We start from the raw sequence: 236593 nt of genomic DNA, 5'->3' as shown, positions 1-236593 counted from the left end.
CCAGGCCAGCTACCCCTTAGCCTGATGCCTGTGGCTCAGAGGCTGCAGCAGGGAAGATCATAGGCTGACTCCTCGATGCCTAAGCTCTGCTAACTTCATGCTGCTCACAGCAGTGTTCTGGCCCATCCCTGATGTCTTGGTTAGATCCAAGCAAGGTAATGACAAGACTCTGGGGAATGAGGATCAATTCTTTTCTCCAAAACCAGGCTCCAAGTGGCCGTTGATGCTGAAAAGACAACTTGTAGAGGCTACTCTGGGGCCCAAGTGGTGGGGGACGGAGGACGGATGCACTGCATGTTATCCGCCACCTGAGACAGAGCTGGGACGTCTTCTCCTACACAGTACCCCTCTATAGCTCTTGTCTGGAAGCATAAATGAGTCACTGGTGTGGATGTCACAGCCTGCATTACTTACTGGTCCAAAGGGGATGCTTTCCCACAGTCAGAAACTGCTGAGAAGAGCTCCCCAGCTTCCCTCTATCCCACCATCCTTCCGAGTTAATAGCATTTGCCAAGGGGTGAGCACACATGACTCACATTCAACACTATTAGTGTCTAGGTGAACACTGTCCCTGGTCATGTCCCAAGTACTAACAAAGGCAAAACTCCAACCTGTGGAACGACAATCTGGTTCTAAGATTCTTTGAAAAGCAGAAAGAACTTTGCTTCAGCACTGTCTGCCCCCATGCCTGGAAGATGTACCCAGGACTTCAAACATTGACAACCAGCATCTGCCACACTCTGTCCAGCCCCTCTGTAAGCTACAGGTCGCTCTGGATCACTCCTGAAATCCTTTGCCCATTCCCAAGCCTTGCCTCTCCCACCTCCACCTCTGTGAGATTAAAAAAAAAAAAAAGAAAAAAAGAAAAAGAAAGAAAGAAAGGAAAGGAAAGGAAAGGAAAGGAAAGGAAAGGAAAGGAAAGGAAAGGAAAGGGAAGGGGGCTGGAGAGATGGCTCAGCAGTTAAGAACATTGACTGCTCTTCCAAAGGTCCTGAGTTCAAATCCCAGCAACCACATGGTGGCTCACAACCATCCGTAATGAGATCTGAGATCTGATGCTCTCTTCTGGAATGTCCGTAACACATAAATCTTTAAAAAAAAAAAAAAAAAAAAAAAACCTTCCAACAATCTAGTGCCTACAGACGCCCATACCAACCTCAAAACCATGCATTTGGGCATGGGAAGTTAACAAATTTGGCCTCTGGAAGAAGGTAGGAATGTGGGAAGGCCACCTTGCTGTCTGCCCACCACCTGTAGAGAAAACAGTCTTTGGGGACCGTTCTTGACTTGTACAAGCAAAGCTTTGGAAGGTAAGATGTGACTGCAAGCCAGAAGACTACAGCTGCCTCAGCCTGAGTAAGGATAGCCTCCATCTGTCCCAAACCCCTCCCAAGGCAACTGTACTCGGCACCGGGTACAGCGTCTCCTTCCTCATCGGTACCATCAGCTCCTACCCGGGTCCCCACAAGTATGTCAGGAAGGGCTGCGGAAAAAAGATGTCCCTTTAATAAAACGTTATCAACATATATCGTACACAAACTACAATGTATCATAATTACTTTTTTTTTCCTCTCATAATTCAGAACCAGACTACAAGGTAAGAAAAAACACAGAAACAGCTACAATGTTCCCAAGAATCCGCACAAGGTCTTTTTTCAGGCAGATGGTATCTCACATAATATGATATACATGGGTCAGAAAGGGGAGGTAAGAAAACAAAGACCAGCTACAAGGGTGGGCAGGGCGCAGAGGGTGTACATGTACAATGAACTCAGTGTCTTCCGGGGCAAGACACAAAGGTTGCCACGGGGAGAGGCCAGGGCAGCCAAGTCACCCCTCCTCGGAGGGGACAGGCTCCATCATCAGGTTCATCGGTTTTTGAAAATAAAAACAGGACCAGAAACAGTGTCTGTTTGGTTGCTGGTGCTCCCCCACCCCCACAGCAATGCCGAAGTCTGTCCATCCAGTCCCAAGCAAATACAGAGCAATTCCAACCAACACCCATCTCTGAAAAAGGACAAACAGGAGGAAAAAAAAGAAAACCACAACCTCAGCCTGCCCTGCCAGTGCGCACTATGTGAGGAGCTCGGGACCAGAATATGGAGGTCAGGGCTATGGCCCAGATTGTAGTCATCCCGTTGGCGGGGCCTCTCCTCCTTGGCCTGGGCCACTACCCAGCCAGCAGGACTCTTGCCAGGAAACGGTGGGGATCGAAAGACTGGAGGCCCCAGTGGCTTGGCACGAGAGGTCTGGAGAAGAGGCAGCCATCCTGGAACAGTGTGTACGCTGGATCACAGCGATGGTCTCTGTTGGGTGACAGCAGGCTCTGGGTCCTCTGGCCCAGTGTGTTGTGATGGCCAGTCAAGCCAGAGCAAAGCTGACACCTGCATCTCCTCGCCCAGCTTTGCAAACCCCAAGGCCCATGTGGAAAGGGTTGGTTTCTGTTCCTTTTCCCCAAACAGCTTTTGAAATAAACCAGCAATTGCAAACTGTCCAGTTTATTATTATTATTTTAGATGGCTACAACGTCAGTGTGACACTGCACACCTAGACCAGCTTTTCTGGTGGTAGGACTTGGGGACAGACAGCAGGGCTTGTGGGGTTTTCTTCCTTTTTTTTTTTTTTTTTTGGCCTTTTTTTTCTTTTTCCTTTTTTTTCTTTTTCCTTTTTTCCTTTTTTTAAAGAAGAAAGCAAAGAGGTTGATTGGGGTGGGGCATAGGGCTTGCTAGAAGCTTCCATTAAAAAAAAAATTCCCCCAAAGAACACCCCCCACCCCGGGAAAAAAAAAACAAATTTAAAATCCCAGCAACGGTAAAATCCCAAACAAACAAAAAAACCAACAAAAAGTGTCATGTACAGAAAGGTCCTTTTGGGCGGGAAGAAGGTGAGAGTTTTCTGGCCGTTGACTTGAAATATATTTTTGAGTTTTGTCCTTCATGTTTTACGGAATAAAAGTTTGGCCTTTTTATTGCATGAAACTAAAATTGGGGAAGGTGGGGGAGTGAATGGGAGGGTGGAGGGAGCAGGAGATGCCCTCCCCCAGCTCCTGGTATGGACACCTCACTTCTTGCATAATTCTTGGCATCTTCTGCCTGCAATGCTGGCTCCCAGCGTCTCGGAGGGGGTCACACGCTCATCGTCATGCTCGGAGAATACTGCAGGGAAAGCACAGATGAGGATCAGGGGAGGAGGCCATGGACTTGCCAATGGGCCAATAGCCTGCTGAAGGCTTACTGCACAGTGCTGACCCCAGCCAACCTGGTGGCACAATAGGTAGGGACAGGGGAAGGAGGCAGGAGCTAGGTGACACCTATGAGACCAGCTCAGTTCCAGTCCTTGCCAGGAACTCTGGCAGCACAAATGGCCTCTAGTTCTTATCCTTTGGAGTCAGCTCGTTGGGGGAAGCAAGACAGTAGGGTACTGGATTTAGCGAGTCAGGGTTCCTGAAGGTATTGTAGGCTGGGGAAAGTCTGGGACCTTGAAAAATGCTTTCATTAATGAGAATGGACAGAGAAGGCCACATGCCTCAACTCAATCCAGGACTCCCACTCCACACAGTGCCCCTGGAAGGACCAGGGAGCAGAAAACAATGAATGGCTGGGGCTCTGCAGGTGAAAGACAGCTGGCTGACACACAGTCACGGAGCCCTTAGGCCTAAGGGGACCACTGGGACCCAAGGACTAGAGGGGTCAGTATGGCAGGCAGGGGCTTACATTGTCGTTCTGGAAGGAGTGGAGGAAGTTCCCCCCTAGCTCGCCGTCATCGCGAGGGGTGCCTGGAGGATTGCTAATGCCACTTATGTTGTTAGGAGAATTCTGTGGAAGACATGAGCAGGTGAGTCCATATTGCCCAAACCTGACCAAACACACAGGATGACACCGAGGGAGGGGACATCAAGTGCCACTCACTTTTGGAAGTCCATCTATGTCACCTGATCCTAAGAAGGAAGAAGAAACCGAGTCAGCATGGTGGATTGGGGGCTGTGGGGGGCTGTGGGGGGTATGCAGGTGCGTGTTTTCATGTATGTGTGTGTACACGGGTGGAGGTACTCTTGACCTTCCTTTGAGATGGGCTCTTTCACTGAACCTGGATTCAATTTGCTGATTCTACTACAGATTTTCTGTTTCTGCCTCCACAGTGCTAGTATTCTAAGTGTGTGCCACTGAGTTTGTGTGTAAGTGTGTGTCACTGGGTTTGGCTTCTCCATGGGTGCCAGGTCCTCATGTATGACAAACACATCACCACCTAAGCCATTTTCTCGCCCCATCTGCTGTTTTGAACCAGGATCTTGCCCAGCTGAGCCAGGAGAGCCATGCTCACCTCCGTATCCTGAGTGCTCAGAATGAAGACATGCCCAATGTGCCCTGCCTGTTTCGTCTTTCTAAACTGGGGATCTTACCAGGTCCCGTGCATGCTCTAGTGAGTGCCTGAATACTGGACTACACCTTCAGTTCATTTTCTCTTTATTTTGAAACAAGTCCTTACTGTGTGTTATCCAGGCAGGCCTGAAACTTGTGACCTTTAGGACGTGTGTACAAACGCTCCAGTTGCTGGATTGCTCTTCTGTGGGAGCCCTTTCCGCTCTGTGTCTGCACCTGAGTTCACATTATTTACTTGGAGGGGTCACCCCCACCTCCAACCCCCACCACCTGCTTAGGCAGCAGCTTTTGCTCAGGACTTTCTAGGTGCCCAGTCAAGGCCAACAGTGTCCCAGGCCCAGTGACCAGGAGCTAAAGCAGAGGCCGCTGCCTGGGCAGCTGGAGTGTGTGTAGGAGCCGGCTTACCTAGGGATCCATTCATGTGGTGGGGCTCCATGCCGCCCATGCCTCCCATTGGGCCGTCTGAGCCAGGACCCATTGGAAACTGTGGGGTAAGCAGGGCTTGGTTAGTGGACCCAGGCCCTTCGCACCCCTTTTCTGCTTCCCAAATGCCTTCAAAGGCTCAGGCCTCAGGTCCCAGCAGCTTAGCAGAGCACCCAGGATGCTCCAGGCTGATGGGTCTCCCTGTGCAGACTTAAGCACTGGGTGCTGGTTGGGCCTCGGGGCTGAGTGCTGAGTGGAGGAACCCGAGTCTATGTAATAGTCAAAAGAACAAACTCAGAGGGAAAGGAAGCAGGCTAAAGCCACCAGGCTCTGTAACAGCCAGCTCGCCATTTTCCTGGGCCTCCTTACAGGACTTGAACCACTCTGGTGAGGTGCCTGGTTCACTAACCATTGTTGCACAGAAAAGTATGTTGACTACAACACAGGTTAGACCAATTGATTCAAACTTGTCACTGCGTGGGGAGTGCTTTGCATAGTCTCCCGGTGGAGCAGAGAGTGGAACAAGAGCCTGCTATGTGGCTATACCTCAGACATGTTGAGTTTCAGGGAGCATTGGTGAAGAGCACATGTCACTTCATTCTGTCTGCAGCTGCCAAGTCCACATGGGGAAGCAAGCACACAAGGCCACATGTCAGGGTGCTGAGGTGAGGCTGAGCCTATGCGGGAGCCAGTGCCTGAGGTGCAGTCTAGATGGGGGTGGGAGGGGCTAGACAAGGTTTGACAGGGGAGGACTGCTGGGCACTTGGCCTGAACTGGGTGCTGAGGATAGAACTGGGTCGCACCTGTGTCACAGCCACCAATAGAAGAGAGGTCAGAGAGGTTGAGATACAAACACAAGTCATAGACAAGGCATGGCTGCAGCTTCAATAGATAGGCAGGGAAATCAGAAGAGGCTGTAGCACCTCAGCAGAAGAACAGAACATAGAGCCACTCCACAACTGCTGGGAGAGCGCCAGCGCGCAGGGCAGCAGGCAGCGCGCAGGGCAGCAGGCAGCGCGCAGGGCAGCAGGGCAGCAGGCAGCGCGCAGGGCAGCAGGCAGCAGGCAGCGCCAGCGCACAGGGCAGCAGGCAGTACACAGAACGGAGCAGTTGGCAAGACCTCCTGAATTGTGAGGTTCAACATCTCTGTCACCTTTCCCAGGCACAAATTTCATTAGCCCAAATGGGGAATGGTCATCTTATTATGCTTGTAAGACACCGCTGTCCCAGACCCTCCCAAAAAGTGTTTACAGTTACTAACATAATACACATCACACATGCATACAAATGCACATCAGTATTCTAACATAGCTATGACCAACATATAAAAATCAGGGTTTTGGTCATTTTTCTGATACAGGGCCTATGTAACCCTGGCTACCCCAAAACTGAGAGATCTGCTTGCCTGTTTCCCAAGCTCTGGATTAAGACACACACCAACACATCTGTCTCCAAATCAGGCAATTCTAAAATTACATATTATTTATGTCCACATAATGGTTTAGTAACTTAAAACATTCATACATCATACAACTGATCCATTACATTTATGGCTGGCATCCACCACTTCCACCACCCCCAACTGTCAGCTCAGCAGTAGGCAGGCTGCTCACGTCTGTGGACGTGCTTATTCTGGACACTGCATCCCTTGGTCTCCACAGGCTAGTGCTAACCTCTCACTTTCAGCACAGTTCTAAGGCTGCCCTGTGTCCGGGGCAGAGCTCTGCCACACACATCTGCTCCGACTCTCTGCAGCCTGGGATTTACACTTCTGGAAGGTATGTCCACGTGCAACTCTGGGTCACTAAGTCCCCTGTCCTTCCTAGTAGAGCCAGGATGCTCTCCTTAGCAGCTGCACCACTCAGTGTGCCTGCCAACAGTGGATGAGGGCTTCCTTTCTCTACTGCAGCCCCAACACGTCACTGCCCATGGCTGTGAGCAACGTCACCCTCCTTCTATGATGAACTACCTTGCTCCTGTGCTCGTGTGTGTGTGTGTGTGTGTGTGTGTGTGTGTGTGTGTATGTTTTGAGACAGGGTTTCTCTGTGTAGCCCTGGCTGTCCTATAACTTAAGAGATCTGCCTGCCTCTGCTTGCCAAGTGCTGGGACCAAAGGTGTGTGCCACCATGACCTGGCCCTTGCTGTTTTACATTGCATTTCTTACAGCTTCCTGCTTATGGCCTATTTGCACATTGCTGGAGGAGCATCTATTTGCACATCTGCCCCATGTTTTAATTGAGTTGCTCTTTCACTATGGAGTTGGTAAGGTTCTCTACATATTTTAGGTTCAATTATCACATATATTTCCTTCATTATGTAGATTTTCTGCCTAGCCTTCTCACTGGTTTTCGAGGTGACTCTGAACTGCTTGCCCCGATTGGCCCTGAACTTCTAAGTTCAAGTGAGCTTCCGGCTTCAGCCTCCAGAGCAGCTACATCTACAGGCATGCATCAACATTTAATTTAACTTTTTGTTTAATTTTTACTTTTCAGTCTGTGTGTGGGTGTGTGCACATGTCTGTGTGCATACGTGCATGTGGGGGTGAGCACACACCTGCATAGGAAAGGTAGTGGTCAGGGCTGTCTCCCCCATGGCTCTTCACCTCAGTTTCTGAAACAGGCTCTCACTGAGCCTGGAGCTTGTCTACTCGGCCACACTGGCTGGGCTGAGAGCTCTGGGTGCTCCTGCTTCCACCTCCCCAGCGCAGACAGCACGGGCACATGCACGAGCCCTGCTTTTAGACAAACAAACAAAATAAAGCCATGTGTCCTTGGAAATGGAATGTGGAACTGCATGTGTGCATGCAGACCCACCTCATCTACTTGCTGTGGGTGCCATTTGCCCCAGCTTTGCTACCTTAGTCTATGGGTTACCTTTCTAATACAGAAACACTATTCCTTAAACTGAGAAGGCTAGTTAACAATAGCAGGTAGTAGCCAGGATGTTTAAAGAAATAAGGAAGCTGTACTGGCTGGTTTTGTGTTTTATCTTGACACAGGCTGGAGTTATCACAGAGAAAGGAGCTTCAGTTGGGGAAATGCCTCCATGAGATCCAACTGTAAGGCATTTTCTCAATTAGTGATCAAGGGGGAAAGGCCCCTTGTGGGTGGGACCATCTCTGGGCTGGTAGTCTTCATTCTATAAGAGAGCAGGCTGAGCAAGCCAGGAGAAGCAAGCCAGTTAAGAACATCCCTCCATGGCCTCCGCATCAGCTCCTGCTTCCTGACCTGCTTGAGTTACAGTCCTGACTTCCTTTGGTGATGAACAGCAATTTGGAAGTATAAGCTGAATAAACCCTTTCCTCCCCAACTTGCTTCTTGGTCATGATGTTTGTACAGGAATAGAAACCCTGACTAAGACAGAAGCTTTGTGTATTTTCAAAAATGCTCCTGTCCTGACATGTCTAATTTCCTTCTGCCTCTGCCGCCTTCCCCAACCTCTGAAATGTCGGAAGCTCTGAAACAGTCATATGCACTGACACAGACACACAGACACACACACAGACACACACAGACACACAGACACACACACACACACACACACAGACACACAGACACACACACAGACACACACACACAGACACACACACACACAGACACACACATATGGGAGGGAAGGGGGAGACACATATTCTGCTCAATTAAACCTTTTCTCACAAAGAAATGATATTCAACTACAGAGGACACTTGCACCTGTGAGATCCTAGCTGAAGTTTAAGTGAGTTAGTTTTAAGAAAGAAATTTTTTGAGAAAGTCTTATTTAGCTTGTCTGGCCTTGACCTGGCATTTTCTGAGTTCTCCGTCGCCTCATTTCTAAAGCTGAGTCATTCTCTTTGTGGTATAAGGTTTAGCACAAGCGGCTAGCTGAGCCGCACTCCTTCCTTTTGATTCTAACTCCTTTTCCTTCGATTTCCTCAACAGATTTCCAGATTAGATATGGATGTCCTCTTGTCTCACACTTTCGATTTTCTTGTGTTTTGAGACATGGTGCTCACTATATAGCCTTGGCTACTATGTTTTTTCCTTGGGCTTTCCTGGAGCTCATTCTGTAGAAGTACTGAGTAGTAGGACTAAAGGCATTGCTACCACCCTCCTGACCAAGCTACTGAAATTTTAGAGACAACATCTGCCACCTTTCCTGTGGTTGCCAGCAGTGACTGCCATCTTATTTCATGCATTGGTGGTGTTGCTGCATGAGTGTCAGATCCTCTGGAACTGGAGTTACAGACAGTTGTGAGCTGCCATGAGGATAACGGGAACTCAACTTGAGTCCTCTGGAAGAGCAGCCAGTGCTCTTACCTACTGAGCGATCTCTTCAACCCCCAAATGACTGTCACCTTACAGGTATAGTAAAAACTTGCTCCGTGATGGCTGTTGTCACAGACACCCTTGGTGGAAGTTGTGGCACAGGGAATGAGGCTTTTCTTCGCCTGGTGAGAGCTCTCAGATCAAGTTGCCAAGCACGAGATTAAAACTGTCGAACATGCAGATCAATGAGCAAACTGGAGCTTGGCTTTGATTAGAGAACAGTTCTGCTTTCTGCAAGTTCATTAAAAGCCTTTAGGAAATCAAGATAACATAGAATTCCAGTTCTTAAATCAAAATCCCACCAGAAGTTGTTTTTGCTCTGTTTTGTTGGGTGGAGCCAGGGTCTCCTGCATGTGAGGTATGTGCTCTGCCATACGCTGCACCTTCAGTGCACTTCGGCCTTGTTTTACAGTGATGTGAGCCGTCACTGGTATACCACAAAGGCACAGCTGTGCCCAAAGGCTGGGACATCTGTTATCAAAGCCCCTCCCCTCTGGTCCACACACAGGACCTGTACTGTGACCACTGGATCTAGAACTTTAGACCCAGAGCAATCAGGGACTGGGGTTGATGGCAGTGCTCACTCTAGTCTGCGCTCACACTGGCTTGAGGGGGTCACTGTTTTTGAATGGACACCAGTGTCACTTTGAAGAACAAAAAGAGCCTTTGGTTCAAAGGACGTGCCAGTCCCCACACAGTGGAGAGAGAGAGAGTGTGAGCTTCCCTACCCTCTCTGCTCACTGGAGCACCTGTCTAGAGATGGTGTAATATTCTCGACTGTCCTCGACCTGCGTGTCATTTAGCTTACTCTGGTGCTGTCTGGGTCACATGGCATTGTCATGGTTTGTAGTTTCATGACCTTAACTCTGAAACACACGGTCACGGCATCCATAAGTTAAATGTACATTCAGTAGCATCTTGATGCGAACTCGAGTGTAAATTGTGGCAGCAGGTAGACATCCTGAGGCTACAGCCCTTAGGATGACACAGCCTGAGTGATGCCTAATAGCATCCATGGCCGTGAAAAATGCAAGAGTGATTGTAGGTGGCAAATGACCTAAACCACTAAACCATGTCCATCCGGCATCAGTGCCTCTACTAGCCCAGGGGGCCTCTGGATGGGTTTAGTATTCTCAACCTTCTATCCCCACTGCTACAAAACAGGACTTCTGTCCTGAGGTATCTCAGAATACAGAGTATCTGAATGAAAGAGACCCCTAGTGAGGTGAAACACAGCAAGTGGCTGGATGGGAGGGCGGTACCACAGAGAGTTCCCCATACTCATGCAACACAGGGCCCTGGCAAAGGAGGCAGGCCATAGAACGTGACCTTCGCAGGCTGCTGGGAGACGTATGTGGCAGGGACGCAGTGCTAGAGGTGCAGCACAAGAACAGCGTGTGTGCTTGTGTGCACAAGGTCTGCACTCATCCTCATCACCACACGTCTGCCGTCGTCAGCATGGCAGTCCTCATGTAGGATGTGATACCTGGTGTGACTTTTGTCTTTGCCCAGAAACTGGGCTCACAAAGCCAGGGGCTATCTCCTCTCCACAGCTACAGAAGCGAGGCAGACTCTGTACAGGGAAGTTTGGCAAGGGCACTCCAGAGGGGAAGACTGTAAGGAGTCGAGGTAAAGGAGCTGCCATACTGGTATCCACATGGGTCAAGTAGGTGCCCAAAGGAACCTCAGGTTTCCCCCTTAGCATTAATGCCTGGGGAACAGGAAGGATCGGTGGGAGGGACTAACTACCCAAGGTGGCACGGCCAGTCAGAAGAATGGGGAGAAGCCCCCTGAAGCCTGGTGCTTTCCCTTGTCTCACACCTGACCAGAGGGGGAGCCCCGCCCCTCCCACCTCCCACCATCAATAAGATGGGGACTGACTTGCCCAAGAGTTAATCGCGCTTCTGATGGTTTATTTTATTCATCTTTGGTAACAAATGGCTAAAATCAATTACTCATGCTTTCCCCTCAGCTGATGAAGTTAATTATGATTTGTTATGGTATCTGGTATGTAAATGAGCAGAAAGCAGACTCACGTTAGACCGGCTGCCTCCAGGCGGCACAGGATTAATCATTGTGTAGATGTTGTCACTGGAATTTGTTGAATCTGTAGAAATAGTGGGAACCACAGAGTTCAGGTGATTAATTCATTTCTTAATTAAAACAAACTCTCGGCACTTGAACTCATTCTTTTGTATTTTATCACCTAAAATTTCTTCTAAGTATCACCATCTTCTGGCTAATTTGTATTTAATGAAGATTCACAAAGTTTTTAATCACAGAAAATTCAACTGAGAAAACCATTCGACCACAAACCTGAGAATGTCAGGGTATCTGGGCAGGCACAGCACAGGGACACAAATCCGTCCCCTAAGCTTAGCAAGGACACAAAGACATAACCTGTGTTTTCTCTCAGACCCACCCAGGGAAGGAAAAATGCAGCAAGTTACCCAGAACCACTCAGCTAGGCCGAGGGGCTGGGGCTGGGGCCGCATTAACATAAGGAGTGGGTTAGCATGACCCAGTCTGAATGTAGGTCATGCTGCTCATCAATGCTGCAGAGCGGGAGCCGGAGCGGGAGCCGGTTGTGGCTGCAGCCAGCTCCCCCCTGCAGCTGAGCAGATTCCCTTTATGGGGAGTTGGAAGAGGAGGCTCTAGCCACTCCCCACCTAGCCAAGGAAAGTCTCCTTAGGAAACCAGCTAATGCTGCTCCATCAGGAGCAGAAATTCTCCCTCTATTTTGGGCTGGGTAGGGGACGTACGCTGCACTTCTTCCAGCTGGCTGCAATGCTATTCTTAGCCAGGAGACAGATAATTGTGACTCTATGTATGTGTGCATATATGCACCTGCCCTCCTGTGCATGCATGCCTTCTCCAGATAAAGAAACAGGGAAACACAATCTCTTACACAGAGGACCACAAGCCTAGAACCCATAACCTCAGGGGGAGTGTGTATGTGCTTTTAGAGTCCTGGTCTCCAGTTGTCAGGGACCCAGAGACCCTTCTAAAGTCATCTAGGACAATGAGATCTTGTTGTTTCAGACCTTGGCTCAATTTTATTCTTTCAAAGCAGTATATAGGAATATAAGGGTCATGTGGCTAAAGCCACACAGTGGGTTGTTGATAGTGAAGGCTCATGGCCCTTACATCTCCAGGCATCAGTGCCTGGCAGAGCATGCACTCAAGGCTCAGAAGTGGTGCCTGAAAGGCCAGGGTCTGCAATAGAGCCCTCAGACACATAGCACCCCACTCCCACCAGACATTTATTTCCCCCCTCAAGCCCTCTTACCTGCAGGACTAGGCATGATGGGGGTTCCTGGAGGGCCACCACCACCAGGGGGTCCCTGAGATGAGATAAAAGGTGTCAGTAACTAACCTGTGGTGTTAAGAAGCTTGGGGAGACCGCTATGCTAGCTGCCAGTGCCCAGAGCAGCCTGGTACCTGGTACTGCCTCTCCTGCACTCAGAACTGGAGCCTACAAGCCAGAAGGGAGCTAGATTTATGCTCGTCCTCTCAAGCCAAGGCACAAGTGGTGGGTGTGTGCACACATCTGCTCACATGCACACCAACCAGTGAAAGCCAGAGCCAGTAAACGGGGCCCACAGCCTGCTGGGTAGCAGTCACTGAAAAAGAGCCCTTCTGGCTCAGCTCTGGAGAACTGAAGGCTAGCCCAGGCCTGTACAAACACCTAAACGCTGAGAACAATTTGGCTCCTGGGCTCAGATGTGTTCTCATGAGGAACATACTAGACCTGAGTGGCTCTCCTCAGCGGTCACATGCACTAGAGAGTCAGAATCCTGAGCTGCACTTACCACATAGGTTCCGGGTGATGATGAGGAGTACGGGATCTGGAAAGAAGATTCGGGAGCCATGGATTGGAGCTGCCTTCCCTGACAGACAAGCATCATGCCCCATCACTTCCAAACCCACTTTGGGGCACAGTCATTCTTATTTATGGTAGGCTTGGGGACCCAGTGAATTAGTAACCTGGTCAGTTTCCAGAAGAAGGGGCCTGAGACACATGCAATGGTCCTGGGGATTGGTCTCCCTTCTCCCAGTCTTTGGTGGAGCCTGAGAGTAGGGTCCCAGGAGACCTCCCAATTGGGAGGGTGGAAGACAGCAACACCCACACCCCTTCTTCTGTCTGCACCAAGCCTGTCAGTCATTTCCCTCAATGCTAGAAACCAGAACCATGACGCACGTGGAGCCCTAGCTCTTAGCCAGCCGATAGCTCAGGGCAGGACCACGTGTGAGGACCCCAGCACACTGCCGAGGGCTCCACCTACACGGGCCTTCTTAGCAGCATCAGGTAGATCCTGCTGTAGTTCTCCCGCCTGATACCTCTTCCTGGCAACAGGGTTACCTAATGTCCAGAACCTCTTCCCTGGGGAAAGGCACCCTCCAGACCTGTATACTCACTGAGTTAGCACTGTTGGGATTGGGCCAGGGTCTGCCAGCTCCTGGGCCCCTAAGAGAAGGAGAGATGGTGACAATCAAAGTGGGGCTACACTCTATGGCGTGGAGCCAGTGGGAGCAGGAGCAGGCTGCCATCAGTACAGGAAGTCCTAGATGCCATCTGACTCTGGGGTAGCAATGGGTAGTTCCACGGAAGGAGACTTAGGAACTCCTTCAAATTATATGAAAAAATTTGTAAAATATGTATTTACAAAATTATATATATATATATAAGTATTTCTGCTGTTTTTTTTCCTAGGAAGATAGACCACTGATTCTTATAAGCACTAAATATCAGGGCTTATTTGCATAAGGATTAAATCTTGAATCAGCCATTGAAGCTGTGCAAGCCTAAGGAAGTCACTCTACCTCTCTGGCCTCAGTGACCTCATCACAGGCAGGGAGTAACCACACCTTGTAGGAGTAGCCTGGTGACCACAAGGTGGCTAACTGTGCCAAGCACACAATCCAGTGTAAGACACAGCTCTCACCCTAAGGGTGAGGAAACAGAGGTCCAGAGGGGCACCAGTGAGGGGTAAGATTGTCTTCTGGGGTCCAACAGTGGGTGGGGAGGCCATGGGCTCTGAGGCACCGGCCGGGGCTATTTGCCTTACATGTTAATCCCAGGCATGGCGGGGCCGAGGGAGTTGGGTGGTGGTCTCATGCCGCTGCCGTAATTCTGCAACGATAACCAAGGGTCAGTCTATGAGGGGGAGAAGGGGAACCGGGAGGGAGACAAACACAGAATATAAGTGAGAGGGTTAGTCTGTGACGACAGCCTGATGAGAAAAAAATCACACGTACTTTCAGAACAGACAGGACCACAATGACAAGCCAGCACAGAGGGACAGTCACAACAGTCAATGCGTTGGCGGGGGCTTCACGATGATTCTCCCTAAACCCTGTCTGATCAGCAAGCTGCCATCATTCCCGTCCCACAGGCCTCAGCAGTTAGGCAGACTGACTCTGCTACCAAGCCCAATGCTGACTGGTGATCAGAGTCACATCAGACTGAGGGAGAAGGCAACAGAGGGAACCACCCACCTTGCCTCTGGCTGAGAATGCTCAATAGCCTCCCCTATAGTCACAGGGCCATTCCTCCCCCACTGCTGTACTCTGAGGGTAAATATGGCAGGACAGTGTCTCTGTGGCTACACCCCCAACTCTACAACCCAGGGTGCTCAGTGACTGGCAGAGGAGAACAAAGCGCGACAACTGTTTGGGCACTGGCCCTGTGGGCATCTGAGAGCAGCAGGTTGGTGAGAGGCTCCAATGTGAGACACATCTTGCTGGGCACACAGTGACCTTAGACTTCGCCTGCTCTGTCCCTGTAACAACCTTCTGAAGCTGGTCCCACTTTACAAAAGGCGGGACTGCAGGTCTGAGAGGGAGCAGTTGGCCAGATCAGCTAACGGGTGGGAGACCAGAGTCTCACTCACACACGCTGGATCTTTCCCAAACCTCTGGCAGGAAGAAGGTGAAAACCAGGGGCAGTGTTGGGTCAGACCAGCACAGAGGTAACACTGGGCTAAAACAGGTGATGTCACAAAGAACTGTCTCCTCAACCTCACCACTGAGGGAGCCCTCTTCTGCTAGGCCACTCATGGAGGCCTCGTGTCTACAAGACTACCTGGACAGAATATAGGCAATGACATCAGCTGGCTGGCAAGGAGTGAGGCCTACAGGGAGGACTAGGACTGGCTACAGCCAGCTCACACAGCGCCTCACTCCCTGGGCCTGTTCTGATTAGACAACCTGGATGGTAAACAGAGGTCACAAGACAGCTCACCTCAGCTTGGCCACTTGGTGTTGACTCCGGCTACACAAACGACAATTCTTACTATGGAGGATAAAGCTGTGTCACATGTTTTATGTGTACACAGATGTTTAATAGTCATAGCAACTCCCTTAGAGATTACAAAATGAGGCACAGAAGGAAAGGAATAGTTAGGTGCTAACCTGGGACAAGGCCCTGTTGCCAGGTTGTGCCTGCAGGTTCACAACCCTGTTTAGTCTATAACACAGGGACACAGAGCCTATTTGCCTTCGGCCTTAGAGAGACCCATGCTGATTGCAAAGTGTTGGTTCTGAGGTGGGTTTACAGTTACTTGATGACAGCAGCAGACCCAGAATGCTTCTACTTGATTCTGCCCCTCACAGTAAGCCAGTTCATTATGGCCCATGAGAACTGGTGTATGAGAAAGATCTAAATGCCCTTCTCACTGGAGGAGGCAAGTGTCATACTCCAGGGCTAAAGGAGTCAGGATGCTGCTACCACACAAAGTGTTGGTCAAAAGAAGGCCAGATTTGCAGCATGCTGCCTGAAGGGAGACACAGACAGGATTCCAACCCTATCCTGCTTGCTAACAAGGGGGTATCCTGCATAGAGCCATAGTAAGTCTCCCTCCTATAGATGTAAAGTCAGAAGGGCTACTCCACACACCTCCCACTTCACAGAAGACAACTTGGAGGCCCAGAAAAGCCAGATATGTGCCCACAGCCACTTAGTTAAGCAAGACAGGAATGGGAGCTTAGCTGAAACCAGGTTTGGGGTCTAAGATTTTTCAGTCAGAAGCAACAGCTTCTGATATGGGGATGGAAGATCAGTACCCAGGTTCTGGATCCGCTGGAGGTGACTGGGGACTGAACGGGAGCTGTCCCTCCCCCTTATGAGCACGGGCCCCTTTCTCACTCCTGGAGAACAGAGGTGCCTACTCCACAGCTGGGTTGGACTAGGGGGTCATGACTGGTATCTACAGCAAAGTGGACTCTTCCTCATGCTTCCTGTCACCTGCCCTGTTTTAGCTTTACCTTCAAACAGAGCCATCTGTCACTAGACTCACCTGTAGAGAAACTTGAAGTTATAACGCAGTCTCCTGGGCAGTAGGAGGCCTGACAAGAGGGTCCCCAGTGCCTGCCTCACTCCCTCACTTAGCCCAGGATGCTCTGCACAGGACTAATGGTCCTTCCAGAGTTCCGAGCTTGCACCAGCCTTGGGTCTTTGGGGGACTGTCCCTGGAGAATCAAGAATATCCTCTACCTGAACTTGTGAAAATATAGACCAACCAAGATGGTGGTGTGATTCTAGCACGGCCAGAATTGCTAAGGCTGTAACCCTGGGTTGGTTGGTGCCCACTGGCCTCCAGGAGTCTTCAACGTGCTTTACCCAATATGACCAAGATTTAGTTTTGACTGAATTCCTTCTGCAGAATGTGGACAACAGGAAGGGCCCTCAGGGCCTCATGCAGACTCCCATGAAGTACTGCCTCTTTCCCACTGCACACTAAAACCATCGCAGGCCCTAGAGGAAAATGACAGGGGGTAACTGACTGTTCACGCCTTTGGACTGAAACAGGATACAGGGTCAAAACTAGAGTGGCAGCCTACCTATAAAATAGCTCTCAGACTACACTATAGCTGTTTCCCAACCCCTTCCAGAAAGTTCTAGAGTGATCAGTGGTCAAATACATTCTGATACCTCACCAAGAAATCATACAAGTGACGTCATCCCCCTATGTCTGGTCTCACAGTATAACAGGACTCATACAGCGGTGTTCAATTAGGCTTCCTGAGAGGCTGGCTCTCCCAACTAACTGCCTCGGCCAAGAAACAGAGTGTACATCATCAGAAGGGGAACAGAGTGTCCACAGCCACTTTGGTGCCCTGCCTCACAAGCTGTCACCTCTTGGCAACCCACTTTGCAGACAGGAGTGAGAGTCGAGTCAGAAGAGACCAGTATCTTCCCAGTACCAAGACTAAGGTCTCTCCCTCTTGTCTGTTTCTGTGCCTGGGCAGTAGCCTCTGCAGTCAAGTACTAAGAAAAGTACCTGGAGACCACAGAGGCCGCCCTCTCCTATGTGAAGCTTTGGAATCTGTGGTGCCTTGAAAGAGAAAGGCCATCATAGGCTCATGTGTGACCGCTTGGAAGGATTAGGAGGTGTGCCCTTGCTGGAGTAGGCACACCTTGTTGAGGATGTCGTGTCACACCAGGCCTAGTCTCTGTCTGTCTGCCTGCCACCTGCAGATGAGGTGTGAACTCGAATTACTGCTCCAGTGCTAGGTTTGCCTGCCTGCCACCAAACTCACCATCATGATAGTCACGAACTAAACCCTCTGAAAGTATAAGCAAGCCCCCAACTAAATACCTTTCTTTTTTTTTTTTTTTAAAGATTTATTTGATTATATGTAAGTACACTGTAGCTGTCTTTAGACACTCCAGAAGAGGGAGTCAGATCTCGTTACAGATGGTTGTGAGCCACCTTGTGGTTGCTGGGATTTGAACTCCGGACCTTTGGAAGAGCAGTCGGGTGCTCTTACCCACTGAACCATCTCACCAGCCCAATACCTTTCTTTTTAAGTTGCTTTGGATACAATGTTTCTTTACGGTAATAGTACAGTAATAAAGACAGGGTCCAAAACTTCTCTGTGATGTCCTAGATGATCCTGAATCCCACCCACTGACTGTACTGGCCCAGTACTAAATCAGCCCCAACCCTTTTTGTCTCAGAGATAAGTTGTATGGGGATAGTTGTATCCAATGTGCTTGAGAGGTTTAGTTTCAGGGTTGAATACTGCTCCTTACCCAACATGTTCCAAGGAACATGGTCAAGACACCTTAGACCCTCCTCACTGATGTGGCAAGGAAAGAGGCAGAAGATCTCAGGACCTGGCCTCTTCTTCTTCTTCTTTTTTAAAGATTTATTTATTTATTATATAAGTATACTGTAGCTGTCTTCAAACGCGCCAGAAGATGCCATCAGATCCCATTAGAGATGGTTGTGAACCACCATGTGGTTGCTAGGAATTGAACTCAGGACCTCTGGAAGAGCAGTCAGTGCTCTTAACCGCTAGCCATTGTAAGCGCTGGATTGATATGGTGAGACACCCTGGAGCCAAGAGGAAGGCTTAAACTTCTGGAGCATTCTGTGCTCACGCTGAAAACGTCATTCCCAACTACTGGAGCTTCACTCTAGTTCTGTAAGGTTTTTGTTGTTTTAAGACAGGTTCTCATGTAGCCCAGGATGACCTCAAACTCACTGTAGAGTTGGAAATGACCTTGACCTTTGACTCTCCCAGTGCTGGGGTTACAGCTGGGCCCCACTCATGCCAAGGACTTTACCTGCTGAGCTTACATTCCCAGCCCCTGTAGCCTTTTTTTCCCGATTTTATTGTTTGTGACACTGGGCATGGAACCAAGGGATATGCATGCCAGGCAACAGCTCTGCCTCTGCCCTCACTCAACCTTACTATATGAGGCCTAATAAACTGCTAATAACTTTGCCAGAAAAGAAAATACGCTTAATCAAGCCTAAACAGTTGAAGTCCTGAATATTGCTTTGAAGTTTTGTTTTGTTTCTCCAGTTAACCTGGAACTTGCTATGCAGTCAGACAGAGTCTTACTATGTAGTACTGTCTGGCCAGGAACTCACAGGAGTTCCAGCTGACTCCGCCTCTCCTCTGAGTGCTAGGATTAAAGATGTGTGCCACCACACCCAAGGCCCAGGGATGACACCGAGCACTATAGTGAGAACACTGTGCTTATTCATCTTAGAGATGTGGCTGTTGGGTCTCTCATAGTTCCCACGGGGAAAGCAAGATCTCACCTAACATTACTCAGATCTCTGAAAAGCTAAAACCTCTGCTGATTCCTCATCAACAGTGAATTCCACAAGGCTCAGGCCAAGGGGACAGAGACCCACTTCTGACTCTCGAGAGAGGATGCTGTGCTTTGTCAAAGGATAGTCCTGTGGTCAGCTGGAGATGATAGGAAGGGGGAAACCATGAACTGTGGGAAACTTGAGGAAGACTAAAACAAGACCTCTCAAGGCACGATTGCCCTAGCCTTCCTTCCCTTTAGGATTTAGGGCCGGGCTGCCCTAAGATCTTTCAACACCACAGAAAAGGCAGCAGATTTGTTTGCTGTGTAACTCTGGGAATGACTAGATGGTTTCCAGGTCTGTAGGTTTCCCTACAAAAAGGAGGACATGGGGCAGGAGGGTACAACTTCAGGGGAACTGGAGCCAAAGAGGGGACCCAAAGAACCTCAATCACCTAAGAAGGAGAGGAAGGGACAGAGCCTGGGAGCAGCGAAGCTAGCTGTGGGCTAAAGTGGGCGCTGAGCAGCGTGGCTGGCCACATTTCCTGGGAACATGGACAGAGACTCTCACTTGGTTGGTGGTAAAAGTGCCTGGGGTCCCCAGAAGTCACAGTGACTCCTCATCACCTCTCACTTGACTCAACCACCACTGAGTCGTGAGGTGGTCCTGCATCTCCCTTAAGCTTTTTCCACTCTGGGAAGGAAGTGGCTTTGGATTCCAGAAGATCCCACATCATAGCTTATGACATTCACCCTGGAGGGATCTGCTACCCAGCCGGCTCCCTGGCTTTCATTCCTACTCAGCATCCCGCAGGCAGGGAGGGGAGCCAGAAATGTGGAGACTGACAGACTATGGAAAAAGGAGAGAAGGCGGGTGCACACAGATGGCAGGGAGACATAAGGACATACAGACAGGTAGCTGCTTACCTGTGGGCCAGGCCCCATGGGCCCCATGCCTCGGGGAGGGTTCATTCTCTGCATTGATCCTCCCATGTTGGGGTGACCTGTGTGAAAAAATGGGTGCTGTTAGGAGTAGAGCAAAGAGAAAGCCCCAATGCCATGGGCCATGCCACCCTGCCTGGCCCTCTACCTTGTTGTCGTGTGGGATCCATGGAATTGGGCAGCAGTGGCTGTGTCCCAGGAACTCCTCCTGGAGGCTGAAAAAGGACACACGAGACACAGCCTGAGTCGCTACTTACAGAGATAGGGTGGTGTTGAGGGTGGGGAGGGGAGCAAGATGCAGCTGCCTGTCCCACCCTGCTCCCCCAACTTGGCCATATGGGCCCCTCATGGCCTCCCTGAGACCATCGCTGCACGCTGGGCCGGGCCCCCAGCTCTGGGAAGCAGGGCAGACAGTTCCTACAAGCATCAGGCAAAGCTGCAGCATCAGGTGGGAGTGCAGTGGGAAGCTGGGCTCGCCATGTGAGCCTGTACCTGCATCCCGCCCGCCCGAGCAAGGTGTGATGTGGACTCACTGCTCACCCCCACCCAAAGGGCAGCACCTGAATCCAGGGGCTGCGGTTTAAGTCCAGCCCTACCTTTCTTTTACTTCAAACATGTAACTCATTTTAAGTATATTTCCAAGCAACAAGAACCTAGTGGAGCTACTGGTTAAAAACTATCACCACAGGGAGACCTTTAATGTGAACCATAAAGGGGCCCTGGAGATTCGGGGGGGGGGGGTAACTGGGGTGCAGAGCTCTAAGAGCTAGAGCCTGAGTCAGCAGAGTCATCTAGGCCTCTGAGCGCCCACCTCAGAGGTGCCGCCACAGCTACAGGCAGAGGAACAAGGTGATTAAGGGCAGCCTGCTCTTCTAGCAGTGGGTGCCAGTATGACACCATCAAAAACAGACAGGACTTTGGGTGAAGTTATTCAGGCTGTAATTTGAAAAACAAGAGAACAGCAGAGGCTGGACCAAGTGTCCTGTGGACCTTTAGACCAAAGAGAAGCTATTGACTTCAGGAAAAAAAGTCTTAGTGACAGAGGACCACAGCTCCTGATTGAGGTGCCAATGCTGTGGAGGCTGGGGGCCCATGACAGGGTTCCTAGACTTGAGTGCTACTACAGGCCACCTAGGCTCTTCCGCCTCTGACTGGCTGTGAATGCAAAAGCAGGTTCAATAGGAGGTGAGAGCCCCTCCCTGCTTCCCCAGCTTCAGAAGAGGAGGATGAAGCCAGGGCAAGCAGGCTTTATGAGGGCCACGCTGCATCTCAGGGTCACAGAGTGGAGCTGACGAGGCTGGGTCCCTGTACCTTAAACTTAAGTCACCCTTACCTTCTCCTTTTCTCCTCAAGCTCTTGAACTACGAGTCACCTGGCTGGTCTATGTCTGCCCATCTGTGCTGGTGGTTTTTAATAGAGATAGGGGATTTGAGGCCTCCTAGATCCCCATTATAGGTGCACCCCACCTACCCCGTTGTGTAACTGTAACAATGGCTTCTTTTCACACAACACTTCTCCATGACTTCTAAGCCTGATACATGCCAGGGTTTTAGCTGGCGGTCCAGGTTAAAGGAGCTGAGAATCACTACCTTCAGCTGGTGTCTGAAATGGGGCCAGGGCGGCTCAGGCCTTCCCTAGAGGAAGGAGACTATGTGAACGATGGCCAAGGAAAGCAGGTCTCACACTAGAAGGCCGATGCCTTCATCTTGCTCTCCGAGTCCCACAAGGGACACGGATGCCCCTGAAGGTAAGCCTGCTCTTCTACAGCCCTGGCCTTCCTCCTTTTCCTCCCCTGCAACATACCCAAGAAGTCCTTGTTGCTTAAAAATCTGGGTTTCTAAGTTCCCTTTGTCTAACTTTGCCCCCTCTGTGTTGGAGAGAACAGAAAATGAAGGAGTCTGGGAGAGAAGAGCAAGGTGGGAATGTGGTGGGTGCTTCCACCCTGGAAAGGCTTGGTCCTCCACGGTCTGTGTCTGGTCAGTTAGGCTTTTTTGCAGTGTGTCAGAGTCATAATGGAAGTGACCAAACTTCTAACTCCCAGTGTGCTGGCAATGAATGCTGCCAGAGTTTTTTGGATAAGACATTGGAAGAATTGTAGCTAAAAATATTTTGGCACTGAGAATCTCCCTGATGCCTACATCAGGCTGTGTTTGTCTGTCCATCCTCAGCAGAGGCATCTGCTCTTTTTTAGCACTCTACCCTGATGGGGTGGACCAGAGAAGACCTTATGAGGACCCATTTCTCCAGCCTATCCCTAACTGACAACAAGGTACATGACTCTGGGCTGAAAAGTCCTCTTCGTAAGCAGGGTATTTTTCTAATTATATGAATAAATCCTTCCGTGTTCTGGGAAAGCAGGCAGACTGAACACCTCACAAATGTCCTGCTCCCTCTGCAGCCAGGCTCCTGATCTAAGCATTCCTACAGGACATCTCTCCCCCAATAGCAGGATTCTATTTACCAGCCTTGGCAATTCTGGAAAGCTTCCAGAACAAAAAAAAAATATACATTGTCAGTTGACTTCATTAAGGAGTAAGACCCTCTTCCATTAAGGAGCTGTAGGGTCATTCCCACTTTCTCTACAAGAGCCGAGTTTCTGCAATCCTGCCAGCTGATGCTATCTGAATGCAGGCTGCTATGAGGCTTCCTGTGAAAAGCAGGTGAAAAGACGCTGGGCCATGGGCTCAGAGCAGACACTTGGGCAAGTTCCCCCACCTTAAAGCCTAATACTCCACCCAATAGCCTTGCACCTTGCTTTTGACTTGCGTCCAGGTCTACCTAAGGGTGGCTGACAGGGAAGAGAAAACAAGAAAAGATACTGTACCTGGTTTCCCATTCTGATCGGGGGCCTGGGGCCGCCTGCATATCGCGGTGACATAAAAGGCTGTAATTATAGGGAATCAGTTCAATGACAGATGAACTACTGTATAGTGACAAACACAAATGCTTTGCACTCTGCAAAGTCCAGTTTATGACAACTAGTGATCTTCTAAGCTCTCTCTAGTCTGGTAGCCTCTTCTTCCTTCCAGGCAAAACTTCCCTTGGGCAGAGGAACAAAAGATCCACACAACTTGTCTCTCAACCTGCACTGGCTTGCAGGAATCTACTTTGGGTGGAGGGGCAGCAGCTGGGACTTCACATAGAACGCAGAATAGCTAAATCAATGCAGGGCAAAGGAGGCCACCTCTGCTTTTCACAAGGGCAAAGAAAATAACAAGCAAAAGGAGCGAGACATCTTCAGGTGTGCAGACAGAGCAGGACACGCCCACACAAGCATACACACAAGCACACACAGAGAAACCATCAACAGGGAGGAATGGGAAGGGAGCAAGGACTTATGGGAAAACATGATGGAAAAACAAAAAACACGGTAAGGGGTAGTGGGCTCCCTAACTTAATGCAGGGAATGGGCAAGAAAGCTTTCTCAGCAGCAAGAGTGCACAAAGAAAAGGCCAGGGGTGCAGCCTTGGTTACAAACAAATGGTTAACCAAACTCAAAACCAAACAAAAGGGAGAGAGGAAAAACCAAAAACATAAAGGCCACTGGCAAGGTCACAGAAAGATTTTGTTTCTTTTTTCTTGGTTTCAGATCCAAACTGGGTGGGATGTCCAAGAAGTGGAGGCTGTATTTAGAAGAATATTTTTAATTAAGCTTGTCGATTAGGACTGGAAGGCAGTGCTGGAGCACATTCTGATTTTTGTTTTTCCTCTGCGGCTCTCTCCTTCCTCCTGCCCCGGCGTCCCCCGGCCGGCGGGCCGGCGAGCCACAGTGCGTTTACCTGACTGTGGGGTCCCATCATGCTGCTGGGATTGTGAGGTGGAGGCTGTGCGTGCGGCGAGGGCTGTGACCCCGGAGGACCCTGTGAGGCCAGACAGTAGAGGCAGGTTATAGATCACAGCACATGGAGAAGCGCAGAAGAAGCTTAAAAGAACAAAAATTAAACCAAAACGCAGAGTGGCGGCGGGCGTGCGGGTGGTGGGCTGTGGCTGGCAGGAGGTGGCGGAGCGCTGCTTGGGTCCTGGTTCAATGGCGAACAACGGCGGGCAGGCGGGAAGGAGGGAGGCTGACCAGTACATTCACAAGGGATTTGGAAAAACGAAAAAATAAAACAAAGCACCTTCATCAAAGCACAGAGGAGCAAGGGCAGACACAGGCTGCTACCAAACAGTTTGCCATGTTAAATACACTGCTTGACTCAGACAGGGGCCCGGACCCAGATGCAATGCCTGTAAGTACCACTTCAGAGGGACAGGAGGAGGCAGGTGAAGCCCCTGTCCCTCACGGAGCTCAGTCTCAGAGACAGGTGATTTGAGACAGTCGACATCAAGGTCCTGCTGGCTGAAGCAGGGCACAGGAAACAAGGGACAGACACAGACAGAGCAGAGGCGGAGCTAAGCCAATGGGATACAGACAGCTGCCAAGGACAGCACGAGCAGTGCCGGGGCTACAAAACAGTCTGTGTGCCTCTTCTTTCGACCTTTATAGAGGAGGAAATACGGTCTCAAGAGATGACGAGAGCAGGCCACAACCACACAAGCCCTAAGTGGCAGAGCCAGGTTGAGGGTCAGGTGGCACAGGTGTGAGGATAGTCACTGCTTTGTGACTCAGTGGGTAGAGGGCCCACTTTCCACACCAGATGATGGTGAGCTGCCTGCAGTTCCAAGCTGACTCCAAAGCTCTGGGCCATGTATTCCTTTACTGCCCACCAAAACACAAGGAGATGAATTCACTACCTACAGAGTTGGTCAAATTGCAGGTTGTATCCTGCTAATGCGTGATAAGATCAATGTAATAAATACAAACAAGACAACAAAAACAAAAATAAAGAAAAACAGAGAATCAGAGTGCCTTATGTCACAAGCAAGCATCTCTCCAGAACTCCAGTGTGCAGGAGAAAGTCCGTGAGTGTGCGCATGCCACACAAACATGCATGTATGCAGATTAGAAGTTGTAAAAGTTTACTACAGTGGCTCCCAGCAGTTTGCCTTTGAGGCCCCTTTTGGCCCAACAGGCCACCAAGACCTGGACTCAGGATAGGGGCAAGTGTCACAGACTACAATGCACCCTTCTTCTCCATGGGAGCTGTCCCTTAGTATAGAAACTCCAGACATTTGCAAAGGTAAGGAAAGCAAGTAGCTACAGCCACTGGTTCCACCCATCCTTAGTCTCCTTTCTCAAAAGTCCATGTGAACAAAGAGCCAGGGGCTGGGAGAAGGTAGGGCTGGGGGTAAGGTAGAGACCACAAAGAGGTGGGCAAAACAAGAGGCAAGGGCTGTCCAGCAGCTGAGGGCACCACCGGGGACAGCCCCAGAACTTCTTGGCTAAGTGAGGGGCTGCTCACTTCCGGAAAGCTTGGAGGAGCAGATGTTCCCCTACCTGCCATGCTACTAATTTCAACAAGTGTGTGTCTTTCTAGCGGCTGCCAGCAACGGCATGGTTTGTTACCATGAGCAATTTTCTTAATTAACAGACATTAATTAGCCATTTAGCAATTTTGCAAGCATTTGTTTAGCGGCTTTCCTAAACATGAATACCACTGTGATAATGGCACTGATTAGAGGGTCCCCTAATTAACAGTACAGGGAAGGAAAATTGAAATCACATAAATTAAAAAGGGAGGGGAAGTTAATGAAGGCGGGACATATTTGCACCTGCAAGTCTTTTATACCACAAAACTTGGGTGTAATGTAAACAAAACAAGATAATTTGAAGCCAACCCCCAAAAAGAAAATGAAAAGGAACAGAGGAAGGGAGCTCAGGGGTAAGGTCCAGCTGCCAAGAGGGGCAAAGGCTTGTCTGCTGGTCCCCAGGCTCCTGGCAACAGGGAGCACCTCCTCCCTCACAGTCCTGTCTCCCTTCTTGGTCACACAAATGCATTTGCAGAGCAGACTCTTCGGGGCAAGCTCCACACACCTGTGTGCCCCACCAAGCAGGAGCGGTCCCTGGTGGCTACCAGGAAATAGAGAAAAACACTTGAAGCAGCTCCACACCTTGGGGCCTCAAGTGATGGCTGACTCAAGGTTCAATGACCAAGCCCAGGTCTGAAAGCCGGGGCGGTGGCAGTGGCGGCAGCAGCAGCAGCAGCGGCAGCGGCAGGCTAGGTCCTTACAAGAGGCACCCTGGGGTTCAGAAGGCAAAGCTGGGTCTGAACAAGTGGAGATAGCAAGTTTGTCACCAAGACAGATGCACCATTAAAACAAGGCTGTAGGTGAGAACCTGGGGGCATATGAGGACAGGGAGGGAATCAGCAGTTCCCTGTCTCCATGTGACAGTGTCAAGAGCATCCTAGCCCAGAGATAGCCCAGAGAGGAAACCCCATGGCAACCTCAATGACAAAAAAAGTCATCTCTCTGGGAGGGGGTGGGGGTGGGGGGGAGAAATGCTGTCAGCCTCAGACCACCTGGCCTCCCTGGGAGCCTACTGCATGGGTCAGAAGCAAAAAGTCTTCTTTTCACTTTGCCAGTAGTTCACTCATGTTCTCCGTGCCTGTACCATCTGTCCTCAGCCTGGAGCATTCTTCACTATGCTGTGTGTCTGGGCTGTGACCTTCAGACTGTCTGAAGCATCCACAGAAGGAACCTGAATAGCTTGCCACATAGGCCCCAAACAAGTGGCCAGCATTTTGCCAGAGAGCTGTTTGGTTCCTATGAAGGGAACCTGATGGTCTTCCCAATTTGCTCTGCATGGGCAAACCCCTATATAGCAAGTTTGACACAACACACAAAGCCTTTCCTGGAGGTGTCTGACCTTTTTGCTGAGATAGAAAAAGGAGGGTGCCCCAAAGATCAGCTTCCCAGACAGGACAAGATCCCCATGGGCTGTTCAGCTGCTGGAAGCTTTTTGAAGAACTTTCTGAAGAACTTAAAGTGTGTCTAGATGCCTAGCTGGCGAAGGCCCATCTCCTTAAGCTGGAGGTTTTCTGTGGCAAGATCTGCACAACACTGGGGCAGATCAGGATGGCTGAGTACAGCTCCAGTATTCGTTTACAGATGGCCCTATACTGACAGACTGCCATCTCTTTCCCTAGTGTCCTTCGTTTCTGGGGAGGAAGAATCAGGATGGGGGTGGGGGATGTCCAAGACTACCAGAAACTAGCTATTTGCTGAGCTAAGTTTTCCAACTGTCAGGGCTCTCTACAACACACTATGTCTTCAACTCCATCTTTTTTTTTTTTTTTTTTTTTTTTTTTTTTAAAGAAACAGGGCTTGGAGAAAAACTGGTTTCAAATTCTAGTTAGCTCTGTTATTGGCTGCGCCTGGCCTCTCACTGATGAGCAAAACCAATCCTGGAAACCCAGGGGAGAGAGGGCCTTTTGCCTGCACTTGATTCTATGCTCGGCAATGTAAGGACCACCGGTCATACTGTTTTATAGGCAAGAAACAAAGCTCAGAAAGGAAATATACGCACTGGCTCTGTGGCTACTAAGTGGGGAGCCGAAGCTTCATTCTGGGAGCCAGGGATCTGAAGAAGCCCAGCACCCCGCAAGCCAGTGAGCCTGTGGCCCAAAGACCTCCAAGTCCATCTGGGGAAAGAAGAACCCAATGGCGGGAAAGGCTGAGCGCTCGTAAGCCCACCTAGGGCTCTAGCAGTGACACCTAGTTCCCCCATTGCTTCCCAGAGTGGCTACAGGAAGCTGCATTGAGAACTACAGACTAGCAGTAGATCAGACTTATTTCTACCACCTTCACTTACCATGTCAGGTGACAGCAGACTGAGGCAAGGGGGAGCCAAATGAATAAGGGCAATTCCTGCTCCTGAATCTTAAAAAAGGTGGAAAATACACCTATGGCCTATTCCGCCTTCACACCGCTCCAACCCTGTTAATGGATTTGCCCTTCCCTCACAGCTGGCTCCAGATCACTGCCTTCAGACCCCCGAAGCCCCAGACTTCCTTTTCATTCTTTTTTCTGTAATTTCAGCATTGAATAGTGTTATATCCAGCAGGTTGTGAGAGCCACTTAGGCAAGGCCTGGGAGGCTCTGTTACTGGTGTGATCGAGGCAAGTGTTTGGCCATTTCACAGACCCCACAGTCTGGACGCTGATGGTTTAGCACAAAAGCTTTGATGGGGCATCGGCATGGCAGGAAGCAGCACTCCTGCGGCTCACAGATCGGAGGTCTGCACAGAGATGCGGTTCACGACTGCCAGCGGGAGCCCCTCCCGCCACACTCGGGCTAGCCCTGTTCTGAAGCTCTTGAGAGGCGCACTAGGGCATGATGGGGAAATCCTTCATCTAAGAAAAATGGAACCATCTATACAGACACTGCAGTAGTGTGGCCAAGCTCACAACGGGCCTCTTGGGCATCTGGCAGAGAAATTGGCAGTTTGGCTTGCTGGTTCTGGCCCAGGCCAGGGTGTCCTGTCATTGAATACCCACAGACTGAAGAAAGTTACATAGCGTCCTGTAAGGCCCCACTATTATCCTGCCTGTCAGGTAGTGGTGTATGCAGAACTCTGGGATGACAATTATTCCTGTTTTCCTCATTAGGACATCCAAGGCTGGACCAGTGCAGTGAGGTCTGGGCATGTGACAGCTACATCAAGGGACCTCATGACGCACTGGGTGGTACCCCTAATGCTTTGGGCTTGAGGAACTATATGGCATGTAAGTTGGTATTCTAGATGACTCTGGGGTAAAGGATGATAGCTCTGTAATATAAAAGACTAAAGGAAAATAAGCATATGCTATTTTTTAAAGGAGAAATAGAGATAAATTATGTGCTCCTTTCTTAAATGGCCCCTACACCCACCACTCCTTGGAAGAAGCAGGCAGAAGCTTAAGGCTGTGGAACCAGGGTTAGAGTCACACCCCTGTTGCCCACAGCCTCGGTTTGACTGCTAAGTTCTTTGCTCTTTACTCTGTCCCCAGGACTCAGACAGTGCTTTGGAATGACAGTGTCATTATCATCTAAGGAAAATCTGACTTTTATCCTTAGAGAAAGAGGACCTGAAGACATTGTTTTAAGAGGTAAAGAAAGCGTCATGACACTTCCACCCCTTCTCGACTCTGTGGGCACTGGGCTCTATCAGACTAGAGTAGGAAGGCCTTGCGGTACTGGTGGCCCTGCCTGCTGGACATATTGCTATAGATGAGGCAGTATAAAATTATGATGATAATACACACAGCAAAAGCACTTCACAGACGATCCACTTTATTTTTTGGATATAACTTGTGGGTAGGAAAGGCTGTACCCTACTCTGTACAGAGGAGAGAGGTGTGCCCATGACCATATATTCCTTGCATCTGGGGTGGGGACGTCACTAGTTGAGAGTGAGAGGAAATGCACTGTGAGTATTTTCACTCTGGGGAAACACCAGAAAGGACCAGCAGAGGGGCACCGCCTTTTATGTGAGCTAAGTAAAGCCAGCATTACAGCCTTGTTCCCTGTCCATCTCTTCATGATGTCAGCACAGCACTGGGTAAAAGAAGTGAGAGCTCACAGTGAGTGAGGCTCACATGGACCTGGTTGGATGCACAGGGACACCCAAGGAAAGATTTCTCCACACGTGCCCCATGAGTCAGTACATGATAATCCTGCTGCTGCTGCTCTGCTTCTTTGTTTTGTGAGAAACAAAGCTTCTCTGTGTAGCCATGGCTGTCCTGGATCTGTAGACCAGGCTGGCTTAAACTCAGATCTGCCTGCTTCTGCCTCCTGAGTACTGGGAAGTAAAGGGATGCTTACTGCTTTTAGGCAGAGAAAGTGTCCAGGCACTCCATAGCCATGACGGCTCATGCTCAGACTCAGCCCTCCGCTGTTTTATGCAGACTTCAGATGGAGGCTGAGGTGAATGGCAGCATAGGACCCCAAGGGTACAGCTACGAGGTCAGACTACAGTAAGCTCAGGGGAAATCCAACCTGCCAGCTCTTTATAAGGTTTTCCTGGGACACAGCCACGCACATCTGTACTCTCTGCACAGCTACCTTTGTGCGGCAATGGGAGAGCTGAGGAGTCGCAGGGCCTTGGACATTTGCTAGCCTGCCAATCGCAAGAATGCTCGATAGATCCCCTGAATGAGATGATAGCTTTCAAGGCTGATGAGGGAAAACTAGAGCCTTTATTAGTTTGTAAGGAAAAATACAATACTATGCACACTTTCTGATTTTAAACTCAGACCTTCCCTAAAAGACAAAGGCAATAAAAGCCAACTATTTGCAAAGAAGAAAATGGAGTCGAGCCTGATGACACACACACTTGAGAAGTATAAAGGCTGGAGGACCTAGGGTTCAAAGGTAGCCTTAGCTACACAGTGAGTTTGCAATGGGGGAGGGCATGACAAACCAGTGACCTTAAGGCAGAGAACCAAGGTTTATCCCATGGGAAATAGCCAGAGTGAATGCAAGTCAGAGGCTGGCAAACATGCTCTCTCTCTACTGGCCTAGTTTGCTTGTCTTTTGGTCCTGAATAAACCACAGTTCACTACCACAGCATAAAAGATTAGGGGCTGGTAAGATAGCTCCCTGGTAAAGATACATGGCTGCAAAGCTGAACAACTGAGGCTTGATCCTTGGACTATGTGGAAGAAAGAAACTGATTCAGAAGCTGACCTTGACCTCCACACATGCGTCCCCCACCCCACCCCCAGTCCTCCCTTGACCTTGATTACTTCATCCCTGGTACAGTGCTGGGTTCCTCTTGTCTGGGACATGAGCATTTGCAATCTTTCAGCGGGTTCAGACTGCTCGGCCCCTTTTCTAAGGACTGAGGTTCGAGGAGGAGTCTCTGGGTTCATCAGGTCTAATCTTAAATGCATGGGGGATGGTTGGGATGGGGCAAAGAGGAGAGGTGATTTGGGAGCCACTGAAACCTTGGGATCTCCCTGCTAGACACCGGGTGTCTGTTATCTGCTTAACTGGCCACCTTTTTGTAGGGACAAAGAAAAAATATCCAGTATTTAGACTAATGGTCAGGGCTCACAGCATACTACAGTCAGTGCATTTGAGGGTACCAGCCGCTGTACCAAGCGTCACAAACAGGCAGCACCCTGCCTTTCCCTCAGGAGTTGAAGCCTGGTGGGAGACTGAAGTGTAACTATGACCACAGCAGCTTCAGAGACAGAAACTAAATGCAGGAAGTATTTAGGCAGCAGTGGCCATGATAGAATCATAGGTGGCAGGGCCTGGTGGGTGTAGATGTGCCCTGGACGAAGAAAGGTAGACAATGTGGGCACAGAGGATGGAGTTAGGCAGCCCTAGTTCAGGAAAAGGTGTGCTTACAGAAAGATAGGGACCTGGACCTGGGACAGGACTTTAACCTGGGGGAGCTCCTGGAAGGGAGTCACCATTAGACTGGGTTATCCGTGGATCACACATCCATTTCTTCCCGAGCTGTTTCTCTACTTCTTTCTCACATCAGAAATCAGGGCTTGTGGCCATGGGGACCCCCCCCCCCCACAGCCCCAAGAGAGCTAACAGCTGTCCAGGGTGCTAATTCCCACCTTGTATCATGGGGATGGAGGAAAGTCATTATCTTCTCTCTATGAGCAGGCTCTGTGACCTTGCTGGAATCTGCCACAGCACTGGCTGGGTCAAGGTTCCCACAGTCTCCTCCCTGAGGGTTCCTAGCAGGGTCCTGATGGCAGATGTGCTCTCTGACTTCAATTCAGGGCAACATAACATGTTTTGGGAATATGTGGGCATTAGAAATGGACCTTGATAGCAATCATATCAGTTCCTCAGGACACAGGGAGAATATTCCTGCTTTGCCACAGCATTCTGCTTCCCACCCCCTAAAAACTGTCATTTACTCTGAAATTGGACAGTGTTTCTGATGCAGCTGGCTCCTGCCGGCCTCCGCCCCGCCTGCCGGCTCTGCTCTGCTGTTAATCACAACAGCACCATGAAAGTGAGGCGCATGCTAAGGAGGCTGGCCTCATCTACCCAGAGACTCCTGCTCTGCTGGACGGCCTCCAGACACTTGTGCACACAGCTCTGCCAACAGACAATCCACGACTTCACAGCCACCAGCAAGCAGGTAACTGAGCCCTGGAAGCCACACATCCAAAATGCCCAGAATTCCACCTCCAACACCCACCAAACAGCAGACTCCAGAAGAGATCAGGAGGCTGCTGGTTTCATTTTGCTCCATCAGTGTGGTTTCTCAAACCTCTCCCTCCCTGACATGCCTAAATGCCCTGGGACTCTCTTCTCTTCTCAGTTAAGGTGAAACAACAGGCATGGGCCTGGTAGATACCAGAGTTCTGGAAACATGCAGGTTTGAGGCCTTTGGTCCACTGCCACATGGGCTCAGACATGATTGTTGGAGAACTCTGGCAGAGGGAGGGACTCTGGGGGATGAAAGAAGCCAGAGTTATGGCAGGGGCCTGGCCTGTGCCTGTGAAGATCTTAACATGCCTGTAAGACAATCACAAGTCTGTGGTGCCAAGAGTCAAGTACTCAGGTCAGTGCCAGCAGCCAGCTAGCACCGTTAGGCAGCTGCTAATATGTGAAGCTGTCACTCACGGTCCTGTCCACCTCCTAGAGTTCTTTAGGAACACCCTATCTTTTCCTTATTACTCACTCAAGAATCCCACTTGATACAAGGTCCTTCAACGGCAGAACAGGTAAACCTGGAATACGATTTCCTCTTGTGCCTCCCACGTCCACCTCCTCTAATGTCACTGGGACCAGGACTTAGAAAACAAGGCCACTTTTCCAGATCAGATCCAGACTATTCCGACAACTTCAGAGCTATTGGGATTAGTTAAAGCCACCTTCAGGAAGAGGGACTGGGTTAGACCCATGTGTTGGGTTTGTCCATTTTGACCTTGGAACAAAGATAATGGCCAGACTCTGTCAAAGGCTTCTTGAATACTGACCTAAGACCCTTCACTCCTAGGAGAGAACTCGGCAGTTGGGAGAAGAATACATACAGACTGATGGACGAACAGAGACCAGACCCGAGAGCAACAGATCTGATCCTTGCCCTAGGGACCAAGAACTGTTCTATCAATGGAGTGAGGATGATGGGGACAGACCAGACAGGGCTCCAGATGCTATACTGAGAAACTGGAGTTTTATAATTAAGAGCTGTGGGAGAGCACTTGACATGGAGGTCCAGGATGGCACCTGACAAGTGTGGCCACTACAGCCAGGCTGAAGCAGCAACTGTGTCTGTGCCAAATGAATAAATGATTGACTGCTGGCCTTGGGAAGGAGTCCTATACAATTTCAAACCATTCTTATGCTCCCTGGTTCAATTCAGAGCTGATGAAGTAGGCTGTTTTATAGGCAAGGGAGAAACGAAACTCAAAAGGTGCTCAGGCATCTTCTGGTGACAGAAAGCCATGCAGTCCCTGGAGCCTGAGAGTAGGTCTCCATTAAGCTCATCCGAACACGCCTGCTAGGAACAGAAGCAGAAGCTCCTGAACCCACAGCCTACTTCCCTGCCTTCACTTCCCCTAGAAACTCCTGTTGGGGGCTAGACCAAAGAACAAGGGATCAGAATGGCCAAAGCTGAGGGAACAAGTCAAGAGGACAGACTTCAGCAGGAGATTAGGAAGCTGCTTCATTAAAAGGCCAAATAGGGCTGGTGTTTCACTGGCACCAACTCTTGCCAGTGGAACCAGAGGGTTAAGTGCTGATCAGCTGATTTGAAGAATCTATGAACCTTAGCAATGCCATGAAAACTGTACTGCCAAGAGAATTACACTAAAAGCAGCCCTGACCCCTGGCTAGGTAGGAAGCTCAGAGAATAAAGTGGCCTGAAGGCACACAGGAGCCATCCAAGTGCTGGCAGGCACAGAGTGTGCACCAGACACCCAGCACCAGGCAGGGTTTCCTAGGCATTATGTCACAGAATCTTCATACAGGTCCCAGGAGTCATGGATATACCATCAACCCCAAATATGGGGTACAGCAATTGAGGTTCAGAGAGGTTCACTGAATTTTTGGAGCAACCCTAGCTACCAGGAAAAATAACCCCTTCACAGGAAGAAGGAATGGGGCTCTGCATCTGTCTGTCCCAGAGGGAGGAGCTCCCCAGGACCCTGCCAGCACGGACCTGAGGCTGTTCCTCATCTTCCAGCAGCTGCATACAATATTATCGAACATGAAGATGTGTGCATCTAGCCCACCCCCTCCAGCAACCAAAGAAACAGCAGGAATTCTACAGCACCTCGGGTGCTGCCCACATTCTATTCCAGAAAAAGGAAAGCCCTGTGGCTCCCAAGGCCCTGCTCACAGCTGTTTCTGAATCCTATCCGGGGAGCCAGACCTAGGTCTTCCCAGGGGAGGATATACACTATGACTGACCCAGGGGGCCATCCTGACCTGTGTTCTGCACAGGACTATACTGGAACTCTCTTTCTCAAACCCCTTCTGCTACAAGGACTCAGCAAATCTGATCTCCTTCTTGTAAAGGAGAAAAATCTCACACAATTTGCTGATTAGGTGGTAGGACAGGCAGAGGGTCTGCCCTGCACTGGCTAGAGGGAGCCCACACACGACAGTTCCCACAAATGGGAGTGCCTCCACAAGGGACTCTTATTTGGGGAAAGGAAATACCATAGTCAGGCAGCTGAAGCATAGGCCAGCAGCTCTCAGAGGCAGGAAAGAGAAAATGCAAGTCCAAAGGGGAGGAGAGAGCGCCCCAGGCCTTCAGCAGCAGCTAGCAGCAGCCCTTCCGGCATTGGAGGTGCAAAGGCCTGGCTGGAGTTTACAGCTGCAGAGGTAGGGCCCACCAAGGGGAGGAGGGAGACAGCTAGGTGGTGTTGGAGGTGACCAGCAGGGCTCCATGGCCTGGGGCTGGCTATGCATTAGGGGGCAGTCGCAGCCTGCAGAGCCACTGGGGGCTTTGTTACTGAGCAAGTCTCCCAGGCGCTGACTGCTGATGCATAGCTAACGGGCGGCAGACATTGATTTATGTTCAACTTTCCATTTCATCAGTGAGAGTTACGGCGCTACATGTGGAGTGCAGGGGGCGGGGGGAGATGGCTGGAGTGTGCAGACACAAACCTGTCCAAACACATGCATACTGGCAGGCGTACCGGCCAAGGCCCCAGCCTGTCACTCAGGCAGCCTGGCACGTCAGGAATAACCTTTTGTCCATGGTTGCTAGGAACCCTGGTGCCGGTCAATCTGCCACTGGGCAGACACAAGGCACCAGGCTGGCCACCAGATGAGCACAGCCTGACCTATGAGGAGGAGGTGATGGTGGTCAGGAAAGGTGATTGGTGTTAAGGCTCTGTCACTAAACCGAAGGACAAAAGTAAGTCCTAGAGTGGGTAGAAAGACTCTCGAAGGACACACAAGAATTTGTCAGCAGGGTTAGATACAATCCAGGGTACGTAGCTCTTGGGGTGGGGTTGGGGGGCCTATAGCTGGCTTCCATCACAGTAACCAGAGGTGGGAAGTTAGTCACTCACTACCAGAGAACACTGACTGAACAGGTAGGGGTAAAGCAGGAAGGACCGCATCTCCAACTGAGTCTTGGACCCAACAGCTGGAGCACTTCATCCCTAACCCTTCTCAGCAGTAACAGGCTCACCTTCTGTCAGTCTAGAAGCAGATGACTGGGCCTGGTAAGAAGCTAGGGGCAGGGGAGTGAAGACTCACATAGCACCTGTGTGCCTTAAATCAATGGGCAACAGACTGGGAAGAGGCTGGGGTGAAGGGGCTGGGCCTGGTGGAAGGGTGAGCAGTGGCTGGAAAGAGAAGTAGTTCATACGGAAGCCACAATCCTCTGCTGTCCAGACCATCTTCCTAGGCAGACCTGTCCAGTTCTAGTAGGGTTCCCTCATCTGTGATGCACCCACGATGCAGCTCTGGGACCTACCTGCTAAGCCAACACCACCCTAGAAGACAGAAAGGGTTAACTCTTCTGGGGAGAATGCTTTTCTCCAACTTCAAAAAGGTCAGACAGCTTCACCATGAAGGGCCTGAGCACCAGCAGGGCAGGCAGGGAGGGGGCTGAAGGGGCACGAGGTAACCCTGCACCCAAACTGCCCAGCACGGCCTAATCCTGACCTGTTTCTATGTCTCACTATGATGTCTCTCTTTGTGGCCTTTGCTGGACTGAGTCCCTGGGCAGCTCCTGTCTACAGCTCCCTCTGGTAGTGTTCACCAGAGTTCCCCAGCCATTGACACTATGTCTGACACCTATGGATTTGGCTCCTCCCACTTTCCTGCTTCCCTTCTTCCTCATTGGTCACTAGTCCTGTCAGTAAGTACTGCTTAGTAGAGGGTTTCAGAAAGCAGGAAACCAGGATTTAATTCTTTCTCCAACCCCTAGACTTGAAGAGGTCATCAGGGCAGCAGAGGTGTCTGTCCTATGGCAGCAGCCTTCTGGCTGGAGGAATGGCCTGTGTACTTCTGCGCTCCACTCCTTTCTTCTTCTGAAGAGGGCTGTAAACAGCATCTAGGGCCAACCCACTGCCACCAGCAGTGCATTCTTGTTTTAGGGGCTTTGCCACCCCTGGAAATATATCCCCCTCCCAAGAATCAGAGCCTACAAGGTTCTCTACTGGGCATCCTGTCTGTAACTGTCAATCAGTTCACTACCTCACCATAAAACCTGCAGATGGTGGAACTGCATTCTCTACAAAGCTTCAAATTAGCTTCTCTCTATTTCCTCAAGGACTTGGGATTGGAGGCTGGAGTCTCATGAGACAAGGCTGACTACTGTTTGGCAGGACAGCAACAAGAGCCTCCTGAGGCTGCATCTGCAGGAGGAGGGTCGGGTTGTAGGTCCCTTCCTTCCGTGTGCTTTTTCTCTATCTTCCAGGCTGTGTGCAGTGTTTCCACCTTACAGTAGCTTCTCCCTGGTACCTGTCCTTGACCCTGGTCCTTGTAACTAGGACAGAGCTCACCCTATTTCCAGAGCATTAGGCACAGATGGAAATGAGAATGGGGTAGGAAGGAGGCCTCCCTAGAATAGTTGGGGCACAACATCACTGTCTCCACAGCTGAGCTTTTGATAAAAGGAGTTGGTTCCCTTGGTAGCCCAGGACTGATCTACTTTTATCCCTCTGACCTTTGCCCGGCCCCTATGGCACCAGCTCCCTTCTTCCTCCAAGACTCCATGTGCACGTCACTGAGTGAGCAGAGAGGACTAGCACACTAGAGTGCGTATCATGCTCACACTGCTCCTCTGCTGCATTCAGCACGGCTAGTCGGCTCCCGTGCAACTCGTCTGCTGGCTAAATTCATGTGCTGCTATTTCAAGAAGACAATCAGGAGACACCTGCACTTGGATTTCAGTGGTCTGAGGAAGAACGTGGGAAGCCGGGGAGCCAAAGGCTGGACTCTGAGTACAAACTTTATTTACTGGACAGTGTAAGGTAGTCCTGAGCAGTCCTGCCTCATCGGCAGAATTACCGAACTAAATGGAAGTAAGCTGCATGCTTAGAAACACAACTGAAAATTAGTAATGGCATAATGGAATCTGAAAACAAAACAGGAACAGAAACAGTCTGTACTCAGTGCTCTGCTCTATGGCCCCTGTTCTCCTGGATCTGTCCAGTTCCAGACCTAGAAATCTTTACTGGAGAGTCTCCCCTCGGGGCCAAGAAACTAGGGGACCTAGCCAGACCAGTGGGCCTGGCCAAGGCCAATCTGCTTGCCAGATGTGTAGCCTGAGTTAATCTGTGAGGGGAAATGCCACTGCCTGATTATGTAAAGTCCATCTGGATTTAATGCAGAAAATCAAAGTTGGAATACTATCTACTCCAGCCTGCACCGTCTATTGATGAGAAAATCTAGGATCAGCAAAGGGGAGCACTGGTCCAAGGTCACTCAGCAAGCACATGGCCAAGTCCTCTGTGCCCTTCTCCAGAGTGCCAGTCCTGAATGCCCAAGCCAGCCTTTGGTTAGCGTTCGAGTGGCCAAAATTCCAGGTTGACACTTCAGAGCTGACTAGGCTTCTGTCCTATACCATGAACACCACAAACAAACTCAGTTCAAACATGTGCTGTGTCCCACTCTATATCTGACAGGTGCTACAGCTGCTATACTTAGGGCTTTTTCTTTTAAATAACAAGGAACAGAGTTCAACTATCCTGGCTAGACTCTACAAGGCCTCCAAAAACCCCACGGTATCTCCAATCATGAAGTGTGACTGGGTCAGGACAAATGACCAGGCCTATCTCACACTACTCCATAGGCCTAGGCAGGCACTGCCCATCTCAGAAACCTAGACTCAAAGGGAAGACAGCAAACAGGGCCTCTTGTATTGTTAGCCCAATCCCTGCATGGCAGTCAGAAGCCTGAGGAAGTCCCATGTGACATTTTCTGAGGAGCCTCCATAGGCAGGAGTCAGCTGTTCCTTCATGACCATCCTGGAGGCCCTGCTGGTTTCTAAATTTAAGACCAACTGGTATTACAGTTCTGACTTGGAAAAAGCCTATGACACCACAGGACACAGGCTGGACAAAGCTGGCCCAGCCACCCGGGCTGGCTTCCCAGGACACAGCCCTCTTGTAGCACAGCCACCTGTCTAGGCTGCAGCCAAGAAGGGAAGAAGTACAATTGTTGACCACAGATAAAATCGTCGATATCATCTCTATTTTCCTTCTAATATCGGAGTGGCTGCCTTAGAACAGTAAAGGGCGGCAATCAACTGCTAATATTTCTGTCGAGAGATGATCTGTTCGGGAAATGGGCTGTCACGTCTTCCTTTATAGAAAGACACCCTTTCCTTTTGCAGGGGCCGAGGCCAAGTGGTCAGCATCACAGAAGGCAGGCACTACTTGCTGCCTGGCCAACCCCTACCTCCTTCATCTGACTGACAGTGAAAGGATGCTTGTTGGCGCGTGCGACCCAGCGGGAACCAAAGCCGTCTAGCCCTTTACTGCTATAGTGTGGGGGGGATAAGAAACATGAACTGCTCAGAGCCTGTGAGAGAGCAGAGGCTGAGGAAGCAGAACCTTCCTGAATGATCCGGCCAACCCTTGGCAATGCACCTTGCCTAGGGAACAGAGATGATCTCAAGGCAAACGTCTAAGGATACCTCACTGTAACAGTGGCTGGCAGTGGCTAAATCAGGGCAGATTCAGTTTGCGCTTTCTGACCACACACCCCTAGACGTCATAGGGGAGGGCCCACGAAGTATGAATGGAATTAGAACTTAACCACGGAGGATTACAGCGAAGCAGGAAGCTGGGAGCTGCCCACACAGCACACAGACCCAGTCCTTCTTCTAGGCCCAAGCCAAAATAGAAGTCATGGCCTATTTTTTAAAAGCACAATTGACATTAACTGAGAGACAGCTCAGCAGCTAAAGAGCACCTGTTGCTCTTGTACAGGATCCAGGTTAAGTTTTCAGCACCCACAAGATGGTTCATAACTATCTGTAACTCCAGTTCTAGGGATCCAATGCTGAGTCCAGACCTCCATTGGCATCAGACACATACATGGAACACATACGTATATGCAGGCAAAATACTCTTATGCATAAAATCAAAATAAAACTTTACAAAAAGTATTCAATTTGTGCAAACAAACAAACAAACACAATCTGCAATTGTCTCCTCCCTGCCTCTCACTACAGCAGCCTGCAGTGGGTGCCTGGAAGCCATAATTATCCTTAAGAGAGCCTAGAACAGAGGCAAACAGGTGGCTGCGATATCTGTCTGGGCTCTGTCTGACAGTCACAGAAACCACATTTATCCTGTTTCAGGGCATTTGTGAGACCATGTGCAGAGATACGCAGAGATACCTCAACCAGAGCGAGAACTCACACCGAGCAGAACAGCAGTGGGGAGCTCTTGCCGTTCTTTCAACAGGTCCCGGGGGTTTAGGCTCTTGATTTCTGTCAGCCTCTCTAACTGATGTCTGTACTCTTTTTTTTTTTTTTTAAAGGATTTATTTATTATATGTAAGTACACTGTAGCTGTCTTCAGACACACCAGAAGAGGGCATCAGATCTTGTTACAGATGGTTGTGAGCCACCATGTGGTTGCTGGGATTTGAACTCCGGACCTTCGGAAGAGCAGTCGGGTGCTCTTACCCATTGAGCCATCTCACCAGCCCCTGATGTCTGTACTCTTAACCCAAGACTTCTGAGGCCGTTCCAGTCTCCATACCTTAGACATGGCCCCAGTTCTGGTGGCGTGCCGGCAACACACACAGGCAGATATATGTGTGGCCATCTGATGTCCTGAACTGTCGTCCCTATATCTCTCTTCTCGCTGCCAACTGATCAACACTCAGCTACTTCTGTTTTATGGAGTGAGCAAATTTCACCAAGGTCCTTTTTTTTGGTGAGTATGTGCCCTAACCCTCCTCTTCCCAGATTTACCATGAACTAAAATATGCAATCTTGCAAAACAGAAGTGCCTCCCAAGTCACCTCCCAGGAAAGGGGAAGAGGAGCCCTGACGTTCCCATGGGTGCCAATCCTATCTTTTCTCATGACTCCAAGGCTCTATCCTATACTGTGCATGAGGCCTCTCTGGTCCAACTCAGCATTCCTGCCTGGGCTTCTGTGAGAATTCTCTTCACAACCTTGTCTGGAGACCTACCCTTCAGAAGGTGTGGGCAATCAAGTGCGTTTCAAATTCAGTGAGGACAGGTTTGAAAGAAATGATGCTGTCACAATAAAGAGCCCCAGCAGGAAAGCCTCCCTCTCCCAGCCTGCAGGCTGACTGACTGCCCGGCAGCACGCCGCAGCCCCAGCCTGGCAGAGGAGGCATGAGCCCCAAAAGAGAAGGGAGGGGATGGAAAAGAAGGTGTGGAGGCCACACCTAACCCTGACAAAACAGAAAGGTGATTTCACACCTCCCAGACCCCTATCCCTGCCTGAAAGACCAACAAGGTGTGCTGTAAAGAAGTCGGGGCTCCCACCCCGTGGGCAGGGTGCCCGCATGGCGCAGATGCAGATGCCATGGGGAGATGCTTGTGATGGCACTCGGAAAGAATCAGTGGCTAACCAAAGTGAAAGGATGCTGAGGCTTGCCAGGACGCTGGGGTTTGCTTTTGTAGTTACGCCTAAGGTTTGTAGTTTGGACAGGAAAAGTGAGCAGTAGTGAAGACAGGAGCAACAGAACAGAAACAAAGGACAGTTTACTCATTAAAAACAGGGAAGACAAAGAACACAGCTTTTGTTATAAAAACAACAACTCCGCATTGGCCTGGAAGCACTGACTTCCCACAACACCAGGGTGGACAGAAGGGTACGGCCACAGCATGCCTGGAAGGAGACACCTTCCCAAGCGCTTTCTTCCCCTCTGCAGCTTTTGGAGAAGTGGACAAGGTAAGAGTGCAGGGCCTCAACCAGCACAAAGCAACTGTATTTAAACCATGGCAAACCAAGCTGCTTTCCTGTCCTGTCCTCCCTGCCTGCCCAGCACAGGGCCCCGGGCCAGCACGTACCTGAAAGAAACCTGGCGGGATGGGGCCTCCGGGCATCCCATCATTGGGGGGAATGTTGCCAAGCACAGGGCTTGGGGCAGCTGCTGCACTCTGTGGAGACAGAACGAGGAGGTCAGCGGCAAACATCCAACCACACACAGAGCTTTTGGTCCCTGTCCCCAAACAGACCCTTCCTCCCCAAAGGCTACTGTCTATACAAAGTCCTGCAGAGGTGTTATTCACCGGGCAAGTCATGGACTCTGGGGCCCCACTGCTTCATCTCTAACATGAGAGTAGAGGCCGCTGTCTACCATTAGGCACTCTGCAGGGCATATAAAGTACTCCTGTAGTATCTGGCAGAGCCATGATGTGCAGCCAAGCCGGTGGATATGGTTGACGCCATATCCTGACTTTCCACCAGCTGCTCTAAGAAGCAGGAGGACCAACTCATAAACACCGGTGCCCTCTCCAAATCACTGACATGGTACACAGAGCAAGTCAATAAGTATTACTGACAGATAACAGGCCACTAAGAAACTGTCCAGGTTAGATGGAGAAGATGTGTGTTCTGACCCTCACCAAGTCCCAATGCCTCTTGAGAAGAACGTGGTTTCCACCATGGGAGATAGCCTCTACGCTTCCTGTTGAATCCTGCTGTCTTAGCAGCCACTTGGCACGTCTGCCTCAACAAATGCCTCCCAGGGGTGGCCAGGCATCGGATGTCCCACCTGGCCACCTCTAACAATTGTGTCCAAACTGTATGTGTAGTCAGCACATCTATGCCTGGCTCTGTACTTACATGTGCAGAGTTGAGGCTGAGATGCCAAAGCCCTGCCTTAAGGAAGTCACAGACCTGGGCCTCCTACCAGAGTGTGTTCCCTGCTACTCCTATGCAAGCTAAATCTCTATACACACCTGTCCACTTCCACCCAGCCTTAGTTCTGACAACTCCATCATGACCCAGAACATGATGCTCCATCACTGGCCCCTTCTTGTCACTCCAGGAAGTCACTTCTTTCCTCTCCTTGACATAAAATAGAAGTACGGACTCCCACTAATATACCCAGTACAAGAAAATGAACACCAAATGAGTGCTGTGGTTTATGTGGAATGCCCATGGCCACTGGCCTCTGACTTGTCATATCCCCATGGTAGGAGTGTGAGGGCTGGGTGCTAGGAGGCACTGAGGTCTGCAGGCAGGGAACGTCCTCTTGATACAGAACGAGGACCCAGTAGAGGAATACAGTGGTTACCTGGCAGGTCCCAGGTAAAGAGCATGAGCTAGCTGCTGGTTATTTTCAAAATGAAGGCCAACAGACCCTCTCTAAGGAGACTCTGCCTAATCACAAATACTGCAGGCCTGCATCTGCTTCCCCAGTTACAGCCACACCCCAGTCCTGCCTTTATCTGGGAGAGGATCTAAAGGGGAATGAGCGGGCTCAGGAGTGAGTTGTGTTATTGTGGCTAAGAGTTCTATGAAATACACCCACCCCCCTTGAGTTATGCAGCTCCACTTGGCCTAGAACTCACAACTAGACTAGGCTGACCTTAAACTCATCGCAAATCCCCTGCCTAGGGGACAAGTTGTAATTTTTGGAACAGCCAACAATTACTTCTCCAAGCCAGGAGCAAAAGAACACTAAGAGGTGGGGCCGAGATAAACATCCATGTGTCTCTTGGGTTCCTCCAGAAGAGGTACTACACTGAACTCCATCCTTCACTCACCAACAGCTTGAAGTAACCCCCTGACTAGCAGATCTAGAGTCTCTGCTAATTTGATGGGATCTTTGGTATTCTGAATTACTACATTTTGAAGTGCCTTGCCCTGACAACTGCAGTTCTACTTTCCATTTCTTTGTTATTTGGAGTTTTGACTTTTTACATATTGAGGTATTTGTTACAGTTGGCGGGGGGTCATAAACTTTGAAATGAAAGACTGAGTATACTGCGCTTCCCTTTCAGATATGGCTTACCATGAACTCAGGTGCATGTGTGTGCGCTAGCGTGCGTGCGTGTACATGTGCTCACTAGGGCACTAGGGGTACATGACACAGGCCAGGGCAACTATGGACTCAGTATTTCACCATCCTCCAATGGAAGACAACAAAGACAACCATGTCAACCATGAGGAAGAGGCAGGAGGTAGCAGACGATTTCTATCATGTCCGCCTCTCCACAGGCAAGCGGGGGGGGGGGGGGGCTTGCTGTGCCTCAGCGATACAAGAATGAAGGCATAAAAGGATAGATAAGCAGAAACTGGTGCTGAGAGCCCATCGCTGAGAAGACTGTGGAGGGTTCAGGACAAACTATTACAGACCCTCACCAAGGGGACCCAGGCTGACCTGCACTCATCCTCCTGCGCCTTAACCACAAGAGCTGCTTGCCTGCGCCCACACCGCAGCACAAGGTGAGGCAAGTCTTCAATAAATGATTGCGTTGATATTCAAGGATCTGCCCAAAGCTGACCACCTTGGAGCCAGACCTTTCAGGCCTGTGGTTTCAAGCACTGAGAGTTCCATTAAAGCACTCAACAAAGCATCTCCTGTGAGTCTTCTCAACAAACCCAAACCCTCGGCACCTTCTCTAGGGCGACAGCATACTAGGCTGCAGAGCTGCCTAGGCTGCAGCAGCCACACATGAATCAAGGCCGAAAGGACCTCTCACATCCGAGTCAGGTCCCTTCTCATGTGGGAAGTCTGTTTCCTAAGGTCTGCCCATCCTGGTCCATACACACTGGAAAGATGAGGCTGGAGACAGCAGGGTGTGGAACGGAGTGTCAGCCTCCTGCGTACTATCTCTTCACTCATGACAGGACACTGAGAGATCAGAGATTAAAAAAGCACCCAGAGGCCTGTCTGTCTCAGAGCCCTGGCATATGGATTCTAGACCCCAGACCTTCTTCTCCAGCATACCTTCTAGCATGAACATACGGACAAAGGAGAAAATACTCAAGCATGTGTGTGCACACACATATACAAGCATGTGCACACACATATACAAATATACTTAGATTGGTTGATTCTTACATCTATGCTGATCAAGCTCTAGGAAAAATGAATAAAGTCATTACTCGTGAGTGGTTAATATGGTTCCGCAGGTAAAGGTGCTTTTTGCCAAGTCTGACACCTGAGATCAATCCCCAGAACCGACATGGAGCAGAGAGAACTAATTCTCCCAAACTGTCCTGTGACTTCCACGTGAATGCTGTAGTGCCTGACCTTGTAAAATAATTTATTTTTATAAGTAGCCAGATGGACTCTGGACTCTCCTAGCTCAGCCAGTAACTCCTGACTGATTTATAAGGCTGCAAAAATAGTATTTTGTTTACGAATCCTTCCCTCTTCCCCTGCCCAACACCTAGGCCTTGGCATGCAGCACCACAGCCACGTGTGAAACCACCAACTGCAAGTCTTCCTGAACTGAAACACAAGTCAGGCCATGTGGCAGAGGGCCCGACCAGCAGGGGGTAAGGGGTGTCCTGGATGTGGCCAGGAAATGAAAGTGGCAAAGGTAAGTGTGGTCCTGGCAGATATGCCCCCTGGGTAGAGCAGGAGACCTATGCTGCTCCCAGCAAGTCAGGTCCTAAGAGTGTTTGCAGAGTTCTGAGGTAGCCTTGCGCCACCCGAGCAGTATCAAGAAGGCTGAAGATGCACAGTAGGAATTCAAAGGGTGGAGAAAATGCTATGTTCCACAGAAAGGCAATGACCAAAGCAGTAGCCATTGATAATATGCAAAAAAAAAAAAAAAAGTCTCCCAGACAGACAACAGGACAGTGATTTTGGTGAAATATTAAATTCTGCAACTCAGGGAAATCAAAGAGATGACCTACATGAAAAGATAAAACCAAACTAGTGTCAAAAACAAGTCCCAGTAACATAAAGTACCTGACTTGAAATAGGCAGGACACCAGTATTTGGGAAGAGTGTGAACATGTCTGTCCAGCACCAAGAATCGGCTCTGTGTCTGTACTGGCTGGTTTTATATGTCAACTTGACACAGCTGGAGTTATCACAGAGAAAGGAGCTTCAGTTAGGAAAGCGCCTCCATGAGATCCAGCTGTGGGGCATTTTCTCAGCTGGTGATCAAGGGGGGAGGGTATATTGTGGGTGGTGCCATCCCTGGGCTGGTAGTCTGAGTTCTATAAGAAAGCAAGCTCAACAAACTAGGGGAAGCAAGCCAGTAAGTAACACCCCTCCATGGCCTCTGCATCAGCTGCTTCCTGACCTGCTTGAGTTCCAGTTCTGACTTCCTCTGGTGATGAACAGCAACGTGGAAGTGTAAATGGAATAAACCCTTTCCTTCTTGATCATGATGTTTTGTCCAGGAATAGAAACCTTCACTAAGACAGTGTTCAACAGCAGAATGAAATTACACAAAGCTTCCTTTATCTATGTCCCAGAACTGGTTGCCTTGGAGGGGCTGGGCTGGGCGGGGTAACCTGGGTTGCTCACTAGTGACAGAGCAAAAAGAAACTAGCATATTGCCTACCGTCACCTATGGTGTTCTGGGGATGATCACGGTTAGATCCCTGAACTAATTAATAAGTAAGGGTGCTGAAGGCTTGGCTCTGGCTATAAAGCACGCACATCCAAATATAAAGACAGGCCTCCAAAGCATGAGCACCTGGCACATAAGGCTGAGGAGGGTTCTGTCATCCCAGTGCCACTACAGGTGCCACCTGAGCCCTTCCTGCAAGCAACTAAGGAAAGGCTACCAGCAGGTGGAAAGGGCCACCAGCCACAGCCAGGCCACTAAGCTCAAGGGAGTAGAGCCAAGACATGCTCTTCTCTGAAAAAAATCCTATCTCATCAACTAAGGACTAACTCAGGAATGGCCAGAGAAGCAAGCATCTTTCCATTCTGATCCCATAAACCAGGAGGGAGGTGAGAGGGAAGAAGAATTTATTTCCCAGCAACCCAGGAAGGTGTCCTTTCTGGTCTAGTCTGTAAGGAAGCTGATTCTTACGGTTATACAGTTAATAATTAGGTCTAACTTTAGTCCCTCCACATCCAATTTCAGAATCAGGAAACCCAAGTACCAGTCTTCGAAGCAGTCCTCAAAAACAAAAACAAAAACAAACAAACAGACAGATTAAAAAACAAAAACAAAAACAAACCCGTGCACTTTCTGGCTCATGATGAAAACCAGCAGACAGATCATTAAGCCACCCAATAACCACAAGTCATTCTGTGACTTAGGTAATCTGTGAGTCTGACCTTCTGCTTGGCCTGCCCTCTCTGTCTGCTTCAGAGAGTGCCCTTTGCCAAGTAGGGAATGAAACCATGTTTGTAAGATTCCCTCCAAAGAGCCTGTGGACCTAACCTGCAAGTGGTCTGAAAGAAGAAGAAAAAAGGAAGCCAGTGGGAAGGCACAGGGGCTGCAGGGCTGGGCTGCATTGAATGCTCAGCAAACCCCGGTGGACAGCACTGCACCCACTAGGCTGGAGACTAACAGGGTATGGGTTTGCCTTGAAGGCCTAAAAGATGAATTGAGTTGTGACAGAGAACTTAGGGACATGGAAGGTACTCTAGGCAGGCGCTGAAGCAGGGATTAGGGGGATCAGGGAGGCTTTAAGGAAGAGGTGGCACTCAAGCCAGGGCCTTACAGGACAGCAGAACTCAAAGATGACACCTGCAAGAGATTAACAGCTGGCATCTTAACCCTCTCTTCCAGCACAGGCTCCTGCTGTGTCTTTTGGGAGGCTGGAGGGGGGATTCCAACAGTGCTCTCTGTCTATGCAGGACCATTTCATCTTCACATGGACAAGGGCTCCCTTCCCCCTAACCTTCCTTCACATGAGAGGGCAACAGCTGTCCAGGCCTGGAATGGCTACACTCTCTGGCACTCTTGGCCCTTTAGTAAGCTATCACTGCACGTAAGAAAATGCAGGCTACATAAGACCTGTCTGGGGTCTTACAGCTCAGAACAAGCAATGCCACGGGTCAGGCCCTGACAGGCTAAATCCATGCCGCTGGTCTTGGTAAATCCCAACTTCTCTCCTCCCAGTTTGGGATGAATGACTAAATACAGGCCTGTACTGTCCTTTGAGTCACCAGGAGCTGGGAACACCTGTACACCGCACATGTCCTCATTCGGCGATTCATGGTTACACACAGAGGAATGGAAGTCTGGGCCCCTGTTGGGACTATCAGGTAAGGCATCTTGTTATGTTGGCAAGGCAGGTGCTGAACAATTGGTGGTTCTGAGCCTGATACAGAAGTGGACAATGACAGATAGGCCTAGCTTTCTGAGTTTCATGTATTTGCTCATTTGTGAGGTGAGGATTTCACTCTGTTGTCCAGGCTGGCCTTGAATTCCTATTTCTGAGCTCAAGAAATCCTCCTGCCTAGGTCAAGTAGCTGGGATCCCAGACACCGAGCACAGCGTGAGCAGGGGAGTCTAGGAATAGAGTGACATATGGGTATGTCAGGAGGGGGGCACTGAAGGGAAGACAGATGAAGGTCTGCTCTCAAGTAGCTACACTTCTAACAAGTAGTCTCTCCTCAGTGGCCACCTTGGAAGAGTGAAAAAAGACAGACAGACAGGAGGAAGAAAAGAAACAAGATAAAAGAAAGGCACATTAGTCCTTTTCAAAAGAAAAGGACTGAGAGAGAAGGCCACCATATCGCAGGCTGGTCCATCTGTCCTAGGACTCACCAGGTTACTCTGGGAACTGGATCAAAAGGTGCCTCGTGGTAAGGGGTACAGTCCCAGGTTGCTAAAGCCACCCAGTTGTGCCTTGGACGCTAGCCAGGGTGCCCTCCTCTGTAAGCAGAAACTCTCTCAAGCCCGTAGTGTGGGCTGCACCAGGCAGAGCTTAGCCTGTCCATGCACACGAGGCTGTGAGGCCGAGGGAGAGCAGAGCCCCTGGATGAATACCATGCAGTAGGTCAATGGATCCCGTACAGCATGCTCTGTGTACAGTGATCACTTACGCCATTAGCAAAACACACATACATACATGCACACACTGCCTGCTGTCTTAAAGAGCTACTTACAACCACAAACATGTCACAGTAGGCCAGTGACAGCTCCTGAACAAGAAGGCTGGCAGGTGCTCCTGCAGAGTGGAAAATTCCCTGGCGTGGACCTGCATACTAGCTCAGGTCCAATGACAACTTAATCCTGCTGGGACCAAGGTACACAGCAAACAGAAGCCATTGCCTCTAGGAACTTTTTGCTTCGAGTTTAAAAGGAGTTATTAAAGGCAAAGTCCTCCACATATCTTTCAAGGATGGGAGCCCACGCCTCCTCAGCTGGTACTCAATACAGCAGGTTCAGAGTCATGTTTCCTCATCCTCTGCTTTGACACAATGACGCTTTTCAGTTGCAAAACGTCACCAGGGTCCCTCATAGCAAAGCATGGGTGGGGAAGGAGTGTACAGCTCAAGCCTACCCTGGTCTCTTCTGCACAGTAGAGCGGACTGGAATCCTTGGGCTCCCTTGCCTGGCCTCAGGTAGCCATGAGGAGCCGCCCACTGCGGTTCATGCTGCCAGCCCTCAAGCATGCCCCACTCCCCACTCGGAAGCTCAGAGCTGAGCAGATGCCTCCTAAGCCTTTAAAGCACAACTAATTGGGCTAATTTCGCTAACAGTCTCTGTTTCGTCGTCGCCCCCCCCCCCGCCCCCATCAACCAGCGTCCTTTGGTACTGCTGGAGAGATGCAAGCTGTTGGCTTTAGTGTTATTTTGTCAGCCATTAAACGATTCATCGGAGTCATTAATTGATTTATTACTGCTGCCTGCTCAGAGGGTTTAGCAAATAAAGAATGATGTAGGTCACAATGCAAAGGAAATTGGACCAAACACCATGAGGAACTGGGCACTCAGTGCCTGCCTGCTACTGTCCACTCTAGTAGCCTCCAACCCAGCTGCCGGGTGGAGCTAGTACTGATAGCCCTTCTGACCAGACTTCAGGCCCAGCCTGGCTCTTGTACAGGCAGAGACATTGAGGGCCTCCACTGAGGGCCTTGTATAGAGACTGTGAAGCCAGCCCAAGAAACCAACAGGCACTGCCATCAACAGAGCAGGAAGGCAGGAGCCAAAAGTGGGCACGAAGCTGCAATGAGGGGCTTACAGATGAGGCCTCCAGGCTCCTATGCTAAGTCTCTCCTCCCCCCGGAGGTGACACACAAGACAGCAACAGTTGACATGTTAGCAGGCACCTCCCGAAGTCTGGCCTTTAATGTGCTTATCTCTGATCCTCTCTACAGTCCTACAGTTGAGGTATTAGCTTCCCTGAGTTACAGAGAGAAGAGAAGCTCAGAGAGCTGACCTGCCCCAGGCTGCATGGCAGGCCAGCAAGTAGCAGTCTAAGACTCCAGCCTGGTGGATCCGACTTCAAAGTCCACATTTCTTCCCTCTATCATATCTTCAGACAGACATAAAAGGGCCCAACACCTGCAGCTCAGCTCCATGGGAACTGACAGAAACAGGCGGGAGACCAAGAATAAGGCCACTCTGGCCTTCTCAGAGCCCCAAGCTCTTGTTTTACAGAATGAAGGGCTAAGGGGCAAGACCTGAGGTCACACCAAGTGTGAAGACTCAGTCTTTGTGCAAAGAACATCACACCACCAACAAATACCACATGGCCTGGGTGCCTCTTCCTTGTGAGCAGTCACATTGTGAGGGAGCCCTCTCAGTCCCTACACTGAGCCAACCAATCTCCTTGAGGCCTAGTCACACACTATTTGGTTGGCTGTAATGGACTAGACCGAAGAGACTGGTCCTGTCGCCTGTAATCGCCTTTCCAGCTATTCAGGGCTCCAAACAAACTAAAAGGAGTGGCACTGAGGAAAGGCAATGGTCACACCTCTAATGATGGACTCTGGGGTGTGTGTGCGTGCGCGCAAAACAGGCAATAGCTCTGATATTTACAGGTTTCCCTAGAAGCCAAACAGCCATTCCACGTGTCTCCAATTCTGTTGGCGTAGTAATCGGCTGTGAGGAGACCCCACACTCCTGTTCAGCAGAATTAGGACATTCACCCTGGCCAGTTCTCAGGAGTCTCATAGAGAGTGCAGACTGGTCTGCTCTCAAAGCAAAGGGTCAGGCACGACCACAAACGACCAGTTTCCTTCCTACTTCTGTTCTGGATCCAGCATGATCTGAAGGCTATCAATCAAGTTATCTGTGGATATGTTTTGGGATCTGCCAGGTGTAGCACACATAAACTGAAGATAAGACTGCTCTAAGATGCCCCTCATCTTCCCTGTGTTCCTCAGCACGGCGACTGTCACACCTGACTGTTAATTCCTTATTAAATTAGCCAGCTGTCATCTCAGGGATGGTGAGTGTGGTTTGTGGAGCAGAGATGCTGTCTCAGTAAATATTATCTGGGTGAGTAAAATTCCTGCAGAAATCCTGCCTAGCAAGAGTAGGTACTGTATCCACAAGATTAAATCGACAGTCTTCCTCTAACTTACCGCTAGCCCTCATCCAAATACCATACACACATACATGTCTGCACACAGCCACACTTCTCAGAACACACTGCTCCTAGGCATACCCCAACTCGGGATCTGAGAATGTCTAGATGCTGCTGTTGCTATTGATGAGAGCTTCCTACCAAATGACTTAGGTAAACCATGTCTCCGAGTCACTGGTCATGTCACTACAGCAAAGACCACTGCTGAATTCTCAAGACAACTATAGAGACTTCAACTGTCCGGAAAAAGTGTCTGTACACCCAAGGAGTACAGAGAGAAGACACACAGGCCACATTTCAGAGACTGAGTGGCAAGGAGGGAACTCCTGAGACCTACTGTCTCTCCTGATCTTGACCCAGCTTGGCAAAGCAAAGACTGCTGTTTACTCTCAGATAGGTTCTCGATCAAGAACCTTCTGTTCTGCTGGCCTAAAGAGTCACTTTCGCATGGGACTCATACACAGATCAAGAGAAGCTACAGGTAGCTGTGGAGCCTAGAAATGGTAGACAGGGGCTGCTCCTGGCCTGGGCAGAGGCTCATTCCCAGACAACGTGCTCCACTGCAGTGAAGTCCTTAGCCAAGCCTGAGATCACTGTCCACAGCTGGATCCTCTAAGCCAAAGTACAAGAGACAAGCATCACAGAGCATGCCTAGAGCTAGCTTGGCGGGGATACACCACCATACACCATGATATGCTTACCAAACACAACGGAGGCACAGCGGGAAGGGGAGGCTGGCTAATGACTGAGCTCTCTAGCTTGCATCCTACTCTGACCTATCCCTGGACTAACTGCATCTGAGACGGTGACAATCCCTCAACCCAGGAGCCACTGCTCTCATAGCCTCTGCTCAACAAGCTCTCCCTTTTCCTCCCCTTCCAGGTTCCCAGAACTCCCAGCCTTCCATCAACACCCACCATACACATCTTGCTTTCCAGGCCAGAAGATGAAGAGAAAGATTATAAATCAGAATTCAACACTAAGCCATGCCGAGTCCCACCTGTGTCTCTTTCATGGGAAGCCCTGAGACACTGAAATTGACGCAGCACTGAAAGCAGAGAACATGCCGACCCCAGGTGGCGGTGCAGCCCCTGCTGCTCACCTATGAGAGGTGGGCATGCCACTCTGGCTGGCGGTGTGCCCCGTGATGCAGGACTTGAACAGCAGATCCACAGGATGCTGAAAAGCCAAGTGCTCTTGTCAGCTCTTCCTCCTCCACCTCCCAATCTGCCCTCCTTTTCTTCTTGTCCCCTTACTTGCAACCACAGGGAAATCTTGCTAGTGCCCAGCTTCTGCAGATGCCATGGACTCTACTTGGCATGTCCACTTTTCTTAGGCTGTCCTGGGCACTGAGGAGACTGTTTCGGCTCTGTATGAGACTCCTTCCTGTAACGCCATAGCAGTTCTTAGCTGGCCATGTGACAGGGACAGAGGCTTACCTTCTTTCTGGCTCCGAAAAGGCAAAGCAGGTCTCAATGTTTGCTACATGTGATAACAACTGAACACCAAATGACTAAGGGTATGTACCTTGACTGGCCCTACCCTGTGCTAGCCAAAGTAAAAGACCTTTTTGGACAAGCTCAGCCTGGCCCTTCTGAAGAAAAACAAACAAACAAACAAACAAACAAACAAAGAAAAAAACCTCTCTCGCTCTCCTTCCTTATTCTTCTTTATAAACATGTAATTTCATGAACAGAACATACTTGCATAAGCCCAACTGTCAAGAGAGGCAAACACAACATCACTCCTGTAAGAGTCCTTGTTCTCTTGTCACAGTGGTTACTAGAAAACAGTAGCTGAATCCAGGGTCTCCACCATTGTGAAACCCAGAACTCAGGAACAGCAGACTGGGCCCCGACTGATAACCAAGCTCCCTACTCTGTGGCAAAACTGCCCAGTTGTAGGTTGTTTTCCTTTGATTTTTGTCTAACTCTACTCATGGTCATGGTCTCCACCCAAGACAAGAATTTTTAATTAAACCTGGGCAATGCATGGGCCTTCAGAAACTCAATCCAGAACTATGTAACAGGAAGGAGATGGAGGATCCCTTGGCCCACATACTGAGTCAAAGGCAAGGCAGCTCTGGATCAGCATTTCCCAAGGTGTCTATGACCTGGCTGGCTCTAGAAAGTGGCTTGTAACCCTGCCTGCCCCATAGACGTGCAAGGCTTCCAAGAAAGAAGCCTGCATGTACGAATCAGGTCCTCCAGACACATACCTTCAACAACCACCATCTATCTACCTGTCCTCTGATTCTCTGAAGAGCAGATCTTTCCAGTGCTCCCAGCACTGTCCCCAAAGCCTTCCAACTTCTGTGTGCCAGGAACGCAGGCACAGAACTCCTCATTCTGAGACTTATTCTCGAAGACACCAGGGGAGACTGCTCAGTCCATTCCCCAGCAAGCCCCTGAGGTGGGGAATCTTGCTTTCTAATGGCCCATCTTAGCAGCAGTGACCAGGCCAGCTCAGTGTGATCTTCACAGGTTCACAGGTAACAGTGGATGGAATGTTCTTCCTCGTTAGGTCCAAACATCCCTCTCCATTGGGAACCTATGGAAGACTGCCCTGGGGATCCTCCTATCCCTCCATTCCACGTAAACAAAGGATGCACACCTACTTCTTGATTTGTAAGTTGTACATCAGAATGCTCACATCAGATTCTAAGGGGACCTTTATGACTAACTGCTGCTTGGGCTGCACAGCTGCAGAGAAGATGCAAGGCCATGGCTTTGGGAGCCCCTGAACCAGACCTCCTATCACATCTTTCGTTGGCCCTGACTATAACCTGGAAGAGAGATCCCGGTCTGGAGAGCACTGGCCTAAGTGGCAAGGCTACTTTAGCCCTTGCCCTCGCCCTCAGCCAGGCTCTCTGGAGTCTGCCGCATGCTTGTGGGTACAGGTTGGGGCTTACAAAGCTGCCCAAACAGGTATAGCCTCAGATTTAATTGGCCTTTTGGTTCAGCTTTCTAATCTCATCAATGCTGACTCCATCATGCAGAAGGAGGTCCTGGGTTTAATGCAAAAGAGTACCATCCGGCCCTGTGTAAGCTGATCACATCCTGGGAGACCAGAGGGGACCTCTCTGCTCTAGCTTTCTAGCTCACCATGGGGACAGCACACACTCAAAATTGAGAGGTGGCAATTCTAAAAAGAAATGACAGAAGCATCTGGTAGGGGTGCAAAGCGGGGGTGGGGGTGGGGTGTGTGTGGATGCTGTCCCTAAGACTGTACTGAATGCAAACCCCAGAGTAAGTTTATTCACACTCTTTCAGGGTACCATCCTGAAGCCCATGCTACCCAAGAGGCAGCCACCCTTCTCAGACTCAGACTCACAGCAATTGCCCCTCCCACTCATTCTCTCTGTGGCTCCTTCATTCTGTGGGAAGGAAGCAGTGGTGGGCGTGCAGGGAGGACAACCAGCTGCATTTCAGCTCTCCCCGCCCACACGCCCCTCTGAGAGGAGGGGACGGACGCTACAGACACTCTCTCCAAGTGCATTAGAAAAGGTGAAGAAAGCTCAGATCCGTACATCAGGTCCAAAACCATCACAGATGACGTGTGCAAACATCCCTGTGCAAATACACGTGGCCTACTTCTCGATTATCTCACTTTATCTAAATATATCCTAAGAAAGTAAGTTGGCAGCAGTGATAAATTCTATAGTGGGTCCAAAATAAAGAAACACACACACACACACACACACACACACACGGTGTGTGAGGGGAGCTAAGGGTTGCTCGGGCTTCATGCTTGATGCCGTGGGTAAATATAAGGAAAACAGCATTTTATAAAAGAACTCCAGGCAGTTTGCCAGCCAGGCCAGCACACAGGCCTTGTCCAAGGGAGATGGGGGAGGCACACCCAGCAGAATACACACACACACACACACACACACACACACACACACACACACCCAACCCTACACCCACTGGGACTCACTGCAAGACACTGGCATTTTCCACTTCACTTGCCAAGAAGGGAGCACCCTGCCCTATACGGTTGAGCTGCCAATCCCTGGAAACAAAGGTGGCAGTCATGGGGGTGTGCAAACACACCTTCTCCATTGGTCTACTATTCCTACCTGCCATTTCCACCAAAAGGAAAATTAAGGTCTATAGCAGGAGTCATATATGCCCACAACCTTTCCAGGGTGCCTCAAATTCTAGCACACTGCCATCCTCTGGGAGACTTGGAGAGGTGGCTCCTTCATTTTTTTTTTTTTTTTAACATTTATTAAATTGGGGCTGTTTACGATAATTCACAAACCCACGCTCTTGGACACAAGAACATCTGGCCTACCAGGTCAGCCTCCTCCTTTCTCCAGAAAGAGCCAACTCAGGCTACTGGCTTACTCAGAACTCTTCTCCCCAGAGCACTAGATCAGCCTGGCCAGCCCTCCACTACCAGGTCTACACTGAGCTTGCTCTGAACTGAATTGTCTCCAGATACTCGCAGGGTGCCTTGCTCCAAGGCCTGGCGTGCATGCGCTAGCTCTTCCTCACTCTAGAATGTTCCACCACTCTCTGCCTTCTCAGGCACCCACCTGCATGTCCTTTTTCTCTTCCAGGTTCACATAGCATGTGGCTCTGCTAGGTCTCTAAGACAGATCTTCTCTCAGGGCTCGAGGATTAGCGACAAGGTTCCTTCATACACTATCAACACTGGCTGAGGCTATCTCTTCTTCCAGCTCAGATAGGGAGGTAGTTCTCAACTTCCTAGTGCTATGGCCCTTTAATACAGTTCCTCGTGTTGTGGTGACCCCCACCATAAAATTATCTCATTGCTACTTCATAACTGTTACCTTGCTAGTTATAAATTGTAATGTAAATATCTGATATGAGACCCTCATATGGAGGCATAGGCTGAGGACAGCAGAAAGCAAACAGTATCTCCTTATCTCTATAACCTTACTAATGGGGTCCAACACATTAAAGAATTTATTTGCAAAAGAAACTTCAAAAATCTCAGAACCCCAATACCAGGAATTCATCTAATCAGTTCACACCAACACTTGGGGGTCTGAGACAAAGCTGGGTTACATAGTTTCAAGCCAGCCTAGACTAGCCTGACACTATCTCAAAGTAGACAGACAGACAGTCATAGGCATTGAACACGTCATAAACATTGCCAGCTCTGAGAGTAGAAAGTCCTCAGTTAACATAGCTCTGGGCCTAGCATAGGTGTCATCGAAGACATGAGGAAGGCCCAAGGAGGTCCCTGGCCTGCAGAGGCTCTCGGTAAACGCTTGCTGTTGCATAAATGGCCAATTACAACCGATGTGATACAGTGTTGCGCGGGCCTGTCCTAGGCCCAGGATACCAGAGAAAAGGAAGGATTATTTCTCCTTCAGGGTGGGGCAGTCTGGGAGAGCTTCACAGAGAGTGATATCTGATCAGACACCATCTGTTATTTTTCTCTAATTGTTCCACATGTGTGAGTCTCTAGTTAGAATGTAGACTCCAGGAGGGACAGCTATGGCTGCTGCCTCTCTGACAGGCTTACAGTGTCCTCTCTCACAAGGCTCTGAGGAGTTTAGGAAGAGTCACACAACACATTTCTGTATTTGGAAGCCGAGTTGTTGTACCTTACCGAGGCTCCCTGAACCCCTTCATGAAATCAAGCAGTTTCCACCAACACTCTTGACTGACCAGAATGCCCTGTGCAACAGGCATGGCATTCTAGAAATGACAACTTTTGCACCTCCAAGAATACCGCTGCCTACCCAATGAGAGGCCACTGAGTGGCTTATGCCTGTAAACTCTGTGGGGCAGGAATGATTTCCACTTGACAGACTGGGGAAACAGGCTCGGAGATCCCTGACTATGGTCAGGAGCAAAGCACAGCCAATCTTTCCACTCTGTCCCAGTGCCCATAATAGTAATTCTGTGCCAACAGCTCCTTCAGCAGAAGCTTTACTCAGGACCATCTGCCCAGAGAGAATCAGTGCCCACTTACAAATCTCACGTGCAAGAAAGTCACATCTCCCCGGGTTAGCAGCACAAACTAGCCTATGGGGCACTGTGTTCCAGGCAGGTCTCAGTCCCGGAGACAACACTGGCTCCCCTCAGTTTCCACAGAGGACACTTCCCCTTTAACTTCTGTGGAGTCCAGACACTTCTCAGGTCCAACTACAATTATAGCAGTCCTGAAAACCCAAAAGAATGCAAAATTGAGTGCCCCTTTCTCTTAGTATAATGGCTACTTCATTATTCTCTCAGCCACACTGGAACCTTCTCTGCTCCTAAGGCTCACAGACCTGAGCAGGTGTCTGGATGAGAAAGCCAACACAGGAGAGGGCTAAAAAGCACACACCACAGTAAGCTCTAACCCAAACAGAACTAATCCATTCAGAGCCAAGCGAGGCTGAGCAGACGGGAAGCCCAGGCACCCCCGCCCACTGCCACCCTGGGTCCCAGGGCCTTCCCCATAGAGGCAGAATTCTAAGGGGTGACCCAGCCACAGGATGCCAGGGCTGCCCTACTCCCAAGCACCCATGATATTGCCTTCAGCTAGTTTTGATTTAAAATCTTGCCTAGTCCCTCCCCTCATAGCATGTATTAAAAAAGAAAGAATATAGACAATCACCTCACTTTTGGGTCACTGCCTAAGGTGGGATACACGAGACTTGGTGCATCCCTTTCTGGAGTCTCTTAGAGCGCTGATGATCAGAGGAGCAGACCTCTCTTTTGTGTCTGTTGCTCCCCCAAAGCACCGTGTGTGTAAGAGCATACTCCTGGCTTTGACTGTGAGGACAGAACCAAAGGAACCTCCATTTTGCTCACTGGGGTACCCAGTGGTGGTGCTGAACAAAATGTATTCAAACACCTACTGAGTAGATGTGGCTCCCAACTAAGCATCAAGTGGAGGCTGTGTCTCCAATATCTATTTCCTATTCTTTTAGACCCTGAAGGTAAAAAAAATCCCATGTGCCTCAGTCACTGGTACCTTCTAATAGTCAGCCTTAGTAGCCACAATGGCCGGACAAAGGGGCGATGGCTCCAAGCAACAGACATAGTCACTACACTAGAAAGCAAGAGAGCTGAAAGGGGCTCCCAGACCAAGCTTGTGTAGAACAAAAGGCCACAGAGCAAATCCACCTGGCCGATGTAGGACTTGGACCGGGGCCCTGAGAGCAGGCTCCTTGGTGCCCAGCTACACCCTTGCCTCTGGGCCCTGGGCAGAGATCAGAGTCACAGAAACAGTACCTGTTTCTCAAAAGGAGCAGCAGAGAAGACAAGATAAATGCACGAAACAATTAGTGAACAAGGTAACTGCCAGGCTAACAGTATTATATCCTGATACAATAAGGCACACGCTGTACCACACAATTAGAGGCAAGAGTGAGGTACACCGCACTAATCACAGAGAGAGCTCTAACAGGAGCCACAGGGTGAGGGTGCTGTCCAGGAGGGCTCTGAGAGCCATGAGACCCAAGACAAGCTTAGGTGGGGACGCCTTCCGCCACGAGGCTCCCCTGGCTACTGCTCTCCCTCTCCCATGTTCCTGCTGTGGCCTGTGCCCGTTATGCCACACTAGTGTCACTGCTCAGGAACCTTGACAGCACCCACTTTGGTATCCAGCTCTAGGAGTATAGAACAGGTCCTGCCACCAAAGAGACCTTGGCTCAGTATTTTCACAAACGAGTATTTTCACCAGGACTTCTCAATACCTAAGGTGCCAACCTGTGCAGTCTCTGCAAATACCTTCTCATTCAGCTCTTAGATCACTCTGAAGTACAGACAGTAAAGTGCAGAGAAAGTCCTAGGCCAAACAGCCCCAAACAGGTCTGCCACTCACTGGGCAAATCCTGTTTCTTTATTCACTGTCCTACTGGTGCTTCCTGGAATCCCTTGCTACAAAGGATTCACGTACATGGTCATGCTCTAAGTGCCAATTATGTCCTGGCAGGGTGGGGGAGGGGGTATGTGAAAGAGGGGAGAACAGGCAGGGCTCCAGAAGGGCAGGTCATTCTAGGCAACAGCTCCAAGGGTCAGGCGAAGGCAGCAAGAGGGCAGAGACAGGCTCCCTCAGTCATCACCACAGTCAGGTAGGTATCATCCTATGTTTGCCAGGAGGCAGAAAGGCTATCAGAGAAAGGCCAGAGGCTGAACAGTGGGTGTTGTCAGAGAACATCCCAGGTCTGCCACTGTAGGCAGGTCTCACACAGCACAGATAATCACATTCACAACACCCAGAAAAACAATAGTGCCACCATCACCATGAAGGAGCGAACTCATGGACTTCTAGGCTATTACATCTGTTTGTTGTCATTAAGACATCTCACTATGTAGCCCAGGCTGGCCTCAAATCTGGGATTCCCTTAGTTCAGTCTCCTGAGTATGGAGACCAGGCACCACCTTGGCTGGTTTAAACGACTTCTCAACTGAGAAGGAAAGAGCCCTCCCTCTCTCACCAGTGAGAAGCAGAGGCTGACTAGGAGAGGTGCCTTTGTCTCAAGGTAACTGGTCCCTCTTCACTTTCTTAAGGGACACAGCACCTACCTAGGACACATCCCAGGGGTTAGATTTCCTGCTTTCCGATGTCACAGCTGGGGAAAGCACAGTTTAGATCCATCTCTGGGTGGAGACAGATCAGGAGAGCAGAAAGTTCCTTTCCTGCCCAGGGCCACGCCTGCTCTTAGAACAGAAGCAAGGGAACCCTAGACTCGGTACTCTTGATAAAAACAAACCAACCATAGCAGGAAAGAAGCCCTCACTTTAGAACCCTCATCTGCTTCTTTGCCTAGCAGGGCTCTTACCTGCAAACTGCTTCCCATGAACTGACAGTCAATTATCCTCCCTATGTGTGAATATGCTGACCTATGTCCCAGTGGAATATGACGTACATTCCTCAGCAACCTTTCCCAAACTTACTGATGGAGTTCCCCCTCTACCTGTCACTACCTGCTGGCATCCTTCTAGCCAGACTGGCCACAGTCTGGTTCATTTCATATTTTCCTAGAGCCATCCACCCGTTTCTATAGTTCCTATAGATGCAAGTTGTGCTTGTACACTGCCCAGACAGTAGACATGACACACTGGCCAAGTAAGAATGGGAGCAGTGTGAGGACACACACTTTGGATCCTGTAAGCCATGGGCTGGTATCAAAGAGCATATATCCACTTCTGGAACTGGGAAGCTGCAAGTTCAAACAGGCAGGGATTTTCAGGCCAGGACACCAGGTTCATAATTAGCAAGTGCTGAATTACTTGAAACCAGCCTGACAAAGAGAAGTTTAAAAACAGAACAAAACAAAAGAAAACAAACAAAAACACACCAGCCATTTTTACTCTTACCTAGGTCACCAGAGATAAGTGGGGAGGCAAGCTATAAGAGGAGCGAGGGCCGGGACCCTGACATCTTGAGGACTGCTGCTGCTATTCTGTACCTATCTTTTCTGCCCTTACCTTCAACCCTGGGGCTCCAAAAAGCAAAGATCAAACAGCATTCCTGCCGCTCCCCAGCTGACACCTAGGCCTACTGACTGTCATCAGATCATACTGCGTACAGGCTTGCACACATGTGTGGTGTGGTGTGTGTGGTGTGTGTGTGTATGTCTGTCTGTCTGTCTCATTCTTCCTGTATTTGTAAAAATACATTAGATGACATTTTCAAGCTCAACTCAATCCAAAAAAAAAGTCAAAAGTCTCACCAGAGACATTCATCAATAATTAAAATAAAAAGAAGAGTAGAAGGGGTTTTGATTTCTAGTAAGTCAGAGATTTGTTTAAGTTGCAGTTTTGTTTTGTTGTGTGTTTTGCAGACAGGGTCTTACTATGTGGCCCTAGAGAGCTGGACTGAGAGATACCCATTTAAGACTACTCTTTGGGGCTAGAGAGATGGCTGTGTGGTTAAGAACATTGGCTGTTCTTCCAGAGAACCCAAGTTCAAATCCCAGCATCCACATGGCAGCTCACAGTGGTCTGTAACTCTGGCTCCTGAGGCTCTGTGCCCTCGAAGCCATTGAGGAAGAGAACACCAATGCTCATAAAAATAATAAACCTTTAAAAAAGAAAAAAAACCCTAGTCTTTAAAAAACGTGTAATAAAAGACAATTTCTGTCTGGAGGTTCATGCAAGACAAATATCACTAGCTTGGGATAATTAGAGAGAGAGAGAGAGAGAGAGAGAGAGAGAGATGAAATGCTGGACTGAGCCATCACCACAACTAAATTATACTGCTCTTCTGACAAGCCCTAAGGGGCACACACAGAACAAGCTCCTGTGACTCAACTGAGGACACCTCAGAGGTGCCAGCACAGGTACACAATCGAGCGCTCTGGCTGGGGCATTTAAGATGATCAAGCTGATTCTGTAATCTTATTAACACCACTCCTCTACTAAGCTGCCCTGAGTCTTAGCCTGAAGGAGTCAGGCCTGAGTCCTGCCCTGGGGGAAGTAACATCCAATTTTGCCTCTCAGCACCCCCCAATATCACTGGTCACAGTGCCCACACTGGATGGAGCCAGGTCCAGATAACCTTGGCCAGCACAGACCTATTTGGCAGTGGAGGAGGCTAACACGGTAACCAAGCAATACCAGTTCCTCCTGAGCACAGCTAGAGGGCAGAGTGCTGGCTGAAACAGCTAGCCTTGCCTTCTGAGGATATTTGGGCAAATGCCCCTATGGACTGAAGGCCATGAGAAATTTTTTGTCCTTACGCACATATACAATGAGCTGAGAGATCTCCAGGCGGTCAGAAAGTTGGCTTCTCTGCCACTCGCTGTTGCTGACACCACTCAGTAACTCAAAGACACTGGAGTGGTCTTGAATCCCCAACTCCCCAATTGTCCTGTACTCAGAAATAACCAAAAGCTTTAGCTGCTGCCAAAAAAGAAAACAGAAAGAAAAACCGCAGGAACACACCAAATCCATGTCCAGCTCCTTTGCCCCTTGGAACAAAACCCATTGGAGACACACACAAAGAAGGGAGGCAAGACAAAGGAAAGGCCAGGTCACACTTGACAAGGAGCTTTCTTGTCGTTTCCAAAACAGAACTGTCCTCCATTAAAGCGCTCTTGTTGCTCGGATGTTGGTGCGGGAAAGGAGGGGCTCACAACTCTCAAACAAAAGCAGGGCCTGGCGGGTGGGGAGGCCTGGGCAGGCTCTGTCTCCCTGCACCTTGTATGCCTTTGAATGCCCGCAGATCTAGGTCCAGGGCTGGCAGCTGTCTGTTATTATCTCAGCAACTCCAAGGGCCCCGGACCAGGGAGTGTGTCCCGAGCAGGTGAACACCATCTGCCTGGCTCTGGTGAGATGTTCCTCTTCGTGCCTGCTGCTGCCCGCCAGCTGTATGGCCCAGAGGAGTCACAGGGAGTCTACGCACCCTCCCAGGACAGTACTTTAACCCTAGTCAAAGGTCCCTCTCCCTTGGTCATCACCTGGCATTTAAAAACACTGGTCACCTCTGAAAGAAAAATTTTAAGGTTTTCTGTCAGGGAGGATGTGCAGAGTGTGGGACATAAGAAAACAAGAGCCCACTGACACACCTTCCCAGAGGCTAATTTTAAGAAGGGTTTTTAATTGATCTATAAAGAAAAAATTCTACCTGCCTTTTAAAAAGCACTCCCTGCATTAGCTAAAACATTCCCAACACACCCTAGCCCATTTCCTCCCTCCCTGGCCCTCCCAGTTTTAATGGGGGTAAGTGGCTCCCTGATGCAATCTACAAGGCCGGGTGGATCCAGACCACAGGGAGGGAAGAAGCCGGGTGGGAAGCAGGTCTGCTGGGTCGGGTTCACAAGGGGTGACTCTGAAGGTCTGCAGTTCTGGCTCTGCCTTTTCACTCCCCTTCCCTCTCCTCCTTCCCTCCACTATTTTATAGGTTCCTGCATTTTTGCTGCTGGGCTACTAAACAACTGTAGGTGGTATCCTACACCACATGACAAGCCAGTGACCCACCCTGCTCTAAGAGGCCGACTTATGGGTCTCACCAAGGAGAAAGGTTTTGGTGGATAGGTAGGATAAGCCTGCCTGCCTGCCCTTGGGTCTGGATTTGAGGATGGGGGTGATGGCACCTACAGGAAGCATCATGTGTCCTCATTCTTGGAAGGAGTATGCAGAAGGGATACACCCCTAGTGCCATTTCTCTGGGGCTCTCAAGCAATAAGAATTCTGCAGCTGGACATACTGCTTCCTGGGGTGAGGAAGGTCAGGCAAAGGCGGTCCCTGAGTAGAGAGCTGGTTGTCCCAGAAGGGGGCAGCAAAGTGAAGGTCTGATCATGGGCAGCCACCAAGCTCCAGAGTCTGAGATAGGACCAGGCTACATGCGACACACGGCAGCTCAAATGCCCACGGAAAGGGCTCTCTTTTCCTGAACAAAAGCCAGAAAGGATGAGCCCAAAATGCCAGAGGCAGCTCCTGAAGAACCCTGGGTGCTGGTGTGCTCTTGGGACTCCCTAACTCGCAGGACCTGTTGTGGAGCTTAGCTTGTAAAGACAGAGGAGCTTGCAAAGAGCTTGTGGAAACAATGGCAGGAAGCCGCTGGCCACACAGGTCCCTAATCAGAAGTGAGTCAGCCAGCCACAGGGCTGAGCCATCCTGGCTTCTATCCTCCATCACCATTGGGAAGAGAGGCAAAGAGAGGCCACTCACTGCACTGAAGGAACAGGCCTTCTGCACCCGGAGCCCACATTGTAGTCAAGTTCTAAGGTCTTCAAGTGGAGGACAAGCTAAATTCCTGTCAGCACACAAGCCGTACCAGTAAGGCAACTTGGTGGGTAAGAACACGTGCTGTGTAAGCATGAAGACACACACAAAAAGCTGGGCATGGCCACCTGTGCCCTACTATAGCACTGGAGAGTACAGACAGGTAGATCCTGAGAGCTTTGTATCTTACCAGCCCAACCAACAACCAACCAACCAACCATACACACAACCAACCAACAACCCAACCATACAAACAAACAAAAACTGTGACAAGAAGGGACAAATTTGCTGGGTGTGGTGGCGCATGCTTTTAATCCCAGCATTCGAGAGGCAGAGGCAGGTGGATTTCTGAGTTCGAGGCCAGCCTGGTCTACAAAGTGAGTTCCAGGACAGCCAGGGCTATACAGAGAAATGAGAAACCCTGTCTCGAAAACCAAAAAAAAAAAAAAAAAAGGAAGGGACAAACTTAAGGTCATGAAATCCCCCAGCCCAGAGCAGGGGCTAAAGGGGCTAACATGGAGCATGTGTCCAGTCCCCCTAGACCCCTGCATAGTGACACATCTCAGTGAGTCCCTCTGTGTGCAAGGAAGCCCCACTGACAACTGATCCTCACAGTGCTAGAAACTTTCGCCAATAAGCTGCTGCCGCCTTTGACTTAGTTCAAACCTCCTAGCCCATGCCAGGGGCTGCTTGTAGCTCCCACCTTGTTGTGGGAGACACAGAGCCTTATAACACTACACCCTGTGGGAGCTATTAGACTGTGAGTCTCCCCTCTGGTGCCAGGTGATGGATCCAACTTCCTGAAAATATGCATCCTCCTTGAATCTACTTCAGAAAGGCAGGCCTAGGTGGGAGGCTAGGGAGGGGCTGGGATGGGAAGGAACATCCTGTCTGCATCAGAGCAGGGAGGTGGCTCTGGAGCCACTCATGTGCACTTCAGCCTTTCCCCCCTCCTCAAGCAGGAAGTGTTCACTGGACGAACAAACATGCATCTGGGGTCACACTAGGGTTAGGGCAGTGGAGCCAACTCTGATTTGTGGAAATGAGCCATCCAAGACAATGGGTCTACAAGCCACAGAAATCAGCTCCAGATGCAGGCCAGAGACAGCGGCCTAGGGACCTGCAGGGTAATCAATCCTGCTGATGGTTTATTCTCCAGAGGAAGATCTGGGGGAGGGGGCTGTACCGCGTGGCTCCAGCACAATGGGAGGCAGCTGGGAGCACAGCCCCAGGACGCTCCTCTAAAGCCTGAGAATCCGGTCGGCTGTTCTGCCTCTGGCCTTCCTATCTTCAGCTAGAACCCGGGAGGGAGCAAGGGACACACCGCACTCAACCGTATGCCTGTGCCCTGGAGTCAATGTCCAAGGCCTCACATGGAAAGTGTAAAGTGTGAGGTCTTAGGCAGCCCTCCCTCTGCAAACATCACCTCTGCCCTGTGTCTGGAGTGGATGCTGCTTAGGTTCAGAGAGCTGGGCTTTCCGAAACTCCAGAGCAGGGAGTGGGAGGGCCTTTACTTTTAGACCTAGGAGGCAACCAAGTGGCTGAGATGGGAGACAGAGGGAACCAAGGCAGACAGGCAACAAGGAACTGAGCTGGAGCCAGTAGCCAGGTCTCCCTGATGAACCCGAGGCTCCTCCTTGCCAGCTCCCAACCTGGACTTAGTCTCCAGGCAGAGAATTACTTGGCAGGGCTGGGAGGGAGGGAGAGTGAAATGAAGTTCTGAGGATCTACTATGGAGCACAAGCATCACGGACAATCAGAAAGGAGGGCGGCGCCCCATTTCACTGAGCTCTCAGGTCCACAAGAAGGCTCTTCTACATCACACACTGTGACGTGCAGAGACATGGCTGTCACCCTGGGCCCTCACCTGACACATGGTTAAGTGCACAGGTACAGGAGTTAACTAGATGAGAAGTTACAGTTGCCAAGACAAGAATACTGAACTTAAATTCCTTTAGGTTCTGCTTTAAAATTACTTTGTCAAAGGGTGTTTCTGAAGTCTGTAGAGCTGGGTCTCACACCAGTATAGAGGAAGCTGCCCCGTCTGGCGTGTAAAGCCCATGCAGTCAAAAGCTACCTATGTACTGGCCAAGAAGGGAATAGGAGCCTAACCTCCCTTAATCAGCAGGAATGGGGGAAGGGAGTTTAAAATCTCAAGAACAAAAGAAAGGCAGAGCTTGTCACTCTGGCCCTGATCATCCATGGCACCCTATCCAACCATCTGTCACGTCATATAGAAATTCCCTGTGTGTGATTCTGTCTGCCTGGAGTGACTGCTGGCTCTTCTCCATCTCCCAGTCCCACTGAGCTTGGTGCCCAAGAGGCCCCACAAATACTCTTGAATAAAATGATGCATCAGGGTTTATACTAGAGCCTTCGGTGCACAAAGCCAGCCCTGGGGTACTCATTTCTTGATAGTCAGGCTCTCTAGGCCACAGCTTACTTCCTTTTGCCATCTCTGAGAGAAAGCGTAGGCAGCCATCTTGATCCAGCACAATGGATCAAGGTCACGTGTGGTCCACCTGGGACTCCCTTCTTACTTCTTGGAATATGGGATAACGGAGAGCTTACTGCACTTCACCTATACCAAGTGCTGTGCAAGCAGGCTAGTGTGTAAGGTAGGTAGTTAGAGCTACAACAGTATCTATGAAGAGCTAAACCACAGTAAAAGTACAGTTAGGGCAAGTCTTTCTGTACTGCCTGTGTCTGTGTAACAAATAAGTCAAGGGCCTTGAAATGAGCCCATCCTTCCTCATCCAGTCACTTCTGGGGATTTACCCCAAGGAAGCCATGGAGAATGAACTGCAAAGGTGTTCACTGCAGTGCTGTGTAGAGTGCAGGATAAGAGGGAAGGGCAGAAAGGACTAGCCAATAAGGAAATGCTTCAATAAAACCTTATGTAGCCATTAAAATATAATTATGAATAGCTGGAAGCACATTTACTCAAAGAAAAGGCACAGCCACAAGTGTAGACCTGGACAGCGTTTGCCAAGGCTGAGGCTATGGCAGGGCAAGAACAGGGAGAAAGTTTGCTTCTACTTCCTGAGCTCTGACCCTGTTTGTACGGGGGACAAATAGCTAGGCCTGTGTCTCCATCTTCCAAACCACCTACCTAGCTCAGACCCCTCCAGGAGGTGAAGAACTAGGAGAGAGGCACAAACCAAGGCAAATGAACATGCATCAGCGAGGGTTACCTGACTGACACCTCCAAGGATGACACTTACTACTGGGAAACTTCTGGGAATATGCCACACACACACACACACACACACACACACTCACTGCACATACATACTCACACCACATTCGAGCACATACACACACAAATGTGTGCACGTAACTGAGAGCCACAATTTCCAACGTACAGAGACACACCATTCATTTCCCTTACAGCAGCCGTGGCCAACTTTCTACCCCAACAAGCCATCTGGGGCTCAAAGGGAAGGTGTCAGATTGATCACCAGGGTAGGATTAATTTTTTTCTCCTTCTTCTTAAATCCCCTTAACTGAGAAAGCAGCTTGAGCCAATTCTGCTTTTCTCACAGACACCAAAACACCAAGCTATAGTCACACCAGTTCATCTTCACACCCCCAAAGTAGGGGTGGGGGTGGGGTGGGGGGCTGGGGAGAGAGAGAGAGCTTTCCAAGCAGCTCTGCCAGTCTGCCATCCAGGGAAGGATGCTCAGCAAGAAGCACATGCGTGCAGACAGAGCAGAACTGCCAAAAGAGGGGCCATCGCAGCCTTCTTGCCAGGCTGGAGGTGGTGACACCTCTCAGGGCACCACGTGCTGCCTGATATACTGCTACTAACAGCACACACAGAATACCCTTCAACTGTACTGATGGAAAGGTGGGGGAGGACAGCACACCAGGCACAGTTGGCCCCATGATTCATTCTGTGAGGAAGTGTTCTTATTCTGTGTAAGAGCCAGGTGAACCCTAAAAACACCACCTCAACTCCTGCAGAGCACTCCCAGCAGGGGAAGGGCCAGGAAGGAAGCAAACAGGCAGCAAGGTGGTACCTTTGTTCCATTCCCTGTGACAACCCAGAGAAGTAAGGGCTGTTTCTGATGTGTTTATAAAAAGATGTGTGTGTGGGAGGGGGGGGGTATGTTCAGGTATGGGGGAAGAGGGTACCTTGGTGGGCCCATGCTGAGGCATCTCTTCCCCAAGGAGTTAACAGAGTAGTAAAAAAAGGGGGGGGAGGAGGCCAGCCATGAGTATGTAGAGGAGGTATGGGGGGTGGGGAGGGAATGGGGAGAGGGCAGAAGCAGGAAGGGGAGAGCAAGTGAGGAGCAAAAGAGTGAGGAGGGGGCGAGCAGCCCCTTCTAGGGTAAGTCAGGCACACCTTAGAATGCTAAGTTTCCTCACCCCAAACTGACAGGTGAAGAAACAGGGCTCCAATAACTGGTTCCATTCTCACTCCCTTCTAAGCGATGAGCCCACCTCTCAGGTCTAGGGTTCATGTCCAGTAGGTCACCCCTGCCTCCCCCCACAGGAGGAAGAGCACTACAACAGCACCCGCTGCTCCCCCTGGGCTCCCTGTCACCTGACGCTAATGGCCACATGGACAAGGAGCATTTGCTTTCATTAGGTGGAGGGGAATGGAGGCCAGGACCAGGTGAATTCCTCTCTTGGATAAAACATGCAAAGATGCAAGATGTAGTACCCACAGGAAAGAGGCTCATGAAGGAAGAGAAAGCTCCTGACACAGCCCACTTGGGGTGCACCCTCAGGCCCACTACCTGTATTACAAGCTCTCCCCAACCCCCAATCTGTTAATGATCAACCCCCCAGGCTGGCGCCAGTTTCCAAGAAGACAATGACTACCTCCAGGAAAATGGCCAGAAGCAGGTTTGGCACCAATTTATTGGGTTGTAAAAAAAAAAAAAAAAAGTAAGAGGAAACCAGCTAACACACGGTATTTTTATTGTTCTTTTGTTGGCCTCTTCTCTTTGAAGGAGGCAGGTGGCCAGGGTGGAATTCTAGGGACCAATGCTGAAGACATTGGTTTCAAACTCTTATCTAGTGGCTCTGAAAGGGATGAACGGGACACAAGAGTGAGCAGTTTATTCTGTTTGAGGAGGCAGGAGGTATTTGCCAGGGAAATGCCCTGGTAGCCAGCTATAAAGAGAAACCTGTACTCAAAGAAGGAACAAGGGTTACATCAGGCAGAAGGAAGCTCCTATGCAAAGACACAGTAATGTACTGAGTAAACTCCAAGGAGACCTTCTGTTCATGCTGGGGAGACAGGGGTGGTTGGGCAAATGCAGACCACAGGACCTTAGAGGCTCCAGGAAAGGGCACAGAGGGCTTCACCCTACAGAAGTGGGGATTTCTCAAGGTGCCAGACATGGTGCAGCAGTCGGACCTCTTTAGAAGGCAACTCTAGCAGCAGTGATCCCAGCGTCTATATAAGAAAACTAGGGGCAGAAGTGGGACCACTGATGGGGCTGGAGAGATGGCTTTAGTTGTTAAGAGCACTGACTGCTCTTTCCAGAGAACCTGAATTCAATTCCCAGCAACTACATGGTGGCTCACAACCATAGTAATGGAAATCCGATGCCCTCAACTAGTGTGCACGCAGACAGCATGCTCATATACATTAAATAAATAAATAAATAAATAAATAAATAAATAAATAAATAAATCTTAAAACGGTGGGGCCAAGAGGCTGTGTGTATTTCCCTTGGCCTGCCCTAGGCGCCCTGCCCCATACCCATGGTAAGTGTGGGCATTGCAGGAGTAGCGCACCGCATCTCACCCTGATGAACCTGCACCAACAGCCGTGTAGGTCTCAGGTCAAAGTCCAGGAATCCTTCACCTTCCTGGATTTCAGTTTGCTCAAGTAGAGAGCAGAGGGCTGGGGTGTTTAGCCTGTGGTGACAACATGCAAGTCAACAGGGTGTGTGCTAACTAACTGCAGAAGGAAGCAAAGCCCTTCAAGCACAGTTGTGTTGCTCCTTCAGGTTTGGAGATCTTCTAGGTGCCGTTGAGAATTTAAGGCAGGATGAGGAACACAGAGCTGAGGTTGGTTCATCAGAGTCAGATGGATAATAAGCCCTCTGCAGTGGGGAGTGGCAGAGAGGCCTTAGCCAATCAGGAAAGGCAGCTGGACAAGGAAGGCCATGTTTTATGCACTGCTGGCTTGCAGAAGGAAGTAGACTTCGAGAAGGGGTTAGAAAAAATAGAAGACATAACACTCCACCCTGTCTACTCCAATTCAAGACTAGAAAATAAGTAGGTCTCAGCATGCAATGAACATGGGGGATAAGGACCCTGTGGCTCTGACTTCAAGCACTGAACAAGGAAATTCTAGTTTGGTTTTCAGTCTCTGCCAGTCCTCTTGTCTGCCTGTGGCTGGGCAGAAAACAATACTGGACAGAAAAGGTATACCAGGACCATTTTCAGTGAGCAGAAGAGGGTCCTCCACTCTCCTTCCCAGCTCAAGGACCCAATGATTAGCCCTAAGCAAGACAAACTTCCAGCACACCACAAAGTTTGGTTGGGAAAGTTAAAAAAAAAAAAAAAAAGTTCTAGGCCCTAAAACTGTGCCTGGAGGGTTTAATCAGCTTTGTAAAAGACCAGGAGATACACAGATAACAGGTAGCTTTACTGAAGGGGGAAAAGTCAGCAGCTCAGCAAACAGGCAGAGCCAAGCCTCAGTTCCTGGCCTCTCCATCCCAGGACCCCTCCAGCAAGTTGGCCTAGGAGCCTAGAAACCAGTTTCTCCAGCTAGACAAGATGCCAGAGTCCTGCTCTGGAAGGAGGCTCCCTATCTTCCCTAGAAGGCGGTGTTCCCGCTTCTGCTGCAGCCTGCTCCCTAGAGCCTCTGCCCCGGCCTGCTAGCTAGACCCTGTCCCAACAGGCAGGAGTGCCGTTCCTGTCCCAGCTCCCTCGCCCTCTGCCTCCAGGCAAGCAAAGAGCAGGGAGGAGGTGCTTGAAAGTCGGTATCGATTCAAAACAGCTCAACTTCCCCAGCCAGATAGGGAAGAACTGTCCCTGGTGCCCAGAGGTTGGTTGTCCTTTTAGTTTTGTTTTGTTTTGAACCCTACACGCGCTGTCAGACTTGTTTCCCTGTCCGCTTCTGGAGACATCTAACCCGGGCTTTGCCTGGAACTCAGAAATCTGCCTGTCCCTGTCTCCTGAGTTCTGAGATTAAAGGCATGCACTGTTGTCAAGACTCTTAACAGGTGACTCAACTTCTACCCCTTAAAAGGAGGCTGAAAAAACTGCTGGGGTTTGCAGTAGGGCAGAGGATCAGCAAAATGAGGTATCTTCCCCCATCAGGTTAGTGTCCTCTTAGCTCAGTGTTAAATGTGGTACAACACTTAGATTTGTGTGACATCTTCAAGTAAGACTAATGAAATGACATCTATAGACAGCCAGCATGACCAGACTACCCTGATCATTTTACAAAATCATTTCATTTAATCCAAGTATTCTCAGGGAATGTATTTTAATAAATCCCACTGTACAGATGCACAAGGCAGGAACCAGGGGTGAAGTCTGCTGCCCAGAGTTAGTGAGCAAGAGCACTGGCCTCTCAAACCAGGTGTGCTGGCCTTGAATGCCCAGCAATGCTTAAGTCAGGAAACCTGGAAAGAGAAATGGACTTTCGAGCCTTTGAGGCCGTGGGCAAAACCCCCCTTTACAACAAAATCATTTAGTAGGCTGGACATGATGGAGCACACCTTTAACCCCAGCACACCAAGGATGTGGAAGCATATCGTGGATTTCTGTGAGTTCAAGGCCAGCCAGAGCTACTCCAGGTTGTAGGAGTACCAGGTTAATGGCAGTGCCCTAATGGGATACAATGTGTCCTGCAGAAATGTTCTGAATGATGACTTCTGAGAAGCAGGCAGGTCCAAGACATCAGTAAGTCTGCTAAAAGAGGTTGTTTCTTGAGAACAGGTTATCTAGGCCTGATGTGTTGCCAAACTTCCCCAGCTAGATAAACCCCAAAGGTGAAGACAATAGCTGTGCTCTGCAGGGGGAAAGCACATCTGGAAGCAGCAGGGGCCCTGGACAGAAAATCCTGGATTAAGGATCTCGGGCTCTGTACTTTGGTGGGAGAATGAGGCTCAATTTTAAGAAAGGAATAAGAATTGAAAGGAAATTGGTATCCCCTGCAACATGAGAAAGGAGCAGTCAGAGGGGTGGGAACAGCCTTGTACTAACATAGGGACCACTCTGGCACGGACTGCCCAGTGCCTGTGGCATTTCCATCACACTGCTGCCCACCTCTACTGCTCCCAGTCAGAGCCTATCGATGAGGGCTGTGCTTCCTCTAAGATCCATGCCAACCATAGGGCTGTTCAGAAGCCCATTTCTCTCAGCAGCTTCTCTGGGCTCCACTGATACTGCCTGAATGATGAAGACAGGAGGGAAGGGGGAGAGACACATCCCCCACCAGCAAAGGTCAAACTCACCCCACCAAGGCTTGTCAAAGGCCAAGGTCTCAGAGGTCTAACATGTCTGGTCACAATCCCTCCTTCCAAGATGAGACACTCCTTATGCTGTAGCTCCTACTCATGTGAATACCTGTATCAGATCAATTACGATGCCATCATTCCCCATTACCTCTGCTGGGGGATCCAATTATTGGATTAATTTATAATCTGCCTTCCTGATTGGTTTTTGCCTATTGCTCTTTTATATGAAGAAAAAAAAAATCACATGGAAGTACAACTTAATCAAATCAAACAGTTCAAAAAGGCATGTGAATTTGTCTCAATACTGACGTCAATTCATTAGATACTGCTGTGTTTTCCTCTGTTTCCCCTATGCTCCTCTCCACAGGGTGAGATTCCCTAGAACCATCTGTGGACTTAACACAGAGAGACAAAGATAATCAAAAGGAGAATCCTGCCTGACAGCAGCAGGTTCTGCTCTTGAGTTTATGGTGCAAGTAGAACTCTTCGTCAACAACCTAGAATGCTTTTCCAGTCAGTACTGGGCATGGTGGCCTGGGCACAAGGAAAAGGATCCTTTTGGCAGGGACCAGGGATGGTGGTGGCGGCAAGGCAGTAGCTCAAACTCTAGTGTCTCCCTCCTGGAGCCAGGGTAATCTGATGATCACAGTGGATAATTAGAGTCTCTTATCAAAACAATTAGCGGATGAATGAACAGCCAGTCCCATCTCTACACAACTGTGCTCCGCAGTGCGGGGGAGGCAGAGGCAGAGGAAATGACGAACTGCAACCCATTCCCCGGGAAAAAAAGATTCTAGCCTCACCCAGCAGCTACCCGGAACACCTTCTTGCCCCTACGCTTGCTCTCAGCCAGGCAAACCTCCTTTTCCTGGCCAACCTGGAACCCTGCAGATACCAGAGTGACCAGCCTTGACACAGCATCCAGCACTGACCATCTATTTAACCAGGCCAGGTACCCAGGCAGGCATCAGAACTCTGCCTGCCTGCCTGCCTGCCTGCCTGCCTCTCAGAGACAGACACTGGAAAGGGACTCCACAGAGGTCTGTCAGCCCGCCTGTCCCCCTACTGGGCTGCACTCTTTCTTCCTGGAAGCCCTGTTCCATGGCAATACCAGGGTATTCCATCCAATGCCTTCATCTGTAATTTCATTAGCTAATGTTTAAACTTCAAAGCTCTTCCATCATTTCTGTGTCTCCCCATCTGTAAATAGTCCTGTCGGCCTGATACCATTTGTTTCCATCACAGAAAATATACAAGGATTAGTCAAAAAGCCTATTGGAAACATAATCCTGAGTAACTCAGTCCAGAAGGTGGCAAGAGTGTGGGGAAGAGCCCTACAGAGCTCAGGGATGAGGCTGAGGAGCGGAGACATCCAACATGTCTTGGAGACAGGCAACCTGAGGAAACTGCTAAGCCTCATGATTTCTAGGCTAAGACTCTGGGTGCTAGGGGTAGGAGGCTAGTGTCTCAGACTCAACACATTTAGGATCTCATGAGTGTCACACTGATAAAGGATACATACACTCTGAGTGACTCTGGTGGTATGAGTCCCCTCCCTCACTTCCTAACATGCAATACAAAAGGGAGGGTGAGGGGAAAAGAAAGAAGAGAAGAGGGAAGGGGCCATCTGCTTTTGTTTTCCTGTGTTCCTTTCAAAGCTCGGGGTCTGCTAAGCCCCTGAAAGCACAGCATAGTCTGTCCACCTCCCCCACTGCCATTTGCCACCTGGCTTGTTCCTGACAGCCATCAATCACCGGTAATGTGCTGACCTCCAGGCTCAGGGGACAGAATTTTCAAGTCAAATGTAGCCGTTAACATAAATAAGGCACTGCCTTGGATTTCCTCCTTTTTCCCCCCCTTCTCTCTCATTTCTGAAGACTTTGCAGCTGCTGTGGGGACTCGAGTGAGGGCAGACAGGCAGAGTGGAACGGCAATTTTACTGTTCTGAGTCACAACAATTATGACGTTGTGATAAGAAACATTTTCTATGAATTTCTAAGCACTAGTTACCCTGTTTTGCAATTGTCTCTAAAGAAAAAAAACATGGCTCCAGTAAGGCTCCAAGTCAAGTGTCCCAAGCAGGCAGACCCTGAACCTCTTCCCCACCCACTCCTGCGCCCTCTAGTCAGGGCTCCCTCTCCATCTTAAGCAAAGTGTTGTCCTTTAAGCACATTTACATGCAAACGACTTCCATATACCAAATATAGTCCTTTAAGCTAGCATTTATTTTTAAACATGAAAAAGTCTCTCATAATAATGCTCGTGATAAATGTTATGATCCTCAAAAATGGTGTTGGGAAAGAGAAGGGGTGACTGGAGGGAATGGAAGAATGGGGGCTTTCCCCTGACCCATGCCCAAGTAGACCATACAGAAGAGGGTGTTCCATTGAGCACAGATTAGAGCCAAGTAGTCCAGTGTGGCTCACTCCAGACCTGCGCTGCCTGGCAGAGCCTTGTTCACATGCTAAGATCAGGGCTTTGTATTACCTGCCCAACCCCCAGCCCAGCCCCCAGCCAGCCTAGCACACATACAGCAGCAGGTGAAAGACACACTGGGTTGTCCTGGGGAAATGCTGATCTACTGTGCAACCCTGGCAACTTATACCTTCTCCAGGCCTCCACTTCCTCACCTGTGGAGGGAGCTCAGGCCAAACACTACTTCCTCAAACCTGAAGCTCCCCCGCAGCTGGCCCTCAAGGAGGACACTGCTCAGCTTTCCAGACTTTCTCCTCAGCCAGTGGAACCGAGTTCTCACAGAGTCCCAAAGGTTCCTCTAATTCCTTTGGGAGAAAACCACCAGCTAGATTCCCAGGATATATTTACAAAACTCCTATACAATGACAAGATGAAGACACCTGGTGCTGTAGGCCTGTGATCCAAGCTACTCGGGGTCAGGCAGTGGGGAGGGAGCTCAAGACCTGCTTGGGCTGCACAGGGACTTCAAGGCCGGCCTAGATAATGAGGTTTGTTTCAAAATGAAAACATTAAAAGGGCCCGGGGATGCAGCACACTCGTCTAGCACGTAAGAGGCCTGGGCTTCACCACCACCCCCCCCCACCCCACCCCCAGACCAATGCAGTCTGACTCACCCTCCAATGCTTCTTCACCAAGGCCTAACTAACATCCACCTCAGAAAAGGCCATTTCAAGTTCCTAACACAGCCTTGCCTCACCCTGCCCCGCCCCCCAGCTTATTCCTCATCACAGGCCACAGACAACTAGTGCCATCAGTCAGTGACAGGACAGGTGGAATAGGTTGACAACTTCCTTCTGAGTCTCTGTCTAAAGGGTTTTTACTCCAAGTGAGGAGAGTATCTATCTATATAGAAGTTACTAGAAGCCAGTGCCTGCTTTGGAAGTCTAATAGCAGACTTCACAAAAGCACTCCAGAAACTACACAGCCTTACCAGACTCAGAACTAGGCAAACACACGTGTCTTCTGGACTCGGAAGGAGGCAGTCTGCCTCTGTTCTCCCTTCCCTACCAAAAATACTGCCCTGGGGAAGGTGGTCAGATCACCTATAGCAAAGGAGGAGGTGAGGATGTGACCCCGAGGACTGGCGACACCCTTTTTAAAAGCGCTGTTCAAAGCAGACACATTAGGAAGGCTGTATATTTATCTGACATTTTAAAATATGCTGCAAAAAGCTGAAATCCTAAATCAAGGTGCATTTGTAAAGGCATGTTAGCTCAGTGACAGAGTCACTCCAGTCCCTTTCTTCCTTCAAGGAGCACGGCTGCTTCGAAGCAAGGATTCCTGCACGTGACAGCCAAGCTTCCTCACAGTCAACAGTGGTCAACAGTGTGCTTTGCTTTAGGATTCAGCGGAGGCTGACTCACCCAGCATGGGCCACTGTCAGGACCTCAGCCTCCTACCCAGGCCCCTAGGCTCAACCTGGGGCTAACAAGACTCAAGGAGATGCCTCCACAAGGGACACCAAAGGAGGACAGTTTTCTACTCCCAAGGTCCAGCTCTCAGTCACTGTCCCAAGATACATAATCCTTGGCAGGAAACTTCCATATTTCCCAAGACTCTGCCTAGCAGCAAGGAACCAAAGGAAAGACAGTAACCTCGATAGCAATAAGGTGGGCACGCGCACGCACACACATGCACTAGGGGAAAGAAGGTGTGGCCCTGGGTGGCTGCCTTCATTCCACCAATCCAGGTGAGGCTGCAAGGGCTAGGGTGGAGAGGACAGAGGAACACAACCATTTTTTATCCTACAGCTGGAGAAAAGCCCTGAGACCTCGGGACAGGTTTGGTGACACATGACCATGATTCTGCCACTCAGGAGCATTCTAATACAGGAGTATCTCAAATTCATGGCCATTCTGGGCCACACAGAGACACTCTGCCTCAAAAGGGGCCCAACTGATGGTCAGAACAGGCCACTTAGAAATGGAGCTGCCCCTCCCAGGCACCTACAGGGAGTGAGAGCAGGGATCACCTCTCCAAGGGAACAGAACAGAGTTCCCAAAATGCCATGTGGGCAATGCCTGGCAACAGTGAGGAGGTGTGTGATCATAACCACTGAAGACACTGTTAGACACCAACGTCCACCACAGCAAATGCTTTTAACTGGAAACCCTTGGAAATGTCCTTACTCTAAGCCCGACATTTATCCAAGTGTGTGTGGCATAAGCCCAGGTCACAACCGGATACTATCTGCATGTTAACATCATCAACATAGAACTACATACATACCTGATATAGAAAGACACGGGGGTGGGGGGGGGTGGGGATGGAGAGATGCTCAGTGGTAAAGATACTGGCTGCTCTTCTGGACGCAGATTCTCCAAGCCACGTGGAAGCTCACAACCATCTGTAACTCCAGGCTCAGGGGACCTGACACACCCTCTTCTGGCCTCTGTAGGCACCAGGCACACATGTGGTGTACAGACTTACATGCAGACAAAATACCCATGTGTATGAAATAAATTCGTTTAAAAAAAAAAGACACAGCCATGTTATATTGTAAAAAGTGTGTGCATGCATGCATGAATTCTGCTCAAACCAGGTATCTAATCACTTCCAGATGTTATGGCCACCCTAGGATACCCTATGTTAAGAAAAAAGAGAAAAAAGCTTGCCCTTCATGCTCAGATAGTTGGGATCAGGTTACACAAAACAGGATGTAACTTCTCAGCCAAGGCAAAAAACAAAGAATGACAACCCTATAAACAGCCTTTATGACAGTACAATGGAGACCCTGAGAAGCCAGTGACTCCCTGTCTGATCTGTGACTGCCTCCACTCCACACCTGTGATGTAATGGAAAGCAGGGTGTCCCAGGCCTAAGAGCAAGATGGATGGAATCCAATCAGCAAATGACATAGGGGATCTGGTACTTGCCTGTGTCCAGGTGTCAGGTTGACCAAGGCCTTGCCAATGGGCTGGTGCAGTGTGACTACTCATATACCCACAGGCAACCTCAACCAAGAAAGGACAATGCCTGTGCCCACAGCACCAAGGCAGATAAAGAAGAGGTGGCAGAGACATGGTGAAGAGTGGTGGGATCCCCTGCACCTCCCATCTGGGGCTTTCCCATGGTACCTGCACTCACTCAGAGCCTCAAACCTTGAGTTGGGGGCTTGCACACTTACATGAAAGTTGAAGGTCTGGAGGCTACTGGGGGTTGAACCAGTATCACCTTACCCACCTCCACCCCTACGACCAATCATCAGGGCTCAGAAAGGTTATTCAGCCTCCCCAAGACCACACAGCTCCTGAGCGGGGAAACTGAGACATGACCTTTCCTGGGTCTCAGCTCTTACAAAGCAAACAGCAGTTGATATAAGCAGATCAGCAGCCGCCCTGCCATGGAGAGTGGTGAGAGCAGTAGGGAAGAGCCCGAGTGTCGGTCACAGCCGCTCTCATCCGCCTGGCAAGGCGAGCAAGGGCAGCAACGAGACACACCAGTGCAACAACGGCCTGAGATCTTAGGCCACAAGACTCGACTGCCACCAATGGCCGGAGAAGGCACCCAGGTCCGGTAAAGCTGCCAGTCTGGGCCTCGCTTTCTCATCTGTATAAGAAGTCAACTGAGCTGCACAGGAAATGCTCAAAGGCCCCTCACCACAGTTCGAGTCACCAGAGGCTAATTTAGTCAGGCTTACCAGTGAGGTATATGTCATCTCCTCCCTGCCCCTCCACACATGGCTCCCTGACAGGGGCTTCAAGAACATCCCTTCCCCCTCCACCCTGGCCAAGGAAGAAGAGCCAGCTCAGGTTAACGGTTCACCTGTCCCCCACACAGAAAAGCCCAAGCTCCTGAGAGGCAAATGCATTCAGGCCAGGCTGAGTGTTCACTGGGGACCAAAAGGAAAACTAAACTGTCACTCAGGTCAGGAGGCGAGCAAACACACACCTCCTACGCAGCACTGTTCCCAGGCACCATTGTCAGCCTTCTGGGGGCCTGACAGCCGGCACTCCCTAATATGGCCAAGCTGGACCCAGTAGGCAGCCAGCCACTTCCCCTGCAGTGGTCCATGGGGACCACCACCGCGGCCACACTACCAGCTGCAGGTAATGGAGGTCCGGTCTTCAACAAAGCACTGGGAGCCAGCCAGCAGCACAGTAGGTCATGGAGACCTTTATATCCCATATATCCTGCCTCCATGGGCAAGCCTGGTTGTGGGCAGTCACCTGGCAACAGGGAGTTCACTGCCACACACAGGGAGTGTGCTCCATGGCCATCTGGTGTCCGGCTTCTTCCTATTACATCTACAGTCAGACTGTCACTCTTCCCTGAGTCCAAACAGAATAACCACCACCATGAAGAAGAGGGCAGTCAGAGCTCTGCCTACCAGCTGTGTCCTCTTTAAAGCTGCAAGGCCTTGGGCCCCAGATCTGCTATATATAACAGTCTCGTTTTGGACAAATTGCTTAACTTAGCCTCCCCATGCCTCAATTTCCCTGCCTGAAAACATTAGGTGCAATAGCAGAATCATCACAGAAAACTGTTTGGAACTGGGCCTAGCACAACTAAAGCTGCCTCAAGGCTAAGTGCCACCATGGCCTTCAGCATTTGTCCATTCAGACTCTTCAGCGGTACCCAACCCTCTGCTTGTTCCAGCCAGTCCAAGTCCTTGGTCAGCCTGGGTTCATTTGGTCCTGTGCTTCGCCCTGAATAATGCTAGCCAAACCATCTCCAGAAAAAGGAGGATCACACACTACATCTCAAACATGGCATAAGGTCACGCAAGTGAAACACCTGCCTACTAATAGTTACTGGCAATCTTTCTAGTGGATGTGGCATTGTACAAGTCTGTGTCACGTTCTTTCACTGGTGACCAACTGTTGGCACACAAAGCCAGCTAACAGGTGGATTTGATCACTTTCTAAAGCTCACTATTAAAAGAACTCTTCCTTGCCCTACGACAATATCTTAACTTTTTTTAATCCCACACAGGACGTAACATTTACGCCTATTACACTTCACACCGTTGCTTTGAACCTGGAACTAAGAACAGGAGGATCTGCTGATGAGCAGACTCAGCCTGCTCAGCGGCGGCTAAGACAGGGCTAGAGAAGGGCTCCCAGGGCCACAATGATGGCCACACGGTCAGGGCCTCAGCTAGCTTTGCCCTTCGTTCAGCACAGGGACACAAGAGGCAGCTCTATTAAGAGGAACAGCACTTCGCTTTGGAAGTACAGCCATGTGAACAGGCTGCTGCCAGGCCCCCAAGCCCTCATGGTCTCTACAGCATTCCTCCCATGTGAATCTTCAGAGTTCCTGCTTCTCAGTGATGCATCTAGAGAAGATGGTACTTGCAGGGGATGAAAGGTACTGTGCTTAAGTGTGCAAATGAGAGAGAAAGGGCAGAAGGAATGAATCTTCTAGCCTCTGGGCCACAGCGATCCACCTTACTGCTGAAGGCAGGACAATTCAGGACTTGAGCCTGATCCTGTGTCCTAGGACTTGACCATTACTGGCAGAGGATTTCCACACCTCCTAAAGAGCACCTTCACACAGACCCAAAAATCAACTCCATCAACGCTTTTTGAGGAGCATAGCAAGGTGAGAGATGTTTCTGTCTGTCCTTAAGAGACTGTGTGTGTGTGTGTGTGTGTGTGTGTGTGTGTGTGTCCCTTAAGGAGAGTACTATCCCTGGGGGATATCACAGAAGTAGTGAGGGGCTGAGTTCTTGCTTAGACTCTCTGCTTTTCCTGTTTCTCCTAGGCTGTCCGAGGCAGCACCCGCTGAGGGATTCCTGGGGAATCCAGGCAGGAAGAGGAAGCGGTTGGAAGAGCAGAAGAGACCAGTCTATGAAGAAGAGAGGACTGAGAGCGGAAGTCAGTGTGATGTCATGAGAGAAGTTATGAGCTGAAGGCCGAGGAGGCAGGCTCAAACTCCAACCACACCACTTCCTGCGCTCGCACCTCTCTGAGCTTCAGGGCCACATCCACAGCAAACAGAACCACCTCTGGGGTTCTGCACTGACACTTGGGAGTTCTCAGCCAAGATTCCTGTGCTTTTAACTCTGACATCTCTCTTGGTCCATTCTACAGATTAGGACACAGCAAGGCCACCTTCTTTCCTTTTACCTATTGGGTCCTTGGCCAAGGCACAAGCACTTGTAAGACGCAGCGGGTCTGACATGCACCCACACGCTCCCCAGCACCCATCATTACCCTTGAGAGACTCAGAGACCGGCTAGCCCCATGCATTGGGGTTGGGGGAGGGGAGATGTGTGTGCAAGGGTGCCTGTAGCCTCTCAAACCTAGAGCCAGCAGATGCCCTTGCCTCTGTGCAGATGGCCCAGTTCAGCAGATTTTCAAAGTCAACAAAGTCCGGTTTTCAAATCCTAAAAGGCTTCTCAAGCCCCTTCTAATCTGCCTGTCATTTTGTTTCATCTGCTCAGCTCAAGTCAAGGGGAATTTGACATTTGGAATACTCACTGCAAATAATGCTGTGCCAGGGACACGCGCCTACAAACTCAACTAGAACCCAGGAGAACCCAGGATTTGGGGGGGGGGTTCTTTGACCCCCGTTCTTCAACAACACACTCTGACCTGGCCACCCAGGAAGTAAAATGGCCTCAAAGGCTGGGTGGTTGTGGCGCACGAAGTAAAATGGCCTCAAAGGCTGGGTGGTTGTGGCGCACGCCTTTGATCCCAGCACTTGGGAGGCAGAGGCAGGTGGAGTTCGAGGCCAGCCTGGTCTACAAAGTAAGTTCCAGGCTACACAGAGAAACCCTGTGTCGAAAAGGCAAAGCAAAACAAAACAAAACAAAACAAACAAACAAATGGCCTCAAAGTCCAAGGGCAGAGCTGCCCCCCTCTGCCCACTGAGGCCGCACTGGCACAAAGCTTTTTCTTGGGCTTTATTCTTATCTTTCTTTTCCTTTTTCACCAAGTGCAGGGGACTGAAACAAGACTTTGCTAGACAAGTGTTCTATCAGAGCAACACCCACACCTTTGCCTAATTTTGAACTAGCCAAGACTGGTCTAGAATTCACAGCGATCCTCCCTCCTGCCTCAGCCTTTCAAGGGCTGGAATCACAAGTATGAGGTACCACCCCGCCACCCAAACTTTTCAGTGTAAAAACTAAATTCCCAGGACATCACCCCTAACAGCATGTATGAACACGGTGATACTTAGTAGCCAACAACCCAGCTGAAACCTCTACCCTCAAGACTTTAAGCCAGTTCCTGCCATTCAGCACCTCCTGAAAGAGAAGCAGACTCTGACCACCCCAAATGACCTGGCCCCTTCTTCTGCCTTGCCATGGCTTCCAGTCCCTCCTACAGACAACCAGACCTTCCTTCAGAGCCCAGCATACATGTCTGGCTTGTACATGATCAACTGTATAAAATTGTTGAGAGATAATATTTTACTCCACTCTGAAAATACATATATCTAGTGTGTGTTTCAAACTGAAAGACTATGTGTTGAATAAATAAGTCTGTGGGTGAGCCCATGGCCTCTGCCTCTCACTCTTGTCACACCAGCCCCAGAAGCATACAGAAGAACCCTGGAAAATAGAAGCCCTAATACAACAACTCCCAATGACCCAGGGTAACTGCGCGGTCACTTTAGGTTCCTCTGCCTTCAGAACAACACGTATACCCAAGGGGTTGAGCTCAAGTTTCCATGCGGGTACAGGCAGCGGAGGGAGTGCTCTCACTGACTGAGGGATCTAGCCACAAACGTCTAGTAATTCTGAACATGACGTGAATAATGTAAAAATAGCTCCAGCAGCTCTCTGCTCCCACCCTTCTCCCTGGTGACACAAAGGGCAGAACAAAGTGACACCCCTAACAAGCCTCAGCTTGTTCCCACATGGACGCCCTAGCCTCCTACATCTAAACCAGCTACTGTGTGCCAACAGGGAATTATACATTACAACTGCCATCATTTTCACAGGTACCTGAAATCAGATCATGACAACAGTGTGAGGAATCCCCAAATGGGATCCGTGAGGTCCAAATGACACACTTGTCCTCTCTGCACTCCTTTCCTGTGAGCCATTCATTCACAAGGCCCTCGACATTTAGAGGGCACACATGTAGCCAGGCGCGATGGTGTATGCCTTGAATCCCAGCACTCTGGGTTCGAGGCCAATCTGGTCTACAAATCGAGTTCCATGACAGCCAGGGCTATACAGAGAAAACACTGTCTCAAACAAAACAATCAATCAGTCAATCAAACAATCAAACAAACAAAAACAGTGGGTCCTTGGACTTTCTCTCCCACAAGCTCTGGATGAACACAGCATGGTTCAAGCTAGATAGGGTGGTACATACCTGTAGCCTCAGCTAGCTACCTAAGAGGCTGACTGAGGCAAAAGCACTGCTTGAGCCAGGGGTAGGATACCAGCCTTGGTGACATAGCAAGACCTTGTACTATTATTAAAAATAGGTACAAAGCACACAGGAGCAGCGGAGATGGCTCAGTAGGTAAAATGCCTGCACACAGGAGCAGCGGAGATGGCTCAGTAGGTAAAATGCCTGCTCCACCAGCCTAAGGATCTAGTGAACCCACACAAGAGTCACACACCTCAGGTCTTGCTCCTCCTGCTGAGAGCGAGAAGCAGAGGAAAGTCCTGGAAGCTCACAGGCCAGCTACCCTAGCTTCACAGCAGTGAAGAAAAGATACTGCCTCAAACAGTATGGAAGGCAAGGACCTACACCCAAGGCTGTCCAACTTTCACAGGAATGCCACGGCACATGGACACACACACACCTCATACACACAAAGATCTTTTTTTTTTTTTTAATTCTTTTAAAGCATGCTAGCCTCTCTAGATATCAGCTAACACTCACTTGTCACCATCTGGTTTGTTTGTTTGAAAGAAATAGGGGAATAGCTTTCAGGCTACTATTATTGTATGTATTAAATGGAAAGTATATTGCAGATTCTCAAAAGAAAGTGCTGAGGACAGGCAGGTGGCTCTATAACAGCTTGAAGAGTGAAATCTACTGCTTAGACTTCGACATGTCTAGCTGTGGGACTCTAAAAAAGTTTAGTAATCTTGGGGGGGTGGGGCGCGGACACGCAGGGCGGGGGCTCCAGTTTCAACTAGAAATGGGTAAAGAGACCAACACTAATGCTTAGCCCAGAAAATAAATGCAAGTAAAGTATTAGTCCAGTCTAATACATAGCTCTACACTCAGTAAAAGAAAAAAGATTGCATTTATTCCTTCTCTCTCAACACACACACGCACACACACACACACACACACACAACACAACACAACACAGACACACAACACACCACCCCAGGAACTGAGGACAGCTACCTTCTAGCAATATTGGGTGGTGGTGGCGCACCTTTAATCCCAGCACTTGGGAAGCAGAGACAGGTGGATCTCTGTGAGTTCAAAGCCAGCCTTGTCTTCAGACAGAGTTCCAGGACAGCTAGGGCTACACAGAGAAACCCCATCTTGGAAAAACAAAATAAAACAAACCAAGAAAGAAACACGGCCATGTTGCTTTTCAGTCAGTGCTTAGGTCCCTGTCATACGGCTTGGCACAAAACATCTCCTCAATCAGAAGTTACAAAATTAACTCATTTCTTCTGTCTTGCCTCCGTGCATTCTAGGTATCAAAGAGAAAACACAGCACCGAGGAAGCCCTCTGAAGGTGCCTCGCTCCTTTATGGTCATATTGGCAAAGGAAGTCGGAGTGACTGTCCCATCTTACACATACATACCCACCCACTTTCCAAAGCCACTTTTGAGGCTACAGAAGTTTCTTCAGAGGCCTGAGGCTTAAGGCCAGTGAGCAAAACCAAGCCCATTGTGTCCCCAAAGTAGTGGGACTCTCCACACCTGTGAAGGATAGGAGGGGCTAATGATCCCTTCAAAGCCCACAGAGAAAACCCATCTGCTGCACGGAGAAGCAAGCGCAGGCTTTATTTATAGCTACAGATGACCGGAATGCTACTCTCAGAAAGGTGGAAAGGCCTCATCTCTCTCGGTACCTTTCCAGAATCTCCTATGGCTTTGCAGGGATGAGGAAGGGGGAACAAGAGGAAGGTCTAACATGATTTCAGAGACAGGGAGGAAAGATACAGGAGGAGGGGACGGTGAGCCAGAGGCGACTCATACAGTCCCTGGGACTCTTCTAACTAACTGGAGGCTGAGTGCCCTCCATGGCCCACACAAGAAACGGCAACTGTCACACTATCCCCACCCACTGGGAGATGGGGGCAGAACCATCCTGTGCATCAGAAAGGCTGAGCTCAGAAAGGTGGTGTGCTGAAGCAGCAAGCTGAGACTCTTGGCTGTCATGTGAGCCAACACAGAAGAGACTGAACCCACCTCTGCCATCTGACAATCATCTTTCCATAATGGAGGTCTGGATAAAGATACTGAGTTCTTGGTTAAGTCCTTACCAATCCCTGGACTTCGTGTCTTTCCATCCAGAGGGAACAAGCTGGTGCAGACTCAGATGACGCAGCAGCTAAAGTAGGAGATGCAAAACCCCACCTACTTCCTGAAACCTCATTGTCGGGCATGGGGTGTTCTTTAATTTCAAAGTCCCAAAGACTTTTTACTAGAGAGGCAGAGGCAGGAGGATCACTATGAGTTTGAAGACAGCCTGGTCTACAAAGCAGCACAGCCAGGGCTACATAGTTGAGGCTCTTGTCTTAAAAGGGGGAGGTGGCGAGCACCATCCATGGGGAATTACGATTACAATGTCGGACCCTCCACCCATTTGCCCAGACAGTATCCACATACAAGGAGACCCTGGCTACCATCCCTACCATCAACTTGACAAAAGCTAGAGTTATCTGAAAGGAGAAAACCTCAATTGAGACAATACCTCCATAAGGTCTGCCTGTAGAGCATTTTATTAATCAGTGATTGATAAGGGAGGGCCCAGCCCACTGTGGATAGTGTCATCCCTGGGTTGGTGGTGCTGGGTTCTCTAAGAAAGCAGCTGAGGCGGCCATGAGGGGCAATTGCAAGCACCACGCCATGATCTCGGCATCAGCTCCTGCCTTGAGGTTCCTGCCTTGCTTTAGTTCCTGTCCTGACTCCCTCTGTGGATAAACAGTGCTATGGAAGGGTAGGACAGATACATGCGCCCTCTCTCCCCAAGCCATGGTGTCTCATCACTCATGGTGTCTCGCAGCAACAGATACCCTACCTAAGACAGGAGGATGGGTCTCCCCTGAGTTTCACCTCCGGGCTGACCCAGCCAGAAGAAAGCCAGCTCCTTAAGAATTGTCCCCAGTGAGACCGGAGAGCTGGGCAAGCCACAGTGGAGAGCTCCATGTGCAAAGGCTGGAGCCAGGACTCCTGAGAAACAGTGGGGAACAAAGAGGGTGGCCAGGGTGCCCTGCAGGGCTAACAAAGCAGGCTTTCATGGCAAACGGTCACTGCACTCAGGGAGGCCCTTTGGGTTAAGGTTTAAAGAGATTCCACTGTACAGATGAAGCCAAAAGAAAAGAAGCCCCAAGGGAAGGGAAGGAGGGCCACGGGGGCCTAGACCCCCGTGTGAAGCCGAGACCCCCGTGTGAAGCCGAGACCCCCGTGTGAAGCTCAAAGGCACCTAAGAGCCCTCTCGAGCAAGCGAAGGAATGAGCCTCTAGCCCCACCCCTCCCACGCCCACTTGTTTAGCCTCTTACTTTTGTTTATTTTTAACCTGGGGCCTGCTTCCGGTCAGGTTAATACATTTTTAAAGGAAAGCCTTGCATGTGCTGTGGCCTCCCCAAGAGAGGGTGGATCAATGGCCCTTCACTTCACTCACTGACACCAGCAGAGGCCAGAGGGACAGGTTGGGACTTGGGCAAACAGCATCCTTGAGTGGGCCTGAAGAGGGCATCTGCCTCTGTTTCTGTGGCTCCCAGGCCACTCTCCCTCCCACACCAACTAGCAGAGAATTCCAGACAGCCAAAACGTGTATTGTTCAGTCCTTGAACAGCCTTGGACCTGTTGAAAAAGACTACTCCCTTGCCCATGCCCTGTATGGCAGTTTATCTGACAGATGGAGAGAAGTCATAAGGAAAGTGACATGGCACATTGTGTGCATGTGGACACCTGACCTGTATCTCCCACTGTCTAGTACACCTAGGCCCCCAACCACAGACCCTTATCCCATCATGGAGTGAGTATTGAGGGCTCCCCACCCCCCTCAGGGGACAACCTCTCCGACACTGACAGATGGGGAATCCTAAAATACAGTGTATGGATCATGTTTCGTGACTAGCAGACGAGCCAGCCGGGACACTCAGAGAACCTGGCCGGCTCAGGAACAGGATTTCACACATTTTGCAGAGCGGTGGACCCCCACTCTCCTCCACCAGCTTGGAGTTGCCTCAGGAGACAACAAGCAGGTGCAAGCCTGGGGGAGGAAATGTCGTCCTAACACTTTGGAGGCTGGAGCAAAGGCAGAGTCTGCTGTCCTAGGCATCTGCCACCCACTCTGAGGCCGTCCACACTGCTTAGGTCCCAGTCCCGGCTCCAGCCAGACGTATTACCACCTTTTCTAAACCTTCATTTGCTGGTCTAGAAAAGTCATGGTGGATTTTTTTCTTTCTTTCTTTCTCTTTTGGTGGGGGGATGGAGGGGAGTTCATGGCAGAACTCTCATTGGGTCACAGTGAAGAAGGTGAATGGCAGAGCTCTGGAGTACAGCAGACACAGTAACCATCAACTTTACAACAACACAACTGTGGGTTCCTCTCTTTCTAGCTGCACTGAAAGACTCCAGGGGGCCATGCAAGCAGGCCGGGAGGTTCAGTAGTTTGGGGAGTTATCTCCCTCTGGGAGGCTCCCTATGGAAGGGCTTGGGAGATTCTCTAAAACAAACCCCTAGTGTTCTGTTATTTGTACCCATTAGTGGGCAGTGCATGGAGGGGGCAAAGGAAGGACACATAGAGGTTAGAAGCTGAAGCCTACCACCTACTGGTCTGACACACACACCCCTCAAAGCCTCCCACATAAAGCCCAGACTCTAGGGCTCCCAAGGATTACACCTCTCCTCCTCACTGCTGCTCACATTCATCACCAAGATCTTCTGGCTTTAAGAGGGAATGAAATGTCTGGGCAGGTCTCACACAAAGTTCTAGATACACAGCTCAGCAAAGTGGGCTAACTCAGCAGAATCTAAGGTTAGAAAGGAAGAAATGAGACTGGGGAAATGCAAAAAAAACAAAAAAAAACAAAAAATAAAACCCAGGCCCAGTGGCTGAGAAGCACATCTGATTGGACACTATGGAAGGACGTGGTATGAACAGCACAGTCATTTTTGGTTGTGAAGGCCTGAGGTGCAGCGTTTACTTTATCATCTATTTTCATTTACAAAGAGCATGCACCCACACATATTATGGGAATGGGCAGCAAACTCTAAGACTAAGAATGAAGTGCATCTGTCACTCTTGAAGTAACAATGCTTCTGTCCAAAATGTGACAGACGCCACTCCAAGAAAGGCAGAGTACTCAAGTACACTCAAGAGACTTCCTGGATTCTTCAGGGGTTGCTTTATTACGATCATAAAGACGTGCTCTGGACAGTGACACCTACTGGGGTGGACACTCCTCACAAACTCGGGGATGGTCTTATAAAGGAAAGAAAGCACCAAGACAATACCATTTTCTTCTCCTGTTTTATATGGTTGCGAGAGCAGAGACATGATGAGTAACCGAGAGAGGGAACAAGGTTCCTCACCGGCCAAGCCCTGCCGCCTGTTGGCATGTGTGGTTCAGCTGTAGTGTGCTGAGGACAGGCATAACCCAGATTTCCTACTTACACTATGTTGGTTTCACCAACTGAAAAGCTACAAATGCCTCTCTCCACTCCTGTCATCTGAGCGTGCTCTTCTGGGACAGACCGCCTGCAAGGTTCTAAGACGTTTCATCTGGGTTCTGTGCAAAGGGAAACTTACATGAGGGAAGAAAGCTGGCTGGCCCCAGCCACTATACAGTAACACACATCCGGCGCTCCATGGTTTTCCACAGCAAAAGCACATCTGTATCGACACTGTACAGTGTTTACCCTTCCAATAAAAGTTACCAGCTACAGAAGCTGCCCGGGACAGACCACACACACTCGACAAACCATCAGTCTTTCTGCCTCCCTACAGGGGAGACCCAGGCAACCCTCTACCTTCCCCATCACCCTTCTTTAAGAAGGGAGCCAAGTAGTCTCAACATTAACAGGGACGGAAGGCAAACCTGCCTGCTTTCTAAGGCCATCCCCCAGTACATGCACAGGCATTCCCTTTATGCTTTCCAAAAATCTCTAGAAATAACTTCTCACTCCCAAAGCCAGGTGACGTCTCACTCCTATCGCTGGCTGAGACCAGACCGTGACTGTGGCAAGTACGAACTTTAAGGTCCCTTATAATAGTAACTTAAACACTCCTCTGAGGTTACAGACCTCTGAGAAGGTTGGCTTGTGTTCTTGAGTCCCTCCACACCCCACAAACAAACAAGCAATACGTCCATGGTCTCCCCACATCCAGGTACCTATGAACATGAACCTATCTATAGCTAGGTCCTTTGCAGGTGTAATCAAGCTAGCATGAGGTCATATTGGATGTGAATGGGCCCTATTCCAATGGGAAAATGTGAACACACAGACACCGGGAGAATGCCAATTCATGAGAAGCAGAGACTGGAGTGACATGGGTCAGTCAAAGAATGCCAAAGACTGTCAACAACACCAGAAGAGAAAGTCATGAACAGACTCCCTAGACCCTTCGAGAGTGCATGGCCTTACTGGTCCATGATCTTGGATTTCCAGTCTTCACTCATTTATGGTTCTTTGTTAGTGCAATTTTGGAAATATGTAGAACTCTATCTCAAAACTCTTTCACCCACACATCAACTGCTCTCTTCCTCTGCATTCTTCCCACTTCAAAAATACAGGACCCAAAATGATGGAGCTACCACTGTGCAACTAACCTTGACGGTTCACCGAGACCTCCCGGGACAGACCAGAGAAAGACCAAGCACCATCCAGAGCACAACAGAAAAGTCAACATTGCCAGGTGGCACTCTGGCCCCTAGCCTGCCAGCTGAATCTAAAACAACTCTACTGTCAAAAACACAGAGAATGTGGAAAGGGTGGGTAGGTAAGTGGTAATTGGGAAAGTCAACATGTTCGCCATGTTCCTCACATGGAGAAGATCCAAAAAGGAACTTGAAGGTCAAGGAGACACAGCCAACCACATATATATGATTCCCGTGCCCTACTAGAAGTTCCTGGAGCCTCACTACAACAGCCTGCCACACAAGAGATCACCTGGTGCTGCCTACCTACACAGCTATTGTACTTTGAGCTTCCACAGGGAGAAAGACAGCCTGCTTCTGTCCAGGAGCTAGGCTTATTTATTTTGGACTTCCAATACTGGAACACAATAGGGCCAAGTCACCATGGGCAAGCCAAGTAGCTAGCTGGACAGAAGGATGGCTGGAGATTCCACACTCTGTCCTACCTGTGCTGGCTTACAGTCACCTGTGCCCCCATTCTCTGACCCCTGCCACATTCAAAGTTCAAAGCATAACACCAGGATGCCTTAGCAGTCACACAAATCTTTTCAGGTCTCTAAGGTCTCCACAGCTGAGCATGCAAAAAACAGAACCTACCAGACACCCAGACCATCTTGGGAACAAAAGTGCAAAATCTAGCAAGGCATGGTGACTCATGCCGATAATCCCAACAGAAGACTACCACAAATGCAAGGTCAACCTGGGCTAAATAATGAATTCTAGACCAACAGAGACCCTTTAAAAATAATAATTAATTAATTAATAGAATCTAAGGTCCTAAAACAAGCAACCTTGGCCCCAGAAAGGATGAAAAAGCCAGAAAGTCAAGAATCCCAGTCCATCCTCCCAAAACCCCATGAATCCAAATTAACCTAGAGCCCTGCAAACAGACAAGCATGCTGGCTTTTCCAGACAAGAACTGGTAAAGGCCTCAGTTAAACATATTTCAGAGCTCTGGGGGTAGGGAGACCACACCATGAATAACCAACAGCAAACTGGTGTGGAACAGCCAGAGAAATACACCAAAATCATTATTTTTGCAATTGCCTTTTTCAAAGCTGGCCCTGACCTCAGTTGAGATTCATAACAATTTCAGTCTTTTTACCCTTCCCATCCCCCTTCAAGCTCAAGCACCCAGCTGGTACCCTGCAATGAGTCACACTAAGTGCTGGAGCTTCAGCTGATGGCTGTCATTCCAACCGCCTGCCCCAAGTTAAACTGCACCAAACCACAACCCCAGATATTTAAGCAAAATCACCTTTACCACCCCCACCTCGCCAGGCTATTCCTCACTTGCAACTCCCAACCTGGGACTGGGAAGATCCTCTAAACAGAACAATGGATTCCATTTAGAAAGGCCTATGCCACAGGGCTGTTTGACATGGCTGTAGGCTCCAATTCTGCCTTAAAGAGATGACCTGAGTACAGGTTGCATGCATTTTCTGAGTCTACTGCTGCCTCTCATAAAGATGGACATCTCCCTGCTGCTACTGTGGGGACAAAGAAAAGGACACAAGAGTGCTTCTGGTTGATTCCACACCAAGGCTGTTATACAGAACTGAAACGGCCATCCTCCCCAACGCTGGGACAAATGGAGACACAAGCTAGAAACCTGTGCCAGACACAAGGCAGCCTGACAAAGCAGAAGAAGTCCTGCTTTGCTCAAGTGATTAACAGGCCCAAGAAAGGCTGTGCTGCGATTTACGAGGGCCATGGCCAAGAAAGATTTATCTGTGTATGGCCTTCAGATGGCCTGTCAGGCTCTCTCCAGCAGCCCCAATTTGGCTAAGGATCTCAGCAGCGAGTAATTTTCTAATTGATTCATTAGCACTCCAATCACCAACTCCTTAGACACAAAGGGTCTTGTTCAAGTCTGGAGGCCCAGGCCCAGGGTGCCGAGCTGCAAGAACTCTTCCAGCAGAGCCTGGGATCAGCAAAAAGCATCCCACACAGAGACTTTCCAAAAGTCACCCACCAAGGAAAAACCTCAGAGCCTAGAAACAGAAACCGAGCCTCCATGGTTTCTCAGGTGCTACACCTTTATCTATATCTATTTACACATTGTTAAATATTTGTTTTACTTTCAGTGTGTAGAGGCCGGGGTGTGCCATGATCACACTCACAGAGGTCAGCAACACAGGATCCCCTGAAGCTGGGGTTATAGGCTGCTGTAACCTACCTGATATGTTGCTGAGTACCAAATTCAGGTCATCTGCAAGAGCACTGTGTGCTCTTAACTGCTGCGCTATCTCCAACTCGAGATCATGTTTTATCATGGGAACATTCTGAATGGAGCCCCGTGGGCAACGCTGACTGCACAAAGCAAGCCTTGGTACTGGACTAACAGGTGACTTCTTCCTGTGACTTCCAGTGCTGAGGTTGGAAGTCACCCTCACGCACATCAGATAGTACTGCACCACTGAGCCACCCTCCCACCCTCTCCCTGCTACTCTAATGAGTGTGTAGCGTTTCTTTAGTTCTCCTGAGGGGAGCAAAGCAACAGTGGCCCACATCAGTGTAATAATTGAGTAAGACTGCACGCAAACACCAGCCTGGCTGTCAGAGGGCCCACTGGCCTCTGAGAAAGCATCTGTAGTTATACTCGGAAAGGTTATAAATCTCTCCGGTCACACCTATGAACAGCTGAAGCTCAGTAACAGATCGAAAGAGCAACATTATAATAATCTAAGTAGAGATTGACTTTAAAAACAATGTTAGCGAGGCATTGGTCCCATGTGTGTGCAATCCTGAGCACACAAGTGAGACTGTAAATTTAAGTCCAGCCTGGGCTACTCAGCAAGGTCACAAGGCAAACCAATCTTTCCTCATTTCACGTTCCTCTTAAAATGTGGAATGTTTACAAGAAGATGGGTCTAGGGCAGTGCAAGCTGACAGAAAGGAACAGTGGGCATTCTCAGAGGAAGACTCAGAAACCTGACTGGGTCCTCTTGAGAGCCCTCTTGGGACCAGTGTGCTGTGTACACCCTTTGTGGCAAAGTCCTCGTGAATGTTCACGTGGGTGTAACGGTGCTTTGGAAGGTTCTGGCTCAGCACATTCCTCTACTTACTACCTACTCTACTAGCCATGGGATAAGTTCACCTCCCAGATGGGTCTGAAGAGCCAGGAGGGCAATGTGGTCCCCAACTAAGCAACAGGCTCTCACAGTACAAAAGTACAAGCTTTCCCATGAGGCACCTTAGTCTGCACAGCCCTGGGCTAGGCAGAACTCAGAGCACACAAAGGAGCAAACACCATCATGGCAGAGCTAGCACATAACACCGAGGATGTGCAGGATGGGATACAGTTCCACTTCTACAGAGAAACTAGCTGGCCAGAGGGGCCAGACTGCCTCACCTAGAGAGGAGATGGCTTCTCCAAATGACACTAGAACAGAGCCACGCTTCTCCACAAACTATCTGTGCAGAACCTTTGTCAGACACGGTCTCCCTGGGTCACCTCACTTCCTGTCAGACAATGTCTTCCCTGGGTCACCTCACTTCCTGTCAGACATGGTCTCCCCTGAGTCACCTCACTTCCTGTCAGACACAGTCTCTCTGGATCACCTCACTTCCTGTCAGGTTCTATCTCTTCTCAAAACCTTTCCTCCCTTAGCCTCACCTCCATTCTATCTCAAGTCTCATGATGAAGACAGTATGGTGGCTGGTCTCTTCTGGGTCCAGTTCTCACCCAGTTTCCTGACCATATGAGACCTCCATTAACAGCACTGTCCTTAATGCTGTGACCAACACAAATGTAAGAGGTGCCAAGATAGCCAGGCAGTGACAAGGTATGCCTTTCATCCCAGCACTTGGGAGGCAGAGGCAGGTGGATTTCTGAGTTCAAGGCCAGTCTGGTCTACAGAGTGAGTTCCAGGACAGCCAGGGCTATACAGAGAAACCCTGTCTCGAAAAACCAAAAAAAAAAAAAAAAAAAGAAGAAGGAGGAGGAAGAAGAAGAAGGAGGAGGAGGAGGGGAAGGAAGGAAGGAAGGAAGGAGGGAGGGAGGGAGGGGGGGGAGGAGAGAGAGAGAGAGAGAGAGAGAGAGAGAGAGAGAGAGAGAGAGAGAGAGAGCTGCAAAATTTAAGAGCTACCATCTTAGCAGCTCCAAGATAATCAGCACAGGTAACTCCTCTGCCTTTTCCCCTCTGCAGACCAGAGGATGATTAACAATGAAAACACTCAAGACCCATGTAACCTGAATAAGATGTCCCCACCACAGAGCACAACACCCACTCACTCCACACAACGTGAGACACACTGGGCCCCATGAATGGCTCCCCTGACACAGTCCTAAAGCACGAGGTGGAGCAGGGTGTGCCGCTCTCTCCACCTGCCCTTCTTCCTTAAGTCCCTCATCATGAACTGGGAGGCTCAGGCCAGGACTGCTTCCTCTCTGCCGTGCCTGCAATATGCTACAGACAACGACTGCAAGAGAATGGTAGAACCCAGGCACTACCCGGCACTGCTGGACTATGTCTGGTACCTGGCAGACATGAGAAACCTCATAGGCCCAAGTGAACCAAATGTCTGGACAAAACCCATCTAGAGGTGACACGAGAAGATGAGGCCAGAACACAAACATGACAACTGGGTCCTCCATCTCAAAGAAGCCCCCAAATTTAAGGAAGATTCTTGGCAAACTAGAGGAAGACCTTTCAAGTTTCCTTAAAGAACTAGTCCCTCTCAAGGCAATTACAAAACAGAACATCAAATGGGATTCAGGATCTGGGGAGATATCTCAGTCGGTAAACATTAGCACCCACATGTGAGCCTCAGAATTCACCTGAAAGTGTTGGCCTGGTGATGTTCACATGTGATCCCAATGCTAGAGAGGCAGAGACAGGAGTCCCTGAGGACTGCTGGCCAGCCAGCTTACCCTAACTGATGAGCCCCCAAGGGATGACCTGGTGAGCCAAATGGGCCAATGAGAGACCCTGACTCAAGTAAGGAATGAACAGGTCTGAAGATGACAACTCAAGGCTGTCCCCTGGTCTCCATACATGTACACACATGTATACATACCAGCACAGACATAAACACACGTTAAAAAACAAATCCATTTACTAGATAGACATGCTGTTCCAAGGGGCTAATGGATAAGGAGAGTGAGCCAGACACGCCCACTACCCAGGCCATCTCTTTGTATGGAGGGCTGTCCCACACAAAGACTCTCCTCCCCTGAGCTCCTTCTCTTCCACAGAGTCTGGCCAACCCCCATGAACACTGCTCACGCCATCCGAACTGTTGTTTTGGAATGTGCCAGCAATTCTGGCGGCAGGAACAGCAAGCTTTAGCTCAGCAAAGAAACCAGCTGGAGAGGCAGCCTCATGAAATGATGAAATGCCAAACCAACCCCTACATCTTCTCCAGTCTCTCGGGTCACCTACCAGATTAGAAGGCCTGTTGCTACGGCAACCATATCTTGCAAGTGTCGACTGAACTTCCCCATAATTTTTAACCCGTTTAGTAGCTGGAAGAGGGGTGGTGCACAGCACAACCCAAATCCCAAGTGTTGGCCTGCTTTGGCTATACTCCTACAATTAAAGCAGAGAATGGGAAAACGGCAGGCAGCCAGGCAAGGACCAGAGTCCACAGTTGGGCAAACAAGTAGTGAGAGTGAACAGGCCACTTACACACCCACCTTTTTCTCCCACCAGCTCTCCACCAAAAGGCTGGCTGACAGCAGCCTGCAAACTTTCCACACACCTGGCAACACCAAAGCACCAGGAGCTACAAGGAGGATGGTACTAAACAAAAGCAAAATGGAAAGCTGTCTGCCCCTCCCAGCAGGCACCTCGCCCTTGTGCTGTGGAACTGCCGGGCCCTTCTGTGGTAAGCAGAAGGTGGCTGGGAGTTAGGCGCAGGGGACAGATGGCCCGCAAGCACTGGCACTTTCCAGTTGTCTGATAGGCGCCGGCTGCCAAACAAGCCCCCAGTCTCCTTGCAGGCGCTCCCACTCCACAGGCAGAGCCTGGGCATAGGCCGTGCTGTGGTATTGCCATAGCCGCATGCCTCTCCTCCTGCACTCCCCGACTCCTGCAAGTCATCTTCAGCATCCTCCCAAGCCCAGCACCCAGCCGCACCCTCCTCCACAGCTGGGCAGCCCTCCCTCCTCCACGGCAGGGCAGCCCTCCTCTCCCCACATTCACAACTCGTTCATAAGCCTCCAACCAACCAACTGTACAAGGACTTTCCTCAGCCCCTTCTATGTGAAGGGAGGAAGTTCATAAACGGATGAAGGGAGAAGAGGTCCCATAGCCTCACTCTATCGCTCCAAGGATGCAGTCAGGCCTGTGGCTGAGCCAGTGGACCAAATGGTCCCTAGGAAGGAGAAAGATCAAGGGATCAAGGAAAGTGGCTGGCAACCCAGGACCACAGTTTGAGTTTGAATCTGAGAGAGACCTGCCCAAGTCTGCTCGGTGCACCTGGCACACTGTGCTGACGGTGAGAGCGCTGTGCGGGTGCACATCTACACCTCACTCAGAAAGCAAGGGACTTGACTTAACCATGGGGATGGGCTCTGCTTCAGCAAGTTCACTTCTCTCTTGAGGAAAGGTTCGGGGCCAGGATGCTAAGCAACCCTCAGTCGGCCTCTGGGTCCCATACAGATGGATACCTGGGACAAAATCCAGTCCAGTGAATTAAGATGCTAATGAGCACCTTGCAGGCACAGCACTGGACAAGGGATGGTAGATTAGAGAAGGTCCACCATCACCCAGCCCTGCCCTGCAGATCATTCCATCAAATTCAGAGGGAACTTAAAATGAGGCAATGGGGTGAGGGGAAAGGAGAAGGAAGGATATCCCCCCCCCCCCCCGGGATAGGAAGGGAGCGTATTAGCAGGAATCTCAGGCGTGAACTCAGCAAGTTGGCTGTCGGACACCAAGAGGCAGCTTTCAAGGAAGGACTCCCCTCAAGGCAAAACAGAGAGTATGCCATCCGGGAATGGGGATGGTCGGTCTTTAGGGAGGAGCTCTAAGAATGCCTTTGAGATATAAAAGAAAGAAAAAAAAAGAGTTGGTTTTTTTTGTTTTGTTTTGTTTCATTTTAACCCACCAGATGGGTGGGTTACCACCAAGCTCATTCATTGTTAGGTCTTATTATCCAAATCCTTCTGCTCACTGAACAAGTCCTCAATGAGCACTTACTGTATGTCAGGTACTGTAAACACAAGAATGAAGACTCATCACCTGTCTACCCTTAGGGAGCTTCTTACTGGGCAGACTCTGACATCTGGTTCCATATCTGCCTTGCTGTTGGACCCTTAGCATCTGGATACAGAGGCCTTGAGCTCAAGGGTGCCCATCTGGCCCAGGCAAAGTAATGGCAGTTTCAGAGCTTCTATGCAGACCACTTCTCAGAAACTATGGTCTCTCTCTAAGGCAGAGAGAGCTCTGGCACAAGAAGCCTGGTTACTAACCCTGAGACAGGAAAGGGGAGAAAGGTCTGCCCCCATTCCCTAGGCCTCCGTTTTTCCTGCTGGTGAATGAAGGGTTTGTCCAGTCTAACCTCTAAAGACACACTAGTGACCCAGATCCCTAGCAGCCTGGAGCTGCTCTCGCTGGATGGCTGCTGCCGGGAGGGCTACAGGCAGAGCCAAGCAGAGCAGGCAGCCTACTGCTGCATCCCCACCTGCATCCCCACAGACAGGCACTGTCAGCCTCTCAGAGCTGCAGGGAAATTCAGCCCACAGCTCTGAATAATAATAGAAGTAACATTTAGGTAAGGTTGGGGATTAAGTTAAACCTCACTTAAGAGGCAGGGATGTTGGCATTTGGGAGCAGGAAACAGGCCTGGGAACACAGTTAATACCTACCACAGAGCAAAGCGGATCACTGCCAGCTCCTGATGAAGCATCTTCCGCTCCACCGTCCTTTTCCCTCTTGCCAACTGCAGACACTTCAAGGGCACCAGGCCAGAGAGTGGGCGCTAGAGGTCAGTTTTGGAAACTATATTTTCAGAAGAACACAGACAAAGCAAAAACCAGCAAGATCCCATCCGAAGCAGAACTGGGGCTGTCTGGGATGGGAACCCATTGGTGAGCTTGGAAGAAGGCCTTCTGTGGCAAGATCAGAAACCTGTGTGAGTTGGGATGATAGAGAGCGCTCTGTCCACTTGAAGGTGGAAATACCTCAGTCAGGCTTCTGTCCACCCTTGCAAGGGGGACAAACAAAGCAGGGGCTGTAGTGGGAATCAGAGCCAGAAACAAACTCTCCAACTCAGAAGGGATTGTAAAGGTGACCAACTGATAATATGCAGATGAGGGAATATAAAGGAGAATGTTCCAGCCCTTCATGTTTTAAAATAGCCTTTCTTCTTTAAAAAAAAAAAAAAAAAAAAAGTCCAGGATTCCTAAGGAGGGGCATGGAAAGGATTTTGCCTGCCTCTCACTGACCTCAGAGGGCTTTTTATAAACACCAGGCCTCTCTGGCATCCTTGGTCAAGCCCCACCCCTTTCTTCCAGGCTGTAGAGGTCACTCTTTTGTGGCAAAAGCTGCAGGTGGTGCCTGAGCTGCTGCTTTAGTAAGAAGGGCTCCAGTGTGCAGGAACTCCAATGTTTAGGTCCTTCTGTCCTGGGGAGCCTCAGAGCAGACTGCAAAGGCAATGCAGCAGGTTGTCACTGCAGCTTTGGAAGGTCTTGCTGCCATATTGGTGTTTCCTGGCAGTGTCACCCAGCCTAGCAAGCTAAAAAGACAGTGTCCTAGGATTAGATAACTCTTACCACATAGCCTAGGGGGGCACTCAAATCAGAGCAATCACAAAGGAGTAAATGTGAGCCCCCACTGCTCCTGGCTGTCAGCATAACTCAAGGGAGCTGCCATCCCTTCAGGTTTGCCGGATTCTCTCAACCAAAGCATGACCACCACCTGCTCAAACAGCAGTTGAATAAAGAATGGGGCAAGGCAGCATGGCAAACACAAGTAATCACAGCACTTAGAAGTTCCAGGGTCTGGGGCCTAGCAAACACAGAAGTGGATGCTCACAGTCAGCTAATGGATGGATCATAGGGCTCCCAATGGAGGAGCTAGAGAAAGTAGCCAAGGAGCTAAAGGGATCTGCAACCCTATAGGTGGAACAACATTATGAACTAACCAGTACCCCGGAGCTCTTAACTCTAGCTGCATATATATCAAAAGATGGCCTAGTCGACCATCACTGGAAAGAGAGGCCCATTGGACTTGCAAACTTTATATGCCCCAGTACAGGGGAACGCCAGGGCCAAAAAGGGGGAGTGGGTGGGCAGGGGAGTGGGGGTGGGTGGATATGGGGGACTTTTGGTATAGCATTGGAAATGTAAATGAGTTAAATACCTAATAAAAAATGGAAAAAAAAAAAAAGAAGAAGTTCCAGGGTCAAGAGTTCAAGGCCAGACTGGACCATCAGCCCCCCCCCCCCCCGTCCCTGTGGGATGTGTGTTTGTACATGTGTACACATGGCTGTCATACAAATGCAGAAGCCAGGGAGAGCGCTGCATGGCTTCCTGTAACAAACTTTGAATCTCTGGCCCTCTCCATCTTTCCCCTTGAGACAGTATCTCACTCTTCACCTGAGCTCACTGGCTAGCTTGTCAGTGAACTCCCGGAATCCCCGTCTCTGCCTCTCAATGCTGGGGTTGCAGGCATATGCAGTCATACCTGGCTTTTTATGTGGGTGCTGGAGACTCAACGTTGGGTCCTCCAAGCTCTTGTAGCCATTCTGAGTGATTTCCCTAGACTCAGTCTCAATTTTAGACTCAATTTTGTAACTTCTTTTCCCCAAACTAATTTATCTATCACTCTGCATTTAACGCAAAATACTACACCAAATTCCCTTTGTAGTGTTCAAATCCACAGTAAAATGCAAGCTGTGTAGAAGCTTAGTGAGGAAAGCTAAAGCATGGGGACAGAGGCGTTTATGTTCTGTCCACCACGCTCTCCCCAGCGCATGAGGCTCATGTAGATACAGATAGCTAGACACCATTCTGCTCAACAAATATCCTGCAGTGAATCCTGCCAACAAATTCACTGTATGACCCTGGCCAAGTCACTTGTCCCTTGAGACCATCTTTTCTCAGCTATAAAGCAATAATACCATGGAACTCAGGGTAATCAGGCAAAGCCAGCCTGGGAAAGGCTCTAATCTACACAAGACTGCCCAAGCCTAGGTGTTTCCATAAGGACGAAGCTAGGAGGCAGTGTCGGGCCATATAAAAAGTCGAGTGGTCTTGAGGAAGTCACTGAACTACTACTATCTTTCAGCCCCAACTTCCTCATCTACAAAATGAGGGGGGGGGGGGGGGGGAGGGCATCCCTCAACTACCTTGACAGAATGAATGGAAACCCTACCCTAGAGCACTGGTAGGGAGAAGTGCTAACCGTGAAACTCAGAAGAGGAGTCTGCTTGCCTGCCGACTCTCAGTGACACATGCCAATTAGGGACAAGGGACAATCAAGACCACTTCACAAAATAACACTACATAACAATTCACACTCCAAACACCACTGCAATGCAAAGGTGTAGATTTTGATAGAACAACTCACAAGGGTTTTACCATTCTCAGGAAGCTAAACAGGGAGGGGTCTGGATGAAGAGGGGAAAGGGCTAGACAACTGAACCATACAGGTGACAAAATGAGGCTATGGGGAGATGTCAGTCACTGAGGTGTGGGGCAAGCAGAGAACCACTGCACTTCTCCATGCCCACCCCTCCTACGCAGAAGGATTTAGGAAGAGCCTTTGAGTTGGGACTAAGTGGCTTCAAGAGGAGGTGCAGAGCCTTTTCTCATGGAATGAGGCCGCTCTTCTCACTCTTGGAGGCCCAGCTAAACAAGCGAGACTGTAATCAGTGGTGTGTGGCAACAGAGCACCTCTGAGCAGCAGTGACCAAAATCAAGACAAGTGGCCTTTCAAAACACTATAGATATTTTAGGCTCCAGTTTCACAATGCGGGCATAAGGCAACAACTACATTCACAGGTAAAAGCCATCTCCATCTCCCCCAACTCTGCCTGACTGGTAAGACCCCTCAACCTTCCTATCTCAGCACTCCAATCTCACCTCAATAAAGAGAGGGAAGCAGACAGAGAGCTGGGCATCCCTTCAGAAGGGACGAGGGAAAGAGATTGAATACCTAGCAGAGATTTCCTACCCGACATACACCTTCTCCTTCCTCTCCTGGTATCTGCATCTGACTGTCTTCAGCCCTATCTCCACCTCTGCCTCCACCTCCAAGCACAGGACAAGCAAAGGAATCAAATAAACACACCCTCACTGCATCCAGAGAGAGGCCTCCCCTCTCCCTGCCCACCACACATTCATTTCCTCACTCCACACTCAGAGCTCATGGCCAACAGTGGCTGCCAGCACTGACAGTCCTGGCACCAACCAGGGTACCAGTTAGCACACTGCAATGGGGTGCATCTGTGCAAGTTCAAAGCCAGCCTGTGCTGCATAGAGAAACTGTTTTAAAAAACAAAACAAAAACAAAAACAAAAAAACAGCATGGCCTCCTTCATAGCACTACTCTGACCCTGTGGGACAGAGCAAGCGTCCCTGTGTCACTTCCTCCACAACTATATTCTCTTCATCTGGGAAGTGGTCTAGCAGAGTAGAGACTCCCTGGGCTTGTCCTGTGAAGTAATAGACAATGAATGGGGGGAGAGGGGAGTATGAGCTCAAACCAGCCTCTTGGAAAGGCTACCCCAGAAGGCAGAAGCCTGCACCCCGCATCAGCTCCTTCAGGTGTCCTTACACAGGTATAGAACTGCAGTCCGGGGAGGGAAACTGTAAGGAAGGCCGGGAGATTCCTCACCCTGTGAGCTCCAAAGCTTAAAAACCTCAGGAAACAGAAGGCCCCGTACCTGACTTTTTCTTCATAACCAGGTAGCTGGCTTTATTTACTTAAGTTTTAGTTTATCTTCTTAAGCTGTCCAAACATTTGTCTGAGCAGCTGAGCCACATGCAGGCTGCCCTAGGGGCTAGTCTTGCTTCAATGGTCTATCCCCTCAGCTCTCCCCCAGAAGGGCCTCCCCACTGTGTTTATAAAGCTGCGGTTTCCCTCAGGGCCACAACAAAACGGAAGGGGCAGAGGAGAAAATGAACGGTCTGAAAGCCAATGGATGGCCAGCCCAGACGATGCCCTGGACAGAGAGGGCTGTAATCCTCACCACCTTTAGTCTTCACTGAGTCTGGGAAAGGAGGTACCAGACCTTCAAGGCCCACTCCAGGTCAAGCATTATCTATGAGGCACATGTCAGTCTGCATGAACAGCATGGACACTTTCTATCTAGAATTGCAAAGTGCCTTACTTACCAATCTGAGAACAGGAAAAAGCTTTCCCTCGCCTGCCAGCAGCTGAGGAGGAGAAAACCACACAGCCTGCAGCCTGTGAACAACCAACATGTCTCCACCTGGCAGAAAGCAGCCCAGTTCAAAGAAATGAGAGGAGCGGCACCAAATGAACCATCCGATGCCACAGTGGGCGAAGTCACAAAAAAGGGAAGGAGGGGCGGGAGAGACGCTCAGCAGTTGAGAGCACTGGCTGCTCTTCCAGAGGACCTGGGTTTAGATCTCAGCACCCACACAGCAGCTCACAACTGTCTATGATTCACATTCCAGAGGCTCCAACACCCTCACACAGACATACATGCAGGCAAAACACCAATGCACATGAAATGAAAATAAATTTAAGAAAAAGAAAAATACAAAAACAAAAACAAAAAGAGGGTAGCCACACTGGTCTTTCTTTTCTCCTTTAGCTCCTCCCTGTCCCTCGAATGCCTGACTTTTCTGGCCCTCAACCAAACATCATCATAAACATCAAGAAGAGGGGTGTCTGTCATATGAGATGACACAGGAATGCAACACTGTTAGCCCTGACACCATCCTCTGGGCCACAGTTACTTAACAGAGTACAAAGAGGAGACAAAATCCCTGAAGTCACCATGGTCTGCCTCCCTTCTCCCACTTAGACGTGCACTGCAGGGAGATCCACTCCCAACTGCAGGGAGTGTCTTACCCAGACTCCAAATGGGATTTCCCAAATGTGACAGCATTCCAGGAGCTGGGTGACTTGCACTGGAGGAGCACACCTGCTCCCTGGGGAGTGCTGGACAAGACACCTTCCAGCTGCTGGAAGAAATGCACGGGTGTGGTGCACGCTCATGACAAGGTGGGGCCTCGGGAGAGTTCACGGTTCAGGTGCTGCCCTATTTCCAATAGGAATTCTGCCACACAGGCTAACCATGTGCACAGCCCGCAGCAGTGTGAAAAACCAACATTTTTCTGCAGCAGCCAAAGAGCGTAAGGATACTCTAGAGCTAGAGATTGCAAACTAAGGCCCACAGGCTGAAGGCAGCACTTGTAAGTAAGCCTGACCCAGGACAGACACACGCATTTGTGTCTGCATCATCTACGGCTGGTTCTGTTTCAGTGAGAGGGCTGAACTACAAGACTACACTGCCCATGGTAACAATCTCATGACCCACACTCTACAGTAGAGCACACTATTACAAAGGCCTTTTGCAAACTGAGGCATTTCAAAGAATAAGGACTGCTAGAGTTCAGCACCTCCACTTCACAGATGGAAAAACTGAGGCCCAAAGCAGAGGTCCCAGCTACCTTCAAATCCCATATGCTATTAAATAAAATAAGGGGTGGTGTTCTCAAAACAAAAGCCCACCAAGAAGACATAGAAACAGACAATAAATCCCACATGCATAATGCTTAGCCCAAGGCTCACATCAAAAAATGTGGAAAATGGGGAAAGCAGAGGGAAGCTATGATGTTCTACCCAAAATAATATTTAAAAAAACACAGGCTAATTGACTTTTACCAATACCCTTTCTGCACACAGAAAACATTCCTGTTCCTTACAAGTCCCACCCCTCCCTGCCCGGGCATGTCACTTCCTTCTCAGCAATAAAGGTGAGCCGGGCAACACAAGACTAAGCAGCGTGCCTTTACCAGTGGCTGGCCACATCATCTTTTCAGGTCTCACACAACCTACCCTTCAGGAGTCCAAACTGGTGGGGTTTGTGCTAAATTTAAAGCCTCCAGTAACTAAGACCTCTCCCAAAAGCAGCACCCAACACTTCCCTGGAAACAGTGTTAGAAAATCAGACTGAGGATATGCAAGAGGGATGGATGTTTGCTACATTCCAGCAATAAATGACACCAAAGAGCTTCCTCGCACACTCACAAGGAAGACAGCGGGCAACAGAAACAATGTATGGAGATGAGGCAACATTGCAAAGTTAAAATTAATTAGTTGGCACATCGACAGAGGCTCCATTGTGCCACACAATGAAGTAAGGACATCACACACCATGTCAAAAGGCCCAGGCGGCCCAGGTACCAGAGTGCAGATGTGAAGGCATGCTCAGTCATGCCATCCATGGGTTTGTCAGTGTGTGTTTCCTAAGGAGATGCACCAGGGGGTCCGGTTTCTTAGATCAACCTCAAGAAAGCAGTAACCAAGATACCAGTAAGGGTACCATTTCAGGCTGCAGTGCAAAGCACCCAGTGGGGAACTGAACGACAGGACGATGGCTTATGAGCTGCCCATGGGAGAGCAGGAAGGTGGACACCTTAGCATCTCTCAGACCTCAGACACCTCTAGCCTTCTCCTTGCCCAGGGATTCCTGTAACTCCTCCCACCCAGTCTTCCATGAGATCTGATAGGCTGGAGTGCCTGTCTGTATTCAAACCCTGCCTGGGACACATCACAGCTGTGTGACTGTGGGCACATTACCTGGCCACTCTGCTTGTTCCCTCACCTGGGACAATAATCCCAACTCCAACCTCAAAGCCACTGGTGTGAGCTAAAATGTGCTTGTTTACAGAGCACTCAGAATGCTGTGTGTAGGCTATGAGGGTCTCCACCCCTCCTTGGAAGACGCTTCCTCCAGAAAGTCTTTTGACCTCTTTGGATTATCTGCTTCGCCAGAGCCTTGGAGCCCCAAGAGCAGCAATCATCCCCTGCAGCTTATTCTGGGTTTGTAGGTATTATGTCATCACTGCCCAAACCACTCTGCAACACAGGGAAGGATCATGGCAACTCTCTCCAAAGCCTTCATTTGTTCCACACCCTGGGCCATGACATCATGACCTTGGTAAGAAGCAGCTTTGTATCGGGACAGACCTGCTCCCAGTCTCAGGTGCATCCCCTCCCTTGAAGCAGAAAGACAATGTTCACTTATCATGATACTATTCTAACACCTCAACTCTGTGCCCAAAGGGGCTCCACGACACCATTTACACCCTACAGGCTTTCCTAGGGGTCCTGTCAAACAGCATGGAAGGTTCTGAGAGGCTGGCAATGGTCTGTCCTCCTCTGCAACCCAATCAACTCAGTTTCAGATGATAAACACTATGTATACCCAAAGTCAGCCCTCCTCCAAAATCATCAACACAGGCAGAAGAGACCAAATCTTGCAGCCCCTCTGGCTCTTAACCACCCTTCCCCTACACCTCCATCTGAGACACCAGTCATAAAAGAGGTCAGCCATACCCAGGCAGTGGTAGTGGAGCTAGAGACCTCTTTGTGGGCCAAGTCCCTGATGCCCAATTGTTTCTACAGTCCAATCTGTGCCATCTCACAAGGCTTCATCAACACAAAATACATTCAAATAAACAAATCTCAGCTACAAAACATGTACACAAGGAAAGCATCTATAGCTAATCAATTAATATGTAGTAAGTCCCCACAGGGCCTGCTACTGGTGTGAGTACAGAAGGGACACGGGGCAATGCCCAGCTCTCTGGAGCCAGACCAGTCAGAGAAGGTGCACAGCAAACAGCAGCAGGCCTCTCTTCTGGTTTTCCAGGACTGATTTTTATCTGGGGCAAAGCTGCCTCTACAGCTTGTCCTGTCCCTTCCTGCTCTATCAGGAACAATGGTAAGGATGATCTGACGGGTATGCACTGTGCATGTCTGTCTGTGTGTGCAGCCAAAAGAGCTAGATCCCCAGGAGCTAGAGTTCCAAGCACTTTTGAGTTGCCCAAAGAGTGCTGAGAACTGAACTCTAGTCCTCTCACAGAGCTCAACTAGCTCTGACTTGTTCAACTAGCTCAGACTCGCATTTCTAAGTACAAGACCCAACAGTGCCACATCTAAGAGTACCACCATGCCTACATGCTACTTGCAACATAAGAAACTTGCAGACAATCAAACTACCCAGCAGCTCAATTGGAAGACCAGAAAACAACAGTTACAGAATGGTGAACTGTGTTGTGTGTGGTGCAACCAGCAGGGTACCAATGATCACTAAAATATGGGAAACACTGACTGACATAGGAGCACTTAGGAGTCCTTGACACCACCAGATGCCCAGAGAAGCAAGTCAGAAGGTCAAAAGAACGATGATGGTGGAACATTCTGGAAGTTTTAGGAGTGCTCAAACATGAAAGCCTGCAGTCTAGCAAGCTAGAGACCCTTGCTGATTGTCCAAACATGCCTGATCCCAGCCCTCGAATGGGCTCTGCAGCACATCCCAATGAACAGAAACTTCCATTTCTCAGAGCTCTGGATACACTCCTGAAATGGGTTCAAAAAGCACCCCAGTATGAAGAGAAGGCCTGGGTCATATAAGCCACTGCCTCCTTAGCCAGGATCCCCACACTGGGAATTTGACTGAATCAAGAATATCTTTTCTTTGTTGCTATTTTTTACAGCTGGACCCAGCTTTGCACATGCTAGGCAAGTGCCCTAGTGCTGAGTCACAGCCCCGGCCCAATCAGAGGAATCTTAAACAGTGCTCCCTCAAAGGTGAACCCTCCCAGAAACAGGTGCACAAGAGGACTCGTGAAGAAGAGCGGCTTGCTGGCAGGAGTCCCTGATTGCCCTAACTCACAGCAGTCCATTTTATTTTATTATTTGGGCTTCCCTGTAAGACTAGGTTTAAAGAAAAGGCTCTGCTACAAAGGAAAGAGCAGTGACTGAAGCCCACACCATATAGGGTCCTTCCTTGCTGTTACAGTGGACTGTCCTTACATCTGTATTTCAAGTACAACAGTTCTTCTCAAATTCAGGGCAGCTGAACTTCTGCCAGCAGCTCCTTGGGTCAATGCAGGAATGACTAGAGAGGACGTCCTATAAGCACGAAGTCAGATGACCATGACTTTATGAATGAGAGGGACAGGCAGCCAGGTGAACAGATGAAAAGCACCTTGAAATCCAAGGTCAAGAAAACTAACGAGTAGGCTAACAGCAAGAAACTAGCTGATTTTTGAAAAGTTATAGGACACAAAAGAAGAGGCATGAGTTAGGGGAGCACAGCAGATGCCCCTGCGTCTGCACGGAGGAAAGAGGAGGACAAAGGGACAGGCGTGCAACTCGAGGTCCAACTTCAATGACAGCATCAAACCTGATGCATGGAGATGCACTGAACTGGACCACGTTCTCAGAAGCAGGTGGGATTCCCCAGAACAACAACATTTACCAACTTCTTCACCCCACCCTTCTTGAGAGCCCCGCATCCTAAGGGTCATATATAGTATAAAGAGCCACTCTTGGGACATCCCAAGGGAAGCCTGTATGCAAAGTGGAGCTCAGGGTGTCAGGAGGATGTATCATGCTCACTTCTGTTGACTAGCATGGTTCAAGCATGTCTTGCTGCTCCTGCCCTTCCCCCACCCCACCCCACCCCGCCCCCTCCCGTGCCCTTCTGGACCACCATCTGGCTGGCACTCCACATCAAACAGCCTTCCTTTCCTCAAACACCGTGCAGCCTTCTAAGAGTCTCCGGGGCCTTCCTGGAAGTTGGTAAGACTGTCTCTGCCAGGCAGGTACAGGTCTTCCAACTAGATTCCACTCTAAGCAACAGCCAACTTTCTCTTACCTAGAAATCCGAACAAGTGGAAAAGGGGGTACACACCCCTAGCCAACTTCTAGCCCAGCATGGGACATCCATGACAATGGACCCATGTAGAAAAGAGTTGTTGTTTGAATGATAATGACTGAATGAAATACTAAAAATTTCTGAACCCAAGGTTGGCAGGAAAAGAATTACTGAGATCAGCTTGCAGCATCTGACTCCAACCAGGGGGTGCTCCAGAGTGTGCCAAGCATTTACCATCTGCACACCTTGACTAGCCTTGAAATTGGATTTTACTCTGAGCTTCACCATAAATGTACACGGACATGTGACTTTGGAAAGTCACTAAAGCCATTTGCCTTTTCATCAACAAAACAAGGTAATAAGCCTTGTCTATCATTGCCTGGGGACTGCTGGAGGGTAGTGCCAATGAGCTTGTATACAGGAGACCATTGTATAAAGTGCCCGGTGCAGGGGGTTATTATATCTAAGGATTATAGTCCTTCTCCACAAAAAGTGGCCCTGAGGCATGACACAAGCCAAGAGAGGCTTCCAGATCACCAAGAATTAGCCAAGTGTGGGGTTGAGCGGCCCTCAGATCCCATGACGCGGAACAAGACGAGAGCTTGGGTTTCCTGTCCCGTCATTAGGGAGAACAGTGCATATCTCATGTCTTCAGTAGTTCTTTCTGATCTTTCTCAGCACAATGTCATACACAACACAGCCCTGACACCTGAACTCTCAAATACTGCCAAACAGGCTTCCTAAGTGACATGATATGGCCGACCACTTGTTCCAGGCATTGGGGGGACAGAGAGAAGGTTGATGTCACTGCTGCCAGGGATGCCACTCACAGGGGACATGCCAGCTGGCAAAGGGTCTGCAGGCGATCTTCTCTATCACCTCATCAGTCCACCATTTATATTCTCCAAACTGCAAGGCTCTGTTCAGTCGCGCATCAAGGAGAATAGCAGAAGCAGCAGCAGCAGCAGCAGCGAATACAGACGCCACCAACTCAGTCCTCATCTCATCCCTCACCTCCCGTGCTCAGAAGGCTCTCAGAAGGCTCTGGCTAGCCTGGGGCTATTTTAGGCCCTAATTTTTACCTGTGGGGCAGCTTCTGGTTTCCCTGTTTTGTGGCAAGCCCCATGTGGTGGTTTATCTTGCCTGCCAACCACTAACTCCAAATGCATTTCTCCCCCTTTAAGTTGTTTCCAATTCTAAGGCAAGGGCTGAAGAGGGGACCTTCAATAGTAAGTATTCATACTGAAAGATAAGACTCAACAATGAAAACAAGCCCTGCTTCCTGGTGCTGGGCACACACTTGTGTGCTGGTGGCAATCTGCCCACACTGATCTAAGTCTGAAAAGCTCCCGGCTTCCAAAATTAAGGCAGAACGCAGGCAAGGAAGTAGCTGCCTTAAAAGCACCAACACCTTTCTACATATAATCACTACCTGGTAAAAAGAAGTGTGAACCCCACAACCCAAAGCACTCATACACTCAAGGTCGGCACTGGGTTTCACAGACATGGGCATGTGCAGTTCGTGCATTCAGGTCACAGGTAAGAAACCTGAGGCAAAAGGGAGGTCATCAACTCTACCCCCAACAACCAGCACTGGTCCACTGGGCGATGAGAGCCAGTATGACTTCACTTCTCTATGATACCAAACGCTTCGCAGCTTAGTTATCATGAATTCACCGCTTCAAAGGTACAGGGCCGCAGGGAGCCTCTAAAGGCCAACAGCTAGCAAAGCTCCCGGCTTCACCAATGTTCTCCCTGCTCGGTCCCAATCCTTCACTGGGAGCAGCTACAACACTGGCCACACCCAACCAGGAAGACACCCCGCTCTCAAGGCTGACCACTTTCACCTTCTGCCTGTGTTCCCTCCAGTGCTGACCATCATCCACCATTACTACCTGCAGACAATGCTCAGCACAATCCTCTCTTCATTCTTCAGCTCCATGTCCTGCTACACTGGAACAGGACCTGACTAACAGTAACCACATGACTGAGGCCTCAAGGGGATCGGACCTCTGAGCACCTCTTCTATCACCACCCCTTTAGAAATAGGTAAACTGACTCACCAAATAAAGAACTACACAAAGTCAAGTTGGACTGTCTCCCGCATACACGCTGCCTAGCTGGCCTTTTTCCCTTTGTTTTCCTTCCATTTCTGTCCTCTGAGTTTCAGGGAGTCTGGATACAGGCACATATAGTACAATGTCCCTGTCTATGATCTATCTCCCTGGGACTGGGAACAATTACTAGAAACCAACAGGCTTTATTTACAGAGAGCTCCATGTGCCTTGGTCCTCCTTCCCAGTGTCACCAGCCTGCACTCAACCACCACCTCCTCTTCCCCTCAAGGGCCCCCAGAACCAACAGGGGAAGTAGGTTGCTAATGGCAACAGCCTTGGGAGCAAGGTGAGACCTCACCAGTATGCTGCTGAGGCTAGGGGGGAAATTCTGAACAGCCTCTGGGGCCCTTTTCTGTCAGTCAAGCTAACCTCTTCCCTGCTCAGGACTCAGTTTCCTTGTTTGCAGAGAAAGGAACCATCTTTCATGATTCTAGTTAGAGGGCTCAGCCTGAAAGGGGGGTCCAACGAATCTAGCCTCTGGAGGGTGAGGTGAGGGCAGGCTATGAGGACTCAGCAGAGGACTGTGGAAAACCATGAAAGTCTCTCAATGTCCAGCTCAGCAACACCCCCCCCACACACACACACACACACATACACAAAAAGATGTCTGAAGCTGAGGGCACAGCCTGACAACCCTGCTCCAAAGCTGCCCGCAGTGTTGGTGCACAGTGAGTTAATCTGCAAAGCTGACAGAGGCACCAAGAGCCGTGGACGGAGGAGCTCCTCAGGAGGCAACCTACACTGGCAAAATGCTGGGAGGCCTGGTGGATCAGGACCGAGTCCAGGATAGGGAACAGAGCAGCCAGCTACACAAGAGGACTGAGGCTCATGGCCACTCGCAGGGAGCACCAGCTCTGAGATGTGGCTAGGCGCCACTACATGGGAAGGCCCATCTTTATTATTCTCTTTAGCAAAGCACAAAAGGTGCTTGTCTCCTGCCTGGTTTCTGAGACTACTGACAGCACTCACTGTGCAGTGATACCACCGCCAATCGTGCAGTTCCAGCGGTGAGCCAAGGAAGAAAGCCTGCACCACACTTGCCCTGCCCCCTTCTTCCACACCCAGGGACAGGGCGGCACAAAGTAGAGCCACACTCACCTGCCCTCGTGTGCTAAAAACTTAAGGGGGATGAAAAGTCTGAAGTGTCAACCCCACTCCATCCAGCTTCAGGAATCAGGGTGCAAACTGGTCAATAATGCACAGGCTGACTTTAAAACACTTCCTTTATTCTGTCATTTTGTGAGAAGACAACAGCCTAAGCACAAAAGTAACTCAGGTATGCAGGAGGTCAGACACACTAGGGACAGGAAGGATGAAAGCCATCCTGGCCGGGCGTGGTGGCACAAGCCTTTAGTCCCAGCACTTGGGAGGCAGAGGCAGGCAGATTTCTGAGTTCGAGTCCAGCCTGGTCTACAAAGCCCAGGACAGCCAGGGCTACACAGAGAAACCCTGTCTCGAAAAACAGAAAGAAAGAAAGAAAGAAAGAAAGAAAGAAAGAAAGAAAGAAAGAAAGAAAGAAAGAAAGAAAGAGGGAGGGAGGGAGGGAGGGAGGGAGGGAGGGAGGGAAGGAAGGAAGGAAGGAAGGAAGGAAGGAAGGAAGGAAGGAAGGAAGGAAGGAAGCCAGCCAGCCAGCCAGCCAGCCAGCCATCCGTCCGTCCTGGGGAAAGGTAGCTGTCTCTGCTAGTCTGCCTGCCTGTGCCCAGGCCAGACAGACTCAAGAAGTACTCACAGCAATGCCCAAAACAGCCCAGAAGAAGAAGAGAACCCTTTGGGGGAGCTGTCTCCTGCCTGGAGTGCAGCACACACAGCTACCCAGAAGACATACGGCAGGCCAACTGGTCGGCGCTATTTAAGATCTGTTCTTGCCCATGCCAGTCCACTGGCCCCCTCTGCCACACTCTCATTCTGAGATGAACTCATACTGCCTTGGTCACTTCACTTCCAGCAGCTACCCGTGGCTAGAAGCTTTGAAGGAAGTGTTAAGCTGGAGACAAGCTCCAGAAAATCATCTCAGGAGTGAGCATCTGCCAGTCTCTCTCCCGGAGCCTCCAGTTTCCAGACAGAAGAGACGGTTGCACACAAAACTGTACCAGCTCTGCAAGAAAAGCTCTGGCCTCTGCACTCTAGTACAACAGGCAGTACCAGTGGCAAAGAGCCAAGCAGCATGCAGGGGACTGCAGGGAGGCAAAGCAAGGCCAAGAGGGAAGGGAAGGAGGGGGAGGGGGGAAACAGAGGGAGGGAAGGAGGGAGAGAGGGGGAGGGGGGAGTCAGAGGGAGGGAAGGAGGGTGAGAGGGAGGGAAGCAGGCAGAGTGGTAGACAGAAGACAGTAGGAAGGAGGGGCAGAAAGGGGACAGGGAATGAAAGAACCCTCCTGCCAACCAAGCTCCACCCCCAATAATGCAAATAGACCCTCCTCCCACCTGCTCTCCTGGACCCTCTACATCCCTCCTCTCCCCACCCCCACCCAGACACAGCAGCCCTGCAAAAAGAAATCTGCCCTGCACCGCAGCCCCTTCCTCAGCTCCTGATCCTGGTTTCCCTCGCCCACTCTAGGACCCCCACACTGGTCAGCAGTAGAGAAGACTAGGAGATCACGATGAGCAGACAGCAATGGGAAGGCAAGGCAGTGGACTGTGAGCTCCAGCACCCAGAACCACCTCAGCTCACAGTCTGGCGCCTCAGTAGCTGAGGGCCACATGATAGGTATCTGCTCAGCCTGGGATTCCTGCAAACCACATGGAAGTCTCAGCCAGGTAAAAACACTGGGCTCTGCTAGTCTCCTGAGATACACTTTTAACCCTTTCACTTTCGGGTTATGTCAAACATCTAAATTGGGAATCCTAGCTCCCTCACTACGGGCATATCAAAGGTGGGTATTCAAAGCAGCACTTATTTAAAAGGGCAATGCAAATTGTCCCACAAACCTAGGCACTGACACACACCTCAACCATAGTCTACCACAACCAAGGACTGGAGTGTGAGAACCTGTCACCCTGCAGCCAACACTTGATGACCATGACAACCTAGCAATGTATGTGCTAGCTCTGAAATAAAACTGTCAAAAGACAAAGCCTCAATGTTGCCTGAGTCCTTTCCACAGATTAGTAAATCTTCTCTTGTCTCCTGGGTGCAGGTCCCCAAACCAAGGGCATTTTAAAAAGTACTCTGGGAGGGATGGCCAGCAGAGAGGTCACAGGCAAGCAATCAATAAATGGCCCGAGGCCAAGGGCCTCACCTCAACCCATTACTGATACTTGCCTACTGAGAGCACAGGCCTTTCTCTGGGAAAACCCAAACAGGACCCACTATCGTCCTCCTGGCTTTCCCCTGGCGTGACAAGCCCACACCGTAATTCTGCACACCAGAAGGGCAGCGGTGCTGCCAAGCCCGGTCTGCAAGGGTACATGCAGGGGGCACTTTTAAGGATGCAGAGCACCATGCTGAATTCTTCATACCTAGCCCCGAGGCCCTGCTCAGCCCTGCCTGCCGCTTGCTTCTAATGGCTGAAGACGTCAATGCTCAGAGAATTATCAAGGTCACTCAGAAAGCAAGGAGCCGCCACTCATTGCTGCCCATTCCCCAACATCAGAACAAGGGATAAGGGACGGAGGTAGCAGTCATGGACACCTGTTACAAAGCCAGCTTTCCTGTTAGTAACGGGCCTCTACGGCTGCAGACAATTTCTAGAGACTAAATCACACGTAAAAGTGAAAAGAAAGCCCCAACAAGCCAGGCAGGGCGCTGATGGTGAAGAAGAGTGGCTTCTGACAGTGTGTGTAGGAACTGATAGAACACATGAGGGTGGATTACAGTGTCTCTAAACATGTGTATCACCCCCTCTTGTTTATTACCTGAAAATGTACAACTGAATTCATAGATTAAGCATGGTAAGCAGACGACAGGGAAGCTAAACTAACTGGCATGGTTGTGCCTGTCTGGCCGCTGCACAGCCCTGCTCTACCCCTGTGGTCCTTCGCAGGCCCAGGCTGTCAGGGCAACACTGGGCCAGGTCATGGGACACCCAGAAGCTAAGGTCCCTCCATCTTTAGAAATGAGGCACCGGAGCCAAGGCCAACTCCCCTATGTTTTCAGCAACTTCACTCTGATACATTTTCCCAAACCTCTGTTTTCCTCCTTGAAGGTTTTTACTTCTGTGGGTGTGATTGGCCCTTGCTTATGACTAAGGCACTATCTTGGGGCGATGTGGTCCAAGTGCCCATGCATACCAGCATCAGCATGCTGGAGCCCTGGGTTCCACTGCCTACAGTATACAAACTGGCATTGGGGGTGGGGGTGGGGGCTGTAATCCCAGCACTTGGGAGGTAGAGGCAGGAGGATCAGAAGTTCAAGTCCTTCTCTATTGCATAGTGAGTTTCAAGCTAGCCCTTGAAAGCCTGTCTTAAATTTTTAAAAATAGGGGCTGGAAAGATATCTCAGCAATTGGGAGCACTGACTGCTCTTCCAAAGAACCCAAGTTCAAATCCCAGCACTCACATGGCAGCTCACAACTATCTGTAACTACAAGATCTGACACCCTCACACATACATGCAGGCAAAATACCACGAACATAAAGGTTAAAAAAAAAAAACCCTTCATGTGACAGATGTAAGCTAGACTCTTTTACAAGAGTTCAGCATGTCCATACTCTGTGGTGTTTCACAAAGGCCTCAGGACCGGAAAGGCCCCAGAACCCCTCTAAAGACCAAGCCACGCTGTAAGCAAGGAAGGGTTGGGAAGCCAGCTCCAGGAGTGGGGCTGGCACAACCCCCAACCATGCTGCTCCCTCTGAAGGAGCTGCACTGGTCAGAGCCGACCTTTACCACCTTCTGGAGGCTTAGGGAGAAAACTGGGCTCACTTCAAGCCCATCGTGCTGAAAGCGGCCTCGCTGCTTCTCTGGAGTCAGGCCTCAGCTAAGTTTCACTCGTGAGTGGCCTGCTGGGCACAAAGGGAGGAACCGCTGGGGGAGGGGAGACAGGCCACAGAGCTGGAAGGCTGGGACAAAGGGGACAAGAGACAAAGGGACAGGAAAGGAGCCTGCTTTCTCTCCTGAGGAAGGAACTCCTCACACACTCGTCCCTCAGCCTAGCACTTCACTAGCACATCCCTGGACAAGAAAACACCCCACACATGGTCAGAGGTGGCTCCATGCGTCCCACTGGCCCTCCCAGTCTAGGCCAGAAACTATCTCTTAGACCTTTTTTGCTTGATCAGACAGCTGTCTTTGATAGCTGCCTCTCTAGGCCCAATCTGCCACCCAGAAGAGAGACAAAGAATTATTTATTTGAAAGGAAACCCCTCAGAGTCAGTCAGTGACAGACCTGTTAGTTGCTGCACAGAGAGAGGTCCTGAAGGGGGGGGGGGGGGGGCGGCCACATGATACACCCCCCCACCTCAGACACTCTCTGAACTCTAACCTGCCCACTGTTTTGTCTTTCTGCCCTGAAACCTGCTGCCTGCTTCAGCACAAGGCTGTGATAAAGATACAACAGTTCCCAATGGGCCTTTGCCACAAAATCTGAGTGTGGGTGAGCACAGCCAGTCTGGCTAGATCTAGGGCAAAAGACCTCCATGGATGTCTTCGTGGTAGCTCTCAAGTTTTTGGTCTTGGTTCTGGTTTGGTTTTTACTTAATAAAGGCAAGACATCACATCCTGCATTAACAAAAATCTGGCATCAGCACCCAAGACAATGCGGAAAGGGAGACAGGCTGTCCTCACAAGCAAGAGAAATAGAAGCCCAGAGACCCCTACAGAAGGCCACACCCCCTCCTGTTTTCCACCCACCTATGTAAAAACCCTGCCTCATTCACCCCAATACCTGAGCCCCTCCGCTGTGTCACACACAGCACAGCTCAGATACTGACTGGGCCAGCGACCCTCCCAAGCTGTGTTAACACAAGAGACTTAGTGAGTGCCACACACTAGCTCTCCTCACAGGAGGAATAAGAAAGCAGCACTCTTGGTGCCACAGAGGGGACAGTGGAAGCTCGAAGGGGAGGGGCTCACTAGCACAAAGAGCCTGAAAACCCAGGAGGGGATTCTCTGGTCAGAGGAGGGTTGCCTCTACCCTCCTCCACTCCCACAGGGTCCACTTCAGATCAGAAGAGCCCCTCCCCTCGAGCAGCAGGCAGGTTGGTTTCAGAAGGGAAGGATGATGTCTGTGGTGCTGACAGAGCCACACCTAGATTGTTCCTCCCCTCCACAGGACTCCTCTTCACCCCAGCCTGCAATGCTTGAGTCTTGATGCCACCTGGACAGGGTCCACCAGACACTGAGGCTCAGGCCACAGTGGGCCCTGGATCCCAACCAGCCTCTCTCCAAGGCATGCGGTGACAGCTTCTGTCCGCACGAGAAGAGTGCCACGAAGACACATGCTCTGCATTGAAAACACTTTCAAAGAACATTCAGAAGGGGAAGGAGCCATCTGTGCATCTCAAGTGTTCAGGGCAGCACTGGATGGCCCACCAGCTTCCTGGGGAGCGGTGGCCCAGTGCCACCCACCTGCCCACCTCACTCACGGGGAGGGATATTCCAGGACAGCTTGCTGACTCACAGGAAAGGGGGTGCACCTGTGCCTCAGAGGCGGGCGGCTCCCAGGGCCTGATAACGATGCTCAGCCTGAATGGGGAACTGACAGGGCACAGAAGACTTTGTGTTTTTTAGTAAAACCTAAAAAACGTTTATCTAAAGTGTGAGAGAATGTGATGAGCCCTTTAGGGCCTCCTGCATCCTTTCAACTTAGCCTCTCTGGGATATCAGTTTCCACAAGCCGGTTTTGAGTTTTTTGGTTTTTTGTGGGTTTTGTTGTTTTCATCAGTTCTAGAATAACACAGCACTGCTGTTCTAACCACACCCCACATGGGTCTGAGAGCAGCCCCCACTTTCTCTGGGCTCTCCAACCGCTCATCAGCTCAGCTCAGCTCAGCTCACACCTGGACTGGAACCACAAGGACTCATGGACTGCTCCATTACCAAGGAAGAGGTGAGCACTCAGGAGTCAGAGAGCAACTAGCCCCCCATCACAGTGCTGACCCACAACACAGCTGGGTGTCAGGACAGGCAGAGGGAGAAATGCTCTCCTAGGATGTGCAGCCGTCAGGAAAGCAGGAAGGGATCAATCCTGTGCTTGTCTGGGAGACACGCCCAAATGACCCAGAGGGATGGCACATAAGCCCTGAGCACTGGAAGGAGGGTCTAGAAGCCGCGTGACGGCAAAGAACACAGCAACATCTCTCCAGTGTGTGGTCATACAGGGAGGTGTCAGGTACTTGAAGAATGAAAGACTAGACAAACTAAATACACAAAGGACACAGACATCTGGGATGGCCCGCAGGTGTGACTCTGGATAAAAAATTCTTAACTGAGACGGTTTTAATAAGAAGTGGTTGTTTAAAGAACATTTATTTCAAGGATGAAAAGGCCTGAATGGAAGCTCAGAAATAAGCTTCTTTCTATGACAGGGTGTGGCTAAACCCCCTCCCAGAAAAACAGATAAGATAGTTACAATTAGAAGCACCCAGCTGCATGCGAAGACCCAGGGCCCAGGTTGGGGCCAACCACTCTGGAATCTTCTGGCTTATCCTTGACTAAGCAAACAGGAGTCTTTACAGATAAAGCAAAGGTCAACTGTAGACTCAAAGGCCTGATAAAAATCACCCACAACCCTGACTTACAGAGCCAAATAATACAGTATTTCCACACAGACCTTTGGGGACGTTGGATGATCAGAACCAAAGCACCTTCCGTTATGCCAGGTTAGCTCCCACTAAGGCTCAGGCCAAGGGAGAAGTGTGCTGGATTTCAGACCACACCCTTGTCCCAACCACTCCACAGTCCACCTAAAACAAGCAAAAGCTGGGCAGGGGCTGCCATGCAGCCGGCTCAGGAGATAGCTGGGTCAAGTGAAGAATGAGCCTTTTACTACACAGCTCTGAGGGCACTTCACGCGTAAAGTTCTGTCGATATGTCAAAGGCCTACTTCAGAGAAGAAAGGCAAACACCACGGCGAGGGCTCAGAGGTTGTGACAAACCTGGACTGTCTCTGAAAGCTACAGGACCTCAGGAAGCCTACAAATACAACACAGACTACACATGGCTGCACCTGGAAGGCAGGCAGCCTCAGCAAAAGTGAGTTGGGTATCCACTGTCCGTCAGATCCAGTTTTCAGGGACACTACTAAATCTACCAGCAGTCTCTGTCCCCAGCAACTCAGAGGGGATTTTAATAAGTTCTGTAAATTTAGTGACATCTAAACTGAGACATGTAAAGAAAATCACACTCCTCCAGACAGAGAAATAATGAAAGAAAGCGATCCAAGCTGGACAGCATGTGCAAAGGTTGTAAGGTGAGGGGCTGGCCTGCCTTATGCTTACCTACAGCCTGGCATACCTACAGCCTGGCAGTTCTAAGTCTCCAGAGTTCAAGTCCATCCAGCCAACAACACAAACAAACATCTCTGCTCCTCAATTTTATTTTTCCAACAGGTAAATGCACTGCCCCTCAGCCTGCTGTCTCCCTTTGTTTCCACGGTATCTTCCAGAGCGAGTGCTGCTTCCTGAGCCGTTCCCACAGACCTCCAGTGCAGCTCCTCCTAGCTCTCCCCTGGCCACTGCTCAGCTGCCTGTTCGTGTCTCCAGAGCAGGTTGGGCAAGAACAGGGGAGCCCTTGTCTCCTGAATGAAAGAAAAGAGCCAACTCCAGCCAGGAAGGAAGGAGGAAGTCATCCCAGTGCAGAAACCTTGCTTAACCATCCATGTAACTGACCAACCAGAGCCCTGGCCCACAGGCTGTCCCATCCTTCCAGGCACCATGGAGGCAACGTGAGATCCTCACCCCTTAAGTACACTACACAGATGTTCTAGGGACATACAGCTGCTTCTCATCACCTGAAGGGACTTGGCTCCTGTGGCTGGCCCCACTCTCCCTACCAAACACAGACTTGAGGAGAAAAGGCATCCAGGGTCCCAGCTTAGCTGTTTACACAGGGCCACAAATCCACCCAACATGAGGCTTTTAAAGTCAACTGTCCCCAACACTGTCACCCCAACACTGTCACTTCCTCTCTTCTTCTGGCCACCCCCTCCCAACGCGCGCACACACACACACACAAACCGCCTATTATGGAGGTTTAACCTCACCTGTGAAGCCTGGGCTTGAAAGAGGAACCCCAAGTTCAGAACACACTCCTCTCACTCCCGCTCCTAACTGCTCTACAACAGCTCTACCCAGCAGAAAGGAACTCTTCCTAGGAACGATGCCTCCCTCAGCTCTTAGTCTGACTCTAGAAATAGGCCCGGCCCATCTCTGGTTCTCTCACTCCTTCTCCCAAGTAGCCACTGCAAACACTGACCCCACGTTAGAGATGAGGACTAGAAACCAGGGCTAACAGTGAGCAGAGACCCTGGTGGGGACGGAACCAGGCTGTGTCCCTTCAGAAGCCTCCTCTGCTCCCACCTTAGTTCCCAAGCACCCCTTGTCCATCAGCCACGAATACCTTCTAGATCACCAAGAACTGTAAACGTGAACTCCTAAAAGCCGAGGAGTGTTCTGACTGGCACTTCAAAGCACATCGTGACAGCTGGCAAAATGGCTCAGCGGGTAAAGGTGCCAGCTCCGTACACCTGGAGCCCTAAGTACGACCTGCAGGAAAAGTGAATGTGGATGGAGAGAACCTATTTCCCAAACGTGCGCTCTGACTTCCACACACACTAATAAATAAAAGTATAATGAAGACATGGCCACAAGAAAACCACTCCAAGCAGAGTCTGTGACTCTGGCCCTTGGTGTGGTTTGTATCAGTATGGTACCAGAGGCACAGGAGGCCAATAGAGCCTTCAAGACCAAAAGGCCCACCAAGTAGTGGTGGCACACACCTTCAATCCCAGCCCTTGGGAGGCAGAGGCAGCCAGATTTCTGAGTTCAAGATCAGCCTAGTCTACAGAGTGAGTTCCAGGACAGACAGGACTATTCAGAGAAACCCTGTCTCGAAAAACAAAAACAAAAACAAAACCAACAAGCTGCAGGATGACACAGGTCTCAGCCCCCCACTCCCACCAGACCTTAAGGCAGCAGCATAAGTGAGGTGCCATCCCACTTGACCCTCTCTTTGAAGGCTTGAAGTACTCCACAGGAGCTCAGCCCCCAATCGTGAATCCACAGGAGCAGAGCCAGGGGGACAGGGAGGTTTGCTAGGGTCCAGGAGCTCAGATCGCCTTATAGCTTAGGGACTGGCTCAGCAACCCCCGACACTGAGAACAGAGTCTCACTCCATTTGCAAGTCAACCTACTACATTCTCCCTATATTCTCTGGCTTGATTTTCTAGATTCTAATCCCATAATCTGCACCTGCTTACTGATCCACCTTCCTCCCAAGCAAGAGGCTGTTCCTTCCTGCTGTGATAGCCCCTGCCCTACCTCATCCTGGGCCCCAATACCTGGCACCTCAACTCCTCAGCTCTCAACTCCCAAAGCCAAAAAGCAAAACTCATGTTCCACCCAGAACTTCCCAAAGAGAAAAGCAGAGAGTCGTTTAACACTCAGTACCAGCAGACAGGAACACTATACAAACCTTCACCCTTGTAAGTACAAACTGACATCTCCACCATGCCCCTCTCCCGAGTAATTCGCTCACGTAGCTTCCCTGCTGACTCCGTCTGTTAAACTATAGGACAGAAAAACCCTCCAAACAGCACAGTATGGTTGTGTGCACATCTTGCATCCCAGAACTTGGGGGCTATGACAGGAGAATCGTGCATTTGATGAAAGCCTAGGCTACTTAGCAAGAACCTGTCTCAAAAATAAGAGAGCTCCAGGCTAAAGAGATTGCTCAGAGGTCAAGAGCAATGGCTGCTCTTCCAGAGGATCCAGACTGAATTCCCAGCACAAACATGGAGGCTCCCAACTGTTTGTAACTCCAGTTCCAGAGAAGCTGACATTCTCTCTTGGCCTTCCTGGACACCAGGCATGCACATGGTAGGTACATGGACATGTATACAGGTCAATCATTTATACATAAAATACATTACACATAAAATAAAAATAAATCTTCTTCTAAAACCTGAGAGAGCTGGTCAGGCACTGGGGCACAACACCTTTAGTCCCAGCCCTTGAGGCAGAGAAAGGCAAATCTCAGTGGGTTTGATGACAGCCTGATCTACATATCAAGTCTGAGTTGAGGCCAGACTGTTATACAGTAAGACCCTGTGGAGAGAGGAATGAATGAAAAACTGCTCCCTCCCCGATGTGTGCACAAGTACAATACTGGAGAAACCCCAAAAGGGAACTTACAGACCAATCACTTCCAACTAAGACCCAGACTCTCACAGCAGAAAGCTCCTTCAAGAAAGGATGGATTTCCAAGCAACCCTTGAAGAGATCCAACATGGACTCTCCACCCAAATCCCTGCCACCCTACAGAAGGCCACCTTGGATTATTTGCCTTCAAAAAAACATAATTTAAACATTGAGTGCCTTCACTTTCCAAACCATTGAGAATTAGGGAAAGGGGGGAAACCATGTCTGTTTCTATTTGAAACTGTCAAAATTAGCATTCAGTAATTAAAAATCACACCCTTTCTCTTAATAACCTAAGCAGCATGATACAATCAGGTTGTGCCAACTCCTTAATCTAATTGACTAATTACAGATTTTAATTTAGTCAGTTACTGAACAACTGTTGACAATTTGTTTTCATTAGGGACAGAACAGAATAAATATTTAGGCTTTCCATCACAAAGACTCCTGCGATGGGCTCTCCATCATGACCCCAACTTCAGAGTGACAAGTCCTGGCTCTGTCTTCAGGCACAGGTACCTACGCTGCTTCTCAGCCCCGGGCCAGCTACACCTGCATCCAACCAACCTAACTCAAGCCTCTTCAAAGAAAGGCCAACCCTAAGTGCACGAAGCAGCCTCCACTTCCAAAAAAGACAATTTCCAAATTCACACGCGTCATTCAAAAAGTGGCAAACACTTAACATCATGAAGCAAAATAAATCCAATGCTCCGTGTCACTGGCTTTTAAGCAACAAAATAAGCTAACAGTCAAAATAGGTTTCTCTGCATTCATCTCACTGGGATACAAACTGTCACTGACATTTTTTCAAGACACTCATTTACACGTTTGTGTAATGAAATGTCCCAGTTTTTTCCAAGAATGGTTCTCCCCAAGGACTCATCTCCCAAGCCATCCCGTAGCTTGTCAATACAGCAGTGGCTCAAAGGCTGGAGCCCTGAGAGCAAGTCCTGACTCCTTCACTCAGTAAGACCATAGCCATGGGCTTCTCTTCTTTGAACCTTGATTTCCCTCATCCAAGAAATGGGATCACAACAGCCCCACCGTGGAGAGTGTTAAGGGAATTAAATATTACCCCCCACACACACAAACACACAAACACACAAACACACACAAACACACAAACTAGTCCTGTTTAAGTGTCAGTTCAGTAAACACCGGTCGCCATTATTTCAGAGACTGCCCTATATCCCTCACTAGCCTCAGCTCTGGAAACCACAGCCAGGAAGAAGACTACGACCCACTGACAACCTCTATGGAGGAGGGTCTGCTAGGAAAGCAGCTCTGGGGACTCTGCTGTCTCAAGCCAGTTGCTCTGGGAGGAAACAGCTCGGATCTACAAGGAGCATGGTCCCTCTAGCTCTCCGTGTGCACACAGCCAGCCCCCGCACAATGCCTGCATGGCCTTCATTCAGCACCCGGAGCTCTCTTGGCTCAGAGGATCAGTCAGGTGATCCTGTCAGAGACAATTCTGCATTCTGACTTGCCCGAGTCAGGACTAAGTTGACAGTGCCGCCAACACTGTTGGTCAGTGGGGAACATAGCAGAGGCAAGGTCCTCAGCCTAATGATTCCAACAGGCCTCCAGGCCACTCACTGGGAACGCTTGAGGTGTCTCTACTCATCTAAGCTCAACAAGACTCAGGTCTGCCTTTTACTGGGAGTGTTTTCTGCTCACTACAACCGTGCTCACCTATGTACTCAAACTGGCTGGCTCCCTGGACCTACAAAGAAGGCCCAACCAGCGTCTACATTTTATTTCATACTGCTTCATTAAAACCAATGGTGACTGTAGCTATAAGTGGGAGGTACACGCCTGTACTCCAGGATGTGCAAGCAGGCCATCCTGGGCTACATAGAAAGATTCTGTCTCAAAAAACTAAGACAAGTCAAATTAATAGTGCCTCTGGGTTGAGAACAGTCATAGAACTTGCTTAGTTTATTCAAGGCCCTGAGTTCAAGCCCTGACACCACATTAACAATTAATTAATGATGACTTGATATGAGCAATGTCCTCATGAATAAAATATGTTCAAGCATGTAGTCCACAAGCGGCAAGGAACAAGGAAGGGGGCCCTGCAGGGCGAGACAGGATCTTCTGTGGGCTAGAGAGATGCTTCAGCCATTAATGGCTAGGCTCAACTGAAACATTAAGAAAACCCTTCCTGCAAGTGAGTCAGGCATTTTCTTCTTAGATGAGGCTATTAAAAACCAGCCAGTCCCTCTTCCCACAGGGAGTCCCAAACCTAGTCAGGAAACCTAGGCCCTCAGGAAGGACCTGGGCCTGTCCAAGGCTCTCAGGACTATCCCTAAGCCCAGTGTGGTTTGGGTAGGGTTTTGTTGTTGGGGGTAGGGGGGGCGGTGGGGGGGGGGATTAGTTGGTTGTTTGTTTGCTTGCTTGTGGGAGTTGTTTTGGTCCTTTGAGATAGGGTCTCACTTTGTAGCCAGGATGGCCTAGAACTTACTATTAGGCCAACCAGTCTCATACTGAAATCTACCTATCTGAGCACCAAGAATGCTAGGAGCATAGGAGTATGCCATCAGACACACTTGTACTAAATCTTAGGAAGGCAGCATTTTACGGTTAACAGAGAGTGCATTAGGAAAAACAGAAACTCGGAACCGGTAATGGTTCCATCGATGGAGTGTTTGCCTCTCCTGCACAAAGCCCTAGGTTTGACCCTCTACACTTCAGAATCCAGGCACAGAGCATGCCAGGAACCCTAGTACTCAGGAGGTGCAGGCAGGAGGATCAGTTCAAGGTCACCTTCAAATACACTGCCAAGGTCAAGACCAACCAAGGATACATGAAACTCTCTCAGAGAGACAGAGAGACAGAGAGAGAGAACTTAAGTTTGAGGCTATTTTTGACATTACTGAGTCACTCCAAATACTTCCATTTCCTCACGTACAAAATAAGAACAAAAACAAAATAATCCACCCACAGGATCACTGAAAGACAGGAGACAAACCTACCTGAAAATAGTATAAGGCATACAGTTAGCACTCAATAATTGCTTGCTATTATTAGCTCTCTGTTCATAAAATAAGAACCAATGTCCTACATTCTCAGAAGGGAATGGAATGCGAATACTTTTTAAGCTGGGTGTGGTGGTGCATGAAGAGGCACAGGCAGACTAAACTCTTGAGTTCAAGGCCAGCCCAGTCTACATAGTAAGTTACAGGCCAACAAGGACTACCTGATACTGAAAAACACCACCACCACCACCACCACCACCACCACCACCACCGCCACCGCCACCACCACCACCATATGGTCCGTAACCATAGCAAGTGCTCAGTAAACACTCACATCCTTCATTAAACAGGGGATTATTAGCAAGCCATAATGCCATCATTTAGTAATTTGTCCCTCACCACAAAACCGCCATCTGGCCTGCCTAGGGCTTCAGCCCCCACAGAGGACTGCCTCTCTCTAAAATCAGGGGTGCCAGAGGCAAACACTGTGATTTCCACCTAGTTCCCTTTGACGAACATGCTGCCAGCAAAATAATGCCAAAGAAAGTATGTGGCGACAGTCAACTAGATTTAAGTTCATTTTCTGTAGCTTGGGGTCAGAATCGACCTGAGCACACTGGTGATCAAGTTTTCTGCAATTCCCTATTCCACACATTAGCTCACTGACAGAAATTCACCATGGTATTTAAAGTGGCAGCCATCACAACTAACTCAAATTGTATTGGCTTCTCAGTTGCCGAAACGCTCTGCTGAAGCCATCAATTGGCCAATTCGGAGATAACATGGTGGCTGAAATTCCCTGTTATGTTGTAAAAATCCCTTTCAAAGCAGCTCATGGCTTGCAGACCCTCAGCAGAACCTGTGCCCAGAGCCGGCCAGCACCACCTCACGTAACCCAAGCGGCAGGCAGGCAGGCAGGCAGAGCGGGAGCTGGCAGGCGGCACTGCCAAAAAGAAGGCCTCCAGAGAGAGGATAACATTTTCTACTGGACGCCTTCTAAAAGACAGTGAGAAAAGACCAGCCACCCGCACACGCCTGACACCAGGCCTGCCCACTGGGCATCTGCCCCCTCAGCACAGGCTGGGTAGCCAAAGCCACAGGCATTACAGGAAGAAAGCTGCCAGATTCCTGAAGGATGGCACACCAGCCAGTCTTGTAGGTACCGTGTCTAGAGCCAGTGTCCACTACCACAGGCATCTGGGACTGGGTAGTCACAAAACAGCAGGGTTACTGCCCGGCTCTGAGCCTCAGTTTCCCCTTCTGAAAAATCAGCAGTTCCTTCTTAAACAGTATTCCATCCTCTGACGGTTGATTCAAATGTGAAACAGAATTCTCAAAGAGACCCCCTAAGCCAGCAGAGGTGGGACTTGGGGTACTAACCTGAGCAAAAACGAGTCCAAGGCCAGCCTCTGCTACATAGTAAGTGTAATGCCAGCCTCAAGACCTTGTCCCAAAAAATATATACAAAAGAGGAGAGGAGTAGGCCATTACAGTAACTCAAAAAGCTAGGGATAAAGAAAAGCCTGCCCTGACTTCCCTCCCTGTCAGCCTCCTACTGAAGAGCACGCAGCTCAGAAGTCGCACATGAGTCCCCCAGGTCATGTCCAAGCCCATGCACTGCTCACAACAGCGCATTAAGTTTCCAACGCCCAGGACAGCCTGCCCACCAAGCAACCACTCTGCAGTCCGTTGTACCACAGAGCCCCCATCTCAAGTAGCCTTCTGTGACTGAGAAAAAAGATGAGAGGAAAACTCAGGCTCCAGGGACTCAGAAGCAGAGAACTGGGAAACAAACGAACTGTCAGTTTTTCCCCTAAAACACAAAGAGGGAGACACAAAGCCTGCAGTCACCGGTGGGGATGGGGAAGTTGGGAGGCTGGACCAACCTAGGTCATAGGAGGCACTCTGAGTCTTCCAACAGCCACAACCCTGACACTGCTCAGCCAATCCTCTCTGTGAGAGACGGACACCCCTAACCTAATACCTAAGACGAGCAGGGGGAGCTGTCTGTAGCCGGCCACAGGCCACTCTCATGAGGCTTGCTCAAGAAGCTGTATGTGGGGCTGGAGAGATGGCTCAGTGGTTAAGAGCACCAACAGCTCTTCCAGAGGTCCTGAGTTCAATTCCCAGCAACCACATGGTGGCTCACAGCCATCTGTAATGGGATCTGATGTCCACTTCTGATGTGTCTGAAGACAACAACACTGTACTCACGCATAAACTAAATAAATAATTCTTTTAAAAAAAAAAAAAAAGAAGAAACAGCCATTTGCACTCTGCCTCTGAGAAGTGAGACCACTGCCTCCTCCCTCCCAGACCTGCCCACACCCTATCCCTCCAAGTGGGAGACATGCTTACTCAGCATGCAGTAAGCATGCAGAGTGCTGCTTGTGCATTTAACATCCTTAGACTACAACAGCAAGCTGCAGAATCAAAGGATCCAAGCACCCGGGAGTTAACAAGCACCCCAGACCTGATGGGAGCGACTCCCCTCAGCACTCTGGAGTTGGCTCGGTTTCCTTATCACAAGTCTGGAAACAGGCTTAGTCACTGCCTATCACTTGACCCGAATCACCCAATCACCCAACCTGAAGGAATGGCTCTCGCTGGGCCAGTAGTTGTAGAACTTCAGGCTGAAACCTGCAGTGAGACAGTGCTACACAGTTAAGACAGCGCGCACGCGCACGCACACACACACACACACACACACACACACACACACACTTGTGTGCACTCATAAGTCACTGACAGAGGGTCTTATGTTTACTCTGTGATCCAACAGTTGCTTCTTTGATTCAAGATCCACTAACAGGTCACAGCTCCATCTACGAAACAATGCTCTGCAACTTCCTGCCACTTGTCAGTCTTCATTAAAACGTCTTTAACACACTTAGTCCTGGGCAAAAATCAAATCCTCCTCCTCTCTCAGGGCACAAAGTCTTGCTCACTGACCACAGGTTTATTCAAGATGCTACACTCAGCCCCAGGATCAGGGTGGCAGAGGAGGCAAAGATGAAGTTTCGTCCCTCAAGGGTCTAGAGAAGGAAGGAAAGACACTCCACCTTGACTCAGATTAATTCTCCTTCTAGGCCTCAAGTGACAAATGAGTCAGAGTATCTCCAACTTCCTGGAAGAAGGAGAAGAAATGGATGGTCCCGGCAGGCGGTGGGAGGCGGCCACACTCTAAAGCAGCACTGGCTATCAAGAGACTTAGTACACAAGACTTCCCAATGCTGTGGCACGGAGTAGGACCACAGGGAAAGCCAGAGGCAGGCTGGGGAAGAGCATGTTCCAGGCTCCTAGAGCAGCAGAGGAAGTGGGTACAAATGTGGGCTGCCACCAGGCAAGCAACACACTGATATGGAACCTATGCATAGGAGGCCTTCACCCCCATCTCTTGCAGGTTCCTGGACCCCAGGGACTCTATAGCAATCAACAGGTGAGCAAGGCAACAAAGGGCAAGCCTCGATGGAATCCATCCCCCCTCCCCCCCACTAAGACCTTTCTGCTTCCCATAGCCATCACTGAACACAATCTGCCAGAAAGCAGGACTTTCCAGAGTCAGGAACATCAAGAGCAGACATATATGCAGAACTTACAATGTGCCTGGCATGAGGATGCACTTACTGTGTGTACACTCTGTGTGTGTGTGTGTGTGTGTGTGTGTGTGTGTGTGTGTGTGTGTACGCACGCACGCACGCTTGAGCGCACTCAATCTCATGCGCACTCATGCACTCACAGTCATTTACTCCATATGACAACCCTGAGAGGTATGTGGCTTCATCTCTTCTTTACCAATGGAAGAAACTGAAGCACACAGGCTAACGTAGGTGTTCGTGGTCCATGCGGCCAGCAAGCCTTGGCTCCTGCTTGCCTGTGCAGATCTGAGACCCGCTGGAGATGATATGATGAGCCTGTATATCTTTGTTCTCTGGCCTTCCTTTGTCTGTTTTACTTGCTTCTGACTAGTGACACCCAGTCCCACCATCTGCAGCCCTGATGTGCCTACTGACATGACAGGAGATTGCACACAACCCTTTGTAAACACTGATCACACTGTAGCTAGCTCCTGGTTCATGGTCACACAGGGGTTTACCCCAGAAGTACAAAGTGACCAAACCAGCTTCCTCAGTGCCTCCCTTCCCAGCTTGCGGCCCCTCTGAGACTCCTCGCAGAAGCAGAAAACCAGATGAGGCCTTAGCCCAGAGAACGGCACAGGACCTAGGACCTCCAATCTATTCATCCCTATGCACAGTCACACAGCACCAACACCTCCAGGGACAGCTTTCCTACCTTTCTTCTGACAGCGGAGAACAGGAGAACAGGCCTTGTCCATGTTTTACTGTGAGGAGAACCACAAAGCTAACATAGGCATGAGACTAAAATTCAGATCAAGATCCTTGCCAGTGGTACCCACAAGCCCCTGGGTCTCCCCATTGGTCTCTGTAGCCGATGAAGCAGGCGTGGTCCAGGACACTGTCCCACACAGATAAGAGGCAGGGACATCTCAGGGGAGTCTTTATCACTGCCAGTTGTGTACGGAAGGACCACCAGCTCTGCCCCCTCATGAGAGTGCAGGGAGTGAGACAAGACAGCTGGGAGGAAAGGAACCTGGGACACCCAGAGGAGCCCTGGCAGGAAGGGCATTACTGAGATAGGTCCAGTACACAGGATTCTTCCATAAGGGTCAACCTGTTCTCCCTGGAGACAGTACAGTAAGAGTTTTCTGAGCAAACACCGGAACAACAAGCTCACCAAGCACTGGCTGGAGACATCCCACCTTATCCATATGTGTTATATACCTTCACCCTCACAGCCCTGCAGGAATTACCCTTCCCTTGCCTACATTTGGGGTAACAGATGAACCCAAAGGACATCTAGACAGGAAACAGCAACCGTGCACCTGAAGTCAGGGGCCAGTCTAAGCCAGAGCTCAAACTCATCCAAACCCAGAGGCTATGAGCCCAGGAGAAGAAAGGCGCATATACTGTGGAACAATCCATCCCTCCGACTCATCTCGTCAAGGCCGTGGAAAACCCAAACCCCGACAAATCAAAAACAAACCACCATGATTGTCTATTTGCTGTAAGCTCCCAACAACGCATATTAAAGAAGTTTATGTGAGGCGCCTAGTGCACTTTGTCACGGTCAGAATTACTACCAAGCTAAAAGAGATTAATTTTGCTAAACCCTCACACACTACTGCAAAGGCTACAGCTAGTGCAACATTTCTGCTCTCTTACCTGACAAGCCTCAAGCACACAAACACACATACACACCACCTACCCACACCCACACCCACACACGACTCCTCTTAAGGATTAAATGCACACTCGGGAGACAAGGGTCCAGTGACACAGCACTCACTAGAGAGTCCTCCTCCCTTACAAAACAGAGCTGACCTAAGGGACACAGAACTGGGTGTCTCCCAGCTCCCTCCAAGTGTTGGCTGGCACAGAGCTAACTCTCAGTCCAAGTTTGCAAATGCTTAGCTAACAAAGATGGCATTATGCAAAAGGCTGCTGCACACTGCTGGTCTGGGAGTTCAAATGAAGTGACCACTGCCAAAAACTTTGTTTGGGTCCCCACTGTCGTCGTCCCCCTCCCCCGTTCCACCTCCTGACTTAAATAAAGGGCAAGGATTTGCAATTTGGGGTCTTGCAGCCACTTGAAACCCATTACGGTGGCCACATTGCCTGGGTTCTGGCAAAATGCAATCCCAGCTCCTCATTTACTGTTTAATTAACTACTAACAGAGGAGTCTGGCAGCCTCTGGAGGCAAGAGGAACTCCAGAAGACAGGGTGGGAGCCCAAGGAAGGGACTCAATACAAAGTATAAGCGGGGGGAGGGGGGGTACAACTGTGTATATTCTGTTGTTTTTAATCTGCCACACAAGGGTGCCAAGGGTCAGAGCCAAAGACAAGCCTTGAACTTGCCAGGACCTCTGGCCAGATAGCCAGGTTGGCTTATCACAGAGGCCAGCACTCCTCCCACTCCTTAAAGCCCAGCTGCAGCGCCCACTGCCACCCTCTCATCCCCTCTTCCTAGGGGGCTCTGGCAGGCACAGACACTCCCTGCCCAGCAGGAACCTCAGCTCAGCATATCCAAGAAGAGCCCTCTCAAATATCACTTTGCTATTTCAAACCCACCAAGGACACTGGACCCCTGCCACACGGCCACAAATACCCCAGCTGCTGTCCACACCCACAACTCAGGCACTTTTCCCTTCTGCTAACCTTACCTCTCCACAAGGAGGAGAGCTGGGGCATGCACTGAAAGGGGCCCAGGTCTTCAGAACTGAGAAACTGAGACAAGCAAGAAAATCTGGCCACGGTCGCAGGAACACAAGGCTACTATATTGCCCAAATTCTTCACTATGGGAATTAGGAATCTAGACTTTTTTGGAGCAATAATCCATGAACCTCCTAAAATCATAAACAAAGTCTCCTTCACAAGGACTTGAAATTTTCTAGAAAGGAAAGTCGGTGGCTTTTATCACTTCACTTACGGCAAAAGCAAAGAGCCACGTCACCACAAGAGACTCCCCTTCCATAGGTCAGGTCTCACCCAGCCTGTGATAGGCACTTCTTACAGGGGATTCAGTTTGATTCTGTTATTTCTTCAGGGAATACATATGGCCACAGACTGCTCAAGTGCAACATGTCCCCCTTTTCAGGGAGCACAGTAAACACTGTCAGGTAGAACTCAAGTTTTGGCCTCAGCTCTACCACCTCCTAGACTAGCAACCAAAGTGAACCTTACTAATAAAACCCAACCAAGAAGGCAGCCACGAAGCCTAACCACACCTGCACGCCTGAAGGTGTGCCATTCTCCAGCACCTAAGGGCCACTATGGGGATAACCTACTTTTCTCTGTTCTTGCTACCAAACAGAAAATACAAAAGCAGCTACCACAGGAGGAAGAGGACCACCAGAGGCAAAGGCACCAAAAACACTTCTCTCTATCCACAGACCCATCCTACAGCCCTACACAGGGAAGGAGACACACACAAACACCTAGGAGTGTCCATCTACAAAGGTCAATAACAGATCACTCTGTCTGAGAAAACCCAGAGGGAGCCCCAGTGGGTCTTATGGGCTTTCCTCATCTCTCTTAAGAGGCACTGCTAAGCCTGAGGAGAACAGCAAAGAAATCACACAGGGACCCAGTCACTCCTCCTGTGGCCTCAGGTACTCAGAACAAACCCATTCTCAGAAAAGTCCACCCTACACACAAAACCACTACCGGTCCGTGGACACGTGGAAACATCAGGGCTTTCAGGCTTCTAAATGAGCCAGGAAAACCCAAGCCGCCAGGTGTGAGGTGGAAAATAGACAATGACTCAAATAAAAACCCAGCAAATCAAGGACAGTTTAACCCCCTCCATGCTCAGTCACCTGGCTCATTCCAGGATCCAGACATCTGGCCCTGACCTGGGAGGAGAGATGACCTGCCAAGAACCAGAGACCCACACCTTCTATTTGAACTGGAGAGCCTCCTCCCTGCCAAGAGGTACACCAGACACTTCCCATATTGTCAGAACTGTTGATTCTTCTTGGCTAAGCAGCCAGGGCCAGTGAACACTTCACAGCATCTATGTCTAACTGACACTAAAGACATTAAAGATGCCACTTGCCCAAGATGACCCACAGGACTTAGCATCTGAAGAACATCCCAATAACTTATGAGCTGTCCTGGTCCAGGTTACCCTCTCCCCACACATCACCCCGTTCCTCCCCTCATTTCTCTTCTTTCTCCCATCAGTGTGTACTTACTATGTATGTAGAAGGTCTTAAGTAAGCTACAGAGATAAACAGCTCCCAGCCTATGCCACGGTAAAAAGTGCGCTACAGCCAAGAGGGCAAATCTAAAAAGTTAGCCAGGATCACACCAGCAAGTGATGGCTGGCGCGTGCCTATGCCAGGATGTTAGAAGCTTGGACTCAGGTGTCAGCCAGGAGCTGTGTGTACATTCTAGCTCTCCTGCTGTGATTAACCTCTCTGTGCCTCAGTTTCCTCATCTACAGGACAGAGCCAGCAGCATGCCTGCTTCCTCTAGCAGGGTCAGTGGCAGGGTGGCTGAGCAAGTGCAATAATAGCACACAGCCAGATACCTGGGGAATGTTGACACAATGCACAGGTGGCATGTACAGACATTGAAATCACCAAACGCAGAAACCAATCATAGGTGTCCTTGAGACCTGGGCACGACGGCTGAGGCCCATATCACAGGAAGCCGAAGCAGAAGAATTGAGAATTATACTGAGCCAGTCTCTCCCATATACAAAGAATCTTCCAAGGAGGCCTTAGACAGAAAGGATTAGAGTAGACAGAGAAAAATACATTCTATCTTAGGGGAGAACCTACTTGGGAGTCAGCAAGATGGCTCAATAGATTCAATCCCCAGAACTCAGGGAATGAGAACTGGTCCCTGAAAGCCACCCTCTGAAACCCCCCACAAACACTGTGATACAACCACCCACACTCACACATCATACACACACAAAATATATAAGGCACTGGAATCTTCCCAGGAAGAAGTCTAACTCAGTGAGACACATGGGAATAGAGAAACTAGATGAAGAAATGAAAAGGAAAAACAGAACAACACAACTTTCTTCACTCGTGCTCGCTCGCGCTCTCTCTCTCTCTCTCTCTCTCTCTCTCTCTCTCTCTCTCTCTCTCTCTGCTCTTTCCCCTCTTTACAGTGTAGGGAAAATCTCAGGGCCTTGCAATAGCACACTTTTAATCCCAGCACTCAGGAGGCAGAGGCAGGCAGATCTCTGAGTTCAAGGCCAGCCTGGTCAATATAACAAATTCTAGAGTAGCCACTCCCACATAGTGAGACCCTGTCTCAAAAAGAACAGAAAAAGAGAGAGAAAAGAGAAGAGAGGGGAAAGAATGGGAGAGGAGAGGAGAAGAAAGGAGAGGAGAGGGGAGGAGAGGGGAAGGGAGGGAAGAGAGGGAAGGGGAAGAGAGGGGAGGGGAAAAAGAGGAGAGGAGGGGAGGGGAGAAGAGTCTCCACTCGATCACATCATTCCTTTTCCCTTGTGACCTGACTTAGGTCATAAGACACATCAGATTGCTCCCAATTTAAGGGAAAAAGGCCTTGAGCTGCAAACCTATGAATCATGGGCCCCCAGCTAGTATGACCTCATCTCTTAGCAGCATCTTCTAAATGCCATGCCAACCTCAGCAATCTGCAAGGTTCAACTGCCATTCCTTAGCAAGTCACAGGCTGCAAACTAACTTGCATTTCTACCACTGCCATCTTGCTTCTAGATGCAAGACCAAACCACAAATGGCCAGAGAGAGCACCAAGCTACAAGTCACCACCTGCAGGCAGGAAGGCCAGCTCAGCAGTTAAGAGCACTGACTGCTTTGTAGAAGACTCGAGTTCAGTTCCAAGCACCCACCTCAGGAAGTGCACAACCATCTGTATGCCCTCTGATCCTTATGGCATCTTTAGGGGCATAGCGTACATTCCCTCACACGGCACGCATACATATAACAAATAAATAGCCGAGTGTTGTAGTACATGCCTTTAATCCCAGCACTCAGGAGGCAGGGGCCAGCCTGGTCTAGTGAATTCCAGGATAGTCAGAGATACACAGTGAGACTCTTTTCTCTAAGCAAGTAAATAAATGAATAAATAAACACGATAACTTTTTAAAAAATCATTAGCATATGTGATTTCCTGTGAAAGAACATAAATGTCTATCAGAGACTGGTCTAAGCAATTAGAAGGTATAGCTAGCTCAGTGGCAGGGCGCTTGCCTGGCACTCATCGGGCCCTGAGTTCGATTCCTAGCACGGGGGCAAGGGATTTTGAAACAGACACTCCCATCCTACCTTCCTCTCTAAAATGAAACCATCTGCAATGGAGTCAGAGGCTAGCAAGGTAGGCTTGGCTATTTGTAGTTATTTTAAAAGGGGTGACAGGTGGGGGACAATACCTCACTAGGTAGTAAGGAGGCGGGGAAGGAAGTTCTCGGACTTCTTTACCTGGCCACCACACACTCAGCTTCTGGCGAGCTCCAGTTCAGGAAGTCCGGCCCCTCAGTCACCACCACCACCACTTACCTTCCCAGAGCCCCATCCCGAGAAGGACAGCAGTTAACAGTCCCTTTTAGGACCTTTTACAACTCAAGTCCACCAGGTTAGAAGTACCACTCCCAGCTTCTTTTTCTCAAGCCTGGAGAGGACACAAGCACTGACACCACCCTGAGCATCTACACCAAGGATAACGAAATCCCATCACACTAACCACCTGGGACGCTCAGTCTCACTGTAACTCCTGTTACAGCAGCCATTGTCACCATGGCAACACCCATCTCACTGAAACTGACCACCTATGAAACTCAAAGGTGGGATTCGGTCTCCTAGGCAAGGTTCAGACTCAGCATGCAAAGGAGCTGACCAAGAAGATGGGACCTGATGCTGGTCATCAGCTCCTACATATAGAATGGGAGGACTGTTCCTACCACACAAGTCCAAACCTACTGTGTGTCTGTAGACACTGGAGCCACAGACGTCTGAACACAATCACCTGCAGTGCCTACTGAAAGCAAAACCCAGAAGTAGTGGAAGACATCTAGATACTTCCCTTTCCTCACACCACTTCCCTGACAGATCCCAACCTCCTGTTTCATCAAATCATAAAGTCTGGCCACCCGAACCCAGGCAGGTTCAGTGTGCACTTAAAATTTTACAACAGCATTGCCACACAGATACTTTCCTTGTAATGACTTCATGGACCTTCAACGTATCCAGGTGAGTAGTCAGCAATAGGATAGAAAGCTCTACTGCCTGGTAAAATTTAGCTACGCTCAAAGGAAATTTTTGAGCTGGCCATGGTGGCTACAAACTCAGCACTTAGGTGGTTGAGGTAGGATGGCTAAAAATTCAAGGTCAACCTGATCCACATACTGAGTTCTAGGCCAACCTGAGCTACGGCAGTTACCTGTGTCCCACCCTTGTCCCCTTCAACCCCTACTAGGCTGGTGAGATTGGTGAGCCAGTAACAATGCCTGCCACCAAACCTAACCCTAACCTGGCTTTGAGCCCCAGGATGCACATAGGAGGAAGGCAGAACTGAGTCCCAAGTTGTCCTTTAACTTGTACTCTCATGCTACACATCACACATACACCCAACTCAAATGTGCACACACACACAATATAAATAAATATAGTTAAACATAGAGTATTCAGGCAAAGGACAGTGAGTGAGCTTCACCTCACAGTGAGTGAGCTTCACCTCACCTGAGAAGAGCTGTATGAGTCCCCCCGACTTGTGACCCCATAAACCCCACGCTGTATGTACACATAAACACCCTATACTGTGTGTGACATATACACCCTACACTGTGACCCCATACACCCCACACTGTGTGTGCACATAAGCACCCCACACTGTATGCACACATACACCCCACACTGTGTGTGACATGTACACATGAAAGGCTGCGCTCTGGAAAACAGAGCTAAGTCCACTCCGCACTGCTGCTCAGCTGCCCCTCTAGTCTAAAACACAGGTTTCACCTTTACTTTCTTTTTGGTTGTGGTCACTTTTTTCTTCAGCCAACACCAACCAACCCCCTCGCAGCTAGCTCTTAACAGACAGACACATGATTCTGAATCTTCAAACCCCCTGCAGACAGGTTATCTGCCTCTTTCATGTAACTGCAAAGTGATGAAATACTGTTGTCCCTCAACTTAAAACACCCAGGAAGGAGGGTCTCAGGAGGCAGGCAGCAGAGGCAGGTGGGCAGGAGAGCGGGAAGGAAAGCGAGGAGGAAATAAAGACCACTGCCAGTTGGCTGTGCACTCGCTTTTGATACTAAAGAAGTTAGAGCCATCCAACCCTGTAATTATTGCCAGGATTAAAAATTTGTTACTCACATAATCATGAAAGGCTTTTGCTTCACTTGAATGTTCACAAGTGTCTCTCCTTTCAGGAGCTGCACAGTAAAGGTCCCAAAATACACTGCAAATAGAAAAAACAAAGTAAGATCAGGTTACTAATTATTACTTGTGTACACAACAGGGAGTACAGGACGCATGGTACAGCACCAGCTCTCCCAAAGGCTCCATCCTACCTTACAGCACTGGACAAACTCAGCACATAAGATAACTGGACGCAACCGCTCCTGGCAAGCCAGACGTCTGTAACAGCTGCCATGTAAGCAGCTCCTCTATGCTGGGTATCTCCCATCAGTGACACTGTTTGTGGTTAGCAGTCACTAGAGCTCACAAAGGTCAGCACGGCCCGCCCCTGGTTTGTCCACAGAGGGACTTGGATGACATTCTGCCCATCTCGGGGCTCTGTCCCTCTCACCACCCCAAACCAAAATGGCTGCAGCGTAATGTAAAAAGGTTACATTGTCAAAAGTCAGAACACGACCATGATTCATCTGCAGCGCAATCTGGGTGACTCCAGTAATGAAGGAGGCCTTATGGGTTCTTAATCCTTTAGCCTGCATCCCCACCTGTCTATGAGGCAAAAAGAAGGAGCTGTGACAACCAAGAACCTTACCCCTGTCACTAAGCAAAAGGGCCTCCTCAGACAGCACCCATCCAGTACAGAGAAAGTGGGCAGGGTGAGCGCAGCCCAGGGCACAGCACTCAAGACCCTCTGTAATTCTCTGTGATCACTCCAACACTCCACAGTCACAAGAACAGAACAAGTGCCGTCTCCACTATGAGAGTGCTACACAAACACAGGACCTTAGAAACGCCCTATACCAGAACCAAGGCCTAGCCAAACCCAGCTTGAAGGGCACAGTGAACACTGAAACTGAGGTCTAATCTGACTTGTGGTCCAATGCCGCTGGCCCCATCACAGCAAGCTCCACTGTCATTAGAAAGCACCCCCTTCAAGGAGTGCCTAGAACAAAAACCCATCCTCAGCACCCACCCACCCCCAAAAACAGCCGCAGAGTAAACATCCTAACAAGCCAGAGACCACAACCCCTGACAGCCACAACAACCCCTGACAGCCACCACAACCCCTAACAGCCACCACAACCTGAGCCTGTACAGCCAACCTTCCACTCCTGGAACAAGGATTGAAAAGCCACAGGACTTGACTCCAGGAGCCACAGGACAACCAGGTCTCTGCACAACTGCAGATGGAGGCAGGGACTACTCTCCTCCTCCAAAACTGCTTCCTGGAAAGCCCACACTGCAAAGACTTCAAGACACCCTCATTCCCAGCACCCTCAAAATAACGTCTACCCACAAGCCCAAGTTTCTTTAAGACCCACAGCACTCAGATCCATCAATCCCATCAACACGCTCGCTCACCTCTAACAGCCAACCTATCACCCACTCCCGCAGGTGGAATCCTTGCGCCACACCACCCGCCTCCTCCGACCAGGCAGTTGGGTGGTTGGCAAAGGCCATTAAAAACTCATTTTGTCTGCACAAGTTAGAACAGACACTTCATCCTCCCGATGTTCAAAGAGCCTTGAAACAGTACCCTGAGCTGGCAGTCAGGTAGTGCTAACATCCCAACGACACTACACTTGACTCAACTCCACCAACATATCAAAAGCCACCCCTCCTCCTTTCTCCTTTTCAAAAGGATGTGAAAGAGTCCACCTATCAGCCCCACAAGACATCCAGGTCACACACTCAAGACAACTAGCTTAAGGCTCTGACCCTGAGCTTCCCTCCTGCCTGCAAAAAAGACCACAGGCTGCTCAGGCCTGGAGAGAGGGTCAAAGATAAGGAGAGCCGGTCCTGAACAAGCTACAGGCATCCTGCCAGGCCACCTCTGGCTGGTTAAGGTTCTCAGTAAAATAAGGCTTTGTGGTTGCAGGGATGCTGGGGGGGTGGGGAGACGGAGAAAAGGAAGGTCCAGTCAGTCTGAATCAGTGTCTCTACAGGAAGTGCGGCCCTTCTTGCTTTTCTCATGGTCCCTGGAAAAGGCCCAGTGGAGACCTCTTAAGGTTTGGCGTTTCTGGACGCAAACATAAGGGACAGGCCAGTTGCAGAACGGACCTGGTGTCCCCTCCACCCGCCCTGCCCCCACTCCTCTAATTAAAGCAGCATGCAGGATTGACAAAAAAAAACCCTTCCAGCTCTTTCTAAGCCCCCTGCTTGGTGCCCCAGAGTGAGATGGAAAAGCATAACAAAATTCAGTCAGTCCCCACAGGCGGAGAAATGCCAGCAAAAACTTGAGGCAGCACGCAGCCTCTTCTGCCCACTCTCCCTTGCCAAGCCTGGTCAGATCACCCAGGGGTGCTTGTCCGTAGGAGGCAGAGGCTAAAGGTAGAGGGCCTGCTCTGGACCCCCGTCTTTGTTCACTTGGACCCGGACCTCAAAACAAAACACACACACAAAACTATCACACAAACTTACCACCACCACGAGTGCAGGAACCCAGGCGGTTCACCCAGTGTGATGTTTTTTTCCCATCGAATCTAGAAAAGAGGGAGCGGAGGCAGCTTAGAGGGGCAGAAAGGAGGGGGACGCAGGGCCTTCCCCAGCCAAAAGGCTGTGAAGACCAACTAACAATAAATGCCAAAAGGTGATAAAAATTCAAAATGGTGGCCACAGTGGCTGCTCCTGAAAACAAAGGCTCTAAGAATAGTGGGGAGGAGGGGGTGTCAAGAAACTGGATGCTAGGGAAAGAGAAGGAGTCCCACTCACCTCTGATAAGAAGGTCTGTGCAGATTTCTGTGCTCCTACGTGCAGTAAATATTCGTAGACGTATAAAGCTAACCTGGAAAGTGAGGAGTGAGAGGAGAGAGAGAGAGAGAGAGAGAGAGAGAGAGAGAGAGAGAGAGAGAGAGAGGTCAGATCACATTAAGGCTCGCTCTGGACCCTGCCAGTGACTGTGAGCCCGGTCTGTGCCATCCCATTGTGGCCACGACAAGAGGTGAGTACCTATCACCCCAGACAGAACAGCTAGTGGGTGGGTACCACAGACAAGCTGCACCAAGCCGCGGGAGCCGGAGACCGGTCCCCAAACTTGAACTTCCAAGTGGCACTGGGACTAAACCCACCTAGGTCTCGCAAACTCGCAAGCCCCTTACAAGAGCCCTGCCTGAGCCACCCTCCTTTTCCCAGCCCACTTCAGCTCCCTGCTTTAGCCCAGCTTTGGGGTCCGAACGGACTCGGTCCCAGTCCGGGTACTTGGCGCGCTCTGGAGAGGGCAGCAAAGCGCCGCCCTCAGCATCTCCCCCTCAAACAACTGTCCCCCAAGCCTGGGGCCGGGCCGGCGCCGCCAGCCCAGCCCAGCCCAGCCCGGACGCCCCGGAGCGCACCGGGCTGACGGGGAGGCCGCTGGCTGGGTAGGGAGAGCGCTCCCGGGCGAACAAAGCCCCCGGCACGCACTCCTCACGCCGCGGGCGGACAAAAGGAGCCTTCGGGGCTGCAGAAAGCCACGCGCCCCCTGCCCGCACTCGGTGGGCAAAGTAAGGGCCCCGCGCCCAGCGGGCCGAGCGCACCGGCTCCGAGTGGGACCTCGCCCACCCTCGTCGCGGACCCCCGCGCCCGCTCTGCCCCGCGCCTACCAACTACCCTCGCCCACCGCTGCCCTGCCGCCCCTTCAGGGTGCCCCAGCCTCCGCCGGCGCCCAACAATGGGCTCTCCACGCCACCGCCGCCGCCGCGGGGCAGAGACCCGGGCCCCAGGGGCACCAGGCGGCGCGACCCCCGCGCCCACCTGCCTCCCGCCACCCGCGGCGCGGCCCCACTCGCGAGAGGCTTACTTTTCCCGAGCCTGCCCGTCCGAGGGCACCGCCGAGCCTTTGCCTTTGGCAAACATGGCTTGCAGAGAAGAGGGCGCCGAGCCCGCCGCCGCCGCCGCCGCTACCGTCCGGTCTCCCGAGCTGCCCTGCTCCCGGCCCCCTCCCGGCGCTCGCCCGCTCGCTCGCACTCCGCTCGCCGCGCTCCCTCCCTCCCAGGCGCAGGCTCCGCGCTCTTTCCAGCTGTCAAAGCGTCAGCCCCGGCCGCGGCCCCATCGCCCTGGAACTCCTCCCGCGCCGGCTCGGCCTGAGCTGCGCCGCCGCCCGCCCGAAGCCTGCAGCTCGCTTGCTCGCGGCCCGCGCGCCCGCCGCCCGGCTCCGCCTGCGCCGCCCTCTGCGCCTTCAGCACCGCTGCCGCTGCCGCCGCCGCCGCCGCTGGTCTACTTGGAGCTCAACCGAACGTGGCTGCCCCGGCAGGAGCGCGGCGGGCGTCCACGCCCCGCGACGGACGGCCGCGGCGGCCAATCGGCGCGCGGGGGCGGGCCTGGAGGCCGAGAGGGACGCCTGTCAGCACGGCCGCGCCAGTCCCGCTGCGCCTCCTCCGCGAGCCGCTGCCCGCTCGTGCCCCGGCCGGGGGAGCGGGGGGCGAGCCTTGGCGTTGGGGTGGGGCGGTGACTCGAGGGGCTCGGGCGTGGACTGGAGCACCCGGCCGGCGCGGCGGGGACTGGGCGCTGCGACAGCAGGCGCGGACCCCGGCTGGCCCGGCGCGCCCCTTTCCGCGTCGGCCTAGCCCCCAGCGCCCCCGCCTCCCCGTGCTGAGCGTACCCTCAGCGGGCCAGGACCCCGGCCGGCCCTGCTCCCCTCTCCGCCCCACCCCGGGCTGCCTGTGCCCAGCCCTGCCTCCCGAGCCCCGGCCAGGGCTGCACGCGGAGCTGGGCGGCCGAAGCTGGCGCCAAAGCGCGCGGCTGCTTCTTTACTAGATCGTTAAAATACTTTGGGAAACCCCAAAGTGGAGCCGCGCGAAAATGGCCCTTGGCGTGCTCCAGGCAAGCTGTAGGAGGGAAAAGAGGTCTTGGACTAGAGGGAAAGAGAGTTGATTTCTCTCAAATTTCTGAGGTTTGCTAGCCCTGGCAAGTTAGCCTCTCGCCTTTCCACGGGAAAGGGTTCCGTTTGGATGAGGGACGTCACCTGGACGCCTCGCGACTCGGAATGCGCGCCGCAGAAATCTCAAACTTCAAATAAATGGAGCTAAATTGGAGAGTAGGGGACCAGAGTCGGGCGTGGGGGGAGGGGAAGCTTCCATTGTCAATGACCCAGGTGTACAATGGGAAATGGGGGGTTGGCAGAGTGACCAAGCTTTTTGCTCACGACTCCTTTCTGTCCACTCGAGGAACCCAAAAACCTGCAGTGTATTCTCATTGGAGTCTCCAAATCAAAAACTGGTGAGATAAGGGATGGCTCCCCATTTTCATACTGTTTTTAGAGCGCGGTTCTCTTTAAATGTGATAAAACATTGTCGGCACTGTCTCTTTAAAAGAGTCAAGCAGAAAAGCTGTGTAAGCGCTGATTGGCTGCCTGTTTGGATACATCTTTAGGGGAGCCTTGAAACTGTTAGCCTAGGTTGATTTTTTTTTTTTTTAACTGCGCTGTTCCAATAAACAAGTAACGCCCCTCCCCCTAACATGCCTCACACCAAACAATTAAAGGATAGGTCAGTGTCCTGGGGAAAACACGTTTTAAGTAGGAAAACTCAGAACTAGATTTCAACAAAATAAACAATAATTCCCTACCATTAAAGTTTGCTTTTTTTGCCCTGCCGAAGAGAGAAAAGGGGTTTTTAAAAGAAATGCCCCACGGCAAACGGATCTGCACTGGTTCAGGAAGGAGACTCCGGGTGCATTTTTGGAATAATGTTCTACACTTGTAACAGCCTCCCTAAATTAGAATACAGCCAAGCACCGTGGACCCCTCTGGACTCTGCTCTCTGCTAGAAACCAGAGCTCAGACAGAAGAAGGGCAGAAAAGAGAAACACTGAGACCTAGTTTGGGGATGCCAATGCCAGCCCCTAGTTTAAAGGTTGTCTTGTCAAGAAAGGGAGAAGCGTGGAGGTTGGGAGTTGAAATACAATGGTAGGAGAGAAAAGGAAATAATTACAGTTATTTTTCCCCCTAGGCAGTTTAATTTAATAGGGCCAACTTAAGGTACCTTTAGAGCCCGCGCTAATTAAATCGGTCTGCTCATACCCTTCCTCTGGACTTCCATTTTTGATGGGCTAGGAATGGTCAGAGATGGTTTGTCAACACAGTGACTCATTGGTGTCTGCAGGTCCCGCAGATGAGGAGGACCAGTTGGGTCTTGGGGGAGGGAAGGCACTGCCCTTCGGGGGCCCACTGCCGAAGCCCCCTCTCCGGGTTGGCCATGCCTAGCAGCCCAAGAGCTGAGCCACCTCAGAGCCCCTTGCTCATCCTCGCCTGTCAGCTGGCAAAGGTCTGGGGGAGGAGGGGTCTTTTAAAATCTCTGGATAGTCTGATGTTCCAACAGGCTACTATTCCTCTTGCCTTTTCTCCTTTGCAAACGGACTGGCCCCTCCTTCCTGGGCATGTGTGAGAGGAAGGGGGGGGGGGCTGTTTGTTCGGAATCTCTGTGGTCTGCCCTTTGTGGAGGCTTGACAGAGTGAGGCTCCCAGTGGGTTGGTTGGCTAAAGGAAACAGTGAGAGAACCTAGGCAGAGAGACCAGAGGGAGGTGTCTTAGCTCTTGGCAGTGGAGAGGCAGCTAAAGGGTTCCCTAGAAGACAGACCTTTCTCCAGCCCCAGCTAGCATGCTGCAGCTGGCAGTTATCCAGAGTCTTAGTCAGATCATAAGCAGGCCCAAACACCCATAGGTGGCCTTTCTGCCCCTAACTTATCTTTTCCCACTAGGTTCTCCTGCCTCCCTTAGAGCACATTTTTGGGCTGACACCTCTACTTGGAATGCCCCTCACCCCAAGCCCTTTCTCTCAACTATCTTCAAAACCTAACACTCCTCCACAGATAGCGCCTTCCAAAACTGCCTGCTCCGATCCCGTCAGCTTGGATCTCATTTGTTCAACTGAACCTACAAAGAAGTCCTCCCTCTATCCAGCCCATTGTGTAAGCCACTTGTTTACTGTCTGTCTGCCCCACCAGACAGAAAGGGAAGACCTACATTTTAATCATCTGGGTATCTCCTGAACCCAGCACAGGTTCCATACCTGTGTGTATTCGGACCTAACGGGACACCAGGGGACCCAGGGGAGGAAAAAAAAACAACACCCCAGGCCTGAAGTAGCTCTGGGCTGGGTGAAGAGATAAGAAACTGACACCACCCACAATAGGATTAGATCAGACCACGCCCTCTGCTAAGCCCCACCCACCACAGCCTCTTCCACCTGGAAGTACTATACTGTCACATCCCAGAGTGACCAAGCCATTTCTTTCAACTTCTCCTCTCCCAATCCTTTTGTTTCAGAACCTGTTTATTAAACACCTACTATGTAGCATACGCTACCCCGAGCACAGAGTAGTAACCCAGACATAAACACAACCACTTATCCTGTGAGGCTTCCACTGTTGTAAAACTCTCTGCTGGGAGCCTCTTCCTGTGACACACGACTTCCTTACTCCAGCTGGACGGTCGAATCCCCTACTGAGGGACTTCCTGTGCACCCACCCCACCCCCCACCCCGAAGCTTCCAGGCTGCAAGTAAGTTACTCCTCCAGCAGACCAGATCCGAGTGCCAGGCACCAGGCTACACCTTACTTGAGTGCGATCCACTAAGCACACCCCCCTCCACCCCCATAGAAACATGACTCCACTCCTTGGGGTGAGGGAGCTTGCCATTCCACTGGGGACTGCCACATCCAGCGACGATGCTAAAAGAAACAAGGATCAGGACAGATGAAAAACTAGCCCGCTTCTTCCTCTCCCAAGACTGCGGAGGGTTGGAGCGGGTCAGGCCTTGGAAAGGTAGCAGTCGAAAGAGACCTGAAGCCAGTGAGCTCAACCCAAGGAAGCCGTGCTTGCCAAGGACGCCAGGGTATCTGGTTTCCTCTGGCTGGTTCTCAGCTCTCTTGGTGGTGTGGTGGTGTTCCTCACAGCTGCTGGAGGCTAAGCCCTCCTCCCCTCTGAGCCTGTTGGGACAGAAGCTTAGTTAGCATCCAGCCCTTCCCCCCTCCTGCCCCCAGCACAGTCCAGGGAATCCTACGGAGATTCTTCCATCAAAATCGCCACCAGCTCTGCAGGAAGCCTTGGCCAGCCCCTAGTCAGCCCGGGTTTGGGCTGGAATTCCCCCCCCACCCCCGGGCATTAGGGGCTCCCTGGGAAGGGTGCAAATTCCAGCGTCTGAAGACCTGGTTTCCAAGTCCCCATTGCTTTGCTGGAAGCCTTTGGGCAAGAGGTAGCCCAAGAGGAGCGTGTCCTGTCTGGGTAGTGAGGGTCTTACTGTCCAGGGCAAGGGCTTGAAGGCAGAACTAGGGGAAAGATAGGGAGTCACATTCCAGGCTATTTGGCATCTGGATGGATGGGGAGCAAAGAAGAGGTCAGGACTGGAGAAAGTTTCTGCAAACTGAAAAAAAAAAAAAAAAAAAAAAAAGATGACCATTGGGGCTGGAGAGGGGGCAAGTAAGAAAGAGTAGTTGCTATGGCTGAAGAAAGTTGGCATTCAGCTCCTGGTGCCCCGTTAGGACAGCTCTCAGCCACCTGGAATCCCAGCTCCAGGGGGCCCAACAGCACACAGACATATACATATAATTTTTAAATAACAAAAATTCATACTTTTGGTCAGGTAGTACTGGTGCATGCCTTTGATCCCAGTAGTCTGGAAGAAGAGCCAAGCAGATCTAAGTTTGAGGCCAGCCTGACCTACAGAGTGAGTTCTAGGACAGCCAGAGCTACACAAAGAAACCATGTCTCAGGAAAAAAAAAAAAAACTTTTTTAAAGAGATGGTCACTAGCTAGGCATTGTGGTGCATGCCTGTAATTCCAGCTGTTGGTATCAGGACCTCTGAAACCCATGACATCACATAGGGGGGACCGAACACCTGTTGCCAAGGCAACAGCCACCATATTCCCAGAATCCACTTGGCTCACCTCCCACTTTTACCTGTCACGTCATCACCCATATATTAAAAAAGGCCCCATATCTATCTCTCTCTCCCCCTCTCCCCCTCTCCCCCTCACCCCCTCTTCCTCCCATTCTCTTTCTGCCACCACCTTGCCCCTCTGTAGAACTGTTTGACCTGGTGTGGTCCTGGTTGACGATCATAACACCAGCACTCCAGGAAGTAAAGGCAGAAAGGTTCAGGAGTTAAAAGCCAACCTTGGCTAGGTTTCAGGTTCACTGTGCTACATAAAACCCTGTTTAAAAAGAAAAAAAAAAAAAAATAGGGGGCTGGAGAGATGGCTCAGCGGTTAAGAGCACTGACTGTTCTTCCGAAGGTCCTGAGTTCAAATCCCAGAAACCACATGGTGGCTTACAACCATCCGTAATGACATCTAACGCCCTCTACTGGTGTGTCTGAAGACAGCTACAGTGTACTTACATATAAATAATAAATCTTTTTTAAAAATGAGATTTAAAAAAAGAAAAGAAAAAATAATAATAATTCCAAGCCAAAAGGAAGTAGCACAGGCCTTTCATTCCCAGCACTCACAGGCAGAGGCAGGATGCTTACAGGTTTTGCTAAAGAAGAAAGAAAGTGGATTGGAGTTTAAAGTCAAACATGCTTTGGAATGCCTCTCAGTAGACATCATAATTCGATGTTGTAGTAAAACACGTTTTAGGAAATGTATAGGATGGGTCTAGTTTGAGCTAGAAAGCACCTACTATGTGCTCCGTGAGTATAGGTAACTATCAGAAGGCCATGTCCAAATGGCTTCTAGAAGTGGCCACTGACTACAGTGGTTCCTCATTCCACTTGGCCTTCTGTGGGGTCTCTGTTCTCACTTCTGCTCTCTTAATAGTTGTGCCCTCATACACATACATACACATACACACACATACACACACACACACACACACACACACACACACATACACACACACACTCCCTGGCAGCCCCTTACTTCCTCTAGGTCAGTAGCGCCACTCCCTCCCTAAGGAGCCCAGAGAAAGACACCTGGTCACTTCCAGTCTGCTTTTCTCCATAGCAACCATCACCACTTGCCAGAGTATATGTTTATTTATTTATTTATTTTCTCACCTGCCTTCCTCATTAGGGTTGGGGCACTCGGGGGGGGGGGGGGGCTTTATCTTAAAGCTGAATGATTCATTTAGCAAGGGGATTCTGAACTCCTGGCCTTGGTGGTGCACTGGTCAGCGATGGGTGTACAATAGTGAGAGCAAGCTGATGTCTCAAGGACCCTTCTGTGTGGAGCTAAGAGGCCAGCAGAAAAGACAAGGTTAATTCCGCAGGCACGCAGGTACTTAAGTCATTACAGACTGTGCCAAGTGCTAGGAGCAATCAAAAAAGAGAGGGCCAGACAGCCCAGACAAGAGCAAACAACAGCAGACTGATCGGGTGGATGAAGGCCGGTGGGGAAGGAGGGTTTCTCCAGAGAGGTGACCATAACTCTGTGTTCTAAAGGATGAAAGGAAGAAACTATGGGGGCGTGGGTGAGAGGGTTGAGAGGGGAGTTGGTGGCAGGAAGAGCTCTGCCAGGGAGAATTATTGATAGCTGGCCCTTACCTCACGGTAGCCGCAGAAGGCTCCTATGTTCTGTGCATCTTGCTTGCTATCATGTCAGAGATTGCGCATGACACAAAACAGGAGTTGCCTAAGGGGGCGCTGCCAGGTAACAGTGCAGGAAGCAGGCAAATGAGCAAAGACTGGGGTCATACCCAGCAGGGTGGCGGTTACCGAAAAGCAAGGCCACACACAGCAAACAGGAAGTGAGGAGAGTTGAGGATGTAGAGATGTAGGAATCCATCTGTACTGTTGGTGGACATAGGAATCCATCTGTACTGCTGGTGGGCAATGTAACGACCTCTGCGAAGAACATTGCGGAAAGTTACCTCAAGAGCCATCATTTCTATTTCTGAGAACAAAAAGCAGGAGTCCAGCTGCACATCAGTGTCCACAACAACACTGCCACAAGGGCCAGAGGACGAAAATGACCCACATGGGGCTGGAGAGATGGCTCAGCGGTTAAGAGCACTGACTGCTCTTCTAGGGGTCCTGAGTTCAATTCCCAGCAACCACATGGTAACCACATGGTGGCTCATAACCATCTGTAATGGGATCCAGTGCCCTCTTCTGGTGTGTCTGAAGGGTGCAACAGTGTACTCACGTACATAAAATGAATAAATCTTTTTTTAAAAGAGAGAGAGAGAGAAGAAAATGACCCCCATGTCCACCTATGAATGGGTAAATACAATGGTACACCTCATGGAGTAGTATTCAGCCTTATAAAGGAAGGGAGAGGAGGAGGGATCATAGCAGAAGGGGAAAGGGAAGGCGATTTTGAGGAGGCATGGTGACATAGCCCTGTAATCAGAAGCCAGGCTAAAGCAGGAAGATCATGAGCTACAGGAGGGGACGCTGTATTCAAAAGGAAGAAAGGAAGAAAATTAAACATTTTCAAAAAGAGCTGAGTATAGAGGCAAAAAACTGATAATCCCAACACTGGGGTGGAAGGAGTACGAGTTCAAAATCAGCCCTGGCTACATACCAAGTTCAAGGCCAGCCTGGGATAGTTGAGATCCCGTCGAGAGAGAGAGAGAGAGAGAGAGAGAGAGAGAGAGAGAGAGAGATTCTTATGCATATTTCAACGTGGGTGACTTAGGTCTGCTAACTAACAAAATGCTAAGGAACAATCGCTTTGTGAGTCCACTGGTGTAAGGAGTCACACTCAGGAGGGATATAGGGAACAGGGACAGTAGGTACAACTGCAAAGATGGAGAGACTCTGGAGTCAGACATGTGAGGCTGCCCAACCATGTGGACTCCATGCTACCCACTCTGGACTTAGAATAGTTAACTCAGTTCCTTGCATGGAATGTGGCTTTTACTTTTTTTTTTTTTTTACCTTTATTTTCATGGTTTATTTATTTTAGTTTATGTACATTGGTGTTTTGCCTGCATGCATGTCTGTGTGAGAGTATTCTTTCCCCTGGAACTAAAATTACGGACAGTTGTGAGCTGCCATGTAGGTGATGGGAATTGAACCTGGGAACTCTGGAAGAGCAGCCAGAGCCCTTAAACTCTGAGCCATATCTCTAGACCTTACCATATTTTTGGTTGGTTGGTTTGGTTTGGGGGTGGGGAGTTGGTGGTGGTGGTGGTGGTAGTGGTGGTGGTGGTGGTTGTTATTGTTGTTGTTGTTGAAACAGGCTTTCTCTGTGTGGCCCTGGCTGTCCTGAAACTCATTCTACAGACCATGCTGACCTTGAACTCACAGAGATCCCCCTGCCTCTGCCTCCTGAGTACTGGGATTAAAGGTATACACCACCACACTGAGATCACTTTTTTTTTTTTTTTTTAAATTCAGGGAAATTAAAACCTGAGCTGAGGCAAGGGCTACAAGAATTTCTTGCTAGGGGACATCATGAGGCTCATAGGGGCTACCTAAGATGCAAGATCTGGAATCATGGCTAAAGTAATCAGGAGTGGGCCAGGAGAGGCACAGAGAGGCCCCTGGTAGGCGTAGGGGAAGAGTGGGATAGAGTGGGACAGAAAGGACTCTGTGAATTTGAGCATGCACCCACTGGACATTTAGGACCTTGGGTGCCATTCTAAGAAGTTTGGTTTTGTCCTGTGGAGGTTTTACCCAGGATCCTTTGCAGGGAAAGAGCCAGGGGCCAGAGGAAAGAGAAGAGTACTCAGGCAGTTAGGGAGCCCTGGTGCACCCACAGGATAGAAGAGGCCCTGGGGCTAGGGTTAGAGATGGGGAGCATTTCCTGAGCCTGTCGGTCTGAGAAGGAACACCAAGGATTCCGGCTCTGGTGTGGGTGCCCATAGCACTTACTGTTCAGGGAATCCTGGAAGGGCACAGTCTCAGAGGCAGGCTGCAAGATCAATCCTGGGGGGCGGGGGGGGGGGAGCTGAGTTTAGAAAGTTCATTAAAGATCCAGGGGAAATGAAGGCAGGCAGAAGAAGGCAGAAGATGAGTCTGGAGGCCCAGGAAGAGGTCTAGAGAGTCACCGGTATCTGGAATGTAGATCAAGCTCTGGGGAACAGGTAAGCGAGCCCGGCATTTGGAATAGCTAAAGACTCTTGTCTTCACTCTGTTGCCCAGACTGGCCTGGAACTCAGGGCAGTGCCTCAGCCTCTGAATGCTGGGATTACAGACACAAACCACCACCCTCTGCTTCTGTGTGTGCAGATCTAGTGCCTCTCTGTATCTGAGCTCAAGGTTCCAAAACTCCGGAACTTGCCCTTCACCCTGATGCCACACCCACCACCTCTCCTGGTTTCCCCCTCTTCCCTCTGTCCTTCCCGTTACCTTAAAGGATTCTTTTTCTTTGGTCCCCATTTAAATTGCTATTAGTCACACCGCTGATGACACAGGATTAAGCAACAGTCTCCGCATCCTACTGGCTTATCATAAAAGCCATACTTCTCACTCAGCGGCCTGCCAACCAGCTCTACAGCTCGCAATCGAGGTCCAACTTCTGTGTACCCCACACGTATCCCCACTCAAGGGCTTCCTGACATGTTCCTTTTGTAATAACAGCACTAGAGGCTGAGCTCCTCCACTCTGCTCCCACATCACATGCCAGGCCTAAGCTGAGGGGTTCAGCAGGAGGAAGATTTATAGAATAAGAAACTGTGGTGTCACATGGTGGTGACCCCAGCACCCAGGAGGCTGAAGCATGAGGATCCTAAATCCAAGGCCACCAAGATGGCAGAGAAGCCAGGCCAGGCTGAGTTATGTATTAAGACCACGTATACTTGTGTATGTGTATGTCTGTGTGTGTGTGTTTATGTGTGTGTGTACATATATACTCCATACATATTCATATATATTCACATATACTATATGTGAATATATATCACATCATATATACACATATATAATATATGTATTACATATGATTATACACACACAGACTGGTTAACACAGTCTATTAAAACCGGCTCCTCCCTGTTCTTGCTCCGTCTCTTTGGACAAGTTCACACGTGGGTGTGGCCCCTGACTAGCTCCCTCTCAGCAGTGCTGCTTGTGCCTTTCTTTTTGTTGTTGTTTTTTTTTTCCAGACAGGGTTTCTCTGTGTAGCCCTGGCTGTCCTGGAACTCACTTTATAGCTCAGGCTGGCCTCAAACTCAGAAATCCACCTGCCTCTGCCTCCCAAGTGCTGGGGTTAAAGACATGCGCCACCACAACCTGCTGCGTGTGCCTTTCAACACCAGCACCACAGGTTTCAAGACAAGGTATTCCCACTGACGTCATTCAGGAGCCCCCCCCCCCCCAGGTTCAGGTAGCCGGGGTTAGACTTTATATCTCTCTGGTCATCCAATTCCTGTAGCTCATCTCCGTGTCTTTACAGAGCACCAACCTGCCTCCAGACCAGCAAGCTGGAGAGACAGCCTCTGTGCCTCTTCCTGACCCTAGCCAGCGCCATGCTGATGAGTTGGACCTAGTGAGTACTCCTCATCCTCTCTGCCCTCTGCTGCTCACCTCTTCCTGTAACAGTCCTGCACAGCCTCCCCTGGCTAGCTTGCATGCAGAACGCTGCCCCATGTTTGCAGCTTCTCTCCCTCCTCCCTTGCCAGCAGTGACATGCACTCCAAGCCCTGGCCTGAGATCCTACCCTGCTCCTGACTTGTCAGTGGCCCCCTGTCTTACACGATGGATCCCACACTCCTCAATGAAAACCTGATCAGCCTCTGCCTCTCTGCACCTGTTTCTTGCCACAGGTTGTTCTTGGCAGTGGGGACAGATGTGTAAATAAGAGAACCTTGGTCCTTATGTGAGGGAGCAGACAGCTCCAGCAGCGTCTGTGATCTAAGGTGACAAGGCAGTGATTGAGCACGTGGGCCCCTGTGGACAATGTGGAGATGCTAAGCTGGGCTGGAGGTCAGGGAAGATGACCTAGCCTGGACCGTGTGGACACTGATGAGCCCTCCCAGGGAGATGCTGGATCTCTAGCGGCTCCGGCTCCGGGGCAGCTTTGAGGAGCATCAACAGGTCTGATGAAAGAGTAGCCAGTGGGGGATCAAGGAGGGCTGTTCAGAGAGGTTGATGGAAGGGAACCAGGAGCGGGATGTGATAACACACACTGTTAATCCCACCGCTTGGGAGGCAAAGGCAGGCGGATCGCTGAGTTCAAGGCCAGCCTGGTCTACAGAGTGAGTTCCAGCTGGGGCTACACAGAGAAACCCTGTCTCAACCCCACCCCCCAAAAAAAAGACGATGCACATCAGTTCAGGGAGAGAGTGGTTCAAAGAACAGCGAGAGCTCTGTGGAGGGCGAGGTCAGCCTACTGAAAACAGTTCTGGGGGGAGTAACGGCAGCAGAAACTGGATCCAGACAGTGGACAACGAGGGAGCGAGCAAAAGCAGAAATCACTGGAGAGGACAAAGGACATCCCTGCAGCCGGGAGCACGTACTTGCTGTTCTATGCTGTGTACTGGAGAGGAGCCATGTAAATGCTGGTCAGCAGGTGCCAGTATGAAGGCTGGTGCTGATAAGGAAGAGGACAGGGGCTGGAGAGATGGCTCAGATGGCACTGACTGCTCTTCTGAAGGAAGGTTCTGAGTTCAAATCCCAGAAACCACATGGTGGCTCACAATCATCCGTAATGAGATCTGATGCCCTCTTCCTGTGTGTCTGAAGACAACTACAGTGTACTTACATATAACAATAAATAAATCTTTTTTTAAAAATACACTCAGCCTAAATGATCAAGATTTTTTTTTGAGTGTCTTTTTCAGTACAAATGTTACACTTTAGAACAAATTAACCAAGGGGGAAAGAAGCCTGTCTTTTGAGGAAAAAGAAGAAGGAGAAGGAGGAGAAGGAGGAGGAGGAGGAGAAGGTGGAGGAGGAGGTGGAGGAGGAGAAGGAGGAGAAGGAGGAGAAGGAGGAGAAGGAGGAGAAGGAGGAGAAGGAGGAGAAGGAGAAGAAGAAGAAGAAAGGCAGAGGATAATGTCACATGAAGTCTGTAATCTGTGGGGAAGGGGTGGGCCAAAGACAGTGCTTGCCTGGTACACACAAAGCTCTGCAAGCTCCCCCATCATTGCCTGAACTTGGAGTAGTGATGCCTGCCTGCAACACCAGCAACACCAGGGAGGTCTGAACATGAGAAGTTCAAGGTCACCATCAGCTGCCTAGTGAGCAGCCAGAGTGGCTGCTTTTAATGACTCTGTCTCTAAAAGCAAAAGCCAAGGGTCACATGGCTCCGCAGGGAAAGGTGCCTGCTACCAAACCAGGTGACTTGAGTTCTACCTCGGTCCATGTGGTAGGAAGACAGACCGTCTCCACAAGTTGTCTTCTGACCTCCACATGTGTGGAAGGGCATGCAGAAGCCACACGTATGCACACACACATGCACACACACACACGCACACACAAAATTAAAGTTTAAAAAAAATCAAGGGATGGAGAAAGGGAGAAGATTAAGCAGTTAAGTAGCTTCAGCCTCTTCAGCCTCCTCAGCCTCTACCTTGAGATGTTCCTGCTTCAGAGTTAGACAGGCTCAGAGCTGTGGGTTAAAGGAGGCTGGCATTCCCTGGTAGTTCCAGCCTTCCCTGCTCAGCCCACAGTAGAGAAGGGGGAGAGACCACCGCTGAAGGGGTACAGTCTACCCTCTCTCCCTCACTATCTGGGGCACCTAGAGCTGAGCTCACAGGTTTCCTCTCTGCTTCTGATTGCTGTTGCCACGGAAACAGACATCGGTGCTGCGACTGTCAAAGTCCCAGCTTTCAAGCATAGGTCTCTCCAAACTTACTCTCCTGTGACTTACACAACAGGGTTGTCGAGCCTGCAGGATGCTAGAACACACCTCACACTCCATCTAGACCACATTTGCCAGGCTCCCACTTCAACACTGCAACCTGTATCTGGGGCTGACCCCACCCAGAACATCCAAGCGAACAGTCTCAAGGTCAGCCTGGACCTTAATTTACCTCTGAGGCGACAGCACCTGAAGTCAGCAGATGATTCATTAGTGTCTCCAGATGTGCTAGGTTCAAGGCCAGGGCCTCACCCTCTCACAGTCTCCAGCCCCCCAAAGGCTTCCCCTCACAAAGCTGAGGCTGTGGAACCCAAGACCTATTTCCTGGTCATATAACCTGGGGTTCATGAGAAAAGGGAATGAGGGGGCTCAAGTCCTCCATTGTTAGCCTGGTTGGTAGCACAAGGCAGACTCACAAGAAGAGTTTCTTCAAGGAAAGCCAGCAGACCTGCCCCTCCCTGGACTCTCTGCTTCTGTACCACCAGGCCCCCGTCTGCCTTTGTATCTTTTGACATGGTCTTCACTCGCTCCTCCTAGTCCTTTGTCTCTTACCTCCTCTGTGCTCTGACTCTCTCTGTCTGTCCCTTCTGCTCGCTCTCGCTCTCTCTCTCTCTCTCACACACACACACACACACACACACACACACACATACAGCAGCTTCATTTTTGATGCCTTCCCTGGCTCCTGGCTCCCAAGATGTAGTTTTTCTCAGCCCAGTGAGCGCCCCCACCTAAGGAGCAAAGCCCAGGGTGAAAGGGTTGCCCTGTCCAAGAACCTGTGCCAGATACAGCTGCTGAGAGCAGTTACACCTTGTCTGATGAGACCCAATCATCATCCAACTTCTCAAGGGGTCTCACATCCTCTCTGGGCTAGGATGGATCAGAGTTCACATAAAGAGGTTGCACATCCCAGACCACACCCTCCAGCCAGTCCCTTAGGGGAGAAGTGGAAAGAGAGGAACATGGACACATAGTCCTGCTTCATCCCTGCATCACACATGTGCCCTGTGGACCCCGGGTGGCCTTCAGCTTCCCCAAGTGTAGGTTCCCTCCTTTGGAAAGTAGAAGCTGAGGTGCCATTCTCTGGGTACTGCACTGAGCAATGGGCTGAGCACTTCACCATAAGTGGTTGCTTCAGTGTCTCTGGGTGTACAAGGGATTTGCCAGGGAAATGGACAAAGATGTGTAGAATTCCCATCATTTAACGGTACAAGCACCGGAGGCTGGTCTCGGTGGTGATGAAGTGCTCTGACCTGGGATGGAAGAAGCCTTATTCTTCCACCTACTGCCAGGCTGTTGGCCTGCTCTCTATCAAAGGAGTTTGACCTCATAAGTTTTGGGCCTGCACCCACTTGAGTGGGAGAACAGCTATCACCGGGTTGGCCAAGTGCCCGACTTGGTATATGACCAGGAAAGGACAGGTGACATTCAATTACTATGTTATTTTGCTGTCACAACAAACCTGAAAGTAAGTGGCATTTCACCCAGCTTCCAGGAGAGGAAGAGTGATGTCCAAGTCTCCCCCAACTCACTTGTCAACCCCACCCCACCCCGCCACCACCACACTATCTGGCTGCAAGGTAAGCCTGGATGCTGGGCACCCTGAATCCAGTATCATCACTGTTACATAAAATTTATGCTTATAGAAAAAAACAAATCTATAGTTTGCCCTTGAAGCTGGTGAGACGGCTCAGTGGTAAAGCTAGGAACCTGCTGCTAAGCTCCATGTCCCCAGCTGAAGCCACAGGACCACATGGTGGAAGGAGAGCACCGGCTCCTACAAGTTGTCCTCTGACTTCTGTACTCACAGCAGCTTATATACGTGCCCACATGCACACAAAGTAAATAAAATGTAAAAGAAAAGAAAATAGCCAGGCAGTGGTAGCACATGCCTTTAGCACTTTAGCACTTGGGAGGCAGAGGCAGAGGCAGGTGGATCTCCTGAGTTCAAGGCCAGTCTGGTCTACAGAGTGAGCTCCAGGACAACCAGGGCTATACAAAGAAATCTAGTCTCAAAAAAGAAAAAGAGGAGGAGGAGGAAGAGGAGAGGAGGGAAGGAGGAAAAGGGGAAAGAAGGGGGGAGTAGAGGAGGGACGAAGGAGGAGGAAGAAGGAAGGAAGGAAGGAAGGAAGGAAGGAAGGAAGGAAGGAAGGAAGGAGAGGCAGGTGGATTTCTGAGTTTGAGGTCAGCCTGGTCTACAGAGTGAGCTCCAGGACAGCCAGGGCTACACAGAGAAACCCTGTCTCGAAGAACCAAAATAAAAAGTAAAAAATAAATTAAAAATAAATTAAAAATAAAATAAAACATAAGGAAGGAAGGAAGGAAGGAAGGAAGGAAGGAAGGAGGGAAGGAAGAAAGGAAGAAAGGAAGAAAGAAAGAAAGAAAGGAGAGATAGAAAGCAAGAAAGGAGAGATAGAAAGCAAGAAAGGTATCTTTCACCCCTAGCACTCTCACCATACTCACACCATAAGCTAAACCCCAGCCCATAGCCTTCCCTGAGTAGAAGCCGGTGCTGATTCACTGGCAGTGATGAGCTTGCAGAGAAACTCTTTCACAGAAGCAGCCCAGGTCCTGGGAGGCTGAGGCCTGAAGCTGACTTCCTTAGTCCTGAAGCCAACATGAAGAAGGGTGGAAGCAGCTAGGGCTGTGGGTGATGGGGCATTTGAGCCGCCTCCGCCTCCGCAGTAGTGTCTGCTATTTGCAAGCAAATGTTATTCCTGAGTGTGGCTCATCTTATACATGGAAACAAGAGTGGGAGGGTGGCACACAGAGGCTTCCCCAGGCAGGAAGGTGGGTAGGAAAGTGGCAGCTCAATGACAAGATTATCCTGGGAACAGCGAAGGGTAGAGAGACGCCTGTGTGACTGACTACCTGGTAGAGTCCTAGACTAAATCAGGTAGGGGCCAAATTCACACGGGCGGCCGGGTGGCATCCTGGGAGAGGCCACGGCTGGGGCTCAATCTCTAATCAGCACAGGCTCCGTTCTGTCCCCCAAGTGTCTGGATTTCAGGGGTAGGGTGGGACTGTTAACTGAGCAGCCTCAGATGGCCAGAGACAGGGCTGGGTTATGAGGAGAGAGACAGAGCAGGGCCCTCTGGCTGCTGGACTGGATGGTAACACTAATCAATCCTCCCACCCCCATTTTTGGTACCTGTTTTTTTATTTCTCAAACTTGTCAGAGCTGTGTGAGTCACAATGGATTCCTGTGCCTGGCTGCCAGTGGTTGGTCGGTTGGCTGGTTAATGTCAACACAAATCAAGGCAAGGTTTGAGCAAGATGTTGGGGCTGGGTTCTAGGTAAGGGTGAAAGAGATCACATCTCAAAAAGTGAGCTGTGTTCAAAACACCAACTTCCTCTGCTAGGTATTGCCTTGGGACTCTATAAACATGAATCAGATGCAAAGAGAGGCTTAGAAGAGAAGCAAGGAATTGGGGCTCAAGGTTAGTGAGAATAGAAGAAGGAAAAAATATCAGGAAACAGGCTGGAGAGATGGCTCAGTGGTTTGGAGCGCCGACTGCTCTTCCAGAGGTCCTGAGTTCAAGTCCCAGCAACCATATGGTGGCTCACAACCATCTGTGATGGGATCTGATGCCCTCTTCTGGTGTGTCTGAAGATAGCGACAGTGTACTCACATAAAATAAATAAATCTTTTTTGAAAGAAAGAGAGAAAGAAAGAGAGAGAGAGAGAGAGAGAGAGAGAGAGAGAGAGAGAGAGAGACAGAGAAAGAAAGAAAGAAAGAAAGAAAGAAAGAAAGAAAGAAAGAAAGAAAGAAAGAAAGAAAGACAGACAGACAGACAGACATCAGGAAACAAACAAAAAACAAGACAATGAAAAATGGATCTAGGTATTTTTTTAAAGATTTATTTATTTATTATATGTAAGTACACTGTAGCTGTCTTCAAACACTCCAGAAGAAGGAGTCAGATCTCATTACAGATGGTTGTGAACCACCATGTGGTTGCTGGGATTTGAACTCCGGAAGAGCAGTCGGGTGCTCTTACCCACTGAGCCATCTCACCAGCCCCAGGATCTAGGTATTCTATGAATGGGCATGAGAAGTCTCTGCTGGGCAAAATAAAAAAGGAAACAGGATCCCACACAGTGCTCATGATATAAAGAGAATAGAAAGGACTGGAGAGACAACTAAGCTGTCAAGAACACTTACTGCCCTTGAAGAGGAACGGGGTTTGATATCCAGCACTCAACATTAGACAGTACACAATTTGTAACCTCTGTTCCAGGGAATCCAATCCCCTCTGGATTCTGTGGGCACCCACATGTGTGTGCTGCACACAGACTTATGCAGGCACACACACATACACATAAATACAAATAACAAATAAGTATCTTTGAAACAGAATAGAAACGCATGTTCACAGAGTGCAATATCAGGGTTCAAACCTCCATTGCCTCCTTTCCTTTCCAATATCTATGCCAATAAGCCATGTGGTCCCCACCCGAAGGAGAGAAAGTGAGTCTGTGGTGTTTCCACGGTGGCAATGGTGGTACCTCCAGCACACTTTCCAGATTCTGGAGATATTGGCTGCTGGGGAGAACTCCCCTAGAAGCCTTTGGCTTCAGGGCATAACCACACTTCACACAGAGGTCCATTTCTTTAAGGGAGGTCTATCCCTGCAGCATGAATTCAGCAGACCTAGGTCAGGGCTACTTAACCTCTTCCCCTAGGTGTGGACTTTTTTCCCTCCAAGAAAGGTTTTTTTCCGAGACAGGGTTTCTCTGTGTAGCCCTGGCTGTCCTGGAACTCACTCTGTAGACCAGGCTGACCTCAAACTCAGAAATCTGCCTGCCTCTACCTTGAAAGTGCTGGGATTAAAGGCGTTCACCATCACTGCCTGGCTCCAAGAAAGTTTTATGCAACATCAAGTACACAGGTATATAAAATAAATATACATGGTAGCTGGAGCAATGACTCAGTGTGAGGTGGAACCCTTCTTAAGGGTTCTTTAGAAAGTTGCTTTGTGTTGGATGGTGTTTTGCTGGGGCAGACACATGAAGGAATGTTGCATTAAAATGGACACAGGTGGGCTGGCAAGATAGCTCAGCAGGTAAGAACACTGACTGCTCTTCTTTTGGTCCTGAGTTCAAATTCCTCCAACCTCATGGTGGCTCACAACCACCTGTAATGAGGTCTAACGCCCTTTTCTGGTGTGTCTGAAGACAGCTACAGTGTACTTATGTATAATAATAAATTTTTTAAAATCTTTGGGCTGGAGCAAGCAGGGACTGAGCCAATGAGGCTGACGACCGGAGAGAGCAGAAGTCCTAAAATTCAATTCCAAACAATCACATGAAGGCTCACAACCATCTGTACAGCTACAGTGTACTCACATACATAAAATAAATAAATAAATCTTTTTTAAAAAGTGGACACAGGTGTGAAGGGCTAAGACAGACTCATAAGGGAACATTTTGCTGAAGCAAATACAGGAGAGATGATGTTCTGCTAAAGCAAGCACATGAAGGGACATGTGCCAAAGGATTCTTTGCTAATGATGCGCATGTATTGGTCCGCCTTACATTGCATAGTTCAGCTGAATTTGTCAGGACTTGATAGTGAAAAGCTGCATTAAAAAACTTCTGGTGGTGTGCTGCAGTTTCTTGCCGCTTCCTCAGACTAGGGCTGATTGGATATACAAGCTGAGGCAAGGCACATGGAGGACATGTTTGGAGGGCATAAATAGGACTCCATAGAGTGACAGAGACAGAGCTTGGCTTGCTGGTACACTAGCTGTGCAAGGCTTGTGGCTCTCACTTCTTTGCTGATCTTTACTTCCCTGAGAGAGGCAAAACCAAGAACTTCTCCTGGTGTCCCTCTGGGTCCCTCCTGCTGACTCGAGCTGAGGGTGAAGCCTGACTGTCTGTGCTAGGTCACGTCACCGACGTTGCTAGACTCTACGGAACTGCACTGCTAATGTATCTGTGGAGTGTTCGCCAATGGAACCAATTGAGCTGCCACTGCCTGTTGACCTGTGAACTGAACTGCAGATTTCCAGACAACACAGATGGGAGTTGCTCCAAAGAACCTTTCTAAACAGGTCCACTTCCCCTGTATCTTTTCCTTTCCACTTCCTCTGGTGGGTGGTGGGCTACAAGAGAAGTTAAACAGCCGGGCGTGGTGGCAGACACCTTTAATCCTCGCACTTGGGAGGCAGAGGCAGAGGCAGGTGGATTTCTGAGTTTGAGGCCAACCTGGTCTACAGAGTGAGTTCCAGGACAGCCAGGGCTACACAGAGAAACCCTGTCTTGAAAAAAACAAAAACAAAAACACACCCCCAAAACCAACCAAACAAGAGAAGTTAAAGTGTTTAAGAACTATTATTATAAATAAGGTCTGAAAAACATTTAAATTACACTCAGTGCTTGTGGGAACTTGCTGCTTTGCCTAGGATCAGAGTTCAAATCCCAGCACCCAGATCAGTTGCTGGCTCCTAATTTTCTGTACCTCCAAATATCTGGGATCTGATACACTATTCTGACCTTTAAGGGCATCTATATGCAAACACATATAAACCCAAATAGGTACACATAAACACATTATAAAAAAACGAATATTTAAAAGTATACAAATAGACATTTATTGATAATAAAGCATAAAGCGATTGACTTGGGCTAGAGAGGTGGCTGTGGGCTTAAGAGCATTTACTGCTCTTGCAGAGGACCCAGGTTTGGTCCCTGCATTTAGTTTACAACTATCTGTAGCTCCAGTTCCAGAGGACCTGATACTCTTTTCTGATGTCTTTGGATACCAGGTAGACACTTGATGCACATACATACATGTACTGGCTGGTTTTGTGTGTCAACTTGACACAGCTGGAGTTATCACAAAGAAAGGAGCTTCAGTTGAGGAAATGCCTCCATGAGATCCAACTGTAAGACATTTTCTCAATTAGTGATCAAGGGGGAAAGGCCCCTTGTGGGTGGGACCATCTCTGGGCTGGTAATCTTGGTTCTATAAGAGAGCAGGCTGAGCAAGCCAGGGGAAGCAAGCCAGTAAAGAACATCCCTCCATGGCCTCTGCATCAGCTCCTGCTTCTTGACCTGCTTGAGTTCCAGTCCTGACTTCCTTGGTGATGAATAGCAATGTGGAAAGTGGAAGCTGAATAAACCCTTTCCTCCCCAATTTGCTTCTTGGTCATGATGTTTGTGCAGGAATAGAAACCCTGCCTAAGACAATACACAAAAGTAATACACTAATACACATAAAATAAAAGAAATAAACATAAGAAAAAAATAAGAAATTTATTTTTGTAAAATTATTGGCATGGATATAAACTTACCATTTATTAGGGATGAAAGCAATTTCTTTGTTTTTATTTTGTTTTGTTAGTTGTTTGTTTGTTTGTTTGTTTGTTTGTTTGAGACAAGGTTTCACTATATAGCCTTCTGACTGGTCTGGAGTTCAGTGTGTTGACCAGGCTGGCCTCAGACTCATAGAACCATCTGTCTCTGCCTCCTGAGTGCTGAAATTAAAAGCATGCACCATAAAGTCCAGCCAAAACCAAATTTTAAAATGTTTAAGTATTATTTTATGTGTGTTTTATCTATCTCTCTATATATCTATACCTATGCACTACATGCATGCAATACTGTGGACACAGAAGAGGGTGTCAGATCGCCTAAGACTTAAACAATGGACAGTGGTGAGCCACTATGTGGTTCTGGGAATTAAACCTAGGTCCTCTGGAAGAACAGCTAGTGCTCCTAGCTACTGAGCCATCTCTCCAGACCTGAATAAAAACACATTTAATACCAAGTAAATGAGCCGGGCGTGGTGGCGCATGCCTTTAATCCCAGCACTCAGGAGGCAGAGGCAGGCGGGTTTCTGAGTTCGAGGCCAGCCTGGTCTACAAAGTGAGCTCCAGGACAGCCAGGGAGAAACCCTGTCTCGAAAAAAGAAAGAAACAAAACAAAACAAACAAACAAAAAAAACCCAAGTAAATGATGTGCCAGTTTATATTTCTTTTATTTATTTCTTTTCTTTTATTTATTTTTTTGGTTTTTCAAGATAGGATTTCTCTGTGTGTCCTTGGCTGTCCTGGAACTCACATGTAAACCAGGCTGGGTTCAAACTCAGAGTACTGAGATTAAAGGCATGTACCACCACCACCTGGCTTCTTTTTCAAAAAGGTCCTGAGTTCAAATCCCAGCAACCACATGGTGTCTCACATCCATCCATAATGAGATCTGACGGCCTCTTCTGGTGCATCTGAAGTCAGCTACAGTGTACTTATGTATGATAATAAATAAATCTTTGAAGCAAGCAGGGACTGAGTGAGCAGAGCTGACCGGAGTGAGCAGGGTTGACTGGAGCAAGAAGAGGTCCTAAAAATTTCGATTCTCAACAACCACATGAAGGCTCACAACCATCTATACACCTACAGTGTGCTCACATACATTAAAATTAATTAATTAATTAATTAATTAATTAATCTTAAAAAATTTTTTTAAAAGCTCTGGGGAGCCAAGCGAGGTGGCATGTGTGCCTTTAATCCCAGCATTTGGGAGGCAGATGCAGGCAGATTTGTGTTAGCTCAAGGCCAGCCTGGTCTACAAAGCAAGTCCAGGACTCTGAGAAACACTCTCTCAGAAAACAAAAACAAAACAAGCAGACAAAAAAGCTCAGACTGGATGTGAAAGCATAAACCTTTGATCCCAGCACTCGGTGGGCAGAGGCAGGTGGATCTGTATGAGTTCAAGGCCAGCCTGGTTTACAAATCAGGTTCCAAGACAGCCAGGGGTACATGGAGAGACCCTGTCTCAAACAGACAGATAGATGGAAAGACAGACAGACAGACAGACAGACAGACAGAGTCAGAGAAGTCTACTCAGGGTTGAAAGGGTCTAGCAGCATCAGTTGTGGCTTGCAAAGGGACTTCCACTCCAATGTTACAGCCTGTACACTAACCTTCTCAGTGTCACCAGAAGTTAGCCAGGTGGAGGCTAAGATAAGAGGATCACAAGTTCAGCCACCCTGGGCTACAGTGTGTGACCCTCCTCAAAACACCCCCTGAAACAAAAACAAAAGCTACAACCAAGCCCAAGATTTTACAGGAAGCAAACTCAAGCAGGAGCCTGGAGAAGACGGGTTAACCTTATAGAAACCAATGGAGAAGGGCTGGTTGGTGGGTGGGCTGTGTGTGCCTCTGTTCTCTTTAGAGTCTCACTTCAAGGCTGATCACCTCTCCTGTAGCATGTGACTGGTCACTGCCTCTCCCCAGGAACTCCCCAGCTTACAGAGGTCTTCATACAGGCCCTCTGCTCTGGAGTGACCATGGCTTGTGATTGGCTAACGGCAAGCTACACTGGCCACCCATTACCTTGCTTCAACTGAAGATACCTACCTCTGTAGGGTCATTTTGGCTTCAGAGCTCTTTGTGGGATGATAGCTGAGACCTCTTCCAACCAGTCACTGCCTTAGGTTGGCTTCCGCATCTCCCAAGCTTGCCTTCCTTGCCTTCTCTACATCACATCCTCCACTGAAGCCTCAGCTGCAACTGTCCCAATCAAGGTTGGTTTCCAGGAAATTCAACTGAATGCAGACCTAGTGGTAAACTTACACATGGTAAGAGACCAGGCACACACCTCCCCTACAGTGTCCTGGAGGGGACCTCTCAAAGTTGACAAATGTTTTCTTATGTTAAGCCATAAAATTGTAATTCAGTGTTTATTAAGGGACCAAAGGTTTAAAAATATACTAGGCAATAATGGCAGACGCCTTTAATCCCAGTACATGGGAAGCAGAGGCAGGCAGATCTCTGTTAGTTCGAGGCCAGCCTGGTCTACAGAGAAGTTCCAGGACAGCCAGGACTGCACAGAGAAAACCTGTCTTGAAAAACAAAAGGAAACTAACAAAAGGGGAGGGGACCACACTCATCATGGGAACAGATCCAAGACTTAAAACCTTCTGGTTTTTATTAATCAATCATTTATTTTATTTACTTAAAACTTTTTTTAGACTTCTTTTATGTGTGTGTGTGTCTCCATATGTGTATGTACACCATGTGCGTGCAAAGTGCTTCAGGGACCAAAAGAGGGTGTTGGAGTCCCTTGAACTGGAATTATAGACGTTATGAGGCAGTATGTGAGTGCAGGGAGCCGAACTTCGGTCCTTTGCAAAAGCAACAAGTGCTCTTAGACAATTTGCCCTTTCTCTAGCCTCCCTATTATTTGTTTTTAAAGACTAGGTCAAGCTGGGCATGGTGGCACACATGCCTTTGGTCCCAGGACTCAGGAGGCAGAGGCAGGCAGATTTCTGAGTTCAAGGCCAGCCTGGTCTACAAAGTGAGTTCCAGAACAGCCAGGGCTATACAGAGAAACCCTGTCTCAAAAAAAAAAACAAAAAAAAACAAAAAAAACCTGGGTCTTGGGGCTGGAGTGCTCAGTGGTTAAGAGCACTGACTGCTCTTCCAGAGGTCCTGAGTTCAATTCCCAGCATCCACATGGTGGCTCACAACCATCTGTAATGGGATCTGATGCACTTTACTGGGTGTGTGTCTGAAGACAGCTATAGTGTACTCATATAAATAAAAATAAATAAAGCTTAAGGCTGGGTCTTATGCTGCCCAGTCTGGAACCAAACGCCTCACTAATGAGGAGTTTGTTTATCTGGCCTCAGCCTCCAAATTGGTGAGACTATATCCAAGGTCCACTTAACCCTGCTGGGTTTGTTTGTTTGTTTTGTTATTATTGTTTTCCCTGTAGATATGCTGCTTAAGGATTTATATCATAAGAAAAACAACACAATGTCTAAATTCAATGTAAAAGGAAATTGATTGTAACATTATGATACTTGAAAACAAAATAATCCACCACGTGGGTGGGCTAATCTTTGACATAGTGTAGTGACACCATGTGCTACTGTGTAAACTCCGGCTACAACCTTATTCCAAGGACCAATTCTGTTACTGCCCAGTCTGTTCCCCTTCTGCAGGGCACTTAATAAACTATTTTTCCTAAAAGCAGTAACAAACTATGCAGGCTTTTGGTGGGGGGCAGGGGTTCAAGATAGGGTTTCTCTGTGTAGCCTTAGCTGTCCTGGACCTCACTCTGTAGACCAGGCTGGCCTCAAACTCAGAAATCCGCCTGCCTCTGCCTCCCAAGTTCTGGGATTAAAGGCATGTGCCACCACTGCCCTATACCGTATAGGCTTTATGGTGCTTTATTTTTTGCTCATGCCCTGGTATCATCTTGCCTCTGTGCCGTTCAGATACTATGATTATATGTGACACCATGCCTGGTTTGAAGATCACATTAATTGTAAAAATATTTGATAAACTATAAGCCAGTCGTCCCAGCACTAGGCGTTGGTGATCATGATTCTGTATGCAACAGCTCTATGACGCCAGATTGCTCTAGTCTGGTAGAATAGACAAGAGCTGTAACTTTCGACCACATTTCAGACTCTGAAATGCTGTGGTTCTCAACCTCCCTAATTCTTCTGCCCTTTTATATAGTTCTTCGTGTTATGGTGACTCCCCCCCAACCATAAAATTATTTTTGTTACCACTTCATAACTGTAATTTTGCTACTCTTATGAGTTGTCATGTAAATCTCTAGTTTCCCAGTGGTGACCCTTGTGACCCTTGTTTGACAACTTGGGGTCATGACCCACAGGTTGAGAACCACTGGTTCAGAAGCACTACTACTTTGGTTGAGGTGGGAGCTAGCTGGAGAAATGGCTCTGCAAATAAGAACCTCAGCTTCTCTTCCAGAGGACCCGGATTTGATTCTTAGCACTCACATGGTGGCATACAAGCAGCTGTTGCTCCTACTCCAGGGCATTTGAATGTCCTCTTCTGACCTATATGGATACAACACACATGTGGTATAGGGATACGTGTAGAAGCAAAACACCCACACACATAAGATAAAAATGTCTTAAAGAGAGAAAAAGCCCCGCCTGGTCTAAAGAATGAGTTCCAGGACAGCCAGGGCTACATGGAGAAACCCTGTCTTGAAAAACAGAAAGAGATGAAGAGTGTAGGTGCTTCCGTGGAGGAGGTGGGTGGTGAGCATCCCTGAGCCAATCCTAATGGGGTTCCTCTTGCTGCTGGTTGGTTTAGCAACAGACCTGTGAGACCGGGGGTGCTGCACATTTCTAGAATGCTTTGCAGGCAGACAGAAAAAAAAAGAGGGGGGTCATTTTCCTCGGCTGGGTGTTGTTGTGACTGGTGTGCGGTTCATATCTGCTCCCACGTCTTCCATCCTTGGAAGGATTTGACTTCAGGGATGAGTCCGCCCCTGAGGGTGGCAGAGACAGAGACAGAAAGCTGGTTCCTCTGCATTTTTCAGCTGCTGATTGTCTAGAGCCCGCTCCCTTTCTGCTTCCTCCTGGAGCAAGGTACTCTGTTTTCTGGTGGTTTCAACCAGTTTGAGTCAGGACAGCATGCTTAGTGTTGCCAAAGGACATTCTGGGCCCTAGCGACAGAAAGAGCAGGTTCTGCAGCATCGAATGGCAGAGGCAGAAGCTGGACCAGTGCAGGTGATGCCATCAGCTGCCAGGGAGAGGCCAGATGGGCCAGGGCATGGCAGATTATGCCAAGAAGGTGTCAGACCGTTTCCTGGAGGGTGATGGGGGTAGGGCTGGTCTTTTTTTTTTTTAATTTGGTCAAGAGTCCTGTGCAGCAGCAAGGTGATTTTTTAAGATTTGTCTCTTAGGGAGATCATTCTGTTAACTAGAATGATTGGAAACTAGAGAAGAACAGAAAGTGGCCAATGGGAAGGCTGTGGATAGATTGCAGACAGAGCAGGGAAGGGAGACAAAAAGCAAGAACAGGAAGAGGCCAGAAGTAGGAAGCCCAGCCTGATGGCATATGTCAAACAGCCCTAGTACCTGGAAAATGGAAGCATGAGGACCAAGAGTTCAAGGCCAGCCTGAGATGCATAGTGAATTTAAGGCCAGGCTAACATATATGTAACCTTGTAGGAAGGAAGAGAGAGAGGTAGGGGAGGGGAAACAGAAAAGTGAAGTTGTTTGAGTTCTTGGGCTGAATGGTTAGCTGGCTCTAGGGGGCAAAAGATGAGGTTCCCACTGGGTTTCCGGCTTGGGCATCTGAAGGGCAGTGTGGTGAGACAGGAACACATAAAAGTGTGTGGAAGACAAAGTTAGGTCTAGACAAGATGTGGTATGGGTGACATCCCATCAAAAGGCCCCCAGCCCCTTTCGGATCACCATGTAGGCTTGCTTTGGGGAACTATATTCTATAGGAGACCATCTTGAGGTCACTCCCATAAGTCTCAGCAAATGGTGGACTATAGTCTGCACCAGGACAATCATAGCAGATGCTTTCCTCTGAAATAACTTTGTTTATTTGTTTATTTCCAAGTTAGGGCTTTTCTGTGTAGTCGGTCCTAGCTGTCCTGGAACTAGATCTGTAGACGAGCTGGCAAAGAACTCACAGAGATCTGCCTGTCTCTGGCTCCTGAGTCCTGGGATTTAAGGTGTGTGCCACCACCACCTGGCTGGTTTTGTTTTTGTTTTTTAGTATAGAATAGAGTTTATTCAGGGCATGGGGAGGGGAGTTGAGAGAGTAGTAGAGGCAGAGAAAGGCAGAGAAGAGAGAATAGAGAATAGAGACCTGGGGGCTGGCCATGACCATGTGAAGGTGGGGGGGGGGGAATGGGGAGCAAGGGAGCAAGAGGCAAGAGAGAGGCAAGAGAGAGGCAAGAGCATAACTGGGTTTTTTGCTTGTTTGGTTTTTTTTTTTTTTTTTTTTGGTTTTGTTTGTTTGTTTGGTTTGGTTTTTTGAGACAGGGTTTCCCTGTGTAGCCCTGGCTATCCTGGAATTCACTTTGTAGACCAGGCTGGCCTCGAACTCAGAAATCTGCCTGCCTCTGCCTCCCGAGTGCTAGGACTAAAGATGTGCCACCACACTCGGCTCTGTTTTGTTTTTTAAGATTTATTTATTTTATGTAAATGAGTACCTTCTGTACACCAGAAGAGGGCATCAGATCCCATTACAGATGGTTGTGAGCCACCATGTGGTTGCTAGGAATTGAACTCAGGACCCCTGAAGAGCAGCCTGTTTTTTTTTTTTTTTTTTTTAAACATTTAACACTCGCCGTGAGGATTTTTTTTTTAATTTATTTATTTTTATGTAAGTACACTATAGCTGTCTTCAGACACTCCAGAAGAGGGCATCAGATCTTGTTACAGATGGTTGTGAGCCACCATGTGGTTGCTGGGATTTGAACTCCGGACCTTTGGAAGAGCAGTCGGGTGCTCTTACCCACTGAGCCATCTCACCAGCCCGCAGCTAGTGCTCTTAACTGCTGAGCCATCTCTCTAGCCCTGTTTAGTTTTTTAAAAGCTATTTAAAATTCATTTTTACATTTACTTAGGTGTGTGGTATGTGTGTGTGTGTGTGTGTGTGTGTGTGTGTGTGTGTACTAACAATGGTGCTAGAAGTCAGAAGACCATGTTTGGGAATGACTATATAGCTTCTGGGAATGAACTCAAAGTGTCAGCCTTGAGGGCAAGCCCCTTCATCCACAGAACCATCTCCAAAGCCCTTTTACAGCTTTTTTGAAGTGAGGTTTTGCCATGTATCCCTGGCTGGCTTGGATTCACTCTATATTCCTAGCTGGGCTCAAACTTGCAATCCTTCTGCCTCAGTCTCCTGAGTCCTGAGATAACAGGACAGAGTGGCTAGCTCTCTTAGAACCTGAATCGTGGCTTATTGCATAAGGTAGGTAATTCACCCCCAACATGGAACTTTGTTCTAGTCTGTCCTCCCTAAACAAATGCCCAAGTAAGGGCTTGTATGAAGGAAGTGCATCTGTGACTCAAGTAATGAGAGAAACTGGGAGAAAGAGCCCCAGTGTGTATTCCAGCTGGACGCTCCAGCCCTCTCAGAGCTATGAAGCAGAACCTGGACCTCGGAACAGTGTTGGGTTGAAGGAAGGCAGAGCTATGAGCACCTTGGGCAGGATATGCCCCTCACTTCTCTGAGTTGCCCATGTGAAGACCCAGCACCTATGGACACCTCAGATGACAGCACCGGACACGCAAGGACAGGAGATGGGAGGCACCTGCCCCTCATTTTTCAGATGGAAGGCTGTTGGTACACACTGATTACAAATCCAAGCAGAGTGGAAAGGCCCCACAGTGAAAGGAGAGCAGGGCAGGAGAGGCAAGGTCCCTGGATGATGCCTAGGGTAGACCTGGAAAGGGCTGGCTTGGGCTGGCTCCTGGAAGGGCTATACCCATCTTCCTCACCAAGTTCTAATGACACAAGAACTGCTGCATCACAACCTCCCAGTGCATTCTTTTAGGCTTAGGACAGTCACTGGCAGATTCTGTTGCTTAAGATCAAAAGCCTCTAATGAATGGCTAGGGTGAGGGCAAAGGCTGTGGGCCGAGCTCAGGGGGCTGGGGTGGGGGTGGGGAGCCAACTATTAAGGTAAATGAGGCCGGGGGCTCCATCTCCAACTTTAAAAATAAACTGTTAAAGAACAGCAAATAAAATATCTCCCTATAGCATCTTTCCTCCTTTTTGTTTCTAAATCATTGGTGTATTTATTTTGTTGAGATGCAAGCCTCCCGAGGTTGCTGGGCTGGTCTTGGACTCCCACACCTCAGTTTCCTGAGTATCTGTGACCTCAGACATGTGACATTTCATGAAAGGTCATACTGTAAAATTGGAGGTAGAGTTTGCCTCTTTTCTTTTTTCTTTCGTTTTTGAGACAGAGACTTACTATGCTACTCTGGCTGCCCTGGAATTCACTCTGTAGACCAGGCTGCCCTGGAACTCACAGAGGTCCACCTGCTCTGCCTCCAGACTCCTGAGATGTCCCATTGGTTGGTTTTCTTTTTCTCCTCCTCCTCTTCTTCCTCCTCCTTTTTTTCAACTTGACACAAATTAGTCTTTTGAGAAGAGAGAACCTAAATTGAGAAAATTTCCTAACCCAATTACCCTGTGGACAAGCCTGGAGGGGCATTTTCTTGATTAATGATTAATGCAGGAGAACCCAGCCTCTACTCTTATTATTATCATTATTATTATCTATTTATTTTATGTATATGAGCACACTTCAGACACACCAGAAGATGGTATCAGAACAGATGGTTGTGAGCCGCCATGTGGTTGCTGGGAATTGAACTCAGGACCTCTGGAAGAACAATCAGTGCTCTTAACCGCTCAGCCATCTCTCCAGCCCAAGTGACCCTACTTTTAAGCAGGTGGTCCTGAGTTGTATAAGAAAGCAAGCCAATGCCTTCATCCCAGAACTCTGTAAGTCTGAGGTTAGCCTAAGCTGCATAGTGAGTTAAAGGACAGCCAGGGCTACATAGAGACCCTGCCTTTAAAAACAAAACAAACAAACAAAACAAAAGAAGCAGGGTGTGAGGTGGGGAGTAGCAAACCAGGAAGAGAGACAACCAGTAAACTGTATTCCTTCATGTCCTCTACTTTAGTTCCTGCCTCCAGGTTCCTGTCTGGAGCTCTTGCACTGACTTCCATCAACTGTGGACTGTGATACAGAAGTGTAACAAAATAAACCCTTTCCCTCACAGCAATAAAAACCTCTAAGACACCCACCATACCCAGCCTACCTGCCTCCCCCTCTCTCTCCTTCCCTCCCTCCCTCCTTCCTTTTTCCTTCCTTCCTTCCTTCCTTCCTTCCTTCCTTCCTTCCTTCTCTTTCTTACTTTCTTCCACCTACTCTCCTCCCTTCCTGACCCTCTCTTGATAGGGTCTTACAAATTCTAAGCTACCCTCAAATTCACTATGGTGCTGAAGATCCTGGTGCTAGGATTACAGATATAAACTACCATGCCAGGATGCTGTGGGGTCAGGGGACTGAACTGAGGGCTTTGTGAACACTGGACACCACGCCACTAACTTAGCTGTACTCTTGCACTTTCCACTTAATGATATACTCTAGGCATCTGTTATAACACATATGGATCCATGTCATCCTTTATTTATTTATTTCCCACCCACCCACCCGGAGACTGGGGAGCCCTGGCTATCCTAGAACTCACTTTGTTGTTATTGTTTTTTGTTTTTGAGACAGGGTTTCTCTGTGTAGCCCTGGGTGTCCTGGAACTCACTCTGCAGACCAGGCTGGCCTTGAACTCAGAAATTCACCTGCCTCTGCCTCCCAACCGCCACCACTGCCCGGCGGAACTCACTCTGTAGGCCAGACTGGCCTTTAACTCAGAAAGTGGAGTGCCTCGGCCTCCCAAATTCTGGGGCTAAAGGGGTACACCACCATCTGGCAACCTATCATTCTTTATATTCTCAAAATATGGGTTAAACAATGACCTTCTGCAATTCTTCATCACTAAGAATATATGTGTGTTCCAGTGAGCTGCCAGCCCCTTGTCACCATTTGAGCAGATTTTATTTGTTTGGGTTTGGCCTTTTTTTCCCCCTGTCTTTTGTCTGTTTGTTTGGAGCAGCCTTATGTAGCTCAGGCTGGCGTCCAAGTTGTTATTTATCCGAGGACAACTTGTGATCCTCTTGCTTCCTCCATCTGAGGGTCGGGATTAGAGGTGTGTACCACTCTCTTAGTTACCCTTGTTGCTGAGATAAAATACCATGACCAAAAGCAATTAGTAGACAAAAGTGTTTACTCTGCCCCACAGCTCCCCAGGGATGTGCGTCCAAGGCAGTGGGGAAGCAGAGCAGCAGGCAGCAGGCATCCGGCAGGAGCAGGAAGCTGAGAGGTCACATGTCCATCTACACACAGGAAGTGGTGAGTGTGAACCGGAAGTGGGTCAAGGGGATACCCCGAACCCCTTCAGAGCCCACCCCTTAGTGATGGACTTCCTCCAACAAGACTGCACCTCCTAAAGGTTCCACAACTTCCCCAAACTGAGCGTCCAACAAGACCAAATATTCAAATACCTGAGCCTATGGTGGACATTTCTCTTTTCAAACTGTCGCAATCATTCTGCCCGGTTTGGTTGTTTTAATTTGTTTGGTTGGTTGGTTTGAGTCGATATCTCACGTTTGGCCCAGGAGTTCTGATCCTCTTCACTCAGCCTCCCAAGTGCTAGATTTTAGCCCTTTAGCAAGTTACTTAAGCTTGATGAAAATCATCTGATAGGTCAAACGAGTTTCTCATTGACTTAACTTGCTTTCACTTAATTAGAAGTGAGAATGTTCATCGTTTTAGCATGCTTTATTTTATTTTATTATTTTAGCATGTTGATTGTCTGTATTTGTTCATCCATTCATTTATTTTTTGAGACAAGGTTTTACTATGTACCTCTGGTGACCTGGAATGTACTATGTAGACCAGGCTGGTTTCAAACTCACAGAGATCCACCTAGGTGTGAGCCACCATACATAACCTTTCGCATTTCTTAACTCAACCACATCCTTCATCCACCTTGTGTTTGCCTGTGTATTTTGTTAATTTGTGGAGACTACTTCTACCTTAATAAAGTTAGGCTTTTGTTTATAAAAGAAACTCCCTGCCGTCCTGAGTATAATTATTTACCACTAGCCTTTACAGTGCTTTCCTGTGATGTAAAAAGAAGTTGTTTTTTTTTTTTTTTTTTTTTTTTTCAGGACACAGTGGAACCTGGCCTAACACTCACCCTGTAGTTCATGCTTCCCTCAAACTCTCATCAATCCCCCTGCCTCACTTTCCCCAGTGGTAGGATTAGGGACATGAGTCATTGAGCTTGATTTAATGTACTTTTTCTGCTCCCTGGTGTCTTGCTATCTCTTTTTCATAGCTTCTAGGTTGCTATCTTGCCTAAGAGTGTGTGCTGGTTCCCAGGCAGTGAAGCCCCACGTGGAAACTAATCTCCAGAACTTTTATGATTCTACCCTCTGTGCTAAAATCTTGGTTCTATCTGAAATTTAACTTAGACATGTAGGTCCCCAAGCAATTGATTTGTTAATGACTGGTTGTTTTAATTGTTCCTTACATTCCCAACTGCTTTATTTCAGAGCTGGGGGTGGAACCCAGAGCCTCACACTCAAGGTAGCTGGCAAGTGCTACCTTGAGCCTCTGGGTAGAGCTTCTTACAAGGACCCATGCCTGAATTGTAAGCGATAGGACAGAGGTAAGAAAAAGTGGGGGGCTGGTGAGATGGCTCAGTGGGTAAGAGCACCCGATTGCTCTTCCGAAGGTCCGGAGTTCAAATCCCAGCAACCACATGGTGGCTCACAACCATCCGTAACAAAATCTGACTCCCTCTTCTGGAGTGTCTGAAGACAGCGACAGTGTACCTATATATAATAAATAAATAAAATCTTTAAAAAAAATAAAAAAAAAAATAAAAAATAAAAAAAAGTGGGAAGCCTGTGACCCTGTCCACACGAGACCTCTTGCTTCTGTATGAGAGCAGAAAGAGCACGTGTGGATACTTCCTTCCCAGAGAAGGGTAAATGCAAGAGTGAGGCCGCCACAGCCGTCGGGCTTGGGCATCTCCTGTCTACCACTGGGTCTGTACCTGGGCCAGCCCTTTTGGAGAGCAGACAGCAGCCCGTGTGTCAGGAGGGCTTCTGTGACCCACTAAGTTACGTCTGGGAATTAAACACGAATGTTAACCAGGAATGTTCACTTACTAGAAGGCTGATCCTTGCAAGGATGCTAAGATCTTCCTGCCCTTTACAACGTTCTTACAGAAACTGTGAGTTGAACGTGGTGGCTGAGTCTTATCATCCTAGTAGGCAAGGAGGCTGAGGCAGGAGAATTGTTATGTAGCCAAACCGAGCTACAGAATTTGTTCCAGGCAAGTTTAACCTCAACTCAGAACAGACGAACCAACAGCTGGGTGCGGTGGTCCATGTTCAACAGCTGGGTGAGGTGGTCCATGCTCAACAGCTGGGTGAGGTGGTCCATGCTCAACAGCTGGGTGAGGTGGTCCATGCTCAACAGCTGGGTGAGGTGGTCCATGCTCAACAGCTGGTGAGGTGGTCCATGCTCAACAGCTGGGTGAGGTGGTCCATGCTCAACAGCTGGGTGTGGTGGTCCATGCTCAACAGCTGGGTGAGGTGGTCCATGCTCAACAGCTGGGTGAGGTGGTCCATGCTCAACAGCTGGTGAGGTGGTCCATGCTCAACAGCTGGGTGAGGTGGTCCATGCTCAACAGCTGGGTGTGGTGGTCCATGCTCAACAGCTGGGTGTGGTGGTCCATGCTCAACAGCTGGGTGAGGTGGTCCATGCTCAACAGCTGGGTGTGGTGGTCCATACTCAACAGCTGGGTGTGGTGGTCCATGCTCAACAGCTGGGTGAGGTGGTCAATGCTCATAGACTCTCAGTACCTGGAGGTGGAGACAGTAGGCTCAGGATCATTCTTTTTTTTTTTTTTTTTAAAGATTTATTTATTATATGTAAGTACACTGTAGCTGTCTTCAAACACTCCAGAAGAGGGTATCTTCGGAAGAGCAGTCAGCGCTCTTAACCACTGAGCCATCTCGCCAGCCCCTCAGGATCATTCTTAGCTGCACAGAGGGATCATGGTCAACCTGGGTTATGAGTTCCAGCTTGGGGGATGGGCGGGGGGGAAGAATGCAAACAACTTACATAGGATTTGACAGTTTTTATCCAAATTATATACACAGTGTGTGTGTGTGTGTGTGTGTGTGTGTGTGTGTAGACAGAGAGAAAGAGACAAAAGATTGGCTGCTCTGGCAAAGAACCAGAGTTGGATGCCTAGCACCCATGTGGGCAGCTCAGGACTGCCTACAACTACAGATTCAGGGAGTCCAGTGCTCTCTGCTGGCCTCTTCAGACACCCACATTCACACACACACACACAAAACACACACACACACACACACACACACACAAAACACACAGAGAGAGGGAGAGGGAGAGAGAGAGAAAGAGAGAGAGAGAGAAAGCTGACTGTGGATTGTGGTGACACATTTCTGCATTCTCAGCACAGGCTGAGGCAGGAAAGATCTTCAAGTTTGAGGCCAGATTCCAGGACAGCCAGGGCTGCGTAAAAAGACCGGATTAAATAAACAAACAACAAACAAACAGGGCTGGAGACATGGCTCAGTGGTTAAGAGCACTGACTGCTCTTCCAGAGGTCCTGAGTTCAATTCCCAGCAACCACATGGTGGCTCACAACCATCTGTAATGGGATGTGATGCCCTCTTCTGGTGTGTCTGAAGACAGTGACAGTGTACTCACATACATAAAATAAATAAATAAATCTTAAAAAAAAAAAAGCAAAAACCAAATACACAAGCACCATGAAGCGCCGCCGACAGACCAGGAGGAGTTCTCTGCAGAAGCCGAAGCCGCCGGGTTACACAGATGCTTCTAATTTTCCTTCTTTATAATAGTTTGGTATTTTTCAAATTTTCTAAAATGACATAACATAATTAGGACATAAATAAATTTGTTTAGGTGAGCAAGCAGACTGTTTTTATTGTTCTTTAAATAACCAATGACATGGTTCGAGTGTCAGTGATTGGCTCTTCTGGAAAAGTCTGGTCAAAAGTTTAAAACTGTATACCTACTTCTCAAGTGCCCGAGGGCACTCCGTGGAGCCTCCCGCTCAGCTCTCCGTTTCTCCTCCCATCTGTCCTTTTTCTTCCTAGTCTCCCCTTCCCTCCTCCCCTCTCACTCTTTATGGAGACAGTGTCTTACTCTGTAGCCTAGGTTGCCTAATACTCTCCATCTTCCTGCCTCACCCTCCCAATTGCTAAAACCAAAGGCGCACATGTTGATTTGGCTGTCTTGGAACTCATTCTGTAGAGCAGGCTAACTTTGAACTCAAAGAAATCTGTCTGTCTCTGCCTCCTGAGTATCTGGATTAAAGGCGTGCAACATGCCTGGCTCTGTTTTCTAATGTAACGCTTGAAGCTGAAAAAAAAAAAAAAAGGCACCATTAGTGATTTACTTTAAAAGAAACCTAACTTAAATTAGCTTAAGCAATAATTTATGTAGTTAACTTTCCTTCTTTCTTTCCTTCTTTCTTTGTTTTTCAAGAGAGGGTTTCTCTGTATAGCCTTGGCTATCCTGGAACTCACTCTGTAGACCAGGCTGGTAGACCAGGCTGGCCTCGAACTTAGAAATACACCTGCCTCTGCCTCCCAAGTGCTGGGATTAAAGGTGTGTGCTACCACGCCTGAAGTGAGTAGTTTCTCTCTTTCTTTTTTTTTTTTTAAGATTTATTTATTTATTATATGTAAGTACACTGTAGCTGTCTTCAGACACTCCAGAAGAGGGAGTCAGATCTTGTTGCAGATGGTTGTGAGCCACCATGTGGTTGCTGGGATTTGAACTCTGGACCTTCGGAAGAACAGTCGGGTGCTCTTACCCACTGAGCCATCTCACCAGCCCGTGAGTAGTTTCTTAAACTCCTTTAAACATTGTTTCAATTCACTGAAACATGAATTAAATAGTACCTTTTTTTTTTTTTTTTAGACAGGTTTTCTCTGTATAGTCTTGGCTGTCCTGGAACTCACTTTGTAGACCAGGCTGGCCTCAAACTCAGAAATCCGCCTGTCTCTGCCTCCAAGTGCTGGGATTAAAGGTGTGCGCCACCACACCCGGCAAATAGTACCTTTTTAAAAGCTTGTGATCTGTGTCCTAAAGCAGGAAGAAGACAGGACTATGTGGCCCACGGGTGTCCCAAGTAGAGATGGATTCTGGGACAGCAGACTCATCCCAGACTCACCCCAAGTGCTCCTCACATCCAGCAGGGAGGTGTGCATGCTCAGATCAGAACTGTGGAGGTCTGTGGGACACTAGGCAGGGGTGAGTGTGGTAGAAGTCAGGGAGGGATTCCTTGAAGATGATTCTTCAGGATGCCTTAGAAAGTGAATTTCCGAGCTGGTGAGATGGCTCAGCAGGTAAGAGCACCCGACTGCTCTTCCAAAGGTCCTGAGTTCAAATCCCAGCAACCACATGGTGGCTCACAACCATCTGACTCCCTCTTCTGGTGTGTCTGAAGACAGCTACAGTGTACTTACATATAATAAATAAATAAATCTAAAGTTTAAAAAAAAAAAAAAAGAAAGTGAATTTCCATTCACTGAGACTGAAAGGCTACTCCACCCCTGCCTTTGTTGCAGTGCAGAGGATCTGACATAGGCAAGCAAGCAGCATCCCACTGAACGACCGTCCCCAGCCAGTGGCCTTCCTGTATTTAAGGAGCTCTTCCCTCTCCGAGGTAGAAGCTAGAAGTCCAGCTCCCATCCTCCTTTGCAGCAGAGACATGACAGGAGCATGACAGAGGCTCTGCCAACTAGATGTCCTTACCCTGAAGTTTTGTTCTAGAGGGGACCGGAGCTCATGAGGAAGTGAGCCCTGGCTGCCGTAGTGGAACCACGTCTGTTTGGGACTCAGAACGGGTTGCAAGGTTTAGTCCCAGTGTAGGAGTGACATTGGCACTTATGGAATTATTATTGTGGAAGTTGAGGTCTTTGCTTTCGGGGTTGGGTTATAGCCTCAAGTGGTCCTGGCAATGTGGAGGGCCATGTGCCTAGGAGCGATGTCTGGAATTGAGTTTGTGCTGCTCTGCCTTCCAAAGGTTCTCCTCACTGTTTAACAACAGTGATACTTCTGGCCCCACAGGCCTGAGTAGATTCTGCTTCTGGAAAGTCAAAGCCCTGGCCCGTGGACACACACACACACACACACACACACACACACACCTGGAGGCAAAATGCTATGCTGAGTGATGGAGTGAGGGATGTGTTCTGGGCAGATCATGGAGAACTGGAGACAGGTTAGAGGCTGAATAGACAATGGAAACTACAGAAGGACCAGAGGGGAGAAGCTGTGGCTTTGAACGTCACTTGATGAGGACCTTGGAGTGGTTACAGACTCAAAAGTCAGGGCTGCAGAGTAAAATCCTATTTTTCAGATCCAGGATGCAGGACAGCTTTCATTATGTGGGTGAGGTAACAGAGAGAAATGATTAAGAACTATATCCCAGCAGGGCAGTGGTGGCGCCCACCTTTGATCCCAGCACTCTGGAGGCAGAGGCAAGCAGATCTCTGTGAATTGTGAGTCCAGCCTTATCTACAGAGTGAATTCCAGGACAGGCAGGGCTCTCTAGAGAGACCCTGTTCCAAAACAAACAACAAACAAAGAAACTATAAATAAAGAAAGATAATAAACATGTGCACAATAGACAAATGTTCCGAGTTATACCCTCTGCCCATGCTATAACTAGGTTATAGCCCTAGGAAGAGGTTATAGCCTCTTCGGAATCCGCCTACCCGCATGCAGCTCTGTGGCTGACCCCAGCTAGTTTTATTCGTTTGTTTGTTTGCTTAATTTAACTTTATGTATTTGGGTGTTTTGCCTACATGTATGTCTGTGCATCATGTGAATGCAGTACCCACAGAGGTCAGAAGAGGGCGTACGATCACCTGGACCTAGAGTTATAGACAGTTGTGAGCTGCCAAGTGGGTGTTGGGAATTGAAGCCAGTCAGGTCCTCTAGAGGAGCAACTCATGCGCTTAGCCACTGAGCCATCTCTCCAGCCTCTGGTGTTATGCTTGTTTATTTTGAGACAAGGTCTCACTATGTTGCTCTAATTGACCTGAAATCCTCTGTGTAGACCAGGCTGGTCTGTAATTCACAGCCATCTCTGCCTCTGGAAAGGCATTTGCCACCACACCTGGCCAACCTCTGTTCTTGTTCACTTTCATTTTGAGATAGGCTGTCAATAAGTTACCTGTACTAGCTTGGACCTTGAAATCCTCCTGGTTTGGTGTCCGAGTATCTGGGATTACAGGTCTGTACCCTCAGGGTAGATGATGGCACTGCTCCGTGCTTCAGTTAGCTCATCTGTGAAATGAGAAAATAGTGGTACCCACCACATGGTTTGAGGATGAAAGCAGTTAGCGAATGGGAAAGGCTTAGGACAGTGCCTGGCATTTGGCAAGAACTTTTTTGGGTGTTTGTTTGTTTGTTTGTTTGTTTTTCGAGACAGGGTTTCTCTGTGTAGCCTTGGCTGTCCTAGAATTACCTCTTTAGACCAAACTGACCTCGAACTCAGAGATCTGCCTGACTCTGCCTCCTGTTGGATTTAAGGCATGAGGCACCCATACCGGGTTTAGCAAGAACTTTTAAATGTTAAGTCATCTAGTTCTCTCTCTCTCTCTCTCTCTCTCTCTCTCTCTCTCTCTCTCTCTCTCTCTCTCTCTCTCTCCACCTTTATACACTGAGCCCTCTGGCTGGCCCTTTGGCTGGGGTCTGGAGGACAGGATTCTGGTCCTTGTTTTGCTTTAGCTATGACATGTGACCATGAGGATGTTTCTTCTCACTCAGCCTTAGACTCGTATGTGAGGTCATATCTAGTTCTGCATCCATCTGAACCAATCCTTCTCTCTCTAACTTGGGGCCTCCCTCTGCCTCTGTCTCTGCCACTGTCCCCTCCTACTACCCAAACCATGAGATTGCCACTAAGCCCCAACTGGGTCCATTCTGTTTGTTTGTTTGTTTGTTTGTTTGTTTGTTTGTTTCCAGACAGGGTTTCTCTGTTTAGCCCTGGCTGTCCTGGAACTCACTCTGTAGACATGGTTGGCCTTGAACTCAGAAATCCACCTGCTGCCTCTGCCTCCCAAATGCTGGGATTTGAAGTCGGGCGTGGTGGCGCATGCCTTTAATCCCAGCACTCGGGAGGCAGAAGCAGGCGGATTTCTGAGTTCAAGGCTAGCCTGGTCTACAAAGTGAGTTCCAGGACAGTCAGAGCTATACAGAGAAACCCTGTCTCGAAAAACCAAAAAACAAACAAACAAACACTGGGATTAAAGGCATGCTCCACTACTGCCTGGATCTATTCTTTTTTTATTTGCTTTGCTTGGTTTTCTGAGACAGGGTCTCATATATATAGCCCAGGCTGGCTTCAAATTCACTATATATCCAAGGCTGGCCTTTGTTCCTCCTCCTCTTCCTCCTCCTCCTCCTCTTCCTCCTCCTCCTCCTCTTCCTCCTCCTCTTCTTCCTCCTCATTCTTTTTCTTCTTTTTGACACAGGGTCTCTCTAAATAGCCCTGGCTATCTTGTAATTTATTATGTAGACCAAGCTGGACTCAAACTTGGAGTTCCACCTGCCTTTGCCTCCCAAGTGCTCAGATTAAAGATGAGTGCTACTACTTGGCCCCACCTTTCTTACTGCTAGGATTATAGGCTGTGCCACCCACCTCCTGTGTTTCACCTCCTGGCTCTTGCTTTCACAGCCAAGCATCCCATCTTTCTTTGGAATGTGATCTTCCTGGCTCTGTGATGCTCAGGCTCCTGTGATGCTCAGGCTCCTTCATCCTTTCCAGTTGGAGCTCTCTTACTTCTTCCCTCCCTTCCAGTCCTCAGCCTCCCTCTTCTATGTAGATCTGTTCTGGACCTCTCCTCAGTATACTCTGTGCTCTATCTCCAGGCCATGTCCTCTGGACCCAGGCTTCAATAATGTCCTCTAAGCAGAATAAATGTAAGTCAACATCTCTCTCCAGATCTTCTCTGCGCTTCAGTCCTGTGTGGCCAGCTGTGGCTTAGCCACCCACTCATATCTGTCTCAACCAAGAGTCATCGGCCACCAGCATTTACAGTTGGCTTGCCCGAGATGTAATTACTTTCAATTTAATAAATTTGAACATTTCCCATGTCCAGAACAATCTTATGTCCCCATGTAGCCACAGCCCTGTAAAGTAATACCACCGCCCCCCACATAGATGCTGTGTTAGTCAGCTTTCCATCACTGTAACAAATTACTTTAGATAATCAACAAATAAAGACGAAAGGTTTTCTTTGACTCATGACTTCAGAGCTGTTCTCAATTTTTATGTAAGTAGGAGTTATAATTCAAACGATATTCTTTCGATTTAGGAAATCTGGAGCTAGAGAGTCGGCTCAGTGGTAAAGGGCATGAATTCCCTGTACTTCCAGAGGATCTTAGTTCAGCTCCCAGCACCCACATCAAGTGGCTCAGGGCTGCTGTCACTCCAGCTCTGAGGGACCCAGTGCCTCTGACCTCCACAGGCACCTGCACAGCTGCATATACAGTCATACACATCATTTAAAAAAAGAACAAAAGCTGGGCGGTGGTGGCGCACGCCTTTAATCCCATCACTCAGGAGGCAGAGGCAGAGGCAGGTGGATTTCTGAGTTCGAGGCCAGCCTGGTCTACAAAGTAAGTTCCAGGACAGTCAGGGCTATACAGAGAAACCCTGTCTCAAAAAACCAAAACAAAAAACAAAAAAAAAAAGAACAAAAGCTCTAACCCATCTCCAGCCCTTGCCTGTGCTGTTCTGGAATGTTCTTTCCATCCTTTCTTTCTTTTTTTTCTTTCTTTCTTTTTGACACAAGGTCTCTCTACATAGCCCTAGCTGTCCTGGAACTCTCTATGTAGACCAGGCTGGCCTTGAATTTATAAAGATCTTCCCGCCTCTGCCTCCCAAGTGCTGAAGTTAAAGATACGTAGCAGCCGGGCAGTGGTGGTGCACGCCTTTAATCCCAGCATTGGGAGACAGAGACAGGCTGATTCCTGAGTTCGAGGCCAGCCTGGTCTACAGAGTGAGTTCCAGAACAGCCAGGGCTACACAGAGAAACCCTGTCTCAAAAAACCAAAAAAATAAAATAAAATAAAGACATGTAGCACTATGACAGGTTTTCCTTCTTTTTTAAAATTTTATTATTTATTCAATATTACTCTCTGTGTGTATGTGTGCACACGTGCGCTCTCTCTCTCTCTCTCTCTCTCTCTCTCTCACACACACACACACACACACACATATGCTGCAGTGTACTTGTAGAGGCCATGGAACAACTTGCAGGAGTCCATTCTCTTTCTCCACCATGTGGTTTCTAGGGATTAAATTCAGATCATCAGACTTGGCAGCAAGCACCTTTATCTCTGAGCCATCTCACTGGCCCTCTTTCCCACTCCTCTGAAAGGTGCCAGCTCCTTTCCTGTGAGTTCTTCCCAAGCCCTTTGCTCACTCGTTCTATGCTCCTAGAACCTAAACACATCATTTGAACGATCATTTTTCTCTATTTCCGTGGACTTTGAGAGAACAGGTACACTGCCTACCTCTGGGCTGAATGGTCTCAATTTCATCCCCCTCCCCCAAGCCTGTTCCCTATCATTGTTTGTCAAATCCATGTCCTGGAAGGCTGATTTCCATGAACCTAGGAAACCTGGTCTCTGGTTCAACTATCAGGAGGCTCCAGCAGGAGAGAGGAAATGTCACTCATCCCTCCTCTCCTGGGTCAAAGCTCTGATAGGTGCCCCACTTCTGTAGCCCCACCCACTTCTGTAGCCCCACCCACTCCTGTAGCCTCACCCACTTCCAGGCTCCAGTGCTTATCTGGTTCTATGATAATCATTTCACCCAGTCAGAACTGTAGAGGTAGGGATGCCCTCTGCCTCGGGGACCTCGCCACTTCCTGTAGGCATTCTTAGCCCTCCTTATCTATGTTAAGGACAGTGGTCCCTTTGGTGTCCATGAGGGATTGTTTTCAGGACCCCAGGCAGACCCCACAGAGGCTCAAGTCCTTAGTTACAGACAACCAATGAATGCTATAGAAATACTCTGTGGTCTGGAGAACAGAGAGTAATCACAAAGGATCTCTCTCTCTCTCTCTCTCTCTCTTTTTTTTTGTTGTTGTTTTTTTGACTTTTGTTTTTTGAGACAGGATTTCTCTGTTTAGTCCTGGCTGCCCTAGAAGTAGCCCTGTTAACCAGGCTGGCCTCGAACTCAGAGATCTGCCTGCTTCTGCCTCCAGAGTATTGGGATTAAAGGTATGTGTTACAACAACCCAACCTCTTCCTTTTTTCTTATTTTCTTCTCTTTTTTTTTTTTTTTTTTTTTTGAGACAGGGTTTCTCTGTATAGCCCTGGCTGTCCTGGAACTCACTCTGTAGACCAGGCTGGCCTTGAACTCAGAAATTCACCTGCCTCTGCCTCCCAAGTGCTGGGATTAAAGGTATGTGCCACCATGCCCGGCTCTCGTTTTCTGTTATTGATTTGAGACAGGGTCTCATGTAGCTCAGGCAGGCCTTAAACTTCCAGCCCCCTGCATCTACCTCCTAAATGATATACACATGGACACAGTTTTATGCAATCTGAGAATTGAACTCCACTTCATGCTTACCCAGCAAGCACGCCACTAACTAAGCTATGTCCCTGGCACTTACTTCCTGTACATTTTGCTCTGTGGTTAGTTCCATCTCTAGATGCAGAGCCCAAGAGCACAGTGGAACCTCCTGTTAAACTCTCTTCATAGAGCCCTTTCGACTGCTGCCCATTTCCTGCTGGCAACCTGGCCACACCCTCTCCACCCTCAACCTGTTCATTGTCTGTTTCTCCATCATTTGGCTGTGAGAGCCCATTTAATGGAGACTCAGCAGTAATGGAGGGGGGGTGGGGGATGGGTACCGGGCCCATGTGCTTACTCTGTGGAGCTGACAGAGAGAGCAGAACAGATGCAGTTAGGGTGGAGTTAAACAGGAGACCCTAGAGGCAGCTCCAAGGAGGCAGCTCTGGGAAGGAACATTCCAGAAGAATCAAAACTCAAAGGGCTCCTTCCCTCGGGGCACACTGGAGCTGCGTGCCTACTTGTCACCAAGGTTTAGGAATGAGATAACTGCCCACGTGAAGGAACAGAGCTGGTTTGAGGTTTATTCGCAAACCTTCAACAAGCTAGAATCTTCTAAAGTTGGGGGGAAAAAATCTAACACCCCCATGGGAGGCTAGAAACCTCTCTGCAGTATCCCATAGCAGTCTGTAACAAGGGAGCGCCTCTCCCGGGCCCCCTCATCCCAGCTCTCATGCCTCATGTCCTAAGTCATGGCTGTTCACACCCTCCACATGCTCAGCCCACGTCTCCACCCAGGGTCTTTCCCCATGAGGTAATCAGTAGATTACTCTCTCGCTTTCAGCAGGAAGTTCCTCTGGGCAGGCTCTGCCCACCTCTCTGCTCGCTTGCTATCACTGCCCCTGACTTAGTGACCCCTAACACTGGCTTCTTGCTGCGCCTCCATCAGCTAAGCACATTTCTCCTTTGGAGAGTGTCTCCTCCGAGAATGTCGGAATGTATAGTGGATGTGTGTCACCCAAATCTCTCCTTTGGGGTGAGGTTCTCATTCCTCCAGTGGCAGAGAGCACTCACAGCAACAGGTGTCATGACTGTCCATCAACAGACAGCTGGCTCCTTCACCCACGGTTGTTCAAAGTGCCAGCACCGTTGCCTCAAGCCCGAGCAACGCAAGGCTCTCCCAAAGGGCACTTCCAGCTCCAGAACCTGTGGGAGAAAGCAAAGGCAAAGAAAAGAAAGCAAAGAAGGTGGTGCCTGCAGTCCAGTCTACCTTTTTCCTTAACTGAAGCTCTCCCTCCTCTGACTCACAGGGAGTCACAAATGCTTTAAATAAATCCCCCAACAGTTCCAGCTTCCTAGGTGTCTGGATTGACAGCACAGCGCCAGCACCTTCCTTGTCTCTGCCATGTGCAATGCTTCCCCAGGCATCCTACCAGCCTTTGCTCTGTGTGTGTGTGTGTGTGTGTGTGTGTGTGTGTGATGTATGTGGAGTGTACAGAGGCCAAAGGAGGATGTTAAGTATCCTGCTCTATCATTCTGTCTTATTTTCATGATACACTGAACCTGGAGGTAGGCGGGTGGCCAGCAAGACACAGTGGTTGGTGCTCTGTCTCTGTCCCTCACAGCTTTGGGCTTACAGACATGTCTACCTCCACCCATGCACCCTCCACCAAGACAGGGTTTCCCTGTGTATGGCTATTCTGGAACTCACACTGAGAAACTGCTCACTATGGGAAGCACCATTCCCTAGGAAGGAGAATCTAACTGTATAAGCCTGGAGAAAGCCAACTGAGCACTAGAATGCATGTAGTAGTCAATTGTTCTCTGCTTGTGAGAATGGATGTAATGTGACCAGATCTTTCATACTTCTGCAGCTGTGACTTCCCTGCCAGAATAGGCTATAATCTGGAATTGTGAGCCAAATAAATACTTTCTCCCTTAGGTTGCCTTTGCCAGGGTATTTTATCACGGCAAAGGAAAAAAAAAAAACAACTAAGTAAATGGATATCATTATTTTAAGTTTTATTTTGTTTATTATTGGATATGATGTATATGTAGTGTGTGTGTGTGTGTGTGTGTGTGTACACAAATGTGCATGTAGAGGGCAGAGCACAACTTTTGGAGGTCAGTTTTCTCTTCACACTATGAATCTCTGGGATAAAATCTCATATCATGCTTTTTTTTTTTTTCCATGACAGAATTTCACTGTGTAGCCCAGGCTGTCCTCGAACTCACAGAGACTGTTTATCCCTACCTCCTGTGTGCTGGGACTAGAGTTGCGTGCCACCATGTCCAGCAGTCATTTTCTGTTTATTCATTTAAAATAGCCAGGTATAGTGGTATATGCCTTTAATCCCAGCAGTCAGGAGGCAGAGACAGTCAGAACTCTGTGAGGTGGAGACCAGCCTGGTCTACATTAGAGATTTCCAGGACAGCCAGGACTACATAGAGAGCTCCTGTCTCAAATGAACAAACTATCTATCTGTCTGTCTATCTATCTATCTATCTATCTATCTATCTATCTATCTATCTATCTACTGAGGCAGAGTCTATGCTATGCAGCTCAGGCTGGACTTGAACTCATGATTCTGTGTCCTCTGCCTGCCAAGTTCTGGGACTACAGGTAGGCACCACCATGCCCAGCTTTCGCCACCTTTTGGAAGTACCCTTTCTGTTGTTTTGTTTATGCTTCTTTTCTCTTCTCTGTGTGTTTCCTGAGAGCTGCTCCTTGTAATGGCACCGTGTTGGTGACAGGGCTTGGTACATAGCTGGTGCTCACTAAGTATTTGCGGACTGAACAGACCACTGAACAGCAAAGAAGTAAAGGACTGTGGGTGAGCCTCTCCTTCTCTGTTCCCCCTACCCTGCCCCCAGCCCCTGAGTAGGGCGTCAGCCCCTCCCCACTGTGACCCTGGCTGAGCTAGGGCCTCTTGGGAGGATGAAGCCTGCAGCCGCCTTGGCTGCCTGCCCTGTATTGATCAAAGCTGGGAGGCCTGCTGGCTGAGGTCTGTCCCAGTGTGGGGGCGGGGCGGGGCAGGGGATTTGTCCGAGGCTTGCCTGGGGCCTTTCGATGCTGCCTAAGACCCATCTGGTGCAGGGACTGGCTCTATTCCTTCCTCCTCATACTTCCCAGGGGAAGCCGACACAACCCCAGGGGTATGGATGGGCAGTAGGAGTGAGCAGTGTACACAATGCAATGGCCACAGTGTTCGTGGCTGTCCTCCTTTGGGCAGGAGTCCCCTCTTTTTTTTTTTTTTTTTCTGAGATGAGTCTTAAAACAAACCTTTTCATAATATTTATTTGTGGAAATGGTGGGGGTAAGGGTGTGCATGACACATATATGAAGATCAGAAAATGATGTGCAGGGCCTGGCTCTCTCCTTCCAGCGTGTGGGTGGCAATGCTTGCACTCAGCTTGTCAAGCCTATCAGTGGCTTTACTCAACGAGCCATCATGCCAACACCTGAGGCAGGGTCTCCTGTAGCTCAGGCTGGCCTGGAGTTCACTCGGCAGCTGAAGAGATGAAGGTCTGAGCCTCTTGCTTCCACTTTCCAAATGCTGGAGTGAGAGGTACACAATTCCTGGTTTCTACATGTTGGGCCCAGGCTTCGTGTATACCACAGACGTAAGCTACCATCTCAGCTCCACCCACTACTCCACCTGAACACCAGCTCCGATATTACCCCGAGAGGTAGACTAACTAAAAGTCACACCTATTTGATAGAGGAGGAGACTCAAGCCCGCAAGGTACCATGATGGTTTGTTTGCCAGTTCTTCCAATACACGGGTTACTGTTGCTCCCTGGCAATCCCCATGCCAGGACACAGCAGAGGACCAGACCTTGGCCATCCTGAGCTGAGGAAGGAGTAGGTATTTCATGGCAATTCAGGGGATGCTGGGGACCCTGAGATTTCCAGGCAGGGCCTAGGCTAGCCTCAAACTTGCATTCTGTCAACCCAAGCCCCTTCCTGGAGGATTTAAGACTGTGTTGAGCAGTTGTTTTAAATTTCCGGGCAGGGGGCTGCAAGGGGGCAGGGGAGGGGCGCTGCAGGCTGTCTAGGGTGTGGGCTGCTATTTACCAGGGCTTTTTGCGGGATGCAGCGTCTAGGCTGGGGGTGCCTACAATTGCTTCCAGCTGGGCTGTCAGCCAGGCAGAGGCCTGGGGATAGGTGGAGGGGGTGGCAAAAGAGGACCGCAGTGCTTAAAGGGTCCCTTCCGACCCACTTCCCCACCCCCCTGCCTCCATAGGTGATTGCTTTCGCTGGGCCATCAGGCCTGGTGGGGCATCCCCGAACATAAAAATATATCTATAAAGTGGGAATCCGGCCGGCTGGCCGGCCGGCTGGGCCTGCACTGAGCTTTATGGCCCTTGTGCACTTAATCTTTCATTTCCTCTCCCTGCTCACTTCCCCTCTTTCCCTGGAGGACTTGCTCGCTCAGCAACGCTGCTGTGAGCCCCTTCTCTGCCCCTCCCCCACGCGTCCCTTTGTCAGAAGGTACCTGTATGTGTGTACAGCTGTCCCAGCCCCCCGCCCCCGTGCTCTTTCTCTCCCTCGCATTCACTCTGTATGGCAACCAGAGTGAATAAACCCTGCCTGGCATGCAGTGAGCCCCAGTGCTCTCTGTACCCACAGAACAGGCTCCTTAACCAGCTGCTGAGTCCCCGGCTTCCTCTTCTCCCCTCAAACAAATCCTAGACTCTCGCTAAACTAAAACTACAGCAGAGTCCAGATTTCTGCCTTGCTCCCAGCACCCGGGGCCTGTCTAATGCCGGCTGCATGGTTCCATCTTTCTCCATCCCACAGACATCGTCACGTCCTAGACACTACCCCAGGCTAGGACAGGGTCTAGCCTCTCTGACGGCAGCCTTGGTTTTCTGGGAAGGAAAGGGAGAAGGGTAGGGGCTGGGGAAGTGACACAGTCAGCATGCATGCATGGCATACACACATGAGGCTCTGAGTCTGAGCCCCAGGCCCTGTCTGGACAGAGTGTTATAGGTCTGCAGTCCTTGGGAGTGATCTGTGGGGCTCACCAGCTAGCCAGGAGACCCTAATCAGTGAGTTCCGGGGTCCAGGGAGAGATCTTGTCTCAAAAATCTGGCCCAGTAAGATAGCATAGAGGAAAGATACTTGCGGGACAAGCCTAGTAGCAAGTGCAACTGCCCTGTCACCCTAACCTATATAAATGTAGGAAAGAACCAACTCCATAATGTTGTCCTCTGACCTCCACATGCATGTGTGCCCTCACACAGACATCTTGAGCATACATGTGAGGAAACATAAGCACACACTCAAGCACGCTAATAATACTTTTTTTTAAGTTAAAAAAAAATGTGGAATAAAGATGTGGAAGTCGTGGCGCACACCTTTGATTCCAGCATGGAGAGGCAGAGGCTGGTGGATTTCTGTGAGTTCGAGGCCCACCTGGTCTACCGAGCAAGTTCCAGGGCAGTCAGAGCTACACAGTGAGATCTTCTCTCAAAAACAAAATAAACAAACGAAATCCCAATGTGGGCAACTCCTGAGACACGACATCCAAAGTTGACCTCTAGCCTCCATACCCACGAGCGCGCATGCATATGTGTACACTCGAACACGTGTACACACACACACACATACACACACACACACACACACACACACACACACACACACGGTTGGTGGGCATTGATGGGAGAGAGAGGTAGGGTGGTGAAAGAACTTTGTGAGTTCTGTAAGACCACACCAGTAGAGAATAGGGCTCCTCTTCACTGGTTTAGGGGTCCCAGTTTGGAGTTTCTATTGCAGTGCAAATGTTACCACAAAACCTTCTATGCCCTTTCCTGTTGAGCTTGTAGGACTGGACCCAGGGAGCTGGCTTGTTTCCATGTCAGCATGTACCTACCCAGTGCCTGCCATGGAGGCTTCTGGAATGCATGCTCTCTCGGTCCCCCTTCATTTTACACAAGAGAGTCTGAAAGTCCAGAGTGGGAAAAGATTTCACTTTCCATCACACAGCAGAAGAGAGCAGGATTGGGACTAGTTTCTTGGGAGGCTGAGGCAGGAGGATCATGAATTTCAGGCCAGCCTGGATTAAATAGAACATCACTGTCTCAAAATAGATAAACAAATCATAACAAAACAAAACAAGAAAGAAGACAATCCATCAATAGTAGCCAAGCAAGACCCAATCCTGAGACCCCAGTGAATGAAGAACTCGTGGCTAAGAGCCAGAGTGTGGGTGCTGACTGCAGTGTAGCCCCCAGCACCAGCCCAGACAAGTCATATGAGTAGAGTCTCCTAGGGCTACCTTGTGCCCTCCTCCTTCCCTTCCTGCAGATCCTGAAAGCAGCCTCTGCTCCTTTAAAGCCCCTCCCTTCCTCTCCCCTGGAAGGCATCCCTGGAGAGCTGGGCCAGTACTCAGGGAAGGTGGCAGATCCCAGCTGTGGGCCTGGTAGGTCCCAGGTCTCAGAGAATGAATCTGCACCCGACAAAGAGTGTCAAATGCCCCTTTTGTTCTTGGGTGGGAGGGAGAAAGGGGAGGATGGAGCTGCAGGGGTCAGGGCCGGGTGGGATGTAGGTTTGAAGAAGGGAGACTAGTCGCACTGAGAGCTAGTGTGCCTAAGTCTTTCAGTGTGTGTGAGTGGGTGGGGGGTCACTTGTCTGCCTCCCCACGGGAATGTGAGAACGTGGTAGGTCTGGGTCTCGAAGATCTTTCTCCCCCTGAGCTGTTCCCTTCAGAAAACCCCATTTTGCAGAGGCCAGAAGCATCATCTGACAGGAGATGCTTGTATCTTGCTAGGAAACAATAGCCTGGGATCATAATGAAGTCCATGCCCAAGGCAGGGCACTCAGCACCTACTGGCAAAGGTCCCTCTAAGGGAAAGGGCAGCTGGACTCCTCAAGCAAATGACTTGCAGTCGGGGCAGGGTCTGGCAGGCCTGGCCTCTCTGTGCATTCTGACTAAACCTGGACAACTTTCTCTAGGACTCTGAGGCTTGGAGGTGGAGAACTTTGTAGTCCAGCCCAGGCTGGCCTTGAACTGAGTAACTCCCTGTCTCAACATCCCTCTGCCTCAACCTCCAGAGGGCTGGGCTTACAGAAAGGTGTGTGCCACCACTGCAGGGGTCCTGATAAATTTCAACACCTCTCCTTGCTAGCCTGAAGTCCCAGAGTGAATGAGGAAGCAATCAGCTGTGTGACTTAGTTTAGAATGGACAGGCTATATTCTTTCTTTGTTTTGCTGTTGTTGTTGTTTAGTTTTTCAAGACAGGGTTTCTCTGTGTAGCCCTGGCTGTCCTGGAACTTACTCTGTAGTCCAGGCTGCCCTCAAATTTACAACGACCCACCTGCCTCTGCCTTCTGGGTGCTGGATTTAAAGATGAGTCCAAGTTCACGCCTATGAAAAATAGGTGCTGTCTGGAAAGGAGGCTTGGGAGGCTGATCAAAGGAATGGGGGACAGACCGGCTGCACCAAGGCAAACTTTTCCCTGTTCCCTCTCCTCTCAGGCTCTCGGGCTTGGGCTCAGGCAGGCCTGTTTCCTGGACAGACAGGAAGCTAGTTCAGTGGGCTGGAGAGGAGGGGGGAGCGGAGTGGGAGGGGAAGGGGAAAGTTTATCTTCTAGTTGCTATTCAGAGGCAAGAAATTTCTTCTCTGCGCACAGACCTGGAGTGATGGCACTCCCCGGTCTGTTCTGGCCCCTGATTCCCTGGGTTAGGAGACTTAATGGCCCCAGGGAGACATAGTCCCTGGTGAAGCAGAAAAACATAGGGTTAGCGGGGAGTCCTTAACCTCTCTCCCCACTCCTGGGCACGCAGCATGCAGCATTGGAGGACAGTGGAGGTGAGCACAGAGGGTAAAGGACCCTGTCCCGTGACAGTGGGTGCTGTCTGGTTCCTCAAGCATCGTGCTTTCTGGAGGAGGCCTGGAAGTCGGCTACATAAAAAGCTGAGTAATGCCTCCAGCGTGGGTGCTGAACCTCTGGAGAATGCTCCATCCATACGTAGTTCTTCCTGCCTTCCACCACGGCAGAAAATGAAACCTTTCCAACAAAAAGGGTTTACTTCATGTTGCCTCTGTCCAAGCTGGGCTGAGCCTCAGCTCTCTCATAGAAGAAGCTAAGCCCTGAGAACTCGCAAAGTGGAAGACCAGGTTTAAGGTCTTGCCTAAACACTTCCAGTCTAGCTTCTCCCTTCTTCCCTACCCTGCAGTTCTTACCGGTCCAGAGTTGCCCAATCTCCTCAGGGCATGGAAGGTCTTCCAGTGGAAGCCATCCTGCGTTCTTTGAGGAGCATCTGCCTATACAGCTTCCCTCTGTCCTTTCAATGTTAGAACCTCACCAAGCAGGAGTAGCTTCGGGGTCTTTGCAGAATCTGATCAAGAAGAAGGGGAGAGGAGGAAGGAGGAGCCCCGGTCTCCCACGCTGAACCCAGGCTTCTTCCCTGGGCCATCAGTGCCCAGGCTCGCCATGGCTGGAAAGGACTGTCCTCGCCATGGCAGAGGACCCACTCTTGGACGGAGAGGCCCCGAGAAAGCAGCAAGCCATTCCAAGTTCCCTAGTCCAGTCAAGCCAAGCTAGGGAACAATAGCAAACCCAAGGGAGAGGTCCCAGCCTGCCTTCATGGTGCACACCCAGAAGCAGAGGCAAGAGGAGTCTGAGTTTGAGGTCAGTCTGGGCTGAGTACCGAGACCCCCGACTCACTACAAAACAAATCAGAAATAAAAACATGACAAAACAAACAAAGGGGATCTCTTGGAGCTCTTCATTGGAGGAGACACTTGCAGTGCATGGCACGATCCAGACCTGCTTCTAATGTGTGGAATGGGTATGGAGGAAGGTTCCTGGAATCCGTGGTTTCTGAGACTCGAGGAGGTCAGGAGCTGGGTAGAGAGGGACCAAGGAAGGAGATGCTCTAAGCAGGAAGTGCAACAGATCAACAGAGCACTGCCTGAGTCTTTTCAGAGAACTTTTTTTCCCCCATTATTCACTTTGCATCCAGATCACAGCCCCCCCCCCCCCCCGCTCTGGATTCTCCCCACAGTCCCTCCTCCTACCCACCCTCCCCTTCTCCTCTGAGAATCACCCTCAGTACACCCCCACCCTGGTACATCAAGCTACTGCAGGACTAGGCAGGCACATCCTCTCCCACTGGGACAGACGAGGTGGCTCAGTTAGGAGAATTAGATCCACAGGCAGGCAACAGTCACCCTCCCCCACTCCACTCCCCATCCCCACCCCTGTTCCAGTTGTTGGAGGATTCAAAAAACTTTTTAAATTAATATTTTATTTTATCTATATGGGTATTTGGTTGAGAACCACCATGTGGACTCAAACCCAGGTCTTCTGAGAGAGCAATTAGTGCTCTGATTACTATGGTGTGCATGTGCATGTGCGTGTGAATGTGCGTGTGTGTGTGTGTGTGTGTGTGTGTGTGTGCATGCTCAAGCCATGCTACCATGTGGACTCAAACCCAGGTCTTCTGGGAGAGCAATTAGTGCTCTGATTACTATGGTGTGCATGTGCATGTGCGTGTTAATGTGCGTGTGTGTGTGTGTGTGTGTGTGTGTGTGTGTGTGTGCATGCTCAAGCCATGCTACACACGTGGATATGAAAGGGCAATTTGTGGGAGTTGCTTCTCTGCTCCCATCCCTGTGGGTTCCAGAGCTTGACCTCCGGTCATTAGCCTTGGAGGCAGGGACCTTTATCTGCTGAGCCATCTCCCCAGCTCCACTGAAATTTCATTTTATATTTAATTTTCCCACCGTCCGGGTGATCATTGGCAAATTACCTCTCATTCTGTGACTCTCGGGGAATGTACTAGCAGTTCTCTGAGCAGGAACAGAGGGACTGAGGCATGGTGGTGGCCAGAGGAGAGGTCCCAGAGACACCAAGACACAGTGTGTGGACACAGGGTAAGAGTGGAGAGGCTCGGCTCAGAGTGCTCAGATAGGGGTATGGAGGTAGCATTTCCTGGAAGGCGGCTTGGAGGTGAGCAGAGAATGCGGTGACCGTAATTCTAAGTGACAGTGGCTGAAGTTCTCCAGAATTTTCTGAGGGGCAACAGGCAGGTGATCAGGGAGAGCTTGGGGACAGAGTCCAAGGAATGCAGCTGATGTTGCGTCAAGGCAGAGTAGGGAGGACAGACCTAGTGTCCTAACAGCAGGAGCTGGAGTGTTACCTTGTCTTCCCCAGCACCCTACTGCAGACCTCAGCTCTAATAACTATGTCTGGAAGGGGTTTGGAGCCAGACAGACTCTGCTTCCCACCCCAGTCCCTGCCTGTAGCTCCCCTGGCCAGTTTCTGCTGCTTTCTGAGACCTTACTTCTCAGTACTGGAATTTGACTTTATCTCCCAGAGGTCACCTTGTCCACACCCAGCCCTGGGGTTGGACATTCCTCACATTCCAAGGCCCTCACTGGAGCTGGCCAGCCCAGGCTTCCTGCTAGCCTCAGCTCCTCTAAGCTAGACAGAAGTGAGGACCTGTTTGTTCTGGGTCTAGCCCTGGGCTTTAAGGGTCCACAGTCAAATTCCTTCACTCTCCTTCTATCTGATGGTCTCTGAATAAGCTACAGTTTGTTGTGGGGTTTTTTTGTTGTTTTTTTTTTTTGTCGTTCCCCCCCCCCCCCCCCAGGTTCCAGGCCCTCACCAGTGGCTCAGGAGAGTTCTGAGGCTACAAAGGAGCTGAGTTGCTGTACTGTTAGGAAGCCTACGCCTCCTTAGCCTTCCATGAGCCTGTTTCCTCCTTCTTTTTTTCCTTTTAAATAAAAACAACAACAACAACAACAACTATTTCTCACTGTTTATTGTTGGGAGTGGGGAAATGCTGCTGTTTGCTCCTGAAGAATTCACTTGCTGGAAACCGGTTCTTCCTCTCCCTGGGGATCACAACCAGGTTGTCAGGCCTGGCAGCAAGAGATCATACCCAAGGAGCCATCATGTGAGTTCTGTTTTTTTGTTTTGTTTTTAATTTAATGTGTTTGGGTGTTTGTCTGCACATGTATGTACACTGCATGTGTGCCTGTTGCTCATATACCAGGGCAGGTTGGATCCTGTGGAACTGGAGTTATAGTTGTGAACCACCACATGGGTGTTGGGAACCGAACCTGGGCCCTCTACTGTCAGTGCTCATAAGCACTGAGCCATCTCTTCAGCCCAAATATTTTTATTTATTTAGGCAAAGTCTCAAGGATGTCCTCACCTCCTGCCTCACCTTCTTCTTCTTCTTTTTTTTTTTTTTTGGTTTTTTGAGACAGGGTTTCTCTGTATAGCCCTGGCTGTCCTGGAACTCACTCTGTAGACCAGGCTGGCCTCGAACTCAGAAATCCGCCTGCCTCTGCCTCCCAAGTGCTGGGATTAAAGGAGTGCGCCACCACACCCAGCTCTGCCTTGCCTTCTTGAATGCGGGGAGTACAGACAGCAATCTACTACACTCTCCTTGTTTCCACAGTGACAGCTCTCGGGGCAGCTGAGGGCTGGCACACGTGGCAGTGTGATAGTCCACGAGGTGGCTGAGTGGGAGGAGGCTTTAGAATTCCTCTCTCCCTGCGCCTGCCGACTCCGGCTACGCCTGCAGGCAAGATCCGAGATGTCCTTTGCTGGTCATGGATCAGAGGGACAAAGGCTTCAGACTCTGGTATGTTTCTTGGAAAAGCAAGAGCTCTGATGGGAACAGAGGCAGGGAGTCTGCCCCAGGCACTTGGATTTACTCTTCACTCTGAACATTATAATGTAGGGGTCTCCTAAACCATTTTCCAATGGGAGGGGGACGGGGCACAAGGGAACATGTCCTCTGAGCTTATTAAGCTCTTGTTCCAGATCACTCTCTAGGTACCGGGGCTCTGGAATTCTATACTTGGTAGAGCGCCTGCCCAAGAAGTGTCCAGGGAGCGGCAGTTGGAGCTACTTTTGCCTGTACATCCCTAGGCACGCGCTATAAAACTGCTCCATATCTCACAACCATCCGTAATGAGATCTGATGCCCTCTTCTGGTGTGTCTGAAGACAGCTACAGTGTACTTACATATAATAAATAAATAAATCTTTAAAAAAAAACAAAACTGCTCCATATGCTTAGAAAACACGCTTAGGGGCTTAGTGTTCACTCCTGGATTTGAGTCACTCTCCAGTGACAGTGTTTCTAGGAGGACACTGAGACCTCATGAAAGATCAGTCAGCTAAACAACCACCTCTGAGTTATCTCTGCTCCTTCCCACCCAGCAACCCCCTAACATCTCCATCAGCTGCAAAAGAGATCACAGCATGTGTAGAATGTAGCTTGGAATCCTGGAGGTGGTTGGCTGGTTTTGCTTTTTTGTTGTTGTTGGTTTTTTTTTGTTTTTGTTTTTGTTTTTCGAGACAGGATTTTCTCTGTGTAGCCCTGGCTGTCCTGGAACTCACTTTGTAGACCAGGCTGGCCTTGAACTCAGAAATCTGCCTGCCTCTGCCTCCTGAGTGCTGGGATTAAAGGCGTGTACCACCATGCCCAGCTTTGCTTATTTTTTGAGATGGGGTTTCTCTGTGTAGTCTTGGCTGTCTTGGAACTTACTCCTTAGACCAGGCTGGCCACCTGTCTCTGCCTCCAGAGTGCTGAGATTAAAGGTGTGTGCCATCACCACCCGGTGGCCTTTTGTTGGTTTATTCAAGATTTCTTTGTTGAGTGTTTTGTCTTCATGGATGCATGTGCTAATCCCCTGGACCTGAAGTCACAGATGGTTGTTAGTTGCCATGTGGGTGCTGGGAATCAAGCCCTGGTCCTATGTAAGATTGTCGAATGAGAATGATCCTAACTGCTAAGCCATTTCTCAAGCCCTAAGTCTCTATCTCTGCTTCCACTGGGTGTCCATGCAAGCACACTTATGCAGGACGAGTGAGTCTGTTCTCTGAAGGGAGCTGGTACTCTGTAGGGGCACCTACACCTGCAGACTCTGGGATAGCTCTAGTTCATTGATTACCATCCAGCCCCTGTGGCCTGGCTGTCCCCTCTATTTTCTGCAGCACAGGCCTCTTAGCTCCATAGTTTTTTCAAACTGGCCAGCACACACACCACACAATTGCTTCTCAAAGTCAGAACTTCATCTCCTGCTCACCCTCATTATGCTCCTTTCGCTGCCCTGCAGTGCTCCCAGTAGCCAACCAAAGCCTCTGCACACCCATAACCCATAGGTCACTGCCCTGCTGTGGTTCATTGTATGGACAGTCCTAGAATCTGCCCCTTCCCTGGACCTGCCTTGCTTGAGCCTTGTCTTCCAGGACCACTAACTTACTGAAGCTATTCCACCGTAAAACCACAGGACACTCTTCCTTCCTCCCAAGTCCTTTAGAAGCTCTGGCTCCTGGTCCCTTTCACTATTACACAATCCAAGTGCTTCCCTCCCCAGCTGCCAAACCAGGGTGGGAATAGTCTCCCCACAATCTGCCTCCCAGGTTTTCACCTCCTTATCTTTGCCCACGATGATGTCCCCTTTTGCTTTGATTTCTGGTTATTATTTCTAAGGTCCAACCCACATTGCTCCAGGCTGGGCTAAGACCATTCCATTTTGGCCTGTTCTGCCCACTGGTAGCCTTCCCTCAAAATAGTGGCTGGTATATTTACTAATTCTACCTCCATTCATTTTTTCTGTATAGATCCACTTACTCCCTACAACTATTCCGGAGGCAGATTCTATGGTCACCATTGTTTCACTTAGTAGCCGACTAAGTTCACACTTTTTTGGGGACTGGAACCCAAGCCTGCTGTCTCGAAAAGGCTGGCCTCTGGAGCAGTACTGAGCTGTTCCATGCTGCCTTCCTGCAACATCGGACTGGTTTTGTGGGGGGGTCTTTCTGCCTTCTGCACCGCAGGTAGATTCAGGAAGGCAGGTGGTTTCTGATCCACTTCTTGAGCCCAGCAGCCACTTTTGGCCATGGTACCGGGAGGTGCGGGCACCTGGAGCTCTTGCTCTGGGCTCTGGTCGCCGCGGGGCTACAGTGACCCCCAGAGAGCAGCCGGATCCCCCGGAGAGCACGCCTAGGGTCGCCCAGCTGGGGTGGGCTGGGGGCCAGATGGACTGCGCTGTAGCAGGGATGCTGGGGCCCACCGGGGCGCGTGTTGCCATGGGAACTGGGGTGGCTGTCCCGCCCTTGTGGGCGGGGGAGCAGGTGGCTGGACAGTGTGCGGGCTTGGGGGAGGGTTCGGGAGGGGCCTGCGGGGTCGTTGCCAGCTCCCCTGCTGCTCCTCCTCCTTCAGTTAGGAGACTTGGACCTGGAGCTGTAGCCAGTATCTACCTGCAATGACCTCTGGTTCTCTGGGCAGCTCTTTCCGCTCACCATCTTCCGTAGCCTCAGTTTCCCTAGCTGGATTCTTTGGACACTCTCTTCACACTTGCGCACTACTCCCTGGCCCTTTTGTTTTTGAGACAGGGTCACACTCTGGCTGGCCTGGAACTCACCACGTAGACCAGACTGGCCTCGACCTCACAGAGATCCTTCTGCCTCTGCCTTCCTAGTGCTGGGACTAATGGTGTATGCCACACCTATACTGAAGGCATTCTTAACTAGATAGTTGTTGGCGGGCATCTCAAAACAAAAGCGAACAATCAAGGGCTGCACAATATTTTTTGTAGCCCCAGGTATACAGCTTGAAGGGTTGAAGGCTAGTGCAGGGTAATTTCTCACACACGGAGGTATTGTCTCATCAAATGATACCCTCTGTAAGGCTGAGAACCAGGCAGCGTTGCTGAAAGCTGGTAGCCTCTGAGCAGTCAGTGTCTCCTTTACACAAACAAGCAACCCCAGCCCAGAGAGTACCAGTGAGGGACCTGCCTAGGGTCACATAGTGGGGAGGAGCTAGAGCAGAGTAAGGCTGGCCTCCAGTGCACCACCCCCTTACCCTCTGCTGGGGTGGGGGTAGTGGAAGCTGCAGTTGAGAAGACATCCCAAAGTTCCAGCTGCCAAGGAAGCAAGAAGGTTGCTTGAGGGCACAGAGCTGAGGCCGCGGCTCAGGCTGCCTCAGAGACATGGTAGCTGTCCTGCCCTGCTCCTCCCCGTCTTCATCAGTGATGGTGACATTTTTGGCTCTGTCAGCTTCGGAAAGAGGTGGGATCTTCCCAATTCAGCCCTGGCGAGGGAAGAGCTGGGCTCCTCCCCACCTCCCTTCTTAGGGTACTCCAGCTCTGTCTGTCGCTTCTCCTTCCCGAGCGTTCCACATCCCTGCCTGCAGCTAGTGAGGGGGATCTGAGGAGGCAGCCTTTCCTTCCTAGGTGCTGTAGGCACTGGGGACCAGTGGGCGCTGGTCCCAGCTGATGACAAGAGGTACTTCTGGCTGAGATGGATGGAGATTGGGGATTCAAGAGGAGGGGCTATGCCTTTAAGGTACAGCTTGCTGCAGGAGCAGGGCACTCTCGAGCCTGCGCGGGCACACACACACACACACACACACACACACACACACACACACAGTCTCTTGCACAGTCCTGTAGTCACACACAGCCGTACACACACACACCCCAGCTCTGTTTTCTCTTCCCATCCCCCTATATATTCCCTCACTTCTCTTTCCCTCCCCACCCCCTCAGCTGCACTCGCAGCTCTCCCTCTCCAGCTTCCCCCCAAGGTCTAGTTTTTGACAACAGGAGCGAGGGAGGAAGAGCAGGGCAAAGTGCTCTGACCCAGAATTGGGCTTAGCCTCCTCCTTTGCCTCTGGCCTAGGAAAAGGGCTTGTTTTTCAATTTGGCCTGCCTGCCGGAGGTCAAGGATGCAGGAGGGTAGAGGACCTGCTTTGGGGGTGGGGGGTGGGGGGAGTGGAGACAGGCATTGGAGAGAGAGGGAGGGGTTGCTTGGCCTTGGGCCCAGCCTGTTGGACACAAACCCAAGTATGGGGCGGGGGTGGGGGGTGGTCCCCCACTCACGAAGAAAAAAAGTGAGGCTCACTTCCAGCACAAAGGGAGCAGGCTTAGGGAGAAAAATGGTTATGATTTGGGCTTGGTCACAGAAAGACAAACCAGTGACCTTTTGACTCAGGAGGCAGGGGCCCTCTATTCTTCTAGGTCATTGTATACCTTTAGTCAAATCCTGGACTAGAAATTGTCCTTTGGTTATGAGGATCAAGTCTAGGAACTTCTGAATGCTAAACAAGCATTTCTTCATCTTCCCATGCTGGGATGGAACCGAGGGCTTTGTGGGTACTGGGTAAGTGTGTTCTACTGAGCTACGTTTCAGTACACAGCACAGCGTCTCAGTCTAGCCCTGCAGAATCAAAGAGTGAGCAGCAGCGTTTCAGTGGGTATGGTCATGGCGTCATCAGTCCTGACCCCTCTGGGAGCTGCCATAGGTCCCCTCTCAGGGACATACAGGGAAGGTAGAGATCTTACAGCAATTACCCGGCCCTTGCTAGTAGGTCTAAAAGCAGATGTGCTCTGGCCTCTACACAGCCTGCAGTTAGTTCCCTTGCAGTGTGTATTGTGAACTTTTCAAATCAACCAAACATGGTGACCTAAGTCTGGAATCCCAGGCACACGAGAACCTGTGGCTGCAGGGAGGCTAACAGAGTTCTAGGATAGCCTAGGCTACATAGTGAGCGAGTCCCCGTCTCAAGATGAAAAATAGACTGGGCAGTGGTGGTGCACACCATTAATCCCAGCACTTGGAAGGCAGAGACAGGATTTCTGAGTTCGAGGCCAGCCTGGTCTACAGAGTGAGTTCCAGGACAGCCAGAGCTACACAGAGAAACCCTGTCTCCAAAAACCAACCAACCAACTAACAAACAAAACAAAAACGAAAAATAAAATTCCTCATTCTTTTTTTTGTTTTGTTTTGTTTTGTTTTGTTTTGTTTTGTTTTGTTTTTTGTTTTTTTGAGACAGGGTTTCTCTGTATAGCCCTGGCTGTCCTGGAACTCACTTTGTAGACCAGGCTGAACTCGAACTCAGAAATCGCCTGCCTCCCAAGTGCTGGGATTAAAGGCGTGCGCCACCACACCCGGTTAGAATTCCTCATTCTTCATAAAGAGTCTGGAATCAATCTCTCTTTGTCTCTTTCTCTCGTTTCAGTCTCTTCATCTCCTTTTTCTCTAACTACTCTTTATTTCTTCAGTGTTGTGGCTAACTCATGGGATGGGGGAGTCCTTTAAGCTTCAAAGCCCAGGACAAAGAATAGTACTTTATCTAAGTCTTGGACAAACTTGTCAATAAGTGTCTAGGCTTCCTGTTCTTTCTGTACCTGGAACATTTGCATAATTTAATTAGCAAGTGTGTACCTGAGTTGCAGATATGGCTGCTCTCACTTGATGTCACCTTTCACCCATTATATCCTGTCCCCTGTCCGCCACTGTGGTAGGGGTTAGGAGAGCTGTTTAATACACAGGAGGAGCCCAGCCAAATCAACTACCCACTCCAGTTGGACATTAACCAGGATTTGAAGCCCATTAGCTGGTGTAAAATCTCTGTTTTCAGGCTGGAGAAATGGCTCAGCAGTTAAAAGCACTGACTGCTCTCCTGAAGGTCCTGAGTTCAAATCCCAGCAACCACATGGTGGCTCACAACCATCCGTAATGAGATCTGATGCTCTCTTCTGATGTGTCTAAAGACAGCTACAGTGTACTTACATATAATAATAAATAAATCTTAAAAAAAAAAAACCCTCTGTTTTCCCTGGTTTCTGACATCTCTTAGTAGATACCTGACCTATAGAAAGAGGAACTTGTGACAGTTCTCAGAGGAATTAAACTAAGGCCACCACAATATCCCCTGAGTGTGCCCTCTTCAATTCTGCAGAACAGTACTGAGCACTGGCAGAACTGTACTGAGCACTGTCTAAACCCCTATCCCTGGGGACAATGGATCCACAAACCCAGTGATGATGTGGGTGCCTGGGATTGGAATGCTGAGGAGACAAGGATTTCAGCCCAGGTTGGGAGGGCAAGTGCCAGGAAGGACGATGAGAATCTTGAGGAAGGAGCAGGAACCAGCCAAGGAGACTGGAACCATAGATGAGTTTGAGTTCTTCAATGATGCCCGGGTGAGGCACCATCACAGTTGGGAGGAAGGCATCTCTTTGAGTTTTTGCCTTCATTAGTATTTCTCCTGAATGGGCTAAGATCAATGGGTTTGCCCAGGCCCTCCCCCCCGCCCCCCCCGCCCCCCCCCCCCCCACAGACAACTCCTCTCCACCGTCTCTAGTCCCAGAGTTCTCTCCCTAGAGTCTGTCCCAGAACCATCCAGAAGAGATTGATCGGCATAGCTGGGATATGACTCAGTGGCAGAGTGCTTGCTCAGCTTGCACAAAGCTATGGGTTCGAGCCCAGCCCTGGAAAAAAGGGATGACTAGGTTTCTTGCTCAGCTACTCCAGCTGGGGGTTTCTCCGTCATGTTCCTTCACATAGAGGCAGCAAAGGTCAAGCAGATGGCCTTGAAGTTGCCAAGAGCCACTCTTTGGGAAATAGGACTCAGTCCACCATTAAAGGCCCTGGGTACTCTCGTCCCTGCTTCTGCACAGACCACAGCACTTGGGCTCCAAGTCCATTTCCAATGGAATAATTGAATTTGGGACTAGAGAGACAGTATAAGAATCTGTGATTGTGGACACACATGTGCTATAGAGTACATATGGAAGTCAGAGGGCAAGTTTAGTATCCATCTTCCCCTTCCCACATGCTTGAAACAGACTCTCCTATTTGTCACTGCATGAACCGGGCCAGCCAGCGTATGTGCATCTATCTTGCATAGGCATACTGGGGTTACAGATATATGGTACCTCATCTGGCTTTGCACGACTTCTGGGGAATCTGACTCCAGTCCTCATGTCTGCATAGCAAGTGCTCACCCACCAAGCCATCTCCCTAGCCCTTGTTTATTTTTTTGAGACAGAATTTCAAGTAGCCCAAGCTGGCCTCCAACTTGAAGCCAGGCGGTGATAGTACACGCTTTTAATTCCAGCACTCAGGTGGCAGAGGCAGGAGGATTTTTGTGATTTTGAGGGCCACCTGGACTAAAGAGCTAGTTCCAGGAACAGCCATGGCTACACAAAGAAATACTGACTTGGAGCCAGGCATATGAGTAGTATGTGGTGACAGAAGCAGGTAGACCTCTGTCATTTGAGCCAGCCTGGTCTACATAGAGCTCCAAGATAGCCAGGGCTACATGTCTCAAAATATCAAAAGACAAACTGAATGGATGTGACCATCTGCTTCTCCTGTTTCTATCTCCCTAGTGGTAGGATAACAGGCTGCCCTACCACCTAGGGTTTCTCTGGGGTTTTGTCACATCTATTTAGAGTCTACTTAGTAAGTCCCCTCCCTTCTTATCTACCTTCCTTCTTCCTTCCATTTCACTCTGTCCCAGAGGCTGGCCTTGAACTCGTAGGCTCAGCATACTGACTAGCTGGGATTCTTAGGCTCAGGCTACCATGCATGGTGACTTAGTGTTTTCTTTTGAATTAGTTCAGTTTTGCAAAACTTTATTTAACAAGGAAACTGCATCAGGACTCGAAATGGAAAACCAGCATGACTTTCCAAAAAACAGAAGGCAGAGATAAAAATAAATGCAAGGAAGACGAACCAATTCTAGCTTAGATGTCTCTGTCTGCTAGGACTCTCTCTCTGCCACACAGGCAGATTTACCAGGTTAAGAAAGGCATTAACACCAGGTGTGGTGGCAAATGCCTGTAACCCTGGCACTCAGGAGGTTGAGTGTTCAAGGCTGGCTGCAGATATAAACAGGACTGTCTTACAATAAATATAAAGGTTTTAAGAGACATATCAACCCTCACACCAGCCTTAAACTGAGCCTTTGTTAATTGAAGACACAACCTAAAGGAACTTGAGCTGAGCCACGTGGTGGTGCACACTTTAAATTCCAGCACTCAGAAGGCAGAGGCAGGTGCATCTCCATGAATTCAAGACCAGCCTGGACTACAGCATTAGTTCCAGGATGGCCAAGGCAACCTGGAGAAACCCTATCTCTGTCTTTTTTTTTTTTTTTTAAAGATTTATTTATTTATATGTAAGTACACTGTAGCTGTCTTCAGACACTCCAGAAGAGGGCGTCAGATCTTGTTACGGATGGTTGTGAGCCACTATGTGGTTGCTGGAATTTGAACTCCGGACCTTCGGAAGAGCAGCCTGGAAGAGTAGTTGGGTGCTCTTACCCAATGAGCCATCTCACCAGCCCCCCCAACCCCCATCTCTGTCTTAAAAAACAACAACAACAACAACAACAACAACAACAAAAAACCAAAACAAAACAAGGGGGGCAGATAGCTCTTCAGGTAAAACTGTTTGCTGTCTATGCTTGACCTCCTGAGTTTGAATCCTGAATGTAGGACAGAACTAACCCTTGAAAGTTGTCCTCTGACCTCCACAAGGGTATATCTCCAAACCCCAAATAAAAATTAAAACTAAACAAAAGAGGGTTGGAGAGATGACTCAGAAGCTAAGAGTACCGGCTGCTCTTCCACAGGACCCAGGTTCGATTCTCAGAACCTGCATGGCAGCTCACAGCTGTCTGGAACTCCAGTTTCAGAGGATCTGGCGTTCTCACACAGACATACCTGCAGGCAAAACAAAAATGCACAGGAAATAAAAATAAATCTAAAGCAGAGGAGGGTGTGCTGGAGAGATGATGGCTCAGTGGTTAAGAGCACCAACTGCTCTTCCAGAGGTCCTGAGTTCAATTCCCAAAAACCACATGGTGGCTTTTTTTTTTTTTTTTTTTTTTTTTCCAAGACAGGGTTTCTCTGTATAGCCCTGGCTGTCCTGGAACTCACTTTGCAGACCAGGCTGGCCTCGAACTCAGAAATCTGCCTGCCTCTGCCTCCTGAGATTAAAGGTATGCACCACAACGCCCGGCTTTTTTTTTTTTTTTTTTTTTTTCAGTCTTGAATTCACAGAGGTCACCAGCCTCTGCCTCCTGGATGCTGGGATTAAAGATGTTTGCCACCATGACAACAGGGCAGAGGCTCCGTTTTTCTATGGCTTGGTCTGTGAACTTTGGAACCTCACTGCCCCATCCCACTCATAGCCTGTGCCACACCTGGGAAGATCTGTTGGTCTGCCTTCTGGTCTAGGGCATGTAACCCAGAGTCACTCAGCACTGAAGTGACAGACCCCAAGCAGCCAAGATTTCTGACAGTGGCAGGGACTGGCAGAAAAGAAGCGACATTGAGTGGACAGCTGGGGACCTGGCAGCCAAGAGTGAGCTCTGTCATGAAGCCAGCTCTGCTTCCCTAATACTGCTGCGAACTATAGGTCTTTGCTTGAATGGTCCCCTGGTTTTCTCTTAGGAGATCCCTATGGCTTGCAGGGTAATGTCCCAACTTCTGTCAGCACACTGTGAGGTGCCCGCTGTGCTACGGGCTGATCCTTACCTGTTTCTCACTTAGATACAACCCTTTTCTAAGAAACTTCCTTTGAAATTTCCCAACAGAGCTCATCGCCATCAATGTGGCAAGACTCTACCCAGCGCTTGCTGGGTGCCAAGTAGCAGAGGCAGTGTGCCAAGGTGGGCAGGGTGAACAGGACAGGGGCATCCGTTCTCCTCTTGGCTTCTCAACTCCCTGCTCCTGGGTGCTCCATCTGTCTCCAGGGGACTATCCTGCATAGCTGTTGTTGTGTTTGCACCTGGGGCTCCTGGGCTGGCTCGACTCCTGGCTAAGGCCATCTCGGTATGTGGCTGACTGCGTTGTCATCAGGCGCCCTCCCCACCCCAAGCTGGAATTTCCAGAACAATGTTAGCAAGAACAGGAGCGAGGCAATGCTGGCCCCTGTTCCCTGAGTCTTGAGAATCTATAGGATAACAGGCACCTGGCCCACTTCTTAGCCACTCTGAAGGTACACACCGACCTGGGACAGGAGCCTGGCCCTACAGGTCACACAGCTCCCCAACTGGCCCTGAGCTCAGCCCTCTGGGAGCCTCTTCCGGAGGCTGGATTCCAGGAGCCTCCTCTTTCTAAACCCTGCTCTGCACACCCCCTCCCCCCAGCACTGGCCTGGCTTCCTGGAATTTCTCCTCCTAATTGAAACCAAACACCGGGGCTCCTCAAGGGCTGTGCCCTGGAGGCCCCGTGGGTTTCTCTTTTCCTCCCTCCTCCCTTTCCCCAAATGGGGCCTCTGGGGGTACTGGGGGTGGGGTGCTCAGCCCAAGGCAGCACCGGGAGGGGATAAGGGGTAAGGGGCTCACAGCTGCTGGGCTGTGAACAAGCTGGACTTGGCTGTCTCACAACTGAAGAGGCATTGAAGGGCAGGCTGGCGATCCAGGCAAAGGGAACTGGGAGGATTTCTTCCACTGGGACTGTCCCAAGAAAACCCTGGACCAACCCTGTCTCAGGCAGTAGGTCTGGGAACTGGAGAATGGGTTGGTGAAGGTCAGCCTCAACTAGACCGTCCGTGTGACCTTAGGCAAATTATTTCCTCCTCTCTCTGAATCTTGAGTTCCTCAAGGTACAAGCGTGAGGCTATGTGGGGACCTGTCTCAGATAATGTTCATAATTACCACCTGGTCTTAGTGATGAAGCTAGGCATACTAACCCTTTCCAGTACATCTACAGGGATGGAGAGAGGCAGCCTAAGAACATGTGGGGCTGTTGAGGGCTGCAGTTGAAAAGGTCAATAAATGTTTGTTGAATGAAGGAATTCTCTCCCCTTTTTACAAACATTTACCGAATGTCTTCCTTGTTTCAAACACTGGGGCAAAACCCTAAGGCAGCAAGGCTGATTCCCCTGAAGGTGGAGTCTGGGAAGGAAGCCCATTGTCCTGCCTGTCAAAGGCACCACTAGGAACCTGCAGGCTGATGCTGTGACCAGAAAGCAGAGAGGGCAGGGACCCTGGGGAGGGTCAGACCAAGACTGGGCAGCGGTTAGAATAGTCGGGACAGCTTTCCAGAGAAAAGTGACCAAGTGACCTTCTTGATACTTCTTAATTCAGCCATCACTAGTCATTGCGAGCCACTGGAACCCAGGTGCTGCTGAAGGTATGCAGCTATCCTGGGAACCTGGTGTGGACTGGTGTTGGCCAGCCTACAGGAGAAGGCCTCCCCTAGTGATAACCTGATTCCAGCTAGCCACAGACACATCCTTTCTCTTGCCTAGTACCATTTTAACAGTGGTGGTCCCTCTTCTCCTCCTCCTCAATATTGTAAGCTGTCCTGAGCTCACTATAGAATCCAGGCTGGTCTCCAATTCATGGCAATTCCTCTGCCTCTGTTTCTGCCTTCCAAGTGTTGGAGTCACTGGCTATGACTCCTGTATTATTATTATTATCTTCTTCTTCTCCTCCTTCTTTCTTCTCCTCCTTCTTTCTTCTTCTTCTTCTTCTTCTTCTTCTTCTTCTTCTTCTTCTTCTTCTTCTTCTTCCTCCTCCTTCTCCTCCTCCTCCTCCTCCTCCTCTTCTTCTTCCTCCACCACCTCCTCCTTCTTCTTCTCCCTCTTCTCCTCTTCTTCCTCTTCCTCCTTCTTTAACTTTTTTGAAGACAGGGCTTCTCTGTATAGTTCTGTCTGTCCTAGAATTCACTCTGTAGGCCAGGCTAGCCTTGAATTCACAGAGATCCACCTGCCTCTGTCTCTAGAGTGCTGGGATTAAAGTTATGCACCCCATGCCTGGCTTTTTTTTTTTTTAATTATTCTATATGTACTGGTGTTTTTGCCTGCATGTCTATCTGAGCTCCATATGTGTGCAGTGCTTATGAACTCAGAGGGCATTGGAACCTTTGGAACTAGAGTTACAGACATCTAGCTGCCATGGGGGTACTGTGATTTGAACCCAAGTCCTCTGGAAGAGTAGTCTGTGCTTTGGCCACTGAACTATCTCTCTGGTAACCCCAGTTGCCTATAAGTTCTTGTTTTCATGCCTGTGCTCCTTGCTGTGGTGTCCCAACGTCACATACGCAAGTCAGAAAGGTGAGCCACACCCATTTGATTTTATAGTTAACTGTATTTAATGAATTCATTTTTGGATTATCCACTTTCCTTTCATGAATTAAATTTGCTCTTTGGCAGTTTGATACACATAGATGTCCTCATTCCTCACGCTCTTATCTTTCTCCTACCCCTGACACACCCCCTTCCTCAACAGGTCTTCTCACAGCCTTAGCCTTTTGCTTTGTGACTCACTGATGTTAACCAGGACTGCGTGTGGGCTTAATGTTTGGAACACATGTGAGAGCATTGACTGTCGTCCCACAAATCCATTGATTACCAATAGTTCAGAAAGGAGAGGCAGGGCTCCCATGAGGCCCCCCTAACATGTGATAACACATGATTGACTATTGACAGGCATAGTACATTTTTTTTTTTTTTTTTTTTTTGGAAGCAGTTTCATGTAGCCAAGGTTAGCCCTGAACTCCTGATCCTGACTCCAAGTGCTGGGCTTATAGGCATGCATTGGTACATTCTGGGGACTTTTCATTATTAGCTTGTGAGTGTTACTGAAGTCTGCGGCTGCTCTATGTACCCTCTATATCCCTAACTCTCGGTTTAAAACATTTGCAGTCAGTTAGTGTCTCCTACGTTGGCTTGACTTGGGACGCTTTAACTGTTGCCTCTTGAGCAGGTAGGGTCACAGGGTTGTGAGACTGGGCCTGGCCTAGTTTTTTTGTTTGTTTGGTTTGGTTTAGTTGGTTTTGTTTTATTTGTTTGTTTGTTTTGTATTGGAGTTTAGACTTGCCTGGAAATCTTTTTGTTTGTGTTAGTTTCGTTTTGCTTTTTCAAGACAGGGTTTCTCTGTATAACTGGGTCATGTACTGTCACCTCCAGGCTGGCCCGGAAATCTTTTTTTTTTTTTTTTTGAGACAGGGTTTCTCTGTACAGCCCTGGCTGTACTGGAACTTACTTTGTAGACCAGGCTGGCCTCGAACTCAGAAATCCGCCTGCTTCTGCCTCCTAAGTGCTGGGATTAAAGGCGTGCGCCACCAATACCCGGCTGGCCTGGAAATCTTGATCCTCCTGCCTCAGCTTGGGGATTACATGTGTGTGCTACCATGTCTGCCATGATAACTACATTAAAAAACAAAGATTTGTTTATTTTTATGTATATGAGTACACTGTAGCTGTCTTCAGACACACCAGTAGAGGGCATCAGATACCATTACAGATGGTTGTGAGCCACCGTGTGGTTGCTGGGAATTGAACTCAGGACCTCTGGAAGATCAGACAGTGCTCTTAAGTACTGAGCATCTTTTTTTTTTTTAATTAATTTATTAGTATACATAAGTACACTGTAGCTGTCTTCAGATGCACCAGAAGAGGACATCAGATCTCATTACAGGTAGTTTTGACCCACCATGTCATTGAACTCAGGACCTTTGGAAGAGCAGTCGGCGGCTCTTACTCCCTGAGCCATCTCTCCAGCCCCTGAACATCTTTTTTTGTTTGTTTGTTTTTTCGAGACAGGGTTTCTCTGTGTAGCCCTGGCTGTCCTGGAACTCACTTTGTAGACCAGGCTGGCTTCGAACTCAGAAATCCACCTGCCTCTGCCTCCCAAGTGCTGGGATTAAAGGTGTGTGCCACCACTGCCCAGGCCTGAGCATCTTTTTAAAAAGATTTATTTATGTATATGGATGTTTTACCTGCATGCACATTTGCACACCAGAAGAGGGCATTGCTTCTCATGGGACTAGGTTGTGAGGCACTGTGTGGGTGGTGGGAATTGAACTCAAGACCTTTGGAAGAGCAGTCACCACTCTTTACTGCTGAGCCATCTGTTTTAGTTCCTCATCTTAGGTAGAAGATACAGCGTATGTAAAGACTCAGAGGCATGAAGGAACAAATTATTTAGGGGACAAGAATCCATTTCCTGCAATTGGGACAACCCCCCCCCCCACCTTCTCCCGCTGTGTTACCATCTTAACAACTCTGGTGGCCCCTTTTTCCTCTTCCACCTCCTTCTCTGTAGCCTAAACTGACTTAATAGGCCAGCACTGTGTAACAGAGGCTGAGCTCCAATTCATGGCAGTCCCTCTGTCTCTGCTTCTATTGGAGTGGAAGTTCGGAGTGATGAATAGTGCACAGCTCCTGTGTGTATGTGAGTGTGTGTGAAGATGTGCGCATATGTGTATGCATATGTATACATATATGTGTGTGTACATACGTGTATGAACATATGGTGTGTATGTAAATGTGTGCATATGTAGGTGTATGTGTGTGCACATGTAGGTGTATGTGTGTGCACATGTGTGTGTGCATATGTGTGTGAGTGTGTGTGTGACCAGGGCCCAAAATGTCTTAGGTAAGTCCTAAGGAATTCAGACTCATTATATGGGCAGGTCATGGCTTATTAAAAGTATTCCTGTGTTCAGGGATAGGGCTTATGAGCAGAATTTAGAAGAGACCAGGCAGGCAGCAATAAGAGGTAGCTAGGAAGCAGCTGTACCCAAACAGATGACATGATGAAGCTGTAGGATAGAGGTAGAAGCTAGCTTACTGGGGAGTCAGCCTGAGAGCAGAATTCCAGGACTTGGATTGGCTGGCTGTAGGGTGACCAGGAAGTGAAGGATTAGCTCCAAGCTTCCAGTTTGGGGTGCCATTTCTTGGAGTCAGGACCCCTGAACAAAGGGAAATGAACTGGTCTGTTGGGAGCACCAGGAGTTCAATTCAGAACATGGTGGAAGTGTTTCAGGACTCTTGATAGTCAAAGCAATTAGGATATACTGTGGTAATGAGCTCTCGGCTACTTAAGGCATTCAAATAGGGGCTGGGTACATAACAGCTGAGAGTTGATTTGCCTCTATCTTATGCAAGCAAGGCCATCTGACCTCTCAGACCGGACAGTCTGTGATGTGTGTTTTGCTGTGTGTGTACGTATGAGGAACAGCGCTTATCAGCTATGGAACGTGCCTAACTTAGGAACCTTTGCTTTGTAGACCCCCCCCCCCTTGCTTACAGGATCTTGGCCTGAAACTGGAACTAGGGAAAGTTCCCTATGAGCATGATGAGAGGCACCGTCGGTCGTAGCAGATCACAGCGAAGCGGTCCACAGTGAGGTTGACTTAGCGTCACAGGCCAAGTAAGATCAGTGGTCCACGCCCAGGTTCCCTCACCCAGTTTGTGGGCAAACGGAGGGCCTTGCCCGGGGTCACACATCAGGGCATAACTCCTCTGACAGGTGGGAGCATGTCAGACTCCTTAGCTGTCTCCTTCTGCTCTAAGAGCCTCTAGCGTTTGCAGCCTGCCTCTCCCTCTTCCTACTGGAGAGGCTCTAGAACACAGGTGGAAAGTGATCCTGGTGCTTTTTAATTAGGAGGATACAAAGAGAGTAAGTCAGACGGCCACCCCCCCTCACGCGAGGATGGGAAGCTAAGTGCTCCCCAAATTACACATCAGATGCCAGGGCTTCAGCAACAAGACCCGGCTTGACAGCTTTGTCGTAACCACAGCCAGTGTGCAATTTTGTTTTTTATGTTTGAACTCGGCAGTGAGAGGGAGGCCTATCACAGGCAGGAGAAATGACACCCACCACCTCACACACACACAAAATGAGTGCGTACATGTCTATGCATAAGTAAATGTATTTGTATATGTATATGAGTGTAAACAACAGCAGTCCGGTTTAATTGACCCTTTTGTCAGGAAGCTTGGTCTGAGCCAGGCTGGCTTAGAAGACTGTTGCGGCTTGTGGGGCAGGCAGGGGTGCCAGCTCAGCCTCACTGCTGTGTGTAGGAAGCAAGTCTGGGGCATCTTTCTTCACAAGGAACCTGTACTTTGCCAAAGTGCTCAGGACTTTCTGCAGTTATTTTTCTGAGATCCTACATCCATTTTAACACGTGGGACTCCAGGTGGGGCCATCCTGCCTTCCATTCTGCCCCAAGTCCTCATTGGGTAAATGATTGCATGGGTAAGTTTATGTGTCTACCATTTGTTCGTTTGTTTATTATTTCTTCCAGGGTCAGAGCTCCAAGATGGCTCAGCAGGAAAAGGTGTCTATCACCAAGACTGACAGCTCAACCTGGGGCTCAGGCTGTAGAAGGAGAAAGCTGACTCTTGAAAGTTGTCCTGTGACATATAGCATCACACACACACACACACACACACACACACACACCCGCGCAGCTGACTCTTGAAAGTTGTCCTGTGACATATAGCATCACACACACACACACCCGCGCCTAGGCTCTTTAACCACAGAGATAGAAACAAGGCCGGAGGGTGGGGTACCTCCTCTGTGTTCATGTCTTCTCAGTGGCTCTGACCCTGCTCTGTACTCTTCTATCTGGTCTCGGTCTTTTAACATTCACTTCTGCTGTGTCACTTTCCTGGCCAGACAACTTTAGGGACCCTCCACCCCCTCCCCCAGCCCCTATTCTGAGGAATAGATTCCAGCTCCCACACCTTCCATGCATGGTACCTGAGCCTTGGCTCCCTTCTAACAGCATGATTCACATGTCATGCATTCAGTCTGCAAAGTTTTGGTCAGTTCTTGTTTTGTGCCAATCTCAGGAACATAGATGCTTAAGTGTTCAGGAGCTAAGTGTGTTTTGAGAGCTCAGAGTCGGGGGCTCTGAGGAGGGGCACGGACAGAGACAGAGACTGGGCTCCTGCCAGCTCCCTTCTTGCTGGTTTCCTGTTTACAGCTGCCCATCCCGCCAGCACAGCACACAGATGCTCCAGAGAACTTTGGTGAATTTTCAGACCTGCAGTTCAATTACAGAAAGAGAAGCAGGCAACTTGGAATCCGCCTTCAGCAGCCCTGAAAACCTCTGAGGAAGCCCCTCTAATCCCTCCATGTCACGCGCACTCCTCGACTTCTGCCTTCCTCTCTCTCCCCCCCATCTGAGGACATATGGCCCCTTGAAGTTTTTGTTTGCTTGCAGGGGAAAAACCCACCCTGCCAGTGTGGAGTGTTTCTCTTTCTCTTATTATTATTATTATTAAGCATCAGGAGACAGCAATCTGCGTGCAGATACCGTGCGTGCATAATTAATAAAAAATCTCATTATTTATTTATAAAAAAGACGCATGGGGAACTGGGGAACTAGGGCTATCCCCATTATCTGTGGAGAGAAGGGGAGAGACAGTTTTTGAACATTGGATCCTTCCAGAGAAGCAAATCTCTATGCATGCAATGAATAAAAACCCATGTGCTCCTGTGGGGAGTGAGGATCTGTGCCCAGGGGGCATCCGAAAGCAAAAGCGTGGTCAGGAGCTTAAAAAAGAAAAGGGACTGATGAGAGTCTAAGGCTCACTCACAGAGCAGAGTAAGTATACCATGTTTGAGGAGACCGGCAGGATAGAAATACTGAGAGACACGGGTTTAGTAGCTAGTCCAAGGAAGATAACCTGGGGCAGACTCCAGACTCTGGGAGAAGCAGCTGGAGGGAGAGATGCTGGCACAATCCCATCACTAGTTACCACATTAAAAAAAAAAAAATCTAGATGCCAGGTGAGGGGAGCCCCTGGGTTGGCTATGACTAGGTAGGTAGATGATTTTAACTTGATGGTGATGGCGGGGTTCTACATGGCCGTTTTGCCCTTGGCCTCCTGCTTCTCTGATGCCCGGGCAAGACCTTCAGAATTAACAATCCAACTTATTACGTAACAAACCCTGAGATCAGGGAATCAGGGACCAGCCTTTCCAGGTTTGCAGAGTCCGGGGTGAACCTTCTCACTCTCTTCTTTCTCTCTTTTTTTCCCCCTTGAGACATGCTTTAAAATAGAAAACAGGCTTATGCAGGAACCAACCCATAGACAGGGGTTGACTGGCAGGGATCTCCCCCACCTTCCAGTGCAAGTAACTCGTGCAGTGGAACGCTCGCTCAGTCGCCCCGGGTGGTGGGCTCCGGGAGGGGTGCGGGGAGCGCTGGGGGTGTGGGCCTGGGCAGCAGCCCCCGCAGTGTTACCCGGGCGCGTGCAGGGAAACGTCTCAGCAATTCCAGCACCCGAGCGGAGCGCGCGGGAGGGGGGGTGCGGGGGGGGGGGGGAACGGGCGGCGCGGGGCACCTTGAAACCGCCGGCGGCCGCGCGCTGATTGGCCCAGCCGCCGCCTCGGCGTTCCAGCCAGGCGCCCCTCCCCCCGCGCCGTCCACCCCGGAAGGAATTTCCTCCTCTGGCGGCCGCTATTGTTGTTCGTCTTCGCTGTTTGGGTCGGATCGCGTAACCATAGTATCCAAACTGTGTCCGTGCGGGGCCCCAGCCCGGGACCCCCGTGCCCCCCAGACCAACCCTCCACTTTTTTCTTTTTGCAGTCTAGTTATCATGACTTCATCGGACTCCGGGGAGCAGAGGAGGGGGATGGGACGGGGGGGGGCGGGGAGCTGGCCCATTCCTGGCGGCCCTTACTTCGAGATGGTTTCAATTAGAATTTTTAAAAAGTCTGCTTTGTGGGTTCGGGGCTTTTACATCCCCCCTCCTCCCGTAAAATCGTTGGCCGGAACTCGAATGGGGCTTTCCCTCCGTTTCCCCCCTAGAGCTCTTCGCTCCAGCCGGACTTCCCGGCTCAACCGGGCGACGAGGGCATTTGCAGTAGGAATCATCCCCTAAACGCACCCCGGACCTCGCGGCTGCGCTGGCGAGGCCGGCGATGGGGGCCAGGACCCTCGGACACTACAGCCTCAGGGCACGTCCTGCTGGGGTTTGGGGCTCTCAGGCGATGTTCTGGGAGAGGAGGTTCGCGGGATGGATGCCTGTCAGTCACACCAGGAGGGGTGGCAGAGGATAAAGGGGTGACAGGGAAGCAGTTGACAGGTTCTTGGGTAGAACAAGCCTCCTAGCCTCTTTAATTCCCCCCACCCCTCATCTCTGAGCCACAGACGAGTAGGTGCGTGCGTAGAGCCTGGACCCAATGTCTGCCTCAACCTCTGAAGAAAAATAAAAAGGCAAAACCAGCCTTTTCCCGCGAAGTGCCTTGTGCGGGGAGGGGTGGGAGGCAGCAGCAAGTCCGCACCGAGCGGGCTGCGCAGCGCGGGAGCCCCGGGGCTGGGCCGGCGGCGGGGGGCGGCGTGTGCCGGGGGGCATCTAGTATTCCCAGAACCCTAGCGTCCTCGCGGCGCTCGCCCGGGCGGGGGAAGTGGCGGCGGCCCGCCAAGTTCGGAGCAACAGTGCCCCCTAGAGGCCGCGCGGGTCTGCAGGAGGGGTGGAGAGGGTGTGGAGGGTAAGGGATCTAGCTAGTACATGGGACCAGGGCGGCTGCCATAGGGTTAGAGGCCTAATAAGTCCTGGAGCACGGAGCTGGACTGGGGTGGTCCTTGGCAGGCTGGTGACAGGCTGGAGGACGGCCTCCAAGTGACAGTTCTAAGGGCTGGAGGATGGGGTAGGAGGGTTTACGTTTCTGTTCTAGAGTTTAAAACTTGGTGGAAAGTCGGGGGCATCCAACTGCCTTTCTGGAGGATGCTGGACCTTTAAGCTTCCCCAATCAAGTCTCGGACCTGCAGTTACTAAAACAGACCCCTAGAGAGAAGATCCTTCACTCATAGGCTTGTTTGAACCGGCCGTTCTGTTTTCACTGTCTTTGGGGCCATTCTTGAGGCATCAAGTCTCATTTTATAAGTGAGAACTCAGAAATTTCACTTGTTCAATCAGCAGAGAACTGAAGTCCCTGTTTTGTGTTTTATCTCCTGCATCATGGGGACGGGAACCTAGGTTTGGGGAGCAGTCCAGGCTCTCTGTTTTGCAGCCCTGCCAGACCGGGTGGAAGTGGATGCTCCTGGATGGGGAGAGGGGGCCTACAGATAGGTAATTTATTGCAAAACGCTGGGCTCTAGTTCTCAGTGTCCACATCTGTAAAATGGGAGGGGGACATGGGGTTATAAAGAAGGTATCCAGCATCCCCCCCCCCCCCCCGCTCCCCCAACACCCTTAGGTGACACAGCTAGGCTCCTCCTCTTTCGTCGGCCACGCCCTCTCTTGTGCTCTTTTGCTCCTCGATTAGGGTCTGCAGAGCTGGCTTCCTCCCTACTCGCCCTCCCTTCTTCCCTGCAGGGCTCCGGGGGCCGCCCCCTCCTTTTCCCTCCCCTCCTGGCTGGCGCAGAGCTGACTGCGGGAGGGAGCGGTGGGCTCGCAGCCAGCAGAGCGTCAAGTCAGCCCCTGGGGAAGGGAGGGGGGTGCACTGGCTGCTGCCGAGGCGCTGTCAAGAGGCTGCAGCTCGCGCTGACGGGGCCAGGGTCCCTGAGGGTTATTTGTGTCCAAGGTAACTGGTGTCCGAGCTGCCTGCTAGCTGCCTCCCTCTTTCCCTGGTGACTGGGGAGCTGTCTGTAGTCATCTTGACTCTTTTCTCTCCCTTTTGCTTACCAACAAGCAGGCACCAAAAGTCTGGTCCTTTCCTTTCTTCCTTTAAGTAACCTCTAAAATTCTCTTCTCCATCCTCTCAGGCACCTGCCCCTGCTGGGACTGGGGGCTCTGAACTGGAGATTCTCTCAGCTTTCCTGCACATCCTGCCCAGTCTTCAGTTACCCTCAAGATCGCCCCTCCCTTGGTTCCCTCCCTGACGCATGCATTGTATTCTAGAGACTGTTCTGTTGGCTGGGCTGTGGTGGGTGCCCAGACTTTGGCGATAGCAAAGTGAGCAACTCCTTCCCTGCAGAGTCACAGGTTGCTAAAGAGATAGCCAGTATGGTGACAGAATAACTATTGGTAGAATGAATCATTGTCGTCGTCGTCGTCGTTGTTGTTATATTGGCAGTATCTCACTAGGTAGCCTTGGCAGGTTTAGAACTTGCTATGTAGATCAGTCTGGCCTCGAAAGATGGGTTCCCTTCCACTCCCCACCCCCCTTTTTTTTGAGACAAGGTTTCTCTGTGTAAATCTTGTCCTGGGACTTATATTGTAGACCAGGCTGGCTTGGAACTCAGAGCTCTGCCTCCTGAGCTGGGATTAAAGGTGTGCATCACCATAATCCAAGTCAGAATGCGTTCCTAAGAGGACCCTTGCCTAGGCTGAGGCAGAAAAGGCTTCCTGGGGACACGTGCTGAGTCCCGAGGGAGACAAGGAAATTGGTCCCATACCAGGAAGTAAAAGAGTAATTATGTGGAACTAAGGTGAGCTGATGTATAAGGGGAGAGATGAAGCTGGAGAGACTCTGACTAAGGTGGACTGTGGTTCACAAATGATTGGCTGAGTGGATTCTCCCTCCCCTTTGTAAAATAAGGTTTCAGTGTCCCTCAGGAGCATGCATGCTAGGTAGGTAGATCAGGCTGGCCTGAAACTTTTGTGTGATTGCTCTGCATCTGCCTCCTTGGGGTTACAGGCGTGCAGCAGGAAGCCTCCTCGCCTGAGGGTCCTATCTACTTCACATGGAAATGTTGACTCTGCAAGGGTGGTTTCACACTGGCAGCCTGGGCTCTTAAGAGTCCGAATCTTTTAGCTCAGCCACGGTTGCCGAAGCCTTTTGCTATTACAATAGGACACTGCCATCCACACATGTGCATGAGGAGCCTAAGCCCTGGGAACTAGAGGATCGTGGCTTCAGGATTTGAACACCAAAAGGCTCAAAACTACCTACACTCAAATCAGAGCCAACTCTGGGCTTTCAAAGGCAGAGGCACTAGATGCTGCAAGCTCTCACAGAGAGCATCAGTGTGGTGCTCAGGTCCCGGCTTCCTGTTCTAGGCTTTGCACTCCAAAGCCAGTGTCACATCTCCCTCATGTGCTTAGGGCGATGGGACCTGGGCTCTGGGAGACTCTAGCAGAACCAGGGCTGCCTGCCACAATTTGCCTTTGCTCTCAGCCACTGCTAGTCCTCTTCGCCCCAGCTCTCCTGTTTCTGCTCTAGCCACCCTCTCTCTGGAGCTGCCCAGTTGCTTTCTCACTGTGTTGGACATGTCTGGGGCGAAAAGCCAAGGAGCTTCTTCAGTCCTTTGTGTAACCAGCTCGGCCTACTCCACATGCACAACAGACCACAAACGGGCAATAAAAGACCATTCGAGAGAAGCCTTTTATTAGGGCTTGATGTAATATCAAGGGATAATACACAGAAGAGAAGCCTTCTGGACTGGTCTAACAGGGTTGAGAAAGAGCCTGCTTATGTGTCTAGAAAAGAGATGTAGCCCGCAACCTGGCATAACAAGGCTCTCAGGCCCCCTGTGTGACAATAGCTACTGTGTGAGTAAGGTACTTGTTTTGCTTGGAGTCATCTCTTCCAAAGCTCGTGCAAGCTGCCTGTAGTCATGTCTGGATTAAGACCCCTTCAGTCGTGAATCATGGCTTCCTTAGTAGTGGTGAGCTGTGGTGGCAGTGATCCTTGTAGTAGGACACACACACATACACGCACACACACACGCGCACACGCACACACACACACACACAGGCACACACACGCACGCGCACACGCACGCACACACACACAGGCACACACACACACACGCGCGCGCGCACACGCACGCACGCACGCGCACACACACGCACACACGCACGCACACACACACACACACACACACACACACACACACACACACACTCTTTTGGTTTTTCAGAACAGGGTTTCTCTGTGTAGCCCTGGCTGTCCTGGAACTTGCTTTGTAGACCAGGCTGGCCTTGAACTCAGAAATCCGCCTGCCTCTGCCTCCCAAGTGCTGGGATTAAAGGCGCAAGTCATCATGTACAGCTTAGTTTTTCTTTTTTTTTTTTTTTTTTTTTTTTTTTTTGGTTTTTTGAGACAGGGTTTCTCTGTATAGTCTTGGCTGTCCTGGAACTCACTTTGTAGACCAGGCTGGCCTCGAACTCAGAGATCCACCTGCCTCTGCCTCCCAAGTGCTGGGATTAAAGGCGTGTGCCACCACCGCCCGGCTAGTTTTTCTTTTCTTTTCTTTGTTTTCTTTCTGTTTTTGAGGCAGAGTCTCATGGAGCTGGCCTGGAACTTTCAGTGCAGAGCAGAACTGAGGACATATTCTTCCTCTGTTTCTTGAGGGCTAGGACCACAGGTGTGTGCCTCTACTCCTGCATATAGTTTCCTGAGGGCAATCCCAGAGTGTTCTGAACGCCACACAGCCACACTCAGCAGCCTGCTGTCCCGTTGGGAGGCCAGCCCATCTCTTGGATTTTTCAAGATGCCACTCAGGCTTTCCTGGCTCCCAGGAAGCCCCGCTGATCTCCAAAGTCAGCTGCTTTCCTCCCTCCAGCTCTCAGGGTCCCTCTGCCCCTTTTAAACCCTAGCCTCCTCCCATCATGGTGTCACAGTCCACACTGGCAACTCCACATCTCTCTCAGCCCTTGGGTCTGCTGCAGCTCATACCCCTGGGCACAGAGCAGATGCTCGATTAAGTCTGTGTTGAGAACAGTATCAAAGCTGCTTGTTAGTAAGATGTATTAACGCAACAACACTGCCGTTTGCTGGGTGCTAGGCCCTTGTCTCATGTTAGTTTTCTCATAGGAAGGTATACATTACCCCACTTTTCAGATGGGGAAAGTTACTGAAGCAGGGCAAAGGAATGTCAAATGGCCAATGTGTGTGCCTGAACTCATTTTGCCTGCTTCAATTAAGATCTGTAAATGTGCCGGGCGTGGTGGCGCACGCCTTTAATCCCAGCACTTGGGAGGCAGAGGCAGGTGGATTTCTGAGTTTGAGGCTAGCCTGGTCTACAAAGTGAGTTCCAGGACAGCCAGAAATACGGAGAAACCCTGTTTCAAGAACACCAGAAAAAAAAAAAAAACCCAAAAACCCACAAAAAACTGTAAGTGCTAATCATATTTACTTCCCACAATGCTGAACTGAGAACTGAACCTGCAGTCTTTGTTCAGGGTAAGCAAACCTCCTCCTCTGAGCCACAAACCTTTGTCCATTTATCTTTTATTCACATTATATCCCAATCACGGCTCCCTACCCCCTTAGTTCTATTTTTTTTAGAGTTCTTTTTTAAATTTATCTATATAATGCACATGAGTACATTGTAACTGTCTTCAGACACATCAGAAGGGGACATAGGATCCCATTACAGATGGTTGTGAGCCACCATGTGGATGCTGGGAATTGAACTCAGGACCTCTAGAAGAACAGTCAGTGCTCTTAAGTGCTGAGCCATCTCACCAACCCCCTTAGTCTTATTTTTAAAAGAGTTTTAAACAAAACAAAACAAAACAAAACAAAAAAAAACCAACTTAGCCGGCAGTGATGTGGCACATGCCTTTAATCCCAGCACTTGGGAGGCAGAGGCAGGCGGATTTCTGACTTTCAAGGCCAGCCTGGTCTACAGAGTGAGTTCCAGGACAGCCAGGGCTACACAGAGAAACCTTGTCTCGGAAAAACAAAACAAAACAAAACAAAACAAAAAACTTTCAATTTTTTTTAAAAGAAAGAAAAAAATCCCTATGTGTATAATAAATAGTTCTTAGGTTTGAAAACTCTATAGGAAAGATTTGCTGGGTTTTTATAAGAGGAAAAAAAAAAGAATTATTGGTGAAAGTCAGGGCCCAAGCTTCACCCATATGGCCTCGTCCTAAGTCCTGTTGGTCTCCCTGCTCTGCATCTCTGCTATCTGGAGATCCCCAGGGCTTCCTGTAGAGAAGGTGTCTGCCTAGGGCCTGGGTCCCACCCTGGGGAGTGAAGGCATTATGGGTAGTGAGGAAGGCCAGTGAGGTCAGAGCCAGAACTTAATCAGATGTGCTGGTTCCTTAGAAGCAAGAAGGGAGCCAGGCACCATGATGTGCGCCTTTAATTTTAGCACTTACAAGGCAGAGTCAGGCGGGTCTCTGAGTTCAAGGCCAGCCTGGTCTACATAGTGAGTTCTAGGACAGCCAGGGCTACACAGAGAAACCCTGTGTCAAAAACAAAAACAAAATGAAACAGAATAGAAAGGAAAGGGATGAGGGAGAGGGTTCAAGGGTAGCAGATGTCGAGAGGCCAGAGGGCATGGGCTAGCACCTAGGCAACGGGGGAGGGGCGGGGGAGTGGGGGAGGGGGGGGGATCCGCAGGAGTGCAGATGCATAGGCCTGTGCTGCAACTGGGGTGGGGTACTAGCTACTGCACGTGGAGAGGCTGCAGCAGGATTGTGGGGCAAAACACAGCAGGGCCACACAGAAAAAAAGTAGAGGTTGGCCTCTGACTAGCATTTAAGTGCCGCCAAGCCCAGTGGATACCCAGGCCCCAGCATCAGGCATAGGAGCCAAGTTCAGTGCTCAGTAGGCTTGAGGTTGGGATGAAGCAACAGGAAGAGGTTCTTACAGTTGTCAAAGCCGGAGATCAAAACCTGGCACCTCCATTCCTCGGCTGTGTGTCCTTGGGTAATATAATGACTCCTCTGTGTCTTAGCACTGATACTTCTAGTGACAGTGCCTTCCTTCTAGAATATTCCAGAGGTGAAATGAATAGACAGAATGCTCCAAACACCGGTCTAGCTTGCAGGAAATACCTAACATGTACCAGTCTTGTTTCTGTCTTTGCTTTCCTCCCGAGGCTCCTTATCCCAGAAGCCTCAGCGCCATTGAATTCTGCATATACTCGGAATGTTGTACGCACTTCGGGAACTTGGGGACTGGCGTTCGGGTGATGCAGGCTGCTGAAGCCTTTCTACACTCTCTGCTTGATTAACCCTCTCCCATGTTTAGAGTCAATGTAGAGGCCTTGGACTGTGAGCCCTTCTCAACCATCCTCCTGGTGGTGACCTCCAACAACTGTCTCTCAAGAAAGTCCTTGGCAAAAGCCCTGATCCATGTCCCCTGAGGTCTTGTGTGGGAGTGTCCTGGAGATTCCATGTCTGCTCAATTAATTAGTGTGTGTATGGGTTGGAGAGATGGCTCAGCCGTGTACACACTGCTCTTCCAGAGGCCCTGAGTTCAAATCCCAGCAACCACATGGTTGCTCACAACCATCTGTAATGAGACCTGCCCTCTTCTGGTGTGTCTGAAGACAGCTACAGTGTACTTACATATAATAAATAAATAAATAAATAAATAAATAAAACAATAAAACAAACTTTAATGTGTGTGTGTGTGTGTGTGTGTGTGTGTGTGTGTGTGTGTGTGTGTGTGTGTAGTGCGTGTCTGGATCTCACTTTGTAGTCCAAGTTGACTTAGAACTCATGAATCCATCTGGCTTGTGTGTATGTGTGTGTATATATGTCTCTGTGCATGTTTATGCGTGTATGTATGTGTGTGGACAGGGCATCACCTGCTGTGCCATCTCCATGGGCCCCTGCTCCATCATTTTACTAATTACCTTCAGGTTGCTTTCTGCTGAGCACTAGCAGTCCCCAAGAGCTCCCAGCTTTCCCACATAGCTGCTGGTACTCAGTGTCATCCAGAGTTGGGATTTGACCACAGTGTTGGGTACTGAGTGCTAGCATATCACTTCTTGGGCCATTGGTGAGTGCAAGCAGTGTGGCCCAGCTTGGCCATCAGGCCACTGAGGATGCCTGGGCAAAGTCAGTTTGGCTTGAAGGCCTTGAGGTCTGGCAGGTAGGTTCCTCCTCCTTTTTTATTTCAATATTTGGGGACACTAGGGAGAGGCATGAGTGACCTGAACATTAGCCATCCCTAATAAGAGATGAGGCAGAGGCACATGCCTGGGCCTCATCTCTCTGTACACCTTATCTCCCTCCCCTTCTCCCTCCCTCCCTCCCTCCCTCCCTCCTTCCCTCTTCTTACATCCTTCCAGTTTCATCTTCTATCCCAGATGTTCTCCATAGAGCTCGGCAGTTCTCCGACAGTTCAGGCTTCAGGCTTCTCAGCTGACCCACAGGGCCTTTTTCTACTGAGAAGGTCGGTGGGCACTTCCTGAAACAGCATGGAAATTTTCCTGTTAGTCAAGCAACCCCAAAGCCAGGAAAATGGCCCTGTGCAGGGTCTGTCCTGAGGAAAAGCCTTGTGTGTAGAATCTCATGTGCTCTTTGGGGTAATTCTACTCTGTCTAGTTTGTCTTCTTCACTGCACTGTTGACATCTTAGAAACAGTTAACCCAAGTCATTTAGCCATCAGAAGCCACATAGGTGAGACCTCAGGAAAGCTGTATACAAGGAAGGTGATCCAGTGGCAGAGAGATCAGGGATCAAAGGGGACCACTTGGCTAGGCAGTGGTGGTGCAAGCCTTTAATCCCAGCATCCAGGAGAAAGAGGCAGGTGGATCTCTGAGTTCGAGGCCAGCCTTGTCTACAGAGTGAGTTCCAGGACAGCTGGGGCTACACAGAGAGTCTCTGTCTTAGAACAAACAAACAAGCAAGCAAGCAAACAAACAAAAGACCACTTGTAGCTGGGTGTGGTGATATAATCTTTAATCTCAGTTCTTGGGGGTTGAAGCAGGAGGAACAGACTGGCCTACATAGTGAGACTCTTATCTCCCCCTCCCTGCCCGTCTCCTCCCCACCCCACATGATAATCTCTTTACTTTTTGTTTTAGACAGGGTTTTGCTATGTAGGTCAGGTTGGCCTTGAACTCCAGCACCTCCTGCCTCAGCTTCCTGTGGGCCGGCATCACCATTGCCCAGCTGCTCCTGTTTCTGGAGAGTTCACTGTGGTGCAAGCCAGATGTAGTGTAAACAGCAGACTGCCCTGAAGCCACCATGCTGTGAGAAGTACAGGAAGAAGTCCCGGGCTAAGTCAACGGGAGGGCGGGTGAGGTGCTTAGCCATTATCTGGTTCCTGAAGTCCTCCACTGACTGGGAGGGCAGGTGAGGTGCTTAGCCATTATCTGGTTCCTGAAGTCCTCCACTGACCATGTCTGGCTGCTGTTTGATCCAGTACAGGGGGGCCCTGAGCTACCCGTGTACAGCTGAGCCCCCTCAAGTCCCTTATGCATTTACATGAGAAGGATTATAAAATGATTGCTGCTACTTTAAAGCAGGAAGGCGTGGGCTACTTGTTACACAGCAGTGCTAATGCTATGGGTTTCAGTCTTAGCTGACAGATAACAGCTCCCGTTTACTGCTCCGTTCCGGCCCCTTTGGCAGGTAGCACAGATATCTGGTGTATGAAAGAATGAAAGTTATCAGGCATGGTGGTTCACACCTGCAATCTCAGTTCTTCAGAGGTTAAACAGAGGGTTTTCCTATGTTTGAGGCCAGCCTGAACCACACAGCGGAAGTCAGAAAGGAGGAAAAAAAAAAGCCAGGTATGTTGGTAACACACTTATAATCCCAGCCCTTTGGGGGCTGGGGTAGGATGACTGTCATGAGGCTATCTTGGACTACAGAGTTTCAGGCCAACCTGAATTACACAGTGAACCCTTGTCTCGAAAACAAACAAACAAACAAACAAACAACAAACAAACACACAAAGAAAAAAACAAAACCAAAAAACAACCAAAAACCCATAATGATGAGCCAGTGAGACAGTTCATTGCTACTGAAGCCTGACAATTTGAGTTGAGCCTCCAGCCCACAGCAGCCTGATGTGGTTGCGCACATCTGTAAGCCTACCACTCTCACGTCTGGATAGGAAACAGAGCAGGATCTCCTGGGAGCTTGCAGGCCTGCCAGCCTGCAGTACAGAGTGGCAGAAGATATGAGCGACTGCCACAACAGTGGAGCAAATGAGCAGGGTCCTGAAAACTGACCTCTGACCTCTGCCTGTGGCCTGGGCACACCTGCACAATGCCAATATTGTGCAGCTGAAGAGGTGGCTCAGTGGTTAAGAGCATGCGTTGCTCTTCCAGAGGACGTAAGTTCAATTTAGTTCCTAGCACCCACATCAGGTGGCCCACAACTGCCTGTAACTCCAGTTCCACGGGCTCCGACAGCCTTTTCTGGCATAGATTCAACCATACACACACATACAAATAAGTAAAAGTAAATCTAAAACAACAACACCCACATCATGTACTCGAGCGCGCACACACACACACACACACACACACACACACGCACACACATGCACACACGCACACGCACACACACACACCAATAAATAAATACAGTAAAAGTTAATGGAGTCATGGCAGTGTGGTGTCTGAGGAATCATAGGGCAGCCAGCTCAGCCTGGAGGTTCAGAAAGTCTCCTTGGAGGAGGGGCTCTGTGTGCTTTGGTAGGGCCAAGGACCCAAAGAATACCTACATGCCTACTAAGTCTGCCGTTTTCACGATCCACCAGAAGATTCCTGGTCTGGTGTGCGGCCAATAAGCCCGTCCCCACCTCTGTTTGGGGCCCCTTCCTTCCTCTCTTCCTCCCTCCCTCCTTCCCCAGGCCTGCAGGCTCACTCATGCCTCTAACTCTAGGTCTGGCTGAGGAAAATTAAGTCAATGGGGAGGGAGGAGTTGACAAATAGAAGGTCTGGTAATTGAATTTTTCCCTCTCCCTCTCTGCCCACAGAGAGCGGGAAGAATAGCTCTCAAGATCAGCTCTCCCTGCTTAAGGAGCCCTGGCAGCTTCCCCCCTCCCTGCCTAAGCCAGTGAGAGGGATACAGAGGCAAGCAGAACCTTCTAGCATCTTGAGAACTGAGCTTTGTACAGAGGGGGAAACTGAGGCAGTGGAGGTCACAGGTCTGCTCCCTGGGTGCCCAGTGTGTTAGAACAGGAGCCAGAACTGAAAGAGACAGACCAGGTAGGTCAGCTCTCCAAGAAGGTGGCAGCAGGTTGCTGGGAGTGTTCATATTCAGCAGTGGTACCCTGCCCAACCAGTGCAAAACCCCGGGCTTCCTGCCCACCTCTGTCTATTCCCGAGTCAAGGTGAGCTTTCTACAGGCCAGCTAAGTTACTGGGCTGGCCTTCTAGCAGGTCTTTCTTTGGGTAAAACACCACTTTGGGTGCAAAATGTGTGTGTGTGTGTGTGTGTGTGTGTGTGTGTGTGCTCACAGGTGAAGGGCTGAGGCTGGAAGTAACCACACACTGCCAGGATCAGTATTCTGAAAAAGAAGGGGGAGGGCAGTGTGATTCTCACCGCTTAAGGGGAATTTGAGAGGGCAAAGGTCCTCGGTTGGCCCTGAGTCAAGGGTCTGCTTTGCTTCATTGGAGGGATGAAGATCCGTCATTGGAGGGGTGAGGTTTCTGGGAGACTAGGTTCTAGTCGTAGACCAGTGTCAGGAGTCAAACCAAGGAGGCTTGGACCTAGATAGACTTCGCCCACGCGGAGGCGGCTTCGGGGCGGAGCGGGACGGGAGGGTGGGGGTTGCCCGCCTAGCTCCGCCAAGGCAGGAGGGAGCTGCGACGGGCGCCTGCCCTCGCCACCCGGCCCAGCGGGCGTGGGCGCCGCGGCACCGCCTAGCTGAGCGGCGGCGGCTGGCTGCTGCAGGAGCGTTTGATTTATTAAGCTAATGTTCTAGCACATTTTCTCCATCCCGTAATGAGCTGTTTCCACCAGGGGGTGTCTGCAGAGCGACTGTGGCTTCCGGCCGCTCCGGGAGGGAGGCTGAGCTGGCGGGCGTCGAGGGGGTGTCTGTGGGGTGCGGTCTGTGCTTCTCTGGAAGGGTGACTTGCAAAGCCTGGGCGGGTGATCCGCTGGAGAGGTGGAGGGGGAGTCACGGCCCGGCAGCCTACTAACGACCCAGCTTTTCTCTCTCACCTCCCTCCAGTCAGACACCTGAACATCTCAGGAGCTGCAGAGGACGTGCTCCCAACCCTCTGTCACCTCCCGACATTCAATCCTGAGTGACCTTCACCCACATCTCACGCTTCTGAGGCTTCTGAGCTTCAGTCTGCTCACTCCCTTGCCTGGATTTCTGTGGCTTGATGCAACAGATATGGCCTTTGCATTCAGACACATCTAGGTTCGAATCCCACCCCAGCTACCTTCTAGCTGTGGCCACTAGACTGTTTCCCATTTCTAAATGTTTCTCACGGGTCTGTGGGGCTGCTGTGGAGTTTAGTGAACATGCTGGTGAAGCTCTGTGCCTTGTCAACAATCCCTAGACCCTAGGGCAGACATTCTGAGCTGACAACGCGTGGGACAGCGGCACCAAGACCTCACCTGCACCCACAGACCCCACCTGTATCCAAGGGTCTCCTGTAATTCTTTATTATTTTTTTTATTTTATTTTATTTTTTTCTGAGACAGGGTTTCTCTGTGTAGCCTTGGCTGTCCTGGAACTCACTCTGTAGATCAGGCTGAGATCCACCTGCCTCTACCTCCGAGTGCTGGGATTAAAGGAGTGCTCCACAGCCTTCCAGCTTCACCTGCAGGTCTTAACTGTGCGCCCTCAGGCCCCACAGCAAGCGCTGGTGAGAGTTTTCTGCACAGAGGGTACTCGGTGCTTTCTCCCAGGAAACCCACTTAGCCTCTCCGCTCTGTCTCTTCTGACTGGCACTCCTTCCTTCACACCTGCCCTTTGTTGCTCCTTTTCCTGAGCACAGACCTGACACCTAGAGGTCGCTTATCAAGATGTAGCCCTTAACTGCAAGTGTTGAAGATGCTGTCCCACTGACTCACGCCTAGGAGGGACAGTGGCCTGACTAACTCAGGCCTATTGAGAGGTGGCTATCTCAATCTGCTTTCTCTTGCCAACAACTCATTGCTGCAGACAAGGTGAGGGAAAGAGAAGGGATTTTATTTGGTTTGGAGTTCTGGTTTACTGTCATGGACCACATCTGGTGATGGCTTTTGTGTTGGCAGTGTCCCAAGGAGCAAGGCGGTAAGTCAGTCTCTCTCTCTCTCTCTCTCTCTCTCTCTCTCTCTCTCTACTCTGGTCTCTTCTAAAACCATCAGGATTCAATCATAGGCCTCTGTTCTGATGAACTTTTCTAATCCAGCCACTTCCTTTATTTTTAAAATTACGTTTATTTATTGTGCATGTGTGCATGTGTGTGGCACATGTGTGCGGGGCAGAGACTAATTGCAGGAGTCCATTCTTTCCTTCTGCCATGTGGGTTTGGGGGATTGAATTCAGTTGTCAGGTTTCTATGGCAAACATTCTTACCCACTGAGCCGTCTTGTAAGCCCAAGACACACCTTTAAATAGCATCCCTGATTTAAAGCTCCACTCTCTTAATGCCCCACAAATGAGATTAGATTTCAACATGATCTGGTAAGGACAAACCAGTAAAATACCAAGTCCCATCTCTGCACTGATTAAGAAAGCAAAACCCTGTTCAGAGCAGTGAGAGCAGAGGGTACAGGTGGGGTCTGTGGGTGCAGGTGAGGCCTGTGGGTGCAGGTGAGGCCTGTGGGTGCAGGTGAGGTCTGTGGGTACAGGTGAGGCCTGTGGGTGCAGGTGAGGCCTGTGGGTGCAGGTGAGGTCCATGGGTACAAGTGAGGTCTGTGGGTGCAGGTGGTGTCTGTGTTTACAGGTGAGGCCTGTGGGTGCAGGTGAGGTCCATGGGTACAAGTGAGGCCTGTGGGTGCAGGTGAGGCCTGTGGGTGCAGGTGAGGTCCATGGGTACAAGTGAGGCCTGTGGGTGCAGGTAGGGTCTGTGAGTACAGGGCTGCGGCTGCAGATGAGGTCTGTGGCTGCAGGTGAGATCCATGGGTACAGGGCTGCGGCTGCAGGTGAGGTCTGTGGGTGCATGGCTAAGGGCTGCAGGTGTGGTCTGCGGCTGCAGGTGAGGTCTGTGGGTGCATGGCTAAGGGCTGCAGGTGTGGTCTGTGGCTACAGGTGAGGTCCGTGGGTGCAGGGCTAAGGGCTGCATCACAGGATGCCATGGCCAGCTCACCTTCCTAGGAACTGGTACCAGCTAGGGATGGAGTGACTTGCCCAGGCACCTAGGATAAAATGTCAGAGCAAAATGGAGCATCTGTGTGCTCAATTGTACAGTGCGTGTTTCCACTTCTCCCTGGAGGTGGTGGAGGGGTCTTGGGCTGCAGCAGCTGAGGGTGTCTCCCAGATTCCTTCTTGCAGAAGGGGAGGGCCCTGTGAGCCATGGCTCTGGGTGGTTGGGGAGCTTGAGGGAACTCTTCCAGTTGGGCTAAGCCAGCAGTGCTGGAGGAGGCAGGGTCTGCCGGAGGCCCACTGCATGCCTGTGCCTGTTGTCTTCTTTCCCTCTGAATTCAGAGCCTCGCTGTGTCTACCAACTCCCCAAGAGAGCTGAGTCGCAGCAAAGCTTCAGTGAGCCCGTGGGATAAGTTAAGGCTGGAGCTGAGCTGAGCTGAGCTGAGCTGGGCCAGGCTGTTTTTTTGGTCATGAGCCATATCAGAGAATCTGAAGCCATGTGTGCAAGGCCGTTTATTCCCCAGCCCCCCCTTACCCCCGCCGCCCTGCCCTTCAGTTGAACATGTTACCCCTCATACTATTCCCTGTTCTGCTGGGCTCTCTTCTGCCTCTGCTCTCAATTCCTAGCTGCTACAGGTAATGTTCCCTTTGTGGTAGTTTCTCTGTGCTGCCTGCTACACCTCCTTAGCAAGGATGGTCCTGACCCTTCCTGGCCCAGAGGAGCCCCAGAGCCAGTCCAGCTCCCACCATGTTAGTGGCAAGGGCTGTCCTTGTAGGACTCAACTAAGAGTTCCTTGTTTATTGCCTAACTCCCTCCATCCCCCATCACACTGAAGGACTATGAGCAGGGACCTTGGCTGCCTTTTCCCCAGAACAAACCCTAGAATACAGTGCTTAACGGTCCACCCTATTTGCATTGTATTTGTTTAGACAGGGTCTCTCTATGTAGCCCAGGCTAGCTTTGAACTTGATATCCTCCCACCTCAGTATCATGAGTGCTGAACAACCATCTTCAGATTTGTTTTGGGGAAAATGAGACACTAAGTGCAGACATCTTGAGGAACCTGTGGCTGAGCAAGCAAAGAGATGTCCTGAAGGGGACCAGACTGTCATCTTACGGGCTGGGCCATGGAGACAAGGGTGACCCTGTTGGCACACCTGGAGGTAACTGTTGGTGGTGATGTCGGATTTGATATATCTATTGATGTTGGTCTCTAGATGACTGTTGATTTGTACTTCAGCCACAGTCAATTAGAAATGAAATTGAAGATGTAAGGATGACATTCATACTAGCAACCAGAGTGGCAGATGTCTGAGCATTTTAGACCTTGGGGCTTCAGGGCAGTCCTCTCTAAGCAATCACCCTACTCAAGAGGGTGTAACTTTAATTTTTTCAAATCTTCTTTTTTTTTTTTTAATTTTTTGAGACAGGGTTTCTCTGTGTAGCCCTTGCTGTCCTGGAACTCACTTTGTAGACCAGGCTGGCCTCGAACTCAGAAATCCTCCTGCCTCTGTCTCCCAAGTGCTGGGATTAAAGGCATGTGCCACCACCGCCTGGCTTCAAACCTTATTATTTTTTTTAAATATTTTTTTTAAAAAGATTTATTTATTACATGTAAGTATACTGTAGCTGTCTTCAAACACACCAGAAGAGGGCGTCAGATCTCGTTACAGATGGTTGTGAGCCACCATGTGGTTGCTGGGATTTGAACTCTGGACCTTCGGAAGAGCAGTCGGGTACTCTTACCCACTGAGCCATCTCACCAGCCCCCCAAACCTTATTTTTAATTATGGTTCTTAATTGATTTAAACTCCTTTGTGGCCCAATACCCACAAGAGGTAGCAGAAAAGAAAGGATATGGGAAAAGTGGACCTGTTTAGAAAGGTTCTTTGGAGCAACCCCCATCTGTGTTGTCTGGAAACTGGCAGTTCAGTGCACGGGTTAGCAGGCAGCTATTCAAAAACACTTCACAGACACATGAGCAGTCCAGCTCAGTAGAATCTGCTTAGTAACAGCTGTGACACAACCTAGCAGAGACAGCCAAGCCTCAATCTCAGCTCAAGTCAGCAGGAGGGACCCAGAGGGACCCAGAGGGACACCAGGAGAAGTTCTCAGTTGTGTCTCTCTCAGGGAAACAAAGATCAGCAAAGAAGACCCACAAGCCTTGCACAGCTAGTGTCCCAGCAAGCCTAGCTCAGCCTCCATCACTCTGTAGAGTCCTATTTATCCCCTCCAAACATCAGCACAGGTCTTACACGTGCATCCAATCATCCTGAGTCCTCAGAGTCTTGACAAATGGAGCTCAACTACCCAATGTAAGGTGGACCAATACATGCATGTTGTTAGCAAAGAATCCTCCATCACGTGTCCTTTCACATGTTTGCTTGAGCATAACATCCTTTCTCCTGTGTCTGCTTCAGCTAAACGTTCCTTTACGTTGTTTGTCCCAGAAAAACACTGTTCAACACAACGGACTTTCCAAAGAACTCTTAAAGTTTCCACTGCAACCCTAGCAGGCCCTGAGTTCAAGCCCCAGTACTAGGGAAGGGGAGGAATGGGAAAAAAAGGAAGGGGGAAAGGGAGAGAAGGAGAGAAAAAGAGAGAGGGGAAACCTTTGGGATATAAGGGGCAGGGGTTGTGTCAGAAAACAAGTTTCAAGAGCATTTCCACATCCCGCACAGTGGTAACAGGAGTCTGCTTTGTGCTTTTGTTGGCTTTTGAGACAGTGTCTCATTATGTTACCCAGGATAGCCTGTGGGAGAGGGAGGGAGAAGGGAGAAGGAGGGAGAAGGAGAAGAAGAAGGAGGGAGGAGAAGAAGAAGAAGAAGAAGAAGAAGAAGAAGAAGAAGAAGAAGGGAGAAGAAGAAGAAAGAAGAAGGGAGAAGGAGAGGAAGAAGGGAGAAGGAGAAGAAAGAAGAAAGAAGAAGAAGGGAGAAGGAGAAGAAGGGAGAAGGAGAAGAAGGGAGAAGGAGAAGAAAGAAGAAAGAAGAAAGAAAGAAGAAGGAGAAGAAGAAGAAGAAGAAGAAGGGAGAAGGAGAAGAAAGAAGAAAGAAAGAAGAAGGAGAAGAGAGAAGGAGGAGAAGAAGGGAGAAGAAGAAGGGAGAAGGAGGAGGAGGAGGAGAAGAAGCAAGCAAGCAAGCGAGCGAGTGAGCAAGCAAGCAAGCTGTGTGTGTGTGTGTGTGTGTGTGTGTGTGTGTGTGTGTGCGTGCACATGCATGTGCGCCCTGGCACTCCTGTGGAGGTCAGAAAACAATTGCTAATTTTTGCTTTTGAGACAGGGTTTCTTGAGGTCCCAAGGGTTGAATCCAGTTGCCTAGTCTGCTGAGCTATCCTAAGCACCCCTTAAAGTATTGGTTTTCTAAAGCAGGCTAAGCTAAGTTGAGGGCTTGTTAAATACATGTTTGATTTAGGGTGTTTTTAAGATAACCTTAGGCTGAGCAATATTATACGTCAGCTAAAAGTTTTGGAAAAATTGGTTGGGTGTGGGGTGGTGCAGGGACTTGGAAGGCAGAGGTAGTCCATATAATTTTAGGCCAGCCAGGGCCACATAGCAAGACCCTAAACGAATTAATAAAGTTTAGAAAAATTCAGGGGCTCTGGAGAACCTCAGACTAAACCAGGTCAGTGCAAGGGGAAGCCCACAAGAGGAAAAGCCAGGACTGTGGGGTGTGGCTGAGCTGGGATCCACTTAAGACTCTATAGTTTTCTATCTGTTCTTATTCACAGGAGCTGAGGGCAAGGACACAGCCAGGGTCAAGAACTTAGCCGTGGGAGCTGGAGAGATGGATCAGGGTTAAGTGCATTGGCTGCTCTTCCAGAGGACTCAGGTTCAGTTCCTAGCACGCACGTGATGGATCACAAATAATTCTACTTCCAGGGGATCTGACAACCTATTCTGGCCTCCATCAGCACAAATCTGGTAGACAGACATGCAGACAAAACACTCATACATATAAAATAAATAGTAATTTATCTGGGTATGATGGAGCAGGGCTTTAAAGCCCAGCACTGAGAAGGCTGGCAAGTGGATCTCTGCGCATTCAAAGCCAGCCTGGTCTACGGAGTGAGTTCCATGACAGCCAGGGCTATGTAGTAAAACCCTGTCTCAAACAAAACAAAACAAAATATCCAAAAACATTCAAAAGAGGGGGAAAGGCGGCTTCTTAGACCCTTCTGGAAGGTGAGTTGCAACGGAACTCAGGCAGATGTGACATCACTGCGGTTGTGCTTCATCCACGTGAGTGGGCGGTGGGCTCCCTACTTACGTAGCTGTCAACCAAACACAAATGCAGATATGGACAATTCTATTCTTTCGTTTCCTAATTATCCTCCCTGCTTTTTAAATTTTCTTTCTTTCTTTTTTATGTTTTTCGTTTAGTTATTTTGTGTGCATGTGTGGACATGCATGCCATGCCATGGTATAGATATGGAGGTCGGACAACTAGTAGGAGTCTATTCTCCACTTCACTGTGTAGGTCTGGGGATTTGAACTCTGATCTTCAGGCTTGGCTGCAGGTGCTTTGACTCACTGAGCCATCTCACTGGCCCTTCTTTGTTAACTGTCAGGATTTTTCTGATCTTTGCTGGTCCCTCTTGAAGTGGAAACTTTAAGGGTTCTTTGGAAAGTCATTTGGATGGTGTTTTTCTGGGGCCAACTCATGAAGGAACACTTCGTTAAAATGGACACAGGTGTGAAAGGCTAAGGCAGACTCGTGAAGGAACGTTTTTGCTGAAGCAGACACAGGAGAGAGGATGTTCTGTTAGAGCAAGTACGTGAAAGGACATGTGATGAAGGATTCTTTGCTAGTGACACTCATGTATTGGTCCGCCTTACTTCGCGTAGCTGAGCTGCATTTGTCAGGACTCTGCAGACTTGGGGTGATCGGATGCACGTGCTGAGGCAAGGCACGTGGAGGACACGTGATGTTTGCAGGGACTGAGTAGGACTCCACTGAGTGACAGAGACAGAGCTTGGCTTGCTGTGACTCTTGCTATGCCAGGCTTGTGGGTCTTGAGTCTTCACTGATCTTTGCTTCCCTAAGAGAGACACAACCAAGAAATTCTCCTGGTGTATCTCTGGGTCCCTTCTGCTGACTTGAGCTGAGGTTGAGGCCGGGCTGTCTCTACTAGGTTGTGTCACAGCTCTTGCTAACACTATTCTACCAAACTGGACTGCTGGCGTATCCATGAAGTCTTTTCAAATAGGTAGAGCTGCCTGCTAACCTGTGAACTGAACTGCTGATTTCCAGACATCACAGATGGGAGTTGCTCCAAAGAACCTTTCTAATCAGGTCCACTTCCTCCATATCCTTTCTTTTCCATTACTTCTGGTGGGTGGTGGGCTATAAGGAGGTTAAAGCATTTAAGAACTATCATTAAAAATAAGATTTGAAGAAAATTAAAGTTACATAGGGAAGTATTCTGTCAAGCTACACCCCAACCCTTCCAAAGGGCTTCTGTCCCTCCCTCCTTCCTGCCTTTATTCACCTCTCTCTCTTCTTCCTGCCTCTCTTTTTATTTTATGTAAAATTATGGATAAGTATATGTATCTGAGTGTTTGTATATACACCATATGTATACAATGCCCATGGAGGCCAGAAGAGGGAGTCAGACCCCTTGGGGGCAGTTGTTAGCTGCCTGACATGTGTGCTCAACCAAATTTTGGTCCTGGGAGAGTGCAGCAAGTACTCTGGACTACTGAGCTATCTCTCTAGCCCTTCTTTCTTTTGAAGAGTTTATAATCTTCTTGCCTCAGCCTCCTGATTCTAAGCCTGTGCCACCATATCTGACCTTCCAAAGGACTGTGTATGTGTGTGTTTGTGTAGTATATGTGTATGTGGCATATGTGGTATGTGTTTGTGTATATGTATATGTGTCATGTGTGTGTGTTTAGGTGGGTAGTACCTCTGCATGTGTATGAAGACCAGAAGACATTTAAAGCTCCCTGTCTTATTCCCTGTAGATAAGGTCTCTTGCTGAACTTGGAGCCAGTGGACAGAAAGCACTCAAAACACTCTTGGTTACATTCCACCCCTAGTATGTAACTAAAGTTACACATTACTCCCTAGCACTGGGGTTAGAGGTATGCTTGGCTTTTTCACATGAGTGCCAAGGATTTAGACTTAAGTCTTCATGCCTATGCAGTCTGTGCTCTTACCCACTGAGTTATTTCTGCAACCTGTCAAAGAGCTTTAAAATATATACAGAGTGGTCTATGTCTTTAATTCCAGCCCTCTGGAGGCAGAGGTAGGCAGATCTCTGTGAATTCTGGCTAGCCTGGTCTGCATAGAAAGTTTCAGTAAAGTCAGGGCTACATAATAGAGAGACCTTGCCTCAAAAGACAAGCCAGAAAGAAAAGTAAAAAGAAATATATATATATATATTTCACTTATTTAGTTATTTTATTTTATTGCGTGTGGATGCTGTGTGTATACACAGTGTGTGTGTGCTCAGTGTATGTGCAGAGGTTATAGGACAATTATTGGGGGTTGGCTTTCTCCTTTCCCCGTGTAGGCTTTGGGGTAGAACCCAGATCATCAGGCCTAGTAGCAAGTGTCGCTATCCACTGAACTTCTTCCTGCTCCCCCTTCCCACAGTTTTGATGGCTCCCGTGGGGCAGAGTGGACACGAGTGACCATTGAGGGGGCTGTTACTCTGGGGTAAGATGACAAGTGTGGCCTTGGACATAGGGACACAACATCTAGTGAGGACAGAGCAGTGGCCAACCCTGCTCTCTTGCAGTTTTCTTGCCCAGTTCTTGGATTCCTGGCTCCTGGGCCAGTTCTCAAATGCAGTCATCCATAGATGCTGAACCCTGTTCCCGCACTAGGCTTGGGTTAGAGCTGAAACCCTGTCTCGGGTTCTCTGTGCTGAGAAGAGTCAGGGCATGGGTATGGCTAGGCTCCACAAGGCTGTTGCTATGTGATGGGGTGGGGAGTGGGGTAGTTAGAGGAGGGATGGTAGGACAGCCCAGCCAGCCTGCATGACTTGGGGGTGAGTGAGGCTGGAATGTGGGTCTGGTCTTGTTTTCATTGCTCTGTGTCAGGCTAGGAAGAACAGGCAGAAGTGAAGTCCGTGAGCAGCTAGTGGGTCAAGGCCTTTTCAGGCAGAGGGGCAGCACAGCCAGAGGCTTGGCGGGGACAACAGGAAGCTCCATTCGCCAGCAGTGGAGATGATCTTTTCTCTGGATGTTCTTCCTGCAGCACACTGATGCCACGCCAAGGACTTGACATGCTGTCACGGCTGTGGTCACCTTTGTGAGGAGGCTGTGTTTAGGACTTCCACGGTAGATTGAGATGTTAAGTCTTGGGGACAGAGAGGGGCTGGTGAGCACCCGGCTGTGCTGCTGGCTGTCGTTCTGGGCATGAGAGGCTGAGCCTGACCCCATGTGCAGGTCTAGACTCTGAAGTTTTTCTAATTACTGTGAGTGGCTTGGCTGGAGAAACCATCCAGCAGAAGAAATGTGGGGTGCTGGAGAGATGGCTCAGCAGTTAGGAGCACTGGTGGCTTTTCCAGAGGACCTGGGTTCAATTCCCAGCACCCACATGGCAGCAGTATGTAGCTCCAATCCCTGCAGATCTGGCTCCTTCATAGATGTATATATAGCAAGACATCAATGCACATAAAATAAAAATAAGTCTTTAAAGAAATGAGGGGCCCTATGGCGGGGGATGAGGGAGCGCAAGGGTGTGGGGGGGTGTTCTAGGCATCTTTCTTGATTCAAACCAACTTCTTCCTGAGGGACAAATGCCACTACCACTGTTGTTGATTTTATGTGATTATGGTCAAAGAAATCCAAACATGGAGGAAGCTAAGTCTTTATGATCCTGTTATAATCTGCCATAATCACAGGCAGGTTTGGTCACTGTTGAAGTTCTCGGACTGATGGCTTTAGACAGATGTCTTCTGAGATGCCTTCTCTCTCCATGCTCATTCAGTAACCTCCCCTCCAAATCTCCCTTTGTGCTAAAAATCTAAGACGATGCTTTTTCCTGCAGGCGTGGCCATGTTCAAGGGAAAGGAGATCCTAGCTGTGCCCTTGGCTGTCCTCTGCTACTCTCATTTAGAGATTTGCCTGGACTAAGGTGTGATGTTCTAGCTCCTTCTCCCTCTGCTTTGTCCATAGACAGAAGGTGCCTAGACTAGAGGGTTCTGTGTTTCCTGTGCAGCCAGTGTCCAAGGTGGCCCGAGGATGGTGCCTCTCGGGTCCCTCCAGCACTGAATTGCTCTTGACTGCTCTAGGGACACTCAAGCAGCCCCGGGGAGAAAGTGCATGGATGGCCCAGGGTCCCTGGCCATAGCCAGCACCTGTCTGCCTGCCAGGGCTCTGGGTTACCTTAGAAATATATACTTCGACTTGGGCTCATGCCCTGCTCGACTGCAGTTGCTCTATGCCAGTCTGTGCCAGTCCATTCCTCTTAGGCCTGATTCACCCTGTGTACTGGGCTGCAGTGGAGGGCGGGTTGGAGATGACTCAGTGTAAATCCTTCTGGGATAGTCCTTTACCAGAATCCTGCTGGTTAGAATCCCAACAGCATGGGCTGGCAAAATGGCCCAGCCTGGAAAAGTGCTTGTTGCTAATTTGACCTGAGTTTGATCCCTGGAACCATATTGTAGAAGGTGAGAACCAGCCATGAATTGTTTTCTGATCTCCATGTAGATACTGTGGCACATACCGCTAATCCTCCCAAAATAAATACGTGTGATTTTAAAAGTTTAAACAGAATTTCTGCCGGGCAGTGGTGGTGCATGCCTTTAATCCTAGCACTCGGGAGGCAGAGGCAGGTGGATCTCTGTGAGTTCCAGTACAGCCTGGTCTACAGAGAGAGTTCTGGGACAGCCAGGGCCACAAAGAGAAACCCTGACTTGAAAAGGCAAGGAAGGAAGGAAGCAAACAAGTAGGCAAGCAAAGGAACAAAAGAATTTCAACTGTATATCTCTTGCCAGCAGTTTCTTATATGTGTTCTGTTTTCCTGCTCAGCCCTGAGGGACAAAGCCCACGGAGAGCCATTTCTCTTTGGAAGCCTGCGTTCTTCCCCAAGCCTACCAGCTGTAAGCAGATGGACTTCTCTTCCCGTGGCTTCAGTATTTGGTCATGGATGCAAGAGAGTGAGTGCCAGCTTGGCCTTCCTTGCTGCGTGGCCTTGGGGGAACTGTTTTAGCTCCCCTGAGCCTGGGTCCTCATCTGTAAGATGCTGGCGGGTTCCTTCTTGGTGGGGTTATATCACACCAAATGAAGTATGGTGGACACGGATGCGGAGCCCAGAGGTGGTACAGTGTGCAGTGGTGAAAGCCTGACCATTCTGCAGCCTCTACCCAGGGTGTCACTGGGCTGAGAAGTCACTGTGGTTCCCACAGGTCCATATATGTGTTGTATTTATGTATAGTCACACTGTGCTTACGGGTGTGTGTGCTATGTTTGTGTGCACCAAGGGTGGGTATATGTAAACAGAACTGCGTGGGCACGCCTGGGCGCCTGTCTGCACATGGCTGAGTGCGCAAGCGTTTTTTTTTTCCCCCAGTACTATTAGCAGAAAGCTGTAATTACGCTTTACGGCGGCTGCAGCAACGGCTGGGCTCCCCTAGCCATTAAGCTGCTCATCTGGGAGGGGTGGGGGAACGAGGACCACCCGCACCCTCCCAGTCCCTGCATGCTGCATGAGCACACAGCCACCCCCCTCTCTCACCATATGCCTGTGTTTTACAGTTCTTTGGTGCATGGTGCTCATCGAGTGGCTAATTAGCAAAATGAATTAATTGACATCCATACGTGTAATTAGCAAATGCTTATAAGCAGCTATTCTCCTTGGGATGTCTAAATTTCCAAGGGTCAGATGCTGGGGGCTGCTGTGGGGGGTAAATAAGAGATGAGAGCTGCTCGTGTGAGCACCAAGACCTGCGCGGGGGGGCGGGGGGGGGGCGGCTCTGTGTGCTTGCCAGGCTGGAGGAGGGGGAGGGTGGGGGAAGAAATACATAGGGGTCTGGGAGGAGAAACTGACTCCATACTCGGTGATCAGGAGCCCTGGGTTCTGGTGACATACCTGTGATTTCCTCTGTGGCCCTGGGTAGGACCTTTGTCCCTCTGGGCCAGCCTCTACTTCTTGTGTCTTTATACTGGGGTGTGTATGCCCAGGAAGGTGGAGGCCAGAGGGTAACCTGGGCGGTCATTACTTAGGTGCCATTCGCTTTGCTTTTCTGATTGGTTCAGGGTCTCTCAGCGGCCTGGTGAGAGCTCCGCAGTTAAGAGCACTGGCTGGACGGACAATCAGGAGGATCAGAGTTTGGATCCCAGAACTCACATAAGAAACCAGGTGTCCTGTGCATGCCTCTAATGCCTGCTCCAAGAGTGAGCGTGGAGACAGGAGGATCACTGGGACTTGTTTTCCAGCCTAACTGAGAAAATGGGAGTCTCACGTTCAGGGGGAGATATATATCACCTCAGAGGAGCAGCTCAAGAATAATAAGGAAAGTAGAGCTGCTGCTGATTCCCTCCTCTGGACTCCTCGGATGTACACGCTCACACCCACACCCACCCACACATACACACACCCCACCCCCACACAGCCCACACATGCCTACACACCTACACCCATATGCCCCCCCATACCCACAATGCCTACCTAACACCCATATCCACACCCACACCCACCCACAAACTCATACCCATATGCAACTTCCCCCACACCTACCACATACACAGACCACATACACACACACATACACACACACTTAACTACCACATATGCAAACAGACCACACACACATATACATACATATACCACACCACACACATAAACCACACACATACATATACACACATATACATATACACAACACACACGGATAACACACACACACACACACCACACCACATACAAAAAAACCACAGAGACACACACATATATATACACACATACCACACCACACACATACACATATATACTACACTCAACACTATACACACACATACCATACCACACGCACCACACATCCAGTCTACAAACACACATACCACACCACATCCCACCATCACTCCCACCCTCCACCCCTCTACACACATACATACACATACCACATACA

The 236593-nt window shown here is 49.7% G+C and overlaps 1 protein-coding gene and 4 long non-coding RNA genes across 15 annotated transcripts, besides 2 other annotated features; 3 read left to right on the top strand and 2 right to left on the bottom strand.

The window, feature by feature from the left end:
• Window positions 1–1484: 1484 nt before the first annotated feature.
• Ssbp3 (single-stranded DNA binding protein 3) lies at window positions 1485–139709 on the bottom strand. Of its 11 annotated transcripts, none has more exons than NM_023672.2 (18): window positions 139267–139709; window positions 138204–138276; window positions 137913–137974; window positions 135450–135534; window positions 41411–41500; window positions 23882–23962; window positions 22927–22986; window positions 20251–20317; window positions 20088–20164; window positions 14179–14243; window positions 13529–13577; window positions 12922–12957; window positions 12399–12453; window positions 11146–11216; window positions 4785–4863; window positions 3909–3937; window positions 3714–3815; window positions 1485–3155 (listed from the first exon to the last, which is right to left on the bottom strand). In NM_023672.2, the coding sequence occupies exons 1-18, from the start codon at window positions 139320–139322 to the stop codon at window positions 3126–3128; spliced, it is 1167 nt and encodes a 388-aa protein (NP_076161.2). In that variant the 5' UTR covers window positions 139323–139709; the 3' UTR covers window positions 1485–3125. The 11 variants fall into 11 exon arrangements, with proteins under 11 accessions (NP_076161.2, XP_006503474.1, NP_940840.1 ...); XM_006503411.3 differs by having other exon boundaries at window positions 12922–12999; window positions 14179–14267; window positions 139267–139571; XM_006503413.3 differs by having other exon boundaries at window positions 1550–3155; window positions 14179–14267; window positions 139267–139571.
• On the top strand, window positions 23960–32312 carry Gm12786. The gene is made up of 3 exons (XR_003955090.1): window positions 23960–28708; window positions 28973–29071; window positions 31865–32312. It is a non-coding gene; the product is annotated as a predicted gene 12786 (long non-coding RNA).
• Window positions 24774–26643: an enhancer, noted in NCBI's record as "VISTA enhancer mm1261". NCBI's record gives its function as "enhancer in: midbrain (mesencephalon)[5/6]" and the evidence as "EXISTENCE:transgenic organism evidence [ECO:0001131][PMID:17130149]".
• Window positions 139710–143586: 3877 nt separating the features above from the next.
• Window positions 143587–146062, bottom strand: Gm52672. The gene is made up of 3 exons (XR_003955091.1): window positions 145949–146062; window positions 144500–144617; window positions 143587–143826 (listed from the first exon to the last, which is right to left on the bottom strand). It is a non-coding gene; the product is annotated as a predicted gene, 52672 (long non-coding RNA).
• Window positions 183888–186591: an enhancer, noted in NCBI's record as "VISTA enhancer mm1527". NCBI's record gives its function as "enhancer in: limb[8/8] | branchial arch[4/8] | trigeminal V (ganglion, cranial)[4/8]" and the evidence as "EXISTENCE:transgenic organism evidence [ECO:0001131][PMID:17130149]".
• Window positions 211018–211901, top strand: Gm31125. Its single transcript, XR_376510.1, has 2 exons — window positions 211018–211190; window positions 211485–211901. It is a non-coding gene; the product is annotated as a predicted gene, 31125 (long non-coding RNA).
• A 10933-nt stretch (window positions 211902–222834) lies between these two features.
• Window positions 222835–236270, top strand: Gm31065. The gene is made up of 4 exons (XR_376509.2): window positions 222835–222910; window positions 233512–233598; window positions 234495–234622; window positions 235722–236270. It is a non-coding gene; the product is annotated as a predicted gene, 31065 (long non-coding RNA).
• Window positions 236271–236593: the final 323 nt, after the last annotated feature.

The sequence above is a fragment of the Mus musculus genome, chromosome 4, assembly GCF_000001635.26.
Source record: "Mus musculus strain C57BL/6J chromosome 4, GRCm38.p6 C57BL/6J".
Lineage (NCBI taxonomy): Eukaryota > Metazoa > Chordata > Mammalia > Rodentia > Muridae > Mus > Mus musculus.
The sequence above is the reverse complement of the archived record's forward strand: the minus strand, read 5'-3'. Positions and strand labels throughout refer to the sequence as shown.

Coding starts and splice junctions, on each gene's coding strand:
- Ssbp3 (XM_006503411.3), bottom strand. CDS start 139,322: ATGTTTGCCAAAGGCAAAGGCTCGGCGGTGCCCTCGGACGGGCAGGCT. Junction 20,318..22,926: donor CGATCAGAATGGGAAACCAG/GTACAGTATCTT, acceptor GTCCTTTTTCAG/CCTCCAGGAGGAGTTCCTGG. Junction 20,165..20,250: donor GGATCCCACACGACAACAAG/GTAGAGGGCCAG, acceptor TTTTTCACACAG/GTCACCCCAACATGGGAGGA.